Raw genomic sequence first — 206,959 nt, forward strand, 5'->3', positions numbered from 1 at the left:
CAAAAAGTGATTTACATGGCAGAAGAAGAACACCACAGTCCAAGAAAGACACCTGCTACCTACTGTCAAATTTGGTAGAGGTTCCATCATGCTGTGGGGCTGTGTGGCCAGTTCAGGGACTGGGGCTCTTGTTAAAGTCGAGGGTCGGATGAATTCAACCCAATATCAACAAATTCTTCAGGATAATGTTCAAGCATCAGTCACAAAGTTGAAGTTACGCAGGGGTTGGATATTCCAACAAGACAATGACCCAAAAGACAGTTCGAAATCAACAAAGGCATTCATGCAGAGGGAGAAGTACAATGTTCCGGAATGGCCGTCACAGTCCCCTGACTTGAATATCATCGAAAATCTATGGGATGGGTTGAAGTAGGCTGTCCATGCTTGGCAGCTATCAAATTTAACTGAACTGAAGAGATTTTGTATGGAAGAATTGTCAACAATACCTGCATCCAGAATCCAGACACTCATCAAAGGCTATAGGAGGCATCTAGAGGCTGTTATATTGGCAAAAGGAGGGTCAGCTATGTACTGATGTAATATCTCTGTTGGGGTGCCCACATTTATGCACCTGTCTAATTTTGTTATGATGCATATTGCATATTTTCTCTTAATCCAATAAACTTAATGTCATTTCTGAAATACTACTGTTTCCATAAGGCATGTCAGATATTAAAAGGAAGTTGCTACTTTGAAAGCTCAGCCAATGATAAACAAAAATCCAAAGAATTAAGAGGGGTTCCCAAACTTTTTCATATGACTGTAAGATTTATTTCAGTAACATAGAGGCTCTGATTGGGGCTCCTGAGGATCGAGGAGTCTGAACATCTGGGCTTGCGAGTTTCCTGGATTAAAACCAACATCCAGACTTTTAATGATCTCTTGGTCACGGCTATCAGAAGTGTGTCTGTTTGTGGAGAGAGTGTTGACCTTGTCAAGAGGTTTATGACATTCATGTCTCTGGTGACTCTTCCTATGAAGTCAGTAGATGGATTTGGAAAGCATGGGGTATCATGAGGTCCCTGGAAAGGGGTGTGTGGCGCTCCTGATATCTATGCAAAAGGACAAAGGTCCAAGTCTGTAGAGTCCTGGTGCTTCATGTCTTGCTATATGGTTTTGAGACATGGACGCTATCAAAGGATGTGAGATAAAGACTGGACTCCTTTAGTACTGTGTCTCTTCAGAGAATCCTTGGGTATCACTGGTTTGACTTTATGTCGAATGAGCAGTTGCTCTTGGAGTCCCGAATGAAGCACATGACCTGCATTATGAGGGAGTGTCAGTTACGACACTACAGCCATGTTGCGCAATTCCCTGAGGGTGATCCGGCTCATTGTTGAGGACCTGAGTGGCTGGACCAGGCCAAGGGACACCCACGTAACACCTGGCTACAGCAGATAGAGGGTCATTTTCAGAGGATGGGACTGGACTGCGTGTCTACCTTGGGGGTTGCCAACCAGGATCCCGAGCTGTTTCATCGTGTGGTGGGTGCAGCAACACGCTGTACTAATGCATGCTCCCCAACCTGACCTGCATCCATTGGCCCCCTCTTAAATTCCATATATAGGTGAGGCAGGGTGATTAGCTTAGAGGGGTTTATGGTGCTAAATGCCTAACTATAGTCTATAAATAGTAATAGTGTACTGTATGAGGTATTTGCGGAAAGAATAGAAAAAACATTTCGAATCTCAATCCTGATTGTTGTCAGAGTGGAGTTAACACCATGTTCTCCCCATGTGGATGTATACTCACCGGCCACTTTATTAGATACACCTGTTCAACTGCTTGCTAATACAAATCCCTAATCAGTCAATCACATGGCAGCACCTCAATGCATTTTGCCCTGTAGTGATTGTCAAGATGACCAGCTGAATTTCAAACTGAGTATCAGAATGGGGAAGAAAGGTGACATAAGTGACTTTGAATGTGGCATGGTACTTAGTGCCAGATGGGCTGGTCTGAGTATTTCAGAAACTGCTGATCTAATGGGATTTTCAAACACGACCATCTCTAGGGTTTACTGAGAATGACCCAACAAAAGGAAAATATCTAGTGAGTGGCAGTTCTCTGGGTAAAAATGCCTTGTTCCTGCCCAAGGTCAGAGGAGAATGGCCAGACTGGTCTGAGCTGATAGGAAGGCAACAGTAACTCAAATGAACACTTGTTACAACTGAGGTATTCAGAAGAGCATTTCTGAACACACAACAGGTCCAACCTTGAAGCAGTTGGGCTACAGGAGCAGGAGACCACAGCGGGTACTATTCCTGTCAGTTAAGAACTGGCAACTGAAGCTACATTTCACACAGGCTCTCCAACATTGGACAACAGAAGACTGGAAGAGCATTGCCTGGTCTGATGAGTCTCAATTTCTGCTGCAACATTCGGGTGATAGGGTCAGAATTTGGAGTCCACAACAATGAAAGCCTGGATCCATCCTGCTGTGTATCAACGGTTCAGGCTGCTGGTGGTGGTGTAATGGTGTGGAGTATATCTTCTTGGCATACTTTGGGCTCCTTAGTGCCAATTGACCATCTTTTAAATGCCACAGCCTACCTGAGTATTGTTGCTGACCATGTCCATCCCTTTATGACCGCAGTGACTACTTCCAGCAGAATAACGCGCCACGTCACAAAGCTCAAGTCGTCTCAAACTGGTGTCTTGAACATGTCAATGAGTTCACTACACTCAAATGGCCTCCACAGTCACCAAATCTCAATCCAATAGAGCACCTTTGGGATGTGGTGGGAGATTTGCATTATAGATGTGCAGCCGACAAATCTGCAGCAACTGCATGATGCTATAATGTCAAAATGGACCAAAATCCCCAAAGAATGTTTCCAGCACCTTGTTGAATCTATGCCACTACTAATTACGGCGGTTCCTAATCAAGAGGTCGGTGAGTGTATTTTTGTAATTTAGGGCGTCCATTTAGCCTCTTCAGTATGGAGGAATATTTCGGACAAAATTAAATAAATAAATGCGTAAATAAATAAAAGTACTGTGAAATGTGAGCATAAATAAATAAATGTATCATGAAATGAAGCCTTAATAAATAAATGTATCATGAAATGAGAGCATAAATAAATAAATGTGTCACGAAATATGTTTTTCGTTGCTTATTTATTTATTTCATTTTGTCCGTAACATTCCTGCAAACCGTCATGAAAAATAGCTTGAAATAAAACTGTCACTTTCACTCGTCAAAGTTGAGAGGGTGGGCTCTAACACGCCCTCTAGTTACTGATTGGTGAATCGATAGCACAAGAATTAATTAGAAAAATGCTTACTACTGCCGATGAAATGGATTCTGCCGAAGATATTACGTATTTCAGAGAGAGAATTGAAGATTTATCGGAAGAAATTACAATGTTGGCGGCCCTTTTAGACTCCGATATAGATGAAACTATGTTTGAAATTATCGAAGAACAAGTGGAACGGACTCTACTACACTCCAGTTCAGGTGACGCAGTTCCCTGCTCTGGACGTTCATCCTTTGACATTCCAGCTGAGTCAATAGAACACCTTCTGTTATGCGGTTTAAAAGTACTACAGATTGCAGATCTATATGGTGTATCGGAGAAGACGATCACAAGGCGAATGAGCCAGTTTGATATACGGTAAACTGCAACGGCTGTATTAGTTTAGGTACTTTGAACTGGAATGCCCAAAGCAGCTCCAACTAATATTTGGAACTGAGTATTTGACCCTTGTTTTACGAGTATAAAGTCAGGTGCATATTCGCAGCTACTTTTTCAAACAACTGTACAGCTCTGATCAGTGGTAAAGTTGTTCAGTATCGGAGTCTAAAAAGGCCACCAACATTGTAATTTCTTCCGATAAATCTTCAGTTCTCTCTCTGAAATACGTAATATCTTCGGCAGAATCCATTTCATCGGCAGTAGTAAGCATTTTTCTAATTAATTCTTGTGCTATCGATTCACCAATCAGTAACTAGAGGGCGTGTTAGAGCCCACCCTTTCAACTTTGACGAGAGAAAGTGACAGTTTTATTTCAAGCCGTATTTCATGACGGTTTGCAGGAATGTTACTATGGAGGAATATTTCGGACAAAATGAAATAAATAAATAAATGCGTAAATAAATAAAAGTACTGTGAAATGTGAGCATAAATAAATACATGTGTCATGAAATGAGAGCCTTGATAAATAAATATGTCATGAAATGAGAGCATAAATAAATAAATGTGTCACGAAATATGATTTTCGTTGCTTATTTATTTATTTCATTTTGTCCGTAACATTCCTGCAAACCGTCATGAAATACGGCTTGAAATAAAACTGTCACTTTCACTCGTCAAAGTTGAGAGGGTGGGCTCTAACACGCCCTCTAGTTACTGATTGGTGAATCGATAGCACAAGAATTAATTAGAAAAATGCTTACTACTGCCGATGAAATGGATTCTGCCGAAGATATTACGTATTTCAGAGAGAGAATTGAAGATTTATCGGAAGAAATTACAATGTTGGCGGCCCTTTTAGAACTGAGTATTTGACCCTTGTTTTACGAGTAGAAAGTCAGTTGCATATTCGCAGCTACTTTTTCAAACAACTGTACAGCTCTGATCAGTGGCAAAGTTGTTCAGTTCAAAATATAAGGTGGTGCTGCTTTGGGCATTCCATGTCAAAGTACCTAAACTAATACAGCCGTTGCAGCTTACCGTATATCAAACTGGCTCATTCGCCTTGTGATCGTCTTCTCTGATACATCATACAGATCTGCAATCTGTTGTACTTTTAAACCGCATAACAGAAGGTTTTCTATTGACTCAGCTGGAATGTCAAAGGATGGACGTCCAGAGCAGGGTACTGCATCACCTGAACTGGAGTGTAGTAGAGTCCGTTCCACCTGTTCTTCGATCATTTCAAAAACAGTTTCATCTATATTGGAGTCTAAAAGGGCCGCCAACATTCTAATTTCTTCCGATAAATCTTCAATTCTCTCTCTGAAATACGTAATATCTTCGGCAGAGTCCATTTCATCGGCAGTAGTAAGCATTTTTCTAATTAACTCTTGTGCTATCGATTCACCAATCAGTAACTAGAGGGCGTGTTAGAGCCCACCCTCTCAACTTTGACGAGTGAAAGTGACAGTTTTATTTCAAGCCGTATTTCATGACGGTTTGCAGGAATGTTACGGACAAAATGAAATAAATAAATAAGCAACGAAAAACATATTTCGTGACACATTTATTTATTTATGCTCTCATTTCATGACATATTTATTTATTAAGGCTCTCATTTCATGACACATTTATTTATTTATGCTCACATTTCACAGTACTTTTATTTATTTACGCATTTATTTATTTATTTATTTATTTATTTATTTATTTATTTAATTGACTCCACACATAGTTGAGGTTTACTGTATTAAATGTCGAACTATCGCCTACAAATAGTAATAGTGTATGGAACATTTTCTTAAATATAAAAAGAATTGTTCGCACCACGGTCTCCTCGCGTGAATATATGCACCGTATGTAAAAAAGGTACGTGTACCTCCATTCAATAGATGGCAGTGGTGCACCTGTAGGGGGCTTGTCTGCCAAATTTGTCAAGCGCGGAGATTAGCACATGCGCAGAATGGTTCGCGAGCTTGACAACGTCCATAATGTTGTGTTGGAGATTTAGTTATCGCGGAAGTGACTGTAAAGAGGCAGTCAGCCGAGTGAGCCGGCTGTCAGAACAATACTTCCGAGTAGAAAGCATTTGCCGTTTCCACACAGTGAAGTTCGTCTTCGGTTTGCTGCAGTTCTGACCCTATTATTATCTCTCAGAGCTTCTTCTCCGACGCCGTTTGTGTTCCAGAATGTTCAGGATTTTCAGTGGCTTGTTGTTTGTTAGTGTTCTGATCACTTGCTTTATTGCTTTGATTTTGGAGCAATACAACACTGGTGAGCACCTCAGGAAAAGTCTTCACTCCCCTAATGAGAGGAAGAAACGCGCCTACAGCCTTGGCAGTGCGCCCCCTTACCCAGGGGCAGACGATGACAACTTGTTCTGGTTCGTGCAGGTCAGTTCGCGTCCGCTTGCGCTTATTGACTTTTAATTCACCGGGGCCCCGAGTACAACCTGCTTATAAGCGAATTTCCAGACACAGCAAATTAACGTTCCCAAATCGTGCCATTAGGTGGTGACCTTGAAACTATTAAGTCTTGCCTTGGAGGGGGACATTGCTTGCTATCGTAATCTTTCTGAGTACAAAACTGATCAGCTGCAGTGGTTAAAGCAATACAAACATTTTCATTGGGGTGCTCATCAGCTTTATGTAATTGATCTGCTTAGGATGAAAACTCTTCCTTTCACTGTTAAACGCGACTAAAGACCCAGGCATATCCCCTTGATTTAAGACGTTTCACAAATCGCACGAGACCACTCAGTCATTCGGATGCATTTGATTAGCTAAGTTATTGCAGCATCTCCAGCAGATGGTATTAAAATTTTGTTAAGGCCACCTTGACATAAAAAGTATACTATTGTCTTTTATCTGCCACTTATCTAGATCAATGGCTCCCAAACTCGGTCCTGGGGACCCACTGTGGGTGCAGGTCTTTGTTCCAACCAGATTCACAATTGGTGACAATAATTGCTAACAACTGATCTAATTTAATTACCTAGTCTTTTTTACTGTTCTTATTCTGCATTCAGAAAAACACAGCAATATGGCTTTTACATTTATAAGACATTTAGAAATATTTCTATTTTTTCTAACGTTATAAATGCTTAACTCCCTTTTGTTGCTTTTCTATTATTTTCGCCTTTTCATATGTAGTTTACTCCCTTCATTTAACTCTAATAGTGACAAATAACAACCAGCACAGCAGACACCCAAGATGGGGAATCAAATAACCAGAACACCTGGAAAAGCAGAATGAAAATTAGGCTGAAATACTGTTAACAGCTTCAAGAAAACTGCATATTCCCCATATAACTACTTATTACATTTAAATAAAAATCTAGTAAACATAGTTTGTAATTTCTACATTGACTCCAAAACTCAGAAACTGGGAAATAATGACTCAATTAATTAGGCTAAGAGTCCAATGAAAAATGAAAGTTGGTTGGAACAAAAACCTGTAGCCACAGTGGGTCCCCAGGACAGAGTCTGGAAACCACTGCTCTAGATGATTTATTTAAATTATGTTTATCAGTCTTTATTTTTTATATTGCCTTACGCTGCTTGCTCTGTCACATATTAGATGAGACTTTCAGTTTAAAGGCAGATGCTGCTGTTTTATCCATCCATTTTCAGCCTCGTCTTTCGAGGTTAGACTAGTGCAATATGGGAAACAACCCTGAAGATGTTGCTGGCTCATTGAAGGCACACTCACATTCACACCTACAGTGGATTAATTTATAGTCGCCAGCTTATCTAACATACACTCATTGAGAAAATTATTAGTTATACCTGCTTACCCAAACAATTATCTAATCAGTAAATCATGTGGCAGCAGTGCATAAAATCCTGCAGATACAGGTTAAGAGCTTCAGGTAATACATCAAATACCAGAATGGGGTAAAAATATGATCTCAGTGATTTGTTGGTGACACACAGGCTAGTTTGAGTGTCACTGTAACTGCTGATCCACTCGGATTTTTATGCACAATAGTCTCAAGAGTTTACATAGAAGGTAACCAAAAATCATCCAGTGTGTGGCAGCAGTTCTGTGGACGGAAACACCTTGATGGTGAGAGAGGTCAGTGGAAAATAGCCAGAACGGTTCATGCTGATAGAAAGGTTACAGTAATTCAGATAAGCACTCTGTACATTTTTGGTGAACAAGTCGAACCTTTAGGCAGATGGACTATAACAGCACAAGACCACATCAGGTTCAACTCCTGTCAGACAAGAACAGAAAGCTGTGGTTTCACTGGGCACAGAGTCACCAAAACTGGGTAGTTGAAGACTGGAAAAACGTAGCCTGGTCTGATACAATACAATACAATTTATTTTTGTATACCCAAAATCACACAAAGAAGTGCTGCAATGGTCTTTAACAGGCCCTGCCTCTTGGCAGATCCCCAGCCTTGACTCTCTAAGAAGACAAGGAAAAACTCCCCAAAAAAAACTAGTAGGGAAAAAATGGAAGAAACCTTTGGAAAGGCAGTTTAAAGAGAGACCCCTTTCCAGGTAGGTTGGGTGTACAGTGGGTGCCAAAAAAATGGTGTCAATACAATAGACAGAACAGAACACAAGTAATCCTTAATACAATTTAATAGTACAGTAGAAATATTACAAGTACAGAGCAGAATTCAACATTAGAATTAGAATTAGAACAATCTAGACGAGAACAGGCCATTCAGCCCAACAAAGCTCGCCAGTCCTATCCACTTGCTTCCTCCAAGAAAACATCAAGTCGAGTTTTGAAAGTCCCTAACGTCTTACTGTCTACCACACTACTTGGTAGCTTATTCCAAGTGTCTATCGTTCTTTGTGTAAAGAAAAACTTCCTAATGTTTGTGCGAAATTTACCCTTAACAAGTTTCCAACTGTGTCCCCGTGTTCTTGATGAGCTCATTTTAAAATACAAGTCTCGATCCACTGTACTAATTCCCTTCATAATTTTAAACACTTCAATCATGTCACCTCTTAATCTTCTTTTGCTTAAACTGTAAAGGCTCAGCTCTTTTAATCTTTCCTCATAATTCAACCCCTGTAGACCTGGAATCAGCCTAGTCGCTCTTCTCTGGACCTTTTCAAGTGCTGCTATGTCCTTAGCAGATTAGATTAGTCCCTATTAGATGATATCCCATAATACTATTTGGATTTGTTCAACTGGATCAACTGCCTCCCCCATTTGGCCAATCCACAGCTGTGACTGTGCTCGGCCAGCCAATCCGATGAAAGGTCCCCTCTACCCGACAATTCCTCCGATCCTCCATCAGAGGTGACTTTACCTTAGGCAGTTTAAACAACATGGCAGGTGGGCAGTGGCACCAAGTGCCACATTTGAGTACCGAGAAGAGAAACAGAATAGGTGAGGGTTAGTAAAAAAATTCTAACTATCATGGTCTTATGTTTTAGTGCTAATGACTAACAACAGAGATGCAGTCTGCACAGTTAATCAGCAGCTCTAGTCAGGGTGTGCTAAACTGAAGTAGTGAGTCTTCAGCCGGGATTTGACAGCTGAGACCGAAAGGGCATCTCTTATAGTAGCAGGCAGACCATTCCACAGTTTTAGGGGCCCTGTAACTAAAAGCTCGACCTCCAACTGTTATTTTATTAATGGTGAATCTTGATTTCTGCTAAGACACACAGATGTCAGGGAGCCAACAGCATGAATCCATTCCCCCAACCTGCCTTGTGTCAACAGTCCATGCTGGTAATGGTAGTGTAGTAAAGTAGGGAATGTTTTCTTGGCACATTTTGGGCCTGTTAATACTGATTAATCATCGCTTGAATGCCACGGCCTATTTGAGTATTGTTGATGACCGTTTGTATCCTTTCATGGCCACAATTTACCCAGTCTTCCAGTGGCTACTTCCAGTATGATCATGCACCATGGCACAAAGCAAGCTGGTTTCATGAACGTGACATTGGGTTCATTGTTCTTAAGCGCCCTTTTCAGTCACCTGGCACCTTATGTAGAATTCACACTAAAACATGGCGTACGGACAAAAACAGAAATGTGCATATGCACCAAAAATTCAGATGCATAAAGCTGTACATTAGCAAAGTTCCACGCACTTCCTTTTTATGAATCGCAATCAACGTGAATTTTAACTCGCATGCATGCTTATTCAGCTAATAGCTATGTTACCTCACTGTCTTATCTAGGCAGCTTTCAAAAGTATCTTCACTTTTAGGAGGTTAGTTGACAGTTTATTCCAAGTAAGATAGAACTACACAGGGGATTTTAAGAATTTTTAATGAAAGTCAATTACTTTTAGAAATTAACCATGCTTCATTAGCAAATGCTTGATTTAAGAAATATGCTTTCCGCTCAGTCTGCTAACATCCATCCATTCATTTTCCAACCCGCTGAATCCGAACACAGGGTCACGGGGGTCTGCTGGAGCCAATCCCAGCCAACACAGGGCACAAGGCAGGAATCCAATCCCGGGCAGGGTGCCAACCCACCGCACCAACAACAACATTTATTTATATTGCACATTTTCATACAAAAAATAGCTCAAAGTGCTTTACATAATGAAGAATAGAAAAATAAAAGACACATTAAGAAAAATAAAATAACTCAACATTAATTAACATAGAGTAAGAGTAAGATCCAATGGCCAGGGTGGACAGAAAAAACAAAAAAAACTCAGACGGCTGGAGAAAAAAATAAAATCTGTAGGGATTCCAGACCATGAGACCGCCCAGTCCCCTCTGGGCATTCTACCTAACATAAATGAAACAGTCCTCTTTGTATTTAGGGTTTTCATGGAAGGACTTGATGATGATGGTCACGTAGACTTCTGGCTTTTGATCCATCCATCATTGTTGGAACATCATGAAGCTTTGAGTAGGTGGTGGACAGAGAAACCGGAAAAAGAAACAGAAGAGAGAGTTGGGGTCAGTACGGATTTTAGAGCCACCATGAATAGTTATTATGATGAATTGAACATACAGAGTATCAGGATTAAGTTGAAGTGAAGTTATGAGAAGGCCATGTTAAAGTAATGTGTTTTCAGCAGTGTTTTAAAGTGCTCTACTGTATCAGCCTGGCGAATTCCTATTGGCAGGCTATTCCAGATTTGAGGTGCATAACAGCAGAAGGCTGCCCGCCTCACCACTTCTTTTAAGTTTTGTTCTTGGAATTCTAAGGAGACACTCATTTGAGGATCTGAGGTTACAATTTGGAATATAAGGTGTCAGACATTCCGATATATAAGATGGAGCAGATTATTTAAGGCTTTATAAACCATAAGCAGTATTTTAAAGTCAATTCTGAATGACACAGGTAACCAGTGTAGTGACATCAAAACTGGAGAGATGTGCTCGGATTTTCTTTTCCTAGTTTGGATTCTAGCAGCTGCATTCTGCACTCATTGCAAATGATTTATGTCTTCTTTGGGTAGTCCTGAGAGGACACAGTCTGCTAACATGATAGTAGTATAATGTTTAGGAGTGGTCATGGTAAGAACATTAGAATTCTGGATCAGTGTTGATGAGAACAGGCCCCTCAGCCTAAAAAAGAGTTCATCAGTCCTACCCGACTTTATTTTTCCAAAATAACACTTGAGGTTTGAAGGTCCCTAAAGGTCATTTGTTTATTCATTGTTGGTGGCTAGAAGGATGCTAAGGATAGAGCTGTCAGGGAAGAGGAAAAGAGGAAGGCCCTTAAGAGAAGGTTTATGGATGTGGTGAGAGAGGACATGCAGGTGATGGGTGTGACAGAACAAGATGATGAGGACAGAAAGATATGGAAGGAGATGATCCGGGATAACAGGAGCAGCCGAAAGAAGAAGAAGGTGGCTAGAACTTATGCTGGTAGCATCAGGTTTACGGCAGGAAGTAACCCTGGATGGGCACCAGTCTATTGCAAGACATGTTCATACACTTCGGTTCAATTCAGTTTGTTTTAGCAGAGCTCTCATTATTCAAGCTGACGGCTGAAATAAAAATTATAAAAGTTACAAGTTATATAGCGTACGCATGTGCAAATTCAGATTGGTTCATTTCACTGTGTTTAACCTAATTTCAAAATGATTAGCACAAAAGGATCCTAACAGTATAAAGTAGGCCCATTACGTAGTTAACACCAAAACACTAGATATGTTCTCAAATATTCAAAAGCTAAAGATCAAAAGCCAGAAAACTAATTTAATAAAGGAACTGGCACAACGCTGAACATTTTACTGCTGCAGTGACCATGGAGTCGAGGCAGTTTGTTATACTTTGCAGCTCTTCATATGAATATAAGTCCTTTTTTGTTCTGTATAGAATGGAAGATTCACTTTATAAATCTATAATGCACACTGACAATGATGAATGAGGATTACTGTGTGCTCCATCTTAGATGGGCTCCTGATTTCTCAAAGATATTCTTCAGTTCTCTGTGAAATTCTGTTAAGTGGGTTCAGTAAATGAATGAACAACTGGATGGTTAAAATACTCCAAAAACACGTAATTGCATATATTCCAGTAAATGTGTTTGACAGATGTTGCTCATAGCTGCATTTTTTTTTTTTTTGCTCAACAGATCTCTGATATTCACATCAGTCGTTTTTATGACAAGTCAAGGATTTCTGACTTAGAAAAGTTTTGTACAGAAACTATAGATGCTATCAATCCAGCTATTGTACTTGTAACAGGTAAGTTCTGGAAGTTGCATTGTTGTAAGTTGTGAAACTTAGTAAATCTCAATGAATGCTTGTAAATATACTGTACCTCCACATTAACTGCAAGTATCTCTCTGCCAGCCAGCTTGACTTACTAAAAATAATTATTTTGGGGTTGGACTGCATGATGGTGTCTAGCATTTTATTTCCTCATTTTAATTATATAAGTTAATACTTACATAAAGCTCAAAGCCAGTCAGAAATCTGACATGTTTAGACCTGGATGCCTACTTTTTGTGCACTTGAAATGGAGTGAAGTTTAAAGGAGTCTAAAAATGTGGTAGCATACAAGGTGGCTACCAGCGTAAAAGTTCCATTTAGAGGTAGATGAAAAGCAATGGTTTCCTAAATTATTTCAGTCTGAAGACTGAATTATTGATTCAACAGCAACTACATCTCTATTATAAAAAAAAAAAAATCTTGGAAGGAGATGAGACGTGATTTTCTCGGAAGGACACTTATATGTTCCGCGAGACAAGTCCATGCCTGGAGCCGGAAATAAAGGACAAAGAGTAGATGACAAAGTAGAACGTCGTAAAGAATTCAAAAATGTTGACGCGATGCACATGCAAAGCAGGTTAGAGATAATGGAGGTACGAAAATTCGTAAGTCTCAAAAAAAGGATAGTAAAGATTGCATTAGCGCAAACAAACAGAAATTATTGCTCGGTGAAATAACGGAACAGCGAAAAGAGATCAAATATATTGTTCGGATTTAACCTTTAAGTCGGAGACTTGTAGATTGTCTAATTCGTGTTGCCAGCGAGAATTAAAAGATTCCAAAAACATTGGCGCGGTATGAAGTCCCGTGAAACGGAGACTTTTGACATGAGATTCTCTCAAGTCACGCCCTACTTACAACTATTTTCAAACAAGACCACGATCATCTAATCTCTCAGTCGTGTGAATGCTTTTGTCAGACACACTTCCTGCGCTCTCAGCTCTTACAAATTTTATCAGGACAATAATTTTATATGTTCTAGATGACATGTCAGTGACAAAGTGAAGAAGAAAGAGCATGGAGAAACATTTGAAAAAGTCATTTTATTTATTAGAGAGAAAGAAACGATATTCACTCACAGGCAGTTATATGTTGTGTTGTCACGACGTAAGTCCAAACACAGAATCAAAATTCAATGCGATCTTAAAGAAAAGTTAATTCCAAATATTGTTTTTACTAAAGTTTTAGAGTAAAAGTGAAAATAATACACATGTAATAATTCCCATGAAAATAACAAACTCTTTAAATTGTATATCTGGTAAACCAAACCCAGGGGTGGGTGAGCGAAGCGAGCAGGAGGCAGAGCCCCCTAGTTTTTAAAAGTATTGAAAAACCTAAAATTTGAAAATCTCACATTTAATAAAGTCAAAGAGTTTCTGCATTCTTTTTTGCAAGGCATATGCATCTAATAAGAGGAAAACGAAGACAGTTTTCTAATTTTTGGCCAACAGGGAAAGTAAGTGAAAAAACATATAAAACAGATAAAGCCAAAGTATTTTCGTCTAAAAGTCAAAAATGAGCCTTGCTTAGTTTTTAGTCACACGCTTAAAGTTCTGAGACTAAAAACCTCACAGAGATAGCACAAAGACTTAATTGTTTATATACCTGTTGACTTTATATTTTGCAAGGCTAAGGAAAAACAAGCAGAAATTATATTATCACACACAAGAATGTGCCTAAACCATGATTCAGAACAGCGGTAATAACCTGAAACACTGCCGTTAACTTACAAATATGCCTAATGAATCATTTACTTTTAATTTTATTGCAGGAGATTTTCTTTTTTAACAGTTTTACATAATTTACTTGCTGTGCTACCTGTCTAAGACCTCAACATTACTGTTTTCAGTGCCCCATCGATTGGAATGTATTTTGTAAGGCATGTTGTAATAAAATGCATTGGTTTTGTCACTCCAACAGATGGCACATCACAAATATTTGTAATAATAAAATGTATTACTTGTTGGGATGGAAAGTGCAATGCATGTATCACTGTTTTATACCATTTGGTATGGGATTCGTAAAAGCAGTGTTAACACTTCGAACACGAGATACGAGTTAAGTCATATCTCATTGAGCCTGTGAGAGAACTTGTATCTCTGTATAGCGTCACTACAGATGCAGCCTCTTGCTGGTAAGCTTTGCTGCAGTGTCTCAGTTACTAATACAGTGCTGTCATCTAGTGGATAGTTATAGAATTTTTTATTTTTGGTGGCAACCGCTTGCTATAAATAGTCTGTAGCTATGTTGTCGTGGAAAAAGGTATAAAGTTGCTGATGTTTTGAGACAACTAGATTTATTGCAAGATGAATACTTTGATGACAATTACAGTGATCAAGATGGTGACAATCATCTAGATCACAGATGTCAAACGGGTTTTCATTCTCAACCTGTTCCTAATCAGTGACCAGTTCTCACTGCTAGTTAACTCCTTTTCCCTTCAAATTAATAGCCCTGTTTTTAAGGATTCAGTCCTCTGAATTGATTCTCTTCTTCATTAAATGGCAGCCAAGCAGAAATGAGACATGAAATGAGCTGACACATGACCAGCTAAACTGGGTCTTCAAACTCCAACTAGGTTGTTAGAGGTGCTGATTCTTGCTGTTAATCAAAGCCGTTATTTAATTCCATGGCTTGTTGCTGCTCTCATTCTACCACAGCAGACATTTCCAAAACTGTTCATTTTCTGTTTTTTCTAAGAACGCCATCAAAACGTTTTGGTGACCTTGGAGATCAACCTTACTGAGACCTTCTGGTCATGTGGCGGCTTGTTTTGTGTTTCATTATTGTTTGGCTGCTAATAAAGGAAAAAGAAACAACTAAGGGGCCTGAGTCAAGTTAATTAAAATGAAGGCAAAAGAAGTTAATTAGCAGCCAAAATGGGTCACTAATTAAGAAGACGGTTAGAATGAAAACCTGCAGCCACTGCAGCCCTGCAGGACCTGTAGGATCCGGTACTGATGCGGAAAGCTGTCCCAAAGGTATTTGTTCATCAAAATGCATACAACTTAGCACGACTGTCAGGACAGGACTACATGGAAATTCTGCCACCCACTGAGTGCTAAGAGTCACTAACTATTAAATGTGTTGTGTGCAACAGGCGTGGACAGCACAGACAACTGTGTTATACTGTATTTGTGGCGCATGTTCTCCTAAGGCTATGCTCCTGGGATTCTCATTTATGTGCAGACTTGTTGCTGGAGAAAATAAAATAATTAACAGTTTCTTTACTTGTTGACAGAGTTACTGTTGATGATTACTTTTTTTACGAGCTTTGGCAGAGTTCATTATTATATATTCATAGACCTATACTCCAGTGTCCTTTTAATAAACAGTCTAGCAGTCAATGCATTAATGTTTGTAATATGCCATCTGCTGGAATGACAAATGCAATGCATTTTATTACTACAAATCTTTATGATGCACCATCTGTTGGAATGACAGAGACACAGCAACTGGACAGATACATAGTCACTTACAGTATCTTTTTATTCAGGTAGATTGATGGCAGTTTTAACTTCTTAGTAAAATGTCTGGATTTTATCTATGACTACACAATCAGCCAGATGACATGGTGATAGGCTGTATTTTTTAAGGGATTCCATTAACACGGCATCACTGCTATCCACCAGCAAGATCAAAAGCTGTAACACATAGAATGCTCAAGCAGTTTCAGAAGAATGGCTTATTCCTTTTAACAAAGCACAAACACTAAAATCACTTTCCAAATTCGAAGCATAGCTTGTAAAAATATGAAAAAAAAATGTAAAGGTAAAATTGCTAGATGGGTATACTGTACATGTTAAAAGATTAAAAAAAATCATAGGTGTTAATTAAGATTTAGATCACTTTATTTTATCATCGAGTTTATGACATAAACTACATTTCAGTCTTTTGTTGTGCTGAATATGTCTGGTGTAAATGTGTACAAAGTAATAGTGGGGGTCCATTTACAACCCTGTCTACCTGCTAGCTAAAATCCATGCAGACTCATTGAGTTCAGTGCAGTGAGTTATTGCGGCATAAAGTGTATTATTAGGAGACCAAGGTTTATATTTTAGGCATTTAGTTCCTTCAAGTGGTTTATGTTTAATTTACAATTACTTGGGGAATTTTTGCAGCATTTTTGTGTGCAGGGCAGCACAGTTGGCGCAGTGGTAGCGCTGCTGCCTCGCAGTTAGGAGACCTGGGTTTGCTTCCCGGGTCCCCCCTTCGTGGAGTTTGTGTGTTCTCCCCGTGTCTGCGTGGGTTTCCTCCGGGTGCTCCGGTTTCCTCCCACAGTCCAAAGACATGCAGGTTAGGTGCATTGGCGATTCTAAATTGTCCCTAGTGTGTGCTTGGTGTGTGTGTGTCTGCCCTACGGTGGGTTGGGTTCCTGCCTTGCACCCTGTGTTGGCTGGGATTGGCTCCAGCAGACCCCCGTGACCCTGTAGTTAGGATATAGCGGATTGGAAACTGACTGACTGACTTTTGTGTGCAGACTTTGAAAATGAAATTGCAAAAGACAGATTGCATTTTCATTTTATTTCATTTTCATTTTTGCAGAAAATACCTCCCATAGTGTATAATGTTTTCATAAATATGATTTCCAGTTCTGAATAATAAGCTCAACCTGGAAAGCCCCTGAAAATCAACATGCCAGACCTTTACTTTAAGCCTGCTCAGCCTTCCATGTATCTTCAGACTCTTATTTTGCATTATATTGTGATGCGTGAGTCACTGTCTTGCACCCCAAAGATGAGGCTGAGTCTCAGTACTTTAGCAAAACCAGCTTTATTCTTCATCTCGATACAGGAACAGCAAGGTTATTTATTGTAGCAGGATCTACCACTCCACTATACACAGACGCAGCAAAAGGGGCAGGGTCGGGACCACTCTGCATCCCCCATCGGGTGACAGGCACTTTGCATGTGGCAGCGGTGAACTTGCAGTTGTTTCTATGGTGCTGTGAACCCGTGAAAGCCTTGGTAACAGGCAAGCAGCCCCCAGTAGATGTGGCAACACACGTGTCGCTCCATTAGGAAGGGTCCCAAAGAATTCAGAAATCTCACAATATAAAAGGAAGCGCTTGAGCCTTAAACCTGTGTTGTGTTCTGGTGATGTTTTAATTTCTGTTTTAACTGTTGTGCACATACTGTGCAGGACTCGGGGTGGGTAGTGACACACTGCCTAGTAGTGAAGAAAAACGGTGAGTGGCAGAATGAGAGAATGATAATAAAAACTTATGGGATCGCTAAACACATTTAGCCATTTGCAAAACAAGATATAATCAGTTATGAATTGCCTAACCTTAAGAACCTTGTTTTAACTGTTTGCAATTTTCTTTTTGACTCATTAGGGGATCTAACAGACGCAAAGACGGAGAATAAAATGGGATCTCTGCAGTATGAAGTTGAATGGCAGGCTTATAATAATATCTTAAAGAGATCAAGGGTGTTGGAGAAAACCAAGTGGATTGACATAAGGGGGAATCACGGTAACACAGGCTACACCAAGCTAATTTTTCCCATTTCCTTTTGTGCAAGCGCTTGTCTTCTTATTTAGTAGATTCTTTATGAAACTAAGCAATCTATTCAGTCTTGGAATAAAACTCTGGCTATTATGTTTTCATTAGCAGGGTCCAATTAACATTGGGCTCGCTTTATTGGGTATTCAGCAACAGGGCAGACAGCATGTAAGCGTGGGCTTTTAAGATGTTTTTCCATTCTTGAGTTTTTATCTGTTATAATTTGCTATCAGGCTGCTAAGACTTGATTTATATTTTTCATCAGTACAATATCTGGCATTTCTGATGTTTGGAATGGCAAACAATAGTCAGAATAAGTACAATTTAAAAGAATTTGGCAGTAAAAATGCTTTATAAACCATCATTATTTTTACAAGGTAGGATTTTATAGTCATCCCTCTCTTTTATTTAATTTTGAAGGGATAATTTCAATGTATATGCTAATGGTAATCTTTTATGATGAGTATGTATACAATATCTGTTATTGTAGTTTCTTTCTTTCTTCTTCTTTTGGCTGCTCCCGTTAGGGGTTGCCACAGCGGATCATCTCCTTCCATATCTTTCTGTCCTCATCATCTTGTTCTGTCACAGCCATCACCTGCATGTCCTCTCTCACCACATCCATAAACCTCTTAGGCCTTCCTCTTTTCCTCTTGCCTGGCAGCTCTATCCTTAACATCCTTCTCCCAGTCTACCCAGCATCTCTTCTCTACACATGTCCAGACCAACACAATCTCGCCTCTCTGACTTTGTCTCCCAACAGTCCAACTTCAGCTGACCCTCTAATGTCCTCATTTCTAATCCTGTCCATCCTCACCACACCCAATGCAAATCTTAGCATCTTTAACTCTGCCACCTCCAGCTCTGTCTCCTGTTTTCTGGTCAGTGCCACCGTCTCCAACCCATATAACATAGCTGGTCTCACTACCGTCCTGTAGACCTTACCTTTCACTCTTGCTGATATCCGTCTGTCACAAATCACTCCTGACACTCTTCTCCACCCACTCCACCCTGCCTGCACTCTCTTCTTCTCCTCTCTTCCACAATCCCCATTACTCTGTACTGTTGATCCCAAGTATTTAAACTCATCCACCATCGCCAACTCTACTCATTGCATCCTCACCATTCCACTGACCTCCCTCTCATTCACACACATGTATTCTGTCTTGTTCCTATTGACCTTCATTCCTCTCCTCTCTAGAGCAGATCTCCACCTCACCAGGGTCTCCTCAACCTGCTCCCTACTATCGCTACAGATCACAATGTCATCAGCAAACATCATAGTCCACGGGGACTCCTGTCTAATCTCATCTGTCAACCTGTCCATCACCATTGCAAATAAGAAAGGGCTCAGAGCCGATCCCTGATGTAATCCCACCTCCACCTTGAATTCATCCGTCATTCCTACTGCAGACCTCACCCCTGTCACACTTCCCTCGTACATATCCTGTACAACTCTTACATACTTCTCTGCCACTCCCGACTTCCTCATACAATACCACAGCTCCTCTCGAGGCACCCTGTCATATGCTTTCTCCAGGTTCTTAAAGACGCAATGCAACATCTTCTGGCCTTCTCTAAACTTCTCCATCAACACCCTCAGAGCAAACATCACATCTGTGGTGCTCTTTCTTGGTACGAAACCAAACTGCTGCTCACTAATCACCTCACTTTTTTAACTGAGCTTCCACTACTCTCTCCCATAACTTCATGCTGTGGCTCATCAATTTTATCCCCCTGTAGTTACTACAGTCCTGCACATCCCCCTTATTCTTAAATATCTTCTGCACTCCATTAAACAATCTGGTTAAAAACTCCACTGCCATCTCTCCTGTAGTGTGAAGTTGAAATTGAGCATAGTATAAAGTCATGCTTATAGTTTGCTTGCCTTAGTTGCAGGTGAATGTATTCCATGTTGGCCTGGCATATGAATGTGAATTTCCCCTTGGGATTAATAAAGTATCTATCTATCTATCTATCTATCTATCTATCTATCTATCTATCTATCTATCTATCTATCTATCTATCTATCTATCTATCTATCTATCTATCTATCTATCTATCTATCTATCTATCTTTTTTAGAATTGTATTTTGCCAGTGTAGGCTGGGGGTTCCATAAAGTTCCTACCAGGAAAAAGGAGACAGATATAACTACAAAAAAAAAAAATATTTTCACAGGTGGTTTATTAGTTATAAAGTTATGCCACATGGACATATAATCTGGCTTGAGCCTCAGGGGAATGAAAGCAAGTATGCCATTTAAAGACCACACATGTATATGTTTTGAAATATAATATATATATTTTCTAGAAATTAATATAGTCCAACCAGTAGAAAATAAATCCATGCCAGTAAAAGTCATAAGTGAATTTCTTTGTGCTGCCTTTTCAAAGCAGTATAACTGAGATAATTTAAAAATTTGTTTGGTTTTTGAGTGAATCAGATTAATGACACATTTGTTTTCTTTGAACACATATTTATTAAGAGACTATCTGGTAAATAGTAGCAGCCTTATACATTTATGTTGTTAGTGTGTGAAAACCGCATCATTACTAAGCTTAACATACAGGTAGGTACCTTTGCACTTGTGCTTTGTGTGTAAACTATTGTACCATTGTGTAAAAAGAACTATTGTGGATCACAAGCTTTGTTTTAGAACACAAAGACAAACATGAGATTTTCTAGTTGTTTTACCACTGGCTGAGGTTTGACCAGGTTTCTCGTGTCCTTTTGAATTTGCTGTGCCAACGTTTTCATTGTCATAGGAGCTTTTTGCTTGTTAAAAGTACTGCATTCCTGGTTTTGGCCTCTGTTTTTCACCATTTTCAAATTTTCAATATAATTGTTATGGCAGTTTGTAGGCTTAACGCGGTGTAATATGGTTAAGTGACTCAGAAGCACCTGCTAATTAGATTCAGTATGCAAAAATGGCAGGACTAAAAGCATGAATTGGAAACATGAATAAGAAAATGGATGGGGTTTTACTGCCAGCAAGCTGATGGGGAAAGAAATCTCAAACAGAAGTGTTAAAAAAAAAAGAACATAAAAAGAGGCAAAATCAAAAGTTCGTACCTATCAATTTTTTTTAAATATTCATGGAATGGTCTAGAGTACGTTACAGTCATTTGTTTTGAAGTGTCTCTGGACTTCAGAAAAGAAGCTTACAGTGAATTTCTAACAGAGCTGAAGTGGTTATTTATTAGTCTCATTTACACTAACAGTAAAAGAGGGCTGTAAAAAGAAAATAAATATCTAACAGCACTTAAGGGTGCGTTTCAGCAGAGGGGTGGATTTACTTAGCTGCAGTGCTTTACTTTTTTAAATGTCTAACACCTTGTACATTTGTAATTTTTTTTTCTCTCATGCAGAAAGCATATCATTTACTGCCTATATTTCTATAGCCTCCACAAGGTTCATTTGGCCATGAAGGCTTTCATCTTGTTTTCTTTTCAGGGTGATGTCTTCAGATTAATCGTTTCAAATTTTGAATGCCTTTCTTTGCAGATACCTTCAACATTTTCTCTCTTGACAGTGTCAGCAATTATTATAGGTAAAGCTTTACTGTCAGTTTCTTCTTTTTTGTTTTGATCTGTTTTCCATGAAGGGAGTTTTAAGGTGGAGTCTTTCAATTTTACATGTATGTTTTTGTGATATAAAATGTGTCTGTCAAAGTGGTGTGTAATCAAGCCTGTCTTAAAGCAGGAGTTCAACTGCAAAGTGCTATGAAATCACTTCTAATATTCAAAGGAGACTAATTGCTGTGTTCCATTTGAACTGGGAAGTCGGAATTTCAAACTGGAATTCAACTGGAACAGCCTCACTAGTCGGAAAGTTGGGAGAGTCTCACCAACCTCGGCCTCGAAATACTAGATGGCTGCATCCGCACATCCACAGAATGGAAAGCTGCAGTATCATACTGTTTATTAGCACTGCTGTCTATTTGTGTCTCATTAAATCAGCTTCTATCCGTAGACATGTTGCTACGGTGTTTGGATATGCAAAATACCACATAATACCTTGTTTCCCCGAAAATAAGACCGGGTCCTATATTAATTTTTACTCCAAAAGATGCACTAGGGCTTATTTTCAGGGGACGTCTTATATTTATTCATGTACAACAATATACATTTATCTAAATACAGTCATGTCATCTTCTTCTGGAATATTGTCATAACTCTCCACATTCAAACCCTGAATTCCAGCCTGAATTTCTTGCTACCCCAGCCACTTTTAGGATCCTCCAGGATCAATGTGCCTGCTTCGATGTTTGATGAGTGGTTCAACGTGGTGAAGTAAAATACCGACATACAAATGTATTCATGTTGCTTTTATAGTCAAGCGTTGCATATTCCCCAACGTAATGACACGATACATTTTAAAAGTCTCACATACCATCTTCTGTGCCATCTTTATTGCACCTTCACAACAGCATCAGAATGTACAACAGTGTGTTTGAGCCACAGAGAAAAAAATTAGGGACATGGTGAGAAGGTCTATTTTGTGATTAAAGTGGATGTTTCGCCTTTAATCTCAAAATGTCCACTTTAACCTCGTAGTTTACTTTATCATTAAAGTAGAGCGTCGTAAACGTCATCCTAAAACCGACCCAGTTGTTAATCGCTACCACTTCTGGTTTTTCCTCCTGACCTGATAGCAGTGGCAAGCAGCAATAAATCATCACACAGAACACATCACATTTATATATTCCAGCTCTCTGCACATTTAGAATCGTTAGATTTATACTTGATATCACTTTCATGATGAAATGCATTCAAATATGTAGAGGGTGGTCCAGATCTAATTATGCAATTTTCATTACGCTATAAATTATTAAGTTTATTACATAGAGAATTCACAAAAAATACTTTTTGTTGCTGATTGATGGCAGCGAAATCAGTGAATTAATTCAATGTAAGTCTATTTTCATTTATTACAAGATATTTTGAACAATTCTTTTGTCTTATATTGTTTTCCTGCATTGCATTAAAAGTTGCATAATTAGATCTGGACCACCCTGTATGTTACATTTACAGATAAATCGTTAACTTTGTTTAAATAATGAATACCGTTAATAGTTATATATATAGGGGTGGCACGGTGGCAGAGCAGTAGCGCTGCTGTTTTGCAGTAAGTAGTCATATCCCTTGTGTTCCCTGCCTGGAGTTTGCATGTTTTTCTGGTGGTTTCCACAGTGTAGCTACAATGACGTTAGTGTATGTGTGTGCTTGTGTTCACCTTGCAAAGAGCCGATGCTGGACTGGGTGCATCTCCGGATTGATGGATGTAATTAGTAAACATCCTTTTCAGAGATATTGTGGCAAGGTGTCCTCGGAATTTAATGGATGTTTCGGGCACACGCGTCACATCGCATCGCATCGCGTGAAGTATAAACCTGGGCATAGGCACCTTACCTTTCAGCTGATAATCTTGACGAGGGCTTATTTTTGGGGGTAGGATTTATATTACAGAGCATCCTGAAAATCATGCTAGGGCTTATTTTTGGAGTAGGTCTTATTTTTGGGGAAACACAATATTTTGTTATTGACTTGTTCACTAGTTGTTTGTATTCCAAAAGAGCAAGCAAAACAGGTTTTCTTGGAGGCATCCGTATTGGTTTTCCAAATGGTTTACTGACATGCACTCAACTCGGGTGTGATGTCATTCTCAGCTCCGACTTCCAAGGCAAATGGAAAGCAGCATAATTGTGCCCTCCTTAACTTGGAATAAGAAAATTTAAACCCCCAGATTAATAGTGGTTAAGCACATGATCATTTTAGCTGTTAGATTTACTTCACGAGGGTGGCACAGTGGTCTGGTGGGTAACACTGTTGCTGTTCAGATCCAGTTTTCTTGGACTGAATGCTGCCCCTGTTCTTTGCCTGGGTGGACTTTCTACAAACATCCCAAAGACATACATGCTGGGGTGACTGGTAATTCCAAATTGGCTCTGTGTGAGTTGGAGCATAGTTATGTAAATGAGGGAGTTGCAATGGACTTGTATTTTACCCAGAGTTGCTTCCAGCCTTGCTTGCAGTGCTGTGAGGAAAAGTTATGGCTTCCTGTGACTCTTGGTTGAATCAAGTGGATTTGAAAATATTATGGTATTAACTAATTGAAAAGAAAATGTGCTGGAAATAGTTGTTCCAAGAGTCTAACATGAACTTTTCTTTTGTTTCCATTCACCACTTTTTCTTTTGCTTGAAATCTTTATACATATGTTAAAAGTGAAATTTAAGCATGTTTGGACTTTCAAGAAATGCTAAATGACTCCTGTTTTGTACTAATGTCCACACCCAGGCGGAATAAAAGAGCAAAAATCGCTAGAGCGACTTAAACGGAGGCTGGCGCGTGAGTGAGGAGGGCCCCGCCCGGCTCCCTACCCTTGACGTAACGCTTACCCCTCCCTTCGGCCCACAGCCTGTGTCTTGGAAAAGCAGGAATATATCGCTCCAGCAGGTGAACTATCGGGAATATATCACTCCTGCAAGTGAACTGTGATACTTAGCATGAAGAGGCAATTCGCAGAATCAACCAGAATGTTTAAGCAAATTATAGAAAAAAACCCGATCTAAACTCGTTAAGTAGATCTCTCATTCATCAGCTAAGCAGAGGCAAGGTATGCTCCGAGGCTGGTACGTGTGAGGAGGACCCCGCCTGGCTCCCCACTCCTGACGTCATACTTCCCCCTCCCCTTGGCCCGCAACCTCTGTCTTGGATTAACGCGAATATATCACTCCTGCAAGTGAACTATAACACTTAGCACGATGAGAGGTCAACCGTAATGTCCAAGCAAATTATAGAAAAAGACCCAATCTAAATCCGTTAAGTACAGTAATCCCTCCTCGATCCCGGGTTATGCTCCAGAACCCCCGCATAGTTGAAAATCCGCGAAGTAGAAACCATATGTTTGTATGGTTATTTTTATATATTTTAAGCCCTTATAAACTCTCCCACACTGTTTATAAATATTCTCCGCACAGTTATACAGTAAACCCTCGTTTATCACAGTTAATCCATTCCAGACTCTACCGCGATAAATGAATTTCCACGAAGTAGGATTCTTTATTTATAAATCTAATATTTTCGCAGTTAGAGCATAGAAAACCTGTTTACGACCTTCTAAATACGTTTTTTAACATTATTAGAGCCCTCTAGACATGAAATAACACCCTTTAGTCAAAAGTTTAAACTGTGCTCCATGACAAGACAGAGATGACAGTTCCGTCTCACAATTAAAAGAATGCAAACATACTGTATCTTCCTCTTCAAAGGAGTGCTCGTCAGGAGCAGAGAATGTCAGAGAGAGTGAGAGAGACAGAGAAAAGCAAACAATCAACAAATCAATAGGTGCTGTTGGGCTTTTATGTATGCAAAGCACGCAATGAAGGGATCAATGTGAAGGTAGTCTTTCAGCATTTTTTAGAGGAGCGTCCGTATCTTCTAAGCAAACAGCCTCTGTGCAAACAGCCCCTCTGCTCACACCCCCTCCGTCAGGAGCCGAGAATGTCAGAGAGAGTGAGAGAGACAGAGAAAAGCAAACAATCAAAAATCAATACGTGCTGCTAGAGCTTTTAAGTGTGCGAAGCACCGCACGGGAAGCATATCGTGTATCATTGAGGAGTTTTATTTAATACGTAATACGTGATCTGATTGGGTAGCTTCTCAGCCATCCGCCAATTACGTGCTTGAATGAAATCAACTGGGCAAACAAACTGAGGAAGCATGTACCATAAATTAAAAGACCCATTGTCTGCAGAAATCCGCGAACCAGTGAAAAATCTGTGGTATATATTTAGACATGCATACATTTAAAATCCGCAATGGAGTGAAGCTGCGAAAGTCGAAGCGCGATATAGTGAGGGATCACTGTAGTTCTCTTGTGAAAAGCAGACAGACAGACAGAGAGGAAGTTCGCAATGCAGTATCAGTAATTACCAGCACAGACAGAGATAAAATCATTGACCATAAAAATATAATGCGTACATTTAGAGACTACTATAAGTCCTTATATTCTACTCCGTTTAAAGAAGACAAGACACAATCTGATGGTGTTTTTTTGATGCATTACTGTCAGTGCAGAGGATCTGGATATACAAACCTCTTGATACTCTCAGAATTACTAAATGCTATCAACTCATTTCAGGGTGAGAAAGCAGCAGGCCCTGATGGCTACTCTGCTGAATTTATAAAAAAAAAAAATTCAATTAAGTCAGTTTCCCTTTCATTAGCAACATTTATAGAAGCCAGAGACAATAAAATTCTACCTCAAACTTTTCGTCCGAACATATGTGTATGGATCTAGCTATTATATACCAATCCGGAAACTTCAGTTAGCATTAACAACATTGTTTCAGACTACTTCAAACTAGAACATGGTACTTGCATGTTCACATTACACATAACTTAATTTAAGGGCTCATTTGTTTTGATTTGTTGTATGTGTGGATTACTTGAGCTGTTACCAACAATAAGGTTGTGAAGCTCTTTGCTTTTACCCATCATGAGATGCTTCTTGTGTGACGTATTGGTAATGAGAAACCTTTTTATAGGCCATCAATTAGGCCTAAACCAGCTGATATTCATTTGCTGGTAGGGGGCTATCAGGGTTGACAGATGTGAGCTGCTTTCTTGGCTTTCCATGCCCTTTTGCACCACCTTTTCCCCTGTGTCATTCCACTTTATTATACATAACTTAATTTATGGACTTATTTGTTTTGATTTCTTTCTATGTGTGGATTACTTGAGTTGTTACCGGCATCTGGTGAGAATTTCATGTCAACAGCCCCATTACAAATATATTTACTGAGAAAAACTTTGACATATTCAATACTTATTTTCCCTGCTGTATAGGTGAATTCAACTACACTGCTACATTTTAAAACTATGCAAAGCTAAAGCGGAGTCATATTTAGAACAGGGGTCTGCAGTCTCGTTTCCAGCTGGCGGGTTGTAGTGGTTGCAGACTTTTGTTCCAGACCAATTTACATTTAAATTTCTTTGCTTAGCAGGCGCTGTTATCCAAAGCGACTTACAAAAGAGGTCAACATAATTGAGTAACATCACTCTAGGAAACTGAATTTCTTAATGAGAAGTCGGTTATTACTGCTGAATAGCGATGAGCAAATCCTGTGTAATTCACTTCGCAGCAAGTTTGGCGAAATCATAGAAATGTTTGTGAACTTCGCTGAACTCCACAAAGTGCATTGCAGTCAATGGGGAAGGAGACACTGGACTAGTTTTGAGTGGATTGTAATGGTGCAATGGTCTTTTAAGTGACCCTGTAGGTTAGGGAAACGTCTGCCAACTATGCTGCACCGATTATTGTGGCCAGAAATGTGGTCACTGCCACCGTGCCTCAAATAACAAAAGACAAAGATAGAACAAATACAACAAACAGAATACAACAAACAACCACCAAATAGCAATAAGTAAATAAACTATAGATTATTGCGTTCACAGAGTTCCAATCTTGGGGCACATATTGGCCATGCCATGAAACAGCAGCATGGGACGGGCTTGTTCCATTATTTGATGTCATGGCTCCAGGATCCTATGCAGATACTTTGCTCTTTTTTCTTCCATCCAGAAGAAAGAAATTCTTTGTAAATAGTAATAATATTTTGCTATTATTTAATGGTGCCTCATTCTTACATGAGAAGGAGATAGAGATAGGGGAGGGATCCATTAAGGCTTGTTTTGAGATTGTAGGTGGGCACATGGCCACTAATGCATGCAAGTTAGCCATGCAGTGCTGCACTGCCAGCCAGCTCACAGTGATCAATGTTATACATTGTGAGACTTTCCCGGACACCACCAGTCGGAGACCACATCTTTATAAAAGACATACGTTTATTTTCCATAAATAAACACCAGGTTCACAGTCCCAAACAACACACAGTGCATATAGCAATTAAATCACCACAATCTGACCTCTCTATCACAGTCCTTAGCCGCCTCTACTCTCCTCCTGGGAGCTTCGTCCTGCTCCCACTCCCGACTCAAGCTCCCCGACTGTAAGAGGGCGGCCCCTTTTATTCCCGGCCGGATGTGCTCCAGGTGGCTGATGACGGCGTTCCGGCAGCACTTCCTGGTGTGGCGGAAGTGCTGCCCTTTGCACCGGAAGCACTCCGGGCGTCCCTGGCAGGTTCATCTGCCTTCTTGCGTGGTGTGGCAGAAGTAACAGTTCTCCGGGTCCAACAAGGCTTAAGGTGCCCCCTGGCGGTGGCCACGGGTCCCAACAGGTTGAAATCTTTTCCTTCTTTTCCCGCGATCCTCTCTTAGCCCTGGGCGGTTGCCCCCTCGTGGCCTGGAAGCTATACATGTCCCCTTCCAGTCCTTCCAGGCATCCCGGCCAGGTAAGAACCCCAGACATCTGTGACAACATCTGGTGGCAGTACTCATAATATTCTCATTATGGTCAGCTAATGCAGTGTTTCTCAAATTGTATGGTCCTGTCAACCATTTTTGCCTTCTTAAATTCACTGACTTTCCAACTAGCAGCCAATGCAAACCACCCTCTTGGTAAAATGAGCTCAATCAGAAGACAGGATGATTCACCCTTAGTGAATCAGTGAAGTATCCCATGACCCATTACCCTCTGTTGTAAAGTGCCAGGATAGGCGATGCATTTTTTTTAGAAATTTATACAAAACTAGCCAACACGCCGCATAATCAGGCCAGTTTTTTAATGATTTTTAAGCACGGGGAGAAAATTAACATTTGAAAAATCGGTAATGTAATGAATCAGCAAGAAAAGCAACATTGTAACAATGCACGGAACGAACCAACACACAATCGTCCATGACTGAAAACTGGCGGACCGCCATCGCACCCTGCCTGCTCATGTGCCCACCCCCAACTCGTCACTTGAGTCGTTGTTGTCTTTGCACAGTCCACATGCACCTGTGACTCACATATACTTTTCATTGCTCTGTGCGGTTTTGGCTGCTTTTCTATACATAATCCACCAAGACACCCGACCACAGTAGTAGCGCGAATTGCTGTATGTAGCGTGTAAAACAGTTTGCTATGGTGCACGCGGTCGTGCGTCATAACTGAAAACTCGGTTTTTAAAGACTGCTTACTTCATTGTGTTTTAATCTCAATTGTAAAGGATTGTTTTAAGGATCCCATGGGATACCCCTCGCTCGCAAACCGTTTTACACGCTGCATATGGCGACTCACCTCCACGAGAAACATGCCTCTATGAACAGTCAACGTGGATGTGGCCTCTACGACAGATGAATATAAATGACGCCGTTTTTTCTGTGTCGTCGCGTCCGAGTTGGTGGGCGTGGCTCTGCGAGTTGTCGTCGTATCCAATGGTCTTAGAGTTGGTGGGCGTGGCTCCTCCCTTCATGCGCCATAAGTGTCTTACTCGTTGGCGGCTTAGTGAATCCACGCCCCTTCTGGCGTGCTTTCCATGGGTGTCTTGCCTTAGTGAATTATATATATAGATGTTTAACTTTAGAACACAATTCCGCACGACAAATGCATATATACCGTGTTTGTGAGGAAATAACTTGGACTTGAAAAATGCCAAACTTATCTTTTAAGAGAGCTTAAGTCCGAAAGGAACCGTGTGATTTGGAAGAGCTGCCAGCCTGTTCTTTTTAAAGCAGACCTTTTTCTCTCCGTTTTGTAAAACATTGTGCCAGTGCTGCATGAATGAACAGGTAGTGAATCTGAAATTTAACAAAAACAGTAAGTAGAGAGAATGTGGATTGAAAATGGTTGTTTTCATATCTTTTTGCTTTGTCTCAATTAGAAGTTTTTTTTTTTTCTTTCATGATAAGCATTCATTGGTTTGTTACTGCCTTGTGCCCATTGCTTGCTGGGATTGGCTCCAGCCCTCTTCGACCCGGCCTAGGATTAAGTGGGTTTAGGTATTAGTATGGGCTGGTCTTTTGTTTTATGATAGGTATGTATTAATTCCTAATATTTTATACACAATATTAACAGAACTCTATTTTTTTAGATGTCAGCACTGCATTATCTGCAGTTGTCTTTGGTAAAGCATGTCAAACAATAAAATAATTAGTTTAATGATGTATATTATTCTCTTGGTCTTGTTTTGTAGAAAATACTCAGTGCATCAGAAAGAAGGCTCTTTTCATTATATTCACCAAACACATTTTGGAAATTACTCTTTTATCTGTGTTGACGCCACACTCAAACCTGGGCTGAAGCAGCCATACAATTTCTTTGGAATGTTGAACAAGGTAGATGCCAAGATGGTGATCGCTCTGTTTGTATTTTGATATTTTATTTCAGTAGAAACTACTGTGGGTCTTGTTGGATTGTATCATAGCCATGGAAGCTGGGATATTTAGCAGATGGTCTGTGACATTAGAAAAACAATACAAAACCTCAGTAGCTATGACATACTTGATGTTGTGAGGAACATTGTTAAATCACAAATGATATCTGTATAGTTTACAGTTTTAAGTGGGGTATTTGTATTTGATTTAGACATCCTGCCGCTTAATATCGTAATTATCAGTTGAGAATATGTAATTTAAACATATTATTCATCAGATGATTTGTTATACCCAGATAGAGTGGGCTCAAGAATTACTGGTTCATGCGATAAGATGAAAAACAAGCTGCATGAAATAAACAGCACGCATAATGAACTGTATTTTTTAAGATTTAATTCTATAAATGTATTTTTAGTTCTATCAACTTACATACATGCTAGTACCAAGGAAGGTTTTGGACTTCACGCTTCACACCAGGGTACAATAAAGTGATGTGCAACACATGAGGACCTTTTCTTGTCTTTTGCCATGGAAAAAGAAAAAGAACTGACAAATAAAAAGAGACTGATGATTATTAATCTTCACCAATCAGGGAATGCATGGAAATATACATACAGTAAATATCACCATTAGAATTAATAAGGCAGAATCACAAAGTCTAAAAGTGTCAGTGTAATTGTATACTGATAAAGAAGAGAATATAAGGATATATTGTCAGCCGCTCAGCGTGACAAAAAAGTTCAGGATCATATTTTGAGAGCTACGGTGTGTCTGGTTGCATGAAGAGTTGGACAATATGTCTGTGCCAACAGACTGTTAAAAGATTTATAAGAGGAAAGAAAGATAGAGCCTGCTGAAAATGACAAAATACCATTGGCACCTTGACTGGAACTCGAAGGCTAAGGTCATATAAAGCCAAAATAGACCTTTCTGGCCATTTACAATATTAGTACTTTTGGCATCAGGACAATGAAGACACTTGCAATGAACAAGTGAAATAATAGCAACGGACTACCACTATAGTGGTGTTTGACTGGCACTGGCCCTGGCATCTCTAGGGTATAAGCTTCAGGATATTTCGACTGAAAACACGGCTGTCATTTGTTTCTTTCTGCACAGTAGCTCTAAATCTGCCCCAGAATCAACAAAGCAATTTGAAACAAAATCATGTCGTCAAAATGGTCATCTCAGTCGTGATGACTTAAATCTTATTGAAAACTTTACATCTGAGTTAAAAATGCAAGTCCATGAGCAGAGATGTAAGCAAATCAAAGATCTGCAAAACCTGTCCTCTAGGGAGTCTCCATGATTTCTCTGTAATGCATTAAACAGAGAAGGCTGCACAATGTATGTATGAACCAATAATTCTTCATCCCAGTGTGTTTGTGCCTATATATATAGATGCAGTATATAATTATTTTTATTATATATGCATACACTATGCCAACTCTGACCTTTTATCATATAAAATGTTCTGTTTTTTCCGGATTTCCTTCATTAGCAAGACCATGCTTATCTACAAGTGCGTGGTTAAGTATTAAGAAGACACAATATTCTCAAGCCTACATAATCCAACAGTGACATAAGTAATTAGCTGACAAATTGTGCCATTTAGCAATGAAGATTTCTTTACAAATTACATTTGCTATAATTTAACCTAATATTTTCTTCATAATGTTTCATTGTATTTTACAGACACAGATGCAAGAGCTTTCAGATCTGGCCACGAAAAGTTTTAGCAGCAACCTTTCTGTCTGGTTTGGGCATTACACAACATCCACCATTGTCTCACCATCTCCAGGAATAAGAGAGGTAATGAGGTAAGCAGGCCAAATTGATGAAAAACGCATTGAAAATATTACTGAAACTTCATCCACATAACTGTGTTTTCATTAGTCTCAATTTTGACCTTTTGTCCACACAAACCCTTGAAATCAGAGACTTTTGGAAACTCTCGGCAGAGCCATATATTTCTGAAAATAACAGATCGATGTTACAATGTGGATGGGTGGAAAAAGAGAGTTCTGAAAATACTCACTCTGATTGGTTTGTGTTTAAATGGCGCTTGATTGATTGGATCCTGCTCATTACCATGTCTGATTCGCTGATTGGTCACCCTTCATGGAAGAAATCCATTTTCCAACAGAGTGCATATTGTAATAAGTAGAGACTTGAGGCGTGGAAAGGTTTGGGGCAGCCACCCGTTTAATGCGGTATCCTGGCTGCAAAAGTATTTGAGGCATTATAAGAGTAGGTACATCAACAGAGTCCAAAACAGAACTGCCTGCCAGAGCAAAGGCAGTGGGCTTTATAGTACAGAGGGCGGAAGTGATGTCGTCGTCTGGGCCGGAACTGGAAGTGACCTCATCCTTGGGCCCGGAACCGGAAGTGATGTGTCCTTCCTGGAAATGGCGGCTCCTGGTGGGATTTCCCAGGTAAGACCTGCAGAGAACTCAGAAAGAGCGTCAGCGTACCCCGCTCCCCACTGGGCAGATGTATAATCAGTATTTTCTAAGCCCTTCAGCTGCCCCCCATGCACACGTGTGTGACAATATAGAAAAGATACTTTCCATGGTGCTTGTCGTGCTGCTTACCTGTATGCATCTAAATTAGATTTTAAATGCTGCATGCATGTACAAAAGGCAAATCATTCACCATTTGCTACATTTTTGTGATAAATCCTGTTACCAGTTGTGCTACCATCTGTTCAAGAAAGAGACGACCTCTTCCTGTTTCGAGTGTAGTATGTGAATAGCTATGATGTATGTGTTTTCAATTGTTTTATTGTGGGCAGAGATACATGTGAAAATGTTAGTGCAGACGAAGATTGTTATCATTTAAAAACTCTATTTTTATATGAAAACTTACTAGTGTGGACATAGCCAGCGTTTCAGTTGCTATGCCCGGATGTAATAGCAATGCTAGTGGAACTGAGCTGTAAAGTTTGTTGTTCCTGTTTATACTCTAGTTTACATAATCTGTGCTGTATAAATCACATTCATTGATTTGAGACAGTTACCTTCTTGTAGCATATAAAATACAAATATAGCCAGCCGTGTGTTGTTTGTGACATTTGTGTTTTTTTTTTGATTAAACAAATGCTTGTAAGAAATGAGCAATTATAATTAAGATGTTTTTGATTTTTTATAATTTTTCTGAATTGTAGCCGTAATATCTTTCACTTGGATGTTATAGATTGCGTTGAGTAAGTAAAGCTGGGAAGAAATATTTTTTGTGTGATTTCATTTAAGGCCATAAAGCAAAAAAAAAAAAAAGGGAATATTTTGAATGAAGGGATTCTTTTCTATACCCACTGTATGTTAAGCTTGGGAGAAAATAAGTAGAAAATGATGAAAGACAGTCATTGTCCCATGGGGCTACCCTAATATGTGTCCATCCATCACTAAGAATTGTGTGGTCTTGTGTTAATGTCGCTATGTCCTCTTTATGGCTTATTGCTAGGCCAGACTTCAATGGGAACACACTGCTTTATTTCTGTTTTTGACTGTGAAATACTCTGATAAAATTCAAAGACATCAGAAAAACCACAGGGTTTTATTACTGTATCTTAAGCTTTAGGACTGTAATCCCTCACAAAATCAGGTCCGTAAAAACTGATTGACTAGATAGATAGATAGATAGATATGAAAGGCACTATATAATAGATAGATAGATAGATAGATAGATAGATAGATAGATAGATAGATAGATAGATATGAAAGGCACTATATAATAGATAAATAGATAGATAGATAGATAGATATGAAAGGCACTATATAATAGATAGATAGATAGATAGATAGATATATATGAAAGGCACTATATAATAGATAGATAGATAGATATGAAAGGCACTATATAATAGATAGATAGATAGATATGAGAGGCACTATATGATAGATAGATAGATAGATAGATAGATAGATATGAGAGGCACTATATGATAGATAGATAGATAGATAGATATGAAAGGCACTATGATAGATAGATAGATAGATAGATAGATAGATAGATAGATAGATAGATAGATATGAGAGGCACTATATGATAGATAGATAGATAGATAGATAGATAGACAGATAGATATGAGAGGCACTATATGATAGATAGATAGATAGATAGATAGATAGATAGATAGATACATGCATATATACTTTCTTTCTTTCTTTCTTTCTTTCTTAATCCCAAAGGATAATTCACAAATAGCAGAAAGTAAAATTGACTAACAGACTCTAATCTTATTTTGTACTTTAAAAATTTATGACCTGGAAGATATTATTTGATTTTTACTGAATCAAATTTTACCAAAGTTGTAAATGTTAAGTTTCATATTAATTATTCAATACCATGTTCAGTTTGTGGTTAAATACATTCTTTTTGCATTTCAGCTCAGCAGTGGCATATCTTTGTGGACACCTCCACACATTTCGAGGCCTAATGCCAGTTCTACACAGCCGTCACTCACAAGGTACCCTGGAACTAGAGCTTGGAGATTGGATGGACAATAGGAGGTCAATACTTTTTTTTTTCTTTTTTTTTTTTTTAAATGTATTTAAATGCATTTTTCAGTGCAACCAGACTGTGTAATTCTCAACTAGCACATAGATTAGAAACTCATATCTAATTAGATAGGTGGTTATATAAGTGAGAGTAGTAGTGGGTGATGAAAGTCTTTCTTATTTACTCATTTGAAACTCTTGTCACCTGCGGATTATTGGTTTGGAGATGCAGAAGTACACAACATTTTGTAGAGGCCCATGTCAGTGTTTACACTTATGATATTTACACCAAGAACAGTGCCATCCAGAGGTAATCATCCAATTTCTTAGGGATGTTCCCACATAATGCATAAAGAATCTATTATAGCCCATGTCTGTCTGCAATAAACAACTTGCTTTCCGTTGGACAAACATTTCTTGAAATGTGACAAACTTATTCTTGAAGGAAATTTGTCAAGACAGTTTACTTTTCGCCGAGATACAAGGGATGTTCAATAATTTATCTATCTGATTATGAAAGAAATTAGCAAGCAAGCTGAAACAAATCTGGCCATGTTGTGAGATGTCTCAACGTTACTCATGGACAGTTGTGGCTCAGTGCGAGTCTAATATTCCAAGAGACAGGATGTCAGGAGAGTCCTTGTGTGAATCAAGCCAGAAAATGCTAGATTTGGAGCAACGTTCAGTGATAAAATTTCTCACATAAGAAGGGATAAAGCGAAAAAAGTTCTCTGAACACATGACTGTAGTTAATGGTGAGTCTCCCTCATTTTCCTACAAAGTAAAATTTTGGAATAAGAGTTTAAATGGGGGTAAAGAGTTCATTGAAGATGGCCCTCACACTGGATGTCCCTTGGAAGCAACTTCCACAGAAATGTGCAAGAAAGTCAAGGATTTAATTTTGTTAGGGAGACGAATTAAGGGTTCCCGAATACCAGAAGAAATGGGCATCTCGGCAGGTAACCCAATAACTGCTTCCATCTTCACAATTCCAACTCCATAGCTCATCTGGTTAGCAAAGGTAAATACTGTATATACTCGCGTATAAGTCGGGCCTTGAAACCCAAAAAATCAATCATAAGATCAGAACCCGACATACACGCCCGTTCAAAAATGCGACACTTGATGTTTTTTTTTTTTTTACATCTTCTTGCCTCCTCCAGTCTTGTGCCAGTTTCTCAGACACATTGAATTTTGCTGCAGCAGCACAGTTACCAATTTCTTTCGCCGCTTAAATGACTTTTAATTTAAAACCAGCTTCATATTTTCTTCTGATCGAACACTCCATCGTAGATAAGTGATGTTCTTACGATAAAGGTGTATGAGGGTGTGAGATACAAAAAAACACAAAGCAGTCCAAACGTCACTTCGGAATAGTTTGGGTATTACTGTGTGGTCATGTAGGCACAATACATAAAAAAAAAGGCCGTGTTCTCCGTGGTTACTCTCTCAGATGGGCGTTAGCATGTCATAATCTCTTGGACCAATAGTGTGAGTTTTCCGCATTCGACTTATATGACCGACATTATAAAATAGCAGAAATTATACAGTAAAATCAAGCCCCACAGGAGAACTTATCCGCGAGTATATACGGTATGTCAAACAGCTGTTGTTCTGACATTGTGCCATTCAGGAATATCTTGCAGACCGGAATATTTATCCACAGTGTTTTTTTTGTCATTTTATTCAAGGTGTAAACATTTTATAAATCTTTAGCACCATGAAGAATGATAATTTCAAAGCACTGAATATTGAGGAGCATATTAAGGAAAGCATACAGAATGATGAGAAAGTTTCCCCAAACTGTCCATTGAGATTTTCACCAGTTTATCTTAAGCATGACGTTTGAATTGTGCTGTGATAAAGAAACCTGGCTTTTCATTTAAAGGCTCTGAATGTAAATCTCTGAAAGAAAACGATCAGCTTGTTTGAATTTTACAAAAAACAAAATGAAACCTGGGGCGGCACGGTGGCGCAGTGGTAGCGCTGCTGCCTCGCAGTTAGGAGACCCGGTTCGCTTCCCGGGTCCTCCCTGCGTGGAATTTGCATGTTCTCCCCATGTCTGCGTGGGTTTCCTCCGGGTGCTCCGGTTTCCTCCCACAATCCAAAGACATGCAGGTTAGGTGGATTGGCGATTCTAGATTGGCCCTAGTGTGTGCTTGGTGTGTGGGTGTGTTTGTGTGTGTCCTGCGGTGGGTTGGCACCCTGCCCAGGATTGGTTCCTGCCTTGTGCCCTGTGTTGGCTGGGATTGGCTCCAGCAGACCCCCGTGACCCTGTATTCGGATTCAGCGGGTTAGAAAATGGATGGATGGAAAATGAAACCTGTATAATGTACTAGCCATCCCCCGCGGCTTTGCCCTGCCTGGCTCTCTACTCCTGATGCCACTGTTCCCCCTCCCCTCGGCCTGCAGCCTCTGTCTCAGATTAGCGCGAATATATCACTCCTGCAAAAGAAACTATGGAACTACGGAATGTTCAAGCAAATTATAGAAAAAAAAAGATCTGAATCCATTAAGTAGTTCTCTCGTTCATTAACTAAGCGGAGTTAAGGTTACACCCCGAGACAGATGCGTAAGTGAGGAGGGCCCTGTCCCCCTCCCCTCGGCCCGCAGCCTCAGTCTCGGATTTGTGCAAATAAATTGGTACCGCAAGCGAACTATGGTACTTAGTGCGATGAGAAACTCACAAAATCAACGGAATGTTCAAGCAAATTATAGAAAAAAACCCAATCTAAATCCATTAAGTAGTTCTCTCGTGAAAAGCGGACAGACATACAAACAGGTCTAAAAAACTATAAGAAAGTTCGTGCTTGGACCACGAGATTTTTAAAACCGTTTCTTAGTGAGCACCTGTGGGCCAAATAACCTACAGTCCCAAGTCCTCATGGTTCAGGATATTTAGTGATGAGTGAGTCAGTGGTATTTGGCTTTTATACAGTTAGGTCCATAAATATTTGGACAGAGACAACTTTTTTCTAATTTTGGTTCTCTACATCACCACAATGAATTTTAAACGAAGCAACTGAGATGCAGTTGAAGTGCAGACTTTCAGCTTTAATTCAGTGGGTTGAACAAAACGATTGCATAAAAATGTGCAACTGAAGCATTTATTTAACACAATCCCTTCATTTCAGGGGCTCAAAAGTAATTGGACAATTGACTCAAAGACTATTTCATGGGCAGGTGTGTTCAAGTCCGTCGTTATGTCTTATCAATTAAGCAGATAAAAGGCCTGGAGTTGATCTGAGGTGTGGTGTTTGCATGTGGAAGACTTTGCTGTGAACAGACAACATGCGGTCAAAGGAGCTCTCCATGCAGGTGAAAGAAGCCATCCTTAAGCTGCAAACAGAAAAACCCATCTGAGAAATTGCTACAATATTACGAGTGGCAAAATCTACAGTTTGGTACATCCTGAGAAAGAAAGCAAGCACTGGTGAACTCAGCAACGCAAAAAGACCTGGACGTCCACGGAAGACAACAGTGGTGGATGATCGCAGAATCATTTCCATGGTGAAGAGAAACCCCTTCACAACAGCCACCAAGTGAACAACACTCTCCAGGGGGTCGGCATATCGATATCCAAGTCTACCATAAAGAGAAGACTGCATGAAAGTAAATACAGAGGGTGCACTGCAAGGTGCAAGCCACTCATAAGCCTCAAGAATAGAAAGGCTAGATTGGACTTTGCTAAAGAACATCTAAAAAAGCCAGCACAGTTCTGGAAAAACATTCTTTGGACAGATGAAACCAAGATCAACCTCTACCAGAATGATGGCAAGAAAAAAGTATGGAGAAGGTGTGGAACAGCTCATTATCCAAAGCATAGCACATCATCTGTAAAACACGGTGGAGTCAGGCAGTGTGATGGCTGCCAGTGGCACTGGGACACTCGTGTTTATTGATGATGTGACACAGGACAGAAGCAGCCGAATGAATTCTGAGGTGTTCAGAGACATACTGTCTGCTCAAATCCAGCTAAATGACGTCAAATTGATTGGGCGTTTCATGATACAGATGGACAATGACCCAAAACATACAGCCAAAGCAACCCAGGAGTTTATTAAAGCAAAGAAGTGGAAAATTCTTGAATGGCCAAGTCAGTCACCTGATCTTCACCCAATTGAGCCTGCATTTCACTTGTTGAAGACTAAACTTCGGACAGAAAGGCCCACCAAAAAACAGCAACTGAAAGTAAAGCCGCTGCAGTAAAGGCCTGGCAGAGCATTAAAAAGGAGGAAACCCAGCATCTGGTGATGTCCATGAGTTCAAGACTTCAGGCTGGCATTGCTAGCAAAGGGTTTTCAACCAAGTATTAGAAACGAACATTTTATTTCCAGTTATTTAATTTGTCCAATTACTTTAGATCCCCTGAAATAAAGGAATTGTGTTGCTTTAGTTGCCTCACATTTTTATGTAATCGTTTTGTTCAACCCACTGAATTAAAGCTGAAAGTCTGCACTTCAACTGCATCTGAGTTGTTTCATTTAAAATTCATTGTGGTGATGTACAGAACCAAAATGAGAAAAAAGTTGTCTCTGTCCAAATATTTATGGACCTAACTATGTATAGATTATTATCACATATGAAAAGTTTCTGTTATTAACAAATCCTGTTTTTGGTTTTCTTTGTTTCTGAAATAGATATCGTATCTTGGCATTTGATCACGACCTATTTAGCTTTGCAGACTTGAACTTTGAAGAGTGGCCGGCAGTCCTTATCACCAACCCTAAGTCAGCTTTGTACTCCAATCCTGTGGTGGAGCCACTGGGAAAAATCCGGAACTCTACACACATCAGGTAATAAATAATACTTCAGTAGTATGTCAACCACACAGATCTACTCCAGGATTAGGTTTAAGCAGCCATGTAATTTTCTTTTGTATTTCCTCTCAGGGTCCTGGCATTTTCAGAAGCACCAATAACTGCTGTGCATGTAGAAATTGATGGAAAAAGTATGGGAAATGCTCAACCCGTGAACAAGTCTCTATTTACTCTAAAATGGGATCCGAAAAGCTATATCAAGGGACTGCATTATATTGAAGTTAAAGTGGAGGTAAGTGGTGTCGGAAGATTCAGAGAAGTGTTCGAGTTGCTTCTTAAATATGTTTTGAATCTGTGCCTCCTGCATATATCTTTAAACTAGTTTAACATGATGTTGCTTTGCCTATGATTGTCAGTCTTGGCCTAATCTTAGAAAGTCTTAGAAAGTTGTTGATCGTCACAGTGTGCCTATGGCACTCACTTATGGTGACATCCCCAGCAATTGAGTCGTACTGTTTTTAACATCCTCTCCAATACTCTTTAACTCACTACAGGAAAACCAAGCGGGTTTGATTTTTCTCGTTGTAAGTAGCAAGTTGTAGAGGTAGGCTGTTGATTCTGCAAGAGTTAACATTCAATGAGCACTCAACTGGACGGGCAAAGCATACAGTGAACCAAAATAATAACGAAAAATGATGGCTGCCAGAAATAAAGACGAGAAAGTGATTTGGACAGCGGAAACGCAGGTGAAGCTCATTGAACTTCGGACACAGCAGAGATATCTGATTGATGTTTTGTGTTTATCATATAGGCTGTTGATTTTGTGTTGTGCAATGCTACTCTTTTTTTTCCCCCCATGTTATACAAGCTCATTGGCTGCCAAAATAAAGCAACTCTGTGGCATATTTAATTTTAACAATTTTAATCACAATGTGTGATTCCTAATTATAGAATTTGACAACTTTATAATTAAAGATATTCAGCAACTGAAGTTGTTTAATGCTGACAGCAAGTCATGTCGATTCCCATAATGGCATAATACAGTAACACGTCCCTAGACAACCCTAATGTTGTCCTTAAAGCAGAATGCACTTGTTTTTCATTGTGTCCATTGCTGTACTCTGTACACGTGACAGTATTACTACTACTATTACTGTATATACAGTAAAAATCCATAAATGAAAAGCAGATGAATTGTAGCATATCTGTGTATGGTAACACAAACCTGCAGTAGATACAGAAATAGCCTCTTGTACAAGTCATGCTGAGAGTAAGATGGGAGTGATGATAAGAGAGCCATGTAGCTTGATTCTTCTCACGCCAAGGTGGACAAGACGCAGCGAGAACACGTTGGGACTTATTTTTCTAATACCACTGTATGCTAGAGCGAGCTGTGCATCTTGCTGTTTCTCACACCCCTGTGTGTGACAATGTGAGAATATAAGAAGGTTCACGTCTCGCTGTCTCACGCATCATGGTGCTCTGAAATGGCATGTAGAAAAAGTGTTGTCATTTCTACACGCTGTGACCAAAGTGTATGCAAATACTGTGAAATGAAAATCTGCACTGCTCACTTCAGTAACATCCAAATTGTTTGATTTGTCATTTTAAACTATGGAGCGAAGAAGTAAATCAAGGAAAAATGTGTCTTTGTCCCAAACATTATGGAAGGCACTGTGTGTGTGTGTGTGTGTATGTGTGTGTATATATGCAGTGCATCCGGAAAGTATTCACAGCGCATCACTTTTTCCACATTTTGTTATGTTACAGCCTTATTCCAAAATGGATTAAATTCATTTTTTTTTTCAGAATTCTACACACAACACCCCATAATGACAACGTGAAAAAACTTTACTTGAGGTTTTTGCAAATTTATTACAAATAAAAAAAACTGAGAAATCCCATGTACATCCATTATCCAACCCGCTATAACCTAACTACAGGGTCACGGGGGTCTGCTAGAACCAATCCCAGCCAACACAGGGTGCAAGGCAGGAAACAAACCCCCAGCAGGGCGCCAACCCACCGCAGGGCACACACACACACCAAGCACACACTGGGGACAATTTAGGATTGCCAATGCACCTAACCTGCGTGTCTTTGGACTGTGGGAGGAAACCAACTGCACCACTGCAATAAATATACTGTATTTATAAATATACTGTATTTATATATATATAAATACAGTAATCCCTCGCTATATCGCGCTTCGACTTTCACGGCTTCACTCTATCGCGGATTTTAAATGTAAGCATATCTAAATATATATCACAGATTTTTCGCTGGTTCGCGGATTTCTGCGGACAATGGGTCTTGTTTACCCAGTTGATTTCATAGAAGGGACGCTATTGGTGGATGGCTGAGAAACTACCCAATCAGAGCATGTATTACATATTAAATAAAACTCCTCAATGATATACGATGTGCTTCCCGCGTGGTGCTTGATTGTTTGCTTCTCTCTGTCTCTCACATTCTCTCTGCCTGACGGAGGGGCTGTTTGCACAGAGGATACGGACGCTCCTCTAAAAAATGTTGTTTATCGCGGTGCTTCGGCATACTTAAAAGCCCAAAAGCACGTATTGATTTTTTGATTGTTTGCTTTTCTCTTTCTCTCTCTCTCTGACATTCTCTGTTCCTGACACGCATTCTTTGAAGATAAGATATGTTTGCATTCTTTTAATTATGAGAAAGTACTGTCATCTCAGTCTTGTCATGGAGCACAGTTTAAACGTTTGAGTAAAGGGTGTTATTTCATGTCTAGAGGGCTCTAATAATGTTAACAGGGTGGGAGAGTTTATAAGGGCTTAAAATATATAAAAATAACTACACAAACATATGGTTTCTACTTCGCGGATTTTCATCTATCGCGGGGGGGTCTGGAACGCAACCCCTGCGATCGAGGAGGGATTACTGTATATATATATATATAGGGCAGCACGGTGGCGCAGTGGTAGTGCTGCTGCCTCGCAGTTAGGAGACCTGGGTTCGCTTCCCGGGTCCTCCCTGCGTGGAGTCTGCATGTTCTCCCCGTGTCTGCGTGGGTTTCCTCCCACAATCCAAAGACATGCAGGTTAGGTGGATTGGCGATTCTAAATTGGCCCTAGTGTGTGCTTGGTGTGTGGGTGTGTTTGTGTGTGTCCTGTGGTGGGTTGGCACCCTGCCCAGGATTGGTTCCTGCCTTGTGCCCTGTGTTGGCTGGGATTGGCTCCAGCCCCAACCCTAACCCTAACCCTGTGTTCGGATTCAGCGGGTTAGAAACTGGATGGATGGATATATATATATATATATATATATATATATATATATATATATATATATATATATATATATATATATATGAATATGAGTGTTTTTATAAATGTATATATACACATATACAGTACATATATATGAGTGTATGTATGTGTGTATTTGTATATATTTTATACGAATGTGCTTAAACATAGACTGTACAGTATACTGTATATTTATGTGTACAGCTTGTATACTGTGTGTTCATAGAAGTCACTTTATCAGTTTAACGTTTGTCTCACTTTCCTAGGATGCTGCAGGAAGGTCAGCTGTGGTCAGGCATGAATTTTCTCTTGAGGAGGATGTGTCTCTGAGTTTTGGGTTAATGCAGTCTTTCGTCCTACTGAGTGATCATTATATTATAGTAAGATTATTTTAATTTGTATAGTTTTATTATAACATTTTATATTAGACTGTTCACTTTGGGGCAGCAGAGAGGCCTTCTTCAAATGATTCACATGTAGGCAGCGCTGTGTAGCACACTACTGCACATCCACTCCAGGAGAGTCAGTGAACTGGTGTGTTGTGTGGAACTGGTTGCTGTTTTGTGCACAGTGATGCCACGATAGGTATGACCCTGCACATCCCAGATGTGGATAAAAAGGTGCAGCAAATGGATGGATGGATGGATGTCAAGGTACACCCTTACAGTTTTATCTTTTCAGAGAAATCAGTGGTGTTACAGTACTGTATATTACATTGCCTTTGTCTCCTGCTGTTAATCCTGTCTGCGGTTTACTGAATGCAATAAATGTACCTGATATGAATCTCATGGGCCATACCTACTTTCATTTTTTAAATATATATTTAAGCTGTTCTTTGTAGTCATTGTAGTTTTCACAAAAGTACTACATAACTTAAATTGACACTAAGATTTAGTTTTTAATTGCCATGTTTAGCGCTATGCTTCAGGGCCAGAGAAAAAATCTTGGACTCATTGAAGGATGTGCTGCTTAATGGCAACAACAAGAGCTTCTAATATATGAAAGATCAATACAGTCATGCGCTGACTTATGGCTACGTTTGGGACTGGCCATTTGGCCATATGTCTAATTGGCTGGATGTCTGTCACAAAGTGTATGGGTTGGTACGCATAATTCAACTGCTGGTATAGAGTATGTCTGGTCTTCGAGTCTGTGCATCCCCATGCCTGGTCCATGTAAGGCCGTATTTCTCAACCACTGGGTTGCGGATTCTTTTTTATTTCACCTTATACAATTTCTTGTATTAGCAATACATTGTACATGTATTAGGGTCAGAGCACAGAGTCAGCCATTGGACAGCGCCCCTGGAGCAATTGCAGGTCAAGGGCCCAGAAGAGTAGGATCTCTTTTTGACAGAAATGGGAAATTCGAACTGGCAGCCTTCCGGATACCAGCAGTGCAGATCCTTAGCCTCAGAGCCACCACGGGTTGCCATCATTAGTTCACGACAGGACCACTGTCTGATATGTTTTCTCATTTCTAAGTGAGTTTGTTTCACCAAGAGGACCCTTGATTATACTTCTTTCATGAATGGGACAGGTTGCAGTTATTGCTAGAAATATATTTTAAAACGGGAAAACTAGGTTGTGGAATCATAAAGGTTGAGAAACACTGGTGTAAGAAAGGCATGCAGGCCGATTGCATAAGAAATACCCACGTGGAACAGCAGACCATCAAAATATACCTTAAAGGGCCTTCCAAGAATCAGAAAACATTAGAGACCTGTGAAATAATAATAATATTAATATTAATAATAATAATAATGAAAGACTTATTGCTATGGCTAGTTTTGGCAATTTCTAGAACATTGCAACCGGATTGTTTTCCTATGGCTGTCAGCTGTAAGTACATTTTGCCTCAACTTGATTGGCCGTAAATCAGCGCATGGCTTTGGCAGAAAACAGATACTGTAAATGTCATTTGTTGACATTCATTTTATTAATTTAATTTTTTATTGGGAGGAGGAAAAAAAAATCTTATTTTTGCCAAACAACTGATGAGCCACCAGTTCATTGTACAGTAATGTGATAAAAGCAGCATTTGTTCTGTTTGGTTACAGGCTCGAGTGATCTTTGTGTTCCTGACACTGCTTAACATTGCTGTTATCGTTACCTTCAGATATGTGAGGCAGCCTGCATCTCAAGGTACGACAGGTTTGGATTTTGTTTAGTTAACGCACTTAACAATTCATGTGTGGCGTTAGTCATTCAAATTTCCCATGCTCCCATTCATTCAACATCACAGTTTTTTTTTTTTTTTTTCCAGCTGTCTTTTCCCAAGCAAGACTATCTCTCCATTTCTTTAGTAAGACAAACTGGTTTTACTACAGCTGCCTCCTGCTGAATGTCTGGACTGCATTTGGTAAGACTGCTTTACTCAATTAAAATGTGTTTATGTGGACTGCAAACCGGTGGAGACGATTCATTGGTAACAGTTTAGACACTGAACTTATGGAAGCACTAATCTGAAATAAAATAGAAAGAAAAAACACACACACCTTGCGTGTAGTTTGACATGCCCAACAACAACATTTATTTCTATTTTCATACAAGTGATGAAGCTCAAAGTGCACTACAAGATAATGAAAGAGAAAAAAGGACAAAGTATATTAAAAAATAAAGTTAGGCAATATTAATTAACATAGAATAAATGTAAGGTCCAATGGCCTATGAGAACAGAAAAGAAAAAAAAAAATTCCAGACGGCTGGAGAAAAAAAAAATCTGCAGGGGTTCCGATGCCACGAGACCACCCAGCCCCCTCACATCAATGACCTCAGTCAGTCCTCGTGGTATTCAGGGTTCACATGGAAGAACTTGATGACGATCATGTGGACGTCTGGCCTTTAATCCATCAATGTAGGGACATCATGGTGCCCTGATCAGGAGGTGGTGGTGCAGATTGGCACCACAGAAAACCGTAAAAAGAACAGCAGAGAAAGTAGAGGTTAGTACAGATTTCGGAACCACCATGAATGATAATGATAATTAAATGCATATACAGTGTGGAGGCTGGCCCAGACACAGACAGGCGGACACGTTCATTTCACCCACAAACACGTTTATCCATACATATAAAGGGGAGTTGGGATCCGAGAGACTGTTTGTGTGTTTGTGGAGGGATTGAGAGTTAAGGCGGGTGGGGGAGTCACGTGATCATTTCCACTCCCATTCACGTCATTTCATTCACTTCATTTCGCTCCGAGCTGAGCTCCACAGCTGACGCGGTCTTGCAGTTCTTTTTCCTTAGTGTTTGGTCCTTTCTCCTTTACTAATTTACTGTTTAGTACACGCGGTATTTACATAGTCACTCATAAAAGGGGAGAAGACTCCGTGCAAGAAGTGAGAATTGAAACTACCTTGGAAGACATGCAATCAACGAGGCCATTAAACGGATCTCAAGAGAGGTCTTCTAGGTTGGAAAAAAAGCTTAAATGAATCTCAACAAGAAACGACTTTCACGTTAGAAAAAAACGATTCGCTGCCAAAATCAGGCGGTTAAACGAATCTAAAGAAGACAGGATTTCTAGATTGGGAAAAGGACGATTGGCTGTCGAAACCAGGGGGTTAAAAGAATCTGAAAAAGACAGGACGTCTAGATTGGAAAAATCACGATCTGCTGCCGAAACTAGCTGGTTAAACGTGCAGCGAAGCGCGCCAGGTCTGCTAGTTTACAATATGTACAACAGTCAAGTGCACCACAAAACCCCCAAAATCCCCAAAGTCCTGGCCACAATGCCTTTTTTTCCTTCAGGCCGCCTCCTAGCCTCCTTACATCCGGCTCAGTCCTCTCCGCTCCTGACTCTGGCCTCGAATGAAGGGAGGCGGCCCCTTTTGTTATCACCCAGATGTGCTCCAGGTGGGTTCCGGCAATTACCCGCCGATACGCCCCTGTGTGGCGGAAGTGTCGGCTGCATCCCCGGGAGCACTCCGGGTGTCCCAGCTCTTCTTCCCCCCAGCAGTTCCTGGTGTGGCGGAAGTGCTGAGGTCCAGGGCTCCAAAGGCATGGGGGCGCCCCCTGGCGGTGACCACGGGCCCCTACAGGGTGGAGCTTCAAAGCTCTGTACCCGTGGCCCCCAAAGGAACCAGGGCGGTTGCCCCCAGATGGTCTGGGGAAGGCGCAAGCCCTCCTCAGGTCCTCCTGGGCGTCCCGGCCGGGTCGCCACCCCAGCCAACCTCTGACAACAGAGTAACAGGATTAAGCTAAAATGAAGTTATGAGAAAGCCATGTTACAGTAATGTGTTTTTAGCAGCTTTTTAAAGTGCTTCACGATATTCGCCTGGTGAATTTCTAACGGTCAGCTATTCCAGATTTTAGGTGCATAACAGCAGAAGGCCGCCCGCCTCACCACTTCTTTTAAGTTTAGCTCTTGGAATTCTAAGCAGACTCTCATTTGAAGATCTAAGGTTACCATTAGGAGTGTAAGGTGAGAGACATTCTGAAATATAAGATGGATATATTAAAATTTAATTATTTAAAGCTTTGTAAACCCTAAGCAGTATTTTAAAGTCAATTCTAAATGACACAGGTAACCTGTGTAGTGACATCAAAACTGGAGAAATGTGCTCGGATTTTCTTTTCCTAGTTAGGATTCTAGCAGCTAATTCTTCACTCGTTGCAGTCAATTGATGTCTTTTTAGGATGGTCCTGAGAGGAGTGTGTTATAGTAATCGAGTCGACTGAAAACAAAAGCGTGAACTAATTTCTCAGCATCTTGTAATGTTTATAAGAAGTCTAACTTGCAATATTTCTTAAGTGAAAAAATGCAGTCCTAGTAATCTATGTGATTTAAAATTAAGGTCAGAGTCAATAGTTACCCCTAAATTCTTCACCTCCATCTTGACTTTTAATGCTAATGGATCAAGTTTATTTCTAATAGCCTCATTATATCCATTATTGCCAATCACTAAAATTTCTGTTTTCTCCTTATTTAGTTTAAGAAAATTACTACTCATCCATTCAGAAACACAGGTAAAGACATTGTGTCAGTGAATCAAGAGAGTCAGGGTCATCAGGCGCTATTGATAAATACAGTTGTGTGTTATCAGCATAGCTGTGGTAGCTCACATTATGCCGCAAGATAATCTGACCTGACAGAAGCATGTAGATCGAAAAGAGCAGTGGAGCCAGGAGAAGAGATCCTTGTTGAACACCATACAGAATATCAGGGGTCTGCGAAGTATAATTACCACAACTAACAAAGAAGTTTCAACCTGCCAGGTAGGACTCAAGCCAATTTAAGACCCTGCCAGAGACACCCGACTCTCTCGGTCAATGACCAGCCAGTCTGTGGCTCTCCCCAACAAAACCAAAAGAGTTTGATTTTTGTCTTAATTTGTAGGGGCAGGCTTGTGTGCATATGAGGGCTGACAGCCAATGAGCACTCACATGGAAGTACAATGCTTGGAAGTTCCAACACCTGGAAGGAAAAAAAAATAATCGGAGGTTATGGCTGAACACGTTGTACCTGTAAAGCATTTGTACAGCTACAGTGTGGTCAAGCAGGATGTTAATGTGATATTTTGAGAATGTGAAATTGTGCAGGAAAGTCATCAGGCGGTCGTCTCAGTGGTAATGCTGCTATGTTTCAGATCTACACTGCTTTTATCCCTTCAGGACTAACCTTTACAAGTGCCATACATTTAAACAGGATGTTACATACAGACTCACATCAAATGTATGCTTTTATTATGTGATAATAATAATAGTATCTAACTACTCAAAGTGCTAAATACAAGGACAACGTGAGATTCGAACCTGTTACCTTGCGGTTGCTAAGCAGTAGTTTTTCCACTGTGCCATCCGCGGAGATCTGAAACAGAGCAGCGTTACCACTGTGACAACTGGTTGAAAAAGACACTCGCAAACACACACACACGTATGCCGACGTCTTTTACTTTGTACCGATTGATAATTGGAATCCAGCAACATGTCAGTTGAGCAAATTCTTTTCCTTTGGTTTTATTCTTGAATAAAAGCATACTTGTTTTGTTACACCTTTTCTGAAAGTGTTTATAGGATACTTGGGCTTCAGTCTTAACACATCCTACACTTCACGTCAAAATTCTGTTGTTATCACTATAACACATGAAAACATTTTCTGTTTTCGCTGTGTGTTCAGCATTTCTTGCCTCACATTTCCACTGTCATTCTATATTTACATAGAAACACCGAAAACACATGAAATGTACAGTGGAACCTCGGTTCACGACCATAGTTTGTTCCAATACTCTGTTCGTAAACTGATTTGGTCGTGAACCGAAGCAATTTCCACCATAGGATTGTATGTAAATACAATTAATCCATTCCAGACTGTACGAACTGTATGTAAATATATATTTTTTTAGTTTTTAAGCACAAATATAGTTAATTATACCATAGAATGCACAGTGTAATAGTAAACTAAATGTAAAAACATTGAGAAAACCTTGAACAACAGAGAAAACTAACACTGCAATAGTTTGCGCTATAGCGCTACGAATCACTTGCTAAAAACACTTTTTTTTTATGAGTTTTAAGCACAGGGAAAAAAATGAACATTTGAAAAATCCGTAATTTAATAAACCACCAAGAAAAGTAACATTGCACAATGCACGCTATGAACCGATCGCTGTAAACAGAACTGAAAACTATAACAAGCCTTTTCTACCTTATGGGTCCAGCCTTCCCCAGCTCGCTCTCTCTTTCGTGTGTGCGTGTGTCTCTTTCGCGAGCCTGGAGCGCCTGTGTGTGTGTGTGTCTCTCGCGCACGCGCCTGTGTGTGTGTGTCGTGCTCTCTCTCTCTTGCTCGTTCGCTCGCTGCACAGGAAATGCACAGGGAGAGACTGAACACGTACAAACCTAAAGGGAAACTGGCTTGTTCGCATACCAAGTGTGTGGTCGTTAACAGAGGCAAAAGTTTGGCAAACTGTTTGGTCGTAAAACCAAGTTGAACTGAGGTTCCACTGTATGTATTTCAAATCACTGTATTTCATTACCTATAAAATTCCTTACAAACACATCGCTGGATAAACACTTTAGCCCAGACTTTTGAACTGTGAGGACTGCAGCAGGGTGGGCGATGCCTTTATCTGACTGAGTGTAGCAGGCTAAACCACACATTTGCAAAACAAAAGTGGGCTCTTAGCGCAGCGATAAGGAGCTACGATCAAAGCACCGTGCAGTCCCTACATTGATGGACTGAAGGCCATCATTGTCTAATTCTCACACGTGAAGCCTGAAAACCATGAGGACTGATTGAGATCATTTATGTTAGGTAGAACACCCAGTGGCAGCTGGATGATCTCGTGGCCTCTGAACCCCTGCAGATTTTGTTTTTTTTTTTCTCCAGCCTTCATAATTTTAAACATTTCAATCATATCTCCTCTTATTCTTCTTTTGTTTAAACTGTAAAGGCTCAGCTCTTTTAATTTTTCCTCATAACTCATCCCCTGTAGCCCTCAGTCAGCCCAGTCGCTCTTCTCTGGACCTTTTCTAGTGCTGCTTTGTCCTTTTTCTAGCCAGGAGACCAAAACTGCACCCAGGACTCCAGATGAGGCCTCACCAGTGTGTTATAAAGTTTGAGCAGAACCTCCTGTGACTTGTACTGCACACATCAAGGCGCTATATAACCTGACATTGTGCTCTATAACCTAATAAACATCATTCCATATACCCATACATAACCTTGCTACATAAGAGTAAGTGAGTATATAGATGCATGTTTGCGGTACCTAAACAGAAGTATTACATTTATTTATTTTTAGTGTGGTTTGCGGTCACTAAATAATACACCTACAGAATTACATTTTGTTAATAAAAAATGAAAAGATAGCACTTGTGGTCTGCTGTTTAATTGTGAAAACACCACTTTACTTTAGACCATGAGGCTTCTACATGGCTGGTTAAGCAGGAGCTTAGTGTAAAAAATATAAATTTAAAGGGTAAAGAAACCAAATTGCAATCGGTTTTGGAACTGGAGTGTTCTGCTGACTTGAAATTGATGATTGGTGTTGGCCCTAAAAAAATGCAAACAGAACATCCCTAGTAATTATGTTGTATTGTCACTGTCATTTTTTTCATATAACTCTTTACAAAAATATTTCTGCTATCTGTCTTTGAAGAATTAAATAAAAACTAACAATGTTCTAACTTCCAAAAACATTTATGCAAGTCTCACCTGAATGATTTTATATCATTGCACCTTTTCTAACTCATTGTCAGGTATGTGAAACTACAATTAATCTACTGAGTTTTGAATTAAAAGGGACGTTGCGACCCGCAGTTTTTATAGGACAGTTTTGTTGACTTGTGCTGTAAATGTACTGAACTATTAGAACTGGCATTTGCTTTTACTGAGCTGCTGGAGCTAAACGGCCCCTGGTACGTCCTCACCTTTCTTGTGTTTCGTCTGTTTTCAGGTCCCTGGTTTATCTGCGAAGTGATCGATGGCCACACTGGCGCGTGTTTCTCCTTTGGTGTGCTCCTTGATGGCTATTTCTTGGAGGGAAGCTTAACTTACTTTTTGGGTATTCTGCAGGTGAGGTATTTTTTATTGGCTTTTGAGACATTGTGTTATGCAGTCTCCTTCATGTTCAGTTTTTTTATTTGAAAATATGTTGTTCAGGAGCATTGGCTGCCTAAAGTCAGTGGCACGTTACATAACCTCTAGTCATACTGGACTGCAGTGGCTGATCTCGTTGCCAGAGAGGATGTCAGATTACATGACTATGAATTGCTGACTTTCCAGTCTATCTATCTATCTATCTATCTATCTATCTATCTATCTATCTATCTATCTATCTATCTATCTATCTATCTATCTATCTATCTATCTATCTATCTATCTATCTATCTATCTATCTATCTATCTATTGTGAACTCACCACTTTTTCTAATAGTAAGCAACATGCCACCTGCCAGAGCCAGTACTTTCCAGATATGGTGAGTTCCGCCCCATTCTCGACCTAATTTTCATTTTGCTGTGATATTACAAAGATGAACCGTTGCCCCGAGGAGTGCTTAGTGGTTCTCAATTCAAACACCCACTGGGACCACTCCTAAGATGTAGGCTGACAGTTTAAACCTCTGAGATAGGTTTTTGTAGCCTTCCCCTAAACCATGAGACTGAACAATCTCGCTTTTCAGATCTTTTGAGAGTTGCATTGAGGATCCCATGCTGTCTGTCACTTTTCAGAGGAGAGTCAAAGGGAAGGAAGCACAACTTGCAATTGACCACCTTAACACTAGAATTACCAGAGTCTACGAAAAAACTCATAGATCTGACCCACCTTAAAACCATTCGCACCTCTCTGCCAACGCCTTTTGTCATCTAAATGTGCCGATAAAGAGAAGCTAGGAGCAGCCGGCTATTCCATCCCCCCACCGACTTATAACGTTAACGAACTTCTCTCAGCTCATGCCTTGATTGATTATCTGGGAGTGAAGTGGAGTTTTAGAGTGGAAATAATAGATCGTTATTTGGAACACACGCATTTCATGTGTGTTCCGTTTCTACAGTAATCTGTGTAAACACATTGTTAAAACAGAAACTTTTTCATATTTTAGTAATAAATGTTACAAAATGTAGGCATAAACTATAGAATGTGTGAAGCATAAAGTCCAAACATCAAATAGACACTTTTACAAAAGGTGTAAGGACGATACAACAGCTTCCATGACTTAGTGGTAAAATTTGCTGACTCAGAGCGCAGCAGGTTTGCCGTGCCTCAGAGACCCGAGTTTGATTCCCTGCTGGGAGAAAGTGTTATTTATTTTTTTTTTTTTACTTTTTAACCTCAAACGGACATAAAATTTATAAATTGGTATGCAATGTCAGTTAATGAGATTGTTATATTTTCATGTGGGATGCACGTGACCGCCACAGTAGACGAAAAAAACGCCCCTACGATTATCTACTATCTTAAACTTAGGCGTGCTGTTTCCCTGTTGCTGCCTTGCCCAGTGTTTTTTAAGGTTAGGATTGTTGATTGGGTAGGTCCTATATTAGTCAGTCCCGTTTAGTCTTTTTAATTTTATCCTGCCTTGTACGTCCGGTTGTTCGGGTTGGCTTCATTTAGTTAAAAGAAACCGTTTTCATCGTACTCTTTTCTGGAAACGTGTTCATCTATGTGTGTTTTTAGAAGGATTTTATAGTTTGTGGAAGAAATAGCTTTTTAAGTTGGATCCTGTATTGCCTCGTGTTACTTGTTGTCCGGGATGGACATTTCCGCGAACGGTTATTTTATATCCTAAAGAAGGAATATGCCCCTCCCCCACTATCTTAAGCTTAGGCATGCTATTTCACTGCTGCTGCCTTCCTCAGTGTTTTTAAGCTTAGGGCTGGTGATTGGGTAGGTCTTATATTCATTCGCCTACTGTGGAGCTCAACACCTTACAGTGGCTGCAGCCAGACCCTTCTCGTTGATCCTGCTACAAAGCTCTGTACCCTCTGTAGCCACCAGGGTGGTCGCCCCCTCGTGGTCTGGAGGAGGTGCAAACCCTCCTCCGGTCCACCTGGGTGTCCCGGCTGGGTTCCACCCCCAGCCGCGTGCCACAATATATACAGTGGAACCTCGGTTTACGAGTGTTTTGCAAGACGAGCAGAATTTTTTAATAAATTTTGACTTGATAAACGAGCGATGTCTTGCAATACGAGCAGTATGGATACACTTTGTCTGCTTAGCGTCATGTGATCACAACTGAGCCGATGGTTCTTCTCTCTCACGCGCACGCGTCTCTCTCTCTCTCTCTCCTTATCTCGCTCGCTCGCACTCGCCTCTCTCTCTCTCTCTCCTTATCTCGCTCGCCGCTCGCCTCTCTCTCTCTCTCTCTCCTATCTCGCTCGCCGCACTCGCCTCTCTCTCTCTCCTTATCTCGCTCGCTCGCACTCGCCTCTCTCTCTCTCTCCTTATCTCACTCGCCCGCCCAGCGTGTCTCTCTCTCTCTCTGGCAATCGTCTCCTATTCTCCGTCTGAGTCTGTGTGCCTCACTCATATAGTCAACATCCGTACGAGCGTGTACTGTTTACTACAGCATTGTGACTGTGTGTGTGTGTGCTGTGAAGTGCGAGTCCCCATCTTGTGCCCCAAAACACGAAGCGGAGTCTCAGTACTTTAACAACACCAGCCACCTTCAGCTTGAAACAGCAACAGCGCTGTTATTTATTGTAGCGGGATCTTTATAATGTTCCTTGTATGACCCATTGACGACAGGCGCTTATAGCATGTCTGCGATATTTTTGGATGCGCTTATACGGCGAACTGCTACAGCGCTGGGAGACTACGATTGCTTTGGGATGCTCTTCCGGGTGTCGTCCCGTTGGTTGGAATCCCACATGAGTTTAGAAACTCACCCCAGCCATGATTCTTTTTAAAGTTAAAGTGCAGGTTAATTTGTTTTATGTATTTTACTTTATATTTTGTATTAATCATTTTTATATGAATAGTTTTGGGTTGTGGAACGAATCATCTGAGTTTCCATTATTTCTTATGGGGAAATACGCTTTGATATACGAGTGCTTTGGATTGCGAGCACGTTAGCGGAACGAATTATGCTCACAAACCGAGGTTCCACTGTGTATATATATATATATATATATATATATATATATATGCTGTGTACCTCTGCTTGCTATTTCTCACGTACACAAGACCCCACCTCAGAGTTGCTGGGGTTGTCATAATACATGACTACCAGTCACACGACTTTCTGTGATTTTCTTAAAATGACTTAAATGACGGCTCTGCACACAGATTGCCGGTAAAGTCGCGTCGTGTACGTTACCTGCCAGATTACAACACAAACTCTGACACCAACAGCTTTTTAACTTCACCGTTTTTCATTGTGCTTTCCTTTCCCCTTTTTCAGATGGTTTCCTTCAACCTGCCTGTACTCTGTTACCTCTGCTGGAGCCTGAATCACCGCTACAGTGGGATTGGATTTCTCGCCCATTTCCGAAGTACCGGCCTCATACGGGCTGTGACAGTAAATCTGATCATGCTGGGTCTTCTGGTATGGCAGACTTACTCCTGTTACGCCCTGACGATGAGATACGGCCTGGCCGCGTGCGTTCTGTCCCCGGCACGCCTGTGGGCTCTCCTGCTGAGTCTCTTCCTCATTCTGAAAGCGTGGAACTGCACACTACCAAAGACCCCCGTGTTAGATTCAGAGGAGACAACGAATGGCACAGCGTCCTGAGTGCTGCTCGATTGTATTTTGTTTTGACATCTTGACGTTTGTTCTTCATTCCTTTTTTCCATTTTGTGATTTTTTTTTCTGAAGACAGATGAGCTATACTTGAATGTTACGCAGAGCATGTCTGCATATGGTAAAATAATTCTGAAGTGACCGAAGTCTTGCACAGAAGGAAACGACTACTTGAATTCAATGCTCAGTGGGACACAAAAGAACAAAGGTCAGTGGAAAAAACTTTGAGCAGATGCAAGGAATTCTTTAAAAAAAAAGTGCCTCTTGTATACGTAGGCCGCGTCATAAAGAGATCCTTCATTCACTTCGCTGTATTTTGTGAAATATTTGCCTGAGCCACACTTCCTTAATGTGTTTGTCCTCGAAGGATTAATTAAATGAAGGGAGTCTCACGAGTAGAGAGTGACATTTGCTTCACACCAATGGTGACTGGCATGATGAAGACTGTGAGAGCACAGTGACCATGACAGTCAAAGCCCCCCAGTGGTTGATCAGGGGGTCTGATCGTTGTAGATCAGTAAGATTAGATAAAACGTTTACAAATTCACTTTGAAACAGACCACCAAAAGGTAAGATTTCTTTATCAGATGGTAATTCTGATCTACGCAGGCTACACAAAATCTCCTGATGAAAATCGCACGAGTACCCGTAATGGCGGCAGTCTCCAGTGTCGAAGCACGCATTGTCATCTTGCCTTATAATGGTATTTCCTGTCTGTTGCGTTTATGTTGCACGTTTTCAAGTCGTGCAAAGCCAAGAGATGATTCTTTTCAGCTCCGTAATGCAGCAGGGCGGCCGAGTTGAACTCTTTCAGGGCTGATGTCGACTTTTATCAAAATGGAGACGTCGACGATGGTAATCGAATGTAAAATGTGACAAAACCAACCGTTCTGTGTTAGTTGGACTCTCGTTGCTGGAAGGAAAGTTCGATTCGTTGGTTTTGACCGAGATTCCATGCGATCGCATGAGTAGCGAGGCACAAACAGCAGAATCTGTCGAGAGAATAAAGTGAATGCATAAAGTAAAATACTCGGTGGACAACGTCTTGTCTATTATCTCTGAACTGGACTATGACTTGTCGGACTCACATTTTGATACGAGTGATTGAAAACGAATGTGAGGTTCCAGCTTCAGCTGATTGGTCCCCAGCTAGCTGTGGTATTGACAATGTTCGCCAGGGTGGACTGCCACTTAACAATGATAAGAGGAGGTAGAAACCAGATTGCAATGCACTGTGACCGCGTCCCAGCCATGCAGAGACAGCCTGGCAGCAAGCCTGCCACTCATTCTTGGCAAACTGGCAGCAACGGACGTTTTGTGTTGATTTCTGTGTGAAACCATTGCTTTTCAGAAACTATTGTTTTTTTTTGGAAAAAAAATATTCAGCCCTCAAAGAGTTAAAGGTGAAATGCTGCAGACTTGGCACTCCACTGATGTCACTTCCACTTCCTGCCTGAAACGTAGTATTTTGGGAGGGTATCTAATGCACTACGTTTTCCTTTGGTAGCGTAGAACAGTAACTGTTTACATTTATATTGCACTTTTCTCACTACTCATATAAAAAAAAACGATTAGAAGCCTGTGGTTAGGGAATCGTTTTGGCAAATACATCCATGCTATTCAGTTTCGGGGTTTGTGTATCCTGGAGGTAACATGGAGACTCCGCAGAGTGAGGATAACAGGGCTTCTGGAGCGCTGATTCACTGGCACTAACCCCTGCGTCACCCTATCGCTGGTCCCTCAAATTCAGGTTACTGTCATTAGAGGCAGACGATGAACTGATTGTATCGATTAATTTGAACTTTTAAGGAGGCCCGGGTTCACTTCCTGGGTCCTCCTTCCCTGCGTGGAGTTTGCATGTTCTCCCCGTGTCTGCTCCGGTTTCCTCCCACAGTCCAAAGACATGCAGGTTAGGTGGATTGGCGATCCTAAATTGTCCCTAGTGTGTGCGTGTGCCCTGCGGTGGGCTGGTGCCCAGGGTTTGTTTCCTGCCTTGTGCCCTGTGTTGGCTGGGATTGGCTCCAGCAGACCCCCATGACCCCGTAGTTAGGATATAACAGGTTTGATAATGGATGGATGGATTATTGATCAGATCCTGCCAGGATTTTAAAAAACGTTTTGTACAGATCCTCCAAGTGAGAATTTGATCTTTTCAAGAAGGATATAACATCACTTACCCCACTGACTTGACAGATTCTTCCAGTTGAGCAAGATACGTCTACGTGCCAATAGTGAAGTCAAGGTGATCACAGTTTGCTTGTCCTTCTCCTCTTTAAGCCCCTCGGGGAGCCCACCAAACACAGCGGCCAATGGGTCAGGAGTGATTGGGACACCGAGGCTCTCTGAGTGACATTCAAAGCTTTTGGTCCAGAATGATGTTCATGTGGTGCAGGCCCCAAGATTGGTTCACTTGGACTTTAAAGAGTCCTTTTCTGTTGATCTGTGAAAAAACGTTCAATGAATTCCCCCGTGAGTTATTTTATCAATAAATTGGGAAAACGTCCAGGCACAGGCACAGCGGGAGATCCTGTAACATACCAAGCAGGCTCACTAAACGGACTGATGTGCTCCATATTGGCTCACTGGGGAGCAGGTAGATCCGTGATGTCCTGCCACTTCATCCAGAGCTGATACCCAACCTGTGCCCAGTGCTAATGGGAAAGCCTCCAGTTCCCCATGGACGCCCTAGAGAAGAGATTTGGTAGCTTAACTCTTTCAGGGCTGATGCCGAGGGATTGACGTTGGTAATCAACTGAAAATGTACTCTTTGCTAGGAGAAAAGTTAGCTTCATTGCTTTGACGGAGATTCCTTGCACTTGCGTGAGTAGCAAGGGGGAAACGATGGCAAAAATGACATCGACATCTGGCAAGAGATTGAAGCGAATGCGTAAAGCAAAATATTCCATGGACAACGCTTTGCATATTATCGCTGAATTCAACTCTGACTTTGGAGTCCGACAAGTAATGGAAAATGAATATGATGCACCAGCATCAGCTGATCAGTCCCCATCTGATTGCGGTGCTGACAAGGTTCATGTAGCTGACATGCATATGGCAACATTGGCACGAGGGGACCACCACTTGCAATGACAAGATGTGCAAACCAGATTGTGGTGCACTGCGACAAACTGGCGGGCACAGCAACACGCATTTCATGTTGATTTCTGCATTTCTTTGTCTGCTTGTCAGAAAACTGTGTTATTTGGAGAAGAAAAATCAGCCCTCAAGGAGTTAAAAAGAAAATTCATAGCTGGAGCAAATCTCGTGATTAATGGCTATGGTTGGTGCCGGGTAGATTATTTACAGTAAATGTGATAGGTGAAATACAACTGAACACCAGCAAAACCAAGGAGCTGGTGGTGGATTTAAGGAGGACCAGGCCCCTCTTGGACCCTGTGATCATCAGAGGTGACTGTGCAGAGAGTGCAGACCTAAAATACCTGGGAGTGCAGCTGGATGATGAATTGGACTGGACTGCCAATACTGATGCTCTGTGTAAGAGAGGACAGAGCCGACTATACTTCCTTAGAAGGTTGGCGTCCTTCAACATCTGCAATAAGATGCTGCAGATGTTCTACCAGACGGTTGTGGCGAGTGCCCTCTTCTACGCGGTGGTGTGCTGGGGAGGCAGTATAAAGATGAAAGACGCCTCAGGCCTGGACAAACTGGTGAGGAAGGCAGGCTCTATTGTAGGCATGGAGCTGGACAGTTTGACATCCGTGGCAGAGCGACGGGCGCTGAGCAGACTCCTGCCAATCATGGAGAATCCACTGCATCCACTGAACAGGATCATCTCCAGACAGAGGAGCAGCTTCAGCGACAGACTGAGGAGACCCCACACTATGAGACTCTTCAGTTCCACCCCGGGGGGTAAACGTTAACATTATACAAAGTTATTGTCTGTTATACCTGCATTGTTATCACTCTTTAATTTAATATTGTTTTGTATCAGTATGCTGCTGCTGGAGTTTGGGAATTTCCCCTTGGGATTAATAAAGTATCTATCTATTATATAGCGCCTCTCATATCTATCTATCTATCTATCTATCTATTATATAGCGCCTCTCATATCTATCTATCTATCTATCTATCTATCTATCTATCTATCATATTGCCTGTCCTATCTATCTATCTATCTATCTATCTATCTATTATATAGCGCCTCTCATATCTATCTATTATATAGCGCCTTTCACATCTATCTATCTATCTAATATAGAGTGTTTTTCACATGTATCTATCTATCTGAGTATTAAAGGAGGCTCTGTGCTCAAAGCCCTGCTGTGGTGCCAGCTGTGTTGACCTGATGATGCAGTCGGTGGATGTCAAAAGCCTGGTGACAAAGTGCTTTGTGGTGCTAATATGGTGGCTATGGAGCTCCTCTGAGGCCTCCTTCAACGTGACGTCCAGGTGCTCATGGGCTTGATACGTTCATTCTGTACTATGGTTTGGATTTTAAAGTATGATTTGTATCAATTTGTGAAAATTATATATATATATATACAATATATACAGTATATATATATATACAGTATATATATATATATGTGAAAGTCAACATTTGTTTGGTGTGCTTTTTATAACATTCAAAACTACATAAAATAAGTGAATCAAACCTTCTTCAAGCATCATTAGTGTAGAAAAGGGCTGTGAACGGAGTCAACTGTGGGAATGCTGGACGTCTCCGAGAAGAGAAGTTCACACGAGAGGAGGCTAAGCGGCCGTTCACCAGTTCACAGGGCCCACCCACATATGGCCACTTTAGAGTTGCCAGTTAATCTGTTGTACACGTGATTGAGGCGCTGGGAGGGAACGCACCCAGACATGGAGAAACCAAGCAAACCCCCTTCAGAAGACCACCAAGTGGGGGGGGTGGGGTGGGGCTGGCTCTGTGCCTGGCAGCAGTGCAAACCACTGTAACCACTTGTTTTATTAAATTACCGGCAGGCAGTGTGGCGCAGCGGTTCACTCTTTGGACTCCAAACTCTGAGGCTGTCGGTTCAAATCCCACTACTGACATGACCTGCATAGGCTCTGATGGAAAAACCAAAAGAAATGGAACCAATTGTATCACAAATGTTGTGCGTCACCTTGGAGAAGCCAAATAAGTACATGTAAATTATTTAATTAGTAAATGCCGACACATTGACAAAGAAGGCCGTCGCAGAGCTGAGATGAAAACGCAGAAGTTTTCTTTATTTGCACAGAGTTACTCACAAATGTCTCAGTCCATAGAGTTACAGTAAACAATTCATCATCTTTCAAGTTACTACATCTAATACATCACGTCATCTGACTCTTAATATGCACAACCGTATCACCTTATCCAATCAAATAAAGCTACAAGTAATGTCTGACTCCCACCAGCTCTCCCCTTCTTCTGAGGTGGGGTGTTTGCGGTTCATTCTATTGACTTTAGCAGCACTTCACAGGAGGGGAGTTTGGGCTTTCCCATCCTCACTTTCTAGAGGGGTGTTTGTTACTCATTTACCTCATTAGATCCTTGGAAAATCCCACTGGTGGGGTCTCTATGACGAGGCCAACTGAGTTACCGTCAAGTCATTTTCCTTGTGTTTTATTCTATTATAGCTTCATATATGTATAGACCTGTTGTGGCAGACGGCTGGGGACTGTACCCAGCCGGGATGCCTGGAAGGTCCACGAGAGGGACAATACCTCCCCTGGGCCACGAGAAGGCAGCCATCCTTGTCTGCATGGGGGTCACGGGAGCAGAGCTGGGAAGCTCATCCCTGTTGGGACCTGTGACCCCCACCAGGGGGTGCAAGGACAATTATGGAGCCCTGGATGGCAGAACATCCACCACACTTGGAGGTGCTGCCGCAAGGAATTCCAGGGACACCCGAAGAGCTTACGAGTGCTCATTCAGCACTTCTGCCACACCAGGAAGTGCTGCCAGAAGATCGTCACAGAACACCTGGAACACATCCGGGTCGTTATAAAAGAGGCCGCCTCCCTCCAGTAGAGGAGCTGGAGTCAGGAGGAAGAAGATGGAGCTCAGGAGGAGAGGAGTAAAGGCGGCAGAAGTATGTAGAGACTAAAGTAACAAAGGGACAGAGACTGGATAATTTAGGCATTATGGTGCTGTTGATTTATAGACTAATAAACGTGTGTCTTTTGGGACATTCGGTGCCTCTCTGTGCCTGGGGGGCCGTCCTTCCACACTGGATTAGATTGCATTGTTCAAAGATTATTATATATTAACTAAAAATTCTAAACCAGCTAGTCTGAGAGATATGGCGGTGCAGCCAGCTTACAAACATCAGAGCTGCGACAGGTCACCCCACGTCACTTCATGTCACCAAGTGCGTGTGACCGGGAATAACAAAAAAAAACAATTCTTCCCAGCAATATTCCTGCCATCTTCAGACGCCATTTAATAGCTCAAGTGATAAAGCAATTTAAAAAAGCAAGCTTGGCTACCAGTGTGGATACTGAAGACGTCATTTTGACACTACATGGTGGCCGAGTTACTCGGATATCTTGACTATTTGCTTCCCCAGGTTTCCACCTTTCATCATTGAGTGAAAAGCCTCTGCAAAAGAAAAAAGAAAAAGAAGTCAAACAAAACAGAAACAAACGAATAAAGGAGAGCAGCGCTGAATACAAGGCGTGGGTACAAGTCCCAGCTCAGTCGTCGTCTATGTCACCAAGGGGGCTTCTCCGGCTGCTGCTGGATTATGTGAATTTCCCCTTGGGATTAATAAAGCATCCATCTATCTATCTATCATATAGTGCCTTTCATATCTATCTATCTATCTATCTGTTATATAGTGCCTTTCATATCTATCTATCTATCATATAGTGGCCTATCTATCTGTTATAGTGCCTTTCCTATCTATCTATCTATCTATTATATAGTGCCTTTCATATCTATCTATCTATCATATAGTGGCCTATCTATCTATCTATCTATCTATTATATAGTGCCTTTCATATCTATCTATCTGTCTATCTATCTATTATATAGTGCCTTTCATATCTATCTATCTATCTATCATATAGTGGCCTATCTATCTATTATATAGTGCCTTTCATATCTATCTATCTATCTATTATATAGTGCCTTTCATATCTATCTATCTATCTGTCTAATATGAATTAAAGTCGCTCTTGTGGAATCCTGTTCACTGCGTCAAGACTTACAGCTGTGGCCAAATGTTTGGAGGATGACCCAAGTGTTGGTTTTCACCAAATTGCTGCTTCGGTGTTTTTAGATCTTTCTGTCAGATGTTTCCATGGTATACTGAAGTAGAATTACAAGCATTTCACTTCAGATTTATTGACAATTACATTACGTTTATGCACAAAGTCCATATTTGCAGTGTTGGCCCTTCTTTCTTTTTCAAGACCTCTGCAATTCACCCTGGCATGCCGTACATCAACTTCTGGGCCAAATCCTGACTGATGGCAGCCCATTCTTGCATCATCAATGCTTGGCGTTTGTCAGAATTGGTGGGTTTTTGTTTGTCCACCCGCCTCTTGAGGATTGACCACAAGCCCTCAATGGGATTAACGTCTGGGGAGTTTCCTGGCCATGGACCCAAATTTCAATGTTTTGTTCCCCGAGCCACTTAGTTCTCACTTTAGCCTTGTGTCGTCCATCACGCTGGATTGTTCATTGTTGGTCACCAAACTGTTCTTGGATGGTTGGGAGAAGTTGCTCTCAGAGGATGTTTTGGTCCCATTCTTTATTCACACCACCGGTGTAGAGCTGGCTCAGGAATGGCAGCTGGCAGCTGGGAGGGAGACGAGGACTTGTGGAGGGTGGCCTGGTGGGAGTTGAGAAGGGCAGCAAAGAAGCCAAGAAAACCATCAGGGACCGACTGATATTCTGCACAAGGTACAGGGACTGCTGGGGTCAAGTCATTTCCTCTGATGAATCCCCTTTCTGATTGTTTGGGGTATCCAGAAAAAGAAAAGGTGAGTGGCGCTACCATCAGTCCTGTGTCATGCCAACAGTACAGCATCCTGAGACCATTCATGTCAGCCAAGGCAGTGCAGGGCTCACTCACAGTTTGGCCTAAGAACACAGCCATGGATAAAGAGTGGCACCAAAACATCCTGCTAAATTCAAGGCAGGGTATTGGGGGGCCGGAGAGTATCCAGGCAGCAGTGGACCAGCTCTGAATTGTGGCCGTGTGTGTGAATGAACCTTGCAGTCGTCCGGAGATGTTGTCAGGTTCATCCTGCTTGCTTTAATTCTCCTTGAGATGTTTCTAGAACTTGATGGGGAGTCCACCTGTGGAAAACTGAATTGACTGGACACCACTTAGAAAGGCAAACGCGCGTACCTGCATCTACGAGGTCCCACAAAAGGCGCTTTTCCACTGCATAGTACGGCACAGCACGGTTCAGTACAGCTCACCTTGGTTCGGCTCAGTTCGACTCGGTTTGCGTTTCGACTGCTTTAGAGTGGGCGGGATTATTTACGTGTCGTTATAGTTGCGCCGCCTCTACTGCCGTGACACCGTGGAACTTTTACAACAACACGCAGACAACGACAACACTTTAGCTCGACGACGCGCAAGGGTAAGCATCTAAAAAAAGCACGTCACTAGCTAACTTTTATCACTGTTGCAAAGCATAAAATGAACTTAACTGCCAGTGTAACATTAAAATGCTGATTCTGTATATTACAGATCTTCCACATTTTGCAAAAAAGTCGCCGCAACAGACCATCTGTTTGGACATTTAACCGTGCCTCAGAGTGGTGGGATGTGATTGTTCCCAGTTTTACAAACACTCAGTGGCTGGAGAACTTTCGAATGTCTGAAGAAACATTCATCCACTTATGCAACAAACTGCGTCCAGCGATGGAGAGACGGGACACAAACTTCCGCGTGTGTGTACCTTTAAAGAAAAGAATAGCCAGTGACGCAGTAATGACGATTTTCTCCGGCCAATCAGTGACCAGCAGTTTACACGTCACGTTTTGGTAACGGTTTGGCGCGCTTGGAACCTCGGCTGAGGTGGTACTAAAAAAAGGACCAGGTACCAGGTACTGTTCCCAGTGGAAAACGCCCCAAAAGTGAGCTGAACTGAACCGTGTCGTGCCGTACTATGCAGTGGAAAAGCGACATAATTCAACAAAGAACTAAATCAGGTACGGTGGATTCACAAAGAAGTGAGACCCCTTCACTTTAGGCCGTGTGTGTGAGTGAACCTTGCAGTCGTCCGGAGATGTTATCAGGTTCATCCTGCTTGCTTTAATTCTCCTTGAGATGTTTCTAGAACTTGATGGGGAGTCCACCTGTGGAAAACTGAATTGACTTAGAAAGGCACACGCGCGTACCTGCATCTACGAGGTCCCACAAGCTCAACAAAGAACTAAATCAGGTACAGTGGATTCACAAAGTAGTGAGACCCCTTCACTTTAGGCCGTGCGTGTGAGTGAACCTTGCAGTGGTCCGGAGATGTTGTCTGCCTTGCACATGACGATGCCTGGACAGGCAAACTGATTTACGTGTGTATCACACGCACATTTTTCCCGAAAATTAGCATTAGAAAATCAGGTGCGCGTCATACACGAGGAAATGTAATTCTGTAATGTTTACTTCTTCTGCTTGCGCTCTCTCTCTAAACGCTTCCTATACAATCACACCGCGCGTCGTACACGGGCCAAACGATTTTCGCAATTTTCTTTGTAAAAATTAGGGTGCACATCTTACATGAGGGCGCGTGGTACACGAGTAAATACGGTAATAGGTTTGATAAGGTTATGTTATGTTAGTAGGCTGACAGGTAAAAGTAATGTACGGTATGAGACGAGAAAACAACTGCATACGTTCTGAATTTCCACCACATTCAGACCCCTTCACTCTCTGCACACTTGGTTTTATGTAAATGTAATTTTAAATGGATACATTTGCCATTCTTGTCTATCAATCTACACTCAGTAACCCGTAATGACAGCAAAAACTTGTTTTTAGAAATGTTTGCAAATTGATTAAGAATCAAAAAGTGAAATCTCTCATTTGTATAAATATTTAGACCCTTAAATCAGTACTGTGTTGAAGGCCGCTTTGTCTGGCAGGCAGGCGGTGTGGTGCAGGGGTTAAGGGTTTGGTCTTCAAACCTTGAGGTTGTGGGTTCTGATCCAACCACTGACAATAATACAATTTATCTGTGTAGAGCGCAAAATGACACAAGGAGGGCCGCAGTGGGCTTTGACAGCCCCCCAGCCTCGACTCTCTAAGAAGACAAGAAAAAAATGGAATAAACCTCGGGAAAGGCAATTCAGAGAGAGACCCCTTTTGGAGGGAGGTTGGGGGTGCAGTGGGTGTCAAAGAGAAGGGGGTCAATACAGTAGACAGAACAGAACACAAGTAATCCTCAATACAATACGGTAGTAAAATACAAATATTACAAGTACAGAGCAGAATTTAACAGTAGACGATATCACAGAGTGTGCTTGGTGTGGGTGTGTGCGCCCTGTGGTGGGCTGGCACCATGCCCGGGGTTTGTTTCCTGCCTTGCGCCCTGTGTTGGCTGGGATTGGCTCCAGCAGACCCCTGTGACCCTGTAGTTAGGATATAGCGGGTTGGATAATGGATGATATCACAGAATACGATTTGGATTTGTTCAGAGTCCTGACGCTGTGTGACCCTCAGCAGGCCACTTCACCCACCTGTGCTCCAATTGGAGAAAGAAAAGAAACGTAAGCAACCGTACCTCAAATGTTGCAAGTTGCTTTGGATGAAGGTGTCCACCAATGAAGTAAATGTAATGTACATGTCTGAAATTCCAGCTTCATGTGTCTTCGTGTGTAAGTCTGTACAAGATCTGCACGCCTGCCTTTGGTCAGATTAGACCATCTGTTAGATTGGATGGCAAGTGTCTGTAAACGGCCCCCCTACTTTCTCTGCTGTTCTCTTTCCAGTTTTCTGTGGTGCTGATCTGCACCCCCACCACCATGCAGTCCTTACATTGATGGATTGAAGGCCAGAGGTCCACCTGACCATCATCATCGTCATCTAATTCTTCCACGTGAAGCCTGAAAACTATGAGGACTGATTGAGATCATTGATGTGAGGTAGAATGCCTAGAGGGGGCTGGGTGGTCTCGGAACCCCTGCAGATTTTGTTTTTTTTTTGTTTTTTTCTGTCCTCCTGGCCTTTGGACCTTACGTTACTCTTTGTTACTTAGTATTGCCTAATCTTATATTTATATTTTTCTTTTTTTTAGCACTTCGAGCTACAGAAATAAATGTAGCTGTTGTTGTTATCTTCAGGTCTCACCACACGTGTTCTGTGGGGTTGAATTCTGGGCTTTGGCTCCACCACTTCGAGACACTCAGAGATTTGTCCCACAGCCACTCCAGTGTTGTCTTGGCCGCATGCTTCATGTCACCGTTGTGCTGAACGGTGAAGCGTCGCCCCAGTCTGAGGTGGTGTGCACTCTGAAGCAGGTTTTCTCTTATTTGATTGCATTCATCCTCCCCTCAAGTCTGACCAGTCTCCCTGTCACTGACGCAGAGTAGCACCCCCATAGCATGATGCCGCCGCAGCCGCCACCACCACCGTGTTTCACCACAGTGACGTTATCATAAAGGCCATAAGCAGGGCCTGGTCTTCAGCAGACATAGTGCTACGAGTTCTACCACAAAGCATTTAAGTTTTCTCTCATCAGACCACCACATCTTTTTCCTCCTGCTCTCAGGATACTCATGAGAGCCAATCTACCTTAAACACCCGAATGATGGAGTGCTGCTGAGATGGCTGTCCTTCAAATCTCAGCAGAGAACATCTGAAATTCTGTTAGAGAGACCGTTGGCTTCGTGTTTACCTCCCTTACTAAGGCTCTCCTTGGCTGGACGGCCAACTCTAGGAAGGTCTTCTTCCATCTCACGGTTCTCGAGGCCACTGTGCTCCTATTAACACTCAAAACTTTAGAAATGGTTTGATCCCCGTGCCCTGATGTCTGCCGCACCACAGTTTGACTGTGGACATCGTCCACACAGAGCTCCTTGGACTTCATAGCTTGACATGCTGAGTGAGTTGTGGACCTTCTACAGGTACGCATGTGTGCCTTTCTAAATGATGTCCAGTCAATTCAACTTGCTACAGGTGGACATCTGGCAAGATCTAGAAACATCTCAAGGAGCATTAAAGCAAACAGGATGGTCGTGATCAGAATTTGGAGTGCCACAGCAAAGGGTCTGAATACTTCTAGGAAGGAGAGATTTTAGTTTTGGAGTGTCATGATGGGTTATTGAGTGTAGACTGATGGGCAGAAATGGCAACTGTATCCATTTACATCCATCCATCCATCATCCAACCCGCTATATCCTAACTGCAGGGTCATGGGGGGTCTGCTGGAGCCAATCCCAGCCAACACAGGGTGCAAGGCAGGAAACAAACCCCGGGCAGGGCGCCAGCCCACCGCAGGTATCCAGTTACAATAAAATCTAAAACAAGAGCAGAAAGTAAAGGGGTCTGAATGTGGTGGAAATTCAGAACGTATGCAGTTGTTTTCTCGTCTCATACCGTACATTACTTTTACCTGTCAGCCTACTAACATAACATAACCTTATCAAACCTGTTAGATCAGTTTACCTGTCCAGGCATCGTCATGTGCAAGGCAGACAACATCTCCGGACCACTGCAAGGTTCACTCACACGCACGGCCTAAAGTGAAGGGGTCTCACTACTTTGTGAATCCACCGTACCTGATTTAGTTCTTTGTTGAGCTTGTGGAACCTCGTAGATGCAGGTACGCGCATGTGCCTTTCTAAATGGTGTCCAGTCAATTCAGTTTTCCACAGGTGGACTCCCCATCAAGTTCTAGAAACATCTAAAGGAGAATTAAAGCAAGCAGGATGAACCTGACAACAGTTTGGAGGGCCACAGGCAAAGGGTCTCAATACTTAGTTAAAAATGGGAGATTTCAGTTTTTGATTTTGAATACATTTGTAAACCTCTCCTAAAACACGTCTTCACTTTGCCATTGTGGGTTATTGAGTGTAGATTCATGGGAAAAAAATGGCCAATGTATCCATGTATAAGTAAATCAATAAGACAATCAAGCGTGCAGACAGGGATGGGGTCTGAATACTTTCTAAACTGTTCAAGAAGGGCAGATACCATGACATCCATCCATCCATCCATCCAACCTACTGTAGACATTAAATGTCATGAAATGGCGCCTACTCTAGCAGCGCTGGGTGCAATTTGGGCACAAACCGTCAATGGGAGGCCAAGCACACACAGATGCACACCCCCAAACCTTTATGTGTGGCCTATGAGGAGGACACGGGGTACTGGAGGGAGGCCATGTAACACACGCAGACACAGCAGACGACCGACCTAAAGCTTAAGGTTTAAACTGCAGATGAAGGAAAGGAAAACAGTCAGTCAGTCAGTCAGTCAGTCATTGTCCAACCCGCTATATCCTAACTACAGGGTCACAGGGGTCTGCTGGAGCCAATCCCAGCCAGCACAGGGCGCAAGGCAGGAGCAAATCCCGGGCAAGGCGCCAGCCCACCACAGGGTACACACCCACACACAACTTCGGATCGCCAATCCGACTAACCTGCATGTCTCCAGACTGTGGGAGAAAACCCACGCAGACATGGGGAGAACATGCAAACTCCATGCAGGGAGGACCTGGGAAGAGAACTCAGGAGTCCTTACTGCGAGGCAGCAGCGCTACCACTGCACCACCGTGCCACCCAGTAGTATTTATTATTATTAATAATAATTATTAAGTAGGCAGCAGTAGCTCAGTCGGTAGAGCGGGTTGTCCAGCAATCGGAGGGTCGCCGGTTCGATTCTGGCTCCCGGCATGAGAATGCAGCTCTTGTGTCCTTGGGCAAGACACTTAACCTACCTTGCCTGCTGGTGGTGGTCGGAAGGATTGGTGGCGCCAGTGTTCGGCAGCCTCGCCTCTGTCAGTGTGCCCCAGGGCAGCTGTAGCTACAAAGTAGCTTATCATCACCAATGGGTGAATGACTGTTGTGTTGTGAAGCGCCTAGGGGGGTTCTTGAACTCTAGTAGGCGCTATATCAAATACAGGCCATTTAATATTATTAGTACTAGTAGAAGTATTATCATTATTAATAGTAACAGTAGTATTTATTCCATCTATCCATTATCCAACCCGCTATGTCCTAACTGCAGGGTCACGGGGTTCTGCTGGAGCCAATCCCAACCAACACAGGGTGTAAGGCAGGAATAAATCCCGGGCAGGGTGCCAGCCCACCACAGGGTACACACACCCACACACCAAGCACACACCCACGGGACAATTTAGGATCGCCAGTGCACCGAACCTGCATGTCTTTGGACTGTGGGAGGAAGCCTACGCAGACACGGGGAGAACATGCAAACTCCACGCAGGGAGGACCTGGGAAGCAAATCCGGGTCTCCTAACTGCGAGACAGCAGCGCTACCCACTGTGCCACCCTTAAAGGAAAACAAACCTGCGTTAAATACAAGAAATTTTACAAGGGTCACTATAAAACATTCTATAATCTGTACAATTAATGAATATTTGAATGGCGCACGTCAAATACAACCGGGAGGAGGCCCCGGGGAAGACCCAGGACACGCTGGAGGGACTATGTCTCCCGGCTGGCCTGGGAACGCCTTGGGATTCTCCCGGAAGAGCTGGAAGAAGTGGCCGGGGAGAGGGAAGTCTGGGCCTCTCTGCTTAAGCTGCTGCCCCCGCGACCCGACCTCGGATAAGCGGAAGAGAATGGATGGATGGATGGATGGACGTCAAATACGGTATTTCATGCTGGACTGTGGTTACCTGGACCAGCACATGGCACACGGCTGCACTGCCATTCCTCCTTTTACTGCTGTTCTCTTTTATTTCTCACTGACAGTACAAAGCAATTATGAACTCCACAGTACTGGCAAAGTCGGCCGCGTGGGATTTCCTCCTACTTCCCAAAGAGGTGCTGGTTCTGTAACTTGGCAAGTCTAAATGAGATTTTCCGTGATATTATTTAATGACTAGAACTAAAAAAAAAATAATTCATAAATGTGCAAGGCGTTTGATTCATAATATAACTCTTTCAAAAAATCATACTTTTATTGGCTAACTGAAAAGATTATAATATGTGAGCTTTTTGGGGAATTTTCCTTGGCCCGCTTTGGGCCTGTTAATACCAATCAATCAGCGCTTGAATGCCACAGCCTATCTGAGCACTCAGCCATCTTCTAAAGACCGACTCCAGCATGACAATGCACCACGTCACAAAGCCGACCCGTTTCATGAGCATGACAATGAGTTCAGAGGCCTTCCCAGTCAGCAGATCTGAACCCAGTAGAACACTTTTGGGATGTGGTGGTTTAGGCATAATACAGAATAGCTTCAAATCTAAATATACTTAATGTAGGTTTAAATATCGTGTACACGTTATTATTGAGGGTGATCCAGTCTCCTCACACAAGGTGGCAGCAGAGACAGACAGAAATGTGCTGTAGCCAAGGTGAAAAGGTGGCGCCGTCTCCCAAAAACCACAGTTGGCAACGAATGACCTACGCAGGAGAAGATACGCTCCATGACACCTCACGTCTCTCCATGACAATATGGCTAAGATGCAGAGAGAATACGGGAGGCACACACTTTGTTCTTTCTCGTGTCACTGTGTACATGATGAGTATGAGGCACGTCTCCTTCGATCTCGGACCACCACGAGTGACCACAGAGTGAGAATATGAGGGGCTTTTCTTGTGCTGTGTAAGAAAACCGGGTATCACTGCCCAATGTGCCAAGTTTTTACACCACCAGTTTGCCTAAAGCTCAATTTGTTCAGGCGGCACGGTGGTGCAGTGGGTGGCGCTGCTGCCTCGCGGTAAGTCAAAGTCAAAGTCAAAGTGAACTTTATTGTCATCTCAACCATATACAAGTATACAGATAGACGAAATTGCGAAGCTCAGGGTCCACAGTGTAACAACATGATGTGCAAATAGTAAATTAAAAATAGAATAAAAATTTTAAAATTTATAATTAAAACACAAACAAACAAGACAAGACATTGTGCAAAGATAGGACAAACAAGTAGCAGCAATATTGATGTGTAAGATATGTAATATAATAAGTAAATTAATAAATAATAGATATAGATAATACAGAAATTATCAGTGTATGATAATAGTTGTTTAAGACGTGTGTAAACAATGACAGGTCAGAATGTTTCATAAATCCTTAGAGGTCAGTATGAGATTTTCAGTTCTTTGCAGGATAGTGGTTTTCATGTATAAAAGTTCTGTTTTGTAGAGGAGGTTGAGGCCGTGTGGAAGGTCCCAGGGGGCAGCCTGGTGTTAAGGAGTCTAACAGCTTGGGGTAAAACTCTCCTGCAGCCTCGCAGATTTGGCTTTGATGCTGCAATATCTTCTCTTGGATGGCAGAAGTGTGAAAAGTCCATGTGAGGGGTGTAAGGGGTCCTGCACAATGCTGCAGGCCTTGCGGACACAGCGTTTGTAAAATATGTCTTGTAGTGAAGGGAGAGGCACCCCAATAATGTTCTCTGCTGTCTTCACTATCCTTTGCAGGCGCTTGTCGGATATGTTGCAGTTGCCATACCAGACAGTGATGCAGCTGGTCAGGACACTCTCTATGATGCCTCTGTAGAACATGGTGAGGATGGAAGGGGGAAGACGTGCTTGATTCAGCCGCCTCAGGAAGTGTAGTCTCTGCTGGGCTTTCTTGATTAGTGATGAGGTGTTATGTGTCCACGTAAGTTCCTCAGTTAAGTGCACACCGAGGAACTTGGTACTCCTAACAATCTCCACATCTAAACCGTTGATGCTGAGCGGGATGTGGGCAGGACGTGATTTTCTGAAGTCCACGATTATCTCTTTGTTTTGTCGACATTGAGAGATAGATTGTTGTCTTCACACCATGCGGACAGCCATTTCACCTCATCTCTGTATGCTCTTTCATCATCCCTGCTTATCAGTCCCAGCACCGCCGTATCATCCAAAACTTGATGATGTGATTGGTGTTGTGCGTGGCTGTGCAGTCGTGAGTCAGCAGGGTGAAGAGCAGTGGACTAAGCACACAGCCCTGCGGTGCTCCAGTGCTCAGTGTGATGATGCTGGAAGTGTTGTAGCCCATCCGAACTGACTGGGGCCTCTCTGTCAAGAAGTCCAGGATCCAATTGCAGAGGGTGGTGTTTAGGCCCAACCTGCTCAGTTTTACAACCAGCTTTGGAGGGATGATTGTGTTGAAGGCAGAGCTAAAGTCTATGAATAGCATCCTGACATATGTGTCTTTTTTATCCAGATGTGTCAGGGAGATGTGAAGGGCAGAGCATATGGCATCCTCAGTTGACCTGTTTGAGCGGTATGCAAACTGAAGAGGGTCAAGGGAGGCAGGGAGATTAGTCTTTATGTGTGACATGACTAACCTTTCGAAGCACTTCATTATGATTGGTGTGAGTGCAACTGGTCGGTAGTCATTCAGGCATGTCACTGATGACTTCTTTGGCACTGGTATGATGGTGGTCGACTTGAAGCATGTTGGGACTGACGACTGGCTCAGAGATGTGTTGAAGATGTCTGTGAGGACACCAGCCAGTTGACTTGCACATTCTTTGAGCACAAGACCAGGTATGTTGTCAGGTCCTGCAGCCTTCCTTGGATTGACTCTGGATAGAGTCCTCCTCACATCTGTTATGGAGAGACAGAGTGCTTGGTCAGTGGAGGGAGGTGTTGCTTTTCTCGCAGGCTCTTTGTTCTGTGCCTCAAACCGTGCAAAGAAGTTATTCAGCTCATCTGGAAGGGAGGCATCACCATCACTGCTGTGTGGATTGGGCTTGTAGTTTGTAATTGTAAGGAGACCTAGGTTTGTTTCCCGGGTCCTCCCTGCGTGGAGTTTGCATGTTCTCCCCGTGTCTGCGTGGGTTTCCTCCCACAGTCCAAAGACATGCAGGTTCGGTGCATTGGCAATCTTAAATTGTCCCGAGTGTGTGCTTGGTGTGTGGGTGTGTGCCCTGCGGTGGGCTGGCGCCCTGCCCGGGGCTTGTTTCCTGCCTTGCACCCTGTGTTGGCTGGGATTGGCTCCAGCAGACCCCCGTGACCCTGTAGTTAGGATATAGTGGATTGGATAATGGATGGAGGGAAAAGAATGAGTTTCTGTGTGTGTCTGTCTGTATGTCTCTGCTATTCCAACAGATGGAGCACCACACACAGTACCACTGCTTTAATGAATCCTATATAATATGGCATATAACAGAAACACATACATAGGATGGGTGACATGGTGGCGCAGTAGGTAGCGCTGCTGCCTCTCAGGAGATCTGGGTTCACTTTCCTGTGTGGAGTTTGCATGTTCTCCCCGTGTCTGCGTGGGTTTCCTCCCACAGTCCAAAGACATGCAGGTTAGGTTCACTGGCGATTCTAAATTGTCCCGAGTGTGTGCTTGGTGTGTGTGTGTGCCCTGCGGTGGGCTGGCGCCCTGCCCGGGATTTGTTCCTGCGTTATGCCTTGTGTTGGCTGGGATTGGCTCCAGCAGACCCTGTGTTAGGCTATAGCGGGTTGGATAATGGATGGATGGATGTTTCATTTGGTTAAGTTGAGTTACTACTGTCCACATTTGGAGCGAAGTCACGTGAAACGACTCCTTCAGCTTGCACAGTTTGTGTTGGAGAATAAATCTGGTCATTTACAGTTTAGCACCAGAGCCACCAGGGGGCCACACAGCCAATCATTTCAGAGATTTGTGATGCCAGTTTTGAAATGCTCAGTCCTTACGACAGGAACGTTCCTAAAGGACTGAGAAAAGGGTGAGAGTTTTATAAAAAAAAAAAACAAAAAGAAAACAAATGGGGCCTCCTTTCTGGTATGTTTGCTGCATTTCCTTTAAAATGTCTTATTATTAAATCAGCATTTGAATGGCAAGCATGGCGGTAAGTGGTAAAGAGTCAGCAGGCCCTGTTTGTCAGAGTCTATCATTTGTAGCAGTGCCTGCTGTGTGTTCATTTTTAAAGCCGTCTGTTTTAAAGTTAGTGAGGTCAATTTCAGTTTATTCGTAGAAATTACATTTCACTTGAAAATCCCAGCACAATATATGCTGATTCTGAACACAATATAAGTTACGTCAGCACAACGTCGAAACACCAATAGAAAAGATGCAATTCATACAAAGAAGTAAAGTGGAACACATACTAAGAAAAGGAAATTCCTCAAATGAATCACGGATAAAGGAAGCTGACAAACTATTCACTGATCACAATTTCGGAATAGTTAGGAATTATTTAAAAATGACATGCAACTCACCGGCCACTTTATTAGGTACACCTTGCTAGTAGCGGGTTGGACCTGCTTTGGCCTTCACAATTGCTGTAGTTCTTCAAGGTGCTGGAAACATTCCTCATGGATTTTGGTCCATATTGACATGATAGCATCTCACTATTGCTGCAGATTTGTCCATGATGTGAATCTCCTGTTCCACCACACAAAGGTGCTCTACTGGATTGAGATCTGGGGTCTGTGGAAGCCATCTGAGTGCAGTGAACGCCTTGTCATGTTCAAGACACCAGTTTGAGATGATCTGAGCTTTGTGACATGGCGCGTTATCCTGCTGGAAGGAGCCATCAGAAGATGAGTACACTACAGCCATAAAGGGATGGACATGGTCAAGTGGTACTAAGGGGTCCAAAGTGTGCAGAGAAAATATCCCCCACACCATTACACCACCAGCTCCAGCAGCCTGAACTGTTGATCCAAGGTAGGATGGATCCAGGCTTTCATGTTGCTAACAGCAAATTCTGACCTACCATCTGAATGTCATAGTAGAAATTGAGACTCATCAGACCAGGCGACGTTTTTCCAACCTTCTGTTGTCCAGTTTTGGTGAGCCCATGTGACTTGTAGCTTCAGTTGCCTGTTCTTGGCTAACAGGAGTGGCACCCACTGTGGTCTTCTGCTGCTGTAGCCCATCTGCTTCAAGGTTTGACGTGTTGTGTGTTCAGAGATGCTCTTCTGCACACCTCGGTTGTAACGAGTGCTCATCTGAGTTACTGTTGCCTTCCTATCAGCTTGAACCAGTCTGGTCGTCTCCTCTGACCGCTGACATCAACAGGGCATTTTTGCCCAGAGAACTGACGCTCACTTGATATTTTCTCTTTTTTGGCCCATTCTCTGTAAACCCTAGAGATGGTTGTGTGCGAAAATCCCAGTAGATCAGCAATTTCTGAAACACTCAGCCCAGCCCGTCTGGCACCAACAACCATGCCACGTTCAAAGCCACTTCAATCTCCTTTCTGATGCTCGGTTTCAACTTCGGCAGGTCATCTTGACAACGTCTACAGGCCGAAATGCACCGAGGTGCCACCATGTGATTGGCCGAGTAGATATTTGTGTTAACAAGCAGTTGAACAGGTGTACCTAATAAAGTGGCCGCTGTGTGTATTGTCACACACGTGCGCTTAGGGGGGTCACGTGAGGACCCAAACTGTAGCGTGAAATCGCATGCCAGAAGGGAATGGCGGGGTACTAACCTCACTCTCTTTGTTCCTGCAGAAAGAAAGACCCACCGCCGCCATGAATCTGCCGCAACTCCCTGACCACGCGTTACCACTTCTGTCTTCCCTCCGTCGACCACTCCCAGCATCCATCTCGGTTCCTTCCCAGCATTCCTCTCTATCTACTTCCGGTCCCTCTCCATAAATGCTCCCCACTCGGCCATTTTGACTGTTGTACATGGAAACTGTTACACTGACTAATTCTGAAATATTCCTTACAGCAGTGCTTCCCAACCTCTCCCAAACCATGGCAGCTTTAGTGAAATCTTTTCAGCTAACGGCAACCCTTCACTCTGATATGTCTGACACCGACACAGTTTGCTGGCTGTCCATTAAACGCCTAAAATATGCCGAGTTCTTGTTATTTGCATTCTGATGCTTGCTTTGAAAGTGACGTTGCAATGTGCTTGGAACCATGGCTTCATTTGCCAGGATATCACCACACAACAAACATCGCGGGTGCTGTTTAGTCAACAAATGTAAACCCATAATTCAAGTAACTGTCCTGAAAGTATCGTGTTTTCGTTTTTGTAACTTTAATGCTCCCTGCATTATCATTTTAATTGAGGTCGTTGATGCTGCTGTTGTTTTTACGTTTACGACTTTCACTACAGTCGGCCATTTTCGGCACAAAAAAAACAAAACAAACAGACAACAGGAAGCAACGTCACTTACCCTGTGGCAAGTAAGTAAATTAGAGCTAATATTTATTAATTATTAATACTAATTATATTATTAATAATATGAATTTATTATATTATTAATTAATTTTTGTTCTGACACCTGGCAACGGCACCCTTAGTTCGTGCTCACGGCATACCAGGGTGCCACGGCACATGGGTTGGGAAGCACTGCCTTACAGTATACGGGGCCGGTAAACCCCAAACCTTGATGACTTATGTATGTACAAGGAAACAAAGTGTCCAAAAAAAAAATGTAATTCTTAACATAAAAAATGCATAAAAAAGCCCTGTGAGCTAAAAGCAATGATGGTGCACTTTACATACCTGGTCAAAGCACAACATACACACACACTGAGGCCCATCATTGACCATCCAGAATGAAAAGGGAAAGAAGCCATTCAGACTAAACAAAGAGTTCACTCCAAAGCTGCCATGTCCACAGCTGCTTCCTGCCTTGCATCATATGCTGGATTTGGCCCCTGTGACTGCAGTTTCAGTTCAATAGGTTCACAAATTAACAAATGGTTGGATGGAGGGGTGGATTAAAAGCAGGAATCAGCCTCCTGATAAGAATGCCTTTGCTCTCCCATCCAAAATGACGCTGGATTCATTAAGTTCTCAGGCCTCTTCACATTCTGCACACTTTATTGTGTTGTATATTTAATTTTCAATGGATACAGGTGCCATGTTCTCGGTAACTCGTAATGTCAAAGTGAAAACTTGTTTTTCGGAAAGGTTTACAAATTTATTAAACATCAAACACTGAAATGTCTCCTTCATATAGAGTGCATCCGGAAAGTATTCACAGCGCATCACTCTTTCCACATTTTGCTATGTTACAGCCTTATTCCAAAATGGATTAAATTCATTTTTTTCCTCAGAATTCTACACACAACACCCCATAATGAAAACATGAAAAAAGTTTACTTGAGGTTTTTGCAAATTTATTAAAAATAAAAACACTGAGAAAGCACATGTACATAAGTATTCACAGCCTTTGCCATGAAGCTCCAAATTGAGCTCAGGTTCATCCTGTTTCCCCTGATCATCCTTGAGATGTTTCTGCAGCTTCATTGGAGTCCACCTGTGGTCAATTCAGTTGACTGGACATGATTTGAAAAGGCACACACCTGTCTATAGAAGGTCCCACAGTTGACAGTTCATGTCAGAGCACAAACCAAGCATAAAGTCAAAGGAATTGTCTGTAGACCTCCGAGACAGGATTGTGTCGAGGCACAAATCTGGGGAAGGTTACAGAAAAATTTCTGCTGCTTTGAAGGTCCCAATGAGCACAGTGGCCTCCATCATCTGTAAGTGGAAGAAGTTCAAAACCATCAGGACTCTTTCTAGAGCTGGCCGGCCATCTAAATTGAGCGATCGGGGGAGAAGAGCCCTAGTCAGGGATGTGACCAAGAACCCGATGGTAACTCTGTCAGAGGTCCTCTGTGGAGAGAGGAGAACCTTCCAGAAGGACAACTATCTCTGCAGCAATCCACCAATCAGGCCTGTATGGTAGAGTGGCCAGACAGAAGCCACTCCTTAGTAAAAGGCACATGGCAGCCCGCCTGGAGTTTGCCAGAAGGCACCTGAAGGACTCAGACCATGAGAAACAAAATTCTCTGGTCTGATGAGACAAAGATTGAACTCTTTGGTGTGAATGCCAGGCGTCACGTTTGGAGGAAACCAGGCACCGCTCATCACTAGGCCAATACCATCCCTACAGTGAAGCATGGTGGTGGCAGCATCATGTTGTGGGGATGGAACTGGGAGACTAGTCAGGATAAAGTGAAAGATGACTGCAGCGATGTACAGAGACATCCTGGATGAAAACCTGCTCCAGAGCGCTCTTGACCTCAGACTGGGGCGACGGTTCATCTTTCAGCAGGACAACGACCCTAAGCACACAGCCAAGATATCAAAGGAGTGGCTTCAGGACAACTCTGTGAATGTCCTTGAGTGGCCAGCCAGAGCCCAGACTTGAATCTGATTGAACATCTCTGGAGAGATCTTAAAATGGCTGTGCACCGACGCTTCCCATCCAGCCTGATGGAGCTTGAGAGGTGCTGCAAAGAGGAATGGGCGAAACTGGCCAAGGACAGGTGTACCAAGCTTGTGGCATCATATTCAGAAAGACTTGAGGCTGGAATTGCTGCCAAAGGTACATCGACAAAGTATTGAGCAAAGGCTGTGAATACTTATGTACATGGGATTTCTCAGTTTTTTTATTTTTAATAAATTTGCAAAAACTCAAGTAAACGTTTTTCACGTTGTCATTATGGGGTGATGTGTGTAGAATTCTGAGGAAAAAAATTAATTTAATCCATTTTGGAATAAGGCTGTAACATAACAAAATGTGGAAAAAGTGATGCGCTGTGAATACTTTCCGGATGCACTGTAAGTATTCAGACCCTTATTTCAAGACTTTGTAGAAGGCCCTTGACTGATGGAGTGCGGCCGAGATGGTCGTCCTTCCGACAGGTTCTCCTGTCTCAGCTGAGGACTTCTGAAGTTCTGTTAGAGTGACATTTGGGTTCTTGACCACCTCCCTGACCAGGGCCTTTTTACCCTGGTTACTCAATTTGGCCAAAGAGACAACTCCAGGGAGACTCCTGATGGTTGCAAACGTCTTCCATTTCATAATTATTGAGGCCACTGTGCTCTTGGGGAAAAAACTTAAAAAACAAAAACAAGGTTTATCCCATTGCCCTGATTTATGCCTCACCTCAATTCAATCACAGAGGTCTACAGAGGTCTACTTGGTTTTTGTCCTGATATGCTGAGTGAATGGTTGGACCTTCTATACACAGGTAGACATGTGCCGTTCTACATGATGTCCAATCAATTCAACTTACCACAAATGGACTCCAGTCAAGTTTTAGACACACCTTAAGGAGAATTAAAGCAAACAGGAAGCACCTGACCAAATTTGGAGTGCCACAGCAAAGGTTCTGAATACTTCTAGGAAGGCGAGATTTCAGTTTTGGATTGTCATGATGGGCTATTGAGTGTAAACCGATGGGCAAGAATGGCAAATGTATCCATCTATTTATATATACAGTATATATATATTGTGATGGAAAGCTGGCAGCTCATCCCGGCCAACACATCTAAGACGCTAGATGGTGTCTTCCCTGCAGCATGGAGGTGCCCCAGATTCCCGCAGATTGCCATAGGAGATGGAGTTTGGCTTCACAGCCCTGCTGAGTGCCATCGTAGGATGCTGCAGGGAGACACGGGGATTTTTATTTTCGTGGTAGCCCGGGAAGTACTCCCAAGTCACGAGGACGGAGAAACAGAAGTACTTCGGGGCTGAAGAAAAATATAAGTCTTTATCTGACCCGGAAGTGCTATGGAATCACATGGACAGAAGAACAGGAGCACTTCTGGGTCAAGGACTATTTAAAGGACTATGGGTATCCCAGCAAGCCGGAATTTGGTGGTGGAGTGACGGAGCTGCTGGGAGGAGAGGAGGATTGATTTATTGTTATTGTATTTGACCATTGATTTATTGTTGTTAGTGTTGTCTGCTATGGGACAATATCAAAAAGAGGGGTTTAGAGGAGCGACAGCGCCCTCTAGTGTCACTATATATATATATACATACACAGTATATACTGTATATAAACTCCAATGTCTGTCCGTATGTCTGTCTGTCTGCTTTTCACAAGAGAACTATAATTTGCATGAACATTCCAGTTGATTTTGCGACTTCTCTCATCGTGCTAAGTATGACAGTTCACTTGCGGCAGCGACTTATTTGCGTGAACCTAAGAGAGAGGCTGTGGGCTGAGGCGAGGGGGAAGCGCGACCCTCCTCATTAATCTTATGTGCCAGCCTCTGTTCAAGTCGCTCTACCCCTTGCCACATGTTGGAGCGCACCTTGCCTCCGATTAGCTAGCAATACCTGTTTGTTCAGAAGACATTATCATCTAGAGATTGTTCAGGAGTAACATTTGACGTTTTTTGAGAGAGAGATCAGAGCTACGTGTGTTTTAGAGGGTAGCTGCTCACTGGCGGAGATATTTCGGCCACGTGCTTTTCTCTCTCCTGTCAAAGCTGAACACGATCAGATACAGTGGCCACATTTGACGTTGGAGCGTACCTACCTTCCACTTGATTTTTAAAGTTTGTCCTGTTTCACTACTATGTTTGAAGGAGCCATGGGGGACAGCTAGTTTAAAATAAAAATCTATAAGTGCAGAAAATGAAAGGGTCTGAATACTATCTGAACCCACTATATCTGATTTTGTATTCAGATATTTGTATCTAATTCATTTGTTGAACTCTCTTTACCTCCCATGTTCTCCAGTCCACTCATCACTGTCTCCAGAACCTGAAAGTAAAACAACGCACCTGGATTAAATGTTTCATCTTCACAGTTTTGCAGAATCCACATGCTTGTTTTACAAGTACTGAGAACATCCTACCTTGAGCTTTCCTCCTCTGACCCAGTAGCTCAACTGCACGGTCCCTTCTGCGTGTTTCTCTCTGTAATTCAGCACAGTAAACCTCTCCCTGGCAGACAAAGAGTAAAAAACACAGTAAAATGCCAGCTTTATATTAATAATTTAACACTCAGGTAGTGTTATAGGAAAGCCTGTGGATGATGGATCATCAGATAAGAACTGTTGTTGGAATACAAAAAATTTAAAGCAAAGCTGCTTTTATTATTATTCCCATCACACTTCGTTATTTAGCGGGCATCTTTATCAAAAGTAACAGATCATTCTGGGTCGGAGGCTATCCCAGTAGGCTGGAAACATCTAAAAAAAAAGAGAGAGAGGCCATTGCAGGTCCCACACACTTCACAGTGCTATGGGGCTAAACTCGGAGGTGTCCATTAACCTAACATGCATGTTTTGGGGGAATGTGGAGTGAAAATCATAGACATGCAGCCGTAGACATGTTGAGCAGACTCCCAGTACTCTGAACCAGTGCCAGCTACTGCTCCACCATGCATGCAAAAAATAAGTACACATACAGTTAGGTTCATACATACCATAAATACCCGCATATAGGACACAGTGGATTTTTGACCCTAAAAACTATGGAAAAACCTGTGTACCTATTTATAGGACGCATCCTGATTTTGAGTTACTAATTAAAGGCTGCTGCCGCCAGCGCCAGGGATTGTATCCATGCGTTTGTGTTAGGCTGGAGTCTCTCTGAACAACAACAAAGAGCGAGAAACATACTAGACGGCGAAAACGACATATCGGTGACGTGAAAATTCAAAATAAAACAATTTCCAAACGTTACAATAAGGCATACAGGTGGATGTATTGTAAAATGAGTTTTCAAACGCCGTGTCATTCTTCAAAATCGATACAGTATTAGCGACGCTACACCTGAAAAATACTTTAATTTGAAATGGTGTGAAATGCCAGTGCGGGGGCGACGGCTAATCGTGCGCGGACTGGGGCATACCCCGTAGCTACAATTGCAGCACTGCTAACCGACTATCGCTTGAAAACAAACCTTGAAATTAAAATTGGATTCAAACCACTCCCATCTGTCCCCATCACACAGCCATCGAAGGCAAAGGAGAGGCACTGACACACACGCACAAAACCATAAAGTCCAATGGGGGAGCTGGGGGCGGGCACATGAGCAGGAAGTGCGCATGCCTCGAGAGCGAGGGTGGACGCGGGAGAAAGCGACTCAGGATGTGTTTGATGAGGAGTTGGGGGCGGGCACATGAGCAGGAAGTGCGCATGCCTTGGGGAGGAGGGTTAGAGTTGGTGGGCGGGGCTCTGTCTTGTGTGTGTGCGTATCCCATGGTCGGGCGACTTGGTGAATTATATATAGAAAAGCAGCCGGAACCGAAAAGAACAATGAAAAGTCAACGTGGCTCAGAGGTGAATGTGGACTGTAGCACAGACGAAAGCGACTGAGGCGGTGTTTGGTGAGGTGCTGCGTGCCACGAGAGCGAGGGTGGACTCGGGAGGAGGGTTAGAGTTGGCGGGCGGGGCTCTGTCTTGCTTGCCATGGACTCAGTGAATTATATATATAGATTTATAATTTTTGTAATAAAAGTATCCATGTATAAGACGAACCTGGGTTTTTAGGCCTACTTCTTAAGAAAAAAATTGCGTCCTATATACGGGTATTTACGGCCACCACAATGGATTTGAAATGAAGAAATCATTATATGATTGAAGTACAGGCATTCAGCAATAATTCAAAGGGTTTACCAAAAACAGTGTATGAGCCAATTAGGAATGACAGCCATTTTTATACATGGTCCCCCATTTTCAGGGGCTCCAAAGTGTTTGGCCATTTGACAGACAAGCTGTTCCATATCCAGATGGGAGAAGGTCCCTCATTATTTCATTAACTATTAAGCAGGTAGAAGGTCTGCAGTTGATTCCAAGTGTGGAATTTGCATTTGGAAGTTGTCGCTGTGAACTCTCAATATGTGATCTAAAGAGTTGTCCATGCAAGTAAAAACAGGCCATCATTATGATGATTCAACTTTATTGTCATTGTACAGGTACAACGACATGTACTTATCGCATACTCCTTGGGGTCACAGGACAGGCTCAGTGCCCCGGAGCAAGTTCAGGTTAAGGGCCTTGCTCAAGGGCCCAACAGATCTGAGTCCCGTCTGGCAGTAATGGGATTTGAACCAGCACAGATCCTTTGTCTTAGAGCCATCACTCTGCCATTGTGCTGAGAAAACAAAACAAATCCTTTAGAGAGATAGCAGAAACACAAGGAGTGGCCAGCCATTTGGTATGTTCTTTAGGAGAAGGAAAAGGCCTGGGTAGCCATGGAAGACAACTGTTCTGGATTATCACAGAATTCTTTCCTTGGCAAAGTAGAACTCCTTTCACAACATTTAGCCAAACCAAGAAGACTCTCCAGGAGGTTAGGCCTGTCATTGCCAAAGTCTACAATCAAGAGAAGACTTCATGAAAGTAAAGACAGAGGGTCGACCACAAGAGGGAAACCACTGGTAGACGTCAAGCATAGGAAGGACAGATTAGAGTTTGCCAGAAAACATTTAAAAAAAAAACAATCCAGATTTGGAACAGTTGTCTTTGGACAAATGAAGATCAATATATACCAAAATGATGGACAGACAAGAGTATGGAGAAGAGAAAGAACAGCTCATGATCTCTAGCATACCAATTCATCTGTGAGACATGGTGGAGGCAATGCTATGGCCTGATGTGACGATGTGGGTTCTGGCTCCACGTTCCCATGGCTGTTTGGGAACCCTTGAACCCAACACCGTCGATAATGAAACCGAGTGAGCCAGTCAATGGAGGCAAATTGAGCATCTGAGCAAGGGGAAGGTAAAAAGTACAAAAGTGCTTTTATTAAAACAGTCAACAAAAACAGTGTTCCATAAATAGTGCAGATCTTCATATTCATTAAATAAATAATCCATAAAACGAACGTGGGGTAAAACCAATAAATAAACACAACAATCCTTTAAAAACGAAGGTTAAAATCTTCTCCTGGAAGCAGTCTTTAAAACAAAAACAAATCGGTGCTTTTCTGTATGCGTCTCACCTGCTTATCCCGTATGGGCCAAGCAGCAGGCAAGACGCTCTCTACAGCTGCCCTCCTCAAACACACGCAAGACTGGAGACCTCCCGATCCCTGGCTTCGGTTTGGCTCTCATCCCAGCCTCGAGACTTGGACTCCTTGGTCTCCAGGACGCTCACACCAAGGACTGCCACTCCAAGCCTCCCGACTTCCGCTGCCTTTCTGCGGCCTTCTGCGGCTCGTCGCTTTCACCTTGTCACTCCCGCTACCTGCTCGCTCAGCGGGAGCGACATCAACACAAACACGCGGGTGTCGGCCTAACACCCAGCTTCCATGCAGCTGTCCACGAAGCCATTCGCCGCGACGTCCGCTCGCTCTCGCGGCTCGCTCTCTCTCACCGACCTGCTTCCTCTCCTGCTCCCGGTAACCTCCGTCCTCTCCTTTCCTTTCTCCGATCGTTTCTTTCTCTCTCCCTAAAACCGACTCACGCTTCTTTTTAAAATGACGAGGGCCACAGCAGCTGCAGCATTAGCCGCGGGAGCAATCACGAATGTGGGCAGTTCCTCACCTGTGCACACGGTGAGAAACGCCCACATCGACGACTGCCCGCTGCTCGCATAACATCGCCCCCCTCACGAAGCCGCCTCGGGTGCGATGATTATTTATTTAAAATCAATGGCCTTTTCTCAACGAGCTGTGGACCCATAACACCACACCTGATCATGCATGGCTGTCAATGGAAGTCGGTCACTGGTGTTTATTGATGATACGACTGCTGGCAGAAGTGGCAGGATGAATACTGAAGGGTACGGAGTGGCTATCTTGTCTGCTCAGAAAAAGACAAATGCTGAAAATCTGATAGGACGAAGCTTCACAGTTCAGATGGACAAGAGGCCAAAATATACGGCGAAAGCAAACCAAGTGCTTTTCTTCAATGGCCAAGCCAATCAACTGACCTCAGCCCAACTGGACATGCAGTTCACTTGCTGAAGACAAAACTGAAGGCTGAAAGTCCAACGAACAAGCAGCACCTGAAGAGATCCGCAGTGCAGTCCTGGTAAAGCATCACTGGGGTGGAAACCCAGCACTTGCAGACGGCCATGAGCTCCAAACATCAGGCAGTCATATTTTGATTATGTTGATTTGTCCAAATACTTTTGAGCCCCTGAAAACAGGGGTTGGGTGGGTTGGGGGGTCATGTATATTAATGGCTGTCTTTTCGAAAACGGCTCACACAATGTTTTTGTTAAAGGCTTTAAATTAAAGCTGCTAGTCACATCTTGATTTCTTCAATTCAAATCCATCGTGCTGGTGCACAGAGCCAATATTATGAAAATCATATCACTGTCCAAATACTTATGGACCCAACTGTACACGTGTGTGGTTGGCAAGAAAGTACGACATTTCCAGGCCACAGGGAACAAAATCAAAGGTAGAGCATAGGAATATTAGAATTCGAGTCAGTCTGAAATATAAACTAACAAAGTGTGGACAATGACACTTGTTTGACGGTTGACAGGGTTAGAACAAGTTGGACATTGTTAGAGTAATGCGCAAATATTTGTGTTATTTTCACATCTGTTTCAGTCAATGATTCCATTTCCGTGGTTAATTTTTTACTTTGATTTGGCAGACATTTTTATTGCTTGCACTTTTCCTTGTTGATGCAATGCAATTTGGAAGTGTCATGTGACCACAGTCATTCAACTGATGATGTCACAGATATAATGGCATTTATACATGACAGCCACGGCACGGCATTCGCTATCCCTTGGTGGATACACGTCAAAGTAAACAGCTCTCTCTGGCAGTCGTTAGATTCGATTTCCTGTAGGCCAGTGTGCTACTGTAGGTTTGTATTTCTAGCTCTGACTATGTTTGGCCTTCTGTGATTGTTTGTCCTGCTCCTTGATTACCATTTCTAGTTTTTATCTAATGATTTTGACCTCTTGCTTTGCTGTGACTACATCTCTGTCTTTCTGATTATCTCCTGGTTTTATTTTTTAGTCTTACAATGATTCTTGGACGTGTCTTCTGTTCCAACTGACAATAAACTCTTACAGTCCTAAGGTCATTTGTATTCTACCAGAGATGGGAAGTGTGGCAGTATTTAGTAATAAAAGACCTGGAGGTGAAACGTAGTCATAAACAGGACAAAGTTTAAAATGGAACTAATACTCAAAATTCTGAAAATAAATGCAAAGCCAAATCTTAGCCAGAGAGCCAAAAGCAAGAAAACAATGTCCACGGGTCAAATTTATGAAACTAAAGCATGCAGAGAGGCTAAAAATGTGTGTACACCACTTTCTATGGAAAAGTTGGGATTTACAAAAGAAAACTTGTGTATATTTATGGTAACTCTGACCCAATCTGTACACGTTTCTGAGAAACAGGGAAATGATGACACCCTTCATCAAGTAGGGAAATGCAGTCAAACCAGCTAAATGAAGACTTATGAATATTATCCATATATATATATATATATATATATTGTCACGCACGCTTGAGTAGGAGGCATGGATTGATTCGACAGCACCTGGGAAACCACTGCGCCAGGGAATGGTGGGGTATTAACTTTCTCCCTCTGCTTCCTCATAGGAAAAAGACCGTCCTGCACCATAGGCATGGATGACCGCAGTCGCGATACTTCCGCCCTTCCTCCGCCATCTTGCCCTGACGTCATCCTTCCCATCCTCCCTTGCGGTCCTTCCCGACATTCCTCCACTTCCGGCTCCTCCCCAATAAAATGGCGCGGCGCCAGGAGTCGGTGCGCGCGATGAACTGTTTGTTTATGATTTTGACCTGTTTTTTTTCTGTACAATATACGGGGCGGAAAACCCCAACCCTTGCTACTGTCTCTCGGTCCTTTACAAGTGGCGTAGTCGGCAGGATTCAGAGATCCCGGAATGACGGAGGGACAGGACCTGAACACCGTGCTGCAGGGAATGAGCGCCCAGCTCCAGGCCCTGCAGCAAGCGCAAGCCGCTACCAACCGGGAGCTGGAGGCCCGAAGGCCAGGTTAGTGGAAGCCCAACGGGCGAGACCAGACCCGCCCAGGCAGCCGCCTCCCTATGGTCCGATGGGCCTTCGAGGACGCCGATGCCTACCTGGGCATGTTTGAGAGGACGGCCACCCGGAGCGAGTGGCAGCGGTCAGTGGGCGTCCATCTTGGCGCCATACCTAAGGGACCAGCGCTGCGGCCTATTATGACCTCCCTGAGGAGGAGGCCGCTAATTACGACCTCCTCAAGCCCGAAATATTGGCCCGCTCGGCATTAGCCGGGCCAGCAGGCGGCGAATGGCGGAACTGGGTCTTTGACCCGAAAAGCCGCTTCGCGCCCAGGCGTTGAGTTCTGGGGCAAGATGGGCGCTGGCTACGGCCAGAGAGCCCGACGGGCGGAAAGTCGTCGGCGGGTGGCCTGTGAAGGCCTGGTCAACGCAATGCCCAGTTCCCTCGCCCAGCAGGTCGGGGCACGCCTATCAAAATGTCGGGCCTCCTCGGCGTCCTGGAGCGTCAGTTGGCGGTCCTCCGACTTGGGGGGTCAGAAAAGCCTGCTCGCGGGAACCGGCAGGGACGGGCGGGCACCCCGAGCCCCTCGACGCGCTGCAGAAGCGCCAGCCAGAGCCAAAGAGAGGCGGGTCCGCGCTGTTTCAAGTGTGGCGAGACCGGCCACCTGCTGCCAAACTGCCCCATCACATCGCCCGGAGCCTATGGACTGCAGCTGGACATCACGGAGAGGTATTGTACCCGCCGCATCCCTTGGCGAGTCGAATCGGGAGTGGTGTTGCTAAATGGGCACGCCGTGGTGGCTTTGTTTGATTCCGCAGCAACATTACCATTGTTGCTCGCCGTTTGTCTTACCGCAACAGTGGTTAAAGCAACATTTGTTGGTTACCTGTGTACATGGGGGGACTAGGTCATATCGTTCCGCTCACTGCTATCTTACCTGGAAGGGGAACCAATCAAATGGCGGTCGCTGTGTTACCTGACCCCCTTCCCAGTGATTCTGGGACAAGACTGGTCTAAAAATCAGCGGTAAGCCATTCGCGCTCCCGGGCCTCGTTGGATCTTGTCATGAGGGGAAAAGGCACCCTCCCGCGGCCTCCACGCCGTGCACAAGGGCAGGCCCTATGGCGCTGGTGTCTCGGGGACCTTTCCGTGGCTACGGACCTTGACCGGAAGATTCCGCGGAGAAGGGACTAGCCAGGAACTCTCCCGGGCCCAGGCCCCAAGACCCTCTCGGCCTGGACCATCAATTTCGGTCCACGCCGCCTCCTTTAAGAGGGAGCAGTGGAATGATGACTCCCTGCGCTTTGCCCGAACGCGATTGTTCTGCCTAACAGCTCGACAGCGGACGGATCCACACGCGGGAACCCTTCTTTGTCCTTGAAATGATCTGTTGTACCGAGTGGCTACCCATGAGGGCGAGGTGCGGAAGTTGTTGCTAATTCAGCGTACCTTCCGGCGGGAGATATGCGAGTTGGCACATGCTCACCTCCTAGGCCCACCTGGGGCGAAAAACACTGGAGAGGATTAAGCTCCGCTTTTACTGGCCTGGGATCAATGAGGAGGTCCGGCGGTTCTGTCAATCCTGTCCGGAGTGCCAGACCCGCCAGATTCCTAGGAGGGACCGTGCTCCTCTAGTCCCTATTCCCCTCGTGGACATCCCCTTTGAAAGGATAGGGGTCGATTTGGTGGGACCCTGGAGCCCTCAACCCGTGGCCACAAGTATATCCTAGTCATGGTGGACTATGCCACCCGGTACCCAGAGGCGGTTCCCCTGCGCCCGCTAATACTAAAAGCATCGCACGGGAACTGGTTAACTTGTTTTCCGCGTGGGCATACCCAAGGAGGTCCTCACGGACCAGGGTACCCTTCACTTGGATACGTTCAAGGAGGTGGCCAAATTACTGCAGATAAAGCACCTGAAAGCGTCAGTCTATCACCCGCAAACTGGCGGGTTGGTGAGCGATTTAATCAGGCGCTTAAGCAGATGCTCCGCAAGGTAGTCAGCGGACGGCAGGAACTGGGACCAGCTCCTCCCGCTCGTGCTTTTGCCTACCGGGAGGTACCCCAGGCCTCTACGGGCTTCTCCCCTTTGAATTACTATACGGGCGACAACCCGGGGAATCCTCGACATCCTAAAAGAAGGCTGGGAGGCGAGGCTCTTCCCTCCTCTAATATTTTGAGTACGTGAGCGCAACTGCGCGACCGACTCACAAAGATCAGGCCCCTCCTAAAAGAGCACGTGACTCGTGCGCAAGCAGCGCAGGCCGGTGTTACAACCGCAACTCCGTCCTCAGGGAGTTCCGCCGGGGACCGAGTTATGGTGCTCGCCCCGACCTCCCACTCGAAGCTGCTCGCTCACTGGCAAGGGCCTTACGAGGTTAAGGAGAGAAAGGACTCGTCGACTATTTGGTAAAACAGCCCAACCGCCGACCGAAAGTGAGAGGATCTATCATCAACCTGTTAAAGCCCTGAGAGATAGAGAGGAGCTCCCAGCTCCGTAGGTCACTCTCCCTTTCACAAGCACAACTGCCCTTAACCTCGTGAAGAGCTGACCCCCAAGCAGCGGCAGGAGTTAGCCCAAACACTCCGAGCCATCCCGAGGTGGTGGCGAGTCACCCGGCGGACCGCTGATTGAGCCGCGATATAGTCACGGGCCGGGGTAATCGTCCGGAGAGGCCCTACCGACTCCGGAGGCAAAGCAGCGCAGAGGTCGAACTGGAGGTGAAACGTATGTTGGACATGGACATAATTGAAGAGAGCCATAGTCCCTGGTCCAGCCCTATTGTCCTCGTCTCCAAGCCAGGCGGCTCCTGGAGGTTCTGTAATGACTTTAGGCGTCTGAATCAGATCTCCAAGTTCGATGCCTACCCCATGCCCGCATTGGCGACCTCCTTGGCGGCTGGAGTGCGGCTCGATATCTGACTACCCTTGACATGACAAAGGGTATTGGCAAATTCCTTTAACGGCATCCGCAAAGGAGAAAACGGCCTTTAGCACCCCTAGCGGGCACTGGCAGTACAAGGTCCTCCCATTTGGGCTGCACGGGGCCCGGCGACCTTCCAGCGTCTGGTAGATAGAGTGCTGAGCCCTCCCAGTCCTATAGCGCCGCCTACCTGGATGGCGTTGTCATCTATTCCGGCACCTGGGAGGAGCATCTACTGCAGGTCGCAGCTGTCCTCCGAACACTGGCTAAAGCCGGCCTCCGCATAAACCCCGGAAGTGTTTTTGGATTAAAGGAGGCCAAATATTTAGGCTACCTCGTGGGACAAGGACAGGTGCGGCCACAGAGCTCCAAAGTGAAAGACATCTTAGAATGGCCCCGTCCGAGTACCAAGAAACAGGTGCAGGCTTTCTTGGGGCTTGCGGTTACTACCGCCGGTTTGTTCCCGTTTCTCGAAGAGCAGCACCCTTGACTGACCTGACAAAAGGGGCTCCCCTATACGTGGTGTGGACCGACAAAGCAGAACAGCGTTCAGTGACCTAAAGAAGGCCCTAACGTCGGCACCTGTGTTACGGACGCCCGATTTTGGGCTCCGTTTATTCTCCAGACCGGCGCCGGACACAGGCCTGGGTGCCGTGCTGAGCCAAAGCGTCGATGGTGTCGAGCACCCTGTGATGTACCTTAGCGGAAACTGATGGACGGGGAGACCGGCACGCGGCAGTGGAGAGGGAGGCCTTGGCCATTAAGTGGGCAGTGACCCACCTCCGTACTACCTGCTGGGTGCGAGTTCGCTCTGGTGACTGATCACGCTGCACTTCAGTGGATGTCCCTGCACAAAGAGTGAATCCGCGGGTCACCAGGTGGTTCCTGGACTTACAGCCGTATAAGTTCACTGTCACTTATCGGCGGGCACCCTTCAGGCCAATGCCGATGCCCTCTCTCGTATTCCGCGACCTCTCGGTTAGGTCCGCCCGACCTGGCGGTCCTGGGCTAAGGGGGATCGTGTCACGCGCGCGAGTAGGAGGCAGCGGATTGATTCGACAGCACCTGGGAAACCACTCGCGCCAGGGAATGGTGGGGTATTAACTTTCTCCCTCTGCTTCCTCATAGGAAAAGACCGTCCTGCACCATAGGCATGGATGACCGCAGTCGCGATACTTCCGCCCTTCCTCCGCCATCTTGCCCTGGCGTCATCCTTCCCATCCTCCCTTGCGGTCCTTCCCGACATTCCTCCACTTCGGCTCCTCCCCAATAAAATGGCCGCGACGCCAGGAGTCGGTGTCGCGCATATGAACTGTTTGTTTATGATTTTGACCTGTTTTTTTTCTGTACAATATACGGGGCGGAAAACCCCAACCCTTGCTACTGTCTCTCTCGGTCCTTTACAATATATATATATATATATATATATATATATATATATATATATATATATATATATATATATATATATACATATATATATATATATTGTGAGCTACTAGGGGTGTACCACTGCCCTAACCCTAACACAGACAGGCAGGAGACAGGTTTTGCCACACTTCAAACGTTTATTTACAGTTTTACTAGTCCACATTACCAGGAAACACAACGCAACACACCAACACCATTCAGTCCCTTCTTGTCACCAGTCCTTCTCCCTCCACTCCTCTTCTGGCTTTGTCCTCTGCTCCCGACTCTGGTCACTTATGGAGTGAGGTGGCTCCTTTTTATAGGTCACTTGGATGGACTCCAGGTGCCTAACGAGCTTCTTCCGGTCACACTTCTGTTTATTATTTCTGTGACCAAATAAGGTCCATGCGCCCCCTGGAAACCAAGGGGCTGCCCTCTATTGGCCTGGGGAAAAAACTGTCCAGATAATCTTCTTTCCCCGGGGTCCTTCCAGACTTTGGGCATCCTGGCTGGGCAAGGGCCCCGGCCATCCACCACAATATATATATATATATATATATATATATATATATATATATATATATATACATACATACATATACAGTATATATATATACTGTATATATACAGTATATATACTGTATATATCAATCCAATGTCTGTCTGTATGCCTGTCCGCTTTTCACGAGAAAGAGAACTACTTAATGGATTTATATCAGGTTTTTTCTATAATTTGCTTGAACATCCCACTTGATTTTGCAACTTCTCTTATTGCACTATGTATCACAATTCGTTTGCAGTACTGATTTATTCATGTGATTCCAAGAGATATGTAGCAGGGCGAGGGGAGGGTGAAGCAGACAGGACCCTCCTCACTCATGCGCCAGCCTCCGTTCGAGTCGGTCTGATGTGGCATTGGCGAGAGAGATTTTTCTTCTAATCACGATTCAAGATATTACAGTTCCCTGTGAAGCTCTGCTCTTGCAATGTCAATTAACAAGGCCCAAGGACAGACACTCAAGATGGCAGGAGTTGATCTTAGCTCACCAGGCTTCTCGCATGGTCAGCTTTATGTCGCTTTCTCCCGAGTTAGCTCCCTAAGAAACCTATATGTCCTCGCCCCGATAGCAAATCCAAAAATATTGTATACTAGCAAAATACCCGTGCATCGCAGCAGAGAAGTAGTGTGTTAAAGAAGTTATGAAAAAGAAAACAAAACATTTTAAAAATAACGTAACATGATTGTCAATATACAGTAATTGTTTTGTGAGTGTTGCTGTCATCCATGATTTGATTGTCATTATTTCTTTCAATCAGGTTAAATGTATTTGGAGGACGTGTTGTGTTCAAGTTACATTCCGTGTTTGTCAATCGTTGTAAAGATAACAGGTTTCAATCATCGAAGTGTTCACTACCCAAATCGGTACTCGTGAATCTAAAATGTTTAACAGGCATTACCGGTATTAAGTTGTGAATTTGCCTGCGAATATTTAGCGGCAGCGTGTCTATGAACTTAATTTAAACTTAAGCTTTACACCTTGCTTTCCTACTGATATGTCTGCAAGGCTTGTTCAGATTCAGATGGTTGTTCCTTTCTTACTGCATCAATAAACAGCTCGTCTTCTTCTTTATGTGAGACATCACACACTGCATGCACGGGTTTACCTTTCCCAGTCCTGCAAACTTTAGCGAAGTGGTTCAATTTACCACATTTTTTGCACTGTCTTCCTTTAGCGGGACATTGACTTTTTCCACCGTGTGCTTTGTTTTCCGCAGTAGCTGCACTTATGAATATGCTTGTATGCATCACTCACTTCATATTCTTTTGCTGCCTTCTCAATTGTGTAATGCGTTTTTTGTTCAGCGCTCTTTGGAGCTTTTGCTTGTTGTCTGCATATTTCGTTCACAGTCTGTTCACGTGAGCCGCTCGGAGTACATGCATCGAAGGTTCTCAGCTGTGCTTGTGCTATCTCGTGTGATGTTGCAATGTCCACAGCTTTATTTAATGTTAGCTCAGACAAGGCACTTAAAAGTTTCTCTTGCACTTTCGCTGAGTTTGTGCCAAACACTATTCTATCCCTGACCATCTCATCTTCGTTTGCATAAGCACAGTCCTTCATCAGCAATTTTAACTCTGTTACAAAGTGATCAAAAGTCTCGTTTATACCTTGCGTCTTCTCACTAAACTTGTATCTCGCGAAAATCGTATTCGTCTTAGGCATGACAACCGCCTCGTAGCGGCACAGTGTCTATTGGATTGCTGGTGACAGACGGCCTTATATGGGCAGGCACTCAATTACGTGGGAGGCGTGGGTAAGGGAGACGCAATATAGGCAGGCAGCCAACTACGTGGGAGGCGTGGTGATGGGTGACGCAACTCTGCCTCACACGTCGACCGAGCTGCAGGCCATGGCTGTATATATGTACGTAAGTAGGATTCAATTATGACCCTTACGCGTAGAATTTCGAAATGAAACTTGCCTCACTTTTGTAAGTAAGCTGTAAGGAATGAGCCAGCCAAACTTCAGCCTTCTACCTACACGGGAAGTTGGAGAATTAGTGATGAGTGAGTGAGTGAGTGAGTGAGGGCTTTGCCTTTTATTAGTATAGATCAAGAGGCCCTCGGATACGAAACCTGTCAATATAAATTCTCAATACAAATTACATTTTTTTTAAATTGATTTTTAAAGTTTGTCCTGTTTTACTACTACGTGGGCGGAGATGCAGGTTGCAGGGGACAGCTAGTAGTTCATATAACTAAATCATTATTTTAATGTGCGTTGAAGTGACAAACATATTACACCTCGAAAGTGATGATAATAATATACAGACTCAATTTAATCTCCTACTTAAGAGGGCCAAGGCTGCGTATTTGCACTGAATAACTGTTTTGTTTTGTTGTCAAGTCTTTGGACTCAGCGTCTTCTCTCTGGTGCAAGACAGTGACTTACGCGTCACAATTTAAACAACTGCACATGTCATTTACATTTTTTAAAGTATTGTTTTTTTAATAGTTTTGTTTGTTTAGTTTAAATCTTCATCTCTGAAAAACTGGATGTAAAAGAGCAATGCTGTGGTCAGATTTGGATTCAGTACTCTACAGTGTATAAGAAACACCTACACTTTTTTAAAAGAAGCAAATCAATGTTTTGTTTTTTCTGACTGGAGTAATTATACAAGTTAAAATCTCCCAACATGCAACATCAATTTGACACTTCTATTAAATACCGTATGGCCCATTAAGATTACTGTATTTACTTCACCGTCACAGGTATAGCAGGTCTCCTCTGCTTAACTCCAAAATAATGGCGCTTTTCCACTGCATAGTACGGCACGACACGGTTCAGTTCAGCTCACTTTTGGGGGGTTTTCCACTGGGAACTGTACCTGGTACCTGGTCCTTTTTTTAGTACCACCTCAGCCGAGGTTCCAAGCGCAACCGTTACCAAAACGTGACGTGTAAACTCTGCTGGTCACTGATTGGCCGGAGAAAATCGTCATTACTGCGTCACTGGCTAGTCTTTTCTTTAAAGGTACACACACGCGGAAGTTTGTGTCCCGTCTCTCAATCGCTGGACGCAGTTTGTTGCATAAGTGGATGAATGTTTCCTCAGACATTCGAAAGTTCTCCAGCCACTGAGTGTTTGTAAAACCGGGAACAATCACATCCCACCACTCTGAAGCACGGTTAAATGTCCAAACAGATGGTCTGTTGCGGCGACTTTTTTGCAAAATGTGGAAGATCTGTAATATACAGAATCAGCATTTTAATGTTACACTGGCAGTTAAGTTCATTTTATGCTTTGCAACAGTGATAAAAGTTAGCTAGTGATGTGCTTTTTTTAGATGCTTACCCTTGCGCGTCGAGCTAAAGTGTTGTCGTTGTCTGCGTGTTGTTGTAAAAGTTCCACGGTGTCACGGCAGTAGAGGCGGCGCAACTATAACGACACATGAATAAGCCCGCCCACTCTAAAGCAGTACTGAACTGCAGTCGAAATGCAAACCGAGCCGAACTGAGCCGAACCAAGGTGAGCTGTACTGAACCATGCTGTGCCATACTATGCAGTGGAAAAGCGCCTTTGATGAACCTTTTTTAACGTCTATTGAACAGATCGGAGTGAAATAAAGGTTAGTGTATTTTTCTTTTCTGAAGACCAATGTGGGAAACTAAAAAGAGGAGTTCACTACACACAATGACAAGAGATTCATTTATATATTTGTTAAATAATGTGGAAGGCATTCACTGGATTATTATATCATTTTCCAGGAAAAGGGATGTAAAAACATGCGAGTGATACCTGGTTATGTTTCTGGTGAGCAGCACCTCCTGGGTACTGGCTGGCAGTGGAGGTGGATATGGAACATCCCTGTTGTACTGAGAGATCTGTCCGCACAGGATTACATGTCCATCTTTGTTCATCTAAAATCGAGGGAGACAGTTAAGAAAAATAGGCGTAATAATACTGAGACAGAGCAAAAAGAATGCTTAAATTACCAGCAACTTTGGAAAGTCAGCCTAAGAACCAAAAGCATGTTACTGTGTAAAGTGGTAAATGAGTCACACAAAAGTGGAGGAGTGGAAGAAAACGCATTGAAAACGCAAACAAGCAACTGCAAAAAAAGAAATAGACATGTCCCACAAAGAAGTGTGCCAAAGTTGTTTGCTAAATTCAAAAAGTACACCATTTGAGATGGGTCACTACTGCTTTACTAATGAGACATTTTTGATTAATGTTTCTTAGACATCCTCACAGGTGGCGCAGTGCTAGTGCTGCTGCTGCTTTGCAGTAAAGAGACTGTGGAAGATTGTGGGTTTGCTTCCTGGTTCCTCCCTGTGTGGATAGAGCTTTGAGTACTGAGAAAAGAGCTATATAAATGTAACAAATTATTATTATTAAACACCATTTCTTCACAACAAGTCATCTACTGCAAGCTCCCAACTTCTCTATTATTCATTAGCATGAACTAGAGGAAGTGTGCCAAAGTTGTTTGCTAAGTTCAAAATGTGCCCCATTTGAGATGTGCAAATAAAACTTTTTCTTTTGACAAATGGGTCACTACAGCTTTACTTCTTCTTCTTCTTCTTTTGGCTTCTCCCATTAGGGTTCACTACAGTGGATCATCTTCTTCCATATCTTTCTGTCCTGTGCATCTTGCTCTGTTACCAGAGGTGGGTAGAGTAGCCAAAAATTGTACTCAAGTAAGAGTAGCTTTACTTCAAAATAATATTACTCAAGTAGAAGTAAAAAGTAAGAGTAAAAAAGTATTTGGTGAAAAGACTACTCAAGTACTGAGTAACTGTTTGATCATAATAAATTATTTATATTTTAGAAATGTTGTAATAAGACAGACAAAACTATAAAATAATGTGCAAATTCTGCTATTTCCAAATAATATAATAAAAAATGAGTAAAAATAAATGACATCTTTACAAAATAAAGATGCACAAATAACACAAAGTTCCAATTCTCAGTTTTTCACAACAAAGCTTTTGAAGCCGATACCTACAGTAGGTAACATGTATGTGTGAACAGTGCAGACTACTTACAGTGACGAGATCTCCGGTACACTGACAGTCTCATACTGCATACGCACTTTATGGTGTAGCGGGTCCGCGGCTTCATGAAAAAAAGGCCAGTTTCAAATCCATAAAGCCGTGTCACTCTCCATGGGCGTAACTGCACGACCGTGGGGAGTTAATGAGGTAGTTGGAATGAGTTGCACCTGCACGTGCGGGTCCGATCGTTCTCAATTGATTTATTGGCTTACTGCGGCGTGTGATTAAGGCCCACGGAGACGGGAGTGTATATATACGGGTCAGCACAAAAAAAAAGAAGGGGGAATCAAAGAAAAGGAGAAAAGAAAAGAGCTTGTGGCTGCTGAGTCTCCGCCGGCTACGCGAGCAATGGGTGAGCCAGGAGAATGAGAAGGAGGTGGGCTGAGATCAGGAGGAGTTAGTCTGCATTTTAACCTCGGATTTTTAGCGGATTTATTTATTGATTTTTTTATTCTTACTTTTCACAATGATTTTTATGGATTTATATATGTACTGTTTTTTAGAACACTGCACCACTGACACTTTTGTTTTGACTGTTTTTTAATAAAAGCACTTGAATACTTTTTCCACCATCCTCTGGCCTCATCAATGAATTATCCTCATATGTCAGCTCATCTCAGTCATAACTATCGATGGTGTGGGTTCAGCAGACTCCCATGTGGGAAGAGGGAGTCTGTAGAGGACCGGCATCGTCACACACTTACCCTCCAAATAGCACAGCTGATGGAAAATAACATCAGAACAAGGCAGCTTGTGGACATACAAGAAGTCTCATTTTACCATGACTGCCTGTGCCTGTGCATGTTTGATTAACATGTGCTTGTTCTTCACTCAGTGAAGTGATGGTTACGCTTCTCAAGGTTCTTGTAGTGAAGCTGTGACCGTTTAGCAGGGAACAGGAGCCCCGCATGACTAAAAAGTCTCTCACAGGCTGCAAGACGCAGGAAGTTTGTGTGTGGTCATGTTACTGCATGGCTACATCTTATTGGTGAAACGGAGCCATATGATTATTGTTGCTACGTCTGATTGGTGAAACAGTCATGCAGTTGATCGGCCTCCATATTGAATTTTCCAAACGTCACTAATTCTCCTATTTCCCGTGTAGGTAGAAGGCTGAAATTTGGCAGGCCCATTTCTTACAGCTTACTTACAAAAGTTAAGCAGGTTTCATTTTGAAATTCTACGCGTAACGGTCATAACGGTCAACAACGTCCGCCATTTTGAACTTTCTTATTTATTGCCCCATCTTCACGAAATTTGGTAGGCAGCTTCCCTGCGCTAACCGAAACCAATGGACATACTTATTTAAGTGGTATGACACCACTGTCGGCCGCCATATTGAACTTTCCAACGTCACTAATTCTCCAACTTCCCGTGTAGGTAGAAGGCTGAAATTTGGCAGGCTCATTCCTTACAGCTTACTTACAACAGTTAAGCAGGTTTCATTTCGAAATTCTACGAATAACAGTCATAACGGTCAACAACGTCGGCCATGTTGAACTTTCTTATTTATGGCCCCATCTTCTCGAAATTTGGTAGGCGGCTTCCCTGCGCTAACCGAAACCAATGTACGTAATTATTTCGGTGGTATGATGCCACTGTCGGCCGCCATATTGAACTTTTCAACAGTCTTTGTTACTTATGGGACCATCTTCAAGAAATTTGGTACACGGGTTCCCAACACTAACTGAATCCTACTTACGTACATATATACGTCCATAGCCTGCACCTCGGTCACCGTGTGAGGTGGCGTTGGTCCCCCATCCCAACGCCTCCCACGTTGTTGGCTGCCTGCCTATATAAGACCATCCTTCGCTCCGGTCTCTACATTCCCTTCCTTGCTTCGCTACGGGATTCACGTCTCCCTACTGATAACTACAGCCTTTTTGTTTAATCCACGGCTTCTCTGCTGTTTTATTGTTCGTTTATTACAATTATAGTTATTGTTTAGGTATTTTACACTTACTTTACATTGTTCAGGTACCCATTTCCTTCATCATTCCAACCGTACCCCCATTAACATGTCTATCGAGGTGATCACCATCGATCAAAGAACTGTCACTTACCGAGTGGTTTCCATTCCCGGAGATGGCACCTACCTTTTCCATTCTCTTTATTACATACTGCACAGCCATATCAGGCTCACTCTTGATATCCGGAGGAACATTGTGTCTTATGTATTGAATGACTGGGACAGGTTCAAGGTGTGGACTGATGACGGTACAGGAGATAATTATACTACACAGGAGCACTAGAAGAGTGAAATACTTAAGCCCTTCACCTATGGTTCTGCATGTGAGTTGATGGCTGCCGCTGAATTGTTCGGTTGTCGCTTTCAAGTGTACCGAAAAGGCCGGCCATACACCACAACACCTTATGAGAAGGACTTAGGAGTTGTAGTGGACCCGACACTATCACCTGCCAGACAGCGTTCAGAAGCCATTAAGAAGGCTAACAGAATGTCAGGTTATATAGCGCCTTGATGTGTGGAGTACAAGTCACAGGAGGTTCTGCTCAACTTTTATAACACACTGGTGACGCCTCAACTGGAGTCCTGTGTGCAGTTTTGGTCTCCAGGCTACAAAAAGGACAAAGCAGCACAAGAAAAGGTCCAGAGAAGAGCGACTGGACTGATTCAGGGCTACAGGGGTTGAGTTATGAAGAAAGACTGAATGACTCTTTTTAGTTTAAATAAAAGGAGATTAAGTATAGACCTGATTGAAATGTTAAAAGTCTGAAGGGAATTAGCATATTGGATCAAAGCTGTTACCTTAAAATGAGTTCATCAACACGTGGCAAACAGTTGGAAACTTGTTAAGGGGAAATTTCACACAAACATTAGGGAGTTTTTCTTTACACTGAGAACAACAGACACTTGGAATAAGTGACCAGGTAGTGTGGTAGACAACAAGACTTTAGGGACTTTCAGAACTCGACTTGATGTTTAAGTGGATAGGACTGACGAGCTTTGATGGGCTGAATGGCCTGCTCTTATTCAGATTATTCTAATGTACTCAGCTTGAAGCATTTCAGATTGCTCAGGAAGAAAGACAGAAGAGAACTGGGATTATTTCCAAGCACCAGTGCTGCCTCGCAGTTAGGAGACCCAGGTTCGCTTCCCGGGTCCTCCCTCCCTGTGTGGAGTTTGCATGTTCTCTCTGTGTCTGTGTGGGTTTCCTCCGGGTACTCCGGTTTCCTCCTACAGTCCAAAGACATGCAGGTTAGGTGCACTGGCGATTCTAAATTGTCCTAGTGTGTGCTGTGTGTGTGTATATGTGTGTGCACACCCTGCGGTGGGCTGGCGCCCTGCCCGGGGTTTGTTTCCTGCCTTGCGTCCTGTGTTGGCTGGGATTGGCCCTAGCAGATCCCCGTGACCCTGTAGTTAGGATATAGCGGATTGGATAATGGATGGATGGGTTACAACATAGCGTTTGGTTGATCGTGCTGCCCTGTGAAGCATCCTGAGGGTTCGCGGAGATCATGGATATCGAGGGTTTGAGGTTGCTGGATATCATGGATATCATGGCTGGCCTGTACCCTGGTACTGTGAGTATTGTGCAGAGTGGAGGCAGGACCTCTGCGTTTTTCCCAGTTGATTCTGGGGTTCATCAGGGGTGTGTTCTGCTCCTACTCTGTTCAATTCTTGTATGGACTGGGTGTTGGGCAAGGTCGTGGGGTCCAGCAGCTGTGGGGCATCTGTTGGTGAAGAAAGATTCACGGATCTTGACTTTGCTGACGATGTTATGATCTTCATTGGAGGTTCTGATCGGGGTGCTCGAGAGACTGAGCGAGGAGTCTGAGAGTCTGGACTAGCGAGTGTCCTGATAAAAAACATCCAGGTCTTTAATGAGCTCTTGGGCACGGCCATCAGCAGTGTGTCTGTCTGCAGAGAGAGTGTCGACCTCGTCGAGAGGTTTTACTTACCTTGGCAGTGACATTCATGTCTCTGGTGACTCTTCCTGTGAAGTCTGTAGACAGATTGGGAGAGCATGAGGGGGTCATGAGGTCGCTGGAAAGGGGTGTGTGGCGCTCCCGATATCTGCAAAAGGACGACGGTCCAAGTCTTTAGAGTCCTGGTGCTTCCTGTCTTGCTATATTGTTGCGAGACATTGACGATATCCAGTGACCTGAGACAAAGACTGGACTCCTTGTGTCTCTTTAGAAAATCCTTGGGCACCGTTAATTTAACTTTGTTGCTCATGGAGTCCCGAATGAGGCACATCACCTGCATTGTGAGGGAGTGTCAGTTACGGTACTACGGTCATGTAGCGCATTTCCCTGAGGGTGATCCTCATTGTTGGGGACCCGAGTGGCTGGACCAGGATAAGGGGTCGCCCACGTAACACCTGGCTGTGGCAGATAGAGAATAATTTTCGGAGGGCGGGACTGGACCGCGTGTCTGCCCGGGGGGTTGCAAACCGGGATCCTGAGTTGTTTCGCCGTGTAGTGGGTATGGCAACACGCTGTGCCAGTGCATGCTCCCCAACTTGACTTGACTTGTTGCAACATAGTAACATTTGAAAAATTGTGAAAGAGTCTAAATATTTTCTGATTCCACTGTATATTCTCACCAAATAAGCTGCCAGTTGCATAACACTCAATACGACAGAACAAAGGCGCAAAACCTTTCAGACTATTAAATCATATAAAAAATAAAAGTGAAACTGCCTAAATTGTTCCTGTTGATGTCAAACTTCTGAAATTTAAATCAAGCCGTATGGCTGTGCTTATCTAAGATGTGCTTCCTGCCGTTCATCTAACCACAAACAACCACAGTCTCTAAATTTGATGAGCATATCAAGCAGCACTCATAATTATTTGTAAATCTGCAGTCCTGCATTAAGCAGTCCAGTGTGATACACGCTGAGGTGCAATGAGTTACACTTTTAGTTATTCAAAAAACTAGCAGACTTTCTGTAAAAACTATTGTGAGATAATAAAGAAAATTACATCAAACCAAAAAAAGAGACCAATTTACCTTTACGAAACAAAACACACAAGCCATACTAATGTGCATGAATCTTACAGAGGAAGCCAAAGCAGTGAGTAAAACTGTCAGGTTCCTTTACAAGTGCAAAACACAAACTAACCGATAAATGAAAACTACTGACTGAAACTTAGAACACCGAATGTGAAAATTTGCTACCAGTAATACCAGGTTGCACACTAGAATGCAGACGGCTCATTAAGTAAGGGCCTCGCCTTTTCCCTTCAAGCAGAAGCAGCAGAGTGAATAATGAATGTCATGAAACACAATTGGATTATCGCTGCTGCCTAACATGTGGGCTAAACCCGTTTTTTTGTTATAAGAATAAAGGATTCCCAGCCTCACCCTCCTGATTGCTGGAGGTGCCTATGAAATAAGGCTGGCTGCTAAGAGGTTGCTGGGGGGTGAGACTTGGTGCTTCTATTGTCTTTACCTTTTAGAGACCGAGTGCCCAAACTGCAACCCAAAACCCACTTATTTATCGCAAAGTGCCAACACGGCAATGTAACCTGAATACTGAGATTTTAGTTTAGAAAAAATAACTCATACATTAACATCTTTTGTCTTAAAAGAAAAACATAATAACAGAGCTTTCAATGATACAAACAACTATTTATTGAAAGGTAAAAGTTTGCATTTGGCATGCATTTGTGAGTTTTGCTGTTGCATGCATGCTGATAATTTGTCTAACCTTGCTTGGCTCATACTTTGTAAGTTTGAGAGTAACACATGCAGCACTCAGGTCATCTGTTAGTCTGTTTCTGGTGTCAGATTTGATATAATTCAAAGCTGAAAACAGCTGCTCAAAAGTATAAGATGATCCAAACACAGTAAGGAAAGCAATCCCAAGTGCTTTCATTGACTTAAAATTATTTGGCAGAGGATTCCAAACTTTAAGGATTTCATTTTCAGAACTAACTGTGCTGTCCTTTGTCATCCCTTCTACTTTCTCAAGTGTTTCACGCAGGTCTTCCCCATTAACCTCCATTCCCGTTCTCTCTCTTTTTTTCTCCCTTTCCATCTGCCTCGCACTTCTATTATATATTATGGGGACGTGGATCAGGTGTGGCGATTAGCAGCTCCCGGCAACAATTACAGATGCGGGCGACTCCTCACCTGTACACTTAAGAGAGGACCACCCGCATCATGAAGCTCCCGGGAACTGCTCCGGCCGCACTACCACTACCCCCTCTAAGCCGCGAGTGCGGCGATTATCTATTACACCTGGCCTTTTCAATTTTGAGCTGTGGACCCGCTGTACCACATCCTCTCCAGTCCCAACACAGGAATCACCTTCACAACAGACTCAACAGGCTGCCGTCCGTGCCGCACCCTCACGACGCACGTGAGCCGCCCGCCTTATCCCAGACAGGAGAGACAGGAAGCGCTCCCATTGGGCTGCTGGGCAGAGGGGAGGGTGATGTGAGAAATGTCGTCAGGTGTGCGTGGAAAGGGGGAAGGGAGCAGCCTGCCCCCGCATCCCTCTGGCTTTCTAGTAACGAACTCTGTGTTGGGGCGATGGCACGGGTGCCATAGGTTCGCCACCATTGGTTTACCATTCCTAGACTTATAATGTAGTTTGCAATTTTCTAACAGTTCTGATGAATTTTTAAAAGTAAAACACATGCATGTCTCAAGCTAGACCCTCACCTCTGCCCAACACTAAATGATCCACATATATTTGTTAAACATTAGTTTCAGTGACATGGTGTAGAACGAAAAAGACGTGTTGGTAACATCACCCTGTTACTGCCACCCTCAATAAAATAGGCTAAAAAAGCAAATACAGTAATCCCTCGCTATATCGCGCTTTGACTTTCGCGGCTTCACTCTATCGCGGATTTTAAATGTAAGCACATCTAAATATATATCACGGATTTTTCGCTGGTTCGCGGCTTTCTGTGGACAATGGGCCTTTTAATTTATGGTACATGCTTCCTCAGTTTGTTTGCCCAGTTGATTTCATACAAGGGACGCTATTGGCAGATGGCTTAGAAGCTACCCAATCAGAGCATGTATTACATATTAACTAAAACTCCTCAATGCTATACGATATGCTTCCGGCACGGTGCTTGATTGTTTGCTTTTCTCTGTGTCTCTCACTCTCTCTGCCTGACGGAGGGAGTGTGAGCAAAGGGGCTGTTTGCACAGAGGCTGTTTGCCTAGAAGATACGGAAGCTACTCTACAAAATGCCGCTTTATCGCGGTGCTTCTGCATATTTATTAGCACGTATTGATTTTTTGATTGTTTGCTTTTCTTAGTGAGCGCTCTCTCTGACATTCTCTGCTCCTGAAGCGCTCCTTTGAAGAGAAGATATGTTTGCATTCTTTTAATTGTGAGAAAGAACTGTCATCTCTGTCTTGTCATGGAGCACAGTTTAAACTTTTGACTAAAGGGTGTTATTTCATGTCTAGAGGGCTCTAATAATGTTAACAGTGTGGGAGAGTTTATAAGGGCTTAAAATATATAAAAATAACCATACAAACATATGGTTTCTACTTCGCGGATTTTCACCTATCGCGGGGGGTCTGGAACGCAACCCCCGCGATCGAGGAGGGATTACTGTACATGCAAGTCTCAGGTTATGAATTTGTTTCCTGTGGATGTTCATAACCCGATTTTGCATACAAGTCAGAATGTGCATTGACAAATGTCTGTTAATGGGGAAATCGGCAAAGATTTATAATGTTTTATTGCTTATTTCACAGAAAAACTGAAACTTCATGTCAGTGTTGTGATGTGAGATTTTGCATATAACTTGATAAATGTTTTGTATGTCTTTATTTGTAATCTAGGCAAAGCAATGTAATTTAGTGTTACTTTGGTGAGAGGCATTCGTGTTTGCCCCCCCGTTTATGACTAATTTTACGACAGGATTTGGGGGGTTTTGTCTTAAACCAGTTTGAGGAGTGTTTCTCTGCTAAAGTCTTTCAACCCCCCTTGCAAGGAAGCCATGATGTTTAACATATGGCCTGGGGGGTTGCAGGTGTTAAGATGTTCTATTTCCCCCATTGGTCTGAGATATGGCTGTTTGGAATTGGCTTGTCTCAGAGGCCTTTAAGTACCATGATGTCCTATTGGCTCTAGGAATTGGAGAGAACATCTATAAATGTACGTGCTTAACCTCACATTCTCTCTCTAACCAACATATGATGAAGAAGCATCTCTCTTGCTAACCTGTGAAGATGTAGAAGTATTTTTCTCTTACTGATTTGATGAAGAAGACCATCACACCATGAACTGAAGACAACACAATGAAGAGCACAGCTTCAGCCATTTTGAACAGACATGTGGCTGAAAGCTGAGCACCAACGATGCCTTAACTAGAGACATTTTAAGTAACTACAAGTCTGTGTGCCACCTGAATTACACATCACCATTTAATCAGGTTGTATGGTTGCCAATATTCAAATGTACTTTGCATTTTGTTATTATTTATGAATATTATCAGTAATACATTATTTTATTTGTAACTTAACTCCTGCTTGTCTTTTTACTACATCTAATTGCCTGAGGTTATAGAAGGGAAGTTGGGGATAAGTTATATACAGTGGTAAGTCTGTGAGATTAGGCATTCTAAGGCTACATATTAATAATACAATAGGGGAAAGCAGAGCAATATATACATATTACTCTACCAAGATAAAACAGTCAATAAAGCAGTATTACTGTAATTTAAATTAGAAAATACAAATAAACTAAACTAACCCATGACCCATGAGTACATACTGCATATCATTCTTGTGCTTAAAGGATAAGTTTGGTATTTTTCAAGACACATTTCTTTTGTTCGCAATCATGATATATATATATATATATATATATATATATATATATATATATATATATATATATATATAGCATATAGATATATGCTGTTTCTTTTTTAATACATTTTTTTAAATAAGCAGCCTGTTTTTGCACTTCAAATCGGGTGAATGAAGGATTGCACAAGTGGAGATGTGTGATACCAAATAAAGAAAACAGTGAGTTTGAAAAATCACTCAAATCCAGTTATTTATGATTTTTTTCTAGGGCTACCAAACAAATGTGTCCAGGCCATTTTAGAATTTCTTTATCGAATAAGAAACACTTGGTCTCTTGTCACACTTGCTTTGCTTTACTCGATGACATATCAAAAGCATGCAGGTATACGTGGGACAATGGCTTGTCATTTCATAACTTTTCATGAGGCATACATCACTTGATCAATGAGCAGTAAGGGGTCCAACACATTTATCTATGTCTGTAAATCATTGCTAGAAAGTATAATTTCTACACCAGAAAGTGGGGAAGAATTTGGCTACATCTATTTATAATGGACCTAGTGCTTTATGGTAAATGACTATCAAATAATATATTCTGACTAAATGTTAACATGGGCTAAGAGAAAAGAATTTTGCTGAAAAGGATGCAATTGAGAAAAAAAGACCTGAACCTGAAATAAGCAGCCCCAGAGTTAGAAGTAAGACTTTATTCCACTGTGCTGCACTGATTTCCACTCCACCATAAGACAGTGATCTTCTTTAATATACAGTGTGTGTTATAACATTGTAATTTTTAAGCATTTTAGCAAATGTACACCTGTGGTAAAGTGAGGTCCGTGGCTGATTGGCACCTTTTTAAATAAATAATCGCTCCACTCGCGGCTTTAAGGAGGGGGTGTGGTGGCGTGGCAGGAGTGGTTCCTGGATACGATTCGGGTTGTCCTGCACTTAAGTGCACGAGTGCAGAATCGTCATTGGCCGTAATTGATGCCGGATAGCTGCTAATCGCCACACCAGTGCCACATCCCCATTTTAAAAGGGGAAGCGCGAGTGCAGGATAGGGGAAAAAGAAAAAAGACAGAACAGAGGTTAGTGAAGGAAAAATGCAGGAGGTGAAAGGTGGGAGTGAGTGAGTAAGTGTGCAGGCTCATTGGAGAGAAGGCAGGCAGCTGGGAGGGGAGCGCCTAAACGGAGTGTATGGCCAACAGTCAGGGGCAGTCGGAATGGATCGCTCCCACTGAGCTGTTTTGAGGAGCGGGAGTGACCAGGGGTTTGGTTGGCTCGCCGTAGAATGCAGCGGGGTCAAGAAGGCTTGGGGGGAGAGCCCGAGTTGGAGACCCGAGTTTCGGTCTGGTGTGGGAGCCTGTATGTAGCCAGGGAACGGAAGGCAACTGGACCTGATGAAGGTCAACTGCTTCTGCTGATAGGGTGACTCCCCTGCTGCGAGGCTCGTGAGGGATAAGGAGGAGAGCTGCCAATTAAAAGGAGAAGGCAACGGGTGTTTTTTTAAAAAAATAATTGTTCCTGCAAGTATTTTAACCTCGTGTAATGGTATTTATTAGATTATTTTAACCTCTACTTTTTCAAATGTTTTTATGGATTATTTATTTATGGACTGTTTTGAAACACTGTACTATTTATTTGGACATCATTTGCTGTTTTTAATAAAGGCACTATACACGTTTGCACCTTCCCCTTGCTTTGTGTGGTGTCCTCTCTAGTACAGCTCATCCGAGTCACGACTATCGACAATGTCGGGTCCAAGAGGCTCCTGAGTGACCTGCACCGTCATAACACCTGATATCTGAAATGCTGTCCTAAGATAACATAATGAAGGAGGTTCCAGCAACTAACCTGCATAGGCAATATATAGTTGTGCACATCACAGAACATACTTTACCTGAGATATTACAGTATCACTGATCGGTCCGCCAACATTGTCAAAATAAACATCTATCCCAGCAGGGCAGCACTCCAGAAGCCTGGCGGTGACATCCTCCAGCTTGTAGTTTATAGCATTGTCAAATCCAAGCTCATCCACCAGGACTTTGCACTTTTCATTGGAGCCACACATTCCAATTACTCTGGCACAGCCTTCTAATCTACATATCTGTAAGAGCAGAATTTAAGATTAATAAAAGGTAAGCATACAGGTATGGCATTAATAGCCTCTATCCATGCATACAAATCTATATTCCACATTTATCTCTAGAACAACCTGGATTCAGCATTGTCCAGGAAACAGTCCTTGTGGTTTTGGTCCAAAGTGACATTTCTTACACATACAGTATGTTTAAGCTGCACATTCATGCTGTGAGCCTTCCATTCCATCGAATTTATAAGTTACTCTACTGGATTGGGCCTGATGGACTGTGTACACAACGAGAGTAAATTGAAGTGACTGTCATTTTCAACACTGTGTTTTAGTCAGTTGTTGTCTAAACTTTAATCAAATGCATTCTTGGAAAAGTGGTGATTCTTAGAGCGCCAACTTCTTAATTTAGGAGATGATCTCTACAAAAAATCTGAAAGTAATTGTAATTCCTTTCTACAGAGTCTGGTGCCATCATACTGCCCTTATTACACTGGCAAATACTAGTATAAATACTAATGTGTAATTAATCTGTACCATTCACAATTCATACCAAACAGGGCAAATACAATAGCCTATAGAATAACCCAAGGCCTATTTATTCCAGTGTCACCAAAAGCTTGTCATGTAGACAGCTCGAAATCTTACCTATGGAAAGTATCAGATAGAGACAAACACTTTACATATCACACACTCTTAAATATATCTGCTCTCAACAAAAAAAAATACATAATAAATATTCACATACAAAAACCTGCCAAGTTTTTTAGTCCACTTATATTAAAAATCCATATACAAGTATTTTATTCAGCTCAAGACCAGGGGGACTTTATACAAACTGCTTGGTATTTTTTATGATCAGAAGTACAAGAACCCTTAAGCTTATGATCTTCATCCATATCCTGGTCAACAGGTAATGTAAAAATTTGTAGCATACGTAAAATCTGCGGCAACAAGCAAATGGTTTACTGTGACTTTTCCAATACTACATATCGTAAATACCGCAATCCAGATAATCATGATCAACAGACACCTTTAGATCGGAGTTACCTGTAAATGAGCAACAAGGATGTGCAGGGTTGTCAACACCAAACATGAACATCACTGAAACTTGCAAGTCGGAATCCTCTGAACACGAGTCAGTTTCACTGCCCATGTCAACATCTGATGACCAACTTACATCATCATCACTATCGCTCGATTCAAGCAATGGTTCAGTTTTAGTTTGATCTAAAAACAGACCTTATGGCTCCTCGCTTGTCATTGTGTTTTTAGCTGAAGGTTCTACCCCTCTTAGGAATACTGATGAGTTACCATAGAGTTATAATAAACTGAAAGAAAACATCGAAATAATCATAATTTTTGCAGCATAATTTTACTTGATCTGTGGTGGGCTGGCGCCCTGCCCAGGGTTTGTTTCCTGCCTTGCGCCCTGTGTTGGCTGGGATTGGTTCCAGCAGACGCCCGTGACCCTGTAGTTAGAATATAGCTGTTTGTAAAATGAATGGATGGATGGAATTTTACTTGGTCCACTGGATGGCAGCAGAATACAGTCCAGAGAATTTTTTTCGGGCCTAACACTATAAGGCAGATCATTACACATCACCAACAGTGTGACTTGGGAATAACCGTTTTTCTGTAGAATTCTGAGCCAGTCACAATCAGGGTTAACACCAGGATTGTGAATGATTTTCCCAACTAGAAAGAGTTGGTTTAAGAATAATAAAAATAAAGACAATAATAAGAAAAAATACTAATGAAGCAAAAGGGACTAGCAGCTATAGTGCATGACACAATACCAACGAAATAACAAAAAACACAAAATTTCCGAATTAATTGTTCTACCTCTTCACAATTTACAAGCTATATTTTCCTTTAATTCTTGATAAACACTATTATAGGCTTTTCTTGTTTGGCTAACCCATATGTGGCATTAACCTTTGTCTTGTTGAAAGCTCATTCAGATTCGCAGTCTACATGAGTTAAAGATGAGATCTCTGGTTTATATTGAAAGTCATTTGTTTCTACAGATGACAGCGTACTGATGCATTTTATACATTCTGTGGTAGATGGCCGGCTGTTTATCCCGACCAATACCCCCAAGCCGCCAGGTGGAGCCCTCCTTGCAGCATGGAGGTCCCCAGAAGACCAGTAGGGCATCATGGACAATGTAGTTTTTATGTGCAGCCCTGCTGGATGCCATGGGGGCCACTAGGGGACGCTGCAGGGAGGAATAATGGATATTTTCCCTACGCCCCGGAAGCACACGTGGACAAGAGGAATGACGTGCTTCTGGGGTGAAGAAAAGGACTTGTACCTGACCCGGAAGTGATTGAGAGTCACATGGACTGGGCATTGGGAACACTTCTGGGTCAGGCTATATAAAAGGACTATGGGAGCTCCCAGACGGCGAGCTGAGCTGGGTGGAAGGGTGGCAACGCGTCTGGGAGTGGAGGATTGTTTATTGTTAGTGATTGTGATTATTTATGAGTATTGTGGAGGAAAGGGTGCTTTGTGCACTGTGGAAGATTAATAAAGTCAACTTGAGGACTTTTACCTGGTGTTTGGAGTCGTGGACAGGGGTTCAAGGGAGCGAGAGCGCCCCCTATCTACCAAAGTGGCGTAGCCGGCAGGATACTCCAGCGTCTATAGCGGAGGACCTGAATCAAAATTTTCTGTGGGAAGAGAACCCCGAGAAGACTACGGCGTCAGGAATGACCACAACGCTGCTGAAACCCGAAAATTCAGAGTCCAAAAAGGGGAAGAGGAAGGGCAAACAGGGCGACAACACCAGCGGGAGCGCCTTAGGCACAATGGCCGACGCTCGGGAGGAGTCAAGGAGTGGCCTTACAAGTCCGGAGAAACCTTCAGGACCCACCGATCGCTCTGAGGTACGTGCCAGGAATGTTAATGAAAATCCATTTATTATTACTCACTTTGTTCCTTGCATGTACCTCGGAGATGATCATCTGGAGGCTCTGAGGGAAAAAGGAGACTGCCCCGAAGATGACGGCCTACTCCTGTCGAAGCCAGAGCGCCTAGGAGTCGACTTCCGCATGACGGTAGCCGAGGAGGGACACGGCAACAAACCCGCTGCTTTCTGGGAAGGAGGAGGTCCGCGTCCCGCTGTTTGTGCCTTCGAGCCCAAAGTATCGGACTTGGACATTCCGAAGGGGAAGGGGGAGGCGAGCGAGGCACCGCTCACCCTGCGAGAAGGTAAGGAGGGTCGGGAAATGGCTGATCGGGATGTCACAAAAATAATAAAAAAAAGACCGCAGTTCGCCGAAGGAGGCAACCCGACCCTCAGAGAACTCCAAATCCCAGAAGCCTCCGCGAGACCCGTCAGAGCACATGCCAGAAGCGGACGTGCTCATTGGCTCCCGGTCGGCAGGTAAGACGAACAAGGAAGCAAGTCTCCTGCCGGCTGAAGTAAATAATATAAACTTACGGGAACTCGAACGGTTAGTCGAGCCCGTTAATAGTTTTTTGCAGGTCTTGAAGACCATTGAAAATATCATAGAGGAATTGGGAGCAGCAGCCAGAGAGCCGTTAGAAAAGCTGAGGAAAAAGTTTGTGAAAATATAACTGGAGCTAGGCATAGGCTGTTCTACTTGGTGACAGATGCTAGGAAAGTAGTGTCGGTGTACACTAATGTAAATAACAGCACAGCTCTATAATTTGATTTTTTTTAACCATGAAAAATGCATTACAATAATTTGTTGCCCCTATTGTAAAAGATTTATTAAGATATCATGCCTTTGGTTAACATGCTATGAGCTAGCATTGTTAGTCAGTCACCTTCCTAACACAGGGTCACGGGGGTCTGCTGGAGCCAATCCCACCCAGCACAAGGCGCAAGACAGGAACAAATCCTGGGCAGGGTGCCAGCCCACCGCAGGGTGCACACACAACCACACACGCCCACCAAGCACACATACGGGACAATTTAGGATTGCCAATGCATCTAACCTGCATGTCTTTGGACTGTGGGAGGAAACCCACACAGACACGGGGAGAACATGCAAACTCCACGCAGGGAGGACCGGGGAAGCGAACCCAGGTCTCCTTACTGCGAAGCAGCATCGCTGCACCACCGTGCTGCCCGAGTTAGCATTGTGATCAGCAATATATCATTCAAAAATCCTTGCTGTAATTAATGTCTGGGAACAATTTCAAAAATATGACCAAAATCAGATAAAATTTTGTTCCTGGTATTTTCTGCACATTGGTATAAGCAAAACTAACCCCTAACCAGTCTTCATTTGATTTTACTCATCATTATTTCATACCCTCAACATTATATAAATGATATATGATCACCTTTTTTTTAACCATTATTGTAATATTTCTCCAACTGGTGAGAATCCAAAGAATTCCATCTTACCTGGCCAGCCAATGAACCGCAAGCTCCAGCTGCACCACTAACGACCACAGTCTGATTGGTTCCCGCTCTCACATGACCCTTCTCTCTTACACCAAGTAGTGCAGTTAGTCCTGGCATTCCCACCGCACCAAGGAAATAGGAGAGATGTCCATCTACTAACTTGGGGTCGAGCTGGAGCACAACATCAAAGAAATAAAAAGCGAAATCAGAATCCATCAATCCTTCCAGTTGCTTATTTCAGAATAAATACAATTGACCTAAACAAGAAGTAAGTAATCCAAGAATTAAGGTGATTTCTTTTGCTTTTTCCCCCCCAGAATGAATCAAGATAATAATTATAAGGCAGGAGAGCCGACTGCTGACTAACTATACATGGCTGTTATGCTATTGTGTACTAAAGTACAATGGCTACCAGCTCCTTAAACCATCTGTGCTAAGGATGTCAAAGGCTGCAGTGTCTTCTGGCATCCAAAAAGCATCATCTTTGCTGTTTGACTTCAATTAATCTTAATACTTCCAGAAGGCTGTCAAATTATATTTGAACAGAATAATCACAGCTTCCAATCTATAACGGACAATTTTACGGGTGCAATTAGTTCTCTGTTTGTACATCCTCAAGCATTGCCAAGCACCTACTGTATCATGGTAACTACAGTATTTCATGGTCTAGACTCATGTACTACTCTTGTTCTGGAACTTGGATATTCATACAGCTGTTGTAACAAATAAACAATTAGAATTCTAAAAGTCAATAACTGAGAAATTTCAACACCATTCATACCAATTTTAATTTGTAAAATGGCTCTATTTTTCATGACTTATCTACTGAACAAACCAATAAGTGTTAAATCTTTATTTTTACAGGTCCAAAATACATCAGCCGTCCTAGCAGATTTGTTTGTCTTAATTATTTTCCCATAAAACTGAGGGCTTTGTGGAAGCATTACTTTCATTTTGTTGACAGCTCAGTTCTAGGAAACAGCCACAAGTGGGCAAACGGCGGTCATATGAAACATCAGGGTTCTGTCTGGGTGAGGTGCTGTAAGTTCTGAAATGCTGTGTATTTTGAATATTATATTCAATCACATTGCAGTCATCACCTCTACAGGACACCCTAAACAAATGATAAAGGAAAAAGCATGCCAACATATAAGCAGAATGCGAACTGTTTCCTTTTCTCTTGTCTTGTAATGAAAAGGTACATATCCACTTCTCAGCCACCAGTACAAACTTCCATATAAAGAATCATTTCTATAGAAGACCACCCATACCATGTGTAACGGTTTTTAGTCCCTGGAGGGGAAAATGAGCTGCTTTGACAAGTCATTTCACACAACTTTCAGACAGCAATGCCTCATATTAATAATTTTCATTTCCTATCCACTCATAATCACAAAAAACAAAGATTCTGAAATAAAATGAATTATACTGTGAGTCATTACATGCTTAGCTTCAGCTTATTTCATGAAAGAAATTGACACAATTCTTAAAAAAACCCAGACCTGAATTGGATATATTAAGAATGTTATTTAACAAATAGTTTGGTGTTAGCTGAGGGCAATGAACAATAGTTTTAAACAATTCACAGATAAGAGTATAAAAGACAGCTCAGATTTCTAGGACGCTGACAGCATGCATGGGAGAAATCAAATAAATAATGGATCAGAGTAAAATACCATAATTGTGAAAGCTGTTTAGTTACTGTACCTCTAAGCACATTAGAGAAGCACAAGTGATAAACACACATTAAAGTGGTGCTTGTACTAAACCATTATACTGTATAACTGTGCGGAGAATATTTATAAACAGTGTGGGAGAGTTTATAAGGGCTTAAAATATATAAAAATAACCATACAAACATATGGTTTCTACTTCGCGGATTTTCACCTATTGCAGGGGGTTCTGGAACGCAACCCCGCCGCGATCGAGGAGGGATTATTTATTTTTTTTCTCCAGCCATCTGGAGTTTTTTTTTTGTTTTTTCTATCCACCCTGGCGATCGGACCTTACTTATCCTATGTTAATTAATGTTGACTTATTTTATTTTCTTACTGTGTCTTTTATTTTTCTATTCTTCATTTTGTAAAGCACTTTGAACTACATTTTTTTGTATGAAAATGTGCTATATAAATAAATGTTGTTGTTGTTGATTACTGTATAACATGTAATCACGCTATGTCTGCGGAACACATTTGTTCAGGCATGATTGTGGAGATGGAGTTGGCTCAACTCTCAGTGTAGGACAGAAGGGCACAGGTCTATGGGGACTTGGACGAATATCTGGAGCACAGCAGGGAATGGATTTCGTGTTTAGGCTCTGTTTGACCCAGAAAGACTCTGAGGTATTGAGTACATCATAGATGGTTTATATTTGCGAAAGTAGGATAGAAATGTTAACAGAAGTCAGGTTTAAATGTATGTAAAATGCATCAGGGATTTGTGTTATTATGAACAAAAAAACAAACAAGACAATGAGATAAATATCATATTGGAATTACTAAACAAGAGGGAATACAAATGCGCATAGAATCAGAAATGCATTAAAAATGTTTCATGCTTATTAAAAATAAAACAAATGGAATAGACTTATCTTATATATAAAAGCCACATACCACTGACTCACCCATCATGAAATCTCCTGAACCACGAGGACTTGGGACTTGAAATTTGGAATGTAGGTTACACTTGGCCCATAGGTGCTCGCTAAGAAACGGTTTTAAAAATTTCGGGGTCCAATCGTAAAATTTCTTATAGTTTTTTAGACCTGTTTGTATGTCTGTCCACTTTTCACATGAGAACTACTTAATGGATTTAGATCGGATTTTTTCTATAATTTGCTTAAACGTTCTGTTGATTTTGCGACTTTCTCATCACGCTAAAGTTTTCATAGTTCGCTTGCGGTACGGATTTATTAGTGCGAATCCGACAGAGACTCATTGGGCTGTAATGCCCTCCTCATTCACGCGTCTGCCTCGCGCCGTAACCTTAACTCCACTTAGTTAGCGAACGAGAGAACTACTTAATGGATTTAGATCTTTTTTTTTTATATAATTTGCTTGAACATTCCAGTTGATTTTGTGACTTCTCTCATTGCGCTAAGAATCACAGTTTGCTTGCAGGAGCGATATATTCACGATAATCTGAGACAGAGGCTGCGGGCAGAGGGTAGGGTGTAGAGTGACGTCAGGAGTAGGGAGCTGGGCGGGGCCTTCCTCACTGTCCTGTTTCACTAATACGCGGGCGAAGCCGCAGGGGATGGCTAGTACAGTATATACTGTAGCTGCCCAAAAATATAGCAGGAAAAGACACCTGACTGAATCAAAGAGGTTGGCATAAGCTTGACATACTGCAGTTATTTATTTATTTTTTTAGAAAATAAAGGCAAGTTCAAAATGAAGGCTGCAATCGTCATCATTATTTCAGGAACTGACGTATTGCAAAAGAGGTAAATAACCAAATTCCCAAAACAAAAGGATAAAACTCAAAACTATCCTGATTTTAACGATTTATGAATGTTATTTCTCCAAATGGCCAGAATATCACCTTTCCTTTGTGTAAACACAAACACCTAAAATGGTTAAAAGCAAATACATCATCAGCACTACCAGGAGCACTCAAAGAAGCTCACGTTTATATACTGTGAAACACGTTAAGACTAGGGTGCGTTTTACAGGCTCTGACCGTGAAAAAACTTAGGGAAAGAGTGACAAGGTGACACAGGCAATAATGTCATTTCTTTTCTTGCCTTTAGAGTGGCGGAGGACCCCGTCGACTAACGCTGATGTCACTTATGCCCAATAGCTGTTTTTCCTGCCCCTTCCGCTCTGGTCACATTAATATTCAGACGTGGATTACGCAACACAGAATTTTTTTTTTTCTAAATGCTTTTTATACAGTTTGCTGTTGTCACAATATAGATGCATATTATACGAGGATCTTTTTTATCTCCATTTTGCATAAAAACATGAGATTTAAAAATTTTCTTATCCATCGCAACAAACTACATGGGATAAGAAAAATATTAAAAAATCATTTTTAGGTTGAGAATTCTTTTAATCCTACAAATGATGAGGGAAGCAAGGCGGAGTGGTGGCTCTGAGGCTAGGGATCTGCACTGGCAATCGGAAGGTTGCCGGTTCAAATCCCGTAAATGCCAATAGGGACTCTGCTCTGTTGGGCCCTTAACCTACAATTGCTGAGCGCTTTGAGTAGTGAGAAAAGCGCTATATAAATACTAAGAATTATTAACTAATAACAACAGACAACCCAAATAATTCTGAGAAGTAACAGGTGTCCCAAGGAAGAAAAGGCACAGTTCAAATAATGGTGTAAACTCACAAACCATAATAGATGTAAGACAGTTCTGTGTGGGTGACTTTTAAGCGCAGGTTAAATTTTAATTGTTTGAAATAATTTCATTAAAATTGAAAGACTTGTAATGGAAACAAAAATTCTTTATTAGTTATGTGGCAACAATCCGTTTGACTTCGACTTTGGGGCTTGAGAGGAGAAACGGCTCTAAAGACGTTGCTATTGCAACACAGCAAAACAGTGTGTCTGTTTATCTGAGCACTTCTTAAAATATCACAGCTTCAGGAAGGGAGGGTAAGTCTTGTAACACAAACCTTCAGATACCTCAAGGGAATTAGCATAACACAGGTGGGGAAAGCGTTCAGAAAAAAGAAGCATGTGAACAAAGGGTATGTGGTCTACAATGGATCAGTCACCTGAGAATAAATGCTACAGCAGAGCATATGTGGGGGAATGAGGGCATGGGGTTGGAACAACTCTGTAAGCTCAAAGAACAACAGGGTTATAGGAGACAAACAGAAAAATAAATCTGGCTAAGAACAAGAGCACTTATGTCAAAGTATTCTCTCCCCTGGAAGATTTCATATTTTATTATTATACAATATGGAATCAGAGAGGATTTCATTTGACTTTTTTGACACCGAGAAACAGGTAAAAAAAAAAACTCCTTAATGTCAAAGTGAAAACAGATCTCTGCAAAGTGGTCTAAATGAATTACAAATATAAATCACAAAGTATTCAACTGCATAAGTATTCAGTATTTAGTAAATCCAACTTTGGCAGCCAGTCTATGTGCACAGGTCTCTATCGGCTTTGTACCTTCTGGACACTTTTCAATTTTTCCCCATTCTTCTTCAAGCTCTCCCCGGTGGCAGAGAGATCACGAGTGCACAGCCTTTGTCAAGTCCAGCCACAAATTCTCATTTGGTTTGAGATTTGAACTCTGACTTTGCCACTCAACAACATTCACATGGTTGTTTAAGCCATTCCAGTGTGGCTTTGGCTTTAGGCTTGGGGTTGTTGTCTCTCTGAAAACAAATCTACTCCCAAGGTGAAGGTTTCTTGCTGACTACTGCATCATATTTTCCTCCAGGATGTCCCTGTATTTTTACTTTCATAAGTCTCCATGGTGCCTCGCAGTTAGGAGACCCGGGTTCGATTCCCGTGTCCTCCCTCCCTGTGTGGAGTTTGCATCTTCTCCCTGTGTCTGCCTCGGTCTCCTCCCACAGTCCAAAGACATGCAGGTTAGGTGGATTGGCGATTCTAAATTGTCCCTAGTGTGTGCTTGGTGTGTGTGTGTGCACGTCCTGCGGTGGGCTGGTGCCCTGCCCAGGGTTTGTTTCCTGCCTTGCGCCTTGTGTTGGCTGGAATTGGCTCCAGCAGACCCCCATGACCCTGTAGTTCGGATATAGCAGGTTGGATAATGGATGGATGGTTGAAGTCTCCATGGGTCCTGCTGTTTTTGACAATGTACAGTGTTCAAACATGATATTTAGTCTGATGGCCAAAACAGAGCTCCATTTTGGCCTCATCTGACGATAGAACCTTTCTCAAACTGACTTCAGAGTCTCCTATGTGCCTTCTGGGAAACTCTTGTCGACATGTCATGGTTGTGTTTTCTTTTTTCCACTCACCCATAAAGCTGCAAATTGTGAAGCAACCAGGCAACAGTTTTCTTCAATCATGGCCAGAATAGTTGGTAACTCCTTCACAGCTCTCTGGAGTATCTTAGTGGCCTTGCATGATCGCTCAGTTAGTGAGGACAGTGTGCTCTAGACTAATTTATAGTTTTGGTGTACTCTTTCTATTTCTTAATGATTGACTTAACTGGACTCCAAGGTTCATTCAGTGACTTGGATATTTTCTTGCCTTCATTCCCACGCTTGTGTTTTTTCAATCCCTTTTCCAGAGCATTCCTTGTTGTGTTCTTTTGTGTTCATTAAGTAGGTTACTCCATGATACTGACTCAACCACAAGTTGGATCTTCCATTTATACCACAATCAATTAAAACATTGGACAGGTGATGTCAATTGAACTAAGTATGTGACTTATAAAACCAATTAGCTGCACTAAGTGGTGATTTAGGGGTGTCAGATTAGAGGGGTAGAAACATATGTGATCAATTATTCATTGCTTTATATTTATAATTAATTCAGATCACTTTGCAGAAATCTGTATTCACTTTAACATTCAAGAGTCTTTTTCTGTTGATCATTTGTAAAAACTGTAAATGAAATCCACTTAGATTTAATGTTGTATAACAAGACATGAGAAAACTTCCAAGAAGGTGAAACATTTTGATAGGCACTGCAATTCTATGTTTAAAGCTAGATAATGTGGTGTAGTGACTAATGCATGCAACCTTAAACCACTGTTGGACTAAAGCTATGTGTATTTTATGTTTATTTGTTGTTTTTGTATATTTATATTTTGCTTTATCTTATTTCTGTTGGTTTTATATGTGATGTGATAATTGTGTTGTGTCCCCCTGAATGTAGTTGTATTCCTTGCTCTTTGTCAATGTGGCCCCAGGAGGCGGTGCCACCCTGACATTACTGTTGCTGGTTCCTCCCTCTTGATATAATTAATATACAAAGTTTACACACCCCTGCCAAAATCACAGATTTTGTGTAATTAAAAAATTAAACCAAGATAAATCCTGTCAGAACTTATGCCACCTTTATTGCAAAATAGCATTCTAAACAAAGACGGTGAAAACAAATCAGACACTGTTTATGAAAAAAGGGGAAAATATCCTAAAAAATCTAGTTGCATTAGTGTACACACCTTTTAATAATTAGTGATGTGGCTGTGTTCAGAATCAACCAATCATAAGAAGTCTCATCTCAAACAGTACTTAGAATATACTTGATATCAATTAATGTGGCTCTGACTGAGCTCAGATAAATTTTAGATGTTCATGTAGGATTATTCTAATATTTTCTTGGTTGCAACATACTCCAAACGCCATGGTTCACAAAAAGTTTTTAAAACATGAACAGGTTCTCGTCATTGAAAGGTATCAGTCAGGACAGGGGTTTAAAAAAAAAAGGTATCCAGAGCATTAAACATCCCATGGAGCATGGTGAAGACTGTCCTCAACAAGTGGAGAAAATATGGCTCAAAAGTGACCAGTCTACCATGATTAGGACATGCCTCTAAGAACAATAAGAAGTTAAGGAGAAAACTGGTCAGGGAGGCCACCAAGAGGTCTACAGCAACATTAAAGGAGCTTCACTTAAAGCACTTTGAGCTATTGTTTGTATGAAAATGTGCTATATAAATAAATGTTTGTTGTTGTTGTTGTTGTTCAGGATTTTCTGGCAAGTACTGGTTGTTACCTACATGTGACAACAATTGTAGTCTTCATAGGCCTGGGTTGTAGGGTATGGTACCAAGACAGAAGTCTTTTCTCACAAAGAAAAACATCCAAGCCCGGCTAAACTTTGCAAAAATATATACCCAGTCGCCCACAACCATATGTAAAAATGTATTATGTTCTGATGAGACCTGGACAGATGATGATGGACATGTGAATGTCGTGGTGAAATCTTGCTTTCTGGCTGTCAAAAATCAAGCCTGTTTTGTCTAAACGCAACCTTGAAACAGTGATACGTGCTTTTATAACTTCTTCTAGATTACTGCAATGCGCTTCTTTTTGGAATTAGCCAGGCCTCCATTGCTCGCCTACAGCTGGTGCAAAATGTTGCTCCTCAATTTTTAACTGGCACACGAAAGCATGAGCACGTTACCCCGATTTTGGCTTCCCTTCACTGGCTTCCAGTTCATTTTCAAATCCATTTTAAGATCCTTGTATTTGGTTTTAAAACCTTTAATGGTTGTGCCCCATTTTATTGGTCGGAACTGCTGTACCCTTGAGTACCATCTCGCTCTCTCAGGTCAGCAGACCAGATACTTTTACTTGTTCCCAAGGCATGATGCAAACTCCGAGGTGATCGAGCTTTTTCAGTTCCAGCCCCAAAACTCTGGAACGATTTGCCGTTGCACGTTAGGCCGGCTCCTTCACTAGCTGTCTTTAAATCTTATTTAAAAACACACTTTTACTCTCTGGCTTTTAACCCAGTATGATATGTAGACTATCTGTGTACGTTTTATTATGAATCTCTTCACCTCTTATGTGTTTATATGTTTCTGTTTCTTTAACCCTTGGATATTGTGTGTCTGATATGTTGGGTTTTTATTGTACAGCACTTTGGTCAGCCTTGATGTTGTTTTTAAAGTGCTTCATAAATAAATAAATCCAAAAGATATTCTTGGCACAGAAATAATACAGCACATCATCAGAAGATCACCATACCCACAGTGAAGCATGGTAGAGGCAGCATCATGCTTTGGGGCTGCTTTTCTTCACCTGGAACTGGCGCTTTAGTCAAGGTGGATAGAATCATGAATAGCTCCAAGCATCAGTCTATTTTGGCACAAAACCTTAACACAACTGATAGCAACTACACCTTTCAGCATGACAACGACCCAAAGCATTCATCACAATCAACAAAGCAACGACTTCATCAAAGTGGGATCAAAGTTCTGGAATGGCCCAGACCTTGATCTAACTGAAAATCTGTGGGGTGACCTGAAGAGAGCTGTGCACAGGAGATGCTCTTGTAATTTGACAGATCTGGAAATTTCTTGCAAGGAGGAGTTGGCAAAAATCACCAAGTCCAGATGTGCCAAACTGATAGACTCTCACCCAAAATGACTGAGTGCTGGAATAAAATCAAAAGGTGCTTCACACTAATGCAGCCAGATTTTTGTAGGACTTTCTTTTCCTTTTTTTACTGAACAGTTTCTGACATTTGTTCACATTCTTTGTACAGATTGCATTTCTGCAATAAAGGTGGAATAAGTTATCACAGTATTTCTCTTGGTTTCGTTTTTTGTCATAAATAACCTGGCATTTCGGCAGAGGTGTGTAGATTTTTTATATCCACTATAAATAGCCAAGAGGAAAACAGTCAGCAGCAGCACATTCAAGTGTGAAGGAGTTTATAGCAAGTATTTTATGTATGGATTTTCTGGCATTTTTGATTATTTCTGCTCTGTCTTTGTTTTTTGTTGCTGCCTGATTACATATTGGGATATTTGAGTATTTCTGTTATTTCTCCTATTTCAATAAAAACTTGAGGTGGTTTGTCATGTGGTGGGTGCAGCAATGTGCTGTTATCAGAGCATGCTTCTAGCCTCTCTCTCCCTCAATAAATAAAACATCAATTTATAAAGATTACAGTCTGGGATTGTCTTTACCAACCAGAATTTTCATAGTTTAATCTCCCTTGTAAAACATTGTAGTATATCACGGTCTTCTCGACCTTTCAAGGCCAGCCTTTTGTGAAGGTTTTTAGAGGTCTCACATTACTGACCATGTTTAGGACTCCAAATCATAAGAACCACAAGGTTGCGAGTTGAATATTTGCTTCTAATTCACTGCATGACCCTAAACCATCACTTAGCCTGAACATGTTTTAGTTGTTAGAAAGTATAAAGGTTGTCGGTTTGAATAGACAGAAAGAATGCTGCTGTGTTGGGCCCTTGAGAAGCCCCTTAACCTGCATTTGCTTCAGGGATGCTGCACAAATAGCTGACCCTGTGCTCTGACCCCAAAATAATCTCTGGAGAATAGGTTAAGAAAACAGACAAATTCCAAATACAAGAAATTGTATATGACAATTAAGGGATTTAAAAATAAAAGCATTTATATAGTACCCTAAATCTGTAAGATTCCCTTAATAATGGTGTTAGCTAAATATACTGGGTGAGCTAAAATGAAGTACCACATTTCTCAAGGTCATTGCATGAGGTAGAGGTAGCCGAGTGGGTTGGGGTGAGGGTCCTTTGATGGGCGATCACTTGTAGATTTCAGTCGGCAACATGCCCTGGTCTGGTGCACACCATCATGCTTTCGCTATCGAAGCGTTCTTCAAAAATAACAAATCCATCATCACTACGCAACATGCCTTCCGAACGCACTTCAGCATTTCTCCTAATGGTGACTTCCCAAATCAGAAAAAAATTCTTCAGTGGGTGGCTAAACTTAGACAGATGGGTACAACATTGAACAGAAAATCTCCAGGCCGTCCTCGGACTGTACAAACACCTGAAAACATCGAAGTTGTAGGGGCATCAATTTTGCAGTCTCCTAGACGTTCAGCACGCAAACCTGCTTCTGCCTTAGGCATTTCCGTCTTTGAGGAGGACCTTAATTTTCATTCAAACAAAATGATGGCAGTACAGGAACTCACTGAGAGAGACTGGGAGAGCTGCAGAGAGTTGTGTGTGAACATTCTGCAAACCGTTCATCGAGATGCCATTGTCATGTGCAACGATGACGAGGTGAATTTCCATTAGAATGGTTGCATAAATAAGCAAAACTTTGTCTATTGGGCAGAAACCAACCCTCGTGAACTTCATCAGAGACCCCTGCAGAGTTTGGTGTGCCATTGCAGAATTTAGCATTGTAAACCCTTACTGAGGGGGAAGCAACAGTCACCATCACTTCAGAACGTTACATTGAAATGCTAGAGAACTTTTTGCCTCCACAACTGGAAGAAATGGATGTGGTGGATGCCTGGTTTCAACAGGATGGAGCAACAGCTCATATGACGCAGAGATCTATATTAGTTTTGTAGGAGATGTTTCCGGGGAAGCTGATCTCCCTGTGTAGCAATGTCGGGTGACCTTCATGTTCGCCTCATCTCACTCCATGCGATTTCGTCTTATGGAGCTATCTCAGGTCGAAGGTATACACACACCGACCTCAAAACCTTGAAGTCCTCAAGGATGCTGTTTGGCACAAAATTGCTGCTATACCCCCTGAAATGGCCAAACGAGTCATGCGAGCATTCAGAAATCATCAAGAGTGTATTGCTAATGATGGCCACTACCTTGAAGACATCATTTTTAAAACAGAGTGAAAAAAAATCTGTTTTGTACACCGTTTCTTGTGTTGTAATGAAATTTATTTTATCTTGTAGTGTTTTTGTGGAATAAATGTTTGAAATATGGCTCATATTGTACAATAATAATTACATTTTCTGAATCCTCTTAGTTCCATTCCATAGTCATGGGGAGCCACTCCCTACCCCAGTAGTATTGTGAGCATTATTAGTATTATTACTATGTTCTCAATCCACTTAGTCCCATTCTAGAGTCATGCAGAGCCGCTCCCAATCCCAGCTGCACTGTTTGTAAAAAAGCAGCCACTCATGCAGATGGTGCCAATTCACTGCAGGTCTTACTCACACATGGCCACTCCAGCCCAATTTAGATTTGCCAATCAATATATTCTTCATGTCTTTTGGGTGACAAGAGAAAGCCAATGTAATTCGAATTGCCTGGACAACTTATGCAAAACAGAGGGCAAGCTTTTAAATTACTTAAAGACAGTGAGTTTGCTGGGATTCAAACCCAGTCTCGTTTACCTGTGACGCAGCACCACTACCACAGAGCCACTGTTTCAGACTAGGAAGAAGAATAGTAAGATGAGACTCGTAAAAATAGACTTTTTGCAAATGTGTAGTTAATATTTCAAGAATTGCTCCACTAATTAATGTGTATCAGATAATAAGAGAGTTCTGTAAAAAGCAGGCCATGCAGAACAAAACAGCTAATTGATTTGTATTCATCTAACGTTTCCAAAACAGTAAACAAACTCAGGATTTGAAGGTCCCCAAAGTGGTATTTTGATTTTCATTGCTAGGTAACCAATTCTATGAAGAATTCTCTGAGAGAAGAAATGGTTTGTAACCTCAATGAGAAATTTAGCCTTTTCTACATGTATCCCTTTATCTTCACTAAGAAGTATTTAAAATTAAATGGTGGTATCAACCTTCCTTCTTCCCTTTGGTTAAGTCTCACCTTAGCGTTCACTTACTTCCATTGAATAATTCAACTTCTGCAATATCCCCTCATAAATAATACTCATTTTTAGTCAAAGGTTAAATGTAGCAGCTCTCCTCTGGACTTTCATTAGTACTGCAAAGTTCTTCTTCTAGTATGGAGATCAAGCTTTAACACAATACTAGAGTTGTGGTCTCATAAACCCATTATAAGCCTGAACCAGAGGCTCTTCAGACATGAACAAAACAGTTTTCTATACAGCATTACTCAACATCTTACTTACATTTTAGTTTCTTCTGTGGCTACAGACAGTTATTAAGCTAAGGATCATCAGTTTTACTTTACAAGAAGTTACTGTTTGCTTTATAAACTGCCTTTTAATGATTTTGCACAGACGTTACATAAAGGTTTTACACCTTATGTACTACACATATGTACTGTATGGCCCCCTTTTTCCTTCAATGTAAATCTTTTGTTTTTACCTGAACTTTATTTAGCACATACCTACCCAATTCTGAATTCTGTCCAGTGTTATCCCTGAGGATTTATTGTAGTTAATTTTAGAGCATCAGCATATCTGTGAAGTTTCATTTCAAATTATAGGAGATATTAGTAACCCCATAAAAATGAAGGATGACTGTAAATTGTGCCTGGATCCAAAATCCATTTCAAACAAGTTAACAAGTGCATAGTAACCCTTTTAAGTAAGCTTATGTAGGAATTTAGTGCAATAATGAGTAAAACTGTACATAAAAATAATTCAACTTTTATGTAACATTCTTTGGTTAATCACTGAATATCAAAGGAGGTAAATCTGGTCAGATGCATGACTAAAAAGCACTTCTTTACACCAACTTCCTTACACAGAGCAGTAAAGAGAATGCTTCTTTACGCCGAAAAGAAAGCACATATGGTATGTACATATTTTAAATAAATCAGTGAAAATGTGAGATACAACCATATGAATGTCACTGCAGACACACACACACATTTTTGACAGAGATTGTCTTTTACCTTTTCCAACAGCTTCCCATCTAAAATGGCTCGGTTTTGCCAAGGCCAGAAAAAAGAAGTTACTATATCTTCAGGAGTGAAGTTCTCATGCTTGCTGGCTTCCACAACCCCAATTCCTCCTCCATCCACAGTTTCTGAAAGTTGCCATGGTGACAAGTAGTCTGTCCCTGTGTCTTCATTCATTCGGCATCGCTGAAAAATATGTTGGAACTTTAGTTAACTGTTGTGATGTGACATTTTGCATACAAGTTGATAAATATTTTTATTTATTACTTTATTTGTAACTTTGACAAAGCAATGTAATATTAGTGTTACATTATTGATAATAACAGCAATGATTTGATGGTTTAAGAACCCCTTCCACTCTTTTAGGACTGAGTCTCTTTGTAATTTTCTGACAGGGTTGAGGGAAGTGTCTCAAACAAGTTTGGCTAATATTTCTCTGCAGGACTCCCAGTCAACCCCCACAGGAAAGCCAGGCTGCCTAACTGCCAAGCTTTACCTTAACAGCTGGTTTGGAGGGCAGGTGTGAAGGTGTTCTGTCCCCCCATTGGTCTGAAGTATGGCTGTTTGGAATTGGCTTGTATCAGATGCCTTTAAGTACCATGACGCCCTATTGGCTGTAAGGGTTGGACAGAAAACCTATAAATTTGCTTGCCTTACCTCACCCTCTCACTTTTACCAAACTGATGAAAGACCATCTCACACCATGAACTGAAAAGGACAACACAATGAAGAGCACAGCTCGGCAGCCATATTGAGACAGGCATGCGACCTGTTGTAAAGAAATCTGACCTCAAATGATGCCTTAACTGAAGACATTTTAAGTAACTAACAAGTCTGTGTGCTGCCTGAAATTACACTTCAGCATTTATCAGGTTGTATGGTTGCCAATATTCAAATGTACTTTGCTTATTGTTTTTATTTATGAATATTATCAATAATACATTATTTAAATTGTAACTTAACTCCTGCTTGTCTTTTACTACACCAAATTGCCTGAAGTTATAAATGTAGAAGGGAAGGTGGGGAGAAGTTATATGGGACAATAACTTATAAACAGTGGTGGGAGATTTGAGTCATTCTGAAAAAGGCTACATATTAATAATACAAAAGGGGAAAGTAGAGTAAAATATAACTCTACCAAGACAAAACAGTAACTTAATAAATTTAACTATTAACTTCTTCACTATATTACTGAAGGTGTCACAGTGGTTATAAGTGGTGCTACTAAAAAAGATCTCCTGAGTCCTGAGGTACATTCCAGGTCAGATCACCATCTATATAACAATGCACATTTCTATTCCTTCATCCATCTATCCATTATCCAACCCGCTATATCCTAACTACAGGGTCATGGGGGGTCTGCTGGAGCCAATCCCAGCCAACACAGGGCACAAGGCAGGAAACAAACCCCGGGCAGGGTGCCAGCCCACATTTCTATTCCTTTTTATTTACTTTTTTTAATAGAAACTCAGGCTTCCTGTCACTCCGCAAACATGTACAGGTTGGGTTGACTGGTAACTCTTAACTGGTTCAGTTTATGCAAGAACATGCTTTACAGTGGACTGGTGTCCTTTCCATGGTTGGATCCTGCTGTGAGTCTACTGTTGCCAGGATAAGGTCTGGCTCCCTGAACTTCTGTACTGAAAGCAGTGGGGCTCATAAGATGGATGGATTTGTTGATTTCTTAAAACTTAATTTAAAGCCCTTTGGGGCCTTTCCAAAGATTACTTTAATTAGAATCAGAGAGCTATTTATCTAACACAGTGTAACAAATTGTATTCCCCCTAATATTAGTCAATGTATAATGTAGCCTTGAATCCTTGGCCCCAGATCAATGTATGTATGGTTTTTGAAGGTATGTTTTCAAGGTACTAGCCACCCCCCATTGGCTATATGCACTGTAGTTTACACTATTGGTCAAAAGTTTTAGAACACCTCAGTTTTTCTTTAAATGTGATCAGTTAAAATGCAACGAGTGACCTAAAATGTTGATAAGGTAAGCAGTAACCTGTCACAGGTTTGAATTTAAACTTTATGTTAGCAAAAACTGAAAAAAGGGAAATTTCACAACATTACAGATGGCTCTTCTTCAGGGAACGACGAAGAGGTTACAACCTACAGATATTCTGCAGCAATTAAATGAAGCCTTGGAAGTTGAAGCAAACAATTTGCACAGGTGTCCCAAGTTGTGTCGATCACTTAAAACTCCTCTGTGTGTCTTAAAGCAGAGTTGGAACAAACTGTGTTACTACACCCTCTGGAGTGCTACTTGGACAATATTACACTGTACAAAGTTGTTAATTCTAGTGATAATGGCAAGAAAATGGCAATTTACAAATGAAATGAGACAGAGCATTACTACCTGTAGTTGGCCTTTTATTTAAAGAAATTGCCAAAAAAGTGTCAGTGAGTACAGTACACAATCCAAAGATATTTGGAAATTGGAAGGAACTCTTATAGGAAGTCACAACCCAATCAGAAGATAACTTTCTGAGGGTCACCAGCTGAAGCACAACAGCTTCAAGCACAGCTTAACAGTAGTCAAAAAAAAAAAAACAAGTCTCAGTTATAACGGGGAAGAGGAGACTTTGTGCTGCAGATTTGACAGGGCGAGTGGCAGTAAGGCATTACTGAAAGAACAAAAAAGGAAGGCCTTGAAATAGTGGCTGTGGACTCCTGCAGACTGGAAGAAAGTCTTATGGGCTGATAAATCAAAATCTGAAGTCTTCAGTTCATCACGCAGAATATTTATACACTGTCAAGTTGGTGACAGGATGGTTCCTCAGTGTGTGACACCAACTGTTAAACATGGAGGAGGAGGAGGTGTGATAGTCTGGGGTTCTTTTGCTGGAAGCAGAGTTGGTGACTTGAACAGAGTGACTGGTATTTTGAATCAAAAGTGTAACCACAGTTGGACTGTTATATCAGCAAAAGGTGGCTACTTTAATGAATCAAAAATATGAATAAAAGTTTGCACACTTGATGATTCCTTCACTTGTTTTCTATTTGCAAATGTTAATTTGTTCAATGTCTTGATTTCATGAAACATTAAGACATTAAATTTTATGCAGTTCCAGTAGTATAACTAGGAACTTTACAGCAGTGGCGTAGCTGGGGCGGGCAAGGGGGGACATCTGTCCCCGGGCACAGCATCCAGGAGGAGCCAAATTGATGTTACGAAATTTTAGAATGAAATGTTTTCCATTCTTAAATGCACTAAAAAGTAAATAAAAAACATTCACATACTCAGTCCATCACTCCATCAGTATGAGGATATCTTTTTCCTAAGTTTTTTGTCTCTTTCTGATTTCGAAGCACGTATTAGTTCTATATACCCAACAGACAATAATTTATCCCCTCCACTACTCTAACATGCTTGACTGCCACCCAGAAACATTTTTGACGTTATTAAACAGGTTACGCGACTGACATGAGGCATTAGTGTATCGTTGTCTAAATTGTTGCAAACGCCATTTCTGTGTGCCATGTCATCCATGGCACAGGAAAGATTGTCAGCCTTGGCTCTGCTGAGTGTGAAGCAGGAGGTTACCGACAACATACATTCAGATGAACTAATCGATAAATTTGCAGCAGCAAAGGCTAGGAAAATTTCTCTTTTTATTTATTTATTTTATTTATTTATAAAGCACTTTAAAACCAACGTCAAGGCCGACCAAAGTGCTGTACAATAAAAACAGAGCATATCAGACACACAAAACCAAAGTGTAAATGAAACAGAAACACATAAACACACACACTCTTTGAAGTTAATAATTAAATTTAAAGCACTATACATCAAACTATTTTTTTTACTTTATACTGTACTACATTTTCAGGTTATTATATTATTATATCCAATGTAATATTTAAGTTTTTGCAATGTTATATTTGAATAATATTTTAGAATAATTATATTTTCGAACTACCATTGTTGTCTTAATTATTTTAATTTGCTCTATCTTTATAAATTTAGCGAAACCTTGAAAATATACGCATAAAAGTGCTTTAAAAAATTAAAATATTTAAAAAAAAAAAAATTCTTAAAATACTATTATTTTAAATACATTTTTTAAAAATTTCTTTCCCCTCCCCATTACATTTTGGCAAACAGAAGAGGGCGTGAAATCTTCAGTTGTCCCCGGGCACTGAAAACCCTAGCTACGCCTCTGCTCTACAGTAGTATTGTGGAAATGAGTGTATGTGTGCACTGCAATGGACTGGTGTCCTGTTCACAGCTGGCTAGAGTCCAGTACTGCTGGAACAGGCACTAGAACTCTGATTTTACAGTCCAGAGTCAAGAACAATAGTAAAAGGCAACATGCAAGAACTAGCCCTGGACAGGGAGTTTGTCTCTTAATGGACACACTCACACAAACCCTCACTCTTATACCAAGGCAATTAAGGGTGTGTCCAGTTATGTTACAGTGAAAAACATTGTGAAGGGCTGCAGCAGTTTTAAGGTGTGTCATGCTATGCACTTTTCTCTCATAAAATGTATAAATCTCCAAATAGGGCGACATAAGCCACCAGAATAAGAGAGCACTGCACAGGTAAAAACATATGGGAGACGCATTGTAGAACAATGTCCTAGCAAAACCTGTATTGAGTTGTCATGGCTCCAAGATTAAGCCTTGTGACACACCCCACATGAGCTACTTCATTCATTTTCTGAAATTTTCCAGAGGAATGGAGGCTACACCAGCAAAATATCCACTTTACGTTAGGCTGGCTATTTTCAAGGCGCTTTTCTATTCCTTAGCTTTTAATTAATACAGCCGTGTTTGTCTATTTTATTGTCTTATTGCTTATTGTCTTTTGTACCGTATTATTCTTTATTGTACTGTACAGCACTTTAGTCAGCTATTATTGTTTTAACATGTGCTATATAAATACATTTGATATTGATAACATTTATTTACAAAGTAGTGTATTTTGACACTGGGTACAATGGACAACACTTTATTTTTAGCATTTCCTTCCTGAATTTCTTTTCGGTGATTTTTCTACCTTGTGTCTAATGATTGCTTGAATAGGCTATAGGTGCCCTGCCATCCTGCCCTGGATAAGAGGGTAACGAAGATGGATGAATGATAGACAACTTCAAGCTGAACACAACTGTAATTTCGATTGACCATATCGTGTAAAAATTTAGAGAAACGTGAAATTAAGTTTTATTGCATTTAGCATGTTTAACAGTCTGTGGTGGGCTGGCGCCTTGCCCGGGGTTTGTTTCCTGCCTTGTGCCCTATGTTGGCTGGGATTGACTCCAGCAGACCCCCGTGACCCTGTAGTTAGGATATCGCAGGTTGGATAATGGATGGATGGATAACAGTCTGCAGTGGGCTGGCGCCCTGCCTGGGGTTTGTTTCCTGCCTTGCACCCTGGGTTGGCTGGGATTGGCTCCAGCAGCACCCCATGACCAATTAGTTAGGATATACTGCAGCGGGTTGGATAATGGATGGATGGATGTTTAACAGTTACATGATGAAGACACACTGCATTAGTAGTTCAAACGAGCTCAAAATGATTTGGAGCTGATTCTCCTGTTTATTCAGCATCTGATGCTTGTTGTTTCAGTTTACTTCTTTGCAATGTCCTGATGAATACTTTCAACATGTTTATCACTGACCTCACCAAGAATAGCTAGGAAAGAAGTCAGATTGTGAATTTACAAAATAAATCTTAAGCAGCATGTTGCACTTTGAGTTTTGTATGCTTAAAGTATGCTGTCAACTAGCTGAACATAATTTGGTGCTCTGTACTTGCCAAAGAAATTCTCAAAAACACCCCTGAATGCCTTATATGCAGTTTTCTCCAAACCTGCCAGCAGATCTTTGAACCACTTGTCACTGATGACATGTCTGACTTGTAGACCAACAGAAATCCCTGCTTAAGCTGTGTTTGGTGTTCTTCCAGATGGGCTTAAAGCGGAGAAGGACAAACAAACTGTGATTGCCTTCACTACACTATTGGCATGCAGACTTATTTTGCTAAACTGGAAGAATCCTAACTCTCCTCCTTTAAGTCAGTGGGTAACTGATGTTTTATATTATTTGAAATTGGAAAAAAATAAACTCTCAGTTAGAGGATCTGTGCAGAACTTTTTCAAAACCTGGCAGGATCTAATCAATAATATTTTAGAATAAGCTCGTAAAGCACTGAAGAAATTCTCTCTGCATTTCTTTTTCTTTTTTTTATCTGCCTATTAATCTCATCAATTTATGTATTTTGACCAGCTTTAAGTTTTACTCCGTTGGCCATGCTCTCTTTCTCAGGGGTGGGAGTTGGGTTGATTTGTTTTCAATCCTATTTTTTGTAAAAATTGATCTATCTGTATGGAATGATTACAATAAAACCAATAAAATTAAAATAAAAAAAAGAAATCCTTCTTTAACCTTGGCATATTGAAATACTGAAATCCTTCACCTTAGATGGTTACTGCTTTCATAAAATTATTTATCAGTCAAAGTTTTACATGAAGAGAAGGCAAAAATATCATTGTTGGGTCAACAAGTGGTTTTTTTAATATAATGAGATTCTTTAGCATTGCTAATGAAACAACAGGACTTGGTCTGTCTGAGCTGCGTTCCTTGTGGCAGTGACACTACTTTTAGATCCACACAGATATTGTAGCTGTGGTTGTTATACTGTATATGTAGAATTATATTAGGAGAAAAATCACATTGCAACAGAAATATGTAAAGGAGATTTTTGTGATTAGTGGGGCAAAATTCATAGGATACACCCAGAAGTCTTCTGGAAGCAAAATCTTTATTGTTTAGTGGTATGTCTGGCATTGACCACTGGCACTAAAAGATTTCATAATTAATATTTTTTCACTGCTACTCCTTCCAAGAGTATTGTAATATTCTAAGAGGCAGGGTTACAATTTACACAAACTTATCAGGACAAAGATGTTGAGGCACCCATATCATATGACAAACTATCTGCAAACAGTGGGAAGAAACCAAAGGTCCCTTTTCTAAATGTACATGAGCACAAGGAAAAGATGTAAGCCTTACAAAACCATACTAGCTGCACTAGAAGTCTGGTCTGAGTTGCAGCTTGGTCCTTACCAAGCCATAACTCAGACCAGACTTCAAGTGCAGCTAGTGATAGATAGGTAACTAACAGAGTCCACAGATCTGTTCATAAACGTCATCTATAGAGAAGTATGTTAGTTTTTTGGAAGAATTATTAAGTACTGTACATAACTTGCTCACATTTCAAAACATTCATTAAATTCATTGAATGTAAAACTATCCATCCATTCATTATCCAAGTCGCTATATCCTAACTACAGGGTCACGGGGGTCTGCTGGAGCCAATCCCTGCCAACACTGGGCGCAAGGCAGGAAACAAACCCCGGGCAGGGCGCCAGCCCACCGCAGGAATGTAGAACTACTGATATGAAAAGTTGGCCTTGTGGTAGACTGCGCTCAATCCAGATATGGTTCCTGCCTTGCACAAAAATGCTGCCAGCTAGCAAAATGGGATCAATAGGGGCAGAACAATGCTATATTATGATGTACCAGGTGTAAACATGAATATTAGCATCAGAGATGTTTTACAGAAAGCAAAAAAAGTTCTGCTACTTTGGCAATATACTTAAAGCAGATGGAGTTGCAGCTCAAATATTATACCACCGAAGTTCACCTCTGGGCTGTACCATATTTTGACTTGAAAGCAAGGCTGGAAGTAAATTAAAGAACACATTTTTGGAAGTGAGGATTTAGATGAAGTAGTTGTGCGGCAAATGAGGTCAAGTTAGAAATGACTCAAGCGGAGAAAGATCAGGTGAATGAGGAGAGGAATATAATACAAGTGGCAAGTCCTGTAGTTAGGACAAAATAGCTTGAGCACGTGGAGCTACAGGTGCAGGTGACTGGGTGAACAAGTGCATTGTGGTGGAGGGAGTTAGGCTAATATAAAGGTTTAAAGAGGACATGAACAGAAGTTGTGATGGATGAAGGAGGGAGAAGAAGAATGGATCACAACCTTACTGTGGAAAGTGAATTGTAAGGAATTTTGGGGTGAAGCCAACTAGTATGGCTAAACCCTAAATAACATGATATTCTGAAGTCCACTCAATCCATGTTAGAGTCATGGGGGCAGGAGGTCAAAGCCAATCATAGCAATATTACATGTAAGACAGGAACCAACCCTTTGTGAGATGATAAGACATCGAATCATATAGTATATAGTATATAAGATGACATAACATTCCCAAACACACTTAAATCCAGTTTAGAGATGTGAGGACCCAAGACTGCCCCAGCAGTATCAGACCCAAAGTAAGTACCAACCACGGACATAGTGCCAGTGCCTGGCAGAACCTAAGCAAATAATAATGACTATGAAATAAGCTTTTTCTTCTTTCTGTATATAACAATCACATGCTATACTTTTCTGGCCAACTATTGATTTTTCTGCTGAACAGTTGTAATCAAATGGCAACAAAAACTGCACTGACCATGTACGGATCCACTGACAGGTAGAGTGTCCGTACCAATACCTCGCCAGGTTTCAGGTCGACTACAAAGCTGCATTCTTCCAGGCGAAAATTTTCAGGAACTGGCTCTCCGTTAATCCCTTCAAAAATAAAGAACAGAAACAAAAGGAGATCTATACAGTAAATGCCAAATATCTGGTGATTGAAAATCAGATGTTAGAGGGCTGCAATGACTATTAATTCTTATTCCAGTCAATTTCTCAATTAAAAGTCAATTATCTCTGCTAATGAAATTTTACTGTTATATTGACTTTACTTTGGTTTACAGTGTATTAATGAGTTGTCGTTGTCTTAAGGATTTGCGCCTTAACAACAGAGATGAAAATCACATAAGAACCAATGGCTAACCAGGCCTGCAGTTGTAGGTGTCATCATTATAAAATATCTACTAGTTTTGGTAGTTTTCTGAACCAGTTACTCTGTTTTTGGTATCCTAACTCAACCCTATATAAAAATATTCATGAGTTTCAATTTGCTTGGTTAAAAGGACTTCACTTGAACGATGCCCTTTCAATTTTTTCCACATACTAACGATAAGCATTTTTGGTTAACCCCTTCATCCCGGCTGAAGACTCATTACATCAGTTTAGCATACCCTGACTAGAGCTGCTGATTAGCTGTGCATACTGCATCTTTGTTTTTAGTCATCAGCTCTAAAACATAAGTAATATGATATTTATAATCAGTTACTACACCTCTTCTGTTGTGTTTCTTTTCTCAGTTCTCAAATGTGGCACTTGGTGCCACTGCTGTACTGCCAAGTTGCTTGCCTGCCAATGGAAAAGTCATCTCAGATACAGAAGCATTGGAATCATTGGGTAGAAGGGTACTTTTATTTGATTGGCTGGCCTAGCACTGATTCAGCTGTAGATTGGTCGGTAGCGGGAAGGCTGCTTGTTGGCCAAAGTCTCCAGGACTCTGAAGAAATCCTCATATGTGATTGTTCTGTATTTACAATCTGTTGTTGATTTTTACTTTGTAGCTTGTACTATTACTATTGTACTGTTGTATTGTATTTCTGTGGTGGCCATGAGCCATCTAACTCTGTGAAGAGGATTACTTGTGTTCTGTTTTGTGTACTGTGTTTACCCCATCTTTTGATAGCCATTGCACTCTTAACCTGCCTGGAAAGGAGTCTCTCTCTGAATCGTCTTTCCAAAGACTATTTTATTCCCTACAAGGGAATTGTTTGGGAGTTTTTTCTTGTGCTCTTAGGGAGTCAAGGCTGGGGGGCTGTCGAAAAACAGGGCCTGTTAAAGTCTGTCGTGGAACTTCTTGTGTGATTTTCGGCTATACAAAAAATTGTTATTGTTAACCGAGATCTCTAAACTGGCCCTGTTTGAGTGACTGTGGTGGTGTGCCTGAATGTGCCCTGCAATACACTGGTGTCCCATCAAGGGTTCCTGCCTTTGTGCTTGATGTGGCCAGGATAGACTTGGGACCCTACAATGCTATACTGTATATCAATTGCAAATATGTACTTGCCTGTTATTGGGTAGAGTTCTTAAAGTAATTCTTAACAAAAACGTGTGAGGTGTTACTTACCTCATTTAGTTTGTAGTGGTGGCCAAGAAAAATTACAAACCTCATGCTTTAATGCTGAATGGAGATAAAATAAAGTATTTGATAGAGCAGAAGTCTTTGTTGACCCAAGTTGGAAAGCAGCAAACGATATCAAAAGTTCACGAGAACATTTTTCCCCAAAAAAATCTTGCATTACTTGCATTTGTGTAATCCATGTGTGAGGTTGTCCATTCGTATTCTCACAATCTCTGAAACACATGTATTTGTACTTAAATTTTGTTAATTAAACCACTTAAGGAAACTGGCTTTGTGAACAAAAATGGAACGCATTTAGAGGCAAACATGCATCTGAATTGTAGATAAGCCTCCTGACGTTATATTTATATTAATTTCCACAACTGCAGTACCTCAGGATTATTTAGAGGCAGTCTTTGAAACTGCCTGGGTGAAATGACCTTGTTTGTTGAAGTATCTGGCATATGGACAAGTATAAGACACATTGTCTTCCTGATAACATGCTCACTCACTTTTCTTTAACTTTTAACCTTTACTTGTACACATCTTGGAGTTAACTCTGCACTTTGATATCACATGAAACACAATGTTAGCCAATGAATAAGCTGCTACTTAGCTGCTCTCGTGACTGATGAATGCGGAGGGAAGGTGTGTCTTCAATTCAAATGCTCAGGTGCATCTGAGCCCGTTCCATTTAGTTCATGAAATCATTTTCCAGATTTATTTAACAATATTTTACTAAAACTATGTGTGCTTGGGATGTTATCAGCATACAACCGAATGACTGCACATGTGGATTTTGCAACACGATTAAAGTGAGACTTTTTCATGGATGTTGTTATGATATTGTTTGCTGTTGTCCATCATTAGTCACAAAAGACTTCTATACGATCAGTAAATTCTTTAACTTTCTGTATGAAAACATGAGATGAAAAATTACACTTCAGTTATCACTACAAACTGTATTGTTGTTAGCATATTGATCGGGCAAAAGTTTACACTGGATGCCCTTCCTGACATACCCCACCATTATTCTGGGCTTGGGACTGGCACGAAGAAACACACTGGCTTGTGCACTACAGATGCAATGTTTGCAATGAAGGTGTAGATATAGAAGTATAGAGAAGGCCAAAAGGAATTATTGTGTCTTGATGGACCTACAGAAAGCATATGACAGGATGCCTAGAGAGGAGTGGTGGAATTGTATGAGGAAGTCGCAGAGAAGTATGTAAGAATGGTACAGGATGTGGATGAGGGAAGTGAGACGGTGGCGAGGTCTACGGTAAGAGTGACGGATGCGTTTAGGGTTGAGGTGGGATTACATCTTGGATTGGCTCTGAGCCCTCTCTTATTTGCAATGGTGATGGACAGGTTGACAGAGGAGATTAGACAGGAGTACCCGTGGACTATGATGTTTGCGGATAACATTGTGATCTGTAGTGAACAGGTTGAGGAGACCATGTAGAGGTGGAGATATGCTCTAGAGAGGAGAGGAGATGACAGGAGAGGAATGAGGGTCAGTAGGACCACCAAGACAGAATACATGTGTGTAAATGAGAGGGAGGTCAGAGGAATGGTGAGGATGATGCAGGGAGTAGAGTTGGCGATGGTGGATGAGTTTAAATACTTGGGATCAACAGTACAGAGTAATGGGGATTGTGGAAGAGAGGTGAAAAAGAGAGCGCAGACAGGGTGGGGAAGAGTGTCAGGAGTGATTTGTGACAGATGGGTACCAGCAAGAGTGATAGGGAAGGTCTACTGGACAGTAAGGATACCAGCAATGTTATATGGGCTGGAAACGGAGGCACTAAGGAAAAGACAGGAGACAGAGCTGGAGATGGCAGAGTTAAAGACGCTAAGATTTGCATTGGGTGTGACGAGGATGGACAGGATTAGAAAAGGGTACATTAGAGGGTCAACTCAGGTTGGGCAGTTTGGAGATAAAGCTAGAGAGGCAAGGTTGCATTTGTGTGGACATGTGCAGAGAAGAGATGCTGGGTATATTGGGAGAAGGAAGCTAGGGATGGAGCTGCCAGGCAAGAGGAAAAGAGGATGGTCTAAGAGAAGGTTTATGGATGTGGAGAGAGAGGACATGCAGGTGCATGGGTGTGACAGAAAAAGATGGAGAGGACAGGAAGATATGGAAAAAGATGATCTGCTGTGGTGAACCCTAATAGGAGCAGCTGAAAGAAGTAGTCATCACTACAAACTACATGGGGTAAACTGCAAAACCTTTAACCTGAAAATTGCTCCAGGTGTGCTGTACAATAGCTGACCTGGCACTCTAACCCCAAAATGTCATGGAAAAAGACAATTTCCCTTCGGGGATTAATAAAGTATACCAAAATAAAAAAAATAACTTGTAAAAAAATTTTGTGGAGTTTTGCTTTAATATCCATGCGTCAATTATGAAGCCCACGTAATCCAGTTCAGAGTTGTGGAGGGCTGCAGCCTGTACTGTTAACAACAGATAGAAGGCAGGAGCCCACTTATGGGCACGCTAATGTATAGACACACTTGTATCTACTTACACGGGGCAAGTTTAGAACTACCAAACAACCTACCATGTATGTGGAAGCAAAAGTGCAACACCTGGACAAAACTACACAGACAGAAATCAAATCGGGGTCTAACCCAGTGTGCTTATATGTGAGAACAGCACCACTTAACAATCTGCCATTGTTCCCAATATTCAGAAAACAACTGGATGTCACTTCTTTACTCATTGCATAGGTTAAATGTTTTGTCACTGTTCATTCATTTCTCTGTAATCTTCAAATGAGACAAAAAAAATATTTTTGGGGTATATGAACTAGCCATCGAATTGCATAGTTAGGCATTTGGACCATGCAATCAGAGTGTAAATGCTATTCGAACACTGCTTGATTATTCTGGCAAACAGGAAACCCCTGGTCAATAGTATTTAGAATGGCTGCTTCACAGCTCTAGAAGACAGGAATAAATTATTATTTTAATTTTTTTTCATTTTTATTACTATTTAATTTAATATTGTTTCTTTGTATCAGTATACTGCTGCTGGATTATGTGAATTTCCCCTTGGGATTAATAAAGTATCTATCTATCTATCTATCTATCTATCTATCTATCTATCTATCTATCTATCTATCTATCTATCTATCTATCTATCTATCTATCTATCTATCTATCTATCTATCTATCTATCTATCTATCTATCTATCTATCTATCTATCTATCTATCTATCTATCTATCTAAAATCCCAGCCCATCTGGGCTGATGGACTCGCTGTATGAGTTTTGCTACTGTGCTACAAAAAAAGTGTCTCTCTGGATGACTGTCAGTTCATAACTGACTGATATAAGAAGTCTCACAAATTAAAGATAACTGTTTAATTCATTGAGCTGGTTTGGTCTGCTAATAGCTAAACTTTCTTGTTACCTCCGCTAGATAATTTTTTTTTTTTAAGTTGTCAAGATTTTTTTCTTCGTCTTCTTAAAGCTCAAAATTTTACAGACTCTTCAAGTAAAGAAGTGCTTCCTGGCTTCCGTCTTTAACGCACTTTCTTTTCCCTTGTGCTGGTGGTTTAGTATTTAATTGACTTTTGTTACATCACTTTATTAATTCCTTTGAGAATAAACATCCACATTCAGAGATATTCTACCATCTTTGCTCATACATCCAATGAGTAAATGGATGTGTATCAGTATGGCCTGCACATGCTGAATCTATTCAATGAAACAATATAGTGGGGAATGAAAAAGCATGAAAAAATGAATGTCCACAGGAAAGCTGGCCATAATCAAAATATCTGTTTCAACAAAAAAAATCAGATTGATTGAGTACCTGACTTTCCCAATATTTTATTATGTGGAATGAAAAGGAATAACCGTATATTATTTGGCATCATTGTGAAAATTGTGCTGCACTTAATCCACAAATATACAGCAAAATCGACTGGAGTGTTTCTGTACAAAACCAATAAGTTTCTAGTCTTTTATAATCGTAATTATAATTGTAATTTTAGGCCGGGTTTATACTACACACAACGCAATGCATGCTCCAGCGGACGCTCCTGCTATGCAAGCGTTGTACTGTTTATACTTGCATGCATACTTTACGTACATCTGGAGGAATCCAGCAGGTGGCAGTGCGAGATATCAACACGGTGAGAACAGGTTTGGCTTTGCTATGTTGTAAAATGCTTGGAACCCCCATTAAATTCTGATGACACCTTACAGCAATATCTCTGTAAAGGGTGTTTAATGAGTAAATCCATCAATCCAGCAAGCATTGTGCACGAGGCAGAAACAATCCTTAGATGGGCTACCGCTCCGCCACCGTGTCACCCCCATGTGTGTAATTATTAACAGTATTCATTATTTAAATGAAGTTAACGATTTATCTGTAAAATGTAACGTACCTACTTTAATGCATTTCATCATGAAAGTGATATCAAGTATAAATCTATTGATTCTAAATGTGCAGAGAGTTGGAATATCAGACATTTAATGTGTTCTGTGTGGCGATCTATTGCTGTTTGCCGCTACTGTCAGGTCAGGAGGAAACCCCAGAAAAAAAAGACGGCACAGAAGATGGTATGTGAGACTTTTAAAATGTATCGTGTCATTACAATCGGGAATAGACGACGCTTGAATATAAAAGCACCACGAATGCATCTGTATGTCAGCATTTTGCTTCACCACATCGAACCATTCATCAAACATCGAAGCGCGCACATCAATCCCATAGGATCCGCATAGAGGCTATCTGTCACATGTAGATAGTAAACAGAGACTCTGACGTCACGTTCTGACTTTGATCACACTGCGACCCCCCAATTTTTGCTGGTACTGCAACTCGCGCACACGTCGCTGCTCAGAGGACGCGTCAAATGAATGCTGGGGACACGTGGCAGCCATGATGCGTGCACATACACGTTCTGAGCGTGAAGTATAAACGAGCCCTAATTGTAACCTTAGATCTTCAAATGATTCCAAATGCTAAACGTAAAAAAAGTGGTGAGGTGGCCTTCTGTTCTTATGCACCTAAAATCTGGAATAGCTTACCAATAGAAATTCGCCAGGCTAATACGGTGGATCACTTTAAAAAATTACTAAAAACTCATTATTTTAACATTGCCTTCTCATAGCTTCATTTTAGTGTAACTCTGATATTCTGAATATGCATTGAATTATCGTCTTTATCATGGCTCCACAATCCATACTAACCCTTACCTTCTCTGCTGTTCTCTTTCTGGTTTTCTGTGATGGCGATCTGTGCCACCACCACCTGATCAGGGCACCATGCAATCCTTACACTGATGGATTGAAGGCCAAAGGTCCACATGACCATCATCATCAACTAATTCTTCCACGTGAAGCCTGAAAACCATGAGAACTGATTGAGATCATTGATGTTAGGTAGAATGCCCAGTGGGGGCCGAACGGTCTCATGGCCTTGGAACCCCTGCAGCTTTTGTGTTTTTTTTTTTTTCTCTAGCCCTCTGGAATTTTTTTTTTTTTTTGTTTTTTTCTGTCCTCCTTACTTTATTCTTTGTTACTTAGTACTGTGTAATCTTTATATTTTTCTTTTTTCTTTCTTCATCTTGTAAAGCTGTTTAGACTGGGGGATTCGTTTTGGAGTGAAAATGTCCATTATTACATCCTGACACACACAGACAGACATCAGTACAGAAGTGATCAGATTTAATGAAACCTGTAAAACTAGTGAAATCCTAAAGCCAAAATTGTGATTGTGACACAATACTTTTCTTTTATATAGTACCAGTAATGGCGCCCTGCACGTTATACACTTGACTTGAGCATTCCTAATTTTCATCCTCTTTCTCTGTACGTTTATCATTCATTTGCTCAGAGGTTGATGCGCTTGCTGCTTCCAAAGCAGCTCTTCTTTTCTCCACCCTAGCGGCCTGCTTCTTCTCTTCTTTCGTTGGCATCTTTTCACGTTAAAACTGATTAAGTCAGTGTTTTTGTTGCACTTACATAGTATGTTTACCTTAATTTCTTTACTTAAGCTGGTACTTAAGTCTTCAATCTGCCTCAGGAATGATTTAAGATATAAAGAGGTTGGGGACGTGACGGCGAAGGTGGTAGGGATAAGAACGGCACTTGTACACATGTGCCGCATGGCCACCCTGCTGGCCGCTGCTGAGAGTTGATTCTACAATAACATGAAAATAAAAAGAGGAACAACCTTGGAGGTCAATCATCACCTCAAAAGCGGATAGAAGACATCATGTAGTGTATGTGTACCAAACTTCAAGTCAATAGGTCAAACAGTTTGCAAGCTACAGGTGATTTAAAATCCTGGACAGACAAACAAACAGCCACGGTAGCGTATTATATTATTGATACTTAGGAATATTCAGGACCCAGGACACACTGGAGGGATTATATCTTTTGGCTGGGTCGGGAATTTGACAGGTAGAGCTGAGATATGTAGCTGGGTACAGGAAAGTCTGGGCTAACCTGCTTGGCCTGTCATCACTGTAACCCTCATCAGGAAAAAGAGGTGCAGAATGAGATTAAATCAAAATCAAAACAGATTAATATTTACAGTTATGGCAAAACAAGGCACATTTTTCTTAATTTTGTAAAATCATAAATTTACCTTGCCAGTCTTTTCTGAATACAGAATAATCAACAAAAATGGTAAGTTTAATAAACAATTAGATCAACTAAAGGTTATCGCCAAGGGTAACACAAACCTGACTTTGAGAAGCACAGAAAGGGGATTGCACATGGCAAGTTAACACGACCCACTCAAAACAGAAAAACTAGGCCTATTTTTGGCAGTGCAATGTCGAGATGGGAAATCCCCAGCTGGCTCACCTGTCGGAGCTCTTAAGCCTGAGGCCAGGGAGATGGCTTATTAGACGAGCTGCCTAGTGGTTGGTCATGGCCTATTTTTGAGCTTCTTATTGCACTTTGGCTTGACTTAGATTTCTTGTTCCAAATTTCAAAGGAGGACTGCAATTTAGTTGACAGTTGGCACTGTGTGTTATTAAACCCTTAAGTTTTTTTTTTTTTTTAGACCACATAAATGTATCGATTATTCTTTGATGTGCCACTTTTAAAATGGGGAAGTTCATATCTTGCTGGGGATAAACTGTACTTCCTAAGACCCTGAAATGGGTAAGTGAGCTAGAAAATAGAGAATGGATGGAATTTTGGTTCCAATAAACTGGCCTAGTGATGAGTAACAATCTCTGCAGAGAAGCTGCTTATTCACATACCATGTTTCCCCGAAAATAAGACCTACTCCAAAAATAAGCCCTAGCATGATTTTCAGGCTGCTCTGTAATATACATCCATTATTCAACCAGCTATATCCAAACTACAGGGTCACAGGGGTCTGCTGGAGCCAATCTTAGCCAACATAGAGCGCAAGGCAGGAAACAAACCCTGGGTAGGCTGCCAGCCCACTGCAGGGCGCGCACAAACACACCACACAGTCTCCTAACTGCGAGGCAGCAGCGCTACCACTGTGCCGCCCTCTGTAATATACAATACAATACAATACAATTTATTTTTGTATATCCCAAAATCACATAAGAAGTGCCGCAATGGGCTTTAACAGGCCCTGCCTCTTGACAGCCCCCCAGCCTTGAATCTCTAAGACGACAAGGAAAAACTCCCAAAAAAACCCTTGTAGGGAAAAAAAAATGGAAGAAAACTTGGGAAAGGCAGTTCAAAGTGAGACCCCTTTCCAGGTAGGTTGGGTGTGCAGTGGGTGTCAAAAAGAAGTACAATATAATACAATACACAGAACAGAACAAATCCTCAATACAGTATAAAATACAATTACAGAGCAGAATATAACAGTAGATGATATCACATAATATTTTATATAATATTTTATATATTTTACATATAATTTGGATTGGTTTAGAGCAGGGGTGGGCAAAGTCATTCCTGGAGGGCCGCAGTGGCTGCAGGTTTTGTTCCAACCCAATTGCTTATTAAGAAGCACTTATTGCTCTAGAAACACTTCTGCTTCATTTTAGTTGTCTCCCTCATTAAGATTTTGAACCCTTATTGCTTATTTAAGTCTTAAACAGTTGCATTCTCAGTTTTTAATTGCTCCTTATTAGCAATAAGATGCAAATGACAAAAGAAACCAGCAGTTATCCATTTTGCTTGTTCCCCTTTACACCTGTGTGTATTTGTCGTGCAATAATTGGTTTAATTAAATACTTGGAAGGAAAGAGCAGTGAAGGAATGAAAATTACGCATCCATTTTACACTTCAAAGTATTTGGATGATATCCTTAGAATGGAAAAAAAAATCTAGGATATGAGAATGACTTGACATAGCAGAGTTAAAGCACTAACAAGCCATAAAATGTAATTATTGGCAAGGATTGTTTTCTAATTAAGCAACTGGGTTGGAACAAAAACCCGCAGCCACTGCGTCCCTCCAGGAATGACTTTGCCCACCCCTGGTTTAGAGTCCTGGAGACCTCAGCCATCAAGCTGCCTCCCCCATTTGGCCATTCCACAGCTGAAACAGCCAATCCGATGAAAGGACCCCTCTGCCCCATGATTTCTGTGATCCTCCATCAGAGATGACTTTACCTTAGGCAGGCAAAACAACTTGGCAGGTGGGCCTTTGCACCAAGTGCCACATTTGAGTACCGAGAAGAGAAACAGAATAGGTGAGGGTCAGTAACAAATTATAACTATCATGTTACTTATGTTTTACTGCTAATGACTAACAGAGATGCAGTCTGCACAGTTAATCAGCAGCTCTAGTCAGGGTGTGCTAAACTGACGTAGTGAGTCTTCAGCCGGGATTTGAAAGCTGAGACCGAAGGGGCATCTCTTATAGTAGCAGGCAGACCACTCCACAGTTTAGAGGCCCTAAAAGCTCGACCTCCCACTGTTATTTAATTAATCCTTGGAAAGATAAGCAGATGGGCATCTTGAGATTTTAATGTGCCTTCTGGTTTGTAAGTCATGATAAGTTCAGACAAGTAAGCTGGACCTCGGCCATTTAATGCTTTATATGTTAAAAAAAGGGATTTTGAAATCTGCCCTAAACTTAACCGGGAGCCAGTGTAAGGATTTAAGAACTGGAGTCATGTGTTCGTATTTTCTTGTTCTTGTAATAATTCTTGCAGCAGCATTTTGGATTAACTGGAGGCTGCATGAAGAACAGTTTGAACATCCAGTGAAGACCGCACTGCAGTAGTCAATCCTACTAGAAATAAATGTATGAATTAATTTCTGAGAATCCTGTTTATTTAGAAAGCGCCTTAATTTCCCAACATTTTTAAGATGGAAGAAACATGATTTGGACAACTTTGTAATATGCACTTCAAATGACATGCTAGAGTCAAAGATAACTCCTAGATTGCGGGCTGATTCAGTAAAATAATAATATAAGCCCTACCCCAAAAATAAGCCCTCGTCAAGATCATCAGCTGAAAAGTAAGGCTCCTAAGGCCAGGTTTATACTTCATGTGATGTGACGCGTGTACCTAAAACATCCATTAAATTCTGAGGACACCTTGCCACAATATCTCTGAAAAGGATGTTTAATGATTACATCCATCAATTCAGGGATGCGCCCATTCCAGAAACATTGGCCCAAGACAGAAACAAAATCCCTGGACAGGGCATCAGCTCATCGCTAGGTGAACACAAGCACACACATACACTGGCGTCATTGTAGCTTCACCAAATCCCCGAACCTTCATGTCTTTGGATGGAAAACTGAGCACGCTGTGGAAACCCACCAGGAAAACAAGCAAACTCCAGGCAGAACAGCAGCGACATGACTGCCTGCGAGACAGCAGCGCTACTGTTCAGCCATCGTGCCACCCCTACATATGTAACTATTAACAGTATTCATTATTTAACTCTTTCAGGGCTGATGTCAACTTTTGTCAAAAAGAGGAGTTGACGATGGTAATCAACTGTAAACTGTGAAAAAACCGTTACGTTTTAGTTGGACTCTCATTGCTAGAAGGAAAGTTAGATTAATTGGTTTGACCAAGATTCCCCGTGCTGTCATGAGTAGCAAGGCGCACACAACGGCGAAAATGGCACTGACATCTGGCAAGAGATCAAAGCAAATGCGTAATGTCGGACTCAGTTTTTAATACAAGTGATCGAAAATAAATGTGAGGTTCCAGCTTCAGCCGATCGGTCCCCAGCTAATCGTGTAGCTGACAATGTTTGCCAGGTAGGACTGCCACTTAACAATTATAAGAGGTAGAAACAAGATTATAATGCACTGCGATCGTGAACGTTGCTGCTGTCCCAGCCATGCGAAGACAGCCTGCTGCACCTTCTTGGTAAACTGGCAGCCACAGCATACAGCAACAGACGTTTAATGTTGATTTCTGAATGAAACTATTGTTTTTTGGAAAATACAGTGGTGTGAAAAACTATTTGCCCCCTTCCTGATTTCTTATTCTTTTGCATGTTTGTCACACAAAATGTTTCTGATCATCAAACACATTTAACCATTAGTCAAATATAACACAAGTAAACACAAAATGCAGTTTTTAAATGACGGTTTTTATTATTTAGGGAGAAAAAAAAATCCAAACCTACATGGCCCTGTGTGAAAAAGTAATTGCCCCCTGAACCTAATAACTGGTTGGGCCACCCTTAGCAGCAATAACTGCAATCAAGTGTTTGCGATAACTTGCAATGAGTCTTTTACAGCGCTCTGGAGGAATTTTGGCCCACTCATCTTTGCAGAATTGTTGTAATTCAGCTTTATTTGAGGGTTTTCTAGCATGAACCGCCTTTTTAAGGTCATGTCATAGCATCTCAATTGGATTCAGGTCAGGACTTTGACTAGGCCACTCCAAAGTCTTCATTTTGTTTTTCTTCAGCCATTCAGAGGTGGATTTGCTGCTGTGTTTTGGGTCATTGTCCTGTTGCAGCACCCAAGATCGCTTTAGCTTGAGTTGACGAACAGATGGCTGGACATTCTCCTTCAGGATTTTTTGGTAGACAGTAGAATTCATGGTTCCATCTATCACAGCAAGCCTTCCAGGTCCTGAAGCAGCAAAACAACCGCAGACCATCACACTACCACCACCATATTTAACTATTGGTATGATGTTCTTTTCTGAAATGCTGTGTTCCTTTTACGCCAGATGTAACGGGACATTTGCCTTCCAAAAGTTCAACTTTTGTCTCATCAGTCCACAAGGTATTTTCCCAAAAGTCTTGGCAATCATTGAGATGTTTCTTAGCAAAATTGAGACGAGCCCTAATGTTCTTTTTGCTTAACAGTGGTTTGCGTCTTGGAAATCTGCCATGCAGGCCGTTTTGCCCAGTCTCTTTCTTATGGTGGAGTCGTGAACACTGACCTTAATTGAGGCAAGTGAGGCCTGCAGTTCTTTAGACGTTGTCCTGGGGTCTTTTGTGACCTTTCGGATGAGTCGTCTCTGCGCTCTTGGGGTAATTTTGGTCGGCCGGCCACTCCTGGGAAGGTTCACCACTGTTCCATGTTTTTGCCATTTGTGGATAATGGCTCTCACTGTGGTTCACTGGAGTCCCAAAGCTTTAGAAATGGCTTTATAACCTTTACCAGACTGATAGATCTCAATGACTTTGTTCTCATTTGTTCCTGAATTTCTTTGGATCTTGGCATGATGTCTAGCTTTTGATGTGCTTTTGGTCTACTTCTCTGTGTCAGGCAGCTCCTATTGAAGGGATTTCTTGATTGAAACAGGTGTGGCAGTAATCAGGCTACGGAAATTGAACTCAGGTGTGATACACCACAGTTAGGTTATTTTTTAACAAGGGGGCAATTACTTTTTCACACAGGGCCATGTAGGTTTGGATTTTTTCTCCCTAAATAATAAAAACCATCATTTAAAAACTGCATTTTGTGTTTACTTGTGTTATATTTGACTAATGGTTAAATGTGTTTGATGATCAGAAACATTTTGTGTGACAAACATGCAAAAGAATAAGAAATCAGGAAGGGGGCAAATAGTTTTTCACACCACTGTATATTCAGCCCTCAAAGAGCTGAACAAAGTTAACAATTTATCTATAAAATATAATATCCATATTTTAATGAATTTCATCATGAAAGTGGTATCAAGTATAAATCTAAGGATTCTAAATATTTTCAGAGACCTGGAATATCATGAACTTAATGTGTTCTGTGAGGCGATCTATTGCTGCTTGCTGCTGCTGTCGGGTCAGGAGGAAGCTCTAGCGATTAACAACTGGGTCGGTTTTAAGATGACGTTTACGACAGTCTGCTTTAATGATAAAGTAAACTACGAGGTTAAAATGGACACTTCAAGTTTAAAGAGGAAATTTACACTTTAATCACAAAATAGACATTTTCATTATGGCCGTATTTTCTTTTCCCCTGTGGTTTAAATATGCTGTCATACATTCAAATTGTATTGTAAAGGTGAAAAAAAAAAGACAGCACAGAAGATGGCATCATGTCATTACTTTGGGGAATATATGACCCTTGAATATCAAAGCACCGCAAATGTATTTATATGTCGGCATTTTGCTTCACCACATCGAACCATTCATCAAACATCGAAGCGAGCACATCGATCTTGGAGGATCCTAAAAGCGGCTGGGGTAGCAAGAAATTAAGGCTGGAATTCAGGGTTTGAATGTGGAGAGTTATGATGATATTCCAGAAGAAGATGATATGACTGTATTTGTTGTTGTACATGAATAAATATAAGAAGTTCCCTGAAAATATGCCCTAGTGCATCTTTTGGAGCAAACATTAATATAAGACCCAGTCTTATTTTCGGGGAAACACGGTAGGAATCATCCTAATGCAAACTGATTGCTGCATACACAAAGAATAACTTTAAAATAGTAATTGCACCTGTGCCCTCCAACATACTGCAATTGATTTTCTTTGTCAAAATTTGTTTTCTTGAAATTCATGGTGTTTTAAAGTGTTTTTACAATTGACCATGGACCCTACCAGAGGTTTATCTTCTCTGCGGATGATGTTGACTGGAGTTTTTGTTTTCCTTTCCTCTGTTGTCAACTGGCAACAGTTCAACAATTAATTAATGAGCAGATACTGCTGGTTTCCATTTATACTATTGGTGAAAAGTTTTAGAACACCTCCGTTTTTCTTCATATTTAATCCATTGAAATTCAATGAATGAACTAAAATGGTGAAAAGGTAAGCAGTAAACTGCCAGAGGTTTAGATTAGCAAAAACTGAAAAAAATGAAATTACAGAATATTACAAATGGGCCTTCTTTGGGGAACAACTAATAGTTTACAACCTACAGATGTTCTGCAGCAATTAAATTAAGCCTTGAAAGTTGAAGGAAACAATTTGCACCGGTGTCCCAACTTGTGTTGTTTACTTAAAATCTCTCTGTCTGTCTTAAAGCAGAGCTGGAACAGGCTGTGTGACTACACTCTCTCAAGTACTACTTCAGAAAAACAGGAATTAACAAATGATAGATTATTATTAACCTTAGAAACATAAGCCTTTATTTTAGAGAAATTACAACAAAAATCAAAGTGTCAGTGAGTCCAGTGGTGTCCTACACAATCCAAAGGCAACTGGAAACTGGAAGATACCCTGACAGGAAGAGACCTGGCAGACCCAAAGTCACAAGCCAATCAGAAGACAAATTTCTGAGGGTCACCAGCTTGTGTGATCACAGGCGCCTCACAGCACAACTTCAACCACAGCTTAACAGTGCAGGTCAAAGAAAACAAGTCTTTCTGTGTGAAGAGGAGACTTTCTGCTGCAGGATTGACTGGCCAAGTGGCAGTAAGAAAGCTACCTCTTAAAGGACAAAATAGGGCCTTGAAATACCCGCTGTGGACGACTGCAGACTGGAAGAAAGTCTCATTGGCTCATGAATCAAAATTTGAAATCTTCAGTTCATCACACAGAATGTTTATACATCGTTGAATTGGTGACAGGATGGTTCCTCAGTGTGTGACACCAACTGTCAAACATGGAGGAGGAGGTGTGATGGTCTGTAGTTCTTTTGCTGGAGGCAGAGTTGGCAACTTGAACAGAGTGACTGGCATTTTGAATCAAAAGGGTCACCACAGTTTGGCTGTTATATCAGCAAAAGATGCAGGCTACTTTGGTGAATCAAAAATATGAATAAAATGTGATGATTTCTTGACTTGTTTTTTTTTATTTGCCATTGTTTATTTGTTCTATACATCCATCCATTTCCCAACCCGCTGAATCCGAATACAGGGTCACGGGGGTCTGCTGGAGCCAATCCCAGCCAACACAGGGCACAAGGCAGGAACCAATCCCGGGCAGGGTGCCAACCCACCGCAGGACACACACAAACACACCCACACACCAAGCACACACTAGGGCCAATTTAGAATCACCAATCCACCTAACCTGCATGTCTTTGGATTGTGGGAGGAAACCGGAGCGCCCGGAGGAAACCCACGCAGACACGGGGAGAACATGCAAACTCCACGCAGGGAGGACCTGGAAAGTGAACCCAGGTCTCCTAACTGCGAGGCAGCAGCGCTACCACTGCGCCACCGTGCCGCCCTGTTCTATACATCGATTCGTAAAATATTAAGACATTAAACTATGAGCTTTTCCATAAAAACAGAAAAAACGGAGGTGTTCTAAAACATCTGACCAGTAGTGTATTTGTATTGATCAGTTTCTACATTGTTTTCTGTGTCTTTCATGTGTACTAATTGTACATTTAGTAATTTCTAAAACCTATTCTTGCTAATCTTCTCTGTATCGTTCCAATTTTAGTATATGTGCTGCCGAAGCAAACACTAAAACCTATTCTTGCATTATACCTGAGAACTTGTCACAGTGCTCTGTGCAATACAAAAATAAACTGAAATGAATTGAACTTTAGTTTTGTATTTTTCTTTGAAGGACTGGCATGCCATCTAGGGTGGAGGCAACCCCGCATTTAAAAAAATGAATGGGTGCATGAGTTTTATCTTATAACTTTGAACTCTAAAGAGGTTTGGTTTGTTGGATGTTTGTGATAGTGTGTTCTAAGAACTATAAAAAATGTATGGTTTATTGGTTTAAAATGACTCAGAGCTATGACAAGTTTTATGGGTCCAACTGATTCCAAATGAGCTGATTATGACAAAAAACAGAAGAGAAAGTCAGCCCAACAATGGAGTCTAATTACAACTGTATGTTTTTTAGCCTCTGCTTAAAAGACTGGTTACAGTGAAAACTTGTGACCATTGGGTATCTCCCCGAGTTTAGCACTGGCATGCACAATGATAACAACAATGAAAGTTTATAATCATTTTAGTGCTGCTGTAAAACGAAACCGTGGGCGGCACGGTGGCACAGTGCTAGCGCTGCTGCCTCGCAGTTAGGAGACCCGGGGTCGCTTTCCGGGTCCTCCCTACGTTGAGTTTGCATGTTCTCCCTGTGTCTGCGTGGGTTTCCTCCGGGTACTCCGGTTTCCTTCCACAGTCCAAAAACATGCAGGCTAGGTGGACTGGCGATTCTAAAATTGGCCCTAGTGTGTGATTTGTGTGTGTGTGTGTGTCCTGCGGTGGGCTGGCGTCCAGCCCGGGATTTGTTCCCTGCCTTGCACCCTGTGTTGGCTGGGATTGGCTCTAGCAGACCCCCATGACCCTGTAGATAGGATGTAGCGGGTTGGATAATGGATGGATGGATGAATGGATGTAAAACGAAACCAATGTTGTGCATTTTACATTACGCAGGTATACACTGAAAAAATGGCTTTGATTGCTTCATGTCATGTCATTTTCTGACCTGCTTAATCCAGACTGGGGTAATGAGTTGGGGGGGGGTTGCTGGAGCCAAACCTGGCTAACATAGACCACAAGGCAGTCCAGTGAAGGGCGAACATATACCCACCCACCAAACACACACTAGGGTCAATTTAGTATCACCAATTCATGTAACCTGCATGTCTTTAAACAGAGTGTGGAAACCCACACAGACATGGGGAGACTTGGGACATAAATACTGGTTTCTTTACTGTGAGCCGGCAGTGTGACCACTGCACCACTGTATCACCCAATTATTTCGAAAACAAAAACCATTTTTGCTCTGTGCCCCTAAAACCTATCGTCTTTACGAGAAGAGCAAAAGCTTTAGAATCATCAAAAATTTCGATCTCTGGTTTTCAACAGATCTCAACGTTTTAAGGTCCAATGATACCGAAAACATTGCTTGATGATGAGTGTGCATCTGTTTGTGTGTGTCTATGTGTCTCAGTTTCCTGAGGAGGGTGGAAAGCTAAAACGGCTGGACAGAAAAACACCAAACTTGAAACTTAAGCCTGTTATGTGATGATGATGTGCTGATTAGTTCTTGAGTCAAATTGTGCAAGAGAAAGACAAACCCTTAAATACCGTAATTCTGAAATTAATTATGAATTCTTCTTGTCAATTGCTATCATAATGACCTTATTTTATGATCAGAAAACTCATCATCAGAGCGGTAAATAATTACTGAAATGTTCTAGAATAGTTCAGGTAACTTGGTTCCTAGGGCGTAAAGCCTACTGATGCTCACGTCCGAATTTTTCCAAATCACGTAACACTTTTTCACTAAACACATTTTTAAGCAGTCAGTTATATTTTTTATTAATTCTGTAATACAATTAATTAAACATAACTTAATTTATTGATAATTTGTTAGAAATGTAAATTTTCGGGCGGCACAGTGGTAGCGCTGCTGCTTCACAGTTAGGAGACCTGAGTTCGCTTGCCGGGTCCTTCCTGCGTGGAGTTTGCATGTTGTCTGCGTGGGTTTCCTCCCACAGTCCAAAGACATGCAGGTTAGGTGCATTGGCGATCCTAAATTGTCCTTAGTGTGTGCTTGGTATGTGGTTGTGTGTGTGCACGCCCTGCAGTGTGCTGGCGCCCTGCCCGGGGTTTGTTTCCTGCCTTGCGCCCTGTGTTGGCTGGGATTGGCTCCAGCAGACCCCCGTCACCCTGTAGTTAGTATATACCGGGTTGGATAATGGATGGATGTAAATTTTTTAATATTAAATAAAGAAAAACAGTTATTTTATTCTATAATAAAGTCAGAATGTATCTGGAATTGAACACTGCTGGTGCGTTTAAATCATTTTAATAACCCATTTTTCACAGATACCTGGATTCTGAAATACCACGTAAACCCTTATTCAAGTTAGAAAAACCACGTTATTGTGCTCTGAGAAACCTGATTAACGGTGGCAGGTTGGTCCACGAATAACCTGATTATCTGGCCATGTAAACCCTTAATAGGGTTACTGTTAAGGATTTTGTGGTCTGTGCATGTCTGCTGTACTCTGTCAGCCTGCACATGTATTTGGCTCGTACACACTTTTAGCAGCCACAGATAGAAGCGTCTTCAAGATAAATTTCCATTGGCAAATGTTTTGATGATCGCATTATTCCTTCACCTAGTTGAAATAATTTTGTCTCAGTATTTCAAAAATCTCTAAATTTATGTTGATGAACTGAACGTACAGCTCCGTAGCACAACCTTGAGAACAGTAAGGTAACACGTGAAAAGTAATGTGCGTTAAGAAGTCTGATTATTTTTTATTAAAGTAACAAATAACTTAACACAGTACTTGTTTTACTGAAGTAAAAGTACCTATGTTAATATTGTTGCAGCAGCACTGGGTGTAAGTCAAGAGGCATGTGTACCAGTATGCCGCTCCTTGGCACAGCCCAATTGTCTGGGTGTAATATAGTAATAGAAACATATTAGGTGTCTTTTAATCAAGTTATTTCCTACAGATATGTTGAAACAGTGTGACTGGGAGATGCAGCAGCCAATGTTCATGATGTGAATCATCGGTGCTCGAGTCAAGGATGTAAAAAATGGGGATGAAGTAAAGATATTTATAAAACACAATAAAAATCATCACAGGTTTCTTACTTGCTTTTGGACTCACGGAGGCCGATGATGATGTTTAACTCTTTTTTGTACAGTTTAATGACGTTGGAGTGCTTTGCCAAAGGTGATCTCCGGAATATTACTTGTGCATTTAACACAGATTTTTTTTTAAGAAACCAGTTTTCTGCCTTAACTGACTTACTCACCTTATCCCGGTTATGTGTGTGTGCAGGTAAACACACTTTGTCATATGTCATAGCAGCAGGTATCCGGATATCTGGACATGCGAGTGGGACAGCCATTTCTAGAATTCATGTGTTCAAAAGGAATGGCCAGCTAGAAGAAAGCTACAGCTTGGTGCCACATACCTCATCAGACCTAACTTGGACCTACCAGCACTTTATATTATTAGGCTTGGGTTAATGAAGCAGTCTGTCAAAGACCTATCAAAACATGAAGCCTGTTGTTTTGTGTTTATGCTAAAAGTTTCAGTTTCAGGGTTTGTATGAGGCTACATTGATAGACTGGTGCAAGAATGACTTCAAAGAAGAGGGGTGGGCAAAGTCATTCCTGGAGGGCCGCAGTGGCTGCAGGTTTTTGTTCCAACCCAATTGCTTAATAAGAAGCGCTTCTGCTTCATTTTTGTTGTCTCGCTCGTTAAGATTTTGAACCCTTATTGCTTATTTCAGTCTTAAAACAGCTGTATTTTGTTTTTTAATTGCTTCTTAATAGCAATAAGATGCAAATGACAAAAGAAACCGGCATTTCTCCATTTAGCTTTTCCATTGACAACTCTATGGTTTAATTAAAAACTTGGAAGGAAAGTGAAGAGGAAAAAAAAAAGGTGAAGGACTGAGAATCCGTTTTAGGCTTCAAATCATTTGGGTGACATCCTTAGAAAGGGGAAAAAAAATCTAGGATGTGAGAATGACTTGACATGGCAGAGTTAAAGTTATTGACATTAAGTTATTGGCTAGGATTGTTTTCTAATTAAGCAACTGGGTTGGAACAAAAACGTGCAGCCACTGCGGCCCTCCAGGAATGACTTTGCCCACCCCGTCACAGAGTATCATTTAAAGAAGTAATTTCTAAGTTGTTAGCTAACAACAAAGATCCAAATAATAAAGAAATTGTGAAAAATGTATTAGTTAAGTTTAAGGAATTGGGTTGTAACATGAGTCTCAAATTCACTTTTGTTTTCATAAGAATTACTTCTAAACACTTTGAAACAATTTCATTTTTTTTTTGTCTAGAACCTCCTGACTCGCTGGTAAGAGAAAATCCCCCCATACCTGCATAAGATACCATTTGGCTCATCTGGATGTGTAGTTATGAAAAACGTCAAGCTTTTTGTAGTCCCCCCTGTTTTTGCCGCCTCGACCCATAAAAATCCCCTATGTTTAGGGTATTTTTGGACCATACTTTGTACGTGAAATTATTCCCTTAAAATAAAGAGCTCTTTAATGCTTTATTCTGTTTCTCCTTTCAGGTGTCTTCAGCAAAAATGATCAGAAGGATTTTAAGTTATGTAGACCATGTCTAGTGACCCTAGGGGTTCGACCAATAATGGGACACAAGGGGTCAAAGTTACTCCTTTTCACAAAACTTTGAAAAAATTGGGATTGGTAATCCAGGCAGGTGGAGTGTCATTTTATGCTATTTAAGGGCTGCTGAGAGGGCTGTGGAGTCAGAACAAATTATTGGGTTACTGGAGTCGGAAAAAGTGTACCGACTCCAATTGTGTGTGTGTGTTAAAATTTCTGATTTCACATATACTGATTCGATTGAACTATTTTTTCTTTAGACTTTTTTAATATAAATATAGCTTCTTTTTTTTACTTGTGTAAGTTTAGCCTTATGTTTAATGTTACTCAGTGTTTGTAAGGCACAATATTGCTACAGCCGGCAGAATTGGCACTCCAGCCACCATAAAAAAAAAACTCAAACTGGTTCCATTCCATCTGAACTTGTGTGGTGCTGAGGCGTCACCGATCGCATGGCTACACTCAGGTCCCAATCTGGGATCCTGTGTTGGTTTGTCATGTGGTGGGTGCAGCAATGGGAAAAGGATCTCTCACTCAATATCTCAGAAAAGGAGTGGAAGGTAGTAATGCAGAGAATTCACTTGAGCTCCATATGAGCAAAGCATACAATTATTCAACTCAAAATGATATATCGAGCGCATCTGTCTCGTTTAAAGTTGACCAAAATGTTTCCAGGGCGAGAACCAACCTGCGAATGCTGCAATCGAGCTAACCTCACTGGGTCACATGTTTTGGGCCTGCACCAAAAAAGACATAAATCGTTTGCAACGAGTGCAGAATGCAGCTGCTAGAATCCTAACTGGGAAAAGAAAATCTGAGCACATCTCTCCAGTTTTGATGTCACTACACTGGTTACCTGTGTCATTCAGGATTGACTTTAAAATACTGCGTATGGTTTAAAAAGCCTTAAATAATCTGCTCCATCTTATATATCGGAATGTCTGACACGTTATATTCCAAATCATACCCTCACATCCTCAAATGAGTATCTCCTTAGAATTCCAAGAGCAAAACTTAAAAGAAGTGGTGAGGCGGGCGGCCTTCTGCCGCTATGCACCTAAAATCTGGAATAGCCTGCCAATAGGAATTCGCCAGGCTGATACAGTAGAGCACTTTAAAACACTGCTGAAAACACATCACTTTAACATGGCCTTCTCCTAACTTCACTTTAACTTAATCCTGATGCTCTGTATGTTCAATTTATTATCATAACTATTCATGATGGCTCTAACATCCGTACTGACCCCTACTCTCTTTTCTGTTTCTTTTTCCGGTTTCTTCGTGGTGGTGGCCTGTTCAACCTCCACCTACTCAAAGCTTCATGATGCTCCAACAATGATGGATGGATTAAAAGTCAGAACTCTACGAGACCATCTTCATCAAGCCCTTCTGTGAGAACCCTAAATCCCAAGAGGACTGTTTCATTTATGTTAGGTAGAATGCCCAGAGGGGACTGGGCAAAACTTAAAAGAAGTGGTGAGGCGGCCTTCTGCTGCTATGCACCTAAAATCTGGAATAGCCTGCCAGGCTAATACAGTAGAGCACTTTAAAACACTGCTGAAAACACATCACTTTAACATGGCCTTCTCATAACCTCACTGTAATTTAATCCTGATACTCTGCATGTTCATCATAATGACTATTCACGGTGGCTCTAAAATCTGTACTAACCCCTACTCTCTCTTCTGTTTCTTTTTCCGGTGTCTTTTTGGTGGTGGCGCACTCAAAGCACCATGATGTTCCAATTCTGATGGATTAAAAGCCAGAAGTCTGCATGACCATCATCATCAAGAGCGTCCGTGAGAACCCTAAATACAAAGAGGACTATTTTATTTTCATTTATGTTAGGTAGAATGCCCAGAGTGGACTCGGTGGTTTCATGGCCTGGAACCCCTGTAGATTTTTTTTTTTTCTCCAGCCTTCTGGAGTTTTTTTTGTTTTTTCTGTCCTCCCTGGCCATCGGACCTTACTCTTTTTCTATGTTAACTAATGTTGTCTTATTTTGATTTCTCATTTTGTCTTTTATTTTTCTTCATTATGTAAAGCACTATGAGCTACTTTTTTGTATGAAAATGTGCTATATAAATAAATGTTGTTGTTGTTGCACCAAACTAACATCATTCTGGACCAAAATCTTTTAAATGCTTATCAGACAGCCTTGGTGGCACAATCCCTCCAAACCCTTTGGCAGTTGTGTTTGGTGGGCTCACAGAGGGGCTTTAAAGTGGAGGACAAACAAACTGGAATTGCCTTTACTACACTATTGGCACATAGACTTATCTTGCTAAACTGGAAGAAACCTAACTCTTCTATTCTAAGTCATTGGGTAACTGATGTTATATCATCCACCCATTTTCCAACCTGCTATATCCTAACACAGGGTCACAGGGGTCTGCCGGAGCCAATCCCAGCCAACACAGGGCACAAGGCAGGAACAAATCCTGGGCAGGGTGCCAGCCCACCGCAGGCCACACACAAATTAGGATCACCAATACACCTAACCTGCATGACTTTGGACTGTGGGAGGAAACCCACACAGACACTGGGAGAAGATGCAAACTCCACGCAGGGAGGACCCGGGAAGCGCCACCGTGCTGCTCCTGATGTTATATGCTATTTGAAAGTGGAAAAAATCTAATTCTCACTTAGATGATCTATGCACAACTTTTTCAAAAACCTGACAGGGTCTAATCAATAACATTTAGAATAAGCTTTTAAAGCACTGAGGAAGCAGATTCTTTCCCCCATTTCTTTTTCTTCTCCATTTATCTGTATTCACTTATTAACTCATCTATTTACTTATTTTCACTAGCTTTAAGTTTTACTCTGTTGGCCATGCTCTCTTTCTCAGGGTTGGGGGTTGATTTGTTTTCAATCCTATTTTTGTTAAAATTGATCTGTTTGTATGGAATGTTGTGTGACTACAATAAAATAAAATAAAAAAGCAATGCGCAGTATCAGTGCATGCTCCTAACCTCTCTCTCTCTCTCTCTATTTAAACCAGAACTTTAACAGGTTACCATACTAAAAACTAGCCTGATGATTGCCACCGGCAGTGATGAAGTGCCTTGTATCTTGTATGTTGTGTACTTAGTAAATATACGTGTAGAATTCCAAATAGAGAAGTCGGAGTTGGAGTAAATGAAACTGAGGAGTTGGAGTTGAAGGTTTTGTTTGCCGAATCCACAGCCCTGGCTGCTGATCACGAATATATTTCTTATATTCAGTTCTTTACCGTTGATACTAGCCCTCTTAACAGCAACTCCCAGAAAAATGACAATTGATAAATTTCAAACATAAGCATGTAAGAAATTACTTTAGAGAATTTCAAGGTCAGTGATTATGAAGATGATGTTTTTGATTCTTTGCTAAAAATTGGGCCCTCAATGGCTCTTTATCAGAGGGTGAAAAATGACAGTTGCGAATATTTAAACTTTTAAATTGACGCACTCATTTCATCCATCCATCCATTGTCTAACCCGCTGAATCCGAATACAGGGTCACGGGGGTCTGCTGGAGCCAATCCCAGCCAACACAGGGCACAAGGCAGGAACCAATCCTCAATATGTCAATTATTTGACACAATCATTCTTGTTTCTTATGTACTTCTACCCCATGATTCATTTCACAGGAATACCCCGAATTAGGGCGGCTTACGCTAAATCAGGCTTCTTGCATTTTGAATTTTTCCCTTAAAATCTTGGGTCAGTGAGAGAAGAACTGGGTCAACAAATCCATCAGGGGACCGAGGACATGGCAAGATGGTCGGAGAGACGCTGGGATGTCAGTGTGATGGTGGCAGTTCAGTCTGCTGGACGAATCATAGGGCCGCACCAGCGACGGCCCACCAAACAAAAAAACTAACAAGTACCTGGGGAAGTTCTATGGAAGTCAATGTATAAGTATTTTTTGTTTTCTTTACATATATGTTTACAAATATTAGACGGCATACTTTCAAGTTATATTGATTTATAACAATATTGTTTACAGGAGTAATTTATTAGCTTTGTGGTTAATTGTGACGTGATGGAAAATTCTAATTATTTTATATAGTGTTCATGAATGGATAACGTTACCATCAAAACAATTTTTATAAGTTTAATTTTGCTGATCTGTGTTATCAAGAATAAAAAAAAAAAACAAGCGAGATACTTTTACCTACCAGGCCTTGAATTCAACACTACTTTTTGGACGGACATCATTTTAAATGTAGATCATTACCAGCGTTCCACATTTATTAAACTTCCGCCATTGTCCTCTGATTAAAATAGGAACACGTCTGATTTATACTCTCACAACTCCACGGGGAGGTCAACACAGACTGCCCACGCACTTCCTTATAGAGTATTAGCCGGAACCTCCCAATTGCGAAACCGTCGACGAGTTTCCTGTGGGATTTCTTAGTACGGCGCACCGCCGCCTGGCGGCAAAGTGGTTTCATACCGTGGCGCGAGCGTGAGGGGCTGTTCTGTTGAAGGTAAAGGACAGGCGGAGTAAGCGGCTTTATGAATGTGTGCGTACGTCGCGTAAAAATGCGTTTCCACACAGCGCTCTGTGCCTTCACGCTCAGCTTTAGTCCGACCGTGCACGCTCAGCAGTAATGAGTCACTGAGTTGTAATCCTTTTTTTCGTGTGCTGTCATGTTTGGAGTCCAGATGCACAACCACAATCACTTCTTTCTACTTTGGTTGCCACTGCAACAACATCGTAAAACGTTATGGTAATTATTGCAAATGAATAACTCTGCAGTCTGTATTGATGACTAAATTATTTTAGTGTGATAATGGCTATTTTAATTTACTTTGGTTGAATGAAGTAAGGTTAGTAAGGATGATTCACAACTAGTGTACTCTATACCCGTGACTGTCAAAAGTCAGTCCTAGAGGCCCCCCATGGCTGCGGGTTTTTGTTCCTACCAGTTTCCCAATCTGTGAGTCATTTTACCTTCAATTAATCTTTATTTTATTATCTGGTCCGTTTTTCTTTTCTTCTTCTTCTATTACTTTTGTGAGGGACTAAGCGGCACCCTTACTGGGATGGATTATTCTCCCTTACATAGCCAGGAGGCCATGGGGAAGGAAGAACAGCTGGGAAGTGGTGATATTCCCCTGCAGTGCCAGGACATGAACATAGGACAGTGGACAGGAAGGACAGTTTGATTGGGTTTGGGTACCTGGAATGTCAGGATGGTGTTTGACTGCCTGCTATGGGCAGAATGTTTCCCCCATGCACTGGGTGGCAGCGTCCCATCAGGTGAGCCCCAGTATGGATGCCAGCAGGGCAGCGTGGGAGTTGTGGTCCAAGGGCCTGCCCTGCCATGTTCTGTGAAGGATCGCCACAGGGAGATGTTAGATACTAACAGTACAAGGACTGTTGGGGTCCTGCCTGACCTGGAAGCACTTCCCGGGGGCAATAGGTTAAGCACTGGAAATACTCCCGAGTCTGGCGTTAAAAGCAAGCTCTCCACTCAACTCAAGGGAAGTTGGAGTCGGATGAGGAAAAGCTATAGAAAAAAGAAAAGAAAGAGTTGTGCTTTGTTGCTGAATTATGCTGAAGGCATTGTTTAAATTAAAAGCACTTTAATTAAACTGAGACTGTTGTGGTGCAATTGTGTCTGGGGGATTGGGATGCTGATAAGCCCCCTAGTGGCCATTCTTTGCATTCAGAAAAGCAAAGTAGTTTGGGCATTTAGAAATATTTCCATTTTTGCAATAGTCTTAAATGTTTAACTCTATTTTGTTGTTTTCTTATTTGCCTTTTTTTCCTATGCAGTTTGCTCCCTTAATTGTATCCTCATAATGACAGTTAAGGAAGGACAAGCAGAACAGACACTGAATTCTGAAAGGCTGCAGCTACTACAGCATGGATATTCAGTTACATCTTGGAAGTCCACAGTGGATAAGTTTGGTCATTTTCAAGGAAACGTTATTTCTTCACAAACATGGTATATTAAATATGCCAAGCGAAACTGTGTTCTAAATTTCAGCACTTTCTATACATTTAAAGAAATATTTGGCCCGCACTGGTTCTTTACATTATTGGTTAAGGGCCATGGAGTGGAAAAACCTACCAAATATGTCAATTTTTCAAACCAAGACAGTTGTTAACCCCACTAATAGAGGCAAAGGTTTAAACAGTTTAAAAAGTATTCAGACTAGGAGACCCTGAAATATCTGGGTCCCCAGGACTGAGTATAAAAACCACTGTTGGGAGTTTTGAATCTCCGCCTGGGCGGTACACATTGCTCCTGTGGCTCCAAAAGGTGCTTCTGTAAGTTTGATTATCAACTGTAAATTGAGTGTGTGTACTCAGTGTTGGAATCCCACCATGTTCAAGCTTTGTTGTCCCATTTGCACCTAGTGCATCCCAGAACTGGACAGTGGGGCAAGAAACAGATTGATAATGTGATAAGAAGTCCATGGCGAGGTACAATTTTAATAAATAATTGATAGTCCCAGAGCGTGGAGGCTCCAAGTGGTTGCAGGTCAATGTTTGAAGATGCTCATGCTGCTCTGAGGTTTATTGGGGTGCTAGGCTGATCACGCATTCACGTGCAAGTGCAAATAAGTCAGTCAAGTGTTTCAGTGACACCTCGGAGCAGGTGGAGGACAGCACCTGCATCCAATAGGCTGTATAAAGGGAGACTGCATGGCGAAATCAGGAGGAACAAGAACGATGCTGGAGATGGCAGGATTAAGAGATGCCAGTGTGTGGCAGATTAGAGGCAGGCAGCCGGTTAGAGACCCCTGAGGAGTAGCTTATGGCAGGCACTTAAATGGGCTGAAGAGGGTCACTCCAGCTGTCCTGAAGGTAGCTGAATTGACCTGTTGCTCAAGAGGGCTTTCATGTAAGTGACGGCAATGGGGGCCTGAGCCTGGATCTTAAATGTTGGCTGTGCCTTTTGGGAGGATGTCTCCTTTGGCTGCAGGATTTTATCTGGGATAAGCAGAAGAAACATCAGTTTTAAGAAGGATGCATCAGAGCTTGTGAGTTTTTATAAAACTGTTTTCTGCCATGTTTTCAACCTCGTTTTGTTAATTTATTTCTTGAATATTTTAACCGTCACCTTGCACATCATTTTATTGGATTATTTATTGACTATATGAAATGCCCTGCACTTTTGAACACAATAGTTTTGTTATTAAATAAAATCACTTAACAACTTTGCACCAACCCCTTGCTGACTCTGTGTGTCCTAATTTGCCCGGCTCATCCTTGGGTATGTTATCGGGGATTTCAGGTTTAAGAGGCTCCAGGAAGTAACCATGGAGCCGACCTGACCGTCACAGATGGATATGCAAAATAACGTACTGTTGCAGTCAGCTGACTGATCACAAACAGACTGGCTGGGCCTAGCTACCTGGAGGTCAATTCAGAAGGACCGCTATAATGCAACTCAATATTACTTTGGAAAAATTGGGTTAATAAGATTGGTGAACTTTGTTGAACCAAATAGTCTGTGAATTTTTGGGGATATTCCTGACCCCAGAAGTGGTTTCAGAGATTGATCCAGAAGTAGCCCCTGATTAGGGTATAGAGCCACCTCATCAGCACCAGTTAGCTTGTTTTTTTTTTGTTTTTGCAATCAAAAATCAGGAAGGTTGTACTGGAGAGATGAATATATATATTGTGAACGTTACCTGGGCACAGACAGGCAGACATGTTGTTTTCCACCACCACACGTTTATTTACAGCTATTTACAATGTTCACAAGTGCACACACAAACCCCCCCAAAGTCCTGGCCACACAATGCCTTCTTCTTCGGGCCGCCTCCTACTCTCTCTCGTTCCTGACCTTGTCCTTCTTCCACCCCACTCCAGCCCCGAATGAAGAGAGACGGCCCATTTTATTAGCACCCGGATTTGCTCTAGGTGGGTTCCAGCAATCTTCCACGGACACACCCCTGTGTGGCGGAAGTGCCGGCTATATCACCGGAAGCACTCCGGGTGTCCCTATTCCTCTTCCCCCCAGCACTTCCTGGTGTGGCCGAAGTGCTGAGGTCCAGGGCTCCAAAGGCATGGGGGCGCCCCCTGGCAGCGACCACGGGCCCCTACAGGGTGGAGCTTCAAAGCTCTGTACTCATGGCCCCCCAGCCATTTCTCCATACCTTATACTAGTAATGACAAAATTGTATTCAAGGGCTCACATATTTCTTCCCCTTCCGAATAAAGATAGATAGAAAAGAGGTTAGTCAAAGTTAACACGTGTTCAGGGTGACCTTCGGCATCCATGGTGGTTACTAAGGTAAAAGAAAAAATTTGAAATGATTGATGAATTAAAAACCATGTGAAAAACTGCTAATGAACGGAAAGTCTAGTTTGGATCATGTTGGGTGATTTTATACAAAAATGTTTGCTTGAGTTGAGTGTCTATAAAATTTGTTTTAGGATTTTTAACTGATGACACTGGACGACAAATTTGTTAAAACGTTTTGCTTTGTGAAAGATGTTTGGTGATTATGATAGACAATGTCAAAGTGAACACAAATATAATTTCAGATTGACTGTATCATGTAGTAATTTGGAGAAACGTGAAATGAACGTTTATTGAATTTAGCGTGTTTAATTGCTTAATGATGCTGACATATTGCATTTGTTCAACTGAGCCAAAAACGTTTTGTTGCTGATTTTCATTTGTACTTAGCATCTGATGCTTCATGTTTCAGTGTCCTACAAAAGTTGGCCAGCATTGATGGGTTCCACTTGCCCTAATCCTGCTTTTCCATCATTGCAATGTCCTGGTGAAACCTTTGTGTTTTCAACTGACAGCACCAAAATAAGCAGGTACGAAGACCAAGTGTAAATGCAGAAATTGAATCTTTGGCAACATGCTACATTTCATGGTTTTGTATGCTTAAGGCTTGTTCTCAACTAGCTGGATGTAGCTTGGTGCTCTGTGGATTGCCTGTGATTTCTTCCAGCAGCACTGGCATACCTTCAAACTACCTGTCTTTGATGATATGTTTAATTTGTGGACCAACAAAAGTGCCTTTATTAATATCAGTTCAATTTTCTATGAAAACACATCTCAAGTATCAGGACTTGGTCTTTCCAAGGTGCATTTCTAGTTGCAGTGCCAGGTCAGTGGAGATGTTCCAGTTGTAGTTGTTGAACTTTATATGTACACTTTGTAACCATCATGGAGTCCCAAACCACAGACACAGTTTATCCCAACACATTTCTGGGATAAAATAAAAGATATTTAGTCATCCAAGACACCGCACAATAATTACCCTTTTAAAGATCATACACAATAACAATGAATCAAACCAATTCTTCCTCCTTCCGTGCTCTGATTGAGTGTTACCCGCTGTCTCCCAACTCTGACTCAACTGACGTGAGGCGGTGGGCTTCTTTTCAAGCTGGATCCAGTAATGCATCTGTTGCCACTCTGTGTCTTCCTGGAAGGACTTCAGCTCCATATAGAAAGTAGGGAAGTCCTCTGTCGACAGCACCCTCCATCGGCACTCAGCGACGCCAACCAGGTTGCACTTTCGGCCTCCAACTCCCAAGCATCACTGCAGGCATCCAAACTGGACTGCCACATGAGGACCACTGCCCCACTCTGGTACAAACAACATATTAGTCTGTCTGGGCACAAAGTTATTTCCTCGTCCAGCCGGTCAACCAATCTGTCCTCCTATTTGGGTAAGATACTGTCCCCCTTCCCAGTTGGGATGCCTTTTCTCCTCCTACAACTTACAATAAGAGAAGAAATCACAAATATAGGCAAATTGCAATAAAATGCTATGTGACAGGAAAATTTAAAGTTGTTTTTGTGATCAGCAGGCCAAAAATCCAGGCAACGTCTTTGTTGTCCAGTGTTATCAGCAGTTTCACCATCAACAGATACATAAGGATTTTGATAGTAGGCTAGAAATCAATTCCAATTTCATCATCTGCTTCCAAAAATCAAAAAGAAGCTGAAGGGAAGGAAGATCTGATGACATTCTGACCTTCCAGCAGAATAATGTGAAGGCATTGCTAAGTCACTTTACAGTAACATTCCTTCACAAAGTGGCAGGAACAGTGGGACAAATATATATCATCTGTGCGAGGGGACTTTAAGTATGATGGGCCATTACATGTTATATTTTAAATAAATACTCTGTCTTAGAACTTAGTGATAACTTCTTGAATGTGTGTATACACATCATAATACTCATCCTGACTTGATAGCATCACACATTAGCATCCTGCAGATTCTAGTAACTGAATATAAAAAAATTTGGACATGAGCATCAGTAGGCTTTGCACCATAGGAACCAAGTTACCTGTACTATTCTATAACATTTCAGTAATTATTCACCGCTCTGATGCTGATATTTCTGATCATAAAATAGGTCATTATGATAGCAACTGACGAGAAGAATTCACAATTGTAGAATTACTCTATTTGTGGGTTCCTCTAGAGTGCCTCTTTCTCTTGTATGATTTGGCTCAAAAACTAATCAGCACAGCGACATCTCAGAACAGGTTTAAATTTCGAGTTTGGTATTTTTCCATCTTGCTGTTTTAGCTCTTGACCGTCCACAAGAAACTGAACACACAAACACAGACACACACCCATCATCAAGATATCAGTGTTTTCGGTATCAGGGAACTGTAAAACATCAAGATCCATTGAAAACCAGAGATGACAATTTTTGATGAATCCAAAGCTTTTACTCCTCTCCCATGAAGAACAGATTATGGTGGGGAAGGGCGCAAAGCAAAAATCCCCTTTAAATTCATTCTGAAGAGGCTCAGTTCTTTTAATGTATGATATGAGTCGGGGCCAGTGTACTCTTGTATGCTGTGGTCTTCTGGGGGAGTAACACCGGCTCAGAGGATGAGTGATACCTGAATAAAATGATAAAGACAGCTACAAGTAGCTGCAATATAGAACTAAATCCTACACTTACTAACAGGGAGAAAAGGTGATGAGAGCAAAATTAGAGGAAATAATGGCTAATACTTCTCATGCTCTCCACAATACATTGACCTGGTATAGCTTTAGCCTCCAACTTATTCCACTGTAATCTGACAAATTATTGTCTGATGCCTTCAGAATGTTTAGTGCCTCCTTCCACAGCACTTGTCTTCACCTAGTCAATTATAATGCACACACTGTCACAAAGACCATATTTCTTTAGGAACACTACACATCAGACATTGGGTATACCGTTCATACTGCCACACTTTGTGTTCACATTACGTTTTGTGTTGCAAATTCCCCTCCAAGATCAGTAAAAATGTATTTTCATATTGAACCTGGTGAGTAGTTTTTATGACTGGTGTATCTTGAAGTATTCCAGCTCCTCTTTAGCTTCACCTTTAAATCCACTCGCTGAATTTGATACTGTCTGATCTTGTGGTAACTAAACATGCATGGTGTAACTTGTAATTCCTCGTGTCTGTCAGTCTCTTTGTCAGTATGATCATTTTAATTTTCTGTTGCATGTTTCACAGTCAACAATGTTTCACCCTTTTTCCTAATGTAACATTAATGTACAGCACAACAACAAACTGTCAATGCTCCAGAGATATAGTTCTGATTTGTAGTGCAGGCATCTTCTGTATGAAACTGGTATGCTCTCTCTGTATTAGGTGGTGGGAGCAATGGGAGCATTCTCAAGCCTTCCCCAGCCCAATAATAAGCCGACAAGGATGTCTTATTAACTAAACTAATAACACCCTAAATAGTGTGAGATATACAAGCAGTAACAAATACCCTAGCCTGCCACTGATTCTTACTTTTCTTACTTAACAGTACTTACAGCTGCTCACTGTCTCATGTCACAGTACTAATAAAAAGTATTCACTCCTTGGAAGTTTTCATTATATTACAGCATTGAACCACAATAGCTTTAATTTTGGCTTTTTGACTCTGATCAACTAAAAGAAACTCTTTAATGTCAAAGTAAAATTAATATTCCTAAAGCACACTGGCATCACTTCCAAAGCATAAAGTAATTCTGGCTTCAGCCAGTTTATGTGATGGACTGGTGGAATAGACAACACTACAACCTGAAAAGTGTCTGCTATTACGGCATTCTCTTTTAGTACACAGCAGGGTGGAGGGAGGCCAAACAGGAAATCTCTGGTTTCAGTGTTGAATACATCGGGGTAAGTTGCTTTTACTTTCTCTCAGCGTAATTTTGATTTGCTTTTCAGGATGATGTTTGGCTGTCTCAGAATTTCCAATGCTTGTTTTGTGATGCCTCCTGCATCGTCTGTGTCCCTGCGGCTCTGCTTAGCAATACCACTTAAACATGCATAGCATTTGACCTACTTGGGAGTTTTCCTGCCACACTTAGCATTAGGAATGTGCACTCTGGGTTTTCCCCAGTAAAGAACAAATCTTCTTCTTTATATAGGCTTCAGGCCGGTAACTCAATACACTTCTCTGTATTCAAGATTGTCCGTTACTTTAAACAAGAGGGTAACTGCCCCAAGCTTGCTGTGCTTAAATGATATTTTAATACGCAAATGTGCCTAATGCATAACTTAAAGGCTGATTTGTCCTTAAAATGAGAATGCAAATTCTGACACCTTGCTTGAGAAAGTAACAATGGAGATCTGATCAGGAAGGGAGAATCTTGGTATTTAATCAGAATGAACAAGAACTGGCAAGACCAGGGAAAAATGGTCCGCTGTGATGTCAGGGTCCCTGCTTGCTTTAACTCTTGGCCATTCCTCTTTTCTGTTTGTATGTAAGATCCTTCAGATCATCTGCTAGAATATTACAAACTCCACCTCCACTACTAACCAAGAAATGTAGCCAGGTTTCCCAGCCAGGGTTGGTTCTCAGATTGCATGTTATTCTAATGGGATTCAGTTCTTCACACTGCTGAACTGGATAAACAGGTTAATGTCACGATCACGACTTTATAGTATGCACTAAGAATTATGAACACTTTGAAATCACTACAGTTTTTTTTCTCTGGCGCCTCCTGACTCACGGTATGAGAAAACCCCCACATATGACATAACGTTCGACTTTGTCATGATGTCTAGTTATGCAGGACGCCAATCTTTTTGGGGTTCCGGCCATATTTATGGCCCTCTAGATCCAAATAATACCCATTTGTAGGCCATGTCAAATGATACCCTCATTAGTTCGGTAAAAATGATCAGAAAGGCTTGAAGTATTGCATTCCACATTGTGAACAATAGGGGGCGCTCTCGCTCCCTTGAACCCCTGTCCATGACTCCAGACACCAGGTAAAAGTCCAAATGTTGACTTTATTTTCTTGCCACAGTGCACAAAGCACACTCTCCACCACAATACTCATTAATAAACAATAAACCACAATAATACAATCCTCCAGCTCCCAGACGCGTTGCCACCCTTCCACCCAGCTCAGCTCATTGTCTGTGAGTTTCCATAGTCCTTTTATAATCCCTGACCCGGAAGTGTTCTCAATCCCCAGTCCATGTGATCCTCAATCACTTCCGGTCAGGTAAAGTTCTTTTCTTCAACCCGGAAGTCCGTCACTCTTCCTGTGACGAACCTCCGGGTCACAGGGCACGAAGAAGCCCTCGGTCCTCCCTGCAGCTCCCTCCTGTGGCCCCCACGGCATCCAGCAGGGCTTTGCATAAAAACTCCAATGTCCATGATGCCCTGCTGGTCTTCTGGGGACCTTCACGCTGCAAGGAGGGCTCCACCTGGCGGCTTGGGGGTATTGGCCGGGATAAATGGCCGGCCATCCATTACAACATCAAACAAAAATGGGTTATGAAGTGTCAAAGTTACTCCTTTTCACAAAACTTTTAAAAAATTGGGATCAGTCGTATCGGCATGTGGAGTGTCATTTTATGCTATTTCAAGGGTGCTGATCATGAATATAATATTTTTGATATTTGATTCTTTACAAGTGGTTCTAGACCTCCAAGAATTATTCTCAGAGAAGGTTACAAATGACAATGTAGTTGCATTTATCCAAAATTACCAGAGATCTGCAGCTTTTAGTTTGCTTCACATGATGATTCAGGCAATAGTGTGACAAATGTTGAAATAATTTCACAGACCAAATATCTTCTTTTTAAAGGTTTTAGTAAAATTCAAAGCAAAACAGTTCACACAAAAAATAGGGAAAAAACGTTCTTGTTCAAGGAAAATTCTCTTTAAGGCTTGTATCTTGTTTCACTTCTTTAAGTTTGGTCATACAGTCATATTTGAGATCTCCTATTTACAAACATATCTAACAGTCCATGCTAGAAGTAAGGCTATATCCTCACTGTCTTAATTAAACACTCTTTTTTTCAGATATAGCTAAGAAAGTTTATCTCATGTTAACTTACAGGGGGTAAAATGCTACACCACATTCTAAATAGCAATGAGAAACTGACATTCTATAGAAATTAAGCCAACAGTTAAATAAATTTTACATCAAAAGTTAACTTTCTAAGATTGGCTCTTACAGAGAAATTTCAATCAGAAGTTCATGGAATATTGTTTTAGACTGTTTCAAAGTCAGTGATTACGAATGTGACATTATTTTTGATTCTTTCCTTGGGACCTAGCCATCTATGAACCTCTATCAGATGGTGAAAAATGACAAATATCTGTTACAATTAGAATAGACTTTAAACATTTAAACTGATGTGCACATTTTTAGTATTTCAAATATTGGACACTACTATTCTTATTTATTATGTTGTTCCACCTCATCACAATTTTTATGAACACCCTGAATTACAGAGGCTTATGCTAATTCAGAATTTTTAAACATTTTTTTTTAGCTTTTCCTTAACCTTCAAAAATATCGTCTCTGTCACTTTCAGATTTACAGATTCAGGAATTTAATGGTCTGGTTGATGTTCATATTTAGAATGTTTTTATTATAGATGCTATAATTTTTTGCTGTTCTGCGGGGTTTCCAGTCTGTTTCTTGGCAGGATGACCAGGAGTGTGCAATGTGTAATGTCTTTACTGCAACCATATACATTTCAGCATCATAGACTTCCTGACTATCCAAGTTTGTGGATAAATCAAAACTAAATAAAACCCTTACAGTCCTCTCTGGTTGAAAATTCTTTTCTGCTCTCCGACTTTGATTTTTGTATTTCGTTTTGACTTTGACTGCGTGAAATATTCTGTTTTTTCACTCTTTTGCTGTGTTTCTCAATCTTAAATTTGGTCTCATGTTCTGGCCTTTGTTTATTTAATTCATGCACACCTGGTTATTACCTTAAATAGGTATTACAAATTTGATTTATCTTCCAATTCCATCTTACTCTAAACTACTGCCGCCCTGCACAAGTAGTGCAGTTAGAAAGTGAATGGATGGATAAACAGATGAATAATTTAGATATTATGACTTCCAGGGAAAACCAACATCTAGAATGCTTTCCTATATTTTAAAAGCTAGACATGTTTTCTACTATATAATAAAACTGTACTCTGTGTGTGTGTGTGTGTGTGTGTGTGTCTGTCTGTCTGTGCGTGTGTATTCGTTCCTTCCAAGCAATCTTATTGGTGGTCCCTCTGAGCAGTTGAATTGGTTAGTTTGGCTGAAATTTCAACAAGAACAAAGTGAATAACTTACCAAGTGACACTGAATCACCACATATTAGCAAGTCACATCTTTAGTTGCCTTCAGACACAGCAGGTAATGAAGGCCCATTATACATACTTGGTGGTAGTCAAAAAGAGGAAACTGGACAAGCAAGACGCCTCAAAATGACAGAATCGTATATGGCAAAAATGGGTAGAGGTTTCCAAAATACTCCAGAAGAGTAGACCAGGACCTTCACTGGACAACCCATTTGATCAGCACTCAGTTCAGTTTACTCCCAATTGCAACAGTAGGCTTTAGTCTAGCTTGGCCCCAAAACCACCATAGGGACACTATTTATACAGTTTGAAATATGCTTACAAAATACCTCACAATAGGGAGAAACTGAGCAAAATTCTGGCTTGCAACCAGAAGGTAAGAATGCTTTGTGAAAAATATTTGTTTAAACAAATAGAAATGACAAAAGGTGCTCAGAAGAGAAGTCGTGAAGATCTAGATTACATAACCTTAGACTTGCTCTGTCAGCAACTGCTCCAAGAATATCTTTCAGCTGAAAAGCCTGAAATATTTTACTTTAATAATACATGGGGTCGTGGTGTTGCCCCAATTCTTTGTCTTTTGTCTTGTCATCTTTTACATGAAATAGCGCTATTACGGGCTATTATTATTGTTATTCAAATTTAAAATTAGCATGTTAAGAGCAGTACCTTTATTACAGTAGAAGTATAAATTCAAATTACTGAACAAAACAGGATGGGGGTAAATTTACTTTCAAAAAGTTTCCATGGGGTAAACTGTGTGAGAAAAGGTTGGTAATCCCTGTGCTATAGTTTTGTGTTGTCACTTTAGTTTTGAAGATAACCATATGCTTCCGTGGCAATAAAATTGCTGTTGTAGGGATCATTGAAACATATTGTAGTATAAGCACTGGGAGCCATAATGGATGGATTCTCTGCTCCTTACATGGCTTTTGAGGTGGCTCACTATCCTTAAAAGGACTGCTCGCCTTTTACCGCACTAGCTGGAAAAAACATGATTTTGCATGCTTTCCATTTATATAGGTGCCCCTGCCACTGATGATGTAATGCCAGCTCGTACTTGGATGACTCATCCCTGGCTGATGTAACTTGCTAGTGCCATTCAATAGCCCTCCCACTGAAGTCGCTGTCCCCATCAAACACTTCCAACTCATTCCTCCAAAGTTCAATCAAAAAGACAATTTCCCCTTGGGGATTAACACAGTGTACCAAAAAATACCAAATACTGAATTGGATTAAACATCCTTTATAATGCTATGTTATATAAAATAAGCATTTGTGGAAGAATCTGCAATAGAAGCAAGCAGGAACAAGCCTTAATGTAATTGCATATTCAGAGAAAATCACTTAACTAACTTAAATATTCATTAACAGCAAACACAGTTTCTAATTAGGGAAGTGGCCAGAACAAAACTTGAACCTGCTGTGGCTATTCAGGAACTGTATTAGAGAGTACAAATGTTGACAAAATGTCCCTGGGAGGGAGGTCGAGTGGTCATATTCTGGAGGTGAAATGAGAAATCATAAGTCAGGATGCATTTAGAAAGTCTTGACTGGTGAAAGATCCAAAGCAAAGGGAGAGTGTGCCAGTTGTCCACTTAGTTATGAATCCCGTAGCTGTTTGGCAAGGGGGCTCTCACTGGACTTCCAGCTGTTAATATTTAGTGTACATTCATGTTTTACTTCCCTTTTAAGCACCCTCAATGTGTTTATTACTGAAAAGAAATGCTTTCAGATCACTTAAAGACCTGTGTGTCTCTGAGTCATCAAGTGGTGAGGACATGCCCTGCTCTACAATAATGCGCATATAACTCATTGGATTTCTGTATGTGTTTATGTTTACAAAATGAAAATGAACCCTATTTAAAATTAATTTTTTAAGTCTTTCCAAACATGTTGACAAGCATTACCGTCAAAACAGTTTTACTCTGATTAATTAGTTAAGAATAAAAAAGGAGACTTGCATAAAGCCTATAAATTAATGTATATGTGTCAACCTAAAAGCTTAGCTTATATGCAAAGCTCTACAGTAGTGCCACCAACTCAGGTCTGCACTTGTCGGTAATTACAGCACAGCATAAGCACAAAACAAGGCCTCTCCTGTGAAAGACTCAACAAGTACCATATGCTGATTTGGAGCAAAATAAAAAATCAACAATTTGTTAATTGAAGAACCTTGCATCAGACAAAATAGAGCATCTGCTAAAGGTATACAGAAGAGTGGTGTATTTCTTGCTTGTGTGTAAGAATTTAAAATTACTAGTATCTGTGAAATGTCCACCGTGCACTAATCTTGTGTTTTCCAAAAATCTGTCCATTTGCTAATGCGCATTTGGATATTTATGGTGGAGCCAGATAGATACCATCATGTGAAAAAGTAACAACACCCCATTACCTTTTAGGCACTTCTTTTCTGCTCTTTGGAGTACCTTTTGTTATTTCTATTTGTTTAAATAATACTTTTCATTAACAATGTATTCTTGTCGTCTTGTTGTAAGCGAGAGTTTTGCTCAGTTTCTCCCCATTGTGAGGTATTTTTGGAAACATTAAATATATTTCAAACTATATAACTAGGGTTCCTATTTTTTGGAACCTAGCTAGACCAAAGTCTACTGTTGTAGTTGGGAGAAACTGGACTGGGTGAGCCTCAATCAGGCTGTCCAGTGAAGGTCCTAATCGGCTTCACTGGAGTTTTTAGGAAGCCTCTACCCATTTTTGCCATGTTTGACTCTATCATTTTGAAGGGCCCTGCAGTTTCCTCTTTTTAACTACCACCAATGGTAGGTAAGCCCCCATTACCTGCTCTGAAAAACATCATTTACATTCTTGTAAATACTTCCCATGTTTGAAGGCAACAAGGGTTGTGACTTGTTAGTCAATGTCGCTCATTAAGTTATTCACTTTGTTCTTGTTGAAATGGTTCATATTAAACTCCTTTTTCACAATCAGGAATTGAACTTTGTACCCCTAAAGTATTGTGTCATCATTCTTACCACTGAGCAACCAAAGACAAAGTGACCAATCAGACTGCTTGGATGCTTGGAGGGACCACAAATCATATTGTTTGGAAGGACCAGACACACACACACACACACACACACACACACTGAGTCATGTTTTATTATATAGTAGAAAAACATGTATAGCCTTTAAAATACATGAAAGCTTCCTAGATACTGGTTTGACGAGTGCTCTCTAGTAGTCATAATATCTAAATTATTCATCTGTCTATCCATCCATTCACTTTCTAACTGCACTGACTGTGCAGGGCGGCAGCAGTTTAAAGTAAGATGGAATCAGAAGATGGATCAAATGTTTAATGCCTAGTTAAGGTCATAAACATTAGTGCAGGAATTAAATAAACAATGACCAGGACATGAGACAAAATTTAAGATATGTAGTGTGGCCAAGGACAGGTATGGCAGGTTGTAGCACAAAGGAAAAGTTGGAACACCAACTGAGTCCTCCTATTTAATAACTACAGTCCAAAACAAAAATCATACCTCTTGGCGTAAATAGCCTCTCAGGCTAAATAATAAACTAACAGGCTCTTGGCCATTGAAATAAGAGTTGTTCACTGGAGCTCTGTCAAGTGGGTCACTCTTAATGGAAATGATGCCTCCTTCCGAGCAGTCTGGATTCTTGTAATGCACAAACCAGAAGGGACAGGGCTAAGTGTCCTCACTGGGCAGTTTCTTGGCGCTGTGTAAGAGAAAGAGAAGTGAAAATTAACAACACTGCCCCCTCTTGCCCTGGCAGGTTATCACCTACCTCAACTGAGCGCATGAGCAGATCCTCTGACGTGCATGTGTAACACTGGACAGATTAAGATCTGATCTTCACTTAAAAAGTATCTATAGATTGTCAACAGCACCCGGGCACAGACAGGCAGACATCTTGTTTTGCACAACCACCACACGTTTATTTACAATATATACAATTGTTCTGGTCACAAAGACCCCAGTCCTTTGGTCACACAGACCCACACAAGTGCACAAACCCCTTCCCAAAGTCCTGGCCTCACGATGCCTTGCTTCGGGCCGCCTTCATCCTCTCTGTTCCTGCCTTGTCCTACTTCCACCCGACTCCAGCCTCGAATGTATGAAGGACGGCCCCTTTTAAAGAGTGCCCGGATGAGCAGCAGGTGTTCCCGGCATTCCTCCGTTGGCCACGCCCCAGCGTGGCGGAAGTGCTAGCTGTCCTCCTGACAGCCCTCCGGGTAACACCCAAGGTCTTCCCCCCAGCACTTCCTGGTGTGGCGGAAGTGCTGGGGCAACAAGTCTCCAAGACATCGGGGCGCCTCCTGGCGGTGACCACGGGCCCCTACAGGGAAGGGCTTCCATGCCCTTGACCCGTGGCCCCCAAAGCAACCCGGAAGGCGAACCCCACGTGATCCAGGCTGGGCTCTGACCCTCTTCCGGTCCCTCCTGGCGTCCCGGCCGGGTCATGGCCCCTGGCATCCCTGACAAGATAAAGGGAGATATTATTTAATGAACATCATTGCACATTTACATTTTTGGTCCATTGCATTATTTAAATAAATATTAATGTAAACTTTGCATATGGAAAATCTAAGTTCACCCCTCCATCCATCACTACCTCAGGTACAAATGATCACGACATCATTAGAGGGGATCTTGTCTGAATCTTCTTATTGAAGCCTCAGACACTTTTGTGTCTTGCTCTTTGTTTTTGAGGTGTGTGTTATCTCCACGTCAAGACTGAAAGAGCTCTCTGAGGCCTTCATAAAAAGGGTCTGCGATGGCTATGAGTCTGGGAAGAGATTTAAAAAGATCTCTAAACAACGTGAATTTAACCATTCCACTATGCAGAAGATCATCTACTAGAGGAGAACATTTCAAACAACTGTTAGTTTGTCCCAGCAAGTTTAATCTTAAAGTAGAATGCAAATATGTTGTAAGAAATCTCTAAGAACACCAAAATTTCATCATGGAATCCTTGATGATGTCAGATTGCATGCCTCTGCCATTAGAAAGAGGCTACACACATTAGATCTACACGAGAGGAGTGCCAGGAGTAAAGAACATCAAGGCAAACCTAAAGTTTACCCATAAACATCTAGGCAAAGATGATGACTTAGAGAGAAATGTTCTCTAGACAGACATAGCAAAGATAGAGTTACTTGACTATAGTACCTGGAGATATGTTTGTGGAAAACCAAAGATAGCATTTGACCAGAAGAACCTGATACCAAGCAGGCATTATAGTAGAAGTGTTATGATTTTAGGTCAGCTTTGCTGTAACCAAGCCTGGGCAATTCACCCTCTCAGAATCCACTATAAATTCTCCATTCACCAGAGGGAGCTTAAAGAAAATGTGAGAACACCTGTCAGAACATTGAAGCTCAAGTGACAGTGGGCCTTGCAACATAACAATGACCCGAAATATACCAATAAATCCACCAAGGAATGGCTGAAAAGAAGTAAATGGAGGCTTCTGGAATGGCCAAGTCAAGGCCTTGGATTTGAATCTGATCGAGATACTGTGAAACGTGACACCCCTCAAACATCACACAGCTGGAAGATTTCTGCATGGAGGACTGGGAGAAACTCTCACTTTGATATTATCACCTGGTAGACATTTACAGGAAATGCTGACTTGAAGGACAATACCAGCTATTAGAGCTAGGGGGTGGACTTATTTTTTCCACAGACATGGCATATCTTTTCATGTTTTGTTGAATAAATTATTGCAAAGTCAGATTTTCACTGTTTATGCTAAATTGCACTACCATTATATAATGGTGCAGTTAAATTGAAGATCAAACCGTGAAATGTCCACAAATGTTTAAAAAAAATAAAAACACCTCATGGAGTGTACTTACCGTGTGACATGACTATAATTACTACCAGACCACTATCAAGTTCCAGATTTGCAGTTTTAGTACTAGCTTTACCACTGACTCTGTGGTTTTTCCATTTTTTAAATTTCAAATACCCAATAGGTGAATTTTAGTTAATTGGTGACACAAAATGTAGTCCCATGGTAGGCTGTCCATTGTGGTCCTTGTATTTAGTTCTGTTAGGGTAGGCTCCATGATCCCCGTAATCAAGTTAGTAGTTAATTGATGATTTTTAAATTGACTCAAACCACAGTTCCTGGCCCTTGGAAGGACTGTTTTGTGATGGTGACCCAGACTACAACAGTACTTGAACTCCTCAAATAATTGTCTTCTCATTATTTTCCAGTTCATCCTTTTATGCTCCTCCACCATTCTATGGCTCCTACCCCTGTAGATTCTCACCTGAACATTCCCACACAGGTCAGAACCATTACATTAATTTTTGCAAGATTGACACATTTTTGATGACGACTTAAAATGTGTAATTATGTCTTTATGTATGTTTCTGTAGGTGTTTCATAGAAGCCTTACTGATGGGCTCCATAACATCCTGGCATGGGACCTCCACAGTTTAGGATCCCAAAACAGAGGCTGATGAAGTAGGCTCAGAGAATTACTGACACACGGCTCCCTTTTACTCCAGACATTCTTGGAACAATTTTGACAAGAACAGGCGATTCAGCCCAACAAAGGTCACCAATCCTATTTGCCTAATCTTGCCCAAAAACATTGAGTCACATTTTAGCAGTCCTTAAAAACCACCTCCTACCACATTGAGTGGGGGTGTGGTTGAGTGAGGAAACACAAGTCTGATCAATAAATGTTGGGGTGCCAACCTGGTCGTCCCCATTTACTTCAAACTGAAAATCCAACAAAAAGCACAAGTGCTCAAATGGCGTGCAGGCAGTGAAAATAAACAGAAAATAAAAGGAAGCCCAATTGTGCAGGAGCTCCGTCTTACAATGTGCTCTGCTCACAGAGTGGCACCTCCTTCCATTGACCCTGTGATTTATAGGTGGAAGTCCAGAAGGGGCAGAGTCAGGTGCCCTCACTGGGAGTCTTTTCAGCACAGAATTCCCTAAATGCTTTCAAAAGTTGTGGGTTACTCTCCAAACCCCAATAAGAAACCAATGGGCCCAGAAAAATCTTTATAAAATAAAAGATTTTAACAAAAGGCCTGATAACCTAAGACGCTCCTAAGAGCCCAGAAAGAATTGCTTCAGAAGGCAAGGAAATTCCCAGCAAACACAGTCCCAATACAGAATCCTACATCAGAAGCAGAGTACAGGTTCAAAAATCCAGGAAATCATGAAAATCAATATGGCACAGCAAAACACAAATAACAATCTACTCCCTAGTGTGTTCAAAATGAACCTCCAGGAACTATGAAAGGCTGCCCAATATATAGGGTGGATGCCAGTTCCTGGTGGTGATTGGCAGGTGGGACCAACCACAAAACACAAAAAATAATGCACATAATTAAGAAAAGAAGCATTAATACAAATAAATACGACAAAATTAGAAAAGAAGCACAACTTTGAACCCTAGCCAAGGAGAGAGATGCTGGCTTCAAACATGACACTGTGGAGGGAATAGGAGGACATGATGAGCACCAGCACCCCCTTTCAGCACAGGGTGGTATCACATACTTTGAAGAGTCCAGAGGGTCATCCACAGATGCACATGTATGACATGAGACACATACAACACTCACAGTAATAGAAAAGCATGTTACTAAAGACCTCAGCAATCCTGCACTGTCAGTTTTCAGCAAGGGTCTGTTCTGAAACTGATTCACAGATCCAAGGACTGTGTTTACATCAGATCATAAGGCTGCTCAACATCCACTTATACTGCTGACTGCATGAGTGTTTCATATACAGTATATGTCCTCCAGTGTTTTTATTGTATACTGTAAAGTTGTAACAATCACTTTTTTGGGCTGTTGTTGGTATTATGCTACTATTACTAGGATATGGCAAACAAATAAATCAGAATTTAATTGTGCTATGTACATAAGACCACAAATTTGAATCTGAACAATCCAGCTGTTGTATAACAAACCCTGGACAGTGTGCCACATTTCCTAATATAAAGCTACATTTTCTGGATCTGCTTTTCCAATTTAGGGTTAGAGAATGGCAGTGGAAAGTTTGGTAGGATCATTTGCAGGTCATGTTTACAGAGCCAGTTTAGAGATTCTAGCTTGCATGTTGCAAGTGCCAGACTGGATAGACTGGCATCCCGACTGGGGTTGAGGAAGATAATCTACCTGGCCTTAATGGATGGTGCAGAAGAATGGAGGTGCCACCCAGCCGAGATGGCCCTTGGTTTCTGTCCCAGTTGGCATGACTAGATAATGGATGGTCCTGGGACAAATAGATGTTTTGAACAATTCATCCCCCAGTACGAAAGGTGGCAGTACTCCCTTGGCTGGACCCCAGTCCAGGCACCCACAGGGATGCCCGGAAGTTGTAACTCGGAAGGGTGACCCTTTTAGGGTCCTTGGGTGCCACACGGGGGAACACTATAACAGACCTCCCTATTTTGGGGAACTTCCATATGACCTGGAAGTGTTTCCAGCAAGGAATGCTGTGATACCAGAAGTACTCCCGGGTCTGCCATAAAAGGAGGTATCTCGCCTCACTCAGGGAATCAGGAGGATGAGGATGATGCTCACTGAGGAAGAGTGGAAGGAGGAGAGAGAAGCATTCTGGGGATTTCATACTGTCTTGAGCTGACTTTAAAAGCCTGTAACAGGTACTGTTATGAAATAAAACATCTTTATTTGAAGTTGAACTGTGTTGTGGCAGTTGTGTCTGGTGTTTGGGGCTTGGTGGCACCCCTTGTGGTCACAATGATTTTCGGCCATAGCACAGACTTTGGAGTGATGCAGACTTTGCACAGTTGCCCCCCCAGATGGCAGATCAGTTAGTGCCCACATTTTAGTCATCACCCGTTTCATTGCTCACTAAATTATCAAAACATTTGTTTTATGCACATATGTGACTCCCTTGATTTTTTGAGTGCTATGAATTGCACATCTTGGGGACCTACCATTTTCTTGGCCTGCTGGTCAAGTGGTGACAGTACAGAAGAAAATGACAATCTGCATCAATGTGTAATCTGAATAAGTGTGACAACACTGCGCTGTAAAGTGTAAAGTTACTTAGTTTAACCTTAACAGCTGTTAATCATTCATGCTTTTTATAAACCACACAAAGGCCAGTGAGCAGCTGCAGAAAACAGTCATTTCGTTTTGGGGGTCACTGTAGCTTTACAACGTTATAGGTGAACAGTATACGATGAACTGTGAGATAATTATTACAGAAAAGAAATGGGAAAAATATCTGAATTAATATGTAAATGATAATCAGGATAGTTAGTTTAGTTACATCCATTAGTCCATTCTCCAATCCAAGGGTCCTCAGTCACGGTCCTGGAGGGCCACAGTGGCTACAAGGTTTCATTCCAGCCGGTTTCCTAATTAAAACTCCATCCGTGCTGATAATTAAAATTGGTATTTAACTGTATCCCTTGTTAGCACTTTCATTCATTAAAGACAAATTTTAATTACATTGTAGAATCAGGTTACTAACCTGTCTGACCCAGCAGAGAGTCACAAGGAGCCAAAGTCAACAGTGGATTCAGAAAGTATTCAGACTCACTTTACTTTTTTCACATTTTGTTATGTAGCAGCCTGGTGCTAAATTCATTTCACTTAAAAAATATCCCAGAATGACATTTGAAACTTGGCTCCCATTCTTTTTCTCACCATCAAATTGTTTCTGGGTGGCACAATGGCAGTGCTGCTGCCTTGCAGTACAGACACTAGGGTTTGCGTCCCGGGTCCTCTCTGTGTGAAATTTGGATGTTCACCCTGTGTCTGTGCTCCGGTTTCCTCCCACAATCCAAAGAAATGCAAGTTAGGTCGATTGGCGATACTAAAAGTGGCCCGTGAGTGTGTGGTTGAGGTGTTTGTTTCTGTTCCTGCCTTACGCCCTATGCTAGCTGGGTGGGTTTGAAAATGACTGACTGACCAAATTGTTTCTACACCTTGTTTGGAGCTCATCTGTGGTCACTTCAGTTGACTGGACATGATTAGGAAAGGCACACACCTGTCTGTAACAACAACAACAACAACAACATTTATTTCTATAGCACATTTTCATACAAACAGTAGCTCAAAGTGCTTTACATAATAAAGAATAGAAAAATAAAAGACACAATAAGAAAATAAAATAAGTCAACATTAATTAACATAGAATAAGAGTAAGGTCCAATGACCAGGGTGGACAGAAAAAAACAAAAAAAAAACTCCAGACGGCTGGAGAAAAAACTAAAATCTATAGGGATTCCAGACCATTAGACTGCCCAGTCCCCTGGTCCTACAGTTGAGCAAACACCAAGCTATGAGTTCAACATAATTGTCTGCAGACCTTAGAGTGTGTTGAAGCACAGATGTGGGGAAGGCTGCAAAAAAATTCTATCGGATTAAAGTTTCCAAGAGAACAGTAGAAGAAGTCTGGAAAAACCGTAACTCTTCCATGAGCTGGTATCTCTGGGTGCTGATTAAGTGCTTTTCCAGAACAAACCCAGACATGCTCCTCAGGAGATCATGGCAATGTGTACTGAATCATCTGTGCTATCTGTCTCAAGAATTGAGTGGGATTTATTAGCTCATACATCCTGGGATATCCTGGATGGTAGAATCCCAGGTTGGTAGAAATCATTGCATGTAACAGTCTCAGTTAAGGTACAAGGATCTTGAAAGCTGTCTAACAGGACTGCAATCTCAAGTGTTAACAGTTTGTATTTTCAAAAGGAATATAGGTATCAGTAGTCAAATGACAACTTCCTTCTGTTACTATAGTTGTTCAAAAAACATTTTATGTAGTGTTCTCAAATGATAAAAAATCGGGAGTGGTCTCCCCTCGACTTTCTCGTATACTCAGATATGGGGATGGATATTTGAGGAGTAAACTGCAAGACAATGGTTATATTTTTACATTATGTACATTAAAGAATCATCAACAACAAATCAAATTAATAATATATTGAACAGTTATTATAATGGTAAAATTGAATAATCAGACTCTGCAGCTGCATGAATAAAAGTACCACTTCCAGTTAGCGGAAATAGTCCAAATGTTGATAGAAATCAATGTTTTGTACCTAATACTTATATGCAAAATTTGGTTGACCTAAATGAAATCGTACTCAAGTTATAATGTTTACATACACAATGAGACATGAGGAGGTTTGGGGTAGCCACCCGTGTATTATATCCCGGCTGCAAAGAGGTAAATTGGTTAAAGTTCGTTACTCATGCGAGTCCACAAAAGAACTAAATTGCTGCCTTAAAATGGCGGCTTTTAAATACAAGAGGAGGAAGTGATGTCATCAGGGCCAGGACCAGAAGTGATGTCATCGGCAGTGCCGGAACCAGAAGTGACATCATCGACAGCGCCGGCACTGAAAGTGATGTCATCGGTTGCACTGGAACCGGGCAGGATTTCCTGAGCATGGTCTGTAAGGGATTGAGAGAGATAATTAGTGCACCTCGCCACCCCCTGGTCAGGCATGGAATTACTATTATTCAGGCCCTTTAGTTGTCTCCTAATCGCACGTGTGTGACAAAACACACACACACACACAGACAGACAGACACAGAGACATAATTCTAAAAATGGTATTTTCAGACTCAGGGAGGTCTAAAATGTCGAGATTCAAAATCTCGACATCAGATCTTCAGACGATTACAATACTTTCCCTATACTTCGTATATGAGAAGGTAAAAAACATTCACAACTTAAATAATATGGAACCAAGTGCAAAGCTGCTAGGCTGTAAAGATATAGACTGGACCCCTTCACTTTCTGCACACTTTATTGTGTTGTAGCTTTAATTTTAAATGGGTAAGTTTGTAATTTTTGCTCATCAGTCTACACTGAATATCCCATAATGAAAAAGTGAAAACACGTTTTCCAAAAGGTTTGCAAATTTATTACAAATCAAAAACTGAAATCTCTCATTTATAAAAGTATATAGACCCTTTGCTGTGACACTCCAAATTGGGCTCAGGTTCATCCTGTTTGCTTTAATTCTCCTTGAGATGTGTCTAGAACTTCACTGGGGGTCCACCTGTGACAGACTGAATTGACTGGACATTGTTTAGAAAGGCACACATTTGTACCTGTGTCTACAAGGTCCACAATTCACTCTGCATGTCAGGACAAAAACCAACCCATGAAGTCCAAGGAACTCTCTGTAGACATCCATGATGACACTGTAGTGAGGCACAGATGAGTCAAGGGTATATAACAATTTCTAAAGCTTTGAGTATTCCCAGGAGCACAGCCGCTTCAATAACTGTGAAATGGAAGAGGTTTGGAGCCACTAGGACTCTTCTAGAATTGACTATCCAGGCAAACTGAGTAACCGGCCAAGAAGAACCCAACAGTCACTGTAACAGGGTTTCAGAAGTGCTCTCTTGAGATGGGAGAACCTGTCAGAAGGACAACAATCTCAGCAGCACTTCATCAGTCAGGTGTTTATGGTAATGTGGCTAAATGTTAGTCCCTCTTTATCTAATAAAAGGCATGTGGTGGTTTAAAGTAGTTTGAGATCATGAGGAAAAAGATTCTCTGGTTTGATGAGACAAAATAGAACTGTTTGGGCAGAACTCAAGTATTTTGCCTAGTGAAGAGCAAGCACTGCTCATTACCTGCTTAATACTATCTCTATGTTGAACTGTGGTGGTAGCAGCTTAATCCTATGGGGTGCTTCTCAGTGGTTGGGGAAGTAAAACTGGTCAGAAATGAGGAATTAATGAATACAGCCACATAAAAAGAGGTCCTTGCAGAAAACCTGCTCCAGAGTGCACACACTGCAGACTGGGGTGATGGTTCACTTTTCAGCACAAAAATGACCCAAAGTGTACAGCCAAAACAATGCTGGAGTGGCTTTGGGACAACTCTGTGACTGTCTTTGAGTGACTCAGCCAAAGCTCAGACCCCACAGAACACCTGTGGAGAGACCTGAAGATGGCAGTTTACTGACATTTCCCATCCAATATAATGGAAAGTGAGAGGATCTGCTAGGATGAATGGTCCAAGACCTGAAATTGAAATTGCTGCCAAAAGGGTCTTCTACAAAATGTGGAATTATGCATCGAAATATTTATAGAAATAAGAGATTTCAGTTTTTTATTTTTAAGAAATTTCCAAACATTTCTGAAAACATCTTTCTATCCATTCATCTTCTAAACCCAAAAGATTTTCACTTTTTATTAAAAGGTGGACAAATATGGCAAATTTATCCATTTAAAATGAAATCTACAACACCAATGGGTGGCGCAGTGGTAGCGCTGCTGCCTCGCAGTTAGGAGATCCGGGTTCGCTTCCCGGGTCCTCCCTGTGTGGAGTTTGCATGTTCTGCCCGTGTCTGCGTGGGTTTCCTCCCACAATCCAAAGACATGCAGGTTAGGTGGATTGGCGATTCTAAATTGGCCCGAGTGTGTGCTGGGTGTGTTTGTGTGTTTGTGTGTGTCCTGCGGTGGGTTGGCACCCTGCCCGGGATTGGTTCGTTGGCTGGGATTGGCTCCGGCAGACCCCCGTGACCCTGTATTCAGATTCAGCGGGTTAGAAAATGGATGGATGGATCTACAACACCATAAAATAAGCTGAAAGTGAAGATGAATGCTTTCTGACTCCACTTTACTGTATGCTACTGCATTTCTGTCATTCCTAAAAGCTGCACAAAGCTCACTTTCGGGCAACAGAGCAACACAGTTTGTCTACTTCAGCTAGTAGAGCTTTTGGAAAATCTAGTACATCAAGCTTACTAGCACGGAAGAGGCAGTGAAGTGAAGGCAGCATGGCTGTACCTATTATTAACATGGTTTAACTACTTCTACTTCATTTGCTCCCTTATTTAAGAGTGCATCCAAATGTTTTTTCTTTTTTCTTTCTGCTTTGCTGCTGAAACATGGTAAAGACAGGAATCATTATTTTATTGTTGCACTTGTTAATGAGGCGGAGTGGTGGCTGTGAGGCTAAGGATCTGCATTGGTATCTGGAAGGTTGCTGGGTCAAATCTGGATAACTGCCAGAAGGGACCCTACTCTTTTGGACCCTTAACCTGAACAAATGTCTCGCCCTGCACTCTGACCCCCAAGGGTCATGCAAAAAGACATTTTTCCCTTAGGAAATATGGTGTACTAAACATTAAAAAAAAGAAAAATTAGTAAAACAAGAAAACATGTAATGTAATAGCTAACACAGTATATATATTTCACCACAAAACAGTTCATATATAACAAGTATTACACTATAGAATACATTCAGCTGTTCTTCAGTAATGCCTTTTATGGTTATGTTAAGCACAGGCTGACTTGCTGCTCAGAGCTTGTGTAAGCAGCCAACCAATTTTACTATTCAATATCATCACATCATTCCCAATATATACAAGTAATTAAACCACCGTCTATAAGCCACAGCAAGGTGACTGGTAGGGCAATGGAGGTGAACAGGACCAGGCACACTCTGCTGTCAGTGTAATTCACAGAAATACTGTCACGCACTCTGAGCCACTTCAGTATATCAACAAGTGCACACTTGCAGCACAGCAGATCTGACCTGATCTGACAACGATGCCTAGAAACCTTAAGAACCATCTGTCTTCACCAATTTCATCTTGTGTTGCTACTTTCATTTTCTCTGTCCTAACTTGATACCAACGACGTTCAGAACCAGGCAGGGTGAGGGTTAGTGTTCGAAATACTGTGAACAACAAAGCCAAACAAAGTTCTTGCGATCAATTTTGGCAGTAACCTTATACTGATGTTCATCTGCAGGTCAATGTTATTAGGTAAAACATCTGGAAACGTGAATGAATTGTTTCTTTGGAGCCTTAATTTGTTTTTTTTTTTGTTTTTTTGAGTGAGTCAGTTTATCTGATTTCCTATGTAGGAAAATAAAGTGAAAGTTAAAATTTTGAACAGAAACCTGATAGTCATCTTGTTATTGATGCTGTCATGCATACGTTTGAAGTGTATGAGCTGCGTACTGCAGTTTGCACTCTTCCCACACACACACACAGACAACATGCTTCATTCTTACTGACTTACTGACCTCTGCTTACATGCTCTCTTTTATGTTCTTTTGGGCAAAAAACTGTATTCATTTACTCAATAATTAAATTCAAATCAAATCTACAAATCACAAGTGTATAATTATATAGTCTGGATATTTCGAAAACAGCAGCACTGTTAAGATAATACAGTGTGAGTTTGTGGCGTGAACTGAATCAACAACCTACTGTGGACCTTCAGGAGCAGGTGTTTGGCCGTGAGTGCGTACACTCGACCTGGGAGTAGGCATCTTACATTAACAAGGGGTTTACCCCACCTAAACATCACTTCCACCATAGACTGCCTTTACTGAGTTGCATTGTCAGTTAGTGACTTTAACTTCCTCAACATCTGCTTTCATAAAAGAGCAAACCTGCACCTACAACTTCAACCATTTGCGAGGCAAGGGGTCAGTACTACAATTTTTGGTTGTGCAGTTATATTGATCAGTACAAAACTGTAGCAGTCTTCAATATCATGTCAATGAAACAAATGTTTTAATGTTTTTCTTACATCTAGAACAAAATGAAGGTGCCAGAGTGATTCTTCAGAACAATGCAATAAGGGGAACCATCCACATGAATACTCCAGATAGACCCTTAATTTATATAGACCCAGAACAGAATAAATAACCATAAATAGATGGTAACAAAATTGTGAAATACTAATGGGTCATAATTCTAAAAGGACTCTCCCTGCAGGCAATACCATAGGCTAAGTTCAGGTTTTCTTAATCCATTAGTGCCCTGTTAAATTGCCTACCATAAATGAAAGATTTCTTTTCTACATATTAGGATGTTTTCCAAACCACAAACAACCAACTTCATATGCGAAGAACCTTTCCTAGAATGAAACGGCAAAGTCAAGCTATGACTTCAAAAAGAACCATTATTTTTTTTAGAGTGTAGTTTATGTTATTAATCCATCCATTATCCATCCATCCATTTTCTAACCTGCTGAATCCGAATACAGGGTCACGGGGGTCTGCTGGAGCCAATCCCAGCCAACACAGGGCACAAGGCAGGAACCAATCCTGGGCAGGGTGCCAATCCACCGCAGGACACACACCAAGCACACACTAGGGACAATTTAGAATCGCCAATCCACCTAACCTGCATGTCTTTGGATTGTGGGAGGAAATCCAAACCGCTATATCCTAACTACAGGGTCACCGGGGTCTGCTGGAGCCAATCCCAGCCAACACAGGGCACAAGGCAGGAAACAAACCCCGGGTACAGCGCCAGCCCACCGCAGACTGTTAAACATGCAATACAATAAAACTTAATTTCACATTTCTCTACATTTTTACATGATATGGTCAATCTGAAATTACAGTTGTGCTCAGCTTGAAGTTGTCTATCATTCATCCATCTTCGTTACCCTCTTATCCAGGGCAGGATGGCAGGGCACCTATAGCCTATTCAAGCAATCATTAGACACAAGGGAGAAAAATCACAGAAAAACAATTCACGAAGGAAATGGTAAAAATAAAATGTTGTCCATTGTACCCAGTGTCAAAATACACTACTTTGTAAATAAATGTTATCAATATCAAATGTATTTATATAGCACATGTTAAAACAATAATACACCCTGCCCAGGATTGGTTCCTTCCTTGTGCCCTGTGCTGGCTGGGATTGGCTCCAGCAGACCCCCGTGACCCTGTATTCGGATTCAGCGGGTTAGAAAATGGATGGATGGATGGATAAAAAAATAATATCTGACTAAAGTGCTGTACAGTACAATAAAGAATAATACAGTACAAAAGACAATAAGCAATAAGACAATAAAATAGACAAACACGGCTGTATTAATTAAAAGCTAAGGAATAGAAAAGTGCCTTGAAAATAGCCAGCCTAACGTAAAGTGGATATTTTGCTGGTGTAGCCTCCATTCCTCTGGGAAATTTCAGAAAATGAATGAAGTAGCTCATGTGGGGTGTGTCACAAGGCTTAATCTTGGAGCCATGACAACTCAATACAGGTTTTGCTAGGACATTATTCTGCAATGCGTTTTTCTGTCTTTTGTTGCCCATTTAGCTTTTGCCCTGCCTCATCATTCGCCCTGCTAGGTTTTTTTTTTTGGATAGATAAAATGGCAGCCACATAGAAGCCACTAAAAAAAAGCCATCCTGAAAATCTGAAGAAGATGGAAACCCCATAAAAAAAGCTTCAAATTGCATCACATAACTATTGACCCTAAAAGCTGTTATGCCCTATCATTAATTGATGTGGTATTCTAGATATTTATATTGAGATACAGTATTTAGCTAATATTAAAATGACTTATAAATCACAAATATATAATACAAATGTTATCTACTTTCTGCAGTATTATCTCACATTAAGTGGCTTGTGATTGGTCATGTGGTGAGTCAAAGGAGCTGATTAAAGCAACGACTTTCTGTTTTTCAGTTCAATCGCTAAGCCTTTACTAACTGGAAAAAAAAAATTAGTTTCATGTGTCATATTTTTGTGGTTCTTAAATAGGATTCAGCATGGAAAAGAAGAAAGGACCAAAAGAAGAGACGAGATCCTGACTGTTTGTGGTCATAATAGATCCTTGGATATCTTTTGAAAACGGTAGGGTTTACCTCATTGTACTGGTTAAACTACTCATCATGGTCTTGTCCATACTATCCCCTAATAATCCCCTGTCTCTAATTGGCTCTCTGTCTCACCCCTTACGACTTAATGTGTGGTGAGCAAAACTGCTGTTTGTCACTGTATAAATGTAACTGTCTGTCATTCTAGGAGAAGAAATACTTTTTCAAAACCAAAATGTTAAGTAAAAATCAGAAACCTATCTCAGCGATCACTAACCAGAAGAGCATTTAAACAATGATACGTAATGCAAAGGTTTTGAGTCTTACCCACAATTTCAGATGAGAAATACACATTGACAATGAGCTTCTAGGGTTAGGAGCACACACTGATACAGTGCATTGCCACACCCAGCACACGACAAACCAACTCAGGATCCCAGGTTAGGATCCAAGTGCAGCCATGCAGCGGGTGATACCTCAGGACCACACTAGTTCAGATGGAGTGGACCCTGGTTAAACGTTCTTCTCAGCCACCATTACAAACTACACAGTGTAAGTAACATATAAAAAATATAATTTTTGAGAGGAGTATTCCTTTAAGAAATAAGCTTGAATGCAGTCTTGAACAGCTAGGATAATATAATGTGTTACTTGTAACATGCTGCTGTACCAAATCAACCTACAAAAATAATTTGAAATCCTAATTGCAAAATTTTCCATTTTGATGTATATGGAGGGGGGGGATACTGATATTAATCTGTCCAGTTCTGAAGCACAAGCGATTGTGAATCAACTTCACCTGCTTTGGTACAAATGAAAGTGATAACAGGGGCACTGGTGAGGGAACAACAAGACACCCCCAAAATGGGAATGGTTTTGCAGGTGGTGAACACATACAATTGCTCTTTCCTTATCCTTCCCGACTGATTCATCTGTATTTTTGTGTTCTGCTGGTGTCCTTGTCACTACTGGTAGCATGAGGTGGTACCTGCAGCCCATTCAGGTTGCACATGTAGTCCAGTTCCTCCAGGATGGCACACCCATGTGTGCTGCCACAAAAAGATTTGCTGTATCTTCTGGCCCAGTCTAAAGAGCATGGATGAAATACCAGGTGACTGGCCATTATATAAGAAGAGCAGGACAGGGTCATAGAAAGGCAGCAGAACTGGTATCTGCTCCATTCTGTGAAGAGGAACAGAAGGAACACTGCCAGAGCCCTGCAAAAGGACCGCCATCTGGTTACTGGTGTGCACGTTTTCCGACCAAACAGCCTACAGGACTGAGGTGATGGACTTTGCATTGAGGAACCATGGCAATAACTTAACTCCTGATATTGCCAAAATTAAGGAACAGATTGCTGATTTCAGGAAACAGATAGGTGACCACGCTCACACATATATCAACAGGAGTGCTGCAGAAAGAGTTTGCAGTTTCAAATTTTTCTGCAACCTTATCAATAACAATCTAACAGATCAGTCATCTAAGTACATTAATCAGGACAGCTCATCAGTGCCTCTATTTCCTTAGCTTCTCAGGAACTTTGCCATATTTCACAAGTGCTTTGCATTTTCTGTGTATTTGCAATAGACTGTTTATTTCCCAGCTTTATCTCCAATTACAATCACATTTTGAACACAAAGCCTTACAGAGTGTGGTGAAGACTGTGTGTTGATGTTGGAGGAGAACTTTTCCCCAAGTGAGAACACACCTTTGGAAGGCAGAAAGCAGCAACAAGGGTGAGAGTCCATCCAGGTCATAAGCTTTTTATTTTTTTCTCTCCTCTTTATCCTCCGGGAATTGGTACAAAAGTGTACAAGTCTTTTGAATGATATTTCATAATGAACCACCCCAGCTGTTACATTAAAATTACACAGAGCCTATAGAACAACAACAAGAACTTATTTCATGTATAACCAAAAATCATCAAATGGGCTTAAACAGGCCCTGTTTTTTGACAGCACCCCAGCCTTGACTCCCTAAGAAGACAAGAAACAACTGCCTGAAAAACCAAACTTGTAAAGAATTGAAGAAACTGTCAGAAAGGCAATTCAGAGAGAGTGCAATGGGTCTCAGAAATGGGGTAAATACAACACATTAGAAGATCACATTAGAACACTCTAGACGAGAACAGGCCATTCAGCTCAACAAAGCTCGCCAGTCCTATCCACTTGTTTCCTCCAAGAAAACATCATGTTGAGTTTTGAAAGTCCCTAATGTCTTACTGTCTACCACAATACTTGGTAGCTTATTCCAAGAGTCTATCGTTCTTTGTGTAAAGAAAAACCTCCTAATGTTTGTGCGAAATTTACCCTTAACAAGTTTTCAACTGTGTCCCCGTGTTCTTGATGAGCTCATTTTAAAATACAAGTCTCGATCCACTGTACTAATTCCCTTCATAATTTTAAACACTTCAGTCATGCCACCTCTTAATCTTCTTTTGCTTAACACGCTAAAGGGAAAACAAGTAATATTCTTCATAAAGGTAGATGGCCAATCTACCATTGCCACCTCAGAAATACAACAGAACAGTACAATATGAGCTATTCTTGCACAGCACGCCTCACCAAGTGCAGGTGTTGAGCGCCACAACAACTTTCAAGGCAAAATGCAAGAATAGATTATACCACTTGCTTTATATAGAGAGAGAAGAGACCACCACAGGGGAGGAACAGTTTGGTTTTATGCCAGGAAGAGGAACAACTGGTGCAGTCTTTGCATTGAGACAGATGATAGAGAAGCATGGAGAAAAACAAAAAGGATTGCATATGGTGTTTATCGATTTGGAGAAGGCTTATTATAGAGTGAGGACTCTGATTAGGGGGCATGTTAGGGTAACAGGTAAGACCCCAGTTAGAGTAGGATTGCACCAGGGATCTTCTTGAAGTCCTTACCTTTTTTGATCTGGTTATGGACATGTTGAGTCGAGCGATAAAAGACCAATTCTCTTGGTGCAGGCTTTTTGCTGTTGAGTTTGTGTTGAGTAGCACCAGAAAAACGGGACATGGAGAGAAAGTTGGAAGAACAGAGAAGGACATTGGAAGATAGAGGACTGAAAATAAATTAGAAAAAGACAGAATATCTGAGGTTTAATAATAATCAGGATTCAAAAGTTAACCTGCAGGAAGAGCTACTGTTTAAATATTTAGAATGAGTGGTAGCCCAAAATGGAGAACTAGATACAGATATAGCCCATAGCCTGCAGTGTGGATGGAAACATTGGAAGAAGGTATCAGGAGTATTGTGTGCTCAAAGAATTAAGGAGAAGGTTAAAGGTAAGGATTTTAAGACTGTGGTTAAGACCAGCAATGATGTATGGAGCTGAGACACAGGCAGTATAGGGAGTGCAGGAGAAGAAGTTGAATGTTGTAGAAATGAGAATGTTAAGATGGATGGGTGGAGTTACAAAAAAGGACAGAATAAGAAACGAGACAATAAGAAGTACAACAAAATCTAAGAAAGTACAGGAATGTATGCTGAAGTGGCATGGATATGTGATGAGGAGACACACTAAATATGTGGGCAAAGGATTGATGGAAATGAAAGTACAGAAGAAGAGAAAGCAAAAGGAGGGCAAAGTGGAGGTGGATGGATAAAGTAAATGAAGATCTGAAGGAGAAGAATCTGACTGGGGAGGACATACTGGACTGAGCTGTGTGGAGAAAGTTGATCAAGCACTTCAACCCCACAGAGAAGTGGAAAAAGATGAAGAACAAGAAAATGATTACACTACTCACTAAATACAGAACATATAAGGATGCTGATTTATTCAAATACATCAAAAACTAAGTAGAAACGTATTACCATAAATGAAAAGCAACAATATCTGTCTATCAGCTAATTGTAGAACCTCAGCCAGATTGTGGAAAGGAAACCGACAAGCCAGACACAGTCAGAGTCCTAGAAATCTCAGCCAACAAACTGCTTCCCCCACTGGCCATTCCACAGCGGAGTCAGTGCTGGGCTGGCCAATCTGATGAAAGAACCCTTTTACCTGATGATTCCAGTGTTCCTTTATCTAAGATGACTTTTTCATGGGCAGGAGACCACCACGTGAAGAGAAGCAGGCTAGAGGAGGGTTGGTAACAGTTTATAAGTATCATATTACTTATATTTTAGTACTAATGACTAACTACAGAGAAAGTATTCACCTATTTGGAGGTTTTCACATTTTATCCTTTGTGACAGATATGGGGCGCTGTCGTCCCCTTCAACCCTCAGATCAGACGCCAGACACCAGATAAAAGTCCAAAATATTGACTTTTTATTATAAATAAGTGCACAAAGCACTTCACAATACTCATAAATAATAAACAATAACCAACACAATAATCAATCATCTACACCCTGCCACTCGACTCAGCTCGCCTGTCTGGGATCTCCCACAATCCTTTATAGTCCATGACCTGGAAGTGCTTCTGATCCCTCAGTCCATGTGATTATCCAGCACTTCCGGGTCAGGTGAAAACTCCTTTTCTTCAAGAAATATGTCATTTCTTCTGTCCATGTGACTGGAACGCACTTCCGTGCTGTATGGAAAATAAACATCTCTGTGCCTCCCTGCAGCGTCCCCTGGCGGCCCTGACGTTATCCAGCAGGGCTGTACATTAAAACTCCATAGTCCATGATGCCCTGCCGGAATTTGGGGCATCTCCACGTCGCAGGGAGGGCTCCCTCTGGCGACTTGGGGGTATTGGCCAGGATAAGCTGCCAGCCATAGTCCACACCTAATACAACATTGACAAAGATGTCAACGGTGCATCTAACAAACACTGATCTGAAAGGGTGGATTAGTTATTTTGTGTTTTATATTTAAAATTAATTTAGACTGCTTTGCAGACATCTGTTTTCACTTTGTCACTGAAGAGTCTTATTCTTTGATCAGCATCAAAAAAGCCAAATTAAATCCACTGTGACCCAATGTTCTATAACAAGAAAATGTGAAAACTTCCAAGGGAATGAATACTTCTTATAGACACTCTACATAGAATTATAACTGCAAGTCTATGCATTTTCTCGTACATGTTGTATGGTACGGCACGGTGGGGCGGTAGGTAGCACTGCTGCCTCACAGTTAGGAGACCCGGGTTCGCTTCCTGGGTCCTCCCTGCGTGGAGTTTGCATGTTCTCCCCATGTCTGCGTGGGTTTCCTCCCACAGTCTAAGACATGCAGATTAGGTGGACTGGTGATTGTAAATTGTCCCTAGTGTGTGTGTGTGCTCCCTGCCTGGGGTTTATTTCCTGCCTTGGGATTGGCTCCGGCAGACCCCCGTGACCCTGTGGTTAGGTTATAGCAGGTTGGATAATGGATGGATGGATGTTGTAATGCTGTTAGCATGTGTAAGCCACTAGGGGACGTACTGCCACCTAACCCCCGGACACAGGTTCACTCAACACCCGTGTTTATTTACAATTAAAAGTGCACAAACCACCAACAGCACACCAATATACAGTTCATTCCCTTCCTTGCCGCCACTACTCCTCTGGCTTTGTCTCCTTCCTCCCGACTCTGGCCCCACAATGGGGTGAGGCGGCTCCTCTTATTCAGGTCCCAGGGGTGTTCCAGGTGGCTTATCACTATTACCTGGAATCACTCCCTGGTGTGCTGGAGGTCCTCTACAGGGCTCTGCAGCTCCCCCTGGCGGCCCCCACGGAATCCTACAGGGCTTCACCCAACTCCAGTTCCCGACGTGCCCTGCAGGAATCTGTGGTGCAACAGCTGCCCAAGAAGGCTGCCCTCTAGTGTCTCAGGGGAGGTATTGCCACATCAATGCCCTTTCCCCTGGTCCTTCCGCCCTGCTGACGTCCTGGCCAGGTAGTGGCTGTGGCTGTCCATCGCACATGTTATTACTGTTTCATATGTTTCTGCTGAAATATAATTGCACTATTGTACTTAGGATAAGACAATACATAAAACTAAAAATTTAAAGTGTACTAGTGAAGTGGTGCCCAAGTAAAAAGGCAATAAATGATATGGTTAAAATAGCTGATGCACCAATAAGCTTGTCATAAGAGTGAAGCACTGAACCTGTTACAAGAGTAGTGCAGTGACGCCAACATGCGCCGAAGAAGGTCGCCCATAACTTCAGGGCCTGAAACAAACAAGGCTTTGCAGTTTTTAATCACTAAACTTCTTTGTGGTCATTTAAGCCATGTTTTGGCATGCATTTAAACAAAAATGAACTGTATTCATTGCAACAGATATCCCATTCACACCATGTAAACTCCTCCAGCTTCTGTGCATTGGGTATCAGCGCATCTTTATTCATTTGTTATGGAAATTGAAAGAATGTCAAATTATATTGCAAAATGAACAATTCCCCTAACACAATTTAATAGTTTAATTAAAGCAGATAAAATGGAGAAAGAAGACAAGCAAATACACAAAACAGCTAGACAGTTTATGTTCTGTATGACAACTGGAAGCATTTTTACAGTATTAAGAAAAACAGAGTGTGACAGGTGGCTTGCTCCATTTATGCCATTAGTTTGTAGTTATGCCAAGAATTTAATGAAATAAAACTGAACTATGTTTTACGAAGCAAGGAGTAGTATTGCCATTTTCATTTATGGTGTAGCTTTATTGTTAATGTCAAGTTAGGCACAACACTCAGCTAGAACTATTTAAGGAAGTGAAATATTGTGGTTTTGTGGGTCGCTTGCATAATGTTTGAGAAGGCGTTACAAGCTATTAGAGTATGGATAGCTGAAAAGAATACACTTGGTAGAGAGACAGAGGTTAGTGCATTGTCCCTTTGCTTGTGTAAGCTTGTGGTTAAATGGTGAAAGAGAACAAGTGATTCTGGTTTATTCGCATCATCTAAAATTTGGATGGGTCTGAGTGCTAGCAATATATAGTATTTGAATGTACCCTGTGATGGAGTTCTATCCCATCCATTGCTACTTCTTGTTTTGAACTGATGGTTATACTGTAGGTGCAAGCTCTGGCTTCCCAGGATTGTGTAAAGCTTGGATGACTCGGAATGATCTAAATATACAGTATAGTATGTAAATGAACCCTGTGATGGAGTTCCATCCCATCCATTGCTACTTCCTTTTCTGAACTGGTGGTTATAAGTACAAGCTCTGGCTTCCCAGGACCGTTTAATTTCTGGATAACTCAGAACGGTCTCAGTGTCCAGTATAGTATACAAATGTACCCTGTGATGGAGTTACATCCCATCATTTGCTACTTCTTGCTTTGAATTGGTGGTTGTAGATACAAGCTACAGTGGTGTGAAAAACTATTTGCCCCCTTCCTGATTTCTTATTCTTTTACATGTTTGTCACACAAAATGTTTCTGATCATCAAACACATTTAACCATTAGTCAAATATAACACAAGTAAACACAAAATGCAGTTTTTAAATGATGATTTTTATTATTTAGGGAGAAAAAAAAATCCAAACCTACATGGATGGCCCTGTGTGAAAAAGTAATTGCCCCCTGAACCTAATAACTGGTTGGGCCACCCTTAGCAGCAATAACTGCAATCAAGCGTTTGCGATAACTTGCAATGAGTCTTTTACAGCACTCTGGAGGAATTTCGGCCCACTCATCTTTGCAGAATTGTTGTAATTCAGCTTTATTTGAGGGTTTTCTAGCATGAACCGCCTTTTTAAGGTCATGTCATAGCATCTCAATTGGATTCAGGTCAGGACTTTGACTAGGCCACTCCAAAGTCTTCATTTTGTTTTTCTTCAGCCATTCAGAGGTGGATTTGCTGCTGTGTTTTGGGTCATTGTCCTGTTGCAGCACCCAAGATCGCTTCAGCTTGAGTTGACGAACAGATGGCGGACATTCTCCTTCAGGACTTTTTGGTAGACAGTAGAATTCATGGTTCCATCTATCACAGCAAGCCTTCCAGGTCCTGAAGCAGCAAAACAACCCCAGACCATCACACTACCACCACCATATTTTACTGTTGGTATGATGTTCTTTTCTGAAATGCTGTGTTCCTTTTACGCCAGATGTAACGGGACATTTGCCTTCCAAAAAGTTCAACTTTTGTCTCATCAGTCCACAAGGTATTTTCCCAAAAGTCTTGGCAATCATTGAGATGTTTCTTAGCAAATTGAGACGAGCCCTAATGTTCTTTTGCTTAACAGTGGTTTGCGTCTTGGAAATCTGCCATGCAGGCCGTTTTTGCCCAGTCTCTTTCTTATGGTGGAGTCGTGAACACTGACCTTAATTGAGGCAAGTGAGGCCTGCAGTTCTTTAGACGTTGTCCTGGGGTCTTTTGTGACCTCTCGGATGAGTCGTCTCTGCGCTCTTGGAGTAATTTTGGTCGGCCGGCCACTCCTGGGAAGGTTCACCACTGTTCCATGTTTTTGCCATTTGTGGATAATGGCTGTCACTGTGGTTCGCTGGAGTCCCAAAGCTTTAGAAATGGCTTTATAACCTTTACCAGACTGATAGATCTCAATGACTTCTGTTCTCATTTGTTCCTGAATTTCTTTGGATCTTGGCATGATGTCTAGCTTTTGAGGTGCTTTTGGTCTACTTCTCTGTGTCAGGCAGCTCCTATTGAAGTGATTTCTTGATTGAAACAGGTGTGGCAGTAATCAGGCCTGGGGGTGGCTACGGAAATTGAACTCAGGTGTGATACACAGTTAGGTTCTTTTTTAACAAGGGGGCAATTACTTTTTAACACAGGGCCATGTAGGTTTGGATTTTTTTTCTCCCTAAATAATAAAAACCATCATTTAAAAACTGCATTTTTTGTTTACTTGTGCTATATTTGACTAATGGTTAAATATGTTTGATGATCAGAAACATTTTGTGTGACAAACATGCAAAAGAATAAGAAATCAGGAAGGGGGCAAATAGTTTTTCACACCACTGTATGTCTTCCTAGGAACGTGTAAAGAAAATAGCACATTCTGAAAGTAGGTGGATCGATGAAGTGATAAATTTGTAAATTCTGCTTAACTTTAAATCTATACACGACCAAGATCAGCCTTTTTAAGCTTACGTAATATGTAAATCAAACATGTTAATTCAGGGTATGAGGTTATCTAGAGTGCTACAGGTACTTAGAGCCATTTCTCGTTTTTCTGAATCTTATGCTGTGTTGCATTTACCTTGGAAGGAGCTGGGAATGACGTCACATCTGAGCTGACCCCATTCCAGTAAAACATTCTGAAAAAAAATAAGGACACCTCCAGAAGAACCTTTGTTGTGCTTGTGCTTTCGTGATACAGACACTACTGAACAATGCATTAAGCCGTATTTTGCACATCCAAACACTATGACCACAGATAGAAGTTGGACAGTGCTGTATGTACAACTGATTTAATGAGACACGAATAGGCAGATGTGTTAATGAACAGTATGATATTACCTCTTTCACTACAGTTTGTGGTGTACGTCACCATTTTGGATTGACATCATAATCTAAATTCAGACAAACTTGGACTTTACAGACCAGCACCGAGCAGGAAATCCAGCTTATGAGGGTGTTCCAGCTGAAAATTCTGATTAAGGACTTTTCTGTTCAAATGGAACGTAGCATTTATCCCTCTTCTCTGAGTGGGGTGAGGGTCTCCCAATGGCTCTAGTGCTTCATTCCATTTCCCTAGGATGTCACAGCTGGGAGTGACATCACACCCGAGTTGACCAGTAAAACATTCAGAAAACCAATATACATCCAAGAAAACCTTTGTTGTGCTTACTGTATCTGCATAAACAGCAATTGATAACAATGCATTACGCATTATTTTGCATATCCAAACACCATAGCAACATGTTCATAGATAGAAGTTGGACAGTGCTGTGTTTATGACTGATCTGATGGAGCACAAATAGACAGAAGTGCTAATAAACACTGTAATATTACAGCTTTCACTAACGTTTGTGGTGCACATCGCCATTTTGGATTGATGTCACAATCTGAAGTCAGATAAACTTGGACTTAACAGACAGGCCCCGAGTAAGAAATCCAAGTTGTGGAGTCATTACAGTTTAAAATTCTGATTTCCCAGTTTAAGTCGAATGCAGCGTTTAGCCCAGTTCTCTGCGGGCGGTGAGGATCTTCCACTGGCTCCAGGTCCCCATGTGGTGGGTTAGCTCATGTTTGCCAGGAGGTGCCCCTTGTAGGTACGTGCAGAAACAAAAGTTGTATCTCCCTGTAAAGTCTCTCTTTATCATGTGTGGACATATCAAGATTTGACTTAAACAGTACCTTTAGTTAAAGGTGATGCAATTAAAAAAAGAACAAGGGAAAATGTACTTTGCAGTAATTGATTCATTAAAAAATGAACAGATGTGCCATTTCTCTGTGTGAAAAAAGTAAGTGCACACTTGGCTCCAATAGCTGGTATTGCCCCATCAAGTTGACATTTCCTATTATTGCCTAGCAGTCTTTGACATCAATTCGGAGAATGCTTTTCCCACACCTCTATGCAGAATTCTTTCAGCTGTACAACGTTGGAGGGGTGTCTTGCGTGCACATCCCATTTCAAATCCCCCAACAGAATCTCAATGGGATTCATATATGGGCTTTGACTTGGCCATTCTTGAAGCCTCCATTTATTTGCTTTCAGCAATTCCATGGTCGATTGACTTTTCTTGACAACAAGAAAAGGAGACAGAACACAACCCTGAGGGGACCTTACTGAGATTTGCCCATGTTACCTGTCTGGTGTCTGTTATTTAGAAAATCAGAGATCCAGAGACATATGACACCAGTCCACATTTACAATGGAGAAAATTGGGGTGTACCTACATTTTCACATGCCAGTATTTCCATGGTTAATATTCATCCATCCATTATTCAACCCGCTGTATCCTATCTACAGGGTCACGGGGGTCTGCTGGAGCCAAACCCTGTCAACACAGGGCGCAAGGCAGGAAACAAACCCCGGGCAGGGCACCAGCCCACCGCAGGGCACACACTAGGGACAATTTATAATTGCCAATGCATGTCTTTGGACTGTGGGAGGAAACCCACGCAGACACGGGGAGAACACGCAAACTCTATACAACATTGGAGGGATGTCTTGCGTGCAACAGAATCTCAATGGGATTCATATATGGGCTTTGACTTGGCCATTCTTGAAGCCTCCATTTATTTGCTTTCAGCAATTCCATGGTCGATTGACTGCTATGTTTAGGGACATTGTCATGTTGCAAGGTCCACTTTTGGTTAAGTTTTAAATGTTCTCACAGATTGTCTCTCATTATTCTCAAGTACCCTTTTGGTACCTTGGCAAAAAACCTGTCTTTGCCTCAAAGACAGGTTGTTCCAGAATTCCTGGTCTTTGCCTACGTGTTCATGGGTAACCTTTAGTCTTGTCTTGATGTTCTTTCTGGACATCAAAGGTTTCCTTTTGGCACAACTCACATGTGGATCTAATTTGTTCAGCCTCTTTCTAATGGTAGACTCCATCCATCCATTTTCTAACCCGCTGAATCCAAATACAGGGTCACGGGGGTCTGCTGGAGCCAATCCCAGCCAACACAGGGCACAAGGCAAGAACCAATCCAGGGCAGGGTGCCAACCCACCGCAGTAATGGTAGACTCATACAATGTTATATTTACGTTTTTTATTATGTTGCAGCCTTATACTAAAATCTTTTTTTCATGCAATACTTAGTACTCCCACAATGACAAGGCAAAAACCTGACTTTAGAAATGTTTGCAAATGTATATATATTTGAATAATTTTGCAAATGTTTCTAAAGTCCGGTTTTTGCCTTGTCATTGTGGGAGTACTAAGTGTTGCATGGAAAAAAAAAGATTTTAGTATAAGGCTGCAACATAATAAAAATGTAAAAAGGTGATGGGGACTAAATAGTTTTTAATCCACTGTACAGTATGTGGACATATTAAGTTTCGAACTTCAGTTAAACTATCTACTAAATAATAATAAAACTATGCTATACGTGTATGTGTCTAGTCCTTCCAAGCAATCCGATTGGTCAGTTTGGCTTTGGTGGCTCTGTGGTAGGGTGATGACACAATACTTTAGGGGTGTGAAAATAAATTCCCGATTGTGGCATTTGTTAATAGAGTAAAAAGGAACATTTGAATGACAACAATATAAATAACTTCCTGAGTTACATTGGGTTGCCAACTACTAATGAGGCACAACCTGAGTTGTCTTCAAAGATGGGAAGTATTTGCAAGAATACAAATGATGATTTCACAGTGGGTAATAGGAACCCATCGAACATTGATGGTAGTCAAAAAGAGGACAGGAGGCAAGCAAGGTGTCTCAAAATGGCAGAGTCTGAAAAGCAGGCTTTATGGGAATTGAATCAAGAGAGGAAGTACAGGGCAAGAGAGGTCAAGATGCACACTCAAGATGCATGTAGGGCAAGAGATATCAAATATTTTAAAATGTATTTGATTATCTGTCTTTGAATGGTAAATGTAGCTAATCTACAGATAAAGGTAATACAAACATATCACATTTACATTTTGCAGTCAATTGCATTATTTAACAAATGCAGATTTCTCATGAGAAAAAAATTACGTAACCTTCTATCACTATCTCAGATCAGAAGATTGAGACTCAAGGACCTTGTTTCTGATATGGATGTAAGCAACACTGGAGCACCACAAAGAGCAGTGCTGTCTCCTTTTCTCTTCCCTCCGTACACCTCACAGTATAAACAGACCATATTCACAGGCTAATTAAGTGGTGTCATCAGCAAACATGGGCCACTGGACTTGCAGTCATTGGTGGTCAGGCAGAAAACAAGAGGTGACAAAACATATAGCTCTGAGCAGGCCCGGTGCTCAGGGTCTGGTACACTAACAGATATTCGCCCATCTTAACCGTCTGACGTCCGTTACTTAGAAAGTCAGAGATTCGGAGACATGGTGGCATAGTCCATATTTATACTGAGAAGTTTCCATGGTTAATATGACTCTGGAAAATGGACAGTGCTCTTTTTTTTCCTCCCAACTGGTTTTTCAATATGGCACTTTCAGCAGCTTCACAGATGGGCAACTGGAGGATGCAGTCAGTGGTGTACAGAAAGAAAAAAAGTTTATTGAGGACACTACCCTGACCGGCCTGATCACAGACTGGCTTGATGTTCTCTATTAGAAATTCAGTGGTGGGAAAAAAATGAACACTAGCCATTTTCCAGCAATGCTGCTGATGCAGAAGATAAACTGCTGAAGTTTGTTGATGGTACCACCCTGATCACAGACCGGATGAGGTGCCATATTGGAAAGTCAGTAGTTTAACAAATGGGTCACAAAAGGTGCAGCCATTGGTGTACAACAAGAAAAGGAGACAGAACACAACCCTGAGGGGACCTTACTGATATTTGCCCATGTTACCTGTCTGGTGTCTGTTATTTAGAAAATCAGAGATCCAGAGACATATGACACCAGTCCACATTTACAATGGAGAAAATTGGGGTGTACCTACATTTTCACCTGCCAGTATTTCCATGGTTAATATTCATCCAACCATTATCCAACCCGCTGTATCCTAACTACAGGGTCACGAGGATCTGCTGGAGCCAAACCCTGTCAACACAGGGCGCAAGGCAGGAAACAAACCCCGGGCAGGGCACCAGCCCACCGCAGGGCACACACTAGGGACAATTTATAATTGCCAATGCATGTCTTTGGACTGTGGGAGGAAACCCACGCAGACACGGGGAGAACACGCAAACTCTATACAACATTGGAGGGATGTCTTGCGTGCAACAGAATCTCAATGGGATTCATATATGGGCTTTGACTTGGCCATTCTTAAAGCCTCCATTTATTTGCTTTCAGCAATTCCATGGTCGATTGACTGCTATGTTTAGGGACATTGTCATGTTGCAAGGTCCACTTTTGGTTAAGTTTTAAATGTTCTCACAGATTGTCTCTCATTATTCTCAAGTACCCTTTTGGTACCTTGGCAAAAAACACAACCCTATGCAGGGAGGACCCGGGAAGTGAACCCGGGTGTCCTAACTGCAAGGCAGCAGCGCTACCCACTATGCCACCATGCTGCCCCTTCCATGGTTAATATGACTTTGGAAAGTGGACAATCTGAATCCCACCTTCGTCTTTAAACCCACCCGACTTTCTAATAGGATTATAAAAGAGCATTCAGAGCAGCAGAGTAAAGAAAAAAGAGCTGCGTGTAGGCGGATCCTGCCTTCTGCCAATATTAACTTTCAATTACTCGCGGGTTGCAGGGTGTTTCACACATTCTTTCACTGCTTTATGGCCGAGAGGATCGACGTCCAAGAAAACCGAGCCGAAGTGCGTGCAGCCCTGTGTGTGTGTGTGTGTGAGAGAGAGAGTCACTGACTGAGTGAGTGAGAGAGTTAGTGAGAGAGAGAGAACACATAGAGGTGTGGTTTCAGACGGTGCCAACATTCTCACACACACACACACGCACAGAAGACTGACAGAATAGGAAGTGACGACTTCAAACGAAAAAAAAAAACATACACACAACTTTTTTTTGTTTGTGGAATAGCTAAACGGAGTGTTATGCCGGCCGGAGCAGGAATTTGAAGGTAACGTGACGCGTTTTTATTCCCTGATTTCTACTCACGAAGTTTAGTGTTGAGTGTAAGACGGTGGGCTGCTCCTCGCGTGCACGATAAGTGGGTGCAGCCTGCGCGTTGGCTTCTTGTCTCGGTTGTCGGAGGACGAATTCTACCCTGCAAGTAATTGACAAGGACAGCTGGTGCACTTTTCTTGTCTCGTCCGAAAGAAAACGGAAAAAAAAAATGGAATGACGCGTTGGAGACCCCCACGGCTTAAGACGAGTGCCGCGCCTGCGGTTGGGCGTGTTACGGAGAAGCGCTTAAATGCGCCCTGTCGAGTAGCAATGTTTATAAATACATGAAGAGTAGAAAAAGAACCTCAAACGGGCGTGCAACCTGGTTATGCAGAACTTGCGCGATGTCCACACTGGGGGTTTACGGGATCAAAAGTCTGCGACGTTGCCCCGAACACATCCCAGCCTCGCGTCACTGGCACGTCGAGGTAAAAAGAATTGAAGTGAAGCGAAGCCGACGAGTGTGGAACGGCGGCGAAGTGGCGTCGGAAAACTTTTTTTTTTTTGGCATTGGGAAAGCGAGTGGTCGGCGTCCTGCCGTCAAAGCGGTTGTAACATTATATTCATCGACGTGTCAACAATTAGCATCAAGTTGCCAACAAGCGTTTAACTGGGCTTACGTAAATCTAGGCATTCATTTTCTAAGTCAGTGCAGTGTTAAAGGAAACCATTGTATTAAAAAAAAAAAATTGGGATAGGACGTACTTGATCCGGAGTCATTTATCAAACTGCACTGCCATGGGCGAAAAAGCGTGCAGACTTTGCGCATGGAGCGACCCTCTGCCTAGGCATGAGACGCCCGATATAAAATTAATAATCGGCCTCTCCTTACTACAAAGCCCTAAGTTGTGCTGTCCGTCTCTAAGCCTTCTATGGATCATTTTACTTTAATGAACACAATCTCGGCGATCATCAGGTTGCACCAGGTTTGCCAAGTACTTAAACTCATCAACTCGACCCCACCCCCCTTTTGAAAAATGTAATCTTATTTAGTAATATGCACAATTAATACAGGCTGTTTCGAAAAACGAAACCCTAATCTGTTGTAAAAATTACTTGCACAAGTTAATTTGCTGAGCTACTGTATGCAACTAACTAGCTCAAGCTACAGTTGTACTAAAATGTTTTAAATTAAAAATCTTCTCAAACTTTCTTATGCATTATTGTATGCCACCTTCAAATGAAGGGCATGTTTTTGTAGTACATGGAGGATAGTAACAAATGATGGGCACATTTTGTTATCCAAAACAGTTTAAAACATGTCACTTGATGAACAACCAGCTAATAAAAAAATTGGCAAGTGCAGGGCGAGTCAAAATTATGTTAACATTTGAATGGCAGAAACAATTTATTCACAAAACATGCTTCATACTGTATGTGCAAAATGATTTACAGGAATGTGGTGTTCAACACATGTACCATATGTGGCACAAAAATTGTATACAAGTATATACATAGCAGTACCTTTAGTGTTATCATAATTTTTGACTCACCCTGTATATTCTTTAATGATATTAAAGTTTCATTAACTTGCTGCATATACAGACTTAAACAAATGTGATCTTAATCTCTATGAAAAAAGAACCCACAGTTGTCTCGGAAATAACTTGAAACTGACAAAAGTAATTGGCACCCACTATTATTAGTTCTGTGATTGATCACAAAAGACTGCTTTAAGAGTTTTGATTCAACAGAACATCTAATAAATAAATACCTAAATTTTGTCTGTCCCGATGTCCGTCACAATGCAGTCACCAAGTGAGAGAAAGAGTAAATATTTAAAAGCTACTGATTTAGATATGGTGATTAATAAAAAAAAATGTAAATGCGTGAACGTGATTAGAAAAAAATATGGAAACCCCAAAGCAGTAAATTTTCTTATTTAATTTGGAAAAAAATTGTATATCATGCCTGTGAGAAATGTGGCAGCACTGTCACGTCATCCACATGTAATCAATGCTACCACTCTAGCCAGAATCAGAAAGGGTGAGGATGTTTTCATTCCACATGTACCTGTGATTTCCATTGAACTCACTTTCGAATTCAAATGACTTCAATTTCCAGTACATCTTGCATATGCGAAGTACATAAATGAAGCACAAGGACAATCATTTAAAGTTACTGGAGTTTACCTCAAAGAACCGTGCTGTTCACATGGCCAGCTGTACGTCACCTGGAGAAACGAAAAATGTTGTGTAACATAAGGCAAAATTATTATTAGCAACTATAATCCGTTATTTGTTAATAATAGCAGTTTTAACTTTTGAACGATATTTGACTGATAAATATTAAATAATATATGGAAATTGTTCAAGTTTTTTCCAACCTGAGCAGCAGCTGGGCATCCCCGGTAGTTGCAAATAATAGCACAAATGAAAGTGGCTTGGACAAAAATGGTGGGACACTTAACCAAACATCTTGTTGCACCACTGCAAACCATCAATTTCTGAAGCTCTCCATGAGACTTCTGCACCAGTCCACTGCTCGTCCTGAGCAAACTGCTCCAGGTGTGCCAGCTTGGAAGGGGGTCTTTCTCCAGATGGCATGTTTCAGTTGATATTTGGTGGGATTCAAATCGGGGCTCCTAGAAGGCCATTTAAGAACAGTCCAATATTTTGTTCTTCGCCGTTTTTGGGTACTTGTAGCTGTGTGTTTTGGCTCAATATCCTGACCTGCGACTGAGATAGAGCTTTCTAACACTGTAGTATGTTTTGCAGCAGAATGTCTTGATAGTCTTGAGATTTCATTATTCCCTGCACAGACTCAAGGCAACCTATGCCAGACACAGAGAAGCCACTTCTCACAGTAGTCATTTTGCTCTTTTCTTTGAAAACATCATTTTTCATCTGTAGGCACGGAGCTGTTTTGACTTGCCAAAGGCCATTCTACCAGAAGCATTGTGACTTGTCAGTAGACTTTTTAATGTTTCTCTTTAACCATGGAGTCCTCCAGGGTCTTCTTCCATTGAGCCCACTTGCACTCAAAACACGATCAGACACTGATGAACCTTTGACCCTGGAGTTCAGCTTGAATCTCTTTGGAAGTTGTCCTTGGCTTTTTGTCTACCATTCTCACTATCCTCCTGCCCATTCTGGGATCCATTTTCCTCTTCTGTCCAGGGAGGATGAGTACAGACCCGTGGACCTTACATTTTTTAATAATATTTGTAACTGTTGTCTTCTAGCCTTTGCTTTTAACATGCTTGTCTATCATTTTTCTTTCTGATGTCATCCGAGATCTCTCTCCATTGCTTTCTCTGGTCCATGTTTAGTGTGGGACACATGATGATACCCAGGGCTGCCGCCACCATTGAGACAAATTAGGCCTAGGGCATGGATCGTGAGGGGGGGAAAAACCCAGCCGCACGGATTAGCAACCGAATAGTCAGTTGCCGCACTAGTAAGCTTGGCCTAGGGTGCAAAATAACCTAGCACCGGCACTGATGATACCAAACATCAGAGTGACAACTTTTCTCCATTTAAGTAGGTTGAATAACTGATTGCATAACTGGAGATGTGTGATATGAATCACAGAAAACAGCTAACTTGAAAAATCACTCAAATCCAATTATTCATGATCTTTTCTAAGGGTATTGAGAAATGTGTCCAGGCCATTTTAGAATCTGTTTGTAGAATAAGCGATACTTGATTTCTTGTCACACTTGCTTTGATTTGCTTGACGAAATATCAAAGGCATGCAGGAATACGTGGGACAATGGCTTTTCATTTCATCCCTCTTCATGAGGCATGTAGCACTTTTTCAATGAGCTATAAGGGGACCAACAGATTTGTCCACATCTGTAAATCTCTCATAGGATGCCGTCCAAAGACATAGAGGTTAGGTGGACTGGCATTGATCAATAGGCCCTAGTTTGTGTTTGTGTTGTGTGCATGTGTTCACCCTGCAGTGGACTGTCACCCTGTCCTGTGACTGATTCTGCCCAATGCCGGCTGCCTTGCTACCCTGCCCTGAATAAGTGGCTGAGGAGGATGGATAGATTGGTGGATGGCAACAACACACTAAACAAGGCAGTGTTCTGTGCTCTGATATGAATAGAAATTTGAATTTTAAAAATTGAATAACTGAACATAGTGTTTGGACCAAAATATATTTTGCAATCACAGTTTCATTTCAAAGCCAAAAACAATTTTAGAAAGCAAAAGTAATCCTCTGAATAACGGACACTACCTATAAACTCTTGTCCTGTACTCACTTTAACACTGAATCTCTGCCTGTACCTTTATGCTGTAGGAGTCGTGAATACAAATGGTAATTGTTACACTGACACATTCTCGGATTTGATTCTAATTTTTTTTAATTTTGTGAGGCTAAGACCACGATTTCATAGAAATCTCCAAGGTAATACCATCCCTTGATTTGATTTTGTGCTTAGCTGGGAATCTGAATCTTCCTAATAAAGTTAGAAAAATTAACAGGAGGAGTACAGGCTTGAGCGGGATAAGAATGCTACTGTCAGATGACCATCAATCCCAAACCACACAGGTCTGTTATCTCTGATTTTGATGATATACTTTGTTAATCTCCAAAGGGAAATTGTCTTTTCGCATGTCTTTTTCAAGGGTCCAGCGGGACATAATCTCTTCTGGAAGTAATGGGATTTGAAACGACAACCTTGCAGATCCTTAGCCTCAGGGCCTCTACTCCAAACAGGTAGAGCTGACTTAATGGGCACTCTATTACATTATTTGAGTCAGATAACCCTTCTACAACCATATTTTTAACTATACTGTAACTGGTTGGAGCTCTGGAGTTCTGCAGCTTGACTCTATTGGCTCCCATTGAAATCAGCTCCACCTACTTGGAGCTCCAGGGTGGAGGCTTTGGGCTGCAGAGATACATATATGCTTGAGCCACTGATCCAAAATAAGTTCCTTTTGTGTGAAGGAGGTAAAATTTCCCAGAGCTCCTGCAGATGTCCCCCTTCAGCTTGAAGGCTAAATTGACAGTAACACTTGCAACAACCTTGCCCTCCAGCTTTAATACAGGATTGGGCAGTCCCTGGGAGTAATTTGGCTTTTTACAGAAGTTCAATAAACAAATATTATTATATTGTAACAAACAACAATCCCTCTCTCAAATAAACAACACAATGACTGAAAAAGGAAAGAAAAGTAAAAAGAAAGAAAACTGAATT

General features: G+C 41.6%; 3 protein-coding genes and 1 pseudogene across 4 annotated transcripts in view; 2 read left to right on the plus strand and 2 right to left on the minus strand.

The window, feature by feature from the left end:
- Window positions 1-5,610: 5,610 nt before the first annotated feature.
- On the plus strand, window positions 5,611-55,093 carry tmem62 (transmembrane protein 62). 2 transcript variants are annotated; one of them, XM_039741293.1, is made up of 14 exons: window positions 5,611-6,031; window positions 12,165-12,276; window positions 17,642-17,779; window positions 21,316-21,361; window positions 29,891-30,032; window positions 31,767-31,891; window positions 34,460-34,582; window positions 39,211-39,366; window positions 39,463-39,622; window positions 42,872-42,985; window positions 44,665-44,749; window positions 44,871-44,966; window positions 51,003-51,121; window positions 54,451-55,093. In XM_039741293.1, the coding sequence occupies exons 1-14, from the start codon at window positions 5,828-5,830 to the stop codon at window positions 54,778-54,780; spliced, it is 1,950 nt and encodes a 649-aa protein (XP_039597227.1). In that variant the 5' UTR covers window positions 5,611-5,827; the 3' UTR covers window positions 54,781-55,093. The 2 variants fall into 2 exon arrangements, with proteins under 2 accessions (XP_039597227.1, XP_039597228.1); XM_039741294.1 differs by lacking the exons at window positions 5,611-6,031; window positions 12,165-12,276; window positions 21,316-21,361 and having other exon boundaries at window positions 17,695-17,779.
- Window positions 55,094-60,748: 5,655 nt separating this feature from the next.
- On the minus strand, window positions 60,749-158,544 carry ptgr2 (prostaglandin reductase 2). Its single transcript, XM_039741497.1, has 9 exons — window positions 158,360-158,544; window positions 133,259-133,377; window positions 124,780-124,971; window positions 111,597-111,767; window positions 107,021-107,230; window positions 95,107-95,228; window positions 80,397-80,484; window positions 80,263-80,302; window positions 60,749-61,342 (listed from the first exon to the last, which is right to left on the minus strand). Exons 1-9 carry the CDS (start codon window positions 158,397-158,399, stop codon window positions 61,278-61,280), a joined length of 1,047 nt encoding a protein of 348 aa, XP_039597431.1. The 5' UTR covers window positions 158,400-158,544; the 3' UTR covers window positions 60,749-61,277.
- Window positions 149,533-149,590, minus strand: LOC120519186 (annotated as a pseudogene).
- Window positions 158,545-201,552: 43,008 nt separating the features above from the next.
- mideasb (mitotic deacetylase associated SANT domain protein b) overlaps window positions 201,553-206,959 on the plus strand; it is a 96,103-nt gene continuing 90,696 nt past the window's right edge. The window contains exon 1 of the mRNA XM_039742261.1: window positions 201,553-201,757. The gene's annotated coding sequence lies outside the window, so the exon portion shown is untranslated. The remainder of the gene's footprint in view (window positions 201,758-206,959) is intronic.

Source organism: Polypterus senegalus, chromosome 18 (assembly GCF_016835505.1).
Source record: "Polypterus senegalus isolate Bchr_013 chromosome 18, ASM1683550v1, whole genome shotgun sequence".
NCBI classification, from domain to species: domain Eukaryota; kingdom Metazoa; phylum Chordata; class Cladistia; order Polypteriformes; family Polypteridae; genus Polypterus; species Polypterus senegalus.

What these genes read in the sequence shown, in the direction of transcription:
- tmem62 (XM_039741293.1), top strand. Translation starts at nt 5,828, where the DNA reads ATGTTCAGGATTTTCAGTGGCTTGTTGTTTGTTAGTGTTCTGATCACT. An exon ending in GATTGGATGGACAATAGGAG is followed by an intron (nt 34,583 to 39,210) that starts GTCAATACTTTT and finishes TTTCTGAAATAG; the next exon opens with ATATCGTATCTTGGCATTTG. An exon ending in TGAGTGATCATTATATTATA is followed by an intron (nt 42,986 to 44,664) that starts GTAAGATTATTT and finishes GTTTGGTTACAG; the next exon opens with GCTCGAGTGATCTTTGTGTT.
- ptgr2 (XM_039741497.1), bottom strand. Translation starts at nt 158,399, where the DNA reads ATGATGTCCGTCCAAAAAGTAGTGTTGAATTCAAGGCCTG. An exon ending in ATGGGAAGCTGTTGGAAAAG is followed by an intron (nt 111,768 to 124,779) that starts GTAAAAGACAAT and finishes GTTGTGCTCCAG; the next exon opens with CTCGACCCCAAGTTAGTAGA. An exon ending in TCAGAGGAGGAAAGCTCAAG is followed by an intron (nt 80,303 to 80,396) that starts GTAGGATGTTCT and finishes TTTTACTTTCAG; the next exon opens with GTTCTGGAGACAGTGATGAG.